The 215,743-nt window shown below is 44.4% G+C and overlaps 3 protein-coding genes and 1 long non-coding RNA gene across 11 annotated transcripts; 2 read left to right on the top strand and 2 right to left on the bottom strand.

Annotated features, from left to right (window-relative positions):
* Positions 1-12,199: 12,199 nt before the first annotated feature.
* On the top strand, positions 12,200-66,074 carry TBC1D8 (TBC1 domain family member 8). Of its 2 annotated transcripts, none has more exons than XM_064439001.1 (20): positions 12,200-12,491; positions 28,620-28,730; positions 33,065-33,183; positions 35,086-35,314; positions 39,995-40,235; positions 47,659-47,866; positions 49,093-49,287; positions 50,483-50,665; positions 51,081-51,231; positions 52,132-52,346; positions 53,160-53,277; positions 57,476-57,761; positions 58,274-58,403; positions 58,702-58,800; positions 59,354-59,422; positions 60,740-60,980; positions 62,240-62,305; positions 62,919-63,008; positions 63,144-63,244; positions 65,092-66,074. In XM_064439001.1, the coding sequence occupies exons 1-20, from the start codon at positions 12,365-12,367 to the stop codon at positions 65,551-65,553; spliced, it is 3,441 nt and encodes a 1,146-aa protein (XP_064295071.1). In that variant the 5' UTR covers positions 12,200-12,364; the 3' UTR covers positions 65,554-66,074. The 2 variants fall into 2 exon arrangements, with proteins under 2 accessions (XP_064295071.1, XP_064295063.1); XM_064438993.1 differs by having other exon boundaries at positions 28,620-28,775.
* A 571-nt stretch (positions 66,075-66,645) lies between these two features.
* On the bottom strand, positions 66,646-72,878 carry RPL31 (ribosomal protein L31). 3 transcript variants are annotated; one of them, XM_064439054.1, is made up of 5 exons: positions 72,793-72,878; positions 71,974-72,090; positions 70,249-70,374; positions 67,231-67,343; positions 66,646-66,715 (listed from the first exon to the last, which is right to left on the bottom strand). In XM_064439054.1, the coding sequence occupies exons 2-5, from the start codon at positions 72,078-72,080 to the stop codon at positions 66,684-66,686; spliced, it is 378 nt and encodes a 125-aa protein (XP_064295124.1). In that variant the 5' UTR covers positions 72,081-72,090; positions 72,793-72,878; the 3' UTR covers positions 66,646-66,683. The 3 variants fall into 3 exon arrangements, with proteins under 3 accessions (XP_064295124.1, XP_064295144.1, XP_064295134.1); XM_064439074.1 differs by having other exon boundaries at positions 71,974-72,103; positions 72,745-72,816; XM_064439064.1 differs by having other exon boundaries at positions 72,742-72,812.
* LOC135310634 (uncharacterized) lies at positions 72,812-79,214 on the top strand. Of its 2 annotated transcripts, none has more exons than XR_010370709.1 (2): positions 72,812-72,940; positions 76,897-79,214. It is a non-coding gene; the product is annotated as an uncharacterized LOC135310634 (long non-coding RNA). The 2 variants fall into 2 exon arrangements; XR_010370710.1 differs by having other exon boundaries at positions 72,860-72,943.
* Positions 76,000-185,695, bottom strand: NPAS2 (neuronal PAS domain protein 2). 4 transcript variants are annotated; one of them, XM_064439029.1, is made up of 22 exons: positions 185,084-185,695; positions 183,841-184,956; positions 131,114-131,167; positions 125,685-125,833; positions 122,456-122,547; positions 119,058-119,147; positions 113,169-113,289; positions 112,040-112,153; positions 102,841-102,959; positions 99,999-100,081; positions 98,595-98,701; positions 97,256-97,403; positions 96,616-96,697; positions 95,781-95,922; positions 94,929-95,035; positions 94,661-94,735; positions 88,680-88,826; positions 82,537-82,731; positions 81,136-81,332; positions 80,541-80,633; positions 78,698-78,884; positions 76,000-77,499 (listed from the first exon to the last, which is right to left on the bottom strand). In XM_064439029.1, the coding sequence occupies exons 2-22, from the start codon at positions 184,155-184,157 to the stop codon at positions 77,308-77,310; spliced, it is 2,811 nt and encodes a 936-aa protein (XP_064295099.1). In that variant the 5' UTR covers positions 184,158-184,956; positions 185,084-185,695; the 3' UTR covers positions 76,000-77,307. The 4 variants fall into 4 exon arrangements, with proteins under 4 accessions (XP_064295099.1, XP_064295084.1, XP_064295093.1 ...); XM_064439014.1 differs by having other exon boundaries at positions 94,661-94,753; positions 185,084-185,694; XM_064439023.1 differs by having other exon boundaries at positions 94,661-94,753; positions 183,841-185,694.
* Positions 185,696-215,743: the final 30,048 nt, after the last annotated feature.

Here is a 215,743-nt window from a genome sequence, read left to right as displayed (position 1 = left end):
AAGTACCTACAGCATGAAACTGTTCCTCTCACATACACAAACGGTGATGCACACAAGCATGCCACTTGCAGTACAGAGATAGGAGACCGTGTGGCACCCCTGATTTCTCTTGCTGTCCCTGCCTATCACAGGAGACTGGCATCCCTAACTGACACCCTCACAGAGCTGTCAAGGCACAGAGTGCTGTGTTAACACAAATGGCACGGAGCACACTGGCATCCAAACAAGTCTGAAGACTGGGCCAGTTTGCCTTCAGCAGCTGAAACCATTCTGCATGTATTTAATATATAATTAAACCTTCTTTTCCCATCAGGTGATCTGACCTCAGCATATAACTTTACTTGCAAGGCGAGAAGTTGGTGAGGTGGGACAAATAATGTAATAATGGGCAGAAACATTCTACATGTAAGTGTATTATTAGAAATAAACTGAGTCCCTTCTCCAAAGGGGAAACCCTAGCTTTCCTTAGGATCCTTGTTTCATGCACTGTGCATCCCGTGCTTGAGTCCATAAATGTTTCCCTGTGATCAGCCACCATCTGCAGATCTGTGTCCCCGACTGCCAATCATTCCTGCGTTTCTTGCAGAGATCACACCAAGGACACACGCCTGCAGTCAGTGTAGCTGGAACAGTGCTCTCTTCCTCAGCCAGCTACTATTTCATGTGTATTAAGGCACCGGAGCCTGTGGTTTGGCATCAGCAACCACAGCACAAACATTCTACTATCACAGCATTAGAAGTTGTCTAATCGACACAAAAATGGTTACCTAAGCCAGGCACAGCAATCTCCTGGTTAGTAGTGATGACCCATTCGTGCGCTGGCCCCCCTCCCTGGTTTATTATAGCACCTGTGGGTCAGAGCAAGCTCTTCACAGGGCTTTCCCTACACAATAACTCTGTAGCTGCTGCTCATCACCCCTACTCTAGATCTTGATGCAATTTCACAACTCTGTGGCACCAGAGACCTCAGCTGGGGAGGACTGAGGCAAAGAACAGCTGTCTCCCTTCTGGTACATCAGCAGCACCATTTCTTTGCCAGGAACTATCACCATCAAGTAAGGGTTAAAAAAACACTGCTGAAATGCCCTTCATGGCCAGAGCCTTCTGTGTGCATCCTTCTGAAATAACATCACAGTCCAAAACAGGAACAGCTCATTCTCTGGTGTAGCATCCATGCCTGGGCAGCAACTGGAGAGGACACAAGGGAGAAAATGCTGAATCAGAAGTATTTTATTTTTGGTAGTTTAATAATGGACTAGGAACGTCTGTGAACAGGAATTGAGGAAAGACAAACACGTCTTTCCACAGCATGTGGTGAAACAGTTCCTTAGGTAGTTCATACCGGTGATGCTTTGAAGTTCTAGCCACCCTCCCAAAACTCCTTGTGTGGACTTGCATATAGAACTGTGAAACAAATGTGTGCTTTCGGGCAAGTTTGGTTTGTCTGGGTATCCACACCCACATATATAAGCCAGAGTAAATCCTACAGTGAGAAGTGGGCAGAGGTCTGACTTGCCAGAGCTGCGAATGAGTGGCAGAACTAAAAGCGTCAGGTCCTCTGAGTCCTAAGGCTGCTTCTCAGCCAAAAAAAAGGGCAAAGCGCTAACACAACTACCTTAATTTCAGTTCCCCCGTTAGTTCACTGCTTTCTCCATGCAGGTATACAAAGTGCATCTGCGGATGTACATATTCCTGTATTTTTGCAGATACGTTCTTTGTCTTTAGAAGATGGCATGCCCCAGCAAGCTCCTTGGTTTACAACATCCTTCCTCTGGCCAGAAGGAGTTACTGCAGCTTCCACAGGCCATGCCAGGGCAGAGCAAATTTTTTGTCACATTGGCACGAGGCAGTGGGGCTGAGAGCTACTACAGGATAGTTTGATAGCATGAAAATGCTTCTGAAAATGGTTTTTTGTTGAGGTCCTGAGTCCTGTTTCTGGAGAACATAAGCCCTTCTGAGAAAAGCTACTGTGTCCTTCAGAATACTTAATCTGTATCACAAATGGATCAACTCACCTACAACACCACTGTGAGTACAACCTTGCAAAAAGCAGCAGAGAAATGTCAATACTTTACTCAGATAAATGGTTCCAACAGGAGAAAGTTAGTTTGCTCAGTGCAGTTTATTTACAATCTGAACATTCACAGCATTGCGAACGTCTACTTGATCAATGAAGGAAGAAATCAACTCTGTAATTACACAAACTTGTACCAACCTCCCTGTTCCCAGTAACTCTTAAACCTGTGGCTAATTTCAACCAAAGGAGGGAGACGGGCAGAGGCCTGGAAGAGATGCAGCTGTACGAGCTCCGTCAGCGTGAAGCTTGGCTGGGGGGAAGGGCTTTACTGTGAAGTCTGCCCTCATTTTTGCTCTTTGGTCTCTCAAATCTCAGCAATTTTCATGCTCTCACTTCTTGACCACTCTGCAGATATGTTGGACCAGCCAGCCTCAGCACGGAGGTGTTGGGAGGGAGTCCAGGACCACACTGGAAGGAGGGGAGGCAGGAGGCATTGCAGGAAGGGAAGACTGAAGATGTAAATGCTGCATGGGGATCTGGGGATGGGGGCTACAGGGAGGCTATTACAGTGAGGGGAGGCAGAGAGGGGAGCGGAGGCTATTACAGGTTTTGCTGGTTCTGCTGCCTGCAAAGTCCTCTGACATGTGAAAGGAATGTGAAGGTGCAAGACAACGGGAATTAATAAATAATCAGTAATACTCAGTGCTTTTCAGCTCCAAGTGTTTTATAAACATAAATGAACTTTCATGAGCTGTTGGAGAGGTATTTAAGCCGTATTCCATTTTCACAGATAAGGAGATGAAAGGTCTGGCTTAAGTCCAAAGTTTTCAAAAGCAGAAACTACTTTTTAAGAGCTCCCCTTGATGCTCAGCACCAGAACTCCAAAGGGATTGACTTCACAGTTGCCATCATTGTCAACTATATGCTGATTTCTTCTGCAAAGCTAGGTCTAAACCTGTGCATTCAAAAGCAGCAGTAGCTTCTGAAAATTCAGGCTCTGTTGGCTTGTTGGGTTTCCCAAAGTATTTAAGGAGAGACTGGTTCATAAGAGAAACAGATATGTAAAAACATTTTAATTTGTTACTGTTGCACCATGACAAGAATGGAAACAAAGACTTTGCGGGCTTAAGACACTTACAAAAAGGGCGAAGTAAAATAAAGATTAAAAGAAAAGACTTCCAAGTAAACCCATTCATCTGTGTAAATGGGAAGGGAAGCAGAGCATGTTTTCAAATCTTTCTACATCTCTCGTAAAGACTAGGCAGATGGTTTGGGTGCATTTCTGTAAGTGTGTGATGAATATTTTATTCTTGAAAGGAATAGAAAACATGGACGTGTATGTAGTTACCAGCTTCGCTGAAGTGAAGGAGAAACAACTCAGGGCTTCATTAGAAACCATGTGAATTATTAGTCCAGAGAAGAAGAAAAAAAATTTTGTTTATAGCAGTATAATAAAAAAAGGAAGAGAAAGTTATAGTTATTTTCTTTGGAATTATTCATTCCCAATTTTAATTGTTCTGTGGTCATGTTTGTTTCTTGTTGCCTACCTGCAAAAACATGGGTGGTGAAAAAGCCTCCAAATTCTGTAGAAATGGAGGGTGACACGTTTAAACTAGCCAGCAGCCAAAACAGGAGGGAATCACAGAGCTTTCACACAGAATATAGCAGCCAGGTAGAAGCAGAAATGCAGTACTGATCAAAGAGAGCAGGTTCAAACCCAGCATGTGCAGCACAGTTCCTACCCAGCAATATCAGCAACGTGCCGAGTACAGTCTCAGCATAACCCCAAGTGTCGGAGCAGATCAGTGGGAAGATGTAAGAATCACAACAGAGATGCTCCTTTGGGGATCCTCAGTGCATAAAATAGAATAAAAAATTGCCAGAAAACATTATCTCAAAGGGTACCTCAAAGGCACTCGCATACACATTTTAAAACTTGTCTCAAAGTGCTGACACTTCTGTGACCATCAGGTTTGTGCTGTGACACAGTTTTGCCATACTTGCAGCTGCAGCTCCCCATGGGTGGTTTCAGATCCTCAGGAGGTGAGCAGAAACGGTGGTTCCTCCCTACGCCTTCTGCCGCACTGCTGTGCTCAGCCCCGGCACCACTGGCAGCGCCGGCAGCGCTGGCAGCCCAGGTACGCTCACTCCAGGGCTGCTTGGGTGGTAATGTGGCGATGGGCTCTATGGTGGGAGATGCTGACTCCTCCACAGCTGCCAAACAAGTGGGCAGGATTTGCAGAAATGGAAAGCAGTAGAGTTTTATGCGGCTTCAAGCTGGTTGTAGGGTCCCTGTGTGCACAGGGCTATGAGAAATCCCATGGAACAGGAGTATGGCATCAGACCCTGCTGCGTATAGGCAGGACAGAGACTGTAAAAACTTTAATGAGACTATATTCTTTCATGTCTTTCTGTTCTGCAACTCTTGTGTGCTTTGAGCCATCTCTGACTGAGAAAAAAGCACGGTTATTTCATGATTTCAAAAAGGTTTTACTGTCTCCACGGATGATATTCCAGGGGATGGATGTTCAAAGGAAAAACAGGGTAAGCACCCAAAGGAAATCTTTAGAACAACAAGAACCTCTGGCTCCAAGTGCAGCAAAGTGGAAATTCTGCCAGCTTTCTAGGCCACGCTTTTAGCGAAGGCGGATGGCACCCATATCGAGCAAAAGACAGCTATGGCAGAAATACCACTGCCCGTCTTTATAAGGAAACAAGAAGGGGCACTATAAACAATGCTGGCATACTTTTGGAGGTGGTTTGGGTTCGGGTTTTTTTTTCCCCCAAATCACTTAGCTATTGCTGAACTCCTGACGACTTTTTGATCTTGGAAGATGAATTAGTATGGGGATTTTGGTTCAGGAAACAGCCCTGGAGGAAGTTGCTGCTAACAGTGGCCACTCCACTTCAGGCTTCCTTTGAGACTGCCTAGCACGAGCGAATGCCAGCAGCTAGGCTTTCAGTAGTGTCTTAGTGTAGCAATACCTTTTTTTCTATCAAGGTCATTTTGCTTTTGCTGCTGAAACACCACTGCTGTACAGAAAATTGCAATTAGAAAATGGGTAGGTCAGACCCCCTGTTTAGGAGGTTTTGTCCTTTCTGCTCTGGGCTTTTCACCTTGTAACAGGTTGCGGAGCCTTTGCACCTTTACATCTGAGTCTGCCACCTTTGTTCTTGGCACTGTTACTTTGCTCTGTCGTTCAAGATCCTGTACCACCAAGTTTAACTCACTACATTCCAAAAGGTATCAAAACCACTGGCTTCTTGCTTCATCCTCCTTAAAGAGTGACAATGCATTCTGGAAGGCCAGCTCTTCCATTCCTACTACACTATAGCGACTATATCGTGCCAAAAATAAATGGTACTCTTGGAATGCAGTTTCTTATATGGGGCTGGGCATTCCTCTCCTTTTGAACCAGAATAATTTTAGTGTCTTATTTCAATGTCAAACTGGGTAATATATAAAAGTCCTGAGAGGATGGGGTCTATCCACAGCTATGTCTTTGAGAATTGAAATGCCTGTGATACAAGGGGTCAGGCCCCTGGAGGATGGATGGGGAGGGTGTCCTCACAGTAATATGAGAAGTACCTTCTGCTTTCCATCATTCCGGTAGTCATCAACAGCGTTTCCTCTAGGCTTCCTGGGGTTGTTACCAATGGGGCTGAGCAAGCTGTGATGAAAAGAGGTCTTCTGCACCTACCAAAGGTGGAGAGGAAAGCAGGTGTGACTCAAACCTGGTAGAGCACAGGAGCGTTATTAAGCACTGGAGAGGGTCCTGTCAAGTGATTGGCAGAGGAAGCCGTGGTCACACTCCTCAGCTGTGCTTTGCAAGCAGTGACCATGAAGCCCCTGCCTCAGTTTCCCCTTTATCGCCTGCATGCTCTGCAGGGATTTGCTGTATGTTAGCGTAGGGCTAAAGGACTGTTTTTTCCTCCAGTGTTTTGGAAAACTGGAAGTTGAGGGAGACAAGAGAAAAGTTGGAGAATTACTGCCTTAAACCGCATGCATGTATTATTTTAATTACGTGCCCTGAGAGGGGCTGTATTCTTAGGAAGTGTTTGTCAAACACCTTGAAATATGATAGCCCTTCCAGTGTCACAGTAACCGTGTGGTTCCCAGAAGAGGTTTGGCAGTCCTAAATTGCAGAAGTGGGTTTTGCAACTGGAAGTCAGGGAGCAATGCTGGAAGTAAAACAAGAAGTGGAATCAGCAGCAAAAACATTTTGGATGGTTCTGACCTAAATAGTTCACCAAAAAACCTAGTACTTGAATGAATTCAGCCAGTCGAAATAAAAAATGCACATTATAATGTTGTTGACAGGAAAAAATCCATGAAATATTGCTGCATAAAATTGTGATTCAAGACCTCTACTGTGTTTTTACAGTGTTACCTATAACGTAATCACACTTGCTCCTGACAGCGTATTATATCTTCTTATATCTTCATTATTGCACAGGCATGAATTTAATCAGAGATAATAAGTGAAACCTCTGGAAGTAATTACAGGTCATAACAGTTTTGTTACTTTACTAGAGCAGGCAGAAAGACAAAAACATGTGGACCCATAAACATTAACTGGCTTTTGCAATCCAGTCATTACAGGACAAAGATGATGAAGATGAAACGACTTGGAAATGTAGCTGAGAATGCTACAGCAGTTCTTGGTGTGGAAGACCTCAACTACCTTTGCCATCTCCTGGATCCTTTCAAACCCAAATGTGTTTGAATCTATTTAAAAGATCTAAGCTTAAGAATTGCTTTTGCAGATTCCTGTGATCTGATGTGTCTGGCAGGAGGGGTCTTTGCAGCATGGCTTCAATGGAGGCACGCTGCCAGGAGCTGGGAGCTGCGTGTGAATCACCATGATTTCCCTTTGGGCCCTCTTGTTTCTGCCAAATTTGAAGTGGACTTTCTGCAAGTGAGAAGCAGACATGGCCCCTTTCCAACAGGACAGTATCTGGGAGGGTGTCTGACATGAAAAACCTTGCAGGGTCTTTCAACGCATCTTTAAAAATCCCCTGTTGTAGGGGATTCCTTGTAGTGAAGGAAGTCATTAGCTGGGCACAGGAGGCAGAGGGCATCTTACTTGGTTGCCTAATCTTTCTGATCCCAGAGTTACATTAGAAAGTAACTCCACCCTATATAAAATGATCCATCTCATACTGTTTCTAAAATGCCTCTAGTCCCTTGGTACACTATTCAGCAGAGTAAAAAACTTCCTGGTCAGCAGGATTTGCTTAGTATTTAATCTAACCTTTCCTTTTTGGGAAAAAAACCCCCCATCTCTCTAGCTGCTTTTAGTAAATTGCTTTTTTAAATGCAATAAATACATCATCTTCTTTGTGTTTAACACACCGATATTTGTAGGCAGCTATTTTGTGGTCCACTTCAGTTGCCACTTTCAGCCGAGGTACATATGTATCAGACCCATCCAATCGGAGCTCGCAAGTCAGCTTTAAACCCTTAATCATTTCTGTTGTTCTTTTCTTAAACTGTCTCCACTACATCGTTCAAGCACCAAAGTACCCTGAAATGAATATGATATATCAAGACTGGTCCCTTTGGACTTTTGTAGAGGGGTACTGTTATCTGCCTGGTCTGTGACGTGGATTTGTCTCCACAGTGCAGGAAATGCAATCCTATGTTACACAGAAAACCTGGCAGTCTTAGCAGTGGGGGATTTTGGATTTTGAGGGTCCCTTCAGGGGTGACCCTGTGCCTGGAGCAGTGTGCTGAGGGCTTAAGGCTGCTGCTGGGTGCTGACCAAGTGTGACACTGCAGCTGCTCCTTAGTTCGGTGTAGGTGAGAGAGAAGGTCTTTTCAAAATCCAGCCACGTATCAATATGGAGCATCTGAAGACTTGTGGCTTCGGTTCTTCAGAAAAATCCCTTCCCTGCTGTCAGAGTGATCCATGGTTTTCAGCCAGAGAACTGCGGACCTCCACATTGGCGGGTGGCTTCAAGGGGACATGCCACTAAGAAAAGCAAATGCATTGATGCCTCAAATGCATTGATGCCTGCTGACAACTGGCCTAAGGGAGGCTGAAGCTGTAGTGGAAAACTTTGGGGGCTGCAGAAAATAAAGGGTTGAAAACAGCAGCTGTTGATTAATCTCTGTGAGGTTTTTTTTTTTTGTCCCCTGGAATAAGTACATTTTAGTTATTTTTCCCAAGATGTGTTAGCCAGCAGTTTGAATTTCCAATGTTATATTCGTTAATGTGTATTATTTCCCTAGCACCCTACACATTATTTCTCTGCAGTCACTTCTGCCTCTAGTATGTCCAAACTGGGGATCATCTGGGAATTTCATCAACTGTGTCTTGGGAATTGAATTAGCTCACTGATTAGGGCTTTTTCAGACACTAATAAAGACACAAGATAAAGACTCAGAACTAGAAACATGGAGATGATTGGACTGTGCACCTGCAGAACGCCAGCCAAATTCCATCTAATTTCCTGTTCTAAGTATAAATAAATTAAGCTCCATCTTTAGGCTCTCATTTCATGATAAATGCAAACAATCTCCCTACAGTCTCCTGCCTGAAAGATCAGTCTGTTTTCTTCCCCCAGCCCAGCACATGCAATTTCACCTTAGTTTTCCTGCAGTCACAACATGACTAAAGAACTAACCTATCCAAAAAACTAAGTAAAAGTCAGTTTTCAACTAGTTTAGTCAATGCAATTCACTACAGGAGGTCTGGATGGGGGGGAGCACGGACAAGCTGTTCTGGTGGCAGCCCATACGTGTGTCAGCTTCAGCTATGGAAGGCTCGGAGCCTATCCCAGAGCATTGCACACCCTCCTTAGTATGTTCCAGCATTACCAGCCCCCGCTGATGTAGGCTCAGAGGGTTCGCTACCCTCCGCAGAGGGCCAGGCAGGCAGGAGGCCCAGACCACCACGACTGCCTGTCTCCTGCCCACGGAGGCATCGTATGTTTTATGTATGTGAGGAATCTGTCTTCCCCAAGCATGTCGGCGACATGCAGAATAAAAATTGCATGTCCTTGATGGGTGAAAAAGATGAAGCTGTGTGAAGTTAAAGGGCATGCCCAGGGCTGGGAGGGCAGTCAGTGACAAAAGCCTCCCCCCTGCACCCTGTGCAGCTTGTACTCCATCTCACGATGCTCAGGGTCTCTGCAGTTTATGACACTCTCCACGAAACTGCTGTTTATTCCAGGTACAATGGATGCTATGTTCTAACGTATTCTGAACAGCAGACTCCCTGCCTTGTGCTATTTGGGAATGGTACATAAATAACCCAAACAGTCATTTCAGAGCGCATGTTAAGGGTGGCATAAGGCCAGAAACCTCTTTTTCTTTCAGTTCTTTCCTTTCAAATACATCTTCATTTTTTCTAAATCTATTTTTCTCCTGCCTGCTAACCTTAAGTACCTTCAGGCAATTGAGTAAGATAGTCCTATCTTTTCTAGACTGTATCTGAGAACATATAAAAAGGTGGGTAACTTCTCACAGCGCCCTGGGTTTTTGTCTAATAATCTACTAGATTCCTGTCCTCTCTGGTTTTGTTTACCTCTCTATACACCAGTGTTACAAAACCATTGCCTCACAGGAGATTCCAGAAGATCCTCAGATCACCCAAATCCTGTTCAAACTGGCTGTGGAAATAGCCAGTACATCACTGCAGGTCTTTCTCCATGAACATAAACCTTTCATTAGCTGTTGCCAAAGACTATACGGTTAGCAGGTAGAGGCTGCGCCGTTTGGTGATGAGGCATATATGCGTGGGATCTTTTTTATTTGCTGGGTTTGGATGAAATAATACAATAAGCACATTCAACTTCTTTCTGCGAGCCTTTCTGACCTTGAGGTTATCAGCGCCTGTTTCGGTGCTGAAGCGGCTGTGTTACTGCTTCCTCGTGCTTGTGGCTGCCTGTCTGTCTGAGGCTAGGAGCCGTACAGAAAAGCCAGAGGAAGTGGGTGTGTGAAGCGTCCTCAGCCGTGCCACAGCCAAGGCCAGGGACCGTTCGAAATACTTGGCCTGGCGGCATATGGGACGTGGTGCGCACCGAATGCTTCATGCTGAAGTGGCTCCGTTGGGTTTGTGCGTCCTGCTGACTTCCACGGGGAGGGAGATGCCTGGGGGGCAGGAGTGAGGCTGGTGGTATCCTAAAGCTCACAGGCGTATTAGCAGCAAGCGCCTCTCTGCAGCCTCCTCGGGATGTCAGGGAATGGCGTGCACAACGCCACGTTGAGAAAGTACACTCCTACTTTTGGTAGATGTGAAGCGTTTATTACAATATATATTACAAAGTTCTCTGTTCTACTCTGTTGCCCTGGATCAGTTTTCCCTCTTCTCACCCACCCCCTTTTCCCCCATCTGAAGCCATTTCTCAGCGGCTCTTTGCTAATTACCTTCCACCGGTTCCATGTGTTGGAAAAGCTGCTTATTTTAAAAAGCACGAATGATACCATTTTCACTGAATGACTGTTGGGCCAGCGTGGATGTGGTTACAAAGCCCATGACTTTGAAGGAGAACTTTTGGTGGGGTTCAGCCAGAAACGTGTTTCAAGATGTAATTAACAGAGGCAGGTGTGCGTGACACCAGATCCCGAAACAAACTGCTTTACTCTTTTGTTAACTCAAAAGCACCTCAAAGGTCAGCAATCTGCTTGGTCCTCTCTGCAATTGCTTCTCAAATCAGTGTGCCTGAAAACCAAAGTTGAATATAAACAAACCACTCCAAAAACAATAACAGAAATTAATATTCAAATATCTGAAAAGGGAAGAAACGTTCACCCTCTCACTCCACCGAGCATTTGAACTTTCAAGACTTACATGTCTTCAGGATTGTTTTGGGGGCAGGGGAAACCTCTGAGCTATTCCTATCCTGAAAGAGCATTTTAAATAACTCCTTCTTACACTGCCATGAATTTTTAAATACATCGTTATGTGGTTGTCCATCATCTCCTCCCTTTAACAGCTTTTATTTTTATATCAGACAAGTAGTATGCTTGCATTCTATGTATGGAAATGAAATCATCGCTTTACACTGAAATTGTAAAGAACACGGATCGCACAGTGTTGACAAGATTGCTGCTGAGCATAGAATTTTGCCTGCTAAATGTTCCCACTGGCAGCTGAAAACCAGTCCACATGGTCACCTTCCAAATCCCAGCTAATAATTACTGCTGGCTGTGCTACGTAGCACACTGCAGCACCAGTCCCTTCCAAAGAGCTGGGAAGTTCACAACTTGCATAACAATAGTTTTGGGTAAAGCGAAGCTCAGGTCCATCTCCATCATCACAATTCTCTACTAAGAGGGATCTTTGCCCAAATTATGAGGATGTGATTTAACCCACAGCGACTGGGGTCTTTAATCCAAATGAAGAGTCTGTGAGGTTTAGCTGCCTGCTGCTGCAGTGGTTATAAAGAAATTATTTAATATTTGCTGTTAATTGGAAGCGGAACGTGACTGAAAGTACGCTGGTCATGTTTTAACGGCAATCTGAGTTACCGAAAATGTAAAATGCAGTGTCAGAGGACTGCCAACCCAAAGTGCTGCAACGGTGACCATTTGTGCAGGTTCACAAACGATCCTACCGACAGCTCAACTGCACGCACTGCCTGATTATTTCTTAAAGGAAAAAAAGGAAAAAAACCAACCCAAACCTTGTAAAATTAGGATTATGACTTTTCGGTTGAGATATGAAGTTTCAAGCACTGGCATTTAAAACATCCAAGTAAGTAGCTGTGGGCTCACGCTTTTAGCTGTGATCTAGAAGAGGGAAGCGGAGCTCCCCCCGCCGAAGTCAAGGAGCCCCTTCCCGCCACCTCCCGCTCCCCGCGGCGGGGCCGTGAGGCACAGACCCACGGGGGTGTGTGGGTGTGCACCCTTGGGGCACCCGCCGAGCGTGCCTGCACCGCCTGGGGGGATCTGGGGGTCCTGATCCGGGCGCTTCCCGCCCTAGAGGGGCACGGGGGGAGCCATGGGACCCGCCACGTGCTGCCTGCGGGGCCTGGGGAGACCCCCGGGGGGTGTGGGAGAACCTCCGAGAGGGACGGAGAACGGGCCCCCCGGCCCACTCCGGCCGGAGTGTCCTGTCGCGTCGCGTCGTCCCGTCTCGTCCCCCCGGCCAAGGCCGGCGGCGCGGCGCGGATCGCGGGGGCCGCCCCCGCCCGACGCCCCCGGCTCCGCGGAAAGGGCGGCCGCCACCGGGGCTCCGCCTCCCGCCCGCCCCTCCCCGGCGGCCGGGCCCGCACGGAGGGAGCCGGAGCCGGCGCCGCGTAGCCCGCGGGGGGCGATGTGACCCGGGCCGCCGGGGTGCGGAGCGGAGCGGAGCGGCGGCGGGAGCGGGGAACAGAGACCCTCCGAGCCGGGGAAAGATGTGGCTGAAGCCCGAGGAGGTGCTCCTGAAAAACGCTCTCAAGCTGTGGGTCACGCAGAAGAGCAGCGGCTATTTCATCCTGCAGCGGCGTCGGGGCCACGGAGACGGCGGCGGTCGCTTCACGGGTACCTGGTGGGGTGGGGGGGCTCGGCGGGGCCGGGCCGGGCGGCGGGTACCCCGTCCCCCCCCCACGCCTCCCCTCTGCCCCGCGGGGACTTGGCCGCGCCGGGGGGACGGGCAGCGGGGGGCGGGAGCGGGCTCTTTGTTCGGCCGGCGGCGGGGCCGCTGGGCTCGGCTCCGCTCGGCTCGGCTCGGCTCGGCTGGGCTCAGCTCGGGGCATAGCGCGGAGCGGAGAGGGCCGGGGCACGGGGCGGGCGGGGGGCGCCTTCGGCCCGCGGCATCGCGACTCCCCCGCCGTGGGGGCGGCCCCGGCTTCCCCCGAGTTGCCTCGGGAGCAGCTCCATGCTTCTTGTAGCCTTGAGCACCGCTAAAGCCACTTCTATTTTTATTTCTCTTCTCTCCCCTCCCGGTGGTTTAGCTTAAGCGTGACTAAGAGCAAGCCCGGAGCCCGTAAGCCGCCGTGCGGAGGAGCCGCGCCGGTGCCCGGGGTCGGTGGCGTCGGATGTGGGGAGCCGCCGGGGGGCTGGGGCCGGCCCCGCTCCGCGCAGGGAGGCGGAGGCGCCCGGGGGTGGGAGGTGAAGGGGTGCCGAGGGGCAGCCCGGCTGGCCTGTGCCCCCCCCCCCATTACCCCCGCCCCGTGTCCTCCACAGACCGGCCGCCGCCTGGGCTGGGGCTCCCCCACCCCCCCATTTGTATAATTGGAGTTACAGAAACGCGTATAGGATTCCTGACTTTTGGCTGATGTGTAGGTTATGGGGAAGGGTGTGTTACTTCAGTGTCGTGGAAAAGTGGATTCTGCCTCACTTTTGCCTTATACTGCGTCTCACGTGGCTGTAGATAAGACGCGTTGCATCCATGTGGCACTCGAGGTACGTGTAGTGAAGGATATATATGAAGAACAAGGAATCGCGCTCTGCCCTCGCAGCGGTATGGGTCTGCGAATAACTCCGGCGAGCAACGTTGCGTTATGCTGTGTTGACGTTGTGGAGTCAACCGCGTAAGGGATTTGGGCCAAACACTTGGTCCAAAGGCATCAGCAACTGGATTCAAACAAACAGTACTTTGGAGAAATGACATGGTTTATCACTGTAATTCTTACTTAAAAGCAGACGAGGCTGTTTTTTACCTTTTAAAAATCATAATTTTTAATGGTGATTTGTATATTTGAAAGAATAGTCAGGTATTTTCAAAAGCAATATCTTCTAGGCAGTTGAAGAAGCTACGTTATCAGAACGTATTACGTTATTAAAACCTTTTGCTCCTGAACCATTGACACTCGCCAGTTGATAATACTGTTTTCTGCAGTATTTATTTATTTTTTTTTAAATCAGAGCTTGTCCTGGCTGTGAAGTCATAAAGGAGCACAAAACTTGATTGTGGCTGGGTGGATCCCATGTTATCAAGGTATTACTAGCGAAATGCTAGCTGTGATAAGGGTAATGGAAGTTTTGCCATCAAGTTTAACAGCCGTCTACCTTCATATTTTCCCCTGCCCCCTATGTGGCAGTCAGAGGCCACTCTTTTGTGATTGTAAGGACTATGTGGATTAATTTTCAGAGTTAAAAATAGCCGTTTACAGCTGCTTGATTTAGATCCAGGACAACCATGAGGTCCAGGTCCACAAATGTTAACTCCTCGCGCCTGACCTTTGTGCGGCAGAAATTTGCAAGCTTGTACCAAACAGGCTGCTCTTTTCTCTGGTTAAGTTTTAGGTGAATCATTTTGCTGAATCTACGGTGCACGGGCTTGCATGAATCTCTCTTGGCTGGCAAAGGAAAGCCGCTCCTGTCTCAGACAATGTTTTCCAAGGGAACTGTAAATTCTGACAGTCTCTTAAACCATTTGGAAATGTTGGTATTTAAAAGGACTGAGAAATTAAAGTCCTATAAACAAACAGCAAGCGTGGTGGAGCATTGAGCATAGCTGGAGTTAGATGGATAGCTTAATTTTTTTTCAGTTTTCACTTGGGATGAGCAAAATGGAGACCTGTACTGAGAAACAGTTGGGCTTTGCTGCTTGCTCTGCTTTCGGTGCAAAGCTTGCCTCCTAATTCTTGCTTTACATGACTATAGAGACTCTTTATTAGTACCCACCTTTTCCAAACCGACAGATACAAAGGGCAGTTAAGCACTACCATATTTCAGAGTAAGGTGTACCAAACTGTAGAGCCATAAGTTAGAAGATTTTGTTTGTTTTACTGGGAAGCAGAGCTTAAGCAAGAACAATACCTGCATCTGTTTATTTTTCCCTTTAGTAAATTGAGCCCTGGCCAATTGTGGTTACGTTGGATGAAAAGGTAGAAGTTTCAAAGACGTGAAGATCCTGTACACGAAAACAGGTGCCGTGGTAAAAGAGAATCTCAGAGCTGCTCTAGTGAGGAGGAGGAAGAGGCTGCGTATCCTCAGGCTTAGGTCTATGTGGGATCAGCGGAACAAAACCCCCAGAAGACTAGATTTCATAAGTAAAGACAGCAGATGGGGCAGCGGACCACCCGTGACATAATTTGCTTTAAACAGGGTGGAAGGGTGCGGTGCCTGAGCTGCCCCTCTGTGTGTTACTACAACGTGGTATTTGCACTGAGCCTACGTGAAGACATCTGTTTTATGGCCCTATTCCCATATTTGTGTGGTTTTTTTTTTTTTTTTTTTTTTTTTTTTTCTTCTGGGACACTTCTCTCTCCTTACCAGGGCATTTTATCCGTTACATAAGAGTAAGTTAGCACAGCTGGAGGGTGTATTTTGTGTGGATTTAATTCTTGAAGCATGGACTAGAGAAGATCTCTCACACAAAAGTGCTTTTCTTCTCTATCTACGTTTCTTTGAGTACTGTGTTTCAGTCAGACTCTGAGCAGATGTTTGTGAGAGACTATATTTACTGCTGTTATTTAATTTGCGTCCTAGGGCAGTTACTGAAAGCACGCTGGGCTTGCAAGCAGTCGGTACAAAAAAATGATGGAGGCTGTGTTTAACTCTTCATTACCTGACCAGTGTCGTTCTGGTTTCTGTCTTCCTGAGGGCCATGCTTTTCAAGTGAATGTTTAACTGGATCTCTACTTCAGAGCTCTGTTAAATCAGAGACTTAAGAAGGAAATTGGTAATATTTTGGAAATAATTTACAGAAATGGAATTAAAATTTTTAAACTAATAACTAATTTTAAAACTAATTCTAAGTTATAGATTTAAAAAAAATTTTATTTAGCTCAGCAATTCCTGTTCTTTCGGGTTTGTTTTTCTTTTTTTTTTTTTGCCCCCTAACTGGAGACCTCTTTAGTTATCCCTACAAAAAGATTTGTAATGTAGCATGATTATAGGTCAAAGTTGGTTGGATTTGGTACTTGCCGGCATCTTTGGTTCTGAGGTTACATATTAATGATAAGCTTAAGGTGCCATCAGTAGTCAGAAATACTGCCAAATCCCTTACGGCAGAATAGTGCAAGATGGTTTAGGCTGTAAGTGAATCACTACTTTCATTTTTATTAGGGGATGTTGAAAGCTTCATTCATCTTCCTGTTTGATTAGATTAGTTCTGTGCATTTTGACAGCAAAACTGCTTGTTCTGGGAGGTGTTGGGAATGACTTCCTCATGGGCACTGGACTGAGAGTAGGTTTTTACTCTTCTCAAGCAGCTAGCTTTGCAGTTGGTGTTTACACAGTACTTCACACTGCACACTCTTAGTATATAAAAACCCACTTAGGATTCTTTTAAATACACGTGAATTTTCCATTTTCTAAATAAGGTTAAATAGAACTTTAAAACAAACTCTCTTTCAAGCAGCATTTTGTCTTTACTTTTTGAGGTACAGAGCTGCTTCCACTTCTTGCTTGAAGTAGATCAATAAAAGATTATGTTTTGTTCCTGTTTTACCTGTGTTTTTAATTTAGTTATGGTATTTCCCCTTACTATTCTTCCAGCCTCCATTTTCAGCTCAGGGCAGTTTCCAAGCTGGATGTGGTCTTATATTATTTGCAACTCGCAGAGGATGAACGTTTTGAAAAGAAATTAATTTCTCCTTCAGCTCATGTAAACCTGTATGGTTCACAGCTTTAAATATAAGGTAATACATTTGCAAAAAAGAAGCATCTTCAGTATATGAAACTGAACCATGTTATTCCTCTAATAATAAAAAAAAAATGTGGTAAGCACAGTAAATACACTTCCTTGAGCTGTATGCCTGCAATTGAGAAAACTCCTGTCATAGGATTTTATTTTTTTTCTTTAAAATAAAATTGTTGCAAGGTGATAGCTTTCAGACTAATCTATAGAGCACCTCTTGGTTGTGAATGGAGATATGACTAGTTACATGATAAGAGCTCACTGCCAGGCAAAGGGAAAATAAGGATTTTCATTTTTTGATGTGTACAGAAAAATGGCTGTTGACAAGCTCCATGCCCTTTTTATGGAAATTAAGAACATAAAAGATCTTTTGCTGTTCTTTCATACTCTCCAGTCCAAACAGTACTGTAATCATTATAAATAAATCAGCTTTCAGTAGCCCTGTGCATCTCCTAAAGTCTGGGTAAATAAGAAAGGACCACAGAGGTTGAGTGTTTCTGTGATTCGGATAGGGAGTCCATCTAGATTGCACCTGTTCATTACATTGTGGCAGGAGAAGGTCAAAAATACGGTGAAGGCTTGGAATTTTAGTAGAGAATGCCAATGGATATCCCCATAAACTTTTTCACCTTTTGGAGGGAAGAAAGGCAAAATGAGTAGCATATTAAAAGTTCTGTCCCAATAGAGTGTTTGAAAAAGCCTGCCTTTTTGTCTTAAAATATGTCCGAGATTCCAAAACGAGTTACCAATAGATAAAGGCTGAATCTGAGCCCTAATTAAAAAACACAAAACAAACAAAAAACACCCCCCCCAAAAAAAAACCCCAGCCCCCAAACCTCAAAAAAAACCCCCCAAAAGCCAGCAATGAGTACTTTCATTTTAAGTGCAGCAGATTGAAGAGAGGAAGGCGCCACAATAATTATGTTAATAAAGGATATTGGTAGTGCTCACTGTCTGTATTAATGGTTTTGTTTTTTTAAGGAAGAGCTTTCTCTCTGAAGCCTTGCACAAGGAGAGGGGGAAATCCAAATACTTTACTGAAAGCTTGGACTCTTGTCAAAATGTTGTCTAGCCTTGCCCACAGCTGGAATTCAGATCGGCAGGTTTTTTTCCCCTTCTGTTTTTTTTCCCTCTTTACTTTACTTTAACATTTTTTTTAAGGAGAAGGCATGTTTGTAAGCTCTTTTCTGAGAGAGCATCCCTTCTCTGTCAGAGCATTTGACCGGGACATATGAGCTGGAAGGAGGGATAGCAACGGGAGGGCTGGGCTCCTACCTGCAAAGCCAAGCACTGCGACTTACAGAATCATAGAATCATTTAGGTTGGAAAAGACCTTTTAAGATCATCATGTCCAACTGTTAAACTAACACTACTAAGTCCACCACTAAACTGTGTCTGTAAGCACCCCATCTACAGGTCTTTCAAATACCTCCAGGGATGGTGACTCAACCGTTTCCTTGGGCAGCCTGTTGGAATGCTTGACAACCATTTTGGTGAAGAATTCTTTTTGTAATATCCAATCTAAACCTATCCTGGCACAACTTGAGCCCATTTCCTCGTGTCGTTTTGCGTGTTACTTGGGAGGAGTAACACCCACCTCGCTACAACCTCCTTTCAGGTAGTTGTAGAGCGCAATAAGGTCTCCCCTCAGTGTCCTTTTCTCCAGACTAAACAACCCCAGTTCCCTCAGCCGCTCCTCCTAATACTTGTGCTCTAGACCCTTCACCAGCTTTGTTGCCCTTTGGATGCGCTCCAGCACCTCGATGCCTTTCTTGTAGTGAGGGGTTGGAAACTGAACACAGTACTTGAGGTGTCGCCTCACCAGTGCCAAGCAGAAGAAGAGGAGGCTGAGGGGAGACCTTATCGCTCTCTACAACTACCTGAAAGGAGGTTGTAGTGAGGTGGGTGTTGGTCACTTTTCCCAAGTTACTAGCGATAGGACGAGGGGAAATGACCTTGAGCTGCGTCAGGGTTGGATATTAGGAAAAATGTCTTTACTGAAAGAGTGGTCAGGCATTGGAACAGGCTGCCCAGAGAGGTGGTGGAGTCTCCATCCCTGGAGATATTAAAAAAAACTTGTGGATGTGGCACTTCAGGACATGGTTTAGCAGGCGTGGGGGTGTTGGGTTAATGGTTGGACTTGATGATCTTAGAGGTCTTTTCCAACCTTAATGATTCTATGAGTACAGGGGACAGTCACTTCCTTAGTCCTGCTGGCCACACTATTTCTGATACAAGCCAGGATGCTGTTGGCCTTCTTGGCCACCTGGGCACACTGCTGGCTCACGTTCAGCCGGCTGTCAACCAGCACCCTCAGGTCCTTCTCTGTCATGCAGCTTTCCAGCCACATTTCCCCAAGCCTGTAGCATGGCATGGGGTTGTTGTGACCCAAGTGCAGGACCTGGCATGTGGCCTTATTAAACCTCATACAGCTGGCCTTGGCCCATCGATCCAGCCTGTCCAGACCCCTCTGCAGTGCCTTCCTATCCTCAAGCAGATTGACTCTCCTGCCCAACTTGGTGTTATCTGCAAACTGAATGAGGATGCACTCAATCCCCTCATCCAGATCACTGATAAAGATACTAAACAAGACTAAACAAGCCTGGCCCCAATTATAAGCCCTGGGGAACACTACTTGCGACCAGCTGCCAACTGGATTGAACGCCATTCATCACAACTCTTTGGGCCTGGCTGCCCATTGAAGAGTACACCTTAAGCCATGAGCAGCCATTTTTTCCAGGAGAATGCTGCGGGAAACAGTGTCAAAGGCTTTACTAAAGCCTAGGTAGACAACATCTACAGCCTTTCCCTTGTCCACTAAGCAGGTCACCTTGTCCTAGGAGATCAGGTTAGTCAAGCAGGATCTGCCTTCATAAACCCATGGGGACTGGGCCTGATCACCTAGTTGCCCTGTACATGCCACATGATGGCACTCAAGTTGATCTGCTCCTTAACCTTGCCCAGCACCAAGGTCAGACTGACAGGCCTGTAGTTCCCCAGATCCTCTTTCCGGCCCTTCTTGTAGATGAGTGTCACATTGGCTAACTTCCAGTGAACTGGGACCTCCCTGGTTAGCCAGGGCTGCCGATAAATGATTGAAAGTGGTTTGGTGAGCACTTCTGCCAGCTCCTTCACTATGCTTGGGTGGATCTCATCCAACCCCATAGACTTATGTGTGTCCAAGTTGGATAGCAGGTTGCTAACATTTCCCTTTGGATTATGGGTCTTCATTCTGCTCCCTGTCTTCAAGTGCAGGGGGCTGGGTACCCTGAGAACAGCTGGTCTTATTCCTGACCCCCAAGCCTCCTGAACTGTGCGTGCTGCTCTGGCTCCCTCTGCTTGCCTTTCTGGGATGGGTTTCCTGCTCCTAAGGCACAGATGAGATGGGTAAGGCAAAATGCAGGTGCTGTGTTGAATTGCTAATGTTGTGTTAAATACTAATATTAAAGGTGAGGATGTACCTGTGCATGGAGATGTCAGGCTGGGTTGTGTCTCCTTAGAGAGTGACCGCCAGCTTGTGTAACACTAATCCAGTGAATAGGTATGATGGCGCTTTATTTTCCTATTGTGGAATAGAAAAAGTAGAAAAATCACAGAGTGGTTTGGGTTGGAAGGGACCTTCAAAGATCATCTAGTCCAAGCCCTCTGCCATGGGCAGGGACATCTTTCAGTAGATCAGGTTGCTCAGAGCCCCATCCAGCCTGACCTTGAACACTCCCAGGGATGGGGCATCCACATCTGAGCAACCTGCTCCAGTGTCTCACCACTGTTGTAGGAAAATACATCTTATAAAGTAGTTGAGCATGCCTGTGGTGGCATGGTTTACATGATGCTAGATCGGTCTCTTCAGCATTGTTTACAGCATCCACCGAAAATGAGGGAGACTTTTTTTATACTGCCACAAGTAGCACCACATGTCTGGGTAATTTACAGGACTGCAGCAGCAGCTTGTGTGTCCACATTCTTGTCCATTTCCAGGTGGAAAACAGTTTCACGTTATTTTCACTTGTAATGTGAGATCGAAGCATTTGGCTCTGCAACCTTTGGGGCTATAAAAATAGGCTCAGCCTGACCAGGGCTGATAGCAGAGGGCTGAGATAAACAGCTGCAAGAGCCCTGCCTGTGGGAGCATGCCTGCCTGGGGAAATAGCCTGAAGGGAAGTGCAGGTGAGGGGAAATAACCAGTGTCCCAGGGCTGCGGTGCTGTTTCTGCCATCCTGGGAGAGTGGGTGTGTGGTTCAGCTTGCTTCTCTTTCCCTGGTGTGGTCTCCTCATGCAGTGGTCTGATTCCAGAGCAAGATCTCAGCATCGCATCCAGGGATAAGGGACTCAGGGGAACCATGGGACACCAACCTTCACACTGAAATGCCCAGACTCCCTTTGTTTCTCATGTCCAGCCTCCCCAGAGCACCTGGACTAAGGAATAACGATTAAACAATTTGTTTCTACAGGCCAGATTGGAAAAAAAAAAAACAACCCAACAAAACCCAATTTACGTAGTGGCAGTGTTTGATCTGGCAAAGCCCATGTTGGAAGTAACGTAAGGGCTTGAATGTTGGTATTTCCCTGGGTGGATAAATGCTTGGAGCATTAGGTCTTTGCGCTGAAATCTAATGTTGTCTGTGTTTATCTTCAAGTGTGGTGAGCCCTTATCATTACAAAGGAAACACAGGCTTCCTACAGCCATCAGAGGAGTCCTCCTTCGTCGTTTTTCTTATGCACTTGCCCAAATAAGTTCTGCAACTTTCTTTTTTTTGTGGGGGAAGCCTAATAAGAAATACTCTCTCATGGGCACTGTATTGTATCAAAACCTATTTATATAGTTTTGCAGAATTCAGCAAAGACAGTGGCCAGTGTAAAGGCAAGGTGTTGAGCCGCTGTTGTTAGTGGCCTTGCATAACTGATGGTGCTCTTACCCAGGAAAAACGTGGATTTTAGGGAGGCCTGAGTGAAAGTAACAACCTGTTAAACATTTGAGTTGTTAACTGCTAGAGAAATCAGATAAAATCAAGCTGGTATGAAAGACCTAGAGATGCCCCTAAACATTTATGCTGGGGGCCACCACTGTCCAGCAGTAGCTTCACGATCGCTGTCCTGGGCTGTATCCTACCTTGGTGCATCTTGAAAGTCTCCACCCTAGCCTACAATTCCTGGTGCCTGTGGGATGAGCAGCAACTCTCTTGCTGGGCTGTAGGAGGTGAGGATGAAGACTGGTGGTGGTCCTCAGTATACCTCAGCTCCAGGTCTTGCCTTGGGCCAGCGCCAGGGTTGTGGTCAACAGTTAGGGCTCTTACATGGTGAGGTGGTTGAGGTCAGGTGGGAGCTAGCTTCATAACCCCCCATCCCTCTCTCAGCAAGAACATTGCTGCTAGGGGTGCTTCTGAGATGCCTCACAGAGCCCGGCAAGCAACCCCTGCTATTTGGTGCCATCCTGGGAGTGCCTTTTTGGCCGGCTGTTATCCTGGTTGATCATCTTTCTGCTGCGGCTGGGGAACGGGGACATCCATGTACCCTTCCCGTCTCTGCTGCTTGTTCAGCCGCCCCATTACTGCTTGCCATGGCTATTGTGAGACTAATTGTTTGCGAATCATTGCAAGACGGCAGAAACTATGTAAAGAAGTATAGTTAGGATTCAGGGTATGGAGTGCTTCTGTGCCTCAAGGAGCAGAGATGAATTCTGCTTTATTAAAGCTTTTTAGTTCAATTTTGCTGTCTTAAAAAAACCCCCAACTTTATTTTTATGATCAGCTGAATTGTTTGATTTGTTCTTTTCTCCCAGTTTGCATGCCTAAACAGCTTAGAGTGCCTCTTGTCGCTATTAACTCTTGCTGCGAAACTGCATCCTCTGGGAAGCAACCTGTGCTGTTAGCTCCTTCCGCTTCCCGGGAAGAGCTTTCTCCTTTCGGGTAAAGTATTCCCTTTGTCAGACTGCTGCTTTTGCTTCCTGGGCTAGTTTTCCTTTCAGCCTCCACCTTTCTGACGGAGGAGGAGAAGTAGCGAGCAGCACTGAAAAGCAGCAGTGAGCTCCTGAGGATGAATTCAGAGGCATGCTTTACGCTTCATGGCTTTGTCCTGGAGCAGGAGCCTGGCAAGATGGTGGGCTGTGGCTGTAATCATAAATCCCTCAACTTTGTTGGTTTGTCTTACAAAAATAACCTAGTCTGATCGGAAAAAAAAAGGTATGAGTATTTAAAACGGTGATTTTAGTGAGCATAGCCACCAAGTGCCCTTCAGCATGGCCCTGCAGAGCACCCACCGAGCACTCACTGCAGTCACTAGTGACCATGCGGTGCCACCACTTTTCTGACCTTCAGAAGTGCCTGCGGCTGAGACCAGCCTCAGCTTTGGAGGAGCTGAGCATCCTGGCAGATTGGTTTGGGTCCAGGTACTGTGGTGGTGGTCCTCTGCCTGTTTTCTCGGAAGGGCTTTATTTGGCAGATAACCTTAGAGGCAGGCCTTCTTGCACATCTGTCCAGCTGTGCTGGTCTCAGGTGCAATGGAAACCTCAAGTCTTTTGTTTTTTGAGTAGACCAAGGGGAAGTGGAAAGGCAGTTTTTGCTCTGCTTCAAACTTCTGCAGTAGTCAGTTTGCTTGTACAGTGGCAAAAGCTGTTCCCCAGGATGCTGGAGACACAGGCTGGACTCTCCTTCTGTGTGACCCCTTTGGTTTTGGGAGAGCAGGTGTAAGCGCTGGGTTTGGGAGGTTCAGGGCTGTGGCACATAGGTGGGAAGAGGTGCCTCCTTGTACCTCACATCTGGCCTGCTGCACCTCTGCTTTTTGAAGTGCCGTCAGAATTTCTTACCTAATTGCAGATACCACATGTTATTGTTTCTTTAAACTATATTGACCTTCAGTTCCCACTTTGTAATGAATTTATGAGTTCGCATTAAAACAAAAGATCCTGGCTGTGGAGACCAGATGTCTTATTTAAAAACAAAGTAAAACTACGAAGGGTAACGTTGCTCAGTATTGTGGTACTGCAGACTTCCTTGACACTTAGCCTCAGGTTTAACTCTGCTTTTTTTTTTTTTTGCACACCCCCCACCCCCCAAAAAAAAAAAAAGCAACAGCAGCTTTGGCCTTTTGTCATTTATTTTTTTCAGGATTTTATTAATTCATTGGTCCCAGATTCCTAAGCGATCAGTTGAAGCCCCTCTGCCTTGCAGCGTGGCTTAGCTGCTGAAGTGACCACCCCCATTAATGGGAAGGCATTTGAGTAGTTATAAAAATTTTCCCTTTAAGGCCTTTAATATATGATGGAAGTAGGCAGACATTGTCTTGCTCTAAGCAGAGGTGCCTTAATTCATGTGCTGTTGAGCCAGGCATAATTGTTAGTGCCTTGGACTCTCTCTTGAGTATTGTCCTAAAAGATGGAAATAATAAATAGTTTTCTGGTTCCAGTTTTTAGTTGAGTACAGCTTTAATCACCCTCTGCCCAGTGTCTCAGAAGTTTAAAAAGAATTCTTGAAATACCACGTGGATAATTAACACCGATCCGGGAAAGGAGCCTGCATTCTTCAGTTTGAAAGATATGGTATCTTTAGTAGAAATTGGTTTAGATTAACTTACTGTAAACATGTTCCTTTTTCTAGATTAGTTATGACACAGGGTAACTTGTAATGGGATCATTTATCTTTCCGGGGGCGTATGAGGAACCATGTGTTTGAAGATGAAGAGTGGCACGCTTGTGATAGTTCATGTGAGAACCCGATCGTTATAAAATATCCTTAGCTTTTTTTTTTCTCTGTGAAGAAATGCTCAATGAGTTCATTGTGCATGAGGTCCTGTTTGTGTCTCACTTGGTTACAGATTGACCTCTGTAAAAGGGAGACACTCCCTACCTGTTGCAGAATTTGAAATTATTCCTTGCTAATCTTTACACTTGAGTTTATTTGTGGTATTGTATCCAAAATACAATCCACAACACAATCCACAATTGTAATCCAAATTGTATAAATCTGATAAAAATAAATTTGCAATTAGAAGTACAACACTCGTGGTTTATGTTGAGATGTTCCAATTTCCAGTATTGAAGCAATAAAATATGTACAAAAGTAGATGTTTCAGTGAAATGAAAACTACTGAGTAAGGTGTGGGATTTGTAGTAAGTTTTCCAGGTTTGTTTTATAGACATAATTCTGAAAAGAATATAGATAGATGTTCCCTCTACCTGAAATCTGCCTTACAGCTAAAGGAATCAGATATATTGAGAAAAAGCATGTAATTTCAGAAGAAGTGTGTCCTTTTCCACTTCTTCTGTTCTCTGCTCCATATTTGTCAGAAGTATACATTAAACCTGAAACTTAGGTACGAATTTTAACCTGGAAATGTTCTTTCTGCATGAAGAAACTTGCACCTTTTGAGGAATCTGCAGCGTTCTGTCAGTGGTCTTTAGCAGAAGGCTTTGCAAACCTATGTCTGCAGCTTTCCTTGGTGCAGTTACTGTACAGTTAACTGCTTTCCTGAAATACTTCTGCATCTTGGGAGGTCAAAAAGCGGACAAGAAGTTGGTGGAGTGGCTTGTTAAAAGGGAAAGAGGTACTCTGGATTTTAAGGTCCTCCCAAAAATCTTGTCCCACATAGACTAAAAAAACCTGAAACACAAAGTGATGAGAATTTTGGGAAGGAAACCAGTGTGGCCGTTCTTTTTTTCCCCCTCTGTTTCTGTTTCCTTTTAATTTTTGCCTGTCATGTAGGTATATATGGTTTCACTGTTGCCTGTGATACAGAAGAGGTCTGCTGCATCGTAACTGAAGGCACGCTAATGCATCAACATGTGAGCCAGAGACCCTTTGTATAATTTATAGGTACCTGTGAGCCAGAAACCCTTTTATTTTATAAACACACCCTGTTTTATAAGAGACCCTTCCATGGAACAAGCTCTTAGGACATTTTATTAGAAAGGTTCTCGCTCACAGGCTAGGTATTTTTCAAAGCGTGTTTCAAGATCAGTGCACAGTGTAAACTTTCTTACTTGTTTGTTCAGGGATTTTTAGGTTGTTTATTTTTTGATGCTTCAGTGAGAAGCGTAACACAAGTGTTATGATTTGAAAGTTACCCCAAATGAGTACGAGGCAACCCACACTGAAAAAATTTTCCCTCTAGTTTTGGTAATTTTCCTGCTACTTCAGTTTCAAGTAAACTAACATATTAGGCCTGGGTGTATTTATTAGTTTTGAAACCTTTTTGTGCTCCTGCAAATGCACTCTTAGTAATTCCCTTTCTCCCACCTCTCTGTCAGTCTCTCCTTTATTTTTTGGCACTTAAGCATCAACTTCATGTGCAGCTGAACCACCGCTACAGTACTGTACGGGTGCTGAACCGCAGTCACAGGGCCCTGCCAGACAAGGTTGCTGCTCTGTGTTTGGCTTTACTGGTACTTGCATTTATTTCCCCCTGCTGTCCTTATGTCCCTTCTGGAGTGACCCCACCACAAGTCCCCCCTGTAGGGGACAGGATGAGACCCCCGTCGGCAGCAGCGCTGGCTCTGGGTGATCGAGGCGTGGGGTGCAGCACCCTTGTGAAGCCCTCACAGGGACTCCAGCACATGGTCGGGATGCTTGGGCTTTATTCTGGCAGGTATCCAGAATATAATCTTGTCTTTGATTCTTAGCTCTGGCTCCTCTTTGTTGTCCTTAGTTAGTATTTTAGCCATGGGTAGTTTAGACAAGGGAGGTAATTTTTTTTTCTTTGCACAGTTCAAGGAAGAAACTTTTTAATAGCTGGTGGGCCAAATGGAAATTGTAAGCAGAAGTAAACAGTGAGAAGAGGAATTGGTTTTTCTGGTCAGTTATTCAGGAACAGAAAAAGGAATTAATTTTGCACAGGCTAAGAAGTAAAAACAGAATTTTGCAGCTAATTCTGTGCTTTCATATGTTTCTTTTCATAAATTCTGAAAAAAACAAAAACGTATTTCACAAATCAGATGTTCATTAAGCATTCTCTTGGGATTTTGGTAGCACTTACTGTTAGTTGACTTTTTTCCATGACTTTGGTGAAATGAAAAAGAAATCTTTCTCCTAGATCTATCATCAGGGCAAAACATGCACAGCACTTCATATGTTTCTTCTCTATCTTCCTTGTAATGCCTCAAGTCTTTTGAAATTTGAAAGTTAAACCCTACTTTTGTTCTCTACACCATGTGATGCTATTTTACTGGCTTTAATGCAGCAGTTTTGAAGACCACACACTGAAGTGGGTGCTCTGTTTTCTGTGAGCACAGATAATTTGCTACGTTTTACACTTGGATTAATTTTTTTGTCTTATTCTTGCAGTTACAGGAAAGCATGTAGTGTTTTCTGGTACTATACGTATTATTGGTCTCCAAATTCTGGTCTCCATTTTAAATAGATGGGTGTAATATCTGGACGTGTTTAGCTGAGAAGCAAACTGGTGCTGAATAATATCTGACTGTAGAGTTTTAAAACATACCGTGTCCAACTTCTGCTTGGCTTTGAAAGCATCATCAACAGTGCATGTGAAGGCAAGGAGGAAGCCCTTGATGTAATTTTCTTCGCTCTCGGAAGGTTTTTGATGCTGTTCCAGGTGAGCTTCTTACACCTCCTAGCCCAGAAAGTGGTTACGCTGCTGCTTTGTTATGCTGTACTCAAATTAATTAGCAGTGGTTTGTTGTCCAAGTGAGAAGGCATTTCAAATAAGGACTTCGTAGGTCTCATTTTATTGTTTCCGTTAATCACTTAGGTGATGGACTGGAGAACACAATTATAAAAACTGCACATGGTGCCAAGGGCTGGCAAAACTTTTGGAGGCTGGGAATAGTTCCTTTTATGTTGGGTTAATGGTGAAGGAACAAAAACACAACAGGTTGGAAAAATTAAATGTACAAAGGGAAAATATAGTACTGGAGGAAACACTAGATATGCCAGTGGCGTAAGCAAACACGGCAGAGCAGTTCCTTGCTGTCTGCCATCCCTCTCCGTAGGAGGTCCTGTCTCTGCAGGACATAGAGTATGGGGGAATTGGATATAAAGCTACTCCTGAATTGCTATTTGTAGGTGGCATAAACCGATTCTGAGTTACCGTAATGTGCCAGCTTGCAAATCATGGCATTTGAATAACTTTTTCGTGCATAGCTTGGTTCTGCCTGGTCGGGGGAGGCAATGGGAAAAGCCAGCAGCTCCAGCTGGCCTCCAGTCTGGAAAGTCTGTTTTGGGGACAGCAATTGCTCCAGCTCTCTGAAATGAGTTTGTGTTTATGTGAAGTGCTGATTTACAGTGGGATACTTATTTGAGCTTTCTTGGGTATGGTGGTGTGTACACAAGATACAGGAGGTGATTGTCCACTCTTCTTACGTCTGAGACCTTACTGGTAGTGAGCACTGTGTCCAGTTTGGAGTGTCGCGCTTAAAGATTAGTTGGGGAGATTCCAGTTTAAGCTCAAAAACAATAAGCTGTTTGAAAAAAAAATGACCGATAAGGACAAGATGAGGCACTTGGGGTTTCTTCAGAAAAAGATAAAGGTGGGCAATTATGATGAGACTTTTTCAGTATGTCAAGCATTAACATTAAAAAATGCTTGTGGCCAATTACTCTCTGTGTTCCAGGGAGCAGGATTAATTTCCAGCAAGAAAGTTTAAGATTGTGGTGGTTGGCTTGCTTGTTTGGTTGGGTGGTTTGTGTTGGTTTTTTTTTTGTAAGAATACTTAATGAGAATAGTGGAAGAGGCTAGCCGGAGAAGTCGTTGCATCTTTGTTGTGGGAGGTTTTGAAGAACAGGTTAGACAAACACCACTTACGGCATGGGTATATTTATCCAGCTTCAGAGCAGGGCTGGAATGGTGACTTCTCAAGGTGCTCTCGGGTCTTTCCACTTCAATTCTGTGATTGTATACATATATGTAAGGCAAAACTGGAAATACAAAGAACTCTATATGCTTTTGATCTTCTAATCTGCTTTGCCTTTTGCATTTTGAGAATCTGTACATGGCAGCATAAAATAGGGGAAGGATTGTTATTGTTACATTCTGCATTTTAATTTTACAGCTTTAGATGTGAAAAGACTTGCAGGCTACAGAAGTGAAAGTTGGCGCTAATTCTATTTTCCCCCTTTTTTCCTTTGCAGGTCGCTTAGTTGGTGCCCTGGACGCCGTGTTAGACTCTAACGCACGCGTCGCTCCATTTCGAATTTTACTCCAAGTTCCAGGCTCACAGGTTTACTCTGCCATTGCATGTGGTGAGTTATTGAACGGATCAGAAGTTTACTGGGCCGTAGCTATTGGTGAGTCACAGACAAAAAACCCCAAACTGATTCTGAGCATGGTCAGTGTCTGCATGTCCAAGAAGCTCAAGGTAACCCCAGCTAGTAGTGTGTGTGTGTGTAAGGCTATTGCCTATAGCTTGTTTAACAACAAAATTAACCTCTGGTTAAAATCCCACATAGGAATTATGTAAAAGTGTTAACTAGAAACGTTAAGTTTCTGTAGAAAGCCTGTTTTGCTGCGGGTGTTCTGCATTAATTTTCTGTTTCTTGCAAAGCAGTGTGGTTCTGTTCACATGCATATCTTTTCCTACAGTAGTAATAGTTCCTTACAGCAACAAGCTACTTAGTCTAGCTTTAACCAGTCTAGTCTTCACTTGCTTACTGTGAAACGTCTTACCACACTTGGTTATAATGAAATATAACTGGAACATTTGGAAGATGCTACATGATTTAAGAGGTAAAGCTGCCGGGGGAAATGTCTAATTGCCTGGTCTGTTGTCCACTAATCCCTTTTGCAGTGTTCTGCAGCCTCTGAAGGTTGAGCTCATCTTCAGGAAAGTGATATTGATGTGAATTGCAGCAACCTGGCCATGGCATGCTAAAGGCCATCTGAATGTGCTTGATCCATTCATTCTGTTCTTGCTTGGCCAATCTGCAGGGCTTGTTCTCATCCCTTCTTCTCCAGTCTATAAAATCCTACCATTGAAATTTACAGCAGGTTTTCCTTTGGGAATGGTTCAGAACTGCGGCAGGGGAGGTTCAGACTTGATATTAGGAAATATTTTCTTACTGAGAGGGTGGTCAAACACTGGAAGAAGCCTCCTAGGGGGATGATTGATGCCCCAAGCCTGTCAGTATTTAAGAGGCATTCATACAATGCCTCTTAAATAATATGTTTGACCTTCTGGTCAGCCCTGAAGTGGTCAAGCAGTTGGACTAGATGATTGCTGTAGGTCCCTACCCGCTGTTCTGTTCTGTTTTTTCCTTTCTTATATGGATCAAGCCAAGAAATAGCTGATGTAAGTTTTGACATGTTGTTGAAGGTGTTTCACACAGTAGTCCTTTAAATGGAAGCCACAATCTGTATATTCACCCCTTCCTCTGCCCAAGCTCATTCAGCATTTCTTCCTTGGTTCAGCAGAGACCCCTTTGCATGTTCCCCATTAATATTGGGAATTTTTCCACATGCCAGACGTCTGTGAATAAGTTTGTATAAAGTCTGTTTGTGCTATTTTTGTTGTGGGTAGGTTTTCTTGGTTTTGCAATTGCTCTGTGCTTTATATCTCTACCGCCTTCCTTTTTATATTTAAATAATGCCATCTCATGGAGAAATTTAAGAGCTTCATGCTGTTATAGTCCTTTCCCGAAGCCAGGTAGCTTTTACTGGAAAAGCAAGCTCAGTTTTGCTGTCATGGGCTTCTTTGATCATTTGAATATAAGTAATATTCCTCTCTGGGGCTGATCCTTGCCCTAGCCATACTCTTATTCCCACAGTTTTTTTGTATTTTTGGTTGTTTTTTTTAAATATATTAAACTACAAATCAAAAACTTGCGTAGTTGGAGTGGTTAAAGTTTTTGCCAAGATAAACTTACTTGATTAATGTTTTCTAGAATTCTCTTTGGCTCTTCTGAATGGATGCTCAGCCCTGAGAAAATGAGATTTATAGTAGCAGAGTGGAAAGCAGAGGGCTCTGTTTTGTATGCTGCGTGGGTAGGACATACACGGTTGCCAGAGCTGCACGGAAATTAAGAACCATGGTAGCAGAAGTTGTTTCTGAATAATATCTCTGCTGTGAAACCCTGACGTGAGTGTCCAGGGGAGAGCTGGCACTGGCAATAGGAGTCAGAGGAACAGCATCACCCAACTCATTTCTTAGAAAGCTGGAGGACTTGTCCCATGTACAAGTGGCCGTTGCTGCTTGCCCAGCTCTGCCCTGTCGGAGCGAGGTGCTTCACACATACATGGCATTAAGAATATTGTTACTGGATTTGGAAGGAGCACTGAGTCAAATTAAGGTTCCTACTGTATAACAAGGGCAAGAGGCAGCTCCAGGAATTCCTTCCAGTCTCCTGGTATAACTTCATTAAGGATAGCCATCATGTCATCAGGTAGTTAATTAGGATGACATTTTTCAGTTGTATGTTGGCAGTCCTTTGTTCCAGGAGCTGTAGGCTTGAATGATAATACTTGTGTGAGGGTCTCATCAGTGTTACAGACTTTTGCAAATCTCTAGGGGCTACTAGGAAGTCTGAGCCATGCCCAGCACGGCTGTTCTGGCAGAGATGTTTTAATCCAGAAGGTTAATCTTGTTACACCAGTACAGAAAAAAAACCCCTAACCTCAGCCCTAGTGTAGAGCCGCTTAGGACTCTTCTTTCAGAAGGTTTGTGCCTTTGCTTCTGGCAAAACAGAAACCCAAGTCACAGTTAGGTGAAGGAGCTTTTGGGAGAGGGAGACCACAAGGGTTTTGTAAGAAGTGGGTTTAAAGAAGAGGTTATGATGAGTGAGGCTGTGGTTAGACTAAATATACATTTGGCACGGGCACATAAAGAGGATGGGTAAAAGGTGGAGTAGAATGCTGTGCAGAGCATCGGTGCAGGAGGAGATTGGCAATGCTTGGGTCAAATCACAGGATGACTTTAAGCCGTGAAATGGAAATTAGAAATAAAGAAGGGACATGAAAAGCTGAGGAGCTGGCCTGACCAAATGAAAGGGGCAAAGAGATCTTTCAGTATTTGAGCAGAATCCTTGGAGATACCTAAAGGCAGGCAGGAAAGATTGCAGTAGCCCCCTGAGAGAGAGCCACTGCCAGAGCTCAGGCTCAAAGCAGTCCAAGCCATGGGGATGCTGCTGTGAAAGGTGTCTTGCTCATGGCTTATTTCACAAGAGGCAGCCCACCAGCTCTCCCATGCAGTTGGTATCAGAAATAAAAATTGAACTCAGTATTTGCTTTGCACAGCCATTTCAGTGTAAAATGACTGTAATTATGGTGTTCTTAACCATTGATATAACTTGTTTTCTTTTCTAAAAAGGGCATTTAAGTGTCTTTTCTTTAGTGATTTTTTTTTTTTTAGTTTAACCTTGATTAATGATATTTATGAAGTTCCATCACAAGACCTTCCTGTCAAGGAAGTTAAAGTTTGGAAAGTTTCCCTGCCAGTTGGCATTCTACGTGGAAAACAGAGCAGAGGAAAGTGGAAAATCCTTAGCTAAATTTATCATCTTTCTGTTGTGAGGCAACATGATGCATCTCTAATGTACGCACAAATCAAATCTTGAGATAATGGGTATTCTATTTGAGATTCATTTTATTATTATATTCGTCTGTGATTTGTATGTCTCTTATATCCAACGACTTATCTCCTTTCTTCCACTAGCAAGGCATTGGGAAAAGCAACTTTGCTGCCTTTACTTTTTTTACCTATAACATTTAATCACTGACCAGTAAGAATCTGGGGGGGCCAGATCTTCCCGATTGTCCTCTATGTTGCATGTCTTGCACTGACTTTCCTGTCTTCGTGTGATGCAGCAACTGTTCAGTTTCAAGCAGAAACAGCCAATGCAAATCGGTGGTGATTGAAATATTATTTCTGGAGTCAGTGTGGACACATTACATTTGAAACAGCAACAGCAAAACCTTCAAATAAATCCTTAGAGAAGGAAGCCGTAAAGATTTGAAAATCTGTATTTATCAAAGATTTTCTGTTTACCGTATTTCTTCCCCAAATGGCAGAAATGTGCTCTTGTAGACCTTTTAGGTGTTGCTGAACCAAACTCTTTGTTTTTAGGTACTTCAATTCTGATAGAGAGCTTTTCAAAGAAGATGCAGATTATGACCATGTATATTCCTCTCAAAGGGTGTGCGTGTGTGTGTGGGATGTGCGTATGCATGTGCGTACTGAGGGAGACAGAAAGGAAGATCAGGGACTTTTGGGAAGAGGACGTAAATCAAAGGTTTCCAGTGGCTGCTTAAGGAACATCATGTCAAAATAAGCTGCAGTCCAGCAGCTCAGGATGAAGTTTTGCTGTTTTTTCTGCCTTGACTTTTAATGCAGCATTTGTTGGTGGAGAACATTTGAGGAGATAAAACTAAAAGCACTAATTCTCTAAAACAATGAGGGTTTTGTTTTTCTCTAACTATTGCTATGAATGAGACCTTTTTGACCTGTTCGCTACCAAGAATTTGGAGGTTGAAAGTTCAGTTTCTCATAAGGAATTTATGAAGTAGTGCATTTTATTGCTTTTTTTCTTCTTTTCAACTGTATTTTGTAGTTTGAGTTTCAATACACTACTTTTTGCTTTTCTAGGTGCCACTGTAGAAGAGATAAACCAGCACTGGGAATGGCTGGAACAGAACTTGCTTCATACTTTGTCTGTGTTTGACAATAAAGAAGATATTGTTAATTTTGTCAAAGGGAAAGTGAAGGTAAGGAAACCGTCTTACTTTCACCCTTCCTTGCCTGATTACATGACGGTAACAATACCATTATCATTACATAATGGCAATGGTAATAAACCATTATGTGGTTTGTTAGAAATAATGTCATGAAGTTGTTGTCGTTTGTATTTGGTTTTGTCCAACTAAACATTGTTTATTGTTTTTTTGTGTGGCACTTGTATCTGATGTGGCCAGCATCTGTGCATCTTTACTCACATTTCCTTGGAAACATCTCAAAGCTGAAATACCTAATTTAATCTTTATCCCACATGTCCCTTTCCAGCTTCACTGTTCTTCCCTTCCCTGTGATGTGCAGCTGAGCTTTCTTCAGCATCTGCTTTCAGTTCCTCCGCCTCTCCAAAACATTATGTTAAATACCTTCCCTTCTTATATCTCAGCTCTTCCTCCTTACTATGTTTCTCCCCCTATCTCCCATGTTTTTCCTAGCTTTATTCCATCAGTTTTTCTTGCCTGTTTCTGCCCATTTCCATACTCCTGTCCCTCTTGGTGAGGCTCAGATGTGTCAGCAGGTCATAGTCAGGGCCTGAATCTGCTGGCACCACACCTGTGCAGATGGTGACGCAGTCCCCACAGCACAGGGACAGGGGCCAAGGCCCTTGTGCAACATCGCCTGCATCCTAAGGGCCTGGCATGGAAACCACCAGTGGCTTCGCAGGAGTCATGGCTGGGCATTGCAGTGAAGCTGCTGGCTGGCCGCAGGGTTGCAGAAATGAGCGTCCTTTTGGAAGGCTAAAGCATTTTAAAAGTAAGGGGATTTGGTGACTGAAGACCAGATTTAAAATAATAATGGCGTGTGTGGTAAAACTTGGAACGCCTGGCACCCTGTGCTCTGCTTCCGGTAAAACACATGCTCCAAGAGGAGATTGGTGCTGGCTGGTGGGGGTGCGGGTCTGCTGGTGACTGCTGTACCTCAGGTCCTGCTGCGAGCTTTTCCTTGCTAAGAGTTTTAGTGAGATGCTGTTCCTCCCATAGCCCCTTTTTGGGTCTGGAGTATTTGTAGGAACATAATGTTTTTGGTGAATTTCAGTCATGCTGCTGTGATCTTGGCGGTCTCTGAAGTTGGGGAAGAAGGGAACTGAAAGGCAAAAGATCACCATGCAAATCTTAGTTTTTATCCTGCTTTCTCAAAAAATCAGCTTTGTCTAAGTGCACTGGAAGGCTCAAATAAACTTAATCTCTCTTGATAACACTGTGGCAGCGTGTTACCTGGCACAGTACATACTTAAAATTCTTCAGGTTTCATTAATTAATTTTAAGTCCAGGTTTTGGACCCTCGCTTCTGCTGTAGACTTTTGACATATTAGAACTGCTTAGTAATTGCAAATTATACTAGGTGCTGTAACATACAGATTATTTGCCTGAATGGTGTGATACATACTTAACTCCTTTGTTGTACCACTGCTATTAAAATTCTCAACACTTAATTATATTTATGTAGATGTTCTTGAAACCATGTTTTTAATGGTTCCAAGCATGTTACCAGTTACAGACACATTTGACTTTATTGCCTCTTAAGAGGAAAATAGCACTGGTCAGAAGGCACAATTGTTACTCTACTTTTGCTCTGTATACACCAAATAACAGCAATCATAAGCCATAGTGAAACTGTAAATAAATGGTTCTGCCAGACTCATTAAAAAAACCAACCAAACAAAAGAAACAAAAAAAGCCTGCAGAAGTCGATTTGGAAGCATTCAAAATGTATGAGAGATACAGAAATGTCTCCATTTGTGAAAATTGCAAATCAATTTGAATTTCATTGTAAGAAAGGGTTGTGCTATTAAAATTGGAATGGGTAGCTTGCAGCAACTTGCTCGAGTGTGAATGCTGTATCTTCATCCTGATACATTATCTCATTAATGGACTCAGGCACTGATTGCGGAGGAAACGAGCAGCAAGCTTGCCGAGCAGGAGGAAGACCCTGAGAAGTTCCGAGAAGCCCTGGTGAAATTTGAATCCAGGTTTAATTTTCCTGAAGCCGAGAAGTTGATCACCTATTATTCTTGTTGCTGTTGGAAAGGAAAAGTTCCTCGGCAAGGCTGGCTTTATTTGAGCATCAATCATCTCTGTTTTTATTCATTCTTCCTGGGAAAAGAATGTAAGTGTAAATGCGTAAGAAACCTAATGCTTGGGAGAGATATAAATAAAATATTTTTAAAAGCAAGAATAGCTAGAATTTTTATAAAAAGCCTAGTTTGCCTCTGAAGTTTACTTTCTGATTTTTTTTTGTTGTTCAGCTGAAAGATCCTGTTTAGTTTTCACTTCAGCCTTTATATTTACGTTTTAGTATTAATCCGGTAACAAAAATGAGACTATAAGAGTATGCAGACACAGCTGCTATCCGGTTCTTTTTCTTGCCATGGTGAAGCAGCCTTAAAATGTAACAGACCTCCTACAGATTCTGAAATAGAGACTTTCAGTGCTGAAAAGGGTGAGTAAGGACAGGTCCCTCCCACAGGCGGAGAAGCACAGTGATCGCTGCTGGGTGGTGGGGCCAGGGGTGCCGGAGTCCAGCTGCCTGCCTGAAAATAGCCCAGGAAACATAGCAGGGCTGTGCCCTGGAGAACCAGGTGAAAATTCAGAGTTTTTAAGGGAAAACAACAGCAATTTAGGGATTTCTTTGTGTTTCTGAATGGCAGTGCAGGAACGTCACGAAAAGCGTGTCCTAGGGCTTTTAGACCTTCAGATGGTGGCAAATTCGTGCATGATAATGACTGTAACAAATGTACGTTTTTAAGAAGCGAGTTGTAAGATTTTTGTCATGGTGTTTCTCTGCAGAGGAAGGGCCATGTGATTATGTCAGAATAGATATGAGAAGGTAAAAATGAATGTAACAGATATTAGGAGGTAAAAACGAATGTAGCCATTTAAACTCCATAGCATTTCTTGGTTAAGTAAGATCGTCATGAACTTCATAGCATTTTAGTTCTGTTTATCCTGCTGCAACTTCATCAAGGACGGTAATATAAACCTATACTGCTATAAATACAGCAAGAATTGTCAGTTATAACAGTTAGGAAAACTTTAGCATTTACTGTCTGGATTTAATATCAGGATCGCTAGTCAAATAAGTACACAGGTAGTGTTCCCCAGGGCTTATAATTGGGGCCAGGCTTGTTTAGTCTTGTTTAGTATCTTTATCAGTGATCTGGATGAGGGGATTGAGTGCATCCTCATTCAGTTTGCAGATAACACCAAGTTGGGCAGGAGAGTCAATCTGCTTGAGGATAGGAAGGCACTGCAGAGGGGTCTGGACAGGCTGGATCGATGGGCCAAGGCCAGCTGTGTGAGGTTTAATAAGGCCACATGCCAGGTCCTGCACTTGGGTCACAACAACCCCATGCCATGCTACAGGCTTGGGGAAATGTGGCTGGAAAGCTGCATGACAGAGAAGGACCTGAGGGTGCTGGTTGACAGCCGGCTGAACGTGAGCCAGCAGTGTGCCCAGGTGGCCAAGAAGGCCAACAGCATCCTGGCTTGTATCAGAAATAGTGTGGCCAGCAGGACTAAGGAAGTGACTGTCCCCTGTACTCAACGCTGGTGAGGCCACACCTTGAATACTGTGTTCAGTTTTGAGCCCCTCAGTACAAGAAAGACATTGAGGTGCTGGAGCGTGTCCAGAGGAGGGCAACAAAGCTGATGAAGGGTCTGGAGAGCAGGTCTTGTGAGGACCGGCTGAGGAAACTGGTGTTGTTCAGCCTGGAGAAAAGGAGGCTGAGGGGAGACCTTATCGCTCTCTACAACTACCTGAAAGGAGGTTGTAGTGAGGTGGGTGTTGGTCACTTTTCCCAAGTTACTAGCGATAGGACGAGGGGAAATGACCTTGAGTTACATCAGGGGAGGTTTAGGTTGGATATTAGGAAAAATGTCTTTACTGAAAGAGTGGTCAGGCACTGGAACAGGCTGCCCAGAGAGGTGGTGGAGTCACCATCCCTGGAGGTATTTGAAATACGTGTAGGTGTGGCACTTCAGGACATGGTTTAGGAGGCATGGGGGTGTTGGGTTAATGGTTGGACTTGATGATCTTAGAGGTCTTTTCCAACCTTAATGATTCTATGATTCTATGAACTAAAATTGTAGATACAAAAATGAAGTACAGTAGCGTAAAAATAAGATAGTAATTGATAATTTCTGAGACTTAAAACATAGAGACGTGATTAGAATTAGAGGTCCTTTTTTGCCTTGTATTATTTCAGGCCAGTTATTTTGTTGTATCTCTAAAGTTGGCAGAGTTAGATTTAAAAATGCTTGTATAAAACCAAAAGTTGAATTTTGCTGGACTGTAATGGAGTTTCTTGACACATAGGAGATACCTGAGTTCTTGTTTAATCTCCTTGTTTTCTCTTTAGTATCAAATAATATCCTTTGTGATTTATTTCTTCTTGCTATCATTGCAGGTGTTCTCTCATTAAATCTGAGATATCCTGTCTGCCAAAGCACACAGAGCTAAAATGATACTTATTAATGATAGATAATGGGGAAGGAGGAGGGAGAGAGAAAAATCTTTCATATTGTTCCAAATGTTTTGTTTATGCAATACCACAGAGCATTAAATGATACTGGAAGTACATATTCACACTACTATTTAAGAAGAAATCGCTTCTCATCTCTTTTAATAATAATTCATTATGAAAATGCAAAAAAACCCCAAAGAACTCCATGTCTGCAACTTTTCATTTTGACCATGGAAAATACACTGTTCATTCACTGTTACACTTGGTTGCATTGCCTTTGTGTTCCCATGCATTTGCATGGAAATGTGAAATACAAACCTGAATTTTCTTTCGGGTAAACAAAACTTGCCTAGCTCATTGGGAAGCATTCTATGTTGAAATGCTTCTCACCTCCCTGACTGTAATAAAATAGATTGCTTCTGTTTCAAAGCTAGTATTTTGTCACGTTTGTGAAATATCTGTATTACACTGGATAATCCAGATTAACTGTTGTTCTACTTGTTACTGTTGGAGAAGCTGATGCCGATTATATGTAAAACAAGTAATTCATTGTCTTTTTTTTCAGGTTATAATCACAAATTAAATCTGGTTAATTCTGGTCTAGAAAATACTGCTAAGAAGTCATGTTTGTTGCATTCTTTGATACAGCACAGGAAAAAAACCCAATATATGATTTGCAATAAAAGTAGTTCCTATATGTGTTTTAACTCTATAAAAATCCCCCCAAATCTTTATAGGCAAAGCATTAAGTCTTCTGCTTCTGGCAAGACTGTTCCCTTCCCCTTATTTTATTTTATGTTGAAATGATCTGGAATGCAATATTGGAACCTGTTTTCAGCTTCTCATAAAATTAACTTACGGCTTATGCGAGCATAAACTCCATGGAACATTTTTTCCAGGACAAGTCCCCTTTTATCTAAGCCTCAAAGTATTTGCAGAATTCCAGAGGCTTAGAATGCAGATTTCTTGAAAGGATGTGCTAGGGTTTCTTCACCCTTTTTAATGAAACTTGCGTTTTCCTGAAACCTTGAAGACTTCGTACTTTCATCAGAAGCTCGGGCCCCTTACAGTCTGCTGTGTTGTTTCTATAAGCAACGCTGTAGAGCCTATGCGATTCCAACCTGTGTGAACAATAGTGCTATTGCTGCGGTGCTGTTTGAACTCTATTCCCTTGGCTGTGCCCGCACAGATGATTTTATGACCATTCACAACAGTTTGTGCATGTTTACGCAGCTGTGCTTTATTTAAGTAAGAAAAAAATATAATCTGCAAAGAATCTTGACAGCTGTGGTTCATGTAGTACAGAGAACTTGCTGAGGGTAGCTCCTTAGGTAATGAATGATCATGGATAAGTGTCATATATATATGACAATGTTTGTTATTACTGCCTTTTGATTGCTTTATTGGCATCAGGAGACCAGCTAGAGGGATGTGAGGGGGTGTAGCCTGGATGTAATTGGCACAGAGAACCCTGGGAAGCTTCCAACAGTTGTTAAGTAGAAATCTAATCTATTTTAAAGTCCTTTCCAGCCTAATTTCTACTGAGAGATACATATGAGAGAGGCAAGTAACATCCTGCAGTGGTTCTATAAAATAAGCTGATTGTGTTTACCATTTGTATTTATATGATTCAGCAGAGTTTAATTATAGGGAAGAGTGTCCTATACTATCTATAAACAAGTCCAACTACAGCTACTGTTTAGGGCAAGATTTGCTGTTCACCTTTTAAGTAAAAAGTAGCCAAAATAGGAAGATCCCAATGCCTAGGCAGTTGTGGTTGTTTTTTTTTTTAATGCCCTGTTTATAGTAACACTTAATCTTTATAAAAACAACCACGTGCAAAATCTTCCTTTTGTATGGGGGTTAGCTTTATTTTAGAAGTCCAAGTACTGTGCATGTAATTGGGTTTCCTCCTGCCTACAGTTTTATTTCTGGGAGATTACAAAGTCTTTCCCTATTTTCTTCCTACTCTTGAACCGTGTCTTCTGATAGTAATGAAGCAGGCTACAAAAATGACTTTTAAAGGAGTTAGGAGCGCAGTGTATGGCAGGTTTTCTGCAAAGGCAGAACTCCCCAGTCCAGCCCTTCATATGAAAATAGGAAAATTTTGGGGGGAGGGATTCTGAAAAAGACAGTCTCTTGGAGTGAGGGAGAATGAATGTAGAGTAATAACAGGTATTTCAGCTTTTGCTTGATCTTTGTCTGTAAAATTGGGCCTCTCTGCTCTTTGTTTGTTTGTGTTTCATTCTGAATTTGCTTATTTCCCAAATCAAAAAAATGTAAGCAGAGTTTCCAACCCACTTTTGCTTTTTCGCCGATGGCAGTGAAACTTATCATTCCATGGGTTGAGGTCCAGAAGCTGGAAAGAACCTCCAATGTCTTCATGACCGACACAGTCCGTGTCACCACTCCAAATAAAGAGCGCGACTTCTCCACATTCCTCAATATCACCGAGGCTTTCAGGATCATGGAGCAACTGGCGGATGTGACGCTCCGAAGGCTACTGGATAATGAGATCTTTGAACTGGATCCAGGCCTACAGGATCCTACTCAGATTACCAAGAGGTAAAAAGCTAAATTGTTCTCCCTTGTGGTGGGTTTCATGGTCTGCTATGTTAGCTGGGTAAGATTTCAAAGGTTTACTGGATTGGGCAAAAAAGAGATTTTATGATGTGCTGTGGTATATCAAATAGGTGTATTTTAGCTTGTGTGGAAGGTACTTTTTTACATTTTATATTCTTCCCTTAAACATCAGTGTGTTTCGCTGGTTGGTTGGTTGGTTGTTTTGAAAGTACAATTCCCCATAGAAGGATAGGTTGCAGCAAGGGATATTTTCCATCTTCCTTGAAAATCAACATTATTATGTTTATAATTTTCGCAATGTGAAGGCTTTCCCAGTGCCATCAGTTCTGTAGAATTATTGTTTTCGATCATATCTAAAACATGGAATTTCCCGCTAGTGTGACGGCCATAGCAGACTTAGCAAGCAGTTACAGCATTTAAAAAACCCACGGGCCGTTGCAACAGATTAATATGCTATTGTCTGCTCTACCCCGTGCATCCCTGAGATGCATCTCTGCATTCCTCTCCCACTACAGAAATGCATTGGGTTCTCAGGGAGAAGACTGATAACTATTTCTCTGCCAGCAGCACAACAGACACCTCTGTGTTTTATTTGCTGCTGTCAGAAAGGACAAGGGAAACTGCCCAGAGGAATTTTAGGTGGGCAGGGTGGAATAGCCCAAACTGGAATTTGCCTGGGGTGTCAGGGTTAAGGTGCTGGTTTAAAATACTTCTTTTCTGAATGGGGTGTGAGTGGAGCGCGTATCCCCTCCTGAATCATACCCTCTCCTGCTTTTCCTTCCTCTCCCTCTGCCAGAGGTATGAAGGGAATGACCCAGATGTTGCTTCCTGACTAAAACATAAGGAATGCGTGGTATCCTTTCCCCAAAAATAGAGACATGTCCAGTAGCAGTTTTATTGTTTCTGAGGGACATTTTTGCAGTGGTGTTTGGTATACATCTTGAATAAACACTTCTGTGAAGTTTCATAATGGTGCTTAAAACAATAAAATGCCCTTTCTCTGCAATTTCATATGTACAGGCGATAAGGAAAGTCCCTGACACCAGGATTTTATCCATGATATCATCAAGGAATTCATTTGGGGTGATACAGTGGTGAGCAGCCACAAACATCTTTGCAGGCTTCTTTTCATAGCCAGGCTTCCTTTAAGCACAGGAGTGACTGTTGTTTTTATAACGTGTGTGTAACCTGATGTTGTTATCCTTGTAGGCTTTTGGCCCAAGAAATGTAGGATATGTACTTTGACTAATGTAGGATATGGCTTTGAGTGATAGGTTGTATCTAAGCCCTCTTCCATGCTTTACCATTCCACCCTCCTCCCGCTTTTGGACTGAAAAGTTAGGTGCAGGAAGCAAGGAGAGTAAATCCAGAGATGTAACAAAAAACTCAGGGGGGTGGGGGTGGTGTATTTTCAGCATCTACTGATCTTTAACTCATCATTGGCACTTCCCAAAAGAGTCTTTGAATCAGGGGTATTGACTGTACAAAGAAACTAAAATTACAATTGCAAAGAAAAGTATAAGCTTAGTAATAAGCTGTAATAAGGAGGTTATCAGAATATCAACCTGTAAGTACCTTGTGGCATTTTTGAAAAGTAGTATGTTTATTAGCAAACAAGCAACAGAAACCATCCCACACATTTACTCAAACAGGTTTTTTCCTCTCCTTCCCTCCAACTTAAAAAAAAAAAGGGCGGGGAGCGGAGGAGAAGGAAGGATAAAAATATATTTAGTGGAGAGTTCCTGGGCAAGTTGTTCTCTAACCTGTGCTGGTGTTGATGTGCTGAAACTTGAGATGGCAGAAAGGAAAACATGGAAACATGGAAGATGCGAAAATCCCATTTCCTCTGCGTGGATTAGGTAGTGGTTGGATAAACTGCTGTTTCTGGTGCCCTTTGTCACACTTCAGCAACTGCTTTGATGTAGCATGATTAAGCAAGACTGTGGTTTGAATAGTGGATAAACTGGTTTTTAATGCTAGGGTGTTGGGGGGTGAACTTTTTTGGTGTGTGAAGTTTTTGTTGCTGCTTTTTTTCCTGAAGCCATTGTAGTACTATAAGAACAACGCTTTTTCACTTGACCTTTTTTGCCTAATAATTGTCTTTGTTCATTCTTGTGCATGATTTGGAAGCAAATTGTAGTGTATCAAAATGAAAGCAGTAGTCCACACATCATTAAAACTGTTCCAGCTGTGTCAAATTAATGAAGTTGCTGTATATTTCTTTTGTTAGGCTTTCTTTTGCAAGAAGTTCGTCTCAATATCTTTATTTTTTTAAAAGGTATTTTTAATGTTATCATGGTCTATATATTCTACATCCTGAAAACAGAAACCTTTGCTGCTGTTCCTGAGGCTCTTGGGGTCGCCCTGCTGAGCAGTGGGGGCTCGGGCCTCAGAAAGGCTGTGGGATTATGCTTACAGTCCGTGACACAAATTATGTCATGGCCAGAGTCAAACAAGTTAATATACAAGTTTCCGTGATGCTTAATGAGAGGATAAGGCTCAGAACAATGGATTACAAAGGGATTAATGGCAATTAAGTTAATTGCCATAAAAAGCAAAGTAAAGCAGAGGTGTTTGATAACTACAAATTCTATTTCTTGCAGACAAATTTATGTGCCATACAATTTTACTGGAACATACAGTAACTATTTCTTCTTTTTTAATAGGAAGGTCGCTAAAATCTCTGGTATAGGTTTCTTGTACTACTTATTTCCATCTCTTTCAGGATGCAAGATTATTCATTGCATTCCTCAAATGTAGCGAGGACCTTGGCCAGAGAACACATGATTTAAAAGCTTTAGTGCTGGTGTCAGTAAGGTTTCAAAAGTATGATGTTTCTCCAGGCTCTAACCACCGTGGTTTCTTTTCTTCATGTCTAACTGTGAATTGCCAATGAAGACAGCTTTGCTTCTTATGAAGGCAGAGGAGGTTTTTAACACTGATCTAAGCTGAACAGAAACTGTTTGAAGTGTCTTGAATCGTAAATGTCACTTCAGTCCACATGAACTCCTTCAGAGAGGGAATCCTAGGATGCTGTAAACCTTGAGCAACAAGGAGGATGTGGCTAGAAAGAACCTCCTTTTACTGAATCTGCCCAGCAAAAGATAGGGTTTGGATTATCTCTGTGTGTCACTTGTGACAGAAGATTGCCTGATCTGTTCTTACGGATTTTCAGTAATGGAAATATCAGGATCCATACCGGCACTTTACTGTCCTATCATTGAAAAGTCTTTCTGAAGTCTAACTTGAGTCTTTCATGCTGCTTTTTGAGCCTTTTACTTCTTGTCCTACCCAGTACTATTGAAGAGATAAGATGTTCTTTCTTTAGAGCAATCATTTGTGTATTTGGAGGTTGGTATGCATCTGCTTTCTCTTTTCTTCTTTAAACTGCACTGCCCTAGTTCAGCCAGGTTTTCCTTATCAGTCCTGATTTTGGCCTTTCTAGTTGCTCTTCTCTGGACTCGTGTCGCTTATCCCACGTGGGATAGAGGATTGCCCCCACGCCTCGCTGGTGCTGACCAGGGCAGGAGCAGCACGAAGTCTGTCTGCTGCTGTACTCCTGGCTGCCGTGCTGCGTTTTGGTGGCTGCGCACTTCTGCAGCTCAGTGCGGTGCTCCCCTTCCTCCCATGAACGTGAGGCTGTTGGCTTATGTTCAGCTGGTGATCCCATGCTGAATGGCTGCCGGTGGGCTTGATCTCCATGCTGCATTTGTGCAGCTTATGTACAGCTGCAAAAACTTGTAATGCTTTTTTTTCCATAGCGCCCCTTAAGTTTATGAATATCAGTCTGAATCTGATCCTGTTCTTCTGCTTGTTAGCTTCTACCAGCCTCATGTCATGTGCTGGTTTAATAACCACAATCCCTTGATCCATCGTGCAGATGGCTGATGAAGATGTTGAACAGAAGCTAGTTCAGGACAGAGCCCAAGGTCCCCAGGAGGACCCCCCCAAGGAGGTCCTCTCGATATAACCTTCCAATTTACCAAGGAGCCTTTGAGGGCTGCTTTTCGGGGTACTCTTTTTCAATTAGCTTGGTACAACAGCTTTTCACTGTAGTCCAGTTTTATTAGTTCCCATGTGAGGAAATATCAAGATTTCATAAAGTCTGGCTACGATCGCCGTTGCGTCTCCTCCACCTACAAGTCCAGTGTTCCTGCTATGTAAGAAAATTATGTTGGGTTTACTTTTATCCTGACAAGCCCATATTGTCTCTTCTTAGATAAATTCTCCTGGCCTGGTTATGAGAAACCTTTCTTGCCACGCAAATTTAACAGTTCTTCCAATAAACGAGACATGTATCATTGGACGTGTTATTTCCAAAATCGGTAACTTTCTGGAGTCTGAATAGCAAGAAGAGTCTGGTAATCGGTCTCTAAAAGCAAGAGGTCAACCAGCCTGTTTAGATTTTAGGTAGGCAGCAAGTGACTCAGCAGAGCTAAAATCTTGCCAAGCTGACTTATGTTAGATTTAAAGCAGAGAAAAACATTCAACAGTGAGGACATAATTTTAAGTGCCCTGATACTTTTAGGCATTTTGTGTCTTGTGTGTTATTTCCTTTAATTTAAAATTCTTGGAAGGTAATGTAGGGGTCACACACAAGGAGTTATCGCAGTTCAGACTTGCTGTTCACTTTGAAGTGCTGGTGTTGGAGGCAGTCCAGGATCCTGTAACATGCAAGTTGGGAACTGCACTTGGAAAGAATTGCTGAGTTTTCTGAAAAGTAGGGAACAAGGCAATTGTGTTTTCTTGCCTTTTATTCTTCTGATGCATGTGTAAACACTCAGTAAACATTTTTACGTAACGATAGCATTCTTTCTTTTTCTTAGGTACAGCTCAGTACACTGCATTTGCTTAAAAACCAAATCACCATGGAAATTGTTAAGCTACAGAAGAAAATTTAAAACCGATTGGGCCACAGGTAGAAAGGTTGTGTTTCTGTTCAGCGTTAGAAGTATTGTGAAACTCGGAATGGAAGCGGTGGGACCTGGGCTGGTCGCTGCATCTTTAACATGTTTAAACAATTGCCTGTCTTGTTTTAGGAGCTAATTTCATTTGTGGGTTTTTTTGGAAGAGTTATAGGGTTTGGGTTTTTTAGCCAGCTCTAATTTTGTTTGGCTCTATTTATGAAGAGAAGCAATTGCTTTAAGCCCTAGAATTTGCCTGCCTAACAGGAAATATTTTCCTGGTGTGCCACTTTGTAATAAGGCCCCTTATTTGAGTCCACAGTGGTAGGTGCTGACAGCATTTCATCCCCGTGCTACCATTTTTCTTTCCAGGATCCCTCCTGACAGCAGGCTGGCCTCTGTCTCTGGGCTCTTGTCTCTGGGGCAGCTCTGGCTGCGGTGTGGTCTCTGTGGTGGCCCTGCCCAACCCTGTGTTGTGAGTCATGGGGGACAGGCGGTTCCAGGGATGTTGGGGTTGGCAGCCTTCCCCTGGTACAGGGTGAGTGGGCTGGACGCAGTGCTTGGTGAATTTACTTAGTTTCAGATAGAGGATATGTCATTCTTCAGCTTAAAAACCTGTGGCTTCTTGTCTGAAAGGCCCCACACCTGGAGCCTACAGCCCCAAGAGATGCAGCAAAATCCTGAAAACTCAGAAACTGCAGATTTTGGAGCATTAGAAACAGTCATGTCTTAAAGAACAACAATCTTTGCCTCAACAGAGGTCCCACTCTTCTGTATAATGCCTCCTTTCACATGAAGGTATAGAAATTTTCACAACCGAGTAGATCCAGGGAGGGTCTTACCTTCTCAGCACAATAGCAGGGGAGCACAGCTCTACCCGGACCTGACTGCGGATGCTATCAGCAGCATTCATCTGTGCTGTGCAGAAATGGAAAATATTTTAGTGGTGAGTTAACTAGGAGGCATATCCTGATCCAGCTTTGTCACAATAGCAGATCGCTGTGGGCACTTATCAGAGTTGCTCTCGCTGTGGAATTTTAACTCGGGAGCAAACTTTTTGTCTTCCTTCACAAAGGGGATTTCTCTTTGTTCTTTGTGAAAAAACAGGAGACGATTTGTCTGTTTTCCTTGGATAATCTTATTAAGAAAGATAAGGCTTGAGAAGGAAACAGCAGCTGAACACTGGTTGAGCGCATTCTGTCTTTTCTGTTGGTCGCAGATATAGATCCACCCTTGTCAGGTCTCGGTTTGTTCTCTAGTTGTCTTCCCTGTTTCACATGGCTTCAGTTTCCTCTACGGATTAAACCCACACAATTGATTTAATTACTGAAGCAGAGGCTTCATCTGTCTTAACTTATTTTTAAACATCAGGGCTGGGGTAGGGGGAAGATGTCTGCAGAAGAGAAGGGTGAAGGAAGGAGCGGAGAGGGGATTTACAGCACTAAGGTACCCCGCCCTGTTACGCTTCAGCCCACGCTTCAAATTCTTTCAATGGAACAAAGTCAAGCTTTTTTTTTTTTGCTTTCCCCTAAGGTGAATCATGTTTGGAAAAATTTACTTGTAGTAAAGAAAATGATAAAATTTAAGCCCTAATATTTCTGGAGCTGCTTTTGGTAAGCTAATAGCCGTGGCCTGTTTATAATGTAATTGCATAGCTCTCTAAGTTACTGCAGGCTTCTTCATTAAAAAAGGAGAAAAAAAAAAATCCCCAAAGCCAAGTCTGTATAACCGTAGCTCAGTAATGAAAGCTTAATTTATTTAAACGTTTTCTCTCCACGTAAATGTGGATGGGTAACTGGAAGGAAGCCAAGTCCAAACTGAATGTAGCTGATGCTGTTATTCCCAACCGAGTCTGTAAGTGACCTGAAACTGTTCTGCATTTTGCAGCTGTTCTGAGGGCTCTCAGAGGCTGATACCGCTGCAAGTCAAGGATGCGATGATATAAATGCCACCATCATTAATTCTTCTAATACTGACCTTTTTGAAAGTACTCATTGAGCAAATGCATTACTTTTGGGTGCAGGTGCAAATCCCTGGGGTAGTGTTGGTAATGCTACTGGGAGGGGAAACAAGGAACATAAAGGTAATCCCCGTTGCTCAACTTATGTTCATCAGATGAAAGATTTAGTTATCTCCTGGGCACTGAAACCTGTAACTCTTTGAGGCTGGAAAGTGGTACAGCAACCATAGAAAACGCATGGTTAAATAATAATTTTAAAAAAACCCAACAAACCAGCTGGTTTAAATTAGTGTCCTTTCCTCCTTGCCACAGTAGTTGCTTTCGATCTTATTGTTAAACAAGCAAGTGTTGATAATGATTCTTTTTTGTATTTCAAAGTTGGTCTTTTATCAGTCTGTTCACAAAGGCAGTGAATTTTGCTGTGCACGGTGCCTTTATTCTGTATCCCTCACTTTCAGTGAGGCTAACAAGAAAACGAACCTTGTACTGGATGTCCTGGCTTTCGGGGTCTTGTGATTCGCTCTTACTGCTTTCTCTTAAGGGATCTTGAAGCCAGAGCGCAGAATGAATTCTTTCGGGCCTTCTTCAGATTGCCCAGGAAGGAGAAGCTGCATGAAGTTGTAGACTGTTCTCTCTGGACGCCGTTTAGTCGCTGTCACACAGCGGGAAGGATGTATACTTCAGACAGTTATATCTGTTTTGCCAGCAAAGAAAATGGCTGCTGCAATGTTATCATCCCACTTAGAGAGGTAGAGTTGTTTGTTTGTTCCATTTCGGATCTCTATCTGCCTTTTTCTGCCGTAAGCATCCACCGTCACTTGACTTATCTGCAAACTATCATTTGATGAAAAAGAGTAGGATGTTCAAGTATTGTGCCTACAGGATTGTTGTAAAGCTTGTTCAGGACTCATTAGTGCATGAGTTCCTAAAAATCTGGGTGATTCAACATGATCCTCAAAGTGAAGTATGGGCAGGTAATGCAGCAGGACAGAGCACTGCAAAACCAGAGTCTGATTAGTCCAAGCCTTGGGCAGTGCTCTCCTCCCAGTCCCACAAACACATACATCCAGCTTGATGTTGATGGAGGCTTCAGCTTGGACCCATTCTAGTAATACAAAAGCATCCTTGCCTGGGATCAACACTTAAAAGTGTTGAAGTTCTCCCTCCATAAACAAACTCTAGCAAGCCTGTGGATACTTTGCAACCTCTAGGGCAGAGAACGAAAGGGGATGTTCTGGAAGCAGTGATGAGCTGCCACATTCCCATGAAATCAGAGGCTTATTTAAATGGAATGGAGGCTGCATGGGAAGGTGGTGGGAGTAGAAGAGGAGAAGGAAGCTGTCAGCAAACACCTGCCTGATCTGCTGTGGATACAGGGCTGTTACGATCTTTTAATTAAAGCTTTCCTTTCATCCTTGACTTATAACAGTAACATCAAAATGTCCTAACTGTAGCAACTTACCTTCCACTATTACAGAAATCACAGAACCCCAGGTTGGAGGAGACCTCAGGGATCATCTAGTCCAGATAGGAAATAATCAGAGAACAGTGTTATATACTTAACCAGAAACAACAAAACAGCTGTTTTCTCCTGTCGTCAGGAGTGTGAAAGTAAATTTTCTCCTCCATCCTGCAGAATTTGATCAAGGTGATCCTTTTCTAAATCTTGTTTTAATCATCACTCCCCTTTCTTTCTTCTCAGTCCATTCTCCAGAAGTGGGCCTCACAGTCATTTAAAAAAAACAGGAAAAAAAGCAGCTGGGGTACTTTTTGGTGCCTGCTGTGAGCTTCTAAGGAGACCATAAACTTCAGGTGGTAGGATGTGTCTGATCAAGGAAAGCTAGTATGAATAACCATGTTTAAAGCATGTGTTTAAATGAATGCTGTGTTTGTACATTTTGATATTTGTAGAATATTTGAAGATGTTTCTGTGGGTGTGGTGCATAATGTGTTTTCTATAATGTTTCTGGAAAAGGTAATCAGTATAGAGAAGATGGAGGACACGAGCCTTCTCCCTAATCCCATCATTATTAGCATAAGGAGCAAGATGGCCTTTCAGTTCATTGAGCTGAAGGACCGGGATACTTTGGTGGAGAACCTGCTCCAGAGGCTAAAAGAAGTGAACTCCAGCAACCCAGTGCACTGTAACAACTTGCAAAATAAGAACCAGGTACTGAACTTCTGGGCTTTTTTTTTGGATTAGGAATTCAATGGGTTTATCCATTGGTCCATTGTCCTGCCTTCTTTAGGGGGTTGATCTTGGGCCAGTGCTGTTTGATGCCTTCTTTAATGACCTACCCAATGGGATGGGGGACAGGGCTGCCGTTCACAGAGACCTCAACGATCTGGTGGAATGGGCTGATAGAGAGCTCATGAAGGTCAACAAAAGCTAATGTGAAGCCTGGCAGAGTAACCCCATGCAACAGAAAGGTCTGGGGGCTGGCTGGCTGGAGAGCAGCCATGTGGAAAAGGCAGGGGAGTCATGGTGGACAACAGGTTGAGTTTATAAGTCAGCAGCGTGCTCTTACAGTGAAGAGGCCGAACAGCGTATGGGGTTGTACTAGCAGGACTGTAACCAGCAGGTCAAGGGGTGTTACTGTTCCCTTTTATTCAGCACTTCTGAGTCTGATCAGGAGTACTGTGTCCAGTTTTGACTCTACTCCACCACACAAGAAAAGCATCGACAAATTGGAGTAAGCCTGGTGGAGGGCCACAAGATGGTCAGGGGCTGGAGCACATGCTTTATGAGGAGAGGTTGAGGGAGCAAGGCTTGTTCAGCCCGTCTTCTACTGGCTAATGGGGAGTTACAGAGGAGACAGAGCCAGACTCTTCTTGGAGGTGCCAGCTAAAAGACAAGCAGCAATAGTCACAAGTTGCAGCAGGGGAAAATCCGAATAGATAAAAAGAGAAAGATCTTCCGTCAAGGGTGGGCAGAGCTGGACCAGGGTGCCCATAGAGCCTGTGGACTCCCCTTCCCTCAAGCCACTCAACTTGACCGGACGTAGCCCCCTGCACCCTGGTCTGAGGAGCCCTGTTTTGATCAGGGGATTGAAAAAGACGGTCCCCTCCAATTTACCTTGGTGTCCGATTCTGTTTTTCAAATCCTAACCAAAATTGTTTGGTAGCTTGTGATCGAGGACACTTAGAATTTACTAACAACTTCTGTTTTAAAGTAACAACCCTTTTTCTGACATACAAATGAATGATAATTTGAATAAGGTCTTAAGTAAGGCCCTTCCCCCTGAAAGGTGTGAAACGTTTTGATGCAAGAGGCAAAGGCTAACCCAGCTCTGTGTCTTGAAGACAGTTGAGGATGTAGTTCTTAGCCTCTTCCCGGCCATTACCGCTTTGATTCTGCATTGCAGAACAGTCTTGCCTTTGGATCTGCATGCATGCTCAGGGATGGTGAACCTGCATGCCTGGGAACAGAGACTTCACAAAGCAAGGAGAGAAGCGAATGCGGAAAGGAGAGCAGCTGTTTGCTCAATGCAGAAGCACTAAGGTCAGACTTTCATCGGTCAGGAATGGCAGGCCTTGATTTTGGAAAGGTATGTAAAATTTGGGGGCAGTTGTAAGAGGGTTTTTTTTTTCTTAAAAAAAGAAGCTGGGGTGACATTCAAACAGATACTCATTTTTAGTAAAATAAACTCTGTATTGGCTGGAGAAGTTAGAAATGGGATAACAGCTTTTCTGTTTGCTTGGAGTTTTTTTCTTCTCCCCCACCCCCCCATTTCTTTCTGGTGAATACCCATAATTTTCATCCCTGTCTGATCAGTTCTGCTCTCGCCCTCTGTGGTGAATTACGTAGGCAAAATGGGGAAAGTTGTAGTCCTTAGAGCAGACTTCCCATAACCATCGGTAATGGAAATACCTTTTGGAATTGCTAATATGTAAAATGTTTCTGTTTACCAGTTCTCACATGCACAGGATTTGTTCTTTTAAAACATATCTTCTTGTTCCCAGTCTAGGGAGCAAATCAAGGAGAGTCTGTGGGATGACCATTTTGTTGAGTATGGCAGAACTGTGTGCATGTTTCGCACAGAGAAGATCAGAAAACTTGTTGCAATGGGAATCCCTGAATCCTTAAGAGGCAAACTCTGGCTGCTTTTCTCAGGTGAGCGCTCTTAGAAATGCTGGCCGTAGCATCATCTGATTCTGACCGTGGCAAAACATTTAGGCAAGAAATCTCTCAGGGGCAATTAAATGTCGTTTACGTGGAGCTTATGATAGTGCTTATACGAGAGAGATGATCAGCTACTGAACTAAGAAGTGCAAGGAAATACCTAGGTAGATCTGTAAAAATTTTATCTCTGGATAATATGACATGATGTGCAGAAGAATTTTAAAACCACCTGCTTCATCTGTATAATTTAAAATTAACGTCATGTTTTCATAAAATAAGGTTTGTCTTCAAGCAACAATTAGATTGTAGCATAAATATTGATTTAGCCCTAGACAAATCAAATTATTGCAAAATAATGACATCCTGAAGTCAGCAGTCCTACTCCTGCTTCTTGTTGAATGTTGGCAGGGGTAATAGAAACTGGAGATGGAGAAAACATCCACAGATGTTTCATGCACAGATCTGGAAGAGTCAGAATGTGCTTACAGTATGATCTCAAGTTTAGTCCTTAATCCAGCGTATGACATGTTCAAACATTTGTGAAAAGTGTTACGTCATGTGGAGTTTTTCCTCCCTGGCGGGTGCGAACAGTGCTGAGTACATTTCTCCCAGTGATATTTTCTGCTGGGACAGTTCTCTGCTTGATGTCAATATTAAGGTGTTTCGGGTGATGTTGCGTTGTATAAGCTTCGCTAATACTGATTTTGTTTTCAAGACACACATTCTGCTAGGACTTTTTTTCTTTTAGGTCTGGAGATCTCATTAAATTCACGGACTTTGGGGAAAACCGTCTTGCTTACATCCTTTCGAGCAGTAATACCCACAACGCTAGGTTTAGTGTCATGCTAATCTACTTGTGCCTTCCTCCTTCTCTCTCCCTGCTGCCTTCAGACGCTGTGACGGATCTCGCCTCGCATCCCGGTTACTATGTGCATTTGGTGGAGGCATCCATGGGCAAGTGCTGTATGGCGACGGAGGAAATCGAGCGTGACCTCCACCGCTCGCTGCCTGAGCACCCCGCCTTCCAGAGCGAGACGGGGATAGCTGCCCTGAGAAGGGTGCTCACGGCGTACGCGCACAGGAACCCCAAAATAGGATACTGCCAGGTGAAAAACCCCCAGCAGAGTAACGCTGGGTTTTTTCCTCCTCCTGCTCTCTCAGTTTTATCATTCTCTTGGGAGTATTTTTAATGGTGGTTTTGATATATAGTGTCTTTTTAGTGATGAAAAATACATAATTTTAGATGTTAAATGTCAATTGCTCTGGAAAACAAGCGTATAGGCTGGTACCGTGGCTTAACAAAAGTCTTACTCAGCATTTTGCAAGTTGTGTTTAGAGTTAAAGGAGGGAAAAAATGTATTTCTGATACTTCTGTTAGAAAGTGCATTTCTTACTCAATACTTGGGGACAGTGCGAAGTAAACAGGCCTGCACAGATGAGATTCATGTAGAGCACTGGGGCAGAGGTTTAATGAGCTAAAGTTCTTCTCCCTTCTTCCAAAATCGATGACAAATTATGAAGTACTTTACCTAGCTGGCCAGCTAAAATAATAATTTTCCGTACAGCTCCCTGAATTCTGATAATCATCACACCGGTTCCAGATCCCGTATCTTCTTTCATAATACAAATACAGGGAGGCGGGGAAAGCATCCCCAAAACATCTTGTACTATCAGCTTTGTACTTTGCATCTGGGCAAATCCAGTACTCTGCTTTTCTCCATTGTTTCCTATTGCTCTTAAGAAAAGCAGTTTGAAAAACTTGTTATGCCTTTGGGTTGCAATTATGTATTCACTATTTTTTTTTAGTTGTTTACATTATGTTAGGCTAGTTTTCTTTCTTTAAAAATACCCACAATTTAGCTTTGTCAGTAGGATTTGCTGTTACTAACAAACCCCATTTTCTTCTCTGCCCTTTTAAGTCTATGAATATTTTGACCTCTGTGTTGCTGTTGTATGCCAAAGAGGAAGAAGCCTTTTGGCTGCTGGTCGCTGTGTGTGAGCGAATGCTGCCAGATTACTTCAATCACCGAGTGATAGGTGAGCTCGTGTCTCTCTTCTGGCTAACTGGGAAGGGGCAGCTGAATGGTACTGGGGTAAGTAAAATGCTCAGGGTCTTCCAAGGTCCAGACCCCATGGGTGAGGTGGTTTGTTGAATTGCACAGTGTGCAGGGACAGCAGCGGTGGCTGCTCAGGTTCCAGCTAGGGCTGTTTTTGGTTTGAAGTGTTTGAACTGCAAGAACTATAGATATATGCTAAAATTTACAGTTTGTCTTTTTTTCTTCCTGTTGGTCGGAAGGCGGTGGCAGTTTTGCCTGTTACGTAAGAATAGAAGAGCTTGTGTGTCTTGGTTAGGAGCGTTCAGTGTTTGAGACTCAAGTAGTTTAAGATGAACCTAGGCAAGACCTGCTAGGGTAGCTGTTTCTGATCTGATGTGTCTGCATTGCCTGGCTGCTGGAGCAATACAGGCTTGCATCTAAACTGGCCCTTGGTAATGAGGGCTGATACAAAACCCGCTGAATGTGAGATGCTGCATTAAGAAATAAGCCCCGTCCCTCTGCAGTGTGTGCCTTGTACTGCATGTGCTGTGTCTCCTGTTCTTTGCAATGCAACTATTTTTAAGTCTCTTGTGCAAATATCTGCCTAACATTAACACAGTGTGGTCACTTCTTCCTCTTACAGAAATGTTTGATAGCTTTTCACTCTTTAATAGCTAACCGTACTCTTTAGTTACAGTGTCTGCTGTTACACTGTCACCATAGCAAAGGTGGGGTTCAGGGTCACTTGTGAGGAGGTGGGGATAGGAGGAAATCACTGGTAGTAGTGGTTCTGGGAGCTAGAAATGGTGCGGGCACTCGTGTACTGCCAGGGGAGCAGGAGGAGATGTCTAAGAAGATTTGTCATCTTTTGCTTGGAGGTTAGGGTTGTCATACTTTCCTCCTGAGACTGTGCTGCTGCAGTTATTGTCTTGTCACTGAACTGGCAGGTAAGGTAAGTTAAAGCAGAGTTATTCCAAAGTTAGCTGGATGCTTAGGATGTTTTGTGGTGCTTCGAATGCCTTTGGTATTTACACGTAGTGGATTGGGCACTGTAACTGTCCCACTTGTCAGAACTTTGGTTCTTGTCTCCGAACGTGGCTTTACACTGCCATCTCAATGACTTACTCCCACATTTGTCTGCCATCTTCCTTGATTAAAAAAGAAACACAGCTTTATCTGTCCTTGTGCATGTCTAGATATCTTCAGCCTAGGGCCTGTCTTGAGTTACTTTGGTGCTTGCTGGGTTACTGCCCGTAAGTAGCATTTTTCACACCCCAGTAAACTTGAATGGTCCCATATGGACAGCCATATCACTGCCCTAAGGTCTGCTTAATTTGGGGTTTCTATCTTGCCCATTACTTGCCATGGCTACAGCCTACATTGTTTGAGTGCTTATAGTCTTGGTTGTCCTGTCTCTCCATTTTCCTGTCCTCTGTACCTAAAGGAAAGGGTGAGTAGTGCGGTGACTCTAAAAGAGGTACTGCCATGGCTCACCGCATAGCAAAGAGCCAGGGGCTTCAGCTCAGAAGTTCCCCTAGTTGAACAGCAGCAGTGTAGTTTTGCAACATGGTTGCTTAACTGAGCAGTTACTTCTGCAGCTTTGATTTACCCTAGACCTTAGTGTGGCCAAATCTGTGCTACTGATCTTCTCCACCCAGCTCCTCCCCTGGTTCCTGTTGCTTGAGTTAGTGTTCTTGGCTTCACATTTCAGTTGACCTTCTTTTTTGATTTGCAACCAGCTCTTGTCTAAACTTTGTATTGTTTCTTCCTGCAACACTTCCAAGACCCAACTTTTCCCCTTTGTCCACACTGCCAACACTGTTGTCCAAATTTTGATCTGTCTATAACTTTGGTTATCTGTGACCTTGGTACCCGTCACTGTGCTTTTCCTCTTCAGTGTCAGCCAGTAATCTCTTCAGTAAAAACAGCTACTGAATTAATGACCTTGCTTATAACAGGCCTTCTTAGTTCCATCTTTATGACGTCTCTTCATGACATTCAAAATCTTTTATGCATGTATTTCTTTATAATTTTTGCTTTCAAAACTTAGGCAATTCAGCCCTAGTCAACCTTTTTATTTTTATCACATGACCATCTCCCTCCTTCAGCCTTGCCAGCTATGACCGCTCTGTCTTTTAACAAGCCTTTTCATCATTTCACTGCTTGCAAATGGTAAAAGCCTGCAGGCAGGGCTGGCACCCATTATCTGGAACTCCCTCTGTTCTTCTCCCTTCTGCAATGCATAGAGAAAATTATAAGCAGATAGCCGGAAGATAGAAGCAAGTTGTACTTGGGTCAGGAGTGGTGGCGAGGGTCATGCACATCCTATTCTCAGGTTAGTGTGACTTTTCTGTCCTCCCCATAAAACAGCAGGCTTTCTCCACCCCACTTCATCTGTTAGACTGTCATCGTCTTGCTATTACAATTCTTGAAACAGTGAAAACCTCGGATTTATTTCTCTGATTTGCTTTTTCAGTCTTGGAGATATCATTTAGTTTGCATCTTGGGTCATAATTTTTTAAATTGATACCCTGGTATTCTCCTACCTCCTCATGGTTTCATGCTGTAATAAATTAGAGATTCAGTTGCTCAGATATCATGGTTTCTGGGAGCCTAATGGAAACGTGGGCATGAAAGTAACTTTGAACACACCTGCTTGAATTTTGTCTACAGGGACAACAATTAGATTATGACCTCCTGCAAAAGATCTGGGGAGCATTGCGCGTTCTTTTTAAACCTCTGCTTTTACCAGTCTCTCCTGTGCTGCCTCTGACCCTGGAACGGTCTTTTTATATGTGTCTGCCTCTCAGTCTCTGGCTTCCTTCAAATACCCCTAAAACCAGCTCTATTTGGGTTGGGTTTTTTTTGTCAATGTTAACTATGGCTACTAAATTGTTTGTATTAAGCTTGTTTAAAAAAGCAAACAAAACCCTGCCCTCTGTCGAGTAACCCCAGTCCATTTTCTCCTCTATTTTCTTTACCCTTCTTATTCACAGTCATCTGACCTGAGAAGGCTCTCTCTTCAAAGCAAAGCACCATGCTTGATGTGTTTCTCAAAAGCTCTTTGCATGACCCTGGGCACTTGTTTTTGATCTGTGGTGTTGTATTGTTTGTTCAGCCACCAGCAGAAGCTCTTTGTGGCTTGATGTGAAAAGTTCTAAAGACAGAGAAATATCATATCTATTCTTCTATGATTTGGATGCAAAGCGAAAAGATGCTGGCTCTCTGCCACAAATTGTCCAGGCTATACTCTGCTTTTGGGCAATGGAAGTTTTGAGTGCTAAGGGTACATATGTCTAAGGGATTTCATAGCAATTAAAGTTATCTCCTAATAGTAGCAGACTATGAGAAAGAAACAACTTGAATGACAAAATAATTGACAAGCTAACTGCATTTTATATTCAGGAACATTTTTAACTTCTAGTGTCTTCAGTTAAAGCTCCTGATGTGGCAGATCTGGTGTGCAGACACAGGCCACTTCAATGACACAAAACTATATTGATTCTACAATAGCTGTGGACAAAGCAGCACTGAGCTAGTAGCTAGAACAGAAGGAACAGAGCCCAAATCTGCTTCTTTTGGAAAGACTGGCTGAGACAGTAAAGAAAGCTTACATCTGGGCATTGCAGAAATCTTGTGTTCTTAATATATACATATGTGTGCAAGTATATATATATATGCATATATTTATGTGTAAGTATTTTTTTTCCTGCTTAGTGTGTGTAGCCATACCTGGATTTCCATCTTATATTTTCTCACTTAGAAGGAAACCTCTACTGCGCGCTTGCTTGAGTACGTACGCTGGAGAGGAACGTGTACTGTCTTATTTTCATTGCACGGATCCCAAGTCAAACAGTAAAATGCTTTAAGATTGCTTTCGCTAGCACTTAATTATTATGTGCTCTTTTAGCCAAAAACAACAGCTGCTGCTATTACGATTTCATTGCACTCTAAAGGCCCTTAGCAGAATCAGCACGGTCTTTTTGCAGAAGGTTGTACAGTAAGGGTTACGGATGTGAGGGTTGGGGCTGAGATCACAGCAGGAGGATAATGGGATTTTTCATTGTAGATACATGCTTTTCTTGTCAGTTTAAATATTAAGAAAGTCTTGCAGTTCATAATTGACAGCGATCGTTAGCTTTAAAGGATACTTTTTCCCGTGTCAGTCCTGGCTAATACTGTTTCTTTATTACTTGCAGGTGCTCAGGTAGACCAGTCAGTGTTTGAAGAGCTTATAAAAGAGCAACTTCCAGAGCTGGCTGAACATATGAAGGATCTGACAACCTTAGCTTCCATCTCTCTTTCGTGGTTCCTTACCCTTTTCCTTAGCATCATGCCCCTGGAAAGTGCTGTGAATGTTGTGGACTGTTTCTTCTATGATGGGATCAAAGCCATTTTCCAGCTGGGCTTGGCCATACTGGAAGCCAACGCCGTGGATCTGTGTAACAGCAAGGATGATGGGCAGGCCCTGATGATCCTAAGCAGGTATGGCCATGCAGGAGCGCTTCTTCCATTGCAGACCGTTCTGCTGTAAATCAAAGGCATTTGGGTGCCGTTGTGATACCGACAGTGCCCTGTGGGCACCGGTGGGACCCTCTGTGTTACCTTGCTGCTGCTGCTTTCGCAGCGTCTGCCTTAAACAATGGGCTTTGTACATCGGACAAGTAGATGTCCTGTGAAATTTCCTGGCAGCGCCGAGACCTGTGTCGACTGCGTCAGTGTGCAATATTTACCGCCGCTCTTCGTGCCTTCCCTAGAGTGACGGGCTTCCTGCTCCAGACTTCAAGGAGACAGAAGTTTTCTTCCTTGAGCAGCATTTAGTCATTTGGCTGGCTTGCCGTTCCTCAGATGAGTAATCGCAAAGGCATTTTTAAAAAAGCCTAGCAGCCCAAAACCCGATTTATTTCGAAGTCTGAGCCGTAAGACTTGTTTGCTGATGTATATTGAGAAGAGCACAGTGCAGAGTAATCTGTGTTGCTTATATTTCTTCCCTTCAGGTTTTTAGAGCATGTCAAAAACGAGGAAAGCCCTCTGCCACCTATTGGTAATCACCACGCGTTCTTCAGCGACGACCAGGAAGCCTCTCCAGTGACTGAAATAGCTAACCTGATTCATGACTCCTACGAGGTAAAATACAGCTCCATGTCTACTGGTCGGTGAAGTTTACATTTTTAAAAAGAAAAAGGTTAAATACAACATGGATGTTTTGAAAGTTAATGCATATCTTTACAGACTCCTTGAATAAACGTTCAAATGCACAATGCTAGGTGGAGTATAAATACCTACACTGACAGATCAGTTAGAGCCTGGGTACGCTTTTTCTTCAAGGACTCATAATACTTCAAAAGTTGTATTTCCAAAAAATGAGAAATGCAAATATTATAAAATACTATAAAAATAATAAACTTCTGTTCCTCCCTTGTAGAAATTTGGAGACCACTCTGTGGCACAGATAGAGCACATGCGCTACAAGCACCGAATCCGTGTCCTGCAAAACCACGAAGACACAACCAAGCAAAATGTGGTGAGTAGGGTATTGTCTCGTCTGAGGTAGCTTAACATCTCCTCTCTGGAGGCAGGTGGCTTTCATTTTTTAAAAGGCACCACCAGGTCTTGAAAAAAAGGAAGAATCATTGCTGATTCTGGAAAAAGCTTTTTCCTGGGATGCTGATGAGTTTGGTTTTTCTTTTGCAGCCACGTGCATTATTTTCTAGAGTGGCTTTAACGTTAAGAACAACTGCAGGACTGTCCAGCCCAGCGCCTCGTCTCTGACCTAGGCAGATGCCTGGGGAAGAGCGTAAGAAGAGAGTGAGCGCGATGCGATGCATTCCTGGCCTCCTGTGACCTGTAGCTTAGGGACTTCCCGTCTTTGTTTCTGATAGCCCTTGAGGGATTTCTCTTTTCACGGATCTGTCCAACTGGTGAACCTAAAGAAGGGAAAAATTGCAAAGATTTTTAAATATTGCGGTTTTCAGCTGTACCACGTAAATAAAGCCCCTGTGGGGATCGTGGGCCTGCCCGTGTCAGTGATGATGGGAGAAAAGATTGTCACTCACATGATTTTCTTTCTTTTTAAGCTCCGAGTTGTCATCCCAGATGTTTCGATTCTTCCTGAAGATTTAGAGGAATTGTATGACTTGTTCAAGGTTGGTCTCGCTGAAGAGTAGGGGATGCACCTGTTGGAGGCTTCCCAGTGGAACTTCCAGCTGTTGCTTTGTAGTGCCACTGTCCTCTGCCTGGGCAGATGGGATCTTGTCATTTTGTCCTTTCTGTGGTTGCACAGTTGTTAAAGAGGAATAGCAACGTACTGATCCTTCAAAGGAGAATTGCTTCAGAGTTTCTCTTCTAACTTGTTGCTTGCAAATGGTCCATGAGAAGTTAGGTTCTGGTAACTTTCACATGCAGAATAAACTAAATAATACGTAGCTCTGCTCACTTGGAGCTCTGTAGTACTCCTGCTCTTTAAATGCTCTTTAAAGGCAGACTCTTTTCCATGGGGGGAAAATCCCTACAAACCTGTGTCCTTGCTATTTGTTCCAAATTTTCTAATAGTTATAACTTTTTTTTAGACCTAAAAGCAGTTTCTACTTCAGTCCCTTTCTGTCAAGCTGGTGCTTGAAAGAACTATTATAAAAGTTATTTGGAGACAGGGACATCTACCTTATATAATTATGCATGATTTAGAGGTCCAAGCATGTAATTATTTCCCTTAATGGACCATTTCTTTCGTGTATTGTTCATAGCCATAAATACTAGGCACTGAGAATATGACCGTGGTATGTTCTTAGTGTTACGTAGCTTTGTGGAGATAAAAGCAGCTGTATCCTCCCTCCATTAATGGTTGTAAGACGATGCTGCTGGGACTCGCTCTTCAGTGCTGCCCTCCTGCTCTGTTTTTGAGCTTTGACTGGCTCGCACTCCTCCCCTTTCCTCATTTAATGTCTTGGTGGTGGTTCCGTTTTGTTCCTTGCTCCCCTGGGACAGCTTGTTTTCTTAGGACTCTTTGTTTCACATCAGTGTATCCCTAAGGGAAGACTAATTAATAGGTACAGTATCCAGATGGAGAGGTCTGAGAGAGAATAAATGAGCAGGTCAAGCCTGTATAACGCTTAACCAGAATTTTCTCTGACCGTCTGTCCCTTTGGATAGTGAGAGACGCCCCAGGCCAGATGTGGCTAATAGTTTCAGTAGCCTTCAGTGAATTTCTTCCAAGACTGTCCAGTCCCCCTTCAAATCTGTTAATTATCCGTTGGAAGTCATGAGAGTGCTTGGCTGCTCTAATTAACGATTTGTAGTTTGCTTTTTCTCACAGGAGTGGTCTTACGTAGCGTTACAGCGCCTCACGCAAAGAGAATTTTGAGCATTTCCAGCATGCTTTGATGTGAATGTCTTTTTCTGCTGGTTGCACTCTCTCTGATACTGCATACCACAACCTCCCCTTTCCCGCCTCTGATTTCTCCTAGAGGGAACATTTAATAAGATGTTACTGGGACATGACAAGTCCGGTCATCGAGCGGCACGACCCCAGCAGACCGTACGCCGAGCAGTACCGCATCGATGCCCAGCAGTTTGCCAACCTGTACAGGCTGGTCTCGCCCTGGACCTGCGGGGAGCACACAGACGTCCTTGCCCAAAGGACCTTCCAGCTCCTGGATGAGAACATGGACCGGCTGATTGAATTCAAAGGGCTCGCCAGCTGCTTAGGTACCGGCTCCACTGAGGGGTGGAAGGTGGGCAGAGGTGGGAGGCGGCATGTGGGTGAGACACAGATGTTAAAATGCCATACAACTGGCAGGGGAGGGTGCGGGCAGATGGTTTTCTTGGGCTTGTAATTAGCCTAACCAGAGACCTTTACTAATTTTTTTGTGTTCAAATCACCTGAAGTCAATTAGACTTAAAAGACAGCCTAAGGACATGATTGACTATTGTATTAAAATAGTTGATTTCTCGGACAACAGTAGTTTTGTGGAAAAAATTTATGAATTAAAATTGTACTTGGGTCTGTGTGGAAGGCTAGGAAATCTTCTCTTCCAAATTGTTGCTCGCAGTATACCTTTGAAATCTCAGTATACCTCTTTGCAACAGCTTCTTCAGACTTAATCTTACACAGCCAGCTGCTGCATGTCTTGCGTGTTGGCAATAAGCGGAACAAAACCCGATCTGGCCAGCCGGGACTGAGAGCCGTGCTAGGGTTTGTCTTGAGGCCACCAGCTGTTTTACTGAGATGAGGCTGCCCATCCCAAAATTGGGCTGAAGAAGAGAGTGTCACATCTCAACTGTTGGCCATGTGAAACAAATGAATCAACATCCAAAGCTTCAGTAAAAATCAGTAAATCAGTAGTCTCGCCACTTAAGCTTTCCAGAATTTTTGTTATGTGAACCAAGCCAACCCTTGGCTCCACAACCATATTGCTAGACAATTTTGATTCTTAGAGGGAAGTTCTTCACAGTATTTCAGTGCATTTGGAAGTACAGAATCTCATTTCTGCTGGTCATTGAAAATATGAATTATATGTGAAGTAGTTACCTCTTTCGGGCTCATGCTACAGAACAGCAGTAAGGGCTGAAGGGGAGAAGTACTAAGAGCACGATGGCCCCAAAGGGAGTTTTCTGTCCCTCCCCTCTCACAGTCCTGTTTATCTGAGGCAGCAAACAGCCTTTGCTAGATTCCCTGCCATTCTCCTTGATATTTTTAAAACAATGCTGAAGCTCCATAGGGTTAGATAGTCCCTGTCTATTTTACAAGAACAAAGAGGAAACCAGATGACTCTCACCTGCTGTTCCTCACTGACAGGCACAGCCACCACTTAAAATATTTCAGTGTAATATACTGGCCATTGTTTTCATGTATTGTCCATGCAAACAATTATCTTTTGTGCACAGAGATGCCGGATTTGTTTTAAACTGTGGAAGTAAATACTCTGGTCCGCTTCCTTCTTGCTCTTTTTTTTTTTTCCTTGCAGATGTTATGTATAATGGAGAAATGAATGAAAAGATCAAGTTACTATATAAGCTGCATATCCCACCTGGTAAGTCATTTGAAAGGGATTCAGTACCTCAGTTTGCCTCGAAACTCTTGCTTAAAGCTTTTGGGAGAAGGCTGCTGTTTAATGAAGAATCCTGCCTTGCTTCCTTCAGCTGGGAGCATACAGGATTTGCATCTGTAGTTATGCTCACCTCATTTTAAAGTTTACTCCAGTCAAAACCTTTTTGGGTGAAATGTATAGATACAGTGTCACGGCTCACAGCTGCTGCATTCAGAGATCTTTTGCAGCCAATTATGTGGTTACTTCTAGACAAAATATTGAACTGGAATAACATTTCTGGTGCTCCGTGGAGAGTAGAATTCTCCTTATCACAGCTTGATCCAGTTCTGATTAGGTGACAAAATTCTGTGGCAGTTTCTCTGTGCAAAGTTTTTAATTAAATGTGCCATTCTTGGCAAACTTCCAACTCTCTCACTGCAGCACCAGTCTTACTTACATTAACATAATTTTACAGTATGATTTAATGAAGTACTGTTTAAAAACATCTTTGCCCAATTATTTTGCTTTCTTCAAATATGTAAATTTTAAAACCATAAATAACCATTAAGCAGCTTTGGAAAGATTGATCACTACATTTTTTACTTTTCTTGGCTAGCTCTCACAGAAAATGAACGCGACAGCCAGTCACCGTTAAAGAATCCTTTGCTGTCGACTTCAAGACCACTAGTCATTGGAAAAGCAAATGGTATGTCCAAAATGGTACTCTAATGCGTGTGCATATGAGATAACCAGCTCCATTATCTCCACTCTCTGGGTTTTACTTTGAAACATCAATTTACTCCAGCAACTGATTCTCCTTTTTGCATCTGTTCCAAAAAAGGCGATGCAGTCGATTACCAAAAGCAGTTGAAGCAGATGCTGAAGGATCTAGCCAAAGAAAAGGATACTAAAACTGAAAAAGAATTGCCAAAAATGAGCCAGGTATGTATACTAGGTGCTATAGTCTGTTTTTTAAAAAGCAGAGAGCACTCAAAAATGAAATAACTAAACACAACAATTTAGGTCTTTCTGAGAAAGCGTAACTTAAGCCTGAGCTTAGATTCAGTCCTTTAGATACCAAGGATCACAGAATGGCAGGGGTTGGAAGGGACCTCTGGAGATCATCTCATCCAACCCCCCTGCTTGAGCAGGCACACCCAGAGCAGGGGGCACAGGAACGCGTCCAGGTGGGGTTTGAATGTCTCCAGGGAAGGGACTCCACAGCCTCCCTGGGCAGCCTGTGCCACTGCGCTGGCACCCGCACAGGGAAGTTTTTCCTCATATTCAGGTGGAACTTCCTGTGTTCCAACTTGTGCCCATTGCCCCTTGGCCTGTCGTTGGGCGCTATTGAAGAGTCCAGTCCCATCATCCTGACACCCACCCTTTAGGTATTTATAGGTACTTAGGAAATCCCCCCTCAGTCTTCTCTCCTCCAGGCTGAACAAACCCAGGTCTCTCAGCCTTTCCTCATAAGGGAGATGCTCCAGCCCCCGATCATCTTGGTAGCTCTCTGCTGGACTTGCTTGAGCAGTTCCCTGTCCTTCTTAAACTGGGGGGCTCAAAACTGGACACAGTACTCCAGATGTGGTCTCAATGAAGGATTGGGCTACTCTGACCCAGGGAGCAGGCATCGTGTTTAAAAGCTCTCGGCCACGTTTCCAGCAGCTCCCTTGCCTCAGACTGCCTGACGAATAGGAAGAATTTCAGGCTTGCCCTTACCTGCAGCATAACAGGCTGGAAAACAGGCTCGTTGAGGCTGGAAAAAGCCCTCCTGCCAAGCCCAGAGAATTCCCAAGAATGCGAACTGCTGTTCTGCCTTCCCTGACCTCCCCTCCACAAAACCAGTAACTTCTTTCTTAGCCTGTCACCAACTGGGACTTGCCCCATCATAGCCAAACACTGACTAGAACTGCATTAAGACAGCTGAAGGCTCTGATCATCTTACCACGTCCTCCTTTATGCTGGTAGAACTTTGCATGTTGTTGGCATGAGGAAATCTACTGGAGGGAAAAGGGTCCTGTTATTAGTAAAACAAATGTAGGGACATGGAAAGAAAGATGGGACTACACCCAGAATCCCTTCTGTGCTGGCGTTGCTAAATGAAGTATTGAACTGTTGGCATGTACCTCGCCTTTCAGCTCAGCAGGGCCACGTAACCTCATAAAGGCATCGCTCCATGGGACTTTGGAGGTCCCTTCCAGCCTGAATTAGCCATCCTATGACTGGAGGGCTCACCGATTTCGTAACAGGATATGGAAACATCCTCTCATAGCCTGATAATCATCTGTGATGGGTGAGCCAGGGAAGGAAGGAGAGAAAGGGGTTGGGCAGGAAAGATACCTGCATTTTATTGTTAGAAGAGCTAGGGAAAGATGGAGAGAAACAGCAGAGAGGAACTGGCTTACAAGCCTGGGGCTGGCTACTTTGGTTGCAATTTGTTCTGTGTAACAGCCACCCGTTTTCCACCAAGGGATTTTTAATCCCTTGCACTGTATCTCACTTGCCCTTTGGTTGTCTGGCAGGTCCTGATCTCTGTCATCAAGGCAGCAAAATACTTTCCTGCTGCTCCCTTTTTGATTTGCAGCACCAAGGTTTCCTAGCATCAGTGGGGGCTGAAATCCCTTTGCTAACATTTTTTTTCAAAACACAGGCAGAAGTTACAAGCGATCAAGTCTGTATGCGCGGCGTTCTGCCTTCCTTGGCAGTACTGTGCCCTCGCCTGGCTCCTGCCGTTACCCGTAGCGCGGCTGTTCAGTAGGTTGATTGTAGTTTTTTTTCATCCTTTACAGAGGGAATTCATTCAGTTCTGCAAAACCTTGTACAGCATGTTTCACGAAGATCCAGAGGAGAATGATTTGTATCAAGCCATTGCCACTGTGACCACGCTGTTACTTCAGATTGGAGAAGTAGGACAGAGAGGCATCAGCCTGGGGAGTGGATCGGACGAGTTCGGCGAGGACTTGCAGCCCGAGGCCTCTGCTTCAGACCAGGATGCTGTTTTTACCGACACTGTGAAGACCCCTCATCACAAAGACTCTCAACCTTCACCTGTGACCGAAGGGGACTGGACTGTCTCTTTCGAGCATATTTTAGCATCCCTCTTGACTGAACAGTCACTAGTTAACTTCTTTGAGAAACCCTTAGAACTGAAGCCAAAACTTGAGAATGCAAAGCTAAATCAATATAGTCTCAAAACAAATGGAATGGGCTGCCAGTCACGGGGGGAGCATACGAAACTAAACACGCAGTAGTAGCGAATCTGTCAAAAACGAAATGCACTGAAATTATGCCAAAGCACATACTGTAAAAGGCTTTCAGTTAGCAGTGGACTTCTGATAAAAAATTTGTTGGCCTGTGGTTTTCAGTTGAAGAGCTTTAAAAGCTAAAGGGTGCGTAGGTTTGTTTTGTGCCATTGATCTATTAATTATGTTCTTGTTTTGAATGTAAAAGGAAACATCTGTCTACAGCGCAAAGACACTGAAGCCCTCTTCCGCACACAGAGAGCAGAGGCTGGCTCCAGGTGTCCTTTTTTTGTTTGTTTGTTTTTTAAACAGGGAAAAACACTTCTCAGCTACTGTCCATAGTTTGTTTGGGTTGCCTTTTTTGCACTAATACTGAAAACTGTTTCAATGCTGGTAATTGAAACTATTTTAATATATTTGATTGTACTCCAGTTTGTATGTCTTGCTGAAATGTCAAGTGTACATGGACTGTGCTTCTGATGTTGGTCTGTGAAAACATGCACTTTTCAATAAACCCTTTTTGTACTAGGCTTGCATTGACAGTATTTATTGATTTATGAAAGGTAAGTGCCTTTAGTCCCCAAGTCATTAAACAAATTCCCTGAGCTAGCGTGCTCACCATTAATTCACTGGTCAGAACCCCACATTTCTGTGTAGCGTGCAGACTTGTTTGGGAGAAGCCTACTGATTCTGCCTAGGAGACCCATGGGGACCACACACAGGGAGCCTACTTTATCCACAAGAAATTGCACATACGAAGTATTGATCTGACAGCTGGGGGAGGTTTGGTTGTTTTGTTTGGTTTTTTTTTTTTAAACAAACTTAGCCTTAGCTTAAAATACTTGTGAAGTGGCCCTTTATTCTCATAGGAACAAAACAAGGACACTAGGACTTTGTTCCTGTGTAGGTGGCATTCGCATCTCCTCCTTATTCCATCCACATCCAACAGAAGTCGACGGTATCTTCAATTAAGAAAATTACACCAGTTGTACAAGCCCAAGGAAAGCAAGATACTTTAAGAGTTTGTCACCTGTTCAGCTCAACACTTCACGGAGGAGAGCCTGAAGAGACTTGGACGATGAAAAAAAAACAACTTAGGAATAAACTTTTTTATCCTTTTTATTGTAATGAAAATCAGCTTAGTTTTCATCCACATTCACTGTCTGTAGACCTGCAAAACAAGAAATAGTATCACCTCGTATTACTAGGACAATTCCCTTCTTGTATACGTAATATATGTATTATTCATAAGAAAGTGCACCTGCAGTTTCAAAGCTAGTTTGCTGATCTACTCCTGGAAGAGCAAAATATACAGGCAAGTATTTCACCAAACAGTAAAACAAAAGCTTCATATTAAATTAATTCTGTAAATATGGTACTTCTCAGATAAGCAGAAAAGGCTCAACCTCACTGAGCTTTTGAAACAGAGGATGTACTTCAGGAAAACAGACCATAAGCTACTGTAACAACTATGGCCAGTATTTTTTATTCCCTCAAAATTTACAGGATTATTTCACTAAACGCCGATCAGACAAGCCAGCAGCCCTGTTCTCTACAGCAGAGGTAGTTCCAGCCAGCACTATGACACCTCCGGCATGCTTTCCATCTGAATTTTGCACTGCAGAAGCTTTGCTACTTGTTCAGAAAGACATGGCATGGAGGAAGAGAGACGGCACGCAACCTTACCTTTGAATGTTGTGACTGGCACATAGGTAACCAGCGTATATAGCTTGTTTGGTGAATCTTCGTCCTCGTTGCGCTTTCTGGACAAACGCACACGGATACGGTAAGGAACATTCCTAAAATGAAGACGACGGATTAATTTTCAACGAAATAATGGACTGAAACATGTTAATTCATAGAAAAAAAGTTCTCTGTGCCACAGTTACTAGCCCTGCCCTGAATTTTTGAGCTTTGCCTATTTGTGCGAAGATACAATGAGTCAATTGTTTCTATCTCAGCATCATAACGAGCAAAATCCTGTACCTTGGAGATTGTACTTTTTGCTTTGTTTTGTTAAAGTGAGCAGGTACGGTTTAACTGAACCTTGAATAAGATGAATCCATAATCTGGTGGGAGCATAAAGTCAGATGTGCACCATGGGTCCACTACTACTGATCCAGGAAATACACTATGAAGAGGATCACGAAGCACAGCGTGAATATGATCAGCAAGCAGCTGTTACTAACAAGCACTTCTTACTCAAATAGAAAGTGTTGAGTTTAAAAAAAACCCAACAATGAGTTCTCAAAGCCTGAGGCCCCTGTCAAGAGTCAGTGTACTGCCCGGCCTGTTTGCCAGAAGCCCTGCGGAAATCTTAGGGAGCGTCAGACCTGAGCCAAGATCTTGTTTATGGGCACAAAATCAACATTTCTTCCTCACAAAGCCCACAGAACCACAACTAAATTGCTTAGATAATTTTGTTTGTAATAGGCAAGTATCTGGGTTTCAGCTGGGAGTTATTTTTCTTTGTAGTAGCCAGTATGGGGCTACATTTTGGATCTGTGCTGGAAACAGCGTTGATAATGCAGAGATGTTTTAGTTGTTGCTAAGTGGTGCTTACACTAGTCAAGGCCTTTTTCAGCTCCCCATGCTCTGCCAGGCACACAAGAAGCTGGGAGGGGGCACAGCCGGGACAGCTGACCCCAACTGACCGAAGGGATATCCCACACCATATGACGTCATGCTCAGCATGCAAAGCTGGGGGAAGAAGGAGGGCAGGACATTCATAGAATCAGTAAGGTTGGAAAAGACCTCTAAGATCATCAAGTCCAACCGTCAACCCAACACTACCATGCCTCCTAAACCATGTCCTGAAGTGCCACACCTACACGTACTTAAAATACCTCCAGGGATGGTGACTCCACCACCTCTCTGGGCAGCCTGTTCCAGTGCCTGACCACTCTCTCAGTAAACACATTTTTCCTAATATCCAGCCTAAACCTCCCCTGATGCAGCTTCAAGCCATTTCCTCTCTTTCTATTGCTCGCGACCTGGGAGCAGAGACCAACATCCACCTCACTACAACGTCCTTTCAGGTAGCTGTAGAGAGCAATAATGTCTCCCCTCAAAGAGTGATGGCGTTTGTCTTCCCAAGTAACCATTATGCGTGATGGAGCCATGCTCTCCTGGAGGTGGCCGAGCACCTGCCTGCCAGTGGGAAGCTGTGAATTAATTCCTTATTTTGCTTTGCTTCCGTGCGCAGCTTTTGCTTTACCTATTAAACTGTCTCTATCTCAACACAGGAGTTTTCTCACTTTTACTCTTTTGATTCTCTCCCCCGTCCCACCGGGGTGGGGAAAGGGTGAGTGAGCGGCTGCGTGGTTGCTGACTGGAGCTAAACCATGACAGCATGTCACAGCTTACCATCCTCCCCTAATACTGCCTAAAATATGCTGCTGAGGGAAGGCACAAAATTATCTGTCCTCGCCATTTTTAAAGTAACCTCCCACCTCAAATGAACTCAGGATTTTGGGAAACTCCTGCTCAGAGTACTCTGCTCCACAGAATACGAGAAGAAACTTCCTCCTTGCTGTTCTCAGAGCAGAGTTACTAAATCAGATGGATGCAGTAATTAAGACACACAAACTTGCTGTGATTTCTTGAATCAAGTCAAAACAAGTCAACCTCCCTGAAGCAAGTCAAAAGCATTTTGCACTACTTTACTCAGCTCACTGACTATCGCACTAGCTGACAGGGTGATTTTAGCCTCTGCTGATCCTTCTAGAGGAAGATACTTTACTTTTGCACGTTATCTACTCTAACTAATGGACGAAAACTGCAGTTAAACTCGTGCTGGAAAGATAGATGCGATGACTCCCTGCTCCACAGAACGCACTTCTACAAGTCAGTAAGGAGGTGCTGGTCAGCAGCCTCACTACTAAGCTCTGAAGTTACGCTGTCACCTGGCTCAGTTGTTACGTCTTCATTGCATATGAACTGGAACGGCTCAACAGGAAGGTGAGAGAACCCCCGCCCCGAAGACCCCGTAACTTAGTCCCATCTTCCCAATCTGTTTTTGAAGGAAGGATTGGCCTGAACACACAACTCCAGGTAAAGAACGGCAAACATGTCACAGGCTAGACTCAGGAATCTACTTTCTCGAAGACACGGTTTAAAACAAGGCTTCATGCATATCCAGTGTATCACTCACATTATTAATCCCTACAGATTAACCTTTTATTATGGTTTAAGAGATCCCACTCCTCCCGTGCCCTTTGGACCATTTTCACACACATCAAATGCCAAATCAGCTGCCTCCGTAGCAGCAATTTCACAGAAATTTTCATTTTTTGGCCTCCAAACTACTTGTACTTTCAAGACAAGATTAATGGCCCTATTTAAAACACACCTCATTATTTCTTTGTGTAGTATTTATCAGTTCAGCAGGCTTTGAAACCTAATCTTGTTCAGACCCATTACACAGATCCCAGGTACTTAGCCTGGGACTGCAGGTAGCACTAAAAAGTTCTTTGGATTCCAGAGTTTACCAAAGCTTTGCTGCAAGTAGTGAGGGAGCTGACCAGAGCAAAGAGGTGACAGAAAGATTAGGCTGGCATGCCCGTTGTAAGAAAGGAAGCATTTGCAAAGAAAATGCAAACAGTGATAGAATAACACACATTTTTCTACCCTTCCAAGTCCTTCACCCCGACATACAGTTAAAAGGTTCTTTCTCACCCAGTAAGGAAAGTTGCAGAAACGTACCTTATTCCTTTAGCCCAGACTGCTTTGTTCAACCTGGTGTCAATGCGAACATCGGGAGTGCCCATTTCCTTCATCGCAAATTTACGGATTTCCTTGAGAGCACGTGGTGCTCGCTTCTTGAAGCCCCTAGGACAAACACAGGAGCAATTTCTTTAACTGTCAGCATTGGACGCTTATTGCAGCGCTCAACCACTGACGTTCTCTAAACATACAATCGAAAGAATTGCATTCACCAGCAGTTCAACAGCTGCATCATACTGTGACCGGACCTTTACTGACAGGTAGCTGCTAACTTTAACATCTACACCTAATAGAAACCACATGTAGATATGTCAAATAATTTCAGTAAAATTTTGCAACTGCAAGATCTCCCTGACCTTAAGTCTTATTTATAACATGTTGACACGAAAACTTCTTGCAATATTACCAAAGAGATCAGAGCTTTCACGGATACTCTAAATGAGAGGGCTGTGAAAAAAGCAGTGCAACAACGGCAATACAAACTTGATGGAACTGTTCGGTATTGAAATAAACAGCAGAAGAACAAAAATGATACCATTCTGAGTAACAGCTTCTGCTAAATGGTGTTTGATGGTTACTTTCTTCGCATCGTCATGACGGGACCACCAGCAGAACTGGTTTTTTACAGGTATAGCTTGTCTCGTGCCTATTATGGACAGATTCTGCACGACTGGGCATTTTCACTGAAATTTACAGATGCACCGTGAGTGCTCTGCTGTAGGTATTATACCCACATTGTGCCACGCGACTATAGTATCAGTAGGGTCTAAGGTCCCCCAGTGGGTTATATTTAGTATTATTTGTGCACTACTGTTGATACTTAGTGCTGGAAGTCGGGGCTGGGCGAGTGATTACAAGCAAGACAAGCGTTTAAAAAAGTATTTCCCCCCTAGTACTTCATGCCTAGAGAGAGCAAAGGATCACGCACAAAAAAAGAGGATAGTGGGATCATCATCATCAAGAATAGACTTAATTGCCATTAACAATCAGCAGGCAAGGCTAGAACATCTTACTGCCATTTAATAGTACCACTGCCTCCCATCCTCACCCAGTTCTGTGACAGTCCACCATCTCGCTTCTCTCCTATTCTACATTAACTTCAGCAATTTCACCAATTGTTTTGATGGTTTATAGTTTTCTTCCAGGTGACTGCAGTCATACTCACACAGAGAGGATCAAAGGGGGACAGTTTCTCAACAAGTCCCCTCAAGCACTTCACTACTACACAGTTCGACATTTTGTCAAGTGAAAAGTTACTCTCATCTATGTACAACTAATATTGTTTAACTCAAGTCACACCCCAATTAGCACCTCACACAATCAAGGATAAGCATGGAGTGAATCATTTGATTACAATGATATTTAATTTCTAAAACTTACTATAGCGGGCTAAATTTTAAATTTCGCTTGGCAAAGAATGACGACCTGTGCACAGAGTTAAATAGCTCTAACTTCAAGTTATGTCCTGAAACACTCACAAAAAAGACCCAAACCGAAACCAACCAAACAAGCTTGGTCCTGAAAGCCACCTGCAAGTACAGGTCTGCACGGGTACAGCGCTGCCTCTTCGGGACACAGCTTAGGACAAGGGACTAAACTATGCCACTAAGAGCCGTCGTTTCGTGCAGTTTAAAACCCACCGAACCGACTTCCAAATGCCACTTCACATAATGCCGACTTCACTGACAAAACCCAGGAACTTACACGCCATGGATCCGCTTGTGAATGTTGATGGTATATTCCCTGGTTACCACTTCATTGATGGCGGAGCGTCCCTTTTTCTTCTCGCCACCCTTCTTTGCAGGAGCCATTTGAGCAACGCTGAAAAGCACCCGTGGACCCGTCAAAGGCCGCCCCAACCTCTCTCACGCCTTTCCCGTCACCGTCCCTCCTCCCGCCGTCCCCAGCTCCGTACGAGACACGCCGCTCCCACATTCAGAAACTTAAATTTAATATTAATTCACCCCCGGGGTCGCACCAGTGCCGGATTTTAAGCAACGTTCCAGCATCGCAAACGCGTTACTCTCATCTCCCTGACAGGAGCGTAAAACGCATCTGAGCCTCTTCGGCCACCTCCCAAGGCCGCCGGGCTCCCGGCCATCCCCGAGCACCCCTAAAACCAACCCCCTTAGTCCTGCTTCCCTTTGCCCGAGCCCCGTCCCTCTTCACTGCCACCCCGGCGGGCTGCTGGGTCCGCCCCGGGAAGGAGATAGCGGTGCCGGAGCGGCTCCTTCCCAGTACCGGCGGCCGGCGGCTCCCCCACCACCTCCCTCCCCGAGGCCCAGGAGGGTCCGCAGCCCCCAACCCCCGGGAGGGCCTGGTGGGCCTTCCCGCCCCCGCCCCCGCCCGTCCCGGCGCAGGCCCGGGGGAGCGGGGCGATGGGCCCCCGCCCGGCCGAACGGAGCCGATGGGAGCCCAGCGGTACCCCCTCGCGCCGGGCCGGGCAGAGGAACCCCGCGCCGCGGTGCCCACCAGGCGGATGGAGGCGGATGGGGCAGGCCAGCCCCTGGGGCCGCCACTCACCCTGCCCGGGCACAGGCCGGAAAGGAGGGCGCAAGGGGTTGTGGGAGCCGGGAGCCCTTCCGGGACGCGGACGGCGACCGACTGCGCCGGCGCCAACCGGAGCGGATCTGTGCGGCGGGGGGAGGGAGGGAGCGAGCGCGGCTAGGAGGTGGTGCGCATGCGCGGGAGTGGCGGGGGTGGCTGGGTCTGTCTCGGTCTGTGTGTCGGTACCGGGGAGGGAACTGGCGGGGCCCCGCGGCCGCTTGTCCCGGGTGGGGTGGGGGGCGGGGACGGGACACGGACGGCCCCCGCCCGTTCCGCCTGGGCCGGCGGCGGGTCGCGGAGGTGGTTCAGCGGGGCGCCGGTGCCGGAGCCCTGAAGCAGGGAGCGGCTGATCGGCCCCTGCCGCCGGGAGCCGCCCGTCTCCGCGCCCCCGCTTAGCGAGCTGTCCCTCGGGGGGTGCCTTGAGCGGGGAGCTCGGCTTGGGGGTCGCTGCGCTCCTGGCAGGCGGCGGGGCGGCGTGCTGAGGCGTGCGGCTCCTCCGCCTGAGGCGGAAACGAGGTGTTGCGGCGTGGGGCAGCGCTCTGCGGTGCCTCCGCTCCTCCGCGCCGGTGAGACCCCACCTGCAGGGCTGCCTCCTGCTCTGGGGCCCTCAGCACAGGAAGGACGTGGAGCTGTTGGAGCGGGTCCAGAGGAGGGCAGTGAAAATAGTCAGAGGGCTGGAGCCTCTCACCTACGAGGACAGGCTGAGAGAGTTGGGGCTGTTCAGCCTGGAGAAGGCTCCAGGGAGACCTTATTGCGGCCTTCCAGTACTTAAAGGGGGACTATAGGAAGGATGGGTCCATCTCTTTAGCACGGCCTGTTGTGACAGGACAAGGGTTTTAAACTAAAGGAGGGTAGATTTAGGCTGGATATAAGGAAGAATTTTTTCACAATGAGGGTGGTGAAACACTGGCATGGGTTGCTTAGAGAATTGGTAGATGCCCCGTCCCTGGAAACTCAAGGTCAGGCTGGACGGGGCTCTGAGCAACCTGATCTAGTTGAAGATGTCCCTGCTCACTGAAGGGGGGTTGGACTGGATGGCCTCTAAGGGTCCCTTCCAACCCAATGAACTCTGGCCGCCTGCCTGGAAAAATGACTCGAGCTAAGTGATGGTGTTGGAATGAGGCATATCTTTTCAACTGTAATGAATTGGAACAACAGCCTAGCTCGATGGAGAGGGCTGGCGTTGCATTGCACGTGCAACAGGCAGCAAGTACGGCAAATGGCCTCAAGTTGTGTGATGGCGTCAGGTTGTGTCAGAGGAGGTTTAGGTTGGATATTATGAAAAATCTCTTTACTGAAGGAGTGGTGAGGCATTGGAACAGGCTGCCCAGAGAGGTGGTGGAGTGACCATCCCTGGAAGTGTTCAAAGAAAGTTGTAGATGTGGCACTTCACGACATGGTTTAGGAGGTGTGGAGGTGTTGGGTTGATGGTCTTGGAGGTCTTTTCCAACCTTTATAATTCTATGATTCTATAATCCAAAACCAGAATGAGTGTACAGGGGAGAAATTAGATGTGAAAAACTAGCTATTGACGTAGACCAGTTCTTGCAAGTGCTCTCTCTCTTCCCAAACAGTACAATAAGCCAGTTTATTGAAAGGCAACCCCACCTGATTTACAGCTTCTCACTGTTAACCACTTAAAGAGTACTGCTGGTTTTAGAAAGAGAGTGGTTTTTAGTGCAACCAGCAAGTTACTACTTTGCAGAGAGTAGCAAACAAAGAGCGTTTGCTCTGAGGCTGAGCTTGGTTTGGACATACCCACTGGCAGTCAGGGGGGATGTGGGTGTATTGAAACTATCCCCGAGAGTAAAACAAATGCTTAAAGGAATTTTCTCTTCCCATGACATCCATCAAGTGCTGCTTCCACAGGTATTTTCTCTGAGGTGCTCACATTTCTTCATTACCTCTTTCCTGCATGTTCTTGGCTTACAAACAGACAAATTTCCCCTCCCCTTTCCCAGAATAAGCTCTTACAGGAGTGGGTGGCATTTTTGAAGTTAGCCTCTAACTTAGATGCCTGGCCTTCACTAAGTTTTTCTATAGTTAATGGAAAGAGAGGTTCCTCCAGATGGCAAGTGAAAGCACCTTAGGGTTTAGCTCTCTGATCTTCATCTGATGGGGTAACTCTTTCTTTACTGAATGCCAGAGTTTAAAGAGATGAGCAGTCTAACTCAGACTGGTACCTGACGTTAGCAGTAAAAACACTTTCTTAGAGACCAGATACTTGATTCCCTCATCTTCCTCCAATGAAGTAAAACAAAGGGATCGAAAGGACTGAAACATGCATGCGCCCATCAGCCCTACCAGACAGTCTTACTGTGGAAGCAGCAGGGTCACTTTGCCAGTGGGTTTTCTCCAGGAGAATTTTAGCTTTTTTTAAAGAAGGTTTTTCAGAACTCAGGGCAAATAAACTTTTTTTTTTTTCCCCGAAAGTTTACTTTTAGCCTTTCAGCTCCTGGCCCAATTATCTTCATTGTTCCTCCATGGCATAGAAACCAGAGCTGAACACGTGGGGCCCTGACGACGTGATCCTTGGTACTGAAGTGTGGGAAGGGTGGCGGGGTCTGCGCTCTAATGCCGGCTTGGGTGGCTGCAAGCTGCCCTGAGGGCCATCCCCTTTCAGTCTTGCCGCAGTGAGTGATACCTTTGCTATGCTGAGTTACCCAGCTCGTTCTGTGTTGGAGGTTGCTGCTTCTGCAGAAGAGGGAAAGCAGACCTGTACCTTGGCTGCTCCATCCTGTAGGCAATTTGAATTTAATGTGAAAAAGAGTCTCCACAAGGATGCCAAAGTGGAAACTAGACTGTCTACAGCATGGGCATGGTAGCAATTCTGGCAGAGATGTCTTAAAACACTGAAGCTGGACCAAAGCCCAGGTATGTGCTGGGTCAAACCATTCTTTAAACCACCTGTTTTGTCCTAATCTAAAACTGATTCGTTGGAAGTACAGAGCTGCCTGAGGTATTTAAAGTTTTAAAGGAGCTTAAAACGAGCTGTCTTGGCTAGCAGCTAATGTAACTTCCTCAGCTGTCATTCTCGTCTGTGCCATGACAAAGATCCCCTAGGATAACACTTGGTTTTGCTAACCGGGTGCCAAACACCCAAACGCCTTGCCAGGCTACGGCTATTATTAACAATCTCAAGTGAAACACATAGTTGAACAGCCACAGGAAAATGTGTGCAAGTCCTGCAATAAAGCCTTCTGGCTATTTTATTTTATTCTACAAATAAAGACAACTGTCCATCATTAAATGGAAAAAAATAATAGTTTGCGTTGTATATAGCATGAAACAGTAGTTCCCTTCACAAAAACATTTCTAATTCATTAGTTTATTACAAAATATCCACTCACAAAAAAGCACAAGCACAATCTTTATACTTGTGAGATGAGTTGATATTTCATATACAAAATAATTTCCACATAATTCCATATAATTTTATTTTATATAGAAATAGGTCATTATTACAACAGCTGTACAATACACTACTTTTTATTTAATAATTACATAAAATCTTTCTTAGAAACATATCAACAGAAAACATACAAAAAAAGCGAAAAGTGCATTTCTTTCCCCCTGCAAAGGAAAATTCCATCCTAAATGTTATAATGAAAGAGATATGTAATAGTCTGCAGCATCCCGAGTCAGTGGGCCAAAACACAGTGCATATTTCTCAGACTTGCAGTGGGAGAGTTGGTTAGGTTGAAGAAGGATCCATGTTGTACTATGGCAGAGTTGTGTGATTGTGTTTACAATTTGAGTTCTCCTTTGCAATCACAATCCATATAGAAAACAGTCCAGTGTGGGTTGCGGGGGTGGGCTTTTTTGTTTGTTTTTTAGTAACGAAGAACAGTTAGGGTAAGCTGCATAATACTTTTCAGATCCTAAACCAAGGTTTATGAGCTGTAGACCATCTTCACCAATGACTGGGCTTTCTCCTCCATTGGATGTGCTAATTTGGCCACAAGAATAAGGAAATTAACTTCTCTTTACAGAAAGTGCCTAGGTTTTGTCCTCTGTGCAGTTGTGCAAAATAATAACAATAATCATAATAAAAATAATCTCTTGTTCTCTCCTCAATAGACCTTTGACGCAGTGCTTTTCATACACAAAAGAAGAACCGAAACAGTGAAGGCCAAGTACCTCATGAGTCTGTCGACAGTCTTTTGGAATCGCCAGATAGCTTTCAGAGTGACACGCCACGACTGAGCGCCTCCTCCTGCGCACCCGTCGATGACGGAGGCTGCACAGGGTAGTGTTCCTTTTTATTTTGCTCTGTCAGTACGTACTGTGCTCACGAGCCAGTGCAAACTGAATCCAGCATGCCGTAAATGCGCTGCCTGTGGCAGTCCACGCGCTGTGGCGTACTTCTGTCATACAGCTTTGAAAGAAATGCTTGTGCAAAAGCCAACACAGTAAGTACAAAGTCATTCTCTTCTGCCCCATGTGCCCATTGGTTAAAGCTAATCGTGCATTGATTGTGCTGGTGGGACTCTATCGCAGTGGCTGTGGTAAATTTGATGATTCTGATAAGCTATTGCTTCTTCTTGATGTTAGTTGTTGCTGCTGCTGCTGCTGCTGCTGCTGCGCTGTCTGATGATACCCCATGTTTCCTTGCTGTGGCGAGTAAGAGGGCAGGAGCAAAGAATCGGGTTGCTCATTGTGCAAAGAACTTGGTGTTTGCACCTACAGATAAAATAAAACTCACCGTGGTGTTCGATTCTTTCACATGTTATAGCTGTTCGTCCTCAAGGTACAGGGTGCTTAAAAATACTACTTGTTTGCTGGCTTTTATTTCTGGGGCTGTTTGGCATGGGCTTAGCTTACCTAATGCTAGAAGGAGTGGTCATAAATGGCAACGAAGAACATTACAGTTAGGCATTGTGAAAGGTTTTCTAGTAGGAATGCACTGCCTAGGGTTTGCAGGTTATCCTGAAAAGGCCGTTTATGAACAGAGTGGGAGAACGTGTCAGAAATGACACGGGTGGATGATAGAAATGAAACAAAAATTAAACAGGATCCTAGTGTACCTCATGCTGTCTCTTCTAGCCCTTCCTTTTTGTGAGTTTACAGCAGGGTGTGACCTTGCAGTGGTGAAGCCAATATGAATTTTGCAGATGGTTTTGTTGGGAACAGTATCTGCCACAGTTTTTTTTTGATTAATTCTCAGCTATGATAAGGATTTCATTTCAATAACAAGAGTTTAATCATTTGAGGTTGGTGATACTCTTTCAATGATGCCAGTGGTTATGTGATCATGTTTTACAGACTCAGTTCAGCTCCTTTTTGAGTTAATACAGAGACACCTCATTTCCCACCTTTCCCTTGACTTTACTATGTGTTGAACTAGGTAAAAAAAAAAAAAAGTATTTTTACATCTTCAAATCACCTAGTTCTTCCAGGCAATGTGCTCCAGTTTATCTTCTTTGTCTTGTGGAGTTGAGAAAATATGTTAATTTACTGAAGGGATCCAGATATCTGATCCAGATCTCATTTTATGTCAATGCTGGTAATTAAAAGTAATCTTTTGACTTGTAAACTAAGCAAATTTTATACCGAATAAAGAGTACAGAATAAATCCTAAGGCAGCAATTTTCTCTGTATAGAAATACACTTTAAATATATCCAGGATAATCTGATTACGTTTGCAGTGTACAGAACTAGCAATTTCCTTTTAAATATTCTGACTGTTCTCACTGTTCCCTTGCTATACTGGAAGGGTACACGACACTGTATCAGCATCTTGCACGTTTTACTATCTCTAAAATGGCCGTTTGTACCATGATCAGGCTCCCACTGGAAGCTGGAGGCCTGTTTTTGCAGCCCATTCGCCTTATTACTCTTCATGTACATTTTAAACATCTCCCTCTTTGTCCTGTCCTACCTGCAGGTAGCGTTGTTGCTGATGCTGTTGGTGCTGGAGTTGCATAGGTGGCAGAGAGGATGGCTGGGAAGGAGGCGTAGTGGCGAACCCTTGGTTTAACACTGCTTGTCCCATCAGTATGATTGGAGAGCTGCTGCTGGAAGTCTGCACTTCCAAACTTTGAAACATTTGTTGGGTTTGAGAATACCTGTGGAAGAAAGAGGCAGAACAATCAAGAACAAACTGTTGGAAGCAAAAGTCTTCTCCTAGGATAGGGATGGAAGCCCCTAGTCTTCCTAAATAATTCCTAATAAAGGATTCCAGGGCAGGGGACCTGCTAATATGAATGATGGCACCGTCGGCAGCACGGTACGGGAAAACATCCCTTACTCTGCATGAGCTGGACTTGGAGGGCAGAATACACTTCACCTCAAAATCTAGACCATAATTTAGGTTCATTAAAGATTCTGGTTTATGTGTGCCTTCTCTTCAGCCACAGCGTTCACGTCCCAGGCTTGTTAAACCAAACGGCCTTTGATTCTGTCTTAATATGCTGAGCTTTCAACTACAGGGCCAGAGAAGTGAATACTCCTCCCGTTCTGCTGCCTCTGCTGCCCTGCAACTGCCTGTGCGGTGGTAATCTCTTGCAGAAAGACGGCTAAGGTTGATTGCTTTTTAAGCCGCTCACATACACACTACACTGCCAAGTTTGGTCAGCAGTTCCCATTGCTGTGAGCCACGCTGTAGGAAGAGAAGCCTCTAGAAGTCCTCCGGAGTGAGGGATGGGACAGAAACAAAATACTCTGCTCTTCTTGCTAGTCTGCTTTTGCATAGCAAAACTTAAATGTGTGGTGTTTTGCAGAAGGCTGCGGGCAAAACCGCAGTGCAGCTATTGCCAGCCCAGCCGAAATCTGTTTATCCTGCAGTGGGTGATGAGATCATAGTGTGGCGTGTGTTCGCTCAACAGCTGTTCAACATCAGGGGTTAGTCAGAAATGCTACGGTTTGGGTACTTGTACTGGGATATGAGCTCCTAAAAAAGGGTGCCATGAGTCAGGAAGCCTACATGAACTGGGAGATGTGTCTTTGCAAGTCAGGCCTCTTTTATTTAGATGCTTAAAAGCAGATCTAAAATGCTGTGTATTTAAAGTTGACAAATTTAACTCAAGATAATCTTGAACAACAATAGCGATGTTTAAAAAACAGTACTGCGTACCTGCATTCCCGAGGCAACATACAGAATTACTTGTAAAGCAACAGTTTTAAAGAACAGTTGCCTGTTCTTTTCGCAGTTCACAGTTAGGTACAGTGACAGGTTAAAAAAAAAAAAAAAAAAAGAGGCCTATTCTGACCCACATTTTCTGCTTCTTTATCCAAGTTTTGAGGAGACAAATCACCGAGGTGGTTTGTTCAGCAGCTTTTCCGGGAGCACTCAGGCGCAGGGGCCTGTTGGTTCCTTCAGTTCTGCTGGTGCAGAGCAGGCGTAGCTCGACGGGCGTTACGCCAGCGCCTCGCTGCCCAGAGCGCGGGGGCTCCCCTGGCACCGGCCGTTTCAGCCGGGCCAGTGCCGGCTTTCTCTCTCGCACTCACTTCAGTGGGTCAGAAATTCCAGCGGTGAAGCAAGCAGCATGTGAGGGAGAAAAATTCCCCCGGCCTTGGCTTGTTAAAACGCCACCGGCATGCTGTGTTTCTCTCTGTCATCCTTGCTGATGTGACCAGGCTGGGTAAGGCTGACCCTGACGCTGGAAGGCAGGCTCAGCACGGTCACGCGTTCCCGATATTTATAACTGCTTCGTCATCTTACTAGGGACGGCTATTTGCCCTCAAAGGCAACTCTGATGCTTTATCTCTGACAAGTCACGTACTTAGCCTGGGATCCTGCCATGCTGAGGTCTGAAGGGTGTCTTGCGTTGCAGGACCCGGGCATCATGGGCTGAATGGGCTGGCTGAGCAACAGCCTGGCGCGTGGAAAAAAGGAAAAAAAAGTGGCATTGCTGTAACAGAAGGACCGCACAAATTTTGACAACAGAAAGAGGACGCTTCCGTAGGCGCAAGGATGAGCGTTAGGAGATCCAGCCTCGGCTCCTGCCCGCGGCAGGCGCGTCCTGGGCGCCGCCGGGTGGGGACCGGGGCAGGGCATGCCCTCCCCGGTGGGGTGGGCGCCGGGACCTCGGGAGAGCGTGATTTCTTTTGCCAAGGCCTTGGCCCTTCTCCACCGCCCGCCCAGGGGAGCCTGAGCCAGCGAAGGGGAACGGGAGACACCCCCCATCGCGGCGCTGGGAGGCGGGGGGGGGGGGGCGACAGCCGTGGCCGCGCAGGCCGAGCCCGCGCCGGGATCCCCCCGCGCAGCGGCGGGAGCCGAGGCCAGGCCGGGGAGGGCGCAGGCCTGGAGCCGCATCGCCCCCCGGGCCGGGCCGAGCCGCACCGCGCCGAGCCGGGCCGGGCCGGGCCGGGCCGTACCTGAGCTGCTGGTCGTGGCCGCAGGCGGCGGCGGCGGGCGGGCCGGGGGTGCCGCCCCGCGGGAGGCCGGCAGGGGGCGCCGCGGTGCCGCCGGCGGCGGGGGCTGCGGCGAACGGCGGGGCGGCGGCGGCGGCGCGGGGCGGGGGGGGGCGGCCACCGCCAGGCGCCGGGTCCGCGCTCCTCGCCGCCTTCGGGCCCTGGAAGAGAGGGAGCGGGGTGGGGGGAGAGAGAGAGAGAGCGAAACTCCAGCGCGGCCGCCACCGCTGCGTGGAGGAGGAGGCCTGAAGGCACGGACCGTGACGGCGCGGCGGGGGCGCGGCCGCCGTTAGCAGCGGGCGACGCGCCCGGCCGGCGGCTGTCGGGGTACAGGGAACGGCAGCCTTCCCGCAGCCACACCCGCTCCGGCCCCGCGCTTTGCCCCACCGGCCTGCAAGGCCCTTGGGGCCCGAGCAAAGCCGCCCGACGGTCGTGCCGTCGGGGAGAGCAACGAGACGCCATCGAGACACGAGCAGGGTTCGGTGCGATCAGCGCTAAATGCGTAAAAACCCAATGATGGGAGCAAACCTTACTAAAGAAAAAAAAAAAGTGTTTTTTTCCTATTGATAATACAGGCACTCTTTTTATTTTAATAGAGTCATTATAATACAGGTATGTAGGAGGTTAAAAGCCTACAGCTGAGGGGTCTGATGATACTGCTACAGCTCTGTTTGCCGCACACTCGGGTAGCAGAAACAGGAGCTGAGTTTTCTGTGAAGGGATGTACGTACAACAGGTGGGTGGAAGAGCAAAAACTGGAAATGCCGAGAAACCGGCAACAAGAAAAAAAAACATCCCGTGCCAATCATACCAGCTTTCACAGACCTCCGTTACTACTAACTCAGGCTGACCTTTATTTCCCCGTGCAGGAATCTGCTATGCTCACAACCTGGGCGTCTCACACAAATCTCAGTGTTTATTCCAGCTGTGTGCCACCACAGCAGACAGGCTTCACTGTGTTGGTGGCGTCCGGCCACATTTGGGGAGCAAGCAGGGGTAAAGCTTATTTTGAGAGGTGGCACTGCTGGCACCACTATTGCTGGGTTCCAGTGTGGTCTGGTCAGGTTTCTTTCCAGGTCAGCTGAAGAACAGTAAGTCATCCACACCTTTTACATTCCCCCCTGCTCAGTTTTCAAGCTGAAACAGCTGCTCAAGTAACCCTCCCAGCTGAGGCCTTAAAAAAGGGATTTAAGGTAAAGTAAATGCTACAGGGAGACCCTTGATATGGGCTGCCCTGTAGAGGAGGACAGGGAAGGAAAGGCAAAGGCACTGCTTACAGGACTGACATGATTTTACTTGCTCGTTAAGTAACAGCCCAGTGTCTTCTTTCCATGTAAATGCTCCTCTATTCAATGAAATGATTACCTGGCTCGATATCACGCTTGCTTCTCTCAGTGCTTGCTGGTTCGCTGTTTGCGAAGATGCAATTTGCCCTTGAAGTTGAGGACTGGGGACAAGTTGCTGCTGAGAGATGGCCCCTGACCTCTGCTGTGGCTGTTGTGGCTCCGGCTGCGGAGTATTGCTAAAGCTCAGGGACACCATCGGCTGCTGCAGGAACATCTGGAAAAGAAGGGGGAGTGTTTATTTACGTAGCCCAGCTATCTTGGATAATGAAGGCGACAGAATTATATCCAAAGATATATTCTAAAATAAAGTTATCATGTTTCTGGATTCACTATTCGTTTACTGTTAGTTGGAAATCACCTCTCTTTCCTCCATTAACAGTTCTGCTGCCTCTAGTTTCTTGGCTTCTTGTTCTGCAAGTGCACTCATTACTCGTGAAATGTTTCCTGAAGGTACAAGTCCTCCCTCCGTGGGGCAGGCACAGCCCACGTAAGAGCAGTACCCTGTATGTTCATCGTGTTCTGGGGCACCCTGACCAGAGAGAAAAGAGTAACTCCATGTCTTTTCAGTCCTTTCATTTCTCCTTTCAACAAAATCAGCCTGCCTTTCAGACAGGGCTGCTTTTGAATTTGTCTCTGGAAATTCAACACCTTACATAGAGTTGGGTTGCCGAATGTTTTTAATGAGGCCACGGTCAGGCCAGAGCTGTCCGTGTTGAATGGCCGTGTCCTTATCATTGAGAAGATGTGTAAACAGACAGTCACTGCCATTTATCTGATTTCCCATCAGGTAGCTGTCACCCCGTGTTCTTCCTAACCGTGCCATGCATTTGACTTGTGCAAAAGAGCTAGCAGCTCCTCTGTTAGTGTTTCTGTAAACGATGTACTCTCCACACCTGCATTGCAAGATGAGGCTTTCTTCTTTAAAAGTTGTAGGGCTTGGGAATTTTTGCTTTTCTAGGGGCTATTTCCTTTATTATAGCTGTACAGCGGAAAAAGGCGCCTTTTAAAACTATGAATTATTAATGCTACAAGCTATCGTCGCAGCATTTCAAAGCTAGTCTCTCGCCACCAAGGACCGTACGGAGGTACGGATCCCAGGTAGTTAAAGGCATTTTTGGATCTGATTCTGATTCTGATTCCGCACCGCTGCTACACATGTGGAACTCCATTAATTTGAGTGGAGCTACTTAGAGTTTAAATGAAATCAGAATCACAATTATTCTCTTCATTACTCATCCATCAGTCTCATGCCTAGCAATACATCTGAGGTACGCCCGGTAATTAGTACACCTTTCTGCAGCTTATTGCTATATTAACAATTCCCTAAACTATCAAGTCCTGTCTAATTTTTCTTGGAAAAAAACCATACTTTTCTCCAAAGGACTGGCACAATGCATTGCTTTTCTTTGCGTAAGTATGGGTTGATCCATCATATTTGTACTTATTTATCTAGCTTTTAAAATGTGGTTTTTATTTAAATATGCTAAATTTTTAATGAATTTCTCCGTGCCAAGATTTTACTCAGAGAAAAGGTACAGACAAAGCTTACATTAATCAGCTGAGAGAGGGGGGCAATTAATGAAAATGTTAACAGACCTAAAGCAACGGCTTGTTTCAGGTGCTGTAGGCTAACCACATCTCAAAGATGTCTGATAGAAATAAATGGGTCAAGTAACAGAGTTGGGGCCCCTCACAGCAGGTCTGAAACTAGCTCTGAGTGTTTTCTTTTAAAAACACTGCTCACCGAGTTTGGAGGCATTACATATCAGAAAGACAGATGGTCTTGCAACTACTGCCAAGTAAATAGGTCTTATTATGAATAAATCAAAGACAGAAATTATGAAAATTCATTTTCTTGTTTATTTGCTATATATAGAAGCTAAACTTTGGACATGTTTGGTAAATGAACTTGATTAGCTCTAGCAATTAAACTGGTCACCATTGATATAAAATTTTATATAAAACACTTGATACAAAATTCAAAACAGGTAAAGCAAGCAGTTGTTTCAAAAATGTGATGGGGAGTGTGAGCCCCCTGGTACTCACCAGATCGCCACAAATTAAGACCTGTAGGAGGATTATCTTAAGTGTCTTCCCTGCACATGGCACACAGTGCTGGGGAAATACTAAGTTCATCCAATGCAAAGTCAGCATCTACCGATGCGAATGTCAGGCAGGGCGTGAACTTGTGGCATATGACTTACTCTGCCTGTGTGCGTGCCTTACTTCCAGATGAAGGCTGAGGAGCTTATCCTTGAAAGAAAGCAGAGTAACCTACTTTGCAATTACCAGAGTGTGCCACTGGGTAGGAACGCGCACAGTTAATGGTTGGCAGCTAACACACTATAAATTTACAACCAGGTTTATCCTGGTAAACCAATTTTGTTCATGTACCCTGAGAGGGCTCTGAGTGTTTCATACCTAGGGACCCTCTCTTGCATTACAATGGCCAAAGCAGCCAGCATTATTACCATCTGAACATACATGTCCTGGAAAAAACAAGCTCAGGGCAGGAAGCGATGGTGCCATTTCACCCATGTCCCTGCAGAACTGGAAGACACAAGATGCCTCATCAAAACAAGAGTCAACCTGAGAGGGGATCGAAGCGTGGAATTTCTACCTGCTAGTTAAGCCTAAAAGAAAGGACATGCTTCATTTGTACAAAACTCACTGGTGTTTTTTCAAAATGTGCCTCTTTTGTGATAGTCCTGCCTGAATTCCCCTGAAACACTGAAATATGGCAGCTTTCAGTAACAACGGAAACCCCCTAATAATGAATGAAATCTTTCCCAATCTGAGCAAATCCAAGAAGATAAATTAGCAGCCCCCTAACTGCACTGCGGCTAATGACATGTTTCGTGGCTGATTTTGTGGACTGCAAGGTCAGTGAAGCATCTTACAAATATTTTTTAATTGGCCAGCTTGTTAACATACGCAGCAAAGCAGCGAGGGAGGGGAGGGACCCTGCGACACTGCTGCCCCCTCATTCCGAGACGGATGGTCCCTACAGCTAATGGATGAATCACATTGGCAAGACATCGTGAGTAAAATGGCTCTTTGACTCTACCTGTCCTTTGGATAATCAGGGGATTGTGGCCTTCGGGTTCATCATTACAGACATCAAGACTCTTTCTTTATGTGAGATACGGAAAGATGAGAAGCACCGCACTGGGAAGCTGAGATTCACTGACTTCGAAGGGAGCCTGGTTTGCAAATGATGGGTGGCTGTGGACGGTCTCATTTGTAGTTCTTGCAGGCTGCTCAAGCTCAGCACTTCTGCCTTCCTCCCCATCCGCAATTCATTAGCTAGACTGTTCAAATCTGGAGCAGGCACAGCATCCTTCAGACTTCTAAGGTTACTCTTGCTGCTCCTGTCCTTCGTACTTTTGTTTGTCAGGAAAAGCAGTAACAGGGATTTAATGGAGTTTTGAACACTTTTGTTCAGGGCCCACAACCCTCCTTCTAGTTTCATCTTTCATCACACAAGGCTCTTGGAAAGTTTCTAACACAGACTACAGTGCTCAACATCTGTTCACTTAGGAAAGTGTTTCTTGGTGGACTGCTGCACTGCAGGTTTGAAGATCTCTGAAGGAAATGGAAATGGGGCTTAATTCTCCGCAGAGCTACCTGTACGCTTCTGTGTGGAAGGGAGTGAACCAGTGGGGAAGATATGCTAATACATCAGCTAACGAGGGAAAAACGGAGAACACTTCCCCCTTTTCAGACAGCCTACGGCACTCCCCCATGCTTACAGCTCTTCTATGTAGAATATTAAAGAGACCAGAAACGTGCTTGATAGTGATGCTCGTCTGTTTGCTGCTATGCTTTGTAGCTCTGATAATAGACACAGATCAATGTCTGCAGACATCCAGCTCTCTGAATGATGAAATCTGTGCGGCAAAGCACGTGGTTGGATTTCTGATATAACAGTTTACTCCTTGCTGCTTGCGAGTCACAAAAGTGCTGCATGCAGAATGCGAGGCTTCCTTTTAAGTTGCCCCTAGCCAAATAAGCCAAAGCTAATTCCTGGCCTCACTCTATCCTATAACAGCACAGTGATTTCTTTGGTTTTCTTTAACCTCGAGAAAGTGGGAAAAGGCCATGGCCATGAGTCAGTGTGACTGCTCGTGTCTCATTGCCTTATTAGATTGCTGTGAGGAGACTGAAAGGCACTGGAACTACCGAGGACAACCCTCCCCGCCCAGCATTGTCCCTTCAGGCAGATACACGGCCTCCGCATTTCCGAGCTGCCCTCCACTCTCCCTGCCTCTCCGTTCTACATCTACAGTAAGCTGGGAAATCATCAGCACTAACATCAGAGAACTTGTACTGGTCTGAAAATATATTCCTCTTGGTCCAACCTGGTACAGTCTCTGTGGGGGAGAGGATCACCCAGATGGTATAACTTAGAGCTACAAACTGGTATGGGATGTGCAGTACAGAACTGCCCACCATTTACCTCCTCTTCTCTCTGCTTGAGCTCCCTATGAGCGTATCTGAGAATCTGTCCCACGGTCTTTGGGTTATTAAATGCGCCATAGTGCATATGGGAGACAGCTATGTAAAAATAAAATCCGTTTCCTGCAAATAAGAATGTGCTCTGATCTTCTATTTTTGCCTGAATTATGCAAAGAAAAAAAAAAAAAGATGAGTGTATGTGACTATTGAAGACTTCACCAGGAGAGAGTAATGGTTTTCACCCAATTAAAAAGAGAGGAAGTGAGAATATCAAGTCTCTTGATATTCATAATAACAATAATAGCTTTTGGAGACATGACACGATTCTGAACTGAAGGCCAGTTAATTGCAGAGAGACTTTTCCTTCCCATTAATCAAAGTCAGTGCAGAACCAATAGAAGAAACGCACTGAAGTGAAACCTGCTCTACCTATATGCTTATATGGCACCAGGAGCAGAGAGGCCTGACTTTGAGACCCACCATTGCTGTGCTGTCTTACTGCAAAGCACACGCAGCAACTTAGGTGGCGAAGTTTCTGATTTGGCTTCACTGATCCCTTAATGGCCTAAACATACAATCCCAATTTATTTTAATATGTGAAACTGCATTTCACAGGCGCTGATGATGGGTGCGAGTCTATTTCTGTGGCAGTTGGGAGCAACATTCCCGCTGGCTTCAGCAGGTCCCGGTTTTTCACCCTGTGCTTAAAATGTTCTTTAAGACATTTGTTTCTGTGACAGGGCTTGTCTTCTAAAAAAAATCTTAGTACAATACTCACAGTGGGTCCCCAGTGCAACATTTCTAGCAAGGGCCATTTAACCTGGAATTTATAGTTAAATTATGAGGAACATAGCAGTAATCACCCCGCATTCAGAAAACTTCCATAAAACTAGATGATTTGTCCATTTGCGGTTAAGTGAAACCTGCAATGTCCTGAACTGCACTTGCTATTATGTCTGAGGTTTGGTAGACATAAGGCATAGTACAAAGCAGATACTGTACTTGGTGAATTAAAAGCAGATACTGCACTTAGTGAATTCTAGCTCTGTGTAGGCGGTATCAAAGGTGGAAGAAGAGCAGGCTCAGTCAGCTTCACCCTAAAGGATGGTTCGGTGAAGAACAAATTCAGACGCCTCCCAGGTGTGGCCAAATTAATATCAGCAGAGTTTTGGGGTTTTTTAATGTGACAAGGGAATCAATCTCTTGTGATCTGTATCCGGGCTGGGTCAGTGCCAGGAAAACAGTGAGTGAATGAAAGAGATGAGCACTGTCTGAAGGAGGGCTGTTGGCTAAGGAAGAGCTGGACAGACAAGATACTGAGCGCGAGTGATGCCAACACGAAGCAAGGAGTGACTGGATGGAAGCTAATGAACTGGAGAGTCTGAACTTGAGCGCTTTTCTATTACAGCTGCACAGTCTGAAGATTCAGTAGACAAAGTATTAAAATGCTGCTGTAAATGACACAAATTCCTGCCCTCCTCCTAAGGTTGAGATATTTCTTCTTTCTCTTCTTCCAGAGAGCTCTTAAAACTTTCTTGATGTAGGTTACTCAAGAGACTTTCAGAGGGCAACAGCCTCATTTAGATGAGCTGCTTTCCACATGTCCAGATTTCCTGGACCCTGGAGCTAATTTTAAGTTGCCAACCCTATCAACGGCCATGGGAGAGAGGACGCTTCGCTCTGCCCCTCCCAGCAGTAACACACCTGTACGCTGGAGTCCTGGACCAGGCAGAGCTGCTCCTGTATCTTCTGGAGCTCCTCCTGCTGCCACCGGATGTTGGCCTGCAGGATCCGGGTGCGCTGCTCTAGCTGGTCCTTGATGGTCTGGAACATGCTGAACTGTGCTGAGAACTAAAAAAAACGGGGGGAGGAAATCAGTCATTATAATACAAACAGGCCTAAATAGACATTGTTCTGTGAGAATTATTTTCTTTTTGATTGTGAAGCACAGCCAAAGGAATAAAAGACATGTCTGTAATAGGCTAACATCTAGGCAGAGATAAATCTTGTCTGTTTTCAATTTTACGCCTGTGTATTAAATTGCCTCCGTTACAGTGATCTGCTTACAACTGACCCTGTTCTGTTAGGGAATTTGAAGGACTGTTTTTGAGAGTATGCTACTTCAAAATATCAAGAGCATCTTAACTGGATGGCAGATGAGTGCATTATTTTTATTAGCGTGTAGTTTGGAGCTCTTAGTGTGGCGTAACTCTATATCCCGGGCGTGGTTTAATAATGCCTTCCTTTTTCTGCACAGAAACTGCAGTGCTTCAATGGTTTATTCTGCTGATGACTTACTATAGTATCATGCAACAGCTGACCACAATAAACATTTTCTAGATTTCTACAGCTGCGTAGTCATCAACCTACAAGAAATATGCATTAAGTTATATTTTATACACGACATAGAATGAATAGCTCGGCTCAGTGGGAGAAAGGCTATTCTAAATAATAATATAGAATGGAGATCACTACTCAAGGGTCAAGAAGAAAGCACAACCTCCAGTAGCAGCAATACTTGGCACAAACTAGAATCATTCAATAAGCACAGAGGGGACTAACACAACAATAAATTCCTGGTTTTATCTGGTATTTTCGGGTATGATTCAAAGTCCACAAAAGTTAGTGGAATAATTGCTTTGCAGGAGTTCATGTTCCAGAAGTAAAAAAAACAGTCTTTGGGAAAAAAACCACTTCAAAAAGTCTGTAAGCTTTTCTGTAATCGAGGCATCCAAGACCTCTCTGAAAACATGTGATGCTGTGAGTGTCCAGGCAAAAGAAAAACAATTTTGCTGGGACTTGAAAACGTTGCTCTGTTCCTGTGGTTGTCCCAGTGGCTCTGTGCTAGTGGGTGAGCTGATGCATGCTGCTGGAGCCTTCCCGCTCCATGGAGGTCCACTTGCTTACACCATTTCTGGTTTTTTAATAGGAAAGCAAAAATGGTAACAAAAAGGTAATTAAGGAGAGCTCTGGTGCTAGCAACACTGTACAGTTAAATGAAATTTCTGGCTATGTAGAGAAATCTAAATGTGGCAGGTCAGATTTGTATCAGCTAACTGCTTTGCCTTAAACCAGCTAAATACGTGAAATACCTTCACATTCCCTCTAGCAAAGCTAAATCTCCAAGTAAATGGCCTTTAGGTGAGAAAGGGCTACAACTTCAGAGGGTTTGTTTCTATTTACCAGGTGGAGGGCGGCTTTCCCACACAATCTGGGAGGTCATCGCTCAAAGACTGGTGGCAAGGTGGAGAGCAGTTTCATGCCCAGCCCTGCCTGGGGGAAGGAGGACTGCTGAGGTGGCCCGTGAGATTGCTGCCGGCAGAGACCCTCAGAGCCCACGCTGGTGGCAGAGGAGGCATCCGCAACTGCTTGCGGCTTGTACCGCCTGACCAAGGAGGTAATGCGAGGGCTTGCCCTCCTGTGCCATGACCCACGGCGCTTTTGCCTTCAAACACCAGCACTGTCACCTGCGACCAGGTCCTCCCCCAGAGCGGGAAAATGGTGTCAAAGCTCCTGAAGGGAAGTTTGCGTTCCTTCTAATTGGTGCTAAAGCGGAGAAGTAAAAGCAGGGTCCTACTCCATGTATAAAGTATTAACCCAAGGAATGGATAAGTGGAAACCTCTGATGTTTGGGAACAAGGACAAGTGACTCAAAGGGGCATCTGGTGCTGCTTGTTCCAGTCTGAATGTGCACCTGAAGCATCTCAGGTACCCTGATTTTAGGAGTGGAATGACACTATGCAGCAACGGCTTGCTTAGATGAGATGCAGCTAATTCCTGCTTTAACCTAGGTCCGTACAGAAGGATTTTTTAAGAAGCCAAGTCTCGTAACCTAATTATCTCTGTATGAGCTCTGTTAGTGACAACTACTCTTGAGTCTTTAAAAGTATCCTTATCAGAAAGGAACTAAAAAATACTTTAGCCAAAAGCTTCATTTCAACTGCCTGGTTTGCTGATGGCAGGCTTTCCACTAACGTGCGAACTCCTTGAAGATGCTTTGGAAAAGGAACCTGATTTTCTTCAATTAATAAATGGAAAGAAATTTTAAAATCATTTTATACTTCAATAAGAAACAAAATCCATTTCTAGGCCTTAGGTTTGAGTTCTAATTCGCTTTGCAAAATTGCATGGAATAATATATTGCTGTTGATTTTACATTATTATTCCTTATTTTTTTCCAGCACCTTCTTATATTTAGCATATTCATCTTGTATTGTATTTTTGTTCTCTTTTTCATGTGCTTTTTGTATTAATACACTGAACAACAATGATTAGGTGGTCTACTAGAGTGAGAGTTATGGAAGAAGACAAGGAACTTTCTCATTTGCAAGAGAAAGTTACCCTTTCCCACTCTCATTACCCTTTCCCACTCTAACCCCCATATTGTCAATAACTCTAGCCATGAGCCCTGTGATTACAGGGCTTCTATTGTTTTTGTAAAATGAGACACTAACAACAATTGACCTGCACCAGAGAGTATTTATCTCAAGATCATTGACCACTCCACTAATTAGGGGAGAAATCTGTAATTGTATAATAAATTAAAAGAGCTTAACTCAAAATGTTCCACAGAAAACACTGCACAGCTTTAATGCCGCCATTGGCATCAGATGAAGTTGCTATCTGTCTCTCTCAGGTATTTACAGACTTCTGTAGGAACTTCAGAAAAGTGCATGTTACACACAGAAAAGTGCCAGCTTCCCACATACAGTCAAACATGGAAGACTAAACCTGTGAGTTATCTGCAATTGCACCAGTCTAATCAAGGTTTGTTATGCGGGCAAAAAAAACCCACACAGCAGTGATTTTAGTCTAGTTTCTAAAAGAAAAAAAAAATAAAAGTGATGCTTTTGGGATCATGTCAGCAGATGTTCTGGTAGGGACAGGCTTGATGTACCAGCACTGATGGTCCAGACGGGCTGCACATCCCAGGGAGAGGGACCAGCACTCTGGGCTGTGACCCCTCCCCACCAGCATGGACATCTGAAACAGACCAGCTGGACTGTGCCTGAAGAGAGGCGTTTGTTCCCAGCGGGTGCCACTGCAGGGTGCGAGGGTTACTCCCTCCCTCTAGGTGCTGGGGTGCTGCAGCCAGGGGACCTACAGCTGCTGCGTCTTGTCGGGATGGTCCCCCTTTTCAGATGTGGTGAACAAAAAGGTGGTTGACTCAAATACATTCTGTTCCTCAGGTTTCATTAAATTGGTAGCTGGGTAAAGAAAAAAGGCCCTATTTATTTTTTAGCTTGGTTTCCTTTGTGCCTTTCATTTCTGCCTGCCTTCCAATGTCCCATCATACTAGCTGATGCTAGAGTCATGCAACAGAGTTGTGAGAGTCTCAAAAATACCAGGTTGCTATAATTTCATGAAAGCTATAGCTGAGCAAAGGAGAGAGGGACCTGCTCATTGCCCTCCTACAGGGAAGGCTGGGTCCATGCGCCAGCCTTGCAAGGCGCAGCCCCTGGGAAACCAGGTTTCATTAGTTTTGCAGCTCACTGAACTTGTTCGTTCTTTCTGTCTTTTGAATAACACCTGCGCAATCCCAAACGGATTATTAGTTCTAATTATTATTCAGTCATCAACATCCGCTGTGTTGTAGGGGATTTTAATTTATTACAATGAGGAAGGTAAACAAACAAATATTCTAATAGGGAGCACTTGGTTTAAAGTAAACCATTTACATTCAGGCGATATCTGGTACTGTGCTGTCTGTTCATTCAGACAAGCAAGGCAGAAGCTAAAATCGCATTTTGGCGGAGACAAAACCATCTCAGCCTTTGCTCGAAATAAAACTAATCAAAGTTCAAGCAGATGGTGCCTGAGGCGGGAGCTAGCTGCTTGCTGCAGATGCGGTCGCGGCCGCTCAAAATGTCCTTCCCTGGCAGCTGCCGTCCTGTAGCCGAATGTTAGCCGCAAGGACACCCATCAGAGCACCAGGGAGCTGCATGGCCACACTCGGCGGACAGCCTTTCAGCTCCTGCCATCGGTCACCTTCAGCCGAGGAAAGGCAGCGGGGAGCAACCTGTGCAGCTCCTCCTCGTCGGCTGGCAGCAGGGTGCCTGACCATGCTATTTCTAAAAGCCATGAGCTTGTTTGTGTTCTGCTGCTAAACGTTAAACTAGGAAACTGAGGAAATGTTTGTGGTGGGAAGCATGCGTACCTGGGTTTCGTCCCTCACTCGCTTAGCGCTGCAGGCACCTTGTCTTTTAAATAATGGATTGTCTTGCTTTCGGCTGACGTGTTTATTATTTTAAGGTGGGAAGTAGAGAACAGCTTCAAAATTTTCATAATAGTTTATGAAAATCACCCATATCTCTGAAGATTTGCTACTTTTCCCAGGGGTACCTCTATGGGGTGTGAGCCTCAGCAGCCTGAGCTGCAACATCCTGGTGCTATTTCCCTGCTCCACATCAAGGGAAGCTCCATCTTGAGCTTTGCCAGGAGCATTGCTGTGACTTTGCTGCCAGTCGAGAAGAGGGCTGCCAGAGGGCTGCATGTGTAGACAGACTCGAGTCAGCCCTCTTCCTTTCACTGAGATTTAGCCAGTCCAAAGAGGCTGAACCAGTGGCCGTGCAGAGAAGAACTGGAGCTGGCATGCCAGTAAGAGTGTTTTACTGGGAAGGGCCAAGGCAGCAAGGCCCTCGGTAAATGACTGGAAAGAATCTCTGCACAAAGAGATTTAATGGAGAAGAAAGGAAGGTAGAAAAAAGTCAAACAAAACATGTGCGGGTTTATAATGAGTAAACTAATTGATGTTTGGAAATGCATTAATGAACAACGGAGAGAAATATCTGTAAAAGAAAATGAATGCTCAGAGCAGATAATTGATATGCTGTTTCTTTGCTGCGTGCTGGTGTGGAGTCGTGAAAAGAATATTAAACATAGAAGATAAATGAGAACTTGTTATTTTAAAGCAGGGTTCATCAGGGCTTTATATGTTTCACATGCTACATGAAGAAACCTTGGGATATTATGAGGGAGTACAGGGTACCAATAGCAGAGGCAGCCTAGGTCCTGTCATTTCTAAAACTGGAGGATGATGGGGTGTATCATCACAACATGACCACAGGAGAGAAACAATGTGGGAACATGGCACGCAAATTTACTCCTTCAAAATCCACTGCAGATGAAACACTGAGGTGGTTTTTTGGGCCATCACCCACTTTTGAGATATAGGTTAATAGATTTCACTGGAGGAATTTGTGTCCAGCAGCATCTTCACCTCTACAGGCACACTCACAAAATGGGTTTTGTTGAACTTGCATGTACTTTACTGCTGGTTGGTTCTACATCAGCACAGCCAAATGGATGCTTTTAGGAGGACCGGGTGTCTTTGTTATTTTTTTTTGTTTTAATTCTCATAGTGACCTCGATTTTGATGGGACCTGATTCTGTAGAAGCAAAGCTGAAAACTCTTTTCCATCTGTTTTTTGTCCTCCTGTGAAATAGGTGTGTGTGTGCACCTGAACCTACATGCACACGGGCTTCTGCTCTGAATGCCTGTATGCAGATATATGTTTAGACACACAAGTGTACAATTCAGATTACTTTCCCACAATATTTTAAGCATTTGAGAGCTGGTGGATTTGGGCATTTTAGCTACTAAAGAGGTAACCTAAAAGCCCCGAAAGAAGAAAATATCAGGAGATAGGCAAGTGACCTGTTCCACTTCCAAATTCCCAACTAACCTGTGCCAGAGGTGCAGGCTGATTTTGTAGAGTTGCTTGAGGCAGCAACTGCTGTGGGAGAAGCTCACATGAAGGCTGAGAAGGCAAAGAAACCTGGGTTAAAACAAAACAAAACAGAACAGAACTTTATTTATAAGTTTGCATCCTTTAAATTTTAGGTTTCTTCTAATGCCATGGCTTCTGTTTAAGTTGTTTTTAATTGTCAAGCTGCGTATGTGGTACATGCTTTATACCGACTGCCTGTTTTGATGACTCTTTGTGAAGTTACCTGAAGAGCAGTAGGTTGACTGAGTCTATGCATGGATAAATCCTGCTGCGCGCTCGGTGTTCTTGGCAAGGGAGTGTTAGGCTCTGCAATCAGCTTTGTTGGCGTAGCTGCAAGAAAAGCACCAGTAAGTTCTCACACACTGGAAATCATCCCCATTTGAAGGGGGAATTACAACGAGACCTGGCTAGAAATGATTACGGCCTGGCTAAATTCCAGCAGGAGTCAAGGCTGTTCTTGTTGACTTCAATGGCAGTAAAATTAAACTGATAAGGAGGGCCTGGGCAAAGATAAAAGTAAATGAGACAGATTATGATTCTGTGCTCCAGTGAACGGAGCAAAAGGACCCAAGAGCTGTTCTAAACCGGCTGGAACTCCCTTCATATGGACCAAATAACAATAAATTTAGGTTAGCTCATTGGCTTTTCTTCCAGACCAGGGAGCAGAAGGAGTCTATAAGGTGTGCCCAGGTCTTGGCTGGAACATCCTGAATCTTGTGTCCAGAAAAGGATCACCCACAGACTGTTATTACTCATGTAAGTCAAGGCGGGCCTTGTATTGCTTATACACTGATGCCTTCAAATCTGAAGAGAGAAGGCCTCATTTTCATAACAGATCAAAACAGCAGGCCTCACGGCTAGTCCCGCTACCCATTTTCCAGTGTATGGATGGCTGCAGTAGGACCTTCCCTCTTGTATGTTACCATTTCAGGTTATGCACTTCATTGTCGGTGACAAACTTGTATCATTGATACCTCATAAATAACCATTAGATATTAGTAGGCTAATATATAGGCACACATTCTGTAACTTGGCTAAATTAATAATAATGCAGTAACTCAGGAATGCCACTCACATGCTGGGTCCGACTTGGGTGTGTGGGAAGATTTTGGTGAGCTTCTGGATGATACTGAGGGTGTCCGACTAGCGCTGAGGATTGAGGCACCAATATCAAGTGCATTAAAGTGCTGTTCAGGATCCAAGCCGGTGCCACTGTCCTAAAACAAACAAACAAAAAAGGGAATAGCTATTGCATCTGTCAGGATAAAAATATTTTGAAATGCATCTAGTAATGGTTGCACACCCAGTTCTTTGGCTGGCCTAAACTGACTTGAGCAGAACTAGTCCCAGAGAGGTCAGCAGAAGACCTGGGCAGAGGCGTCAATGTCCCCTCCAAATAGCATCTAACTAATGTGTTTTACAAAGAACTGTCACTGAGCTGGAAATAAATAGCAAGCTACTGCCATAGTCATCCTGTGCCTTCAGATGTTTTTCTGAATCTTTTGCTTTCAGTTGGATGTGACAGCAACTGCAGCCTCTCTGAGATGCTCAGCCGTGTACCAAGGAAGAGCTTTTCTTTCTTCCCTCAGCAGATCACTGAGATGTAGCCAAGAAGGCTGATTGCCAGAACATGTCCAAATGAATCTTTAAACTGTAGTACCTCACCAAGGAAAAGTGGAGATATCTCACGTTGCCCCTGTCCGTGCTCCACTTAATTTGTGGCTCTTACTGATCTCCAGGTTTATCCTTTTGTGAGCTTATCCAATTTACTTTAAAATTATTCATGTGAGCAATGAATTCTGAAGTTGGGGGAATCTACCCAGAAAGAAAATGCTGGAGTCTTCACTGATGTTAACATAGAAGCACATTGTGATTACTACATATATTCATGAAAAAAGCTTTTCTTGTACCTTTAGTGCTGAGGACACAGCCTCTGAGGACACTTCTTCCAAGCCCATCTCCTGTCTCCTCTCCACACGAACATCTGCATAACTGAATGGAAAATATAATCCAATGTATCAACATAGTATTGCTGTATTTCATACTTTAAGCATGTGGATGAACAAATTATTCTAACACTTTACAGGTTAAATGAACAGCTGAAAAATTGCTTAAGTCAAATGCTACTGAATAACATTTGAGAGACCATTTTAATTTTCCGTTTTTGCTCTGTTCCCGTCATCTTGAAGTCAAAAAGTATAGTAAAGAAGTGTATGTATAAAGGTCAGGTTCACACATCTCTTTAAAAGCAACGTAAGGATTAGAGGAAGTGAAGAGTTAAGAGATCTGTCTATTGCCTATTTTTGCACAAAATGGAAAAATGCAACAGTTAATCTGCCCCTAAACTCATGACTGACAAATCAAGCTTAGCATAAAGTAAGGTTTAGTCTGATCATTTTTTTTATAATGAACTTACTTCCCTCGGAGAGCTCAGGCTCCATTTTTGTTACATAAAAGACATCATGTTTCTAAGAGAAAATATTGGCAGTCGTGAGGATGCCCTTATCTTACTGTCCTTTATGTCCCGCCAGTTGATAGGAGTTTGCATACCTTACCACCATGTGTGTGCACACAATGAACTCTGGCTTGGAGTTCCACTGGTGGTAGGTGATATAGTAATGGGTCTGGAGCCAGATCCACTGCTGTCCTTTGGTCAGAAACCGATAGCAGCACGACTTCCCCTTGCCAAACTGCATCACTGTCAGCAGAAAATACACACAGCTTGTAGCACAATTTCCGATGGGAAATGACAAGAAACGTGAAAAGAGTGACAAAAATATGCGTGGCCCCATCGATTCCCGAGAGAGACAGGAGTCTAAGCGCCTTTTGAGTGAGTGGTCCTGTCAGTTGTGTGACAGAGCAAATATCATAAACATCAGCAGGTATCTTCTTCTGTCACTTGAACTGTACATTCCTACACAGTACAATTAACCTTAACTTCGGACACTAATGCATTAATGTCTTCTACAACTTAAACATAGATCTTACCCTGGTTTCTGTGCTGATCACATACTGCTTAATTAGGCATCTGGGATTAATTTCTAAGAATGATCATCTGAAGTTCTATAGCAGAAAAGTACAGGATAAAAATGCTTGAAAAGACAAGTATTCTCTGCAGAGTGAAGCAACATTGTGCAAAGACAAAACCTATTTGAAACTGAAAGAAAATTCCCAGACTGACAAGAATTCAAAGTGCAATAAACTGGGGTGTATTAAAGGTTTTAAAGATTCACCAACAAAGTTAATGTCTGCTTTTTTCCCCCCATGATTTCAAGGGGTTCCCAAATATGCCCAAATTTAGCCTTTCTATATTTTAGTGTCAACAGACAAAAACTAATGTTGATGGCACATTTTCAGGGAACCCAGGGGTGGTAAGCTGAGGTGTTCCAGCCAGTTCTGTAAGCAAATATTTGAAAAGCATCGCCTCATTTTCTTTACTTAGTGAAAGGGTTTTTCAATTAAATCTTTATAGACTATATTTAAATAATCACAGGTAATCCCAAATACACAGTGAACAACACTAGGGTAAATAATCCACCAGAATTTTACAAAATAGGATCTCCTCTGAGATTGCTTGAACTGTTCCTGTATATTCTTTACTAGTAGAGCAGGTGTCTAATCTGGTGTATTTTATCCATTCAGTGAGTCTCGCTGACTGCTTCTGGGGATACAGAAGGTAAAATTGTATTTTTCAGAGCTTGATAAGGCTGGCCCAGACGCTGATCTGCTGCGGTGCCCCCAATCTGCCATAACTCTTCTAAGACATTCAGGTGTGAAGCAAGGGTCAAACCTCACATTCGACGTTTAAGCCAATTTTAACTGAAACTACATTTCACTGAAAAGAGATGTGCCAGTGACTCCACAGGAACCTGGGCTATGCGATACTTACAGTGTTCATGGCACCTTGCTAGCAGCTCTAGGTCATCTATATGGTAATAGTCGTAGCCAGAAGTACCCAGCACTTCAAAAGGCAAGTATCCTATAATCGGCGGTGCTCTGTGGTTAGGCACAATATGAGTGAATTGATAAACCATGAAAGAAACAGCAGTTCTGCATGTTGACATGGATACATAAAAATCCCAGATCTGCTCTCGCTCATGGGTCTCCCGTTGTCCACTCCAGGGGACCGGATCCTGACTTTCCCCCGCCTTGTTCCTGGGACAGCACCTTCCCCCCAGGACAAGGCCATGACAACCCCATCTTTCCAGGGAAAATGTGGTTGTGGAAAGCAATTCAGCTTCTCAGGGACCTTCACATGAGAACCTGCTGTGAGGGAGCCATTCCCTGGCTGTTCCTTGGTCAGGGGCTCTGCTGTGGCTCCCGCAGTCCCTGCACGGGGAAAAACACGTGGCGAAGTGATAGGAAGTGATTGTCTTCCGGGACTAAGGGGGTAGAAGGGGAGATCATCTGTGCTGCTTCCCTCTGGGTGTCTGCAGAGCTCATCTGTGGCGTGCTGAGGCAGTTGCTTTGTACCTTTGCCAGCACGGTTGCCTCAGGCCAGCGCAGACTTTCCCGCCGTAACTCAGTGGGAATTGCACACAGAATCAATGGCTGGCTTTGGAAAGAATGATTTCTGCAGCTGTATAATAACTAGATGATTTTGCGAAGTGACAGACTTTGGTCCACTGATATTTTTAAAGCAAACAAGTACAAGGTAGTCATGAATTCGGCCTGAGAAACAGAGTAGGTTTGTTTTAAAACACTGATAAATATAAATGCAGGGTAAAATAGTAAATATAATCTTTTGTAGGAATTTCAGTGCTTGCCCTCCTGTTTAGTTGTGAATTGTAATGCTATTGTTGAAATGTTACAATTTTTAAAAACGCTATGTTTGGCGAAGAGGAGGCTGAGGGGAGACCTTATCGCTCTCTACAACTACCCGAAAGGAGGTTGTAGTGAGGTGGGTGTTGGTCTCTTCTCCCAGGTTACTAGTGATAGGATGAGGGGAAATGACCTTTAGTTACGTCAGGGGAGGTTTAGGTTGGATATTAGGAAAAATGTCTTTACTGAAAGAGTGGTCAGGCATTGGAACAGGCTGCCCAGAGAGGTGGTGGAGTCACCGTCCCTGGAGGTATTCAAAAAAACATGTAGACATGGCACTTTAGGACATGGTTTAGGAGGTGTGGGGGTGTTGGGTTGATGGTTGGACTTGATGATCTTAGAGGTCTTTTCCAGCCTTACTGATTCTATGATTCTTTGATTCTATGATTCTATGATTTGAGAGAATTGCACTTACGAAAATAGCAATAGACAAGCACCAAACACAACCAGGAGTGCTTTTCTTGACACCAACCTGTGATCCAGGAATAAAAATTTCCACTCCAGACTGTGTCTTGATGTGAATTCCTCTAGAGGTTCTTCCACGATGCACATCTCCTGTATGGTGAAGAAAACCAACTTAGTAACAGATGCAGCTTCACCCCTCTGCTTCATCTAGCTTTTGTTAGCTATACATACACGGTGCATAGGAGGAGAAAAGAGAGACCTGGGTTTGTTCAGCCTGGACAAGAGAAGACTGAGGGGGGATCTTATCAATACTTATAAATATCTGAAGGGCGGGTGTCAAGACGATGGGACTGGACTCTTTTCAGTGGTGCCCAGCGACAGGCCAAGGGGCAATGGGCACAAGTTGGAACACAGGAAGTTCCACCTCAATATGGGACAAAACTTCTTCCCTGTGAGGGTGCCAGTGCAGTGGCACAGGCTGCCCAGGGAGGTTGTGGAGTCTCCTTCCCTGGAGACATCCAAACCCTGACTGGACGCGTTCCTGTGGCCCCTGCTCTGGGTGTGCCTGCTCAAGCAGGGGGGTTGGACAAGATGGTCTCCAGAGGTCCCTTCCAACCCCTGCCGTTCTGTGGTTCTGTGGTTCTGTGATACATGCTCTGGCAATTCCAGAGAACAATCTATTGTATTTATCAATGCCAACATTTTTGCAGAAGGTGGGGAGGAGAACTTGTGATGTGCACGGACTTGAGCCATGACTGTTCCTCAGGGTGCCAAAGTTTTTATGGCTTTGAAGCAGTGCCCAGCATGTGAGAGCTGTGTTCCCCATGGCCCTGAGGAACAATGCCCTCTCCCAACATCCAGCCCGTGCTTGGTCTCACCTGGGTTTGCCACGTCCTTCCCTGCTCTCTTTGTGTTACTTAAGATACCCACTGCCCTTGCCTGGCCCTTTTGGACATCTGGCCTCTGAGCCCACTTTGATAAAGAGGGACACTCTCCCTCCCACGTAATAGCTCAGGGCACTGTGCGCTGTGGAGGGGGAAATGCCTTCTCAGGCAGGCAGCCTGCATGGGGCCCATCAGGCAGGTGAAAGGTGGAAGTTTTGCCTTGTGCTTCACTCTCACAGGGGTACCCTTGGCACCCCAGGGCCAGGTGGGAAGAAGCTGACCCTTAAGACTCACAGCAGCCCTTGGCGCTCATGAGAATGATGATTAATAAGTGACTTACAAGAGTCAGGGTACAGGGATGTCTGTGAGGCAGGACATCCTTGGCCCAGAGGGATGGGGATCAGGATGTAGTTGGTGGTGATTAGTTGTTGGGTGGAGGTGGGAAGGGGAGGAAGGATGGCACCATGGTGCACAGCTCCCAGCCCGCTCGCAGCTCCCCTCTGCCAACCTCTCTGACCCAATGGTGGCTTGCGGCGGCAACTCCAGCTCCACGAGCTGTCAGATTGGAGACCCCTGGATGGGACATGCCAGCAGCAGCACTCAGGATTTGGTGGCATCCAGGGTTACCATGTCTCCCATGTGTCTCCTGCAGGAGGGTCTCCATTGTCACTGGTACGGACAGCCTGACTGTTGGCCCCCAATGCTGCTGTCCCCCTGCTCCCTGGTACCACGTCCCCCTGGGCAAGCAATGCCCTCTCATTGTCTCCTCTGCCACTTCTCCCTCTGCTGTCACTTCTCAGGGAGAGAAGTCTTTCAGGCCACCGATGTTTTAAATCCTCTTGGGACCAAAGGAAAACCTGGGGTGCACTACCTTCAAGCATTTCTTTGATACAGATCAATACTCACAAAGTTGATTAAAGTTGCTGACTGTACAGTAGCAAAAGGCTTCACACATACCTTAAATCTCTCTCCCCTCCTCCAGTTTACACCAAGATCCATGCTGATGCCAAGAACATACCCCTAAATTCGAGGTTCAACATGCAAACATTGCTGTGTGCAACAAAAATGCTGATTCTGCCTTGTTTAACCAGTCAGATAAATATTTTTGCCTACATTTTAGAGGCGGAAGTCGAGACTGGGGGTTAAATGAGTCACCCAGGTGAACTAAAGAGATGGGTGCTCAGGGTTTCCTGGCAGCTAACACCTTCTCCCTGCTCGCACTAGGCAGCTCATTGCCATGTGCAACCAATATAATTTCCCTGTTTATTTTGAGATGTTAGCTACCCAAAGACAAGGGAATTTGCTTTCAGGGCTCCCAGAAAACCTTAACTCCAGCCTCCGCTGCTAATATGATTACTGTGGTTAAGATTTATGGTAAGCATCCTCATTTACTTACCCAGAAGGGACTCCACTTGCCTGCTGGGGCTGTGAATCAGTCAAGAGTGCCCTGCAGGTCCCTGAGCAGTGATGGATCCAGGCCAAGGGAGCAATGGTTTCATACCGGCTAGGTCTCAATTAGATTTTTTTATCTCTTAACCTCTGAGGACAAGACACTTGATGCAGCAGCTCACATTTGTTAATTAGGAAACCACTGTGCCAGGCACAAGGTTGGGTGGTCTATCCTTATTTCCAGAAGCAACTATCTTACTACCAGAATTTGGGAGGAGGAAAACTAGCAGCAGTCACCAAAAGGCACCAAGGGCCACAAATGAAAGCATTGGTGGCCATCTGTACACTGTCCCATCACAGGAACAGAAAGCAGCAATGAAGAACCCAATTTCAAAGTGACTTTGTAATTCCTAATGGAATGAGTGTTTCCACTTCCCATGCATGGGGGCAGAAGTGACACCACTTCTGCAGATCCTGGCTCGCACTAATAATCCTCTTCACAGGATTCTTATGCATGAAATGCGATATCTGTAATCCGTTCAATTAGCAAAATTAAGGACTTTGCATGTCACCTCACCCCATCTGAAAGAGTTTTGAGAATTTCTGAAATGAATGGGATCCAGGGTATGCACTTACCTTTAAAAACTGAGGCGTTGCCAAACGAACAGTTGCAACAAAGCAGACCTGCTTTCCCGAGGATGTTCTGTAAGCCCTTGGGACAGCCTCATCAAAACCATTGCAAGTGGAGTTAGGCACTAGGTAGGGAAAAAGCCAGGAGACACAGTCATGCCTCACACGAGATTTGCTCTCCCTGAATATTTTGCACACTTGAAGCGTACTCATACTAATTTTACTCAGAGAAGTGCTCTAAAAGCTTTTAAAGCTGATATGCATATATTTAAATCCAAGTCAGTCATATTAGGCAGAAAGGCATCAGAGTTTAACTTCAAGTATGAATCTTAAAGGTTAATCCTGATAAAAATAAGGCCAAACCTTATTAACAGAGCATAAGCCATAAAACCCTGCGCATCCAATTGCTCTTTTTCACCACTCACAAGAAAAATATACATGCTGCAGTGTGCCTAGCGCACTAACTTCCATGAGGCAGTGTAAAAAAGCATTGGCAAGGGAAGTAGCTGAAGAGAGTTTGTCAAGCCATCAGTGGCAAAACACTGGGGCCCACAGCCAGCGAGACTTCATCAAGCTAGCAAGAGGCTGCTTGTGATTCGGGGCTGCTGAAATGTGCCTTCCCCTTCTGCTTTTAAGGAGAACCGACCCCAGCATGCTTAAGTTCTCCTTTTTTTAAAGAAGAGTAAAGAGGACCCCATGGTCAGCACTGGCTTCCAGAGCTGGGCATTTCTGGTAAGTCTGCAGATGGCCTGCTGACTCCTGGAGCACTGGGCAGAAGGAAAAACTGGATGTGATGTGGCTGCAGATTTTGTATATGTTTTTTTATCTGTGTCTGTCATGATTGCATGGCTCTTGTGTTGCTTTGAGGGCTTACTAGCACCTCCTGCCACAGAGAATGTGTTGCCTTAAGCTAGGCCATGGTCCTATGTTAGAACGACATAACACAAATTCTTGATGCAAATTCAGGGTGTTTAGAGATGGTAATCCCACTCCCACAGCAGCGAAAGAAAAGTGTGTGCTAAGATGCAGTGGCAACCAGGATGGCCCCATGGGCTTTCGCCCTGCCCAGCGGACTGTCTCCCATGGGGGCAGAGAAGGTTCCATCTAGCAGCCAGACTTCCCCAATATGAGTTAATCTACCGCTAATAGGGATTAATACTAATATGAAACTATCTTTCCTTACAATTAGGCCCCTATATCCACCTTTATGAAGTTTCCTACAGTTTGTCTATTCTGCACAGGACAAAGCAAGGATAGCCATGTCCATTCCTGTGAAAATGAGGAGTTTTATATCTATCTGGGGAGGACATAAGTAGCAATTTTTATTTTGGGGTGCTTCTGCACTGGGCTTTAGATAACTAATATAAATTGTAGAGATGGAAGAAGTGTCAATTTATCACATGTGCTTTTGGAACACCATTCAACCTATTAAAAGCCTTAGAATAATGATGCATAGCTGATAACAAGGATAACAGGATATGAGACGGAAAAGTAAGTACGCTGAGGAGAATTCACACCTGTGGTTAACTGGTTTAGGCTACTGTGTGCACAATATGTATTACGCCAAAAAGGGGAAGAAAGATTCCTCATCTGAGAAGGCAATGCAGATGTGAACATCCACAGAGATTACAGCCCTCTCTTGCAGTTGAGTCTGGAGGGCATGGCTGGCTGGATATTAAGATAAAAAATATGGGCAAAATTCTCCTCCTTTCACCAGCAAAGCACACTGGCTCTGGGGACTTATGTATTCCCATTCTGCTCCTGGGGTTATGTGCATATACGAGGGCTTCTATGGGATTATTAATACAAGAGGTGGAAAAAAAGAAGAAAGAGTTAGGAGCTACTGGAAACAGGAGAAGCCTGAGTAAAGAGTTATGGATTCTTCTCTAATACAATTATTTTGTGCAAGTCTGTCGATTTCTGTAGTCAGTCCTGTTTAAAAATTAATGATATTGATGTAAACCCACATTAAGGGCATTGTAAAAAGTTACTTCCGAGATTATTATGTAATATGTTGTCACATTTGAAGTCAATGGGCCCGTTTCTCCCTGTAATAGCCAAGTTTAGTAGCAAATGTTTGCAGGCTGGGCTCTAAGGTATGAAAATAAGATAAGCACATTCAGCCTCCAAAGTACAGGTATGATAAGTTAACCTGGTTAGTGAACCCACAGGCTTGCAAATGACACCAGTTGCAGAAGAAAGTGGAGAGCGAGTGGAGACCGAGTTGCACCAAAGGGAGCGGATGGCTTTTTTACATCAGCTGTTTGATGTAAATAGCAATAAGCCTGAGGCGCATTCCCAGAAGAGAGCAGAATGCATCCCTGAATGTGGCATTTACAAAATAGGATTGTATTTCCAAGAGCAATACTAAAAGGGTAAAAACTATCATATAGGACAGCTCTGTAGTAAATTTGGGATTTCATCACAACATTTGGGAATGTTGAACTCAGTGGTAGTGAATGAATTAGTCCAAGGAGATGAGATAGAGTTGGCCTGGCTGAAAGTCATGCAGCTGTCAAACAGCTACTTGCCATATCCATAGTCAGCTGCCCTTCACAAAGCCCAAAGCACTAAAAGCCTCGATGGTGCAGGCAGGTAGCCACCACCTCAAAATGTACATCTTGATCTGAAAATAACAACTACAACAACTGAAAGAAAAAAAATCCCATGTTTGTTTCTGAATTACTTTGCTGCCTGACCTATTTTGTTGGCATTTGTTCTTTCCACAGCTCTCTATGCACGGCCTGTTTTGCTCTGCTTTTACAGCTGGTCAGCAAATATAAACTCTTTTTTGTGGATAAATTTTAAAGGGTAGTTAAAAAAAGAGATCATTACATGAATTAAAAAAAAATTAAATCCTGGAATAATCTTTTAAACATGCCTTTTGAAAAACCATACTTTATTATTCTCCAAGTCTCTTTAAAAGAAACACAGAATGTCTTGAAGCAGCGAAGTTCAGTAGCGAGCTTTCTGAGACCACCACAGAAAAAGAGTGGAATGGAAAAATAGCATGTCTGATGCTATGATGATATTAACATTTGTAAGTCAAGTACAGGTCTTGGAGTGCTTTTGTCAGAAGGCGCCCGATGAAAATGTTAGGCTGGCTATTAACAGGTGGGCTTGGGCAAGTGGCAGGTTAGCGGTTGGACTTGATGATCTTAAGGGTCTTTTCCAACCTTAACGATTCTATGATTCTATGATTCTATGTTTCACAGTTAAATGATCTAGATAAAATATCCTGAGTAGGGAATTAGCAGGTCGTGTGACAAAGCTAAATACATAATCAGAAAGGTGAAACAGTTGTCTTATACCTATTAGTTAGCTGATGCATGAATTTTAATAGTTTTAGTGGTTAACTATCAGACCTGCTGCTCCTAAAGCTACCACAAAATTCTTTTGTAGAAGTATTAAATTACCTGCAAATATCATATAAGAAGATAGAAAGGAACTGATTTGCCTATATACAGGAGGTTTTTTTGTTGTTTGGTTTTGTTCGATTTGTTTTGATTTGTTTTTAAAAAAGACCAGGACACTAAGGACAAGATGTTAAAAATAAGTAATACATATAAGGAATGAAGCCCTTACCTACCACAGATAAAAAGATTTTTATCCTTAGGGATACAAATCATGCCTCATGAAATGAATGAAAACGTGTTTAAAAAACCCCCGATGCCACATTATTCAGTTAATAACAGTACAGCAGTCAGTTGCTTGGTCTTCTTATTTTAACTTAGGATGCCTAAAACATATTCTTCCTATAACAGCAAACCTCTCATTTATGCCATTTGAAAGAAGAAATCCCTCCTTCCTATTTTGTCAGTAGATGTTAATGACTTAACAGTCTTAGTGACTGTCAAACAAACTGAACAGTGATTTCAAAAAATACAAGCCGAACAGACCAGAATAAAATCAAGATTGTTTCATATAAATAAATTCAGACCGCAGATAAGCAGAATATTCAGCAATTAACATATATAATGAAGAAATCTACTGTGCTAGTGGCAAGCTGGACTGCACGTAGTAGCTTTGGATGAATAACAGTGATGGTGCCCATACATCACTTGTCTACTCTGATCTCCTCTCTCCTCTTTCCTCTTCCTGTTTCTCCCCTCGCCATCCTCTGTTGATATGGATCCCAAGTGAATTCTTTAGGACTGGAATGGTGCCTTTTTTCTTAAGTGCCTATAGAGAGCCCTGCATAGGCACTGCAGATTGCTAGCTGTAGCTTCTACACTATTGTGAACAGTAAATACTAATAAGTGGCTGTCGGTTCTGATCAAAATATTCATTTCAGTTTGAGTTATTCTTGTTATCACATGTTTCTGCCTATGCTTATGGAGGCTCAAGATCAGTGTATCTTCTGGATAGTTCTGTTTATTTCTTTTAAAAAGGAATTCAGATTGAATTAATTGTTCCGGGAGTGAAAAGATTTTTTTTTTCTCCCCAGTTGTACCCAGTTATACCAGTTGATGGTATATCTAAGAGATATATCAGCTAACAGTAGAGTATCTGCTATTATTAGCATCCAGTAACCAGATACTTCCTGAGTTGCCATGTAATTGGGAGCAAAAAGTAGAATTTTAAATTCCACTATAATATTTAGTTATATTACTTCATCAGGAACTCTTTTCACGTAACGGTGATCTCCTCCTTTAAGATGAAAACTTCAGGCATTTTAGATGAAAGGACGGATCTGCCGCTTTAAAGATGCCGGTGGTTCTTTTTTATATCGGTGAACACTTTGAAAGGCAGGACCGTGGCTTTGTCCCTTTCAGGAGTTTTTAAGCAAGTACATCACCTCAGAAACAGGATAGCAAAGCCAATATTTGGTTATGTAATTATGAGAGATGTTCTTCTGTTTACAAACGTACAAACAATTTTCACAGGAGGGATAAATCCAGCCCACCTTATCTTTTCTTATCAGAGTGAGCTATTAAGCGGCTTTGTAAAAGAATTTATTCTCACTTAGTTTGAAATTTTATACTGGGAGTTACGCATTTCCTTGGATTTTTTGGAGGGTTACCTTTAGGTTATCTTTATTATTTGCCTCCCCCCTCAGCCCTCTGGCAAAACTGGATGGGAACAACTGCATTATTCATTGGTGGTGCTGACATGACTCTGCCCCTTGTCAGGTACTATGGGTCAACAGGTGCAGTGATGGCGCTCGGCTCCCTCAGATGTTTGCATATATTTGTCTCTCTTGTTAAAATCTGGACTACAGGACCAGAACCTAGAATATATAAGATATTGGAAATAGTTCCTATCTGCAAATTTTTAAAAAAACAGTTTAGCTCTGAGAGCAAGTAGGCATTTCTCATAGAAGCAAAGAGGGAATTCCACCTTCCTCTTCTGAGTGGCCCACGGGCCACCTCCCCGCCTCTCAAGGGACTACTGAGTCTTTACGTCAGGTTACAGTCCTGCTTTTCTCATTGAAGCTTAATTAATGATGATTATATAATCCTCCCAAATGGAAAATCAAATCTCTTGTATTTGATTTAGCACAGCCACTGACTCATGCAGTCACTCCGCAGAGCTCACATTGCTGTTTTGCTGGACGGCTGCTCTTGCTTGGGCACAGCTAATTCGAGGGCAGTTCGCTCATGTACAGGCAGCTCGTGTCACATCCCTGGTGTAGATACAGCTGCAGATATGTCCTTGCAGCAGGGGTTACAGAGTATGGCCTCTTGCACAGCATCCCCGGGATCAGCCCAAGCGTGGACCATCATGCTAGCCCTGGCACTGGGCTGTGCAGCTCCTCTAGCCTCCAGCTATAGCTGAGCCCAGGAGCTCTAGGGACGGTGATCTTCTGAAAGACTGAACACATGCCGTGAGCTATGTGAACTTTCCCGGGCAATATCTGGGGCTTGCACATGCATCTCTCTGCCCCTTCTTGGATGGGGCAAAGGTGCCAGTGACTGCTTCTCTGGGGCAGTAGCATGGTTTGATTCAGGCTGTGCATGATCTGGCTGCCTGAGGGCAATCTGGTGACAAGTCACCTTGGCAGGTATCAGGTATTTGTTCTGCTTTAGCAGAAAAAGAATTTCTCTTTGGCATCTCAGTACAATGGCCTTTAAAGCCCCAGAGGTCCCACTAAAGTTAGGGAGAGCAGCTAAGCCCCTAACTGGCTTTCTAAGCCTCAGGCCTTCAAACTAATCCATTCAAACCCATCCCTACATCATGTTCTCAGCCATAAGTCACAATGCAATTAACGGAGAAGGTATGACGGAGAAGGGAGGGGGGCAAGGTCACTGGGACCCCAGCACACATGGCCCCCTTCCCCAAGCACCACCATTATATGAGCAATGAGCAAGGTTAAGTAGGAAGGAAGGGTAAAAGATTTGTCAGGACTGTGACTGCCACTACTCTACATTAATGAGAATGGAATAGTTAAGTATCCTGATGGGATCCTGATGGGATACAGCCTGCCCAGGGATAAAAGGTCCTCCCCAGCCACAGGGACTCTGGCATCCCTGCAGCAGGAATGAGCAGGCAGGGTGGACTCAGAGTACGCTCAGCAAACCATTGGAAACAAAGGTAGGATTTGGTGCTAGGTGGCTAAAAAGGAACGGCAGAGATTTGTATTTAGAGAAGAACATCCTGTATCGGTCTCCCATGTGTAAAAACATGCTCACACTTCTACTGCTGTGAAACGCTACAGGGAAAAGCATTCCTGAATACATTCATAAGGAACGTCTCCTGCTAATTAAGCTTAATTTGCAATTTCTGTCTTTCTCCCCCCACAGTATGCTCAGCTAACTCTTTTCTTATCTTCAGCTTAGCCTCCTTCCTCCACAAACACCTCTGAAAAGCAGGATTTAGGGCCAGCTGATCCTACACATGTAGGACGAGCGCTTCCCTGTGATATGCCCCACCACCCTTCCCGCTGCTGTCTTTCTTGCCTGCTTGGCCTCATACCTGGAGGCTGGAGAACCAGTACTTATTTAATAGGAGGAAGAAGAGGGCAATTACTGGCAGGGCCAGCAGGTGACAGCCTGCCTGGGGTGCATGGGCTGCAGGGACGGTGCCCGACAGCAGGGCACCCTGGGGTGTGCGGAGCCGAACAGGGGTGGGAATCCAGCTTAAAGTTGTCCATGCTGCAAATCCCTGTGCCAAAGCACAGCTGCTTGCCCCCAGCCCCGGGGCTGGAAAGCTGCGTTCATACCGTGCTTGCCTGAGCTGATGTCCCCCATGCCTTGCTCAGGGTGAAGTCGGCTGACGCAAGAAGCCTGGTTGGAGCTAACGACAGCCGCTTCAGATGTTTGCACCCTCCTCCAGCTGCTCGGTCTGTCCTTGGCCCAAGGTTATCAGCTCCCAAGCAAACAGTTTGCTGCTGCTACATCACGAGTTGAGTGCACTTGCTTCCACCTTTGCTGGCAGGTGGTTTTTTGGCCGAATTAGGAGCCAGGCTGGTGGGGGAAGGGGGAAGGCGGGCAGAGGGGGCCATGGGGATGAACCCCGGCCAAGGGAGAGCAATGCTGGGGATGCTTGTCTTGCACTGGTGAAGCAAGTGTTTCCACCAGGCTCTGCATTGAACTGGGGAAACTAGTCAAGATGGGCAAGCTGCCATCCTGCGATGGGGAGAGGGCACGAGGGGGCCAGGAGGCACCTTCTCACAGAGTGGGGGCAAGGGCCATCCCCTCCCTACCCACCGGAGGGTCAGACCGAGGCAGAGATGGGAAGAGACAAAATAAAGTGGATGATTTAGAAGAAGGTGGCACAAAGCAAAAAAAAAAAAAAAAATACTGAAGGAGAAAACACGTGTCCTGTTTGAAAGCTATAAGCTGGGGTCTTTGGAAAATGATTTGGTGTCTTCTGAAATCAATATGTTCCCATTTACTTTATATGCATTAAGCTAGGGAAGATATCTGTAATGCAAGTTTTATCTTTCTTCTGAGAAATAGCCACTGATAAAAATGCTGGGATATGAAATCCTAACGGGTAAGAGGGCAATATTAAGGTCATGACAAAATAAAAGGCTGAAAATCCTTGAAGAAAATGGATCAGAAATTCCCCTGGTAGAAATGTATCCTTATGAGTCAGCACCTGAAATCCGGTTTCTGCTCTAGAAAACAGAACAGCTTGGTGCGTGCGTCTGTCAGGCAGCCGCATTTCACTTCATTCAAACTAGAAAGCATACAGGCAGTTACATTTTTTTATACAAATAAAGCCTCAAATCAGATGGCACCAAACAAGAAATACATATCTCCATCCTGCATGTAGGTTTCTATTCTAGTCATGTGGAGCAAGAGCAGAAAGTTAAACGGGGACAGGGACATTTTTTTTCGCAGTGTGGTGTGCGGTTTTTGGAAAGCACGGTGGGGAATTTTTTTGCTGAGGATGACCTATTTGGAACAATACCAGCGACTTTGGAAATGCCACTCTGGAGTTCAATCAGGCAAGTAACTAAAGCAAACTTGGGCAGGCAGAAGAAGGGAAAGTAATAAAAGAGTATTTAATTTCTGACACTAATGGCCGTGCAAGCAATCTGTTTGTCAGGGACCGGGCGAGGTGGAAATCTGCTCTTCCTCCCTGAAAGATGGTTTCCCTAGACTGACTGTGGTGCATTTAGCGACTATGCTGATGGTATTTCTTTCCTTTTTTTTTTGGAAAGTATTGGGTTCTGCAGTGCTGGAGGGGAATGTAAAATGGCAGCTGGAGAGGGAGGCGGGTGGAAGTGTCCTCAGCCACTCTGACGCCAGCAGCAGGGGACCCCTCACCGCAGCGTGGGGCGGTGGGTGCAGGCACTCAAGTACGTGGTGCTGCCACCTTTCCCCAAAATTTTCTGGAGAATGGCAAGAGGGCAGAATTGACAGATTGTCAGTTCTGGCACAGAATCTGTGTTTGATGTAAGGCAGCAGATAAGGTAGCAAGCTTATTATTCAGCTAAAAGGTACAGTCTTAGCACGCAGTATTAATGAGCCCAAACAAGCCCTCCTCTGAACCTGTATTATTTGCAGACTTACCCAGAGTCCAGCATCACTGCTAACAAGTGAAGGGCAGTAACAAAAGCAACTAACACAATTTCACTCTTCATAGGTATTTGTCCAGCTTTTGCAAATCAGCTGCAAGATCCATGTGAAGCCAAATTTACCCCATAATGATAAAAATAGACTTTTCAGTTAAGAGCCTGTCTTTTTCAATGGAGCAATACTTATATTTTATTTTACACAGCTAAAGTAACATTTATACAACAATTAAAGCTTACCATTGCTGTAAGACCGAAAATTTCCTACAAATTTTATGTATTCATATGTTGGAAATTCCTTTGGGTTCAAACTTCCTCTCAGAAGATGACAATAAAACTCTAGTTCATTGTCAGCTGGATTGTTAAAAGAAGAAGAAGAAGAAATAAATATACTATTTAAGCTAAACCCAACCAACGGTCTCTTCCAACCCCAAGCTTGCAACTGGCAGCACAACCGCAGCTTGTTACCGCTCAAGAGTCCTATACACCGATGCGCTATACCTTGCAGGATGAGAGCCTCTGCAAGGAAGCGCCTTGCAGGGATGCAGGTTGCGCAGCGCTGTGCACAGGTCTGCCTGCAGCTCGGGGACAGCTTTTGAGACTAACTCACCCTTCTCTTACTCTGCCTTCGTCACAGGAGTTACGCTGCCATAACACTGGTGTAGCAAAGGACAGAAATGCATCCTTCGTTTATCGCATTTTTTTTTTTCTATTTAGGCTTTTCATGACTCACAGCTGTTCTACATCTTGTGTTGGAAAACTATGCCTAATTACCTCAAAATATCTATTAAATTAACTTCGGCGTATCAGCTATCAGCTGCAGGTTTTGTATATACAGTAGATTAAGCAGCTGTATGTCTTGTATTATCCTGTGTTTTTCTGGTTTCCTACGCCTTACCTCCTAGAGTGAATAAGGGTGAGGCACGTAAAAGGGTTTTTACAAAACCAAAATTCAATTGAAAAAGAAATAAAATGATTTTACAGATAATTTTCAATGATAATGCAAACCAAAGGTGTGTGACGTTAACATATCTCTGAACAGCATCTTACTCAAACGGGCTGAAATATCAATTAAGATGTGATTTGTCTCAGGTGAACTCTCAGTTTCCATCAGCTAACCTATTTTCCTTAGCTGTCTCAAAAGATACAATATTTAATAATTAACTCAAGTAGTCTTAGCCTAGTAAAACAAAGACAATGAGTTTCATTTAAAAATAGTACCAAAGGGCCATTCCAGGTGGCAAGATCTTTTTAAAAGACTACGAGCCTAAGTTTTATATTGCACATCACATAAAAAACTCATTATGAGAGACAATTTTTAACCTGCCTGTGCTTTTTCATTTACGGGGAAAGACAAAATAAAACTTACTTTTTAGGTAATCCGATGAGGCAGAATCTGTCATAAGCATACAAGAAGATAACATCTTATAAATTTCTGAATGTTCTTGTTCTGGGAGGAAATTTAACAAATTCTGATCCAAGACATCACACTGCAAAGAAAAAGAACCTTTGAGAAAAACAGAAATGTCACGGTGAGCAACACTCACAGACATGCGCAGCAATGTAGATATGAGGCCTGTGGCAGTGGACCGGAGTTTCCCCACTGATTTCCAGAGACTCCTGACAAAGCCTAAACTAAGGGGGAACTGCTGAGCAGACTGAGTGGCCACTTCTCCATGGGCCCGTTCTCAGCTTAATTCTCAGCACTCAGGGATGCTCATCTAACGTTTCTCAGGGACAGTCAGATGCATCGGGTATGTCCACACAGTTAAGTGACAGGACCTGGGAGTGAGCTGGAAAATGGGCACCTGGCTCCCCATACTGCTCGCCAGCTCCACGCACGGGGCTGTTGTGGGTCCTTGCAGCTTGCTGTCTCCTTGGCAAACTCCGACTAGCAGGAGCAGTGGGGCTGGGAGCCACCCTGAGCCAGCGGACCCAAGAGCCAGGTCAGTCCTGGATCCAGCCCCTCCCTGGAGGGAACCCCTCAGCTCCTGGCACGTGCCCTCGGGGTGGCAGCCGTTGCTCCTGGCTTCCTGCATGTTGGCAGGTGGGAGCAGGAAGAAGGGGACTCCCCAGCCTGGACATCGCTTTGCAGCAGCAGTAGTTAATCCCCAGGGAGGGCGACTTCACGGTGCCACTGGCACAAACCCTCTGGCCAGATATGGGCTGAATGCTTGGGTGTCTCCAGCCCCATGGTCAGCTGGCACGAACCTGAAATCCATCTGAAATCTAGGTACTGAGATCTGGGAATGGAAGGAGGAGATGGATTTGTGCAAAAGGCCATGACTAGGCCAGGGTGGAGATGACAGGAGTCTGTCACAGGGTTGCCAAGAGTGAGGTCTCGCTGCGTTCAGTGCGGTGCCTGACTAATGCTAGAAAAGCATATCTGAGGGGAAGTCGTGAGATAAAGTGACCCTCTAATGGCATTGACTTACATCCATTCCACTTGAGACTACCTCGGGCTGAGCTGGCACACTGACACTGCTTCGCGTGTCATCAGAGCAGCTGCTACCAGACTGTATAGTCATGTTGAAAATGTGTTAGCCCTGTATGAGACTGGCAAGTTATTAATCATCATTATTTATTTATGTAGTTACTTAAGATTATGCTTGGTTTCCCTCTGCTTTCCACCCATGCCTGCTGTTCTGTGTGGAATTCCTGTTTAGAGTAGTGAAATGCATCGAGTATACTTTGAAAATCAGAGTGCTATGCTTTATACACTTCTCTTGATGCAAAAATATACTACTTAGATTACCCAGTTATGAGTATTATATTCAGTTTTAAGTATTATATGTGCTCATTACTTGAATATCCATTTGTGATGAATACTTGAAAATTATTTCTGTGACTTTAGTATACACCTTATTAATATGCATCCCACTGATACTGCGTGTAATTCAGTTTTTTATGTATGTATATAAACATATTTATATTTACACAAAATATAGTATGTCGTTCATGTAATTTTGGGCATACGAAGAAAGATCACGTGATGGGAAATGGCAGTGGTGCAGTTTCTGTTCAAGGATTTTGGTACAATCTCAGAAGAGTAATTTTTCTGTCTCATTCCTTTTCTACCTGTAAATGTTAGATAATGATACTTATCCACCAGTTTCACGTAAGTCTCCTAGGGGATTAATTAACCTCCCATGTGCCCAGCAGTAGCTGCAGGAGGACTAGGTGTGAGCTGTCACCGCTCCTCAAACACATTATTGCTTCTTCAGTGACCTGAGGATGTACTACCTTTTGTCTCCATATTGTGACCAAGCTCTGATTCAAAACCTATTATCAGTTTTGCAGTGTCATTTCTACATAAGGGGATAGCTGCAGAGGCCTGTGACTATGTGTATGATAGGAGTTACAAGACTTCTGTCCCACATACCCTTCAGAGCAACCTCCTGCCCTATTCATTGATTTGCAACTCCTGGCATTTATATTTTTTTTGCCTCCATCATATACCATATCCAGAATTTAATGTTTGGTTTGCATCTTTTCTGTTAGGGAATGTCCATTTTTTTAAAATATTAAAAAAATTATAAGGTGTCTACTTCTTACTGTGTTTCACAATTCTTGCCTCTTGCAGAGGTTAGGCACACCTGTAAAGGAGCGCACAAAACAGAATTTCTGGATCTTGTACAAATCAAGACTCCAACAGTGTTCTTGAATCAATATGTCAATCAAGAATATATCGACAGGCCAAATAGAAAGAAGCAAATATTTCACAGTCTTGCTGGAGCTGTAGGAAATGCCAGGTAAGCTATTCAGAGCTAATTCTGTGCCAAAGAGCAGACATCTGGTGCCATGGGAAAAAAGTGACCAGAGAGATGGACAAAATTTGATCACCACAGACAAAAACGTGTCAGCTGGAGGGGAATGGTTTGCAGCTTTTTCTAATTGTTCTAATTATTCCACAGCAGGCAGTTCTGTCCCACTGGCAGACACAGCCACAAAGCATTGCTGAATGAAACAGGCAAAGTGGATAAAAGATAAATTACAGTGACTGTGGGTAGAATGGTTAGATTTACTATGTTAATGCATATTTCTGCTGCTGAGCTTGGAATCTACTCTGCACCTTGGAATCTGTGGATCCTGCTAACACAAACTTCTGAGTGTTCACCCCTGACAGCTATGGCAAGCAAAGAAAGAACAGCTTTGCATCATGGATGCTGGTCTGTTCTGAAAACAATTCAGAGTAAATTAGCCCAAAGTTCCACAGTCATTTGAGGTATAGCTTAAATATCTGTGCAGTTTCAACAAAACAGCTCTACTCCAAAATGGAGATCCTTCCTCACCTTTCCATCGCTTTTCAGGGGGGCGAGGAGGAAATATGCTGAGTTATTACTGCCACTGGGAAAAAAAGCAGGGGAACTGAGGAACATGGACACTACAGGAATGGGAAGGTGGAGGGCTGCGAGACAGGCTTCTTTCCCTGTAACCAAAAAAAAAATATCAAGGTAGCCCTGTTCTTGTGTGCTGGGCTTTGGCCCCTATATCCTGCCTGTGTATCCTGCAGCGATGTCCATTGCTACCCTGGAACGGCAACACAGCATTCAAAACTTCTGTACACTATAAGATGCAACGTGCTGAATTTTTCCACCCTGACATTTAACTAAAGCACACAGTAGAGCAGCTGCCTGAGCTTCACCTGGGAGCCCCTGGGGAGAAAGAGCCCCCCTGGAGAAGCTCAGCCCTGCCAGGGACCTCCTGCCTTTGCACAGCCGCCTCTCCGCTGACCCTCAAGGAGCCTTGCATGGGGAGGCTCCGAGCACAGACCTCTCAGCTATGGGACTAAAGTGGGTGAGATGGACACAACTATCCCAGTTGGTGAGCAGGTGCTGCACCCTCTGCCTGTGTCCGTGGACAGGCAACATCCATGAGAAAGCTGCATCTCCTCCTGTAGGCTGGAAATAGTTGCTTTGCCACCCATGTTTAACTGTTTCACTCAGCAAAGAAAGCAAGAAGGGACAGAGAGGACCCTCCAGAGACTGCACAGTCTTGGGGTCATAGCACACCATCTGACTGGCAAATGCTATGAGTTGTGACTGGATTTCCAGGAGTTCACTTCACTTCAGCTATAGTCAATCTTACCATGTGAGCTAAACTTCCCTTTACGTTAACCAACCCTAGGAGTAGCCCCCAGATCTTGTAATAACAGATTACTTAGAATTACAACAGAGGAAGTTTGTGTTTGAAAATGCTCCGTGGAACTTAGGGAATCTATATTAAAGAGAATTGGATATATTTGTTCTCAGCACCGGAGTCTTTCATGATTTTAATGAAAGAAAATGCATCAGATTTCTTGATGGGGCCCTCAGAGAGCCCTGCTCTGCGTTCTGCCCAGTTTTGCTTCTCCTTAAGAGCTCAAAGCAGAAGATTTGCAGAGTACTTTTTTTCCCTGCAGTCATAGAGGAGAAAGAATTGGCGTTTTGTCCCTCAAACAGTGACTGAATTTCGCTTACAAATAGATCCTAGAGGTAAACAAAATAAGCCACATAGATTTTCCAGACAGCACTCTGATCAGTTTTAAAACATAAAAAGATATATGGAAGGGGCAGCGTGGGACCAAAATTCCCACTGTGCACCTCGCTGCACATCCAGCTGGGCCCCTGCCCATGGCCGTAGCGATATGCCCACTTTCCGGCAGGCAGAAGCCTTTATTGCTTTCTCAGCTGGAGTCTGTGGGATGCGCCCAGTCACTCCACAAGCCTGGGCTGGTGGGGCAGTTGTTAACTATTATTACTCCATCTGCTCTGAAAAGGTCTGTGGGAATTCCTGCTCCACCTCCAGCCCCGGCATATTGGTCCCTTGCTTGGGCTGGTATGGGCTGCTTCAGTGCATATGAAAAGTAATGGAAATCCTAGTCCTTGCTTTGGGCAAAATTATGACACAAGCATGACTTTGGGAGGGAAAACCAATTTAGTCTCTGATGGTCCAACTCAGGAATTATGAACCTGAATCTGTCCATGTTCAGCCAGGGCTTAAGGTTCTAGGCACAGGGTCTGAAATGTGTCTTTCTGAAGAGCAGTACTTTCCCACAGCAGATCTACTGCCTCCACTAAGAATCAGTATTTGAAAGGGACAGCAATAAAACAAAGACAAAGAAACTCCATGGAAATCAGTAAGTGTGTGAAGACCCACCAGCCTACATGCAGGACAGGGCTCTCTCTGCCTTTGAAGTAAAGGCAAATGTCAGAAAACAGTCAACTACTGGTTTTGTCAACTGTTGAGGATTAAAGAAAACTGAAATAGATAGATTCAGTTCAATCTGTTGTTGCATAGCAATATTCTTGCATTTACCAGGGGCTGCTGCCTTTCATCAAGTTCCTTTTGTCTCAGAAGAAAATAATTTTTGTTCATATTACAGCAAGGTAGAGTGTGTGAAATACATTTGTCTGGGTGGAAAATGTAACACATATTTGGTGAAAAAGTAAATGAGAGAAAAAGGATTGTCATTTTCCTAAGAAGACAGGCGGGGGTGTGGTACAATAATGATTTGGCAGCTATTTTTTTTCTCCTGGGCATGTATTTATTTGAGACCAAGCTACTAAAAATGAGTGCAAGGATTAATCCTTAATCGTTGTGCCATTTGTCCTAGAGCAGCCTTAGCAACAGGAGCAGGCTTTGGGCAGTCCCTCTCCCCTGCTCCTCCAGCCCAAGGCAGCACACGCAGGAGTGTCTCCCATAGCAAGACCCAGCAGCCCGCAGATAAAACAAGCTCTGTGTGCCGGACCCGAGCGCTGACCATCGGCTCCTCCAGCACCTCCGGGGAGCGGGCTGCGCTCCCCTTGGGAAAGCACAGCTCTGCTGCGGGGACAGCTCGGCAGCAGCCACCTGCTAACTCTGAATTCAATGGGGTTTTTGTCCTTTACCTCCCTGGGAGCAGAATAAGGCCCTTAACAAGCTCCTCGTCAGGCTGCCAGTGGCAATGGTGCTATTCTCTGCTAGCCTAGAAATCAGAGATGGAAAAGATCAGGCAGGTCACCCTGTCCCTCCCTTGGCCAGAGTATTCCTGCAGAGATTTTTCCATTCAAGCCAAAGTGCCTCATAGCAACAAAAACCTGAAGGGGATGAATCAGATGGAGAGAGAGCAGAGCTGATCAACAGCAGCGGCCAGCATAACGTAGGGACAAAACCCCTCACCACATTTTCAGGAACACACCCACACACACACACCCACACCCCTTTTATGTCTGTTTCTTACAAAGCAGGGCCCAATCCTACTATGTGTAGTAGAAAAGCCAGCGCCAGAATTACTCACCGGTAAATGCCCTAGAAGAGGTGTAATGCTGTCAGACACGTAGATGATGCTTCCACCTGTGGTTACTGCTATAATGAAGCCATCTAATGCCTAAGGAAAACAGACAAGTGGAGAGTGCTTTAAAAGGAGCAAGGGGTGTAAACAGGGTGTCTTGTCGCACATTGATCAAAACAGTCTGACTTCAGCACCGTATTGTTATCAAATTGTAGGAACGTTATCCCAAGTTGCAGAACAGTAATTCTCTGATTTTACAGTCTGATTTAACTTTTACAACATTCTTTGTAGTCTAGTAAAACCTACTATTGAAGCAACAAAGGGCTCACAGGAATATTTCATGTCTCAGTTTTTAAATTAATCACACATTTTAATAATGCAAAATGACTAAGACTAGATCCCTTGGAAGTTATTAAAATGAACATTTGAGCTCTGTGTAAATATCAAAGGACGATGAAAGGATGCGGTCCTATCTCAAAATGGTACTTCTCTGCAAACCCCATAAATCTCAGTTTGTATTAATGTAACGTTGTATATTACTGGGCTTTCATGTAAGTAAAAGCAATGCAAATGATCAAATAATCCTTAGCCTGAGTTTTAATTGAGTGATTTATTTTAAAGGTCATGGTATTAGATTACTCATTCCAAGAGAAATTCACCATTCTGCGGAGTTTTTCCTCACTTCAGTCCCACCTTGCGGTAAGCCCCTTCACTCCTAGGACTGAAAGGCAATGTCAGCCTTATCCCCCGTCCTCTGCACAGGAGCAATTTCACCTTCAAACTTAGTTTCTTCCTTAGTCTGAGCTGCAAAGTTTTGAGCTAAATCTTGTTCAAAGTTAAATCGATGTAGATTTCCAGATCTAAAGCAACATTTCACCTACTCTGAGCAGAACCCCTCCAAAAATTAGGACTCAACAATAGGTGCTCAGAGACTACATGAAAACCTTCCCATTTTAATAGAGGAGTCACTGGTGAAGCTCCCAATGCCTTCAAGTGGAGCAGGTCTGGGTCCTTCCTGTCAGTTCACAGGTGATCCGGTGCCGGTGTTGCCTGCAGTGTTGGAGCAGTACAGGCACTACAAGCATGACTGAATCAGAGCTGAGTTTGACTATACTCCAGAGGCAATACCTGGTCAGGAGACAGGTGTACTGCAAACCGCCCGATTATGGTGACACGGCATTACAAAACCTTACTGAAAACCCAGGCATGCCTCCAAGCCAGACTAGCGGTTGATCCCGTAAGCTGCAACACATCCATCCTGCTTCTGCCCCCCGCCCCCCCGCTGAGTTCAATAAGGGAAAGAATTCTGAGAACACTGGAAAATGCTAATTGTTTTTCAAAAAAAAAAAAAAAAAAAGGAAAGCACAAAGCCTTGAATAAAGACACAAACATGTTCCTTTTTCCAGAGAATGCTGAGCACCCACAACTATTTAAGTCAATGGGAATCTGCTGGTGATACAATCCTTCGGAAAGCAGGTCAATAACTTATACCCCAGTAGAAAAGCGTGTGTCTTAGCATCTTTGAAAACCCTCCAGCTGCTATAGTTAGTTTAATTTTGTTAATCTAAGTGCAGAGAATATGTTTTTCTTTAGTGTAGTACATTCAAGCTGTTTTCTAAAAAGCGTGATAGCTGTTAACCCGTAAAAGAGAGCAGTGGTTTTGCAAGGCAGCTGGATTGTGCATGTTACTATGGTGAAGGTTGTTGGTTTTTTTAAAACTCAAGTCTTTTCTTCATAACCAATGCAAATTATACGAAGTGAGTCACATCAGAATTTTGTGTAAAATCAAGTTAATGTATACATACATAATTCTATTTTTATTTACTTGCAACTGGTCCTTCCATCATTAAGAGGGCGTACCCTTCTTCAAAGATTTCACTATTGCAACAGTCTTAGATGGACAAACAGAACCTAATACCCACTCCTACATAATTTGATGACAGCCTTTTCAATGGGGTAAGAAAAGGCCATTTTCAGGAAAGCTGATGTATTACTGCAGTCAATTATGCTCTGATTCTTTTGAATCAGTGCTTGAAAAAAACCTTCCCAACTTTTAATAACAGGATGGGAAAAACTTCAAGCAGTCTTGTCCAAATGTTAATAAAATAAGATTAGTAGAAAGGCAAAAAAAAGAAGAGAATGATGAACAGCTGGCTCAACAGGACATCCGAATACCCAATGTTATCTTGAAGGGCATGGAAATTCACAGTGGCAAGAAGGTGATTTATAAGCTGGGAAACTAAAAGCAGTTGTTTTAATCTAAAAATGTGTGGCATACAAGTAGAAGCAACAAAGGCCCAGCCAGTCAAGACAACTGCCAATTTATTGCTATCCAAGGGAAATATTTCAGTGCAGACTGAAGGAGTTATGTATGTTAAGTTCCCGCACACTGAGGTGGGAATTGGGGGTTGCCGGTGCAACGTGAGCAAAGTGTCTCTTCACACTGAACCAGGGGAGTCTCATCACAATGAACTGCAATGGCCAAGGGACTGTCAGCTCCTGGGGGCCAGCAATGTGCTGCAGCTTCGTGCCACCCCTTGGTGGGTCAGGCTGCTCCCCAGCATCCCTTCCTGCCTGTGGCCAGTGCTTGGATCACACCCCATGTTCATGTCATTTGTGGGAGGAGGTAAAGCTTGTTCTCAAAGCACACTGCGGGGCCATGCAACCTCCACGTGTCTAGTACGGGAGAAGATCCTTGCTAAAGAAGGTTCTAGCTGTTGCTGAGAGAGAAAAAAGCATTTTAGCAGCTCATTTGCATTTCATCTCGAACCTACATAAATGCCATTAAGTCACCTCCCTTCAAATCCCAGCTAGCATTAAAAGCACCTATGGTATAATTTAAATGCAATTTAAAAACTATTATTGCAAAATAACCCTACTCCTATTAGAATGAAAAGTGTTTGATAAGGGCCTTGAAAATCATTAGAGTGGAAGTATTAACTATATCAAACCAAGAGGAGCTGTCAGGTTTTATCTGCTTGTACAGCACCTCGCACTAGAGGGACACGACACTGTTGCTTTTTAGGTGCTAGTCTTGCATAAATATTAAGTAATAATAATGCCTTCCAAGAAGAGGGGAAAAACTGCTGCATGCCCTTTTCCTCACTTCTGTTTGTAAAATAAAATGTAACCTGTCATCTGAATCTCTCCCCTGGACTGCATTTCTTGGGAGTCCCTGCACAGTCTTGCAGGCTGCGGCAGCACGGTGCAATGGCACCGCTGAGCGTGAAAAGCAACACGTGGGGACTCTAATCCCTTTTCCCAGTGACAGCTTTGCTTGATGGTCAAATACAGCAGTACCTGAAACCTCCTCTTTTGGAACTGCGGATGACATTTTATTCTAGACACATGGGCACTTCCACGACTGCTAGACAAATTTAGGAAAGGTATATATGCATGTTCACCTCCAACATCAGCTGAGTGAATTCTTCGTTGCTGAGAAATGAAGGCTTCCAGTCCTGCTGAATTTCAGAAATCTCCGTCTGTGCCGAGACTTCTAGACAAATAAAACATTTCATTTTTTTAAATTCAGAAAAACTTGTATCTTGCAAGCCTATATATGAGTCGCTATGAAAAGATAGAAAACACCTTTGTATTCAAAAATTGCAGCTTTCAGGCATGGGTTTTGTATACAGAGACAATAATGACTATCTAAACTGGGCCCAATCCTGAAATATTTTCCTCATTTTCACTCAGCTCAGCTTGAACTGACTTTAATGGGAGCCTGTATTCAAACAGCCATTGGCCTCAACCAGCCTTACCTAGGTATTAATCAAAAGATAAAACCACTTTGCCTGAAATTAAAATCAAGGCAAGGATTAGCATGTGTCAAATTGATATTTACCATTTACAGCTTCAAACTGAGGATGGCAGAGTGCTAGGGTTCAGCCTACATTTTCTGTGCTGAATAGGGAGCAGCATGAAAACTCCTTCAGAGGAGCCCCAAAGGGCCATGACCCCAAACAGCAAAGGTATTGTTCTGTTCTCCAAAATGCAAGTGAAACATGAGTGTTTGCACCAGCCTTGCACTAGAGCAACGGCATCTCATCCCAAATCCTGTCTGGAGGAGAGGGTCTCCTGTGATGTCAGCCCAGAAGACACCGGAGGGTTTTGCCCCATTGTTGGCCAGTCCCAGCCCAGCAGCAGCCTGAGGATGCTTGCTCCCCAACAGCTTTCCATGGATGGGTGCAGGTACACCAGGGTAAAAAGTCACAGCTTTGAACTGAAACCGGGTACCATAACAGGGGTAGCTGGATGCAGCACGGTGAGCTGTTCCTTAAAAAAACAGCCACCCGTGTTAGCTCTACCCTAGTAATACAGTAATAAACTTGTCAGACAGCATTATAGGGGCTGGATCTCATAATTTAGACAGACTTGTGCTGGTTTTGTTCGCTGCTCACTCTGCTTGTCAGCACTAGTAGTGAGGGGATGCTGAGCACAGCCCGTCTTCTCCTTTCGGTGCCACCTGCTAATTAATCCTATTGATTAACACGTAATACCCAGCACTCCCAATTCAGAGCACACAGGCAAACTGGCCAGAGAAATGCAAATGGCTAAATGGTCTTAAAGACAGTAAATTTATACCAGTGCCTGTGCATATTGTTACCTAGAAAGAAGTCGAAGCCTCCGTTCAGGCTTTATTAGTGGAGATGCAGCCATCTGCTTCTACCAGCCCATTCAACTTGCTTGCTGCACTGTTGGGGGCTGTCACTGATAGCACAGCGGCTCTCCACAGCCCCCATGGTCTTATACAAATATTTCAAAAACAGAGTAAGGAAAAAAGATAGATCAGCCCCAATCAGATTTTTATTATATAGCCTTAGAATATAGCATACTTTCAACAGATCTATAGCTTGGAAAAGCTGATACACACAAAACTGTGACTGTTCAAAGAATTACTTGAGATTTGGGAGATTCTCTGGATTATAAAGAAGGAGGGTGTTTATGAAGCAAAAAATATCTGAAAATTGACATCCTCCTCTGTTATAACTAAAATCTTGGTTTAGCCTACTAAATGAAAGGGAAATACCACTGAATAAACCAGATCCAAAGTACACTGAAGATAATCATCATTTTTTAAAATGCTGATGCTTTATGTGACTACTAATCTATTTTAAAAATAGATAACATTTGGTTTTTTTAGCAAGTGCACAAAAAACAGTCACAGTTTGACCTCACTGCTGTGGAAAGATTTGTGACTGTTAGCTTTCTTTTACCTAGGTCTTCTTCCAGAAATGAAGTATTTTCTGGAGTAAATTATTTGGGCTATCAGCTACACTTGTCTACACTTACTCAAATCTCGTGTGACTGTTCTTTGCTTGGCTTTATAATTGAGCATATTCACATCCTCCTTTACTCTGCCTTGGGCAGCTAAAAAACCCCAGATATGTTATTACTGTCATTTTTTAATAGGTATATACAATTATTAAACTTTGAGTTGTCCTAGTCGTGCCCTCCTGTATGAAATCATCTTGTCTGTGGCAAAAATTCATTTAAGGAGAAACTGCTCTAACAACAGAACCACTATAATTATTTCCTCAATAAGTTTGATATTTGTGATTCCATTATGTTGGCAGTGATGATATAAGAGTTTTTATGGTCTTCTGTTTCATCCAGAGCTCTCCAGGGAGCGAGGACAGGAGGTGCTAGATGAGCAAAGGCAAGCCTGGTGATACAGTGCATCAGCTCATGACAGCCCTTGCTGCTTTGTGGGTCCAGGGATGTTCCCCATGGTCACCAGCTGAAGTCTCTTCCTCACAGAGGCAGAGCAAGAGAGCCCCATTTTAAACCAGTGCCCTGATTTATAAGGGAGAAGTGTTTCAACGGTCCGCTGCTGGCAGATGTCCATGCGTCTGGGAGCCTGCAGTGCGCCTTCCTCTCACCAGCTGGAAACTAGACCGACCAGACTAGATCAGGAGGGTCAGAAGTGTCCTCTGCCCTCTCCGAGGAGGCACATGTCTAAGGGACTTAACTGTCACTGCTGTGTGCATTTTAAAAAATAAACTCCTGGCTTTCCAAGGCCAAACTTTACTATTGCAGCTGCATGCTGTGGAAATGTGACGTAGCTTCTGCTTGTGCCAACTGGGTGAAGCACGTCAGTTCTCTGTGGATGCAATTTGCTGAAACCGACTTCAAAAACTGGGTCCTTTTCTGGTCTGAGTTTTCTGCTCCCTGTGGAAAACTGAGTCCTACACAATCCACTGAGGAGCAGGGGGGCTGAACAGATTGCTTCCCTGCATTTTTCTGCAGAGAAGCTGGGAGGAATGCTTTGTTCTTCTGCTCAGAACACTGCAAATTTCAAGGAAGGGAATCTTCCCTCTGGCCCCAAATCAGTCTTGGTCAAAGCACCCCTCTTCTTCACATGTGCTGCAGGGCACTGCTGCCCACCTTCCCTCGGTTCCTGACATTCACCCCCTTCTCTAGCAGGCTGAGAGTCATCCTCAACTAAAGAGCAGCCAAGGAGACAGATTTGGGCAGCACAGTGCCTGCAAATGTTCTTTTTTGATGAGATAGAAAAAAAATACCTTATGTTGGCACTTTTAGGCCCCTTGAGCCATTCTGATAATCACTGAAGGAAACAGGATATTGTAGTAACCGTCTGGCAAGTGCATGAAGAGCTGCAGTAAATCTTACCATTGTGTTTCTGCAGAAAGCCGATGACTTTTTCCAGCACAGTAGTTTTGTCCATTTTGCGAGTGTTGCCTGGAAGCATGGAGCTGAGCTCTTTGATGAGAACATTGAACTGATCGCGCCTCTTCTTCTCAGACTTGTTACGTGAAGCCCTGTAGCCAGGGAAGAAAAAAAAGGATGAGCAGGCCAAGAGGAAAAATCATCATGAACTTCCTCTTTGGAGTGTATACACATGGAAATTAGCTTGCCGTGCACCTCAGTATGTGAAGATCGACACTGGCCTCTGACAAAGCTGCAGAGACAAGTAGGAAGCAACTGTTCCTACCTCCTGCTCTTGCCTTTGGGCTCCCTTTAGAGGGAGATGGAGGCTTTACTTGCCCTTCTGTGCTGCCTCTGGACACTCTGGTTGAGCCTATCAGGTCGGCATTAAGCCTGTAGGTGAAGGAGCTCTGTCCATCTCTTACATATGCGCAGGATCTTGAAAGTTCACACAGCCTCTGGGGAGGCACTCAGAGCAAGAAGAAATAGAAACTCTGGGACAACAGTAAAACTGTCCATAAAGGAGAAGAGTGGGGTCTGGTAAAACCCCTGGTCATACCCATCTGTGCAGTCTTAACAGGAGAGAGGGACACCAGTCCTGCAGCTCAGCCATTGCACTGGAGCTGGGTTGACCTAGAGGGACCTGCCCACTTTGGTCACAGGTTCTCTGGCTACATCCAAGCTGGCTTACGAAGAGGAGTCAGGCTGTTGTCTTCCAGTGATTAAGATCAGGGACCTGATCAGAGGTTGCTGCAGCTCCCGTCTAGTTCACATGCCATTTAGTTCAGCCCCCCTTCCAAGCTGACAAGGCACACAAGGGCAAGCAGGAGGGAGGGCATCAGCACGTCTCATCCCAGCATGGAGCGGGTCTGATGTTGGGATGTGTTCCCAGGCCTGGGGGTTCAGAAGTGCTGGCAGGGGTCCCCTGCTTGTCCCTACTCTCTGTGTGCCACTGGGCAAATCGCTTAAGGTCACAATTCCCTGACTCTTTAGGTGTAAAATGGGAACTCTGCAGCTTTCTTCACCAGTCCTGTCTGTTTAGCTTGCAGACTCATCAGAGGGAGCTGCTTCTGCTGTTGTGTTTGAAGAGCTCATAGGAAGAAAGGACCTGATTTCATCTGGGGTGTTTTGGCACCATCATAATACTGTCATTAAGGCTGTTGATAATCTTTTCAGCATGTGCACTTTATTTTTTTTAAATTACATATTAACCTATACATGAGCAAGCATTTTCTGAATTGTTCCCATAAATACGACAATCATTCTACTCAGAGGGTATCACCCAGACTTCTGCAGCCATGTGAAAATAGAAATAAATATAACCCAGAAGGTTTGTCTGTTCTTCTGAATGGTCCTCAAGCAGACAAGGTTTGCCTTGTTAATTACGTAAAGATCTCAAAATCTGGCTGTATGTAGACACGAGAGAAAAGCCAAGCGGCCGGTTCTCACTCTGGTGAGAACTGGTGAGCTGGTTTTCAGAGTCCCAGCTAACTCTGCTGTACCTCATAAGCATCTCTGGATGCACACTGCTGAAAATCAGAGCAAAATTTAGCCCAGCATCTACATCCCCCCAAGGACCAGGATGGCAATAAACATTTTCAGCAGAGAAATCACTGCAGAGGCTTCTGGATGTTACTACTGACAGAGGGGTAATTTTTGTTTGTCTTGCTCTCAACCCTGAACACACTTGGAGATACGCTGGATAGAAGCCAGCACTTGATTATTTTACAGCTTTGAACACAAGAGATTGGGTGGATACTGCCTGACTGATTTCAGCCTGTTCTTATTACAGTGCAAAAGGCTGTCAGAACAAGATGTGAAAAGCTCCAGCCTTATCCTATTTCTGTAAAGTTCAAGGGGGCATTAAGAACATCAACATTTTACTTCCTCATAATTCAATCCTCAGTACATTTTAAGCTTAAAAGGTCTTGATCTCCCTGAAAATAAAATAAAACACCAACCGTCTATAGGGAAAGTGTTGCTTTTTCCAAAAAAATAAAGATGCCTTGACAGAAATATAAAGTATCTATTTTTAACACTTGACATTTTATTCACAAAGGAAACATAAAAACTCCTCTAGTGGAAATAATTCTACCAAGATCTGAATCGATGATCACAGTAAAATCTTAAAAAGGAAAAAAATGAGAACAACCCACCACAATTAGGTAATCTAAACTATCCCTGCACAGTTGTAAATGCTTTGTTCAGTCTGGTTGTAAATGTCTTAAATAATGCAGTTTTCATCACTTCCCTTGGAAGATTATTCCCTAGCCTTGCTTACTTCACTGCTAGGGCATATCATTTACAGTAAGCCAAAACAGTCTCTGTCTTAATTCCATACTATTCATCCCAGTTCTCCTCCCTCCTCGCTACTCAAAAAAAACCCCAAAAAACAGCATATCCAAGGGGAAGAAGCACACAGCATATGAATAAAATCTGGATTTTTAGAGAATACAGCTAAAGGCAATACAGGACAGCTTGATTTCAGAATGATCAAAATCACCCATTTAAAATGTGTTCTAAATAGCAATTTTTATTCTTTTACATATTTGCTGCTTGTTGTCTTAAACATAGACTGATACTTGCTGATTAGTAACCATTATGCCATGCTGACTGACAATGAAATGTGGCTTTACCCTAAGTTTCATATTTATTTTTGCTGTCGAGGTGGGATATATTATATATGCATCAAGTAATCATACTACATACCTTCATTCAGATTCTTAAATTTTTATTGGAGTGGAAAACGGCAAGTGATAGTCCTTATTTATTAAGCATTTACTTATGGTTCACTTCAATCTGGTTTTGGCTGGTATTTGGGATTTAGCTGAATTGCAAAAAAAATATTTTAAAATAATTTCCTATTAAAGCAAACTAAAAGAAAAGCAAGTAGAGAAAAAAGTGCACAAAGCATGCTTTTTATTTAACATTGATGTCTGTAAAACAAAGTAAGCCTCATCTAGCATCAAAGAATTGAAAATGAAATTACGTTTTCTGATCTCCAGAAGATCAGCAAACCTCAAAGTGGTCTTCAGTGCTCCCAAGGGTGGTGCCATGATATCCACATTTTAGGCCGCAGGGCTTTGGAGTGAAGTAATGCCTTAGGGAATCAGGATGCAGAGTGGGGCTCAAAATAACCAGTGTCATGAAGGAAGAGCTATGCATCTTGGCCACATACTAAACACTTGGCCCAGGGGTGGGAGTGCGGGTGTCTCTCCTTGGGAGAGGATAGACCCTCTTCTCAGCATGGGTGGGATGCCTGTGTAATACAGCCTGTATGTCCCTAATAAATTGCAGCAGACAGTAAATGGTGTGTGCATTAGTCACACTTCCAACTTGAGAAACGCAGCTCCTGACTTGGGTCCATCCCCAAAGAGTTAGATCCAGAAAGTTCCAGTCTCACCTACTTTTTACTTAGAAAATGAAAGAAGAGGACAATTTTCTTGGCTTTTTCACCACCTCCTGTGTTCCTGGGCACTGAGGGACCCAGTCCTTATACCAAATAGAAGAAAACAAAGAGTTTTCCCTGCGGCACAGGACAGATGACAGTCCACAGTTTTCAACACACAACAGCAAAATGTTCAGCCAATGGCTTGTCCCAAGTTTGACTCTCTCTAAAGCTTTGGAAGAAAGTCTGTAGCTTTTAAATGAATCGGAATGGTTTTAGTGTACTGTAGTAGCTTTAGACCTTCATGAAGTCTCTCATGATTTCAAGCTTAATTTCAAATTTAGATAATTTAGATTTGTTTCTAAAATGTACATTTATAAATGTACTTAAATTACAAATTAAAGAAGCAATTTTCTTTTTTAGTTTTCAAAGTTATAAATTTTTTTATCCACCTTGACAGAGGCCTGCCCCAGAGTATGACAAAATTTCCCTCCAGGAACAAATGGCATGAAAACCATACCAGATGGTGATGACAATTGCTGATAGTGAGGATACGTGTTACCCTATTTTTGTCTTATAAGGATTCATTTAATGCATTTTTCTAAAAACAATTAGCACACAAATATCTTGAAGATAATCAGGCTATAAGCCTGTGAAGTGGCTATGCAAGGTGGGCTCCCTTCCCCTGCTCTCCCTTTCCCTGATCCTGGGGCTCTGGGGAACCGTGATACCTCCCACTGTGCTACACCCTCTCTGAAGAGGCATCTCTTTGTGAGGCAGCCTGGTGGCGGGAGGCATCCCTTCCCCAAATCTACCTGCTCCCCTGGCCCCGGGTGCCTGCCTGATTGGCAGATGGTTGGGCAGAGCCGCACAGAGAGCTGTACCCCATGTTGGACCTCTCCTGGGCACGAAGCCTGCCGTGAAGAGCGGCACCAGCGTGGCTCTGGGGGCTGGTGGGCCCCCGGCCTCAGCGGATCACCCCTCGCAGGCCTAAGGGGAGGCAGTTAGGTCAGCACTTTGCTCCCAGTATCAAAGGCAGGCCTTCCGCAGCCTGAGCATGCACACGTTAGGAGGGAGCAAAGGGGAACGGTTGAGCTCAGTTGCAGCCTGTGCTGACCTATATTGGTGAGAAAAAGCTGCGGGGAGAAAAGAAGTGGAGAAGGAATCAAAAGAGATGAAACTGGATCAACTAGTTCTGCCTGGACTGGAAATACTCTCATTAGAGGGAACCAAGGGGAAAAATGCAGGCAACCCATGGCGCGCTCTAAAGCAATTAAACCGTGATCTGCAGTATAGATAACATGTCCAGGAAAAAAAAAACTCAGATGCTTCCAAAGATCTTTTCTGCAGATGCCAGTTAGATCTGACAGTTTTTAAGAGTTTTACTGCCGTGGGTCTTCTGCCTTGAAACACACCCTTCCCTTCCCCACAAAGTGTTCACAACAATTTTCGGCCAATGGGGACTTGATGATGGAGTGCAGAATGTATGTGAATAAAGGTTTGTGCCAGGTTAGGGCTGACACAGCACTTTTTGTGGTCTTTCTCTGCTCTGAAGGTGTGTTTTCATTACTGTGAGATACGCATTGCTGAATAAATGACCATTATAATAGGGAAAAAAAACCACCCACTTTTTTAGTTCTTTTACTGTTGCAAAATGTTTTTTTGTAAAAACCACACGTTTTTATATACTCAGGAAGCTTGGATGATGTATTATAGCAGCAGGAGTACATTGTTGGTTCTTCAGTTCTTGTGTTCTGCAGTAATGTGAAGAAAACAATCAATGCCTTTGCTTTTTTGACATTTTCCACAGGAAACATTGCTAGGTTATTTTCTTCTTACAGGGTAGCCAAGAATAGGAATCTGTGAGGTGGCAGGTCTTCAAGTTGTGTTTGTCTGTATTTTACTCACTCTCTCTTTGATTAATTGATTATGGATAAACCAGCTTCTGCAGCAACAAACAGTATCAAGTTCATCACAGGTTAAACATAATAGAAAAAGTGCTCACCTCTTTGCCCTGTCTTTCTCATCTTCATCCATTAGATTGTCTAAGCAGTTTTTTCTGTTGAAGGAATGCAAGAATCATTATGAAATGCCATTTTGTTAGCTCTACTTGCAGGTTAATCTCAGAGTCGCTCTATTTCATTTTAATAAGAGAGTGATGATATCCAGGTCAGATAAAAGTGTCAGCAGTGCTTTATGCCACAGCCCTTGATTTTACGAAACATCCATTGTAGATGTTATTCCTGAGCACCATGCTAGCCTTAGGGGCTCCAGTCAGGGATCAAGGCTCCCAGGCACAACATGGTGCGCCAGCACAGTACAAAACCAGCCACTTCTTGGGGGATTCTTTGGTGTGGAGGTTACTCTCTGCAGACTTGCAGGCCGGATGAACCCTGGGGTATGCCCAAGTTGAAAAGGTGTTTTCAGCGCCCCCACATTCCCCCCAGAATCATCCTCAGTGCATCACTGATGCCTCTGACTCCTCAGGTGGAGCTTCCTACTGGAAGGCTGTCCTCTGTGGGCCCTGACCCAAAGCCCAAAGAGGCAGTCGTAACTACACTGTATTACACCCCAAGTTCAAAGTGTCCTCATAAATCCCGCTGCCTAAGCTGCACTGCAAAAAAACCCTCACTTGGCCAGCAGTAGCTGACAGACCGCCTGCCTGGTGGTGCCAGCACCAAGCATGGGGACCGTGCCATCCCTGTCACTCTTTTTGCTAATCTTCACCAAAACATTGTGGCCTGCTGTCACATTTATATTCCAATTGCTCCAGCAGTTTGAGCTGTAAGGAGAAAGCACTCTGGGCACAAAATGTGTTCATAAAGCCACAGAGTAAAAGGGGATAAATTGGGTAAATTAAGTAAATTTGTATAGGCAAGGTGGAGGGAAAAATACAAGAGCAGCCCAGCTGAAGGCTGAGATCCTCAGAAACACTTGTCACCAGCTCGCTGACCACCCTCCTTTGATCTGTTGCCTTATGAGAAAGCGATGCTTGAGCGTAACCGCTTCAGCCTGAGGAGGAAGCCCTGTGCTGCTGCATCCTCTCACGGCACCTCTCGCCCATGTCAGGCACGAAAGCTGCGTGCTGCTGCATCCCACACAAATATTTTCCGAACCGGCAGCGCAATGCTGCTACAAATCCTGCATATTGTCAAAGCGTCATTTTCAAAGTGGTGGTGTAATGACAGGCAATGATAACACTAATTTTCAAAAATCAATGTTTCTCATTTAATGAGTCCTCAACATGTAAAACGTGAATAAAATTGGAGGGGGGAGGAGGGAAGTTAATTGCTATGCATTATTTAAGCCCATGGTATTTTCCACATATGAGTCATACAGGAATTTGCCTGTTTAAAGAACATTTTATGAAAAAACAGGAGTGAAAACTTACTGATAGTAAGAACAGTGGATAAACCCCCTCCTTCTGCTACTAGTTCTCTTACAGCATTATTCCACCTGCTCATTACTCAATAGATAGCTAAGAACATGAAACTACCCTGTAATTTTTTATCAAATATAAGAGTAATGAGTAATTAAAGCCACTGGTCACTGATTGGAGGGTAAAGCTTCTACTTCATGGCATTCAGCTTGTTGATGGAGGACCATAAATAGGAAATATGAAGGCTGAGGGACTGGTTTTTTTGCTTGCAAAACAGCCAAGTCAGCCACATAACAATCCATATTTTAGACTAGGAAAATTTATAGAGCCATTTAAATTTTATTTACCAGTATTTTACAAATACCTTAGATGGTTATTCACCCAATCCCAGAATCAGGCTGCTAGCCTAACAAGTATGTTTTCAAACAGTTCAGGCTAAAATCTAGTGAGAAAATTCGGTGGGTTTTATAGTTATTTTCTCACATTGCAACCAAAATGTTCAACTATGTTATCTGAGAATAAAGAAGGCATCATTCATATGGCAAAGGTTAGCATTTAGGATTTTCCTGTCTTTCTTTGCTAGACCTTTGCTCAAAATGCTCTGTTGCATGCACTCTTGTTGAATCTAGGATAGGACAAGTGAAATGGGGCAGTGTCAGCAGAAGAAATTACTTTCTCTGAATCCCTGAAGATCTTCCTCTGCTGCACCAAGGCCTCTTCTGTCTGTAACAGATTCCCAGCAGAAGGCAGAAATATGGGGACAAGAACTCCAGGTAGCTCTGAGGGTGGATTGGGTGGATGGGGCAGTCAGCAGTGCTGCTCAGCCCCAGCTCTTTTTGAGAGGCAGAACATACCTCAGAAAGGGGCTTCCTACAGCTGTGCCTTATAAACCATCAAGGAATTACACTGCTGGGAAGCCTCTACCCTTATGAGAGAGCAACAGGTCTAACTGGTCTGTTCTGCCAAGGATTTGGCTAGATCTGTAAAGCAATTCATGGCCAGCTTCCAGTAAACAAGGTTTCTCACTGACTGACATGAAATTCTGGACCTGCTGTGCTGTTGCTAATGTTAGTCAATATCTAATTGTCATTTTGCTGTTTGCTCACACAGCAAAATCTCCAGAACATCGTAAGCATTGCTAACAGTGTTTGCCAGTACATATGTACCATATGAAATTAAAACTGTTCTCAATAAAATAGATATGGCAGAGTATATAATTGCTGTGAACCGGTACTGCCATCCCTCTCCTGAGCCACACCAGATGCTGGCTTACACCAGGAAGAGAAACCCATGGTATGGAGCTTAGGTGTGTGTTTGGTGTAACCTGTATCCTCCCAGTCCTTCAGCTGTGAGGGTCCCAAATAGCAAACTGGAAATCTGCTCTTTCATCCCCATCAGTGCCTGGTTTAGGAGGCAATTCTGGCTCATTGCAGTGACAGAGGCAGGCAGTAATAGCCATGGCTCTGTGCCATGGTCCCCCTGCAAGGACATGACATAAAAAACAGGTAGTACAAGGATTTGTCAAAATTTGAACAACCCTTTCATGCTAACAAAGAGAATTTGGAAACCTATGGGTAATAACAACATGACAAAACTCCTGCCAATGGAGTATTTAACACTGACAGTTACGTTTGGAGCTTCATTAATACCATCATTACCAACAAGAGTGAAGAAGCTACCACTCAAACAGATGGGAACCACCTGGAATAAGGAAGAGAAAGCTCACGTACTCCCATCACGATGGTACTCATACAGACACACAGAAAGACGCATACCCACAAGCAGGGAAGAGTGGCATTTTGGAAACAAAAGACTGGCTAAAACTGTTAACCATGTAGCCCTGGCTTAGTTATCAGATGGCGAATTATAGCACAAACATTCCCCCCCCCCATTCATTCATACAGTGAAGAGTTGCTTGGGAAAGAAGTAATTCAGGCAGAATGCCAGCTCGCTTCAGGGACTCTCCAGAAGAAAGGTTGCACATGTTTATTTTGATACACTCTATTCCCAGTGGACACAGAGCTTGCACTATAAAATTCAGCTGGCACTAATCACCTTATCCTGCACTGGAAACATGTTTTTTTAAGTGAGTTAAACTACTGCTATTCTGTGTGGGTGAGGTTGGTTTTTCTCCTTCCTGACCTACTGCTTATAAGGATACACTATAAAATGACTGACACTCACATGTAAGTACTCAGCTGTTGATTTCCCACTAAGTTGCCACGTGGCCAGCTAATCTCAGTTCCTACAAATCAGCCTGACATTTAACAAGAATTTTTAATCATATTTGTTTAACTCAACTGAATTAAATCAGAGACATAAATCTCCACTAGAAGTCCTGGGACGTGCCTGGGGAAGCCTAGTGAGAAATCACAGTCCTTGTGCTCCTCTGGCTCTATGTTGGGCAGCTGGCAGGAAAGACTGGGCTTTTCCTCCCTTTCCCTCTCCGGCATGGTGGGGGTCTGCCTCCATTGCCTCACATGCCTGCTTGGGGTGTTCAGCCACATGTCCTGTATAGGGCATGCTCGGCCCTGGGGAGAGAGGTGCTGCCCGCCATACCCTGGTGTTGCTTCCCACCCACTACAGATATTCCTGAGCCCTCCCTCAGACCTTACCCTCAGACTACTTAGGATGCTGATACAATACCACCATCCTAAGTAAAGATTATGATATTGCACTTGGAGAACAATCCTTTCACAGATAGCGGATGGGCAAGGGTTGTATGGAAAATTGGGACACTGGGCAGAAACAGCTTGAACTACCCTCTGTCCTCTGGGTAGACCCTCCCCAACAACTGCTAACTTTTTGAGGAGGGAAGAAAAAGAGCAGTAGGGTGGACAGTAGACATGCCCCCCATTCCAGAGACATCGCTCAGCCTCCAGTGCCTGTCTCTGCTGGGCATTACTTCCGCAAGATACTGAGCACTGCCTCAACAGGGAGTTACTCTCTGGTTCCCTCTTTGAAGGGGCGGAAAGAGGCTGTTAGCGAAGAGCTTGGCGGTATAAAGGAGCCATGCAGGTATGTTTGGTGGTTCAGGATTTAAAGGCCAGATCCACCTATGCACGGCATCCCATGCAAAGTGAGTAGGATCCAAGACATCAGAAGAAGGCACTGAAGGGGAGTACAGGCTCTGGGCACGAGCCAGTGGGGACAGCTTCTGGCCAGCCACTAGCATAGGCGACGGTGCGGCTGGGTCGCTGCACTGGCACCGCTGCCAGGTCCCCTGCCCGGGGATGACAGACAAGGTCTGATGGGCGCTGTGGTCGGGCAATGGCATTGTCCCATGGGTGCTCCACGGTGAGGGTTAGATGGGCACTTGCCCACACTGGGGAGCACCACTGTGGCTTGGTGCTAGCAGCTGTACCCCTTCTTCTCAGCTAAGGCAGAGCTCTAAAATGAGTAAACCACACTATTTCCCTTCCAAGCCTTGCTGGGGGGCAAAGAGAAAGATTAGCAAATGGGAAACGGCAGGAAAGGTCACAGGGTGACAGGCAAGAAGTGACCATCTGACCATGTTAAATGCCTTGTTCCATGTTCCTCTGACATGGATGAAGCACTCAGATATCCCACCATGAGGGCTATAGCGTGAACACACAGAGGAAGGATTTGTATAAACACAAATCAGAATAAATCAACATATTCAAACATCAAACTGAACTGCGTCCCTCCATCCTTATTTTTCAGCTGTAAACCCATGAACTGTTACAAGAACATGCTGGAGTCCATAACTAAATACAGCACAATCCCACCCGCAGCAATCAAAATTGATTTATCAAACTATAAACAAAGTAGCCTCAAGAAAACTTAAGAAAAGATAGTAAAAAAATCACTTTCCCGATTATATACATTGTTATTTGAGAGGGGACTCTGACATTTCAGTGGGAGAATGGCAGTCTGCAGTTACCATGGGTCATGTAATGCTGTGATTGTTATGGGAATTACTGTTTTTACGAGTAAAAGTGAAATGCAGTAGCATGGTAAGTGTCCAGCTTTAGCATTATGACTATTTTTGCCTGACGGTGTACAGCTTGGACTTCCTGCATTCAGTAGGTTACTACATTTTGTTAACACTAGAGAAGAGGTTGTTTAGAGGTTTCCGAAAAAGAAGAAAACATTTTGAGAAAACAGTGGGCTTCATGAACCTCATGCGCTTCTCCATGTTTCATTCATATGTGTACAACGAATCTTCAGATGGTAACGGGCTTAAAGCAAAACAGACATTAAAAATAATCCAAATGCAGTCAATGAAAATGATGGAATTTGACACAAATTAATGCTCTACTCTTCCGAATTGGGGATGGCACGGGGACACTCACAGGTAATTCAGCTGAGTATTATGAGATTATGATGAAGAGAAGTAAAGGCTCAAAGCATATTCTGGTTTTATTCTTTGCAGTATTCCCAATTAGTGGGAAGAGGTATTCTTTTCCTAATGTCAGAAACCTTACACCTATTTCTGGGTGCTATTAGACAGCTTCCCACCTCTACCCTGGTGCTGGTTGAATTTTAGGGTGTGCAGCCTGCGAACCCTCTGTAGATCTGGTATAATTCTCATCAGTTTAAGTCAGAGTGAGACAGCTGACGTCAGCAGTGCTGTGCTGGAGCGGGGCCAGGGTAAGTGAGAGGCGTTGTTTATCTCTAGCTTGTGAGCAAACTGTAAAGTTTGTGTGGCACGTGGGATTTCTGATGAAGATCAACACATACATGCTAGTTATCTTCCTTATTATTATTATTATTATTATTATTATTATTATTATTACTGAATGACTAAAACCATTCAGACTTCAGTGAACAGGCTAAGTGAATCCCCGGGTTCAACTGCTGCTCTGCTCTCCCCTCGCACGGCTGGAAACAGAAAGGCAAACAAATTAAACTAACATTAATCAGCAAAGACTGCCATCTGTATAACTCGGAGCACTTCTCCGTGTGCTCGTCCCCTTCCAGCAATGCTAAACAGGATTAGCCTTCCGTGGGTGGATGGGAAAAGTAGGTCAGTTCGGTAACATTGCTGCGTGCGATGAACGGAGGAGGATGTGACTGCAATGGTCTTCTGGCAGGCCTTTTGCCTTCTGAATGAGCCATGGAGACGAAGCACCTGGGCTTGCCATGGGGCACATGAGGCAGCTCAGAACTCTGTGTCCCTGCAGAACGATACCTGCCATTGGTAGAAGCAGGGGTTTTGCAAACCACGGCCAGTGCATTGGAGTTAACGGGTGCATTTCAACAAGGAAACTGAGGCACAGGGCAGCTAAAGGCTTAGTTACTACGAGTTTGTGCACAGTCAAACATTTGTCAAAGCCTATGCATGAGCAAAGTAGTAAGGGATGGTGAGCCATCCAGTGGAGGTATTGTCTTTCTCTGTTGACTGTACTGGGTGTGTAGGGATGGTGACAGGAAAACCAAAGCTCACCTAGAGTTGACACTTGCATGGCATGTCAAGGGCAGCAAGAAGAGTTTCTGCTGCTACTTCAGTAGTAGAAGTCTGAACAATGGAAGCATGAGACTGCTGCAGTATTGGGGGTGGGTGGGGAGGTGAGTTAGTGACAGCAAACACAGGTAAGGCTGAGGTACTGATGCCTTCTTTGCTACAGTCTTCACCAGCAAGGTCTCCCAGGCCTCTGTGTTGGAGGCAGGGTCAGGGAGGAGCAGAAAGAGCACCAGCAGGTGAGGGTCAACTCAGGGAACTTGAGGGAGCTTGAAGGAAGTCGACCCATACAAGTCAATGGGGCCCAACCACCTGCCTCCATGGGTGCTGGGAGAGTTAGTGGTGTCCTTGCTAGGCTGATCTCTCTCATCTTTGAGAGGCTGTGGAGATGGGAGAGGTACCTGATGGCTGGAGAAAGGCAAATGTTGACTTCATAAAAGGCCAAGAGGGTGATCCAGGGAGCAACAGGCTGGTCAGCCTTACTTCAGTCCCTGGGGAATCATGGAGTGAGTCCTACTGGAGCGTATCTCTGGACATATGAAGGAAAAGGTGATCAGAAACAGTCAACATGCATTTACCAAGAGTAACCTGACTGCCTGCTCTGATGAAATGACAGGATCTGTGGATGGGGAGAGAGCAGTGGATCTTATTTATGTATGCTTCATGCTCAAAGGCAGGGCTGTCATCATGGTGGGGACCCAGAGAGGCTGGAGGAAAGGGCTGACAGGAGCCTCATTAAATCCAGTGGCGACAGCTGCCAAGACCTGCACCTGGGAATGAAGAGCCTTGGGCTCTGATACAGGCTGGGGATGGACTGACCAGGGAGCAGCTCTGCATGAAAGGTCCTGGCAGTCCTGGCAGGCAGCAGGCAGCGTGCTCTGCATGAGCCGGTGGTATGCCTTGGTGATGAAGATGACCAACAGTACCCTGGGCTGCATGGCCTGCACAGCCTGATCAAGGGAGGGCATTATTCCACTTGAATTGGTACTTGTTAGACCACATCTAGGGTAGTGTGTCTGGTTTTGGGCCCCCCAGCAAAGAAAAAATATACATTAACTGGAGGGAGCTCAGCAGAGACTCCTCCAAGGCAGTGGAAGCTGGAGCACTTGCCCCATGAGGAGGCACTGGAGCAGCTGGGCTGGTTTGGTCTGGACAAGAGATGGCTTTGGGTCACCTTACAGCCCCTCAGTACCTACAAGGAATCAATGAGGAGCCAGAGCTGGGCTCCTTGTGGTGGTGCAGGATGAGAGAATGAGAAATAATGGGCATAAGTAGAAAGAAGAGAACCTTTTCTCCATAAGAACAGCCAGGCAGTGGAGCAGGCTGCCCAGAGAGGCTGTGCCACCCCGTTCTTGGAGGTTTTCAAGACCTGAGTGGAAAAAGTCCAGAGCAGCCTGGTCTGACCTCAAAGCCAGCCCTGCTTTGAGCAGGAGGTTGGACCAGAAACCTCCTGAGGTCCCTTCCAACCTGAATTGTCCTGTGATTCTGGATCTACTGAGCTGTCTACCACAGGGAACATCCTAAGTGTATCAGTCCCCCAAATTAGTTCATCTAATATATTTGTTCCTGAAATCTACTTTATTATGCTTTTGCTCTTCTGTGCTACAAATAGCTTGTGCACTGTCTCCCCTACACCGACATCCCTCCTGCTTTATAAACCTGCCATCTGGGAGAGAAGAATGCAAGGTACACATCTTAACATTGTATGTCTGTATGTCGTGTGTCTGTCATGTCACTTTGAGATGATGATTTAAAAAAATATTCACTTTATGATGGAATTAGAAAAAAAAAGAAGAAAAATGCCTCTCATGAGAATGGCCCTTGACTGTTATTCTTCTCTCTCTACTTCTCATGTTCTTAATCTGTTTTAGGTATTTATAAAACTTTAATCCTCATAACATCAGAATATACAAAGACTTTAACATATGCTTAACTCTATACTTCTATAAGAAGTCCCTCGTGTGTGTGTATATTTGCAAAATCTAGGCCTAAATGTGAAAGTAGAGCTGGACAGATTATTTTGTGATTTTTAGCTCTAAAATCTTCCCTTGCAAATGGTCTCGGTTATAAAGTATTCTCAGTTGTAAAAATCTGTTAAAGTTTATTTGCTTCTGCAAATATTTAAATAAGTAGAACAATATAACATCTGGCCTATGATCTTCTGATGGTCAAATGCTCAGCCAGTACAGGCAAACTGGCAGAGTATAACACTATAAAGATTTATTTGTCAAAAACTCAAGGATTGTTGCTTTGTTTGGCACAAACTACCTGGGAAACACCAACACAAGAAGAAAATCAGTCTTTTTTGATGAGACTGTTGTCAAAGTTGCTCTCTCTTTTTTTTTTTTTTTCTGGCAGCAATAGCCTTGACGAGATCCTTTTAATCCTTTCCATCCAATTAAACAGGCTGCACCGGCACTAGAGTATAAAGCAAGATGCCCAGGAGCTGACATAAGTTGGTCTCATTCCCTCCCAACTCTCTGTTTGTTTGTTTGTTAACCACTTATGGATAGCTCTCAAAGTACCTAATTACTCTTATTTTAAAAGCTCTTGGCTTGGGAGTAATTTCACTAACAGCAAAGAAATTTACTCCAGAAGGGTATTCTGAATTTTTGACAGTGCCATCAAATTAATTTTCATGATTTACACCAGCTGTGATGGTGTCCCCTCCATACATAAGATGCTGAAGAAAGAGGCCACGCACTTCTGTGGAGATTTCAGCAGGAAAGCAGAAAGTAAACATGAAGCTCAATTTCCTTCTTGTTTGAGGCACCTAACTTGATGTGGCAGCTCCCTCTCCACTGAGCAGGACCTGGGCTGAAGGATTGTCCTCTCTCAGTGTCCTTGCCTTTGTGCTGCCCCAGTGAGACCTCATTTGCTTTTCCAACCAACAAGAGCCGGTGAGCTCAGCTCCAAGGAGTGGACCAGGACTTGAGCCAGGCTCTCCTTGGCCTTCCTCATCCTCATGGGCGTCCCAGCATGGTGACACCCAGAGGGCTCAGCTGCTCTGCCACTGATGGGGGCCAGAGGCAGGAGGTGTGGGGGAAATGTGACCGCTCCTACACAGAGCCTGCAAGAAGGAACAACTTCCCTGCTTTGTGCAAGAGGCAAAGCTGTGGCCTAAATCTGCTGCTGTACAGGGAGAAAAAATCCCTATACAATATAAAGAAATAAATACAGATATCAACACCAATAATCCCATCACTTCTGTGTTAACAGCTTGATAACTTATCTGCTTATAACTCACACACTGCACTAAATTTTCTACTCTATAGTAACTACCATATCCCTGTCAGCAGAACTAAATATTTAATCATCTGGGGAGATGAATCATGAAAAGCTGTTTTGGGGAGATACTTTTAAATGGCCAATTTGTTGTCATTTAATTTTGAGAACTTGCTGTCTCTCTCATCTCAGGAGGGACCCTGCAAGCCTGTGACCACAAAGACTATTGCCCTATATGTCTTGCTGTCTCCCTTGCAGGTGAACCATGTAACCTATTGGGTTTTAAGGTCATTTCTGACAAGACCAAGGCAGAAAGGTGCAGTCAGCTCAGGGTTTGGCTGGGCACCACGAAGCCTAAAGACATAAGGAGGTCAGAGACACACAACCTGCCTGGTTGCATGGCACTTTGTGGATGAATGCTCTCTGATTGCGGCCCCCAGTTTTGTCTCTGAGTCCACATACCTGCTGAGAGTTCAGACACAGCGTCAGACCAAGGCTGCACCTGTATTTTGCACCATCTCAAACGTTTATGCCCTTGAGTCCCTCCTATCTCAGGCTGAGCCACACTCCAGCTGTGGTGCCAGCACGTGCCCACTGATGCACAAAGTGCCACTGTTCTCAGCCTGTTCATGCTACCAGTGGTTCCCATTTTTAAAATGATAAAATTTCTCCAGCGTGATGTAAAATTCAAATCAGGTTTTATGAAATGAATCTCTAAGGAAAAAGGATAATTATTAAAGAGCTTCATTAGTGCTTTGCAATCTTAATTATGATAATTATATTTTTGTAGCTAATAAAACTGAACTCCTGCTTTTAAATCCCATTAATGAGCATTTTTAATCCTTCTTCTACTGGGACAACAAAGCCATAATGTTGAACTTTATATTTACAGAGGGCACTATTTTTAATAACAATGATGCACTGTTTACTTAGGATTTCCATTCCCTTTTATCTGCACTTTGAAGGTGCGCCTTCTCCCAAGATGCAAGAAACGAAGAAAAGCAAAGATGAATTCAGCAGCTTGGGCTTGATTTCCCTTCCTGGCAACAAGAGGGCACAGTTCCTGCACGGGGATGGCAGCTGCCTCTGGATATTGGCTGCCATCAGGGAAGCCTGTGACACCACTGCTCCCTTGGAAGCGCAGATTTAAAGCCTTTTTCCTGAACAGCCCAAGGGCTGAGCTTCACCCGCTCTGTGTCCCCATGTGGACTTCAACAGGACCGTGTGCACCATGCCAATAAGCAGAGGATGTGACCCACGGCATGAAAGAGAGACTTGCCAGGGGGAGGAGAGCAGGGAGCTGCTACGGGACTGCACTGCCGCACCGCTGTCCCACGGGCAACTGGAAGACCGAGGGTTCGCAGGAGCCATACTGGGGTGGCCAACAGTAATCAATGGTGAGGGCCAGGGGAAAAGTTGGCAGCTGGGGGCAAAGGCCAAAAGAAGTCTCAATAAAAAGGAAATGCCTTAGTTCACAGACTATTCCTCCGGTGAGTGAGCAGGAAAAGGCATCTCCCCAACCAGCTACTGGAAATCTTGAAAAGTTCCAGCAAGTGAGACCAGTAAAAACAGTCTTTTCTGAGTATAGTTTATAATCCCTGATAGAGCAGAATTTGCTGCTGTGTCCTACATTATAAACCACCCACCACCACCGAGATGCAATGGACCAGTGGAATTTTTTAATGAGTCTGCAGCCAAATATTTTACAGTTACTAACACAGAGAGAACGTAAAAGATCAAAGAGGGAAGAGCATACAAATTCAGATATCTCAATAAAGAAATGAAAACAATAAAGCATATATTGAATATTATCTGCCCATTAATCTCTGGAGTAAATTCAGAAAACTAATTAAAAGCTTCTACACAGATAAATGATAAGCTGCTTTATTCAATGAGCTCAACATACGAACAAACAGAGGTTTGTGTTGATATCATTATTAGCAATTGCATTAAAGCAAATGATTTTTGCTGTGCTACTGGGAATTCAGTGATTTGAAAAACAAAATGTTAAGAGATGAAAAATTCAAACCTTTACTGTACTGAGCATATTGCATTTCCTGGTTTTTTAATTTATTTCGGGTAATGATAACTCTTATGGGTCAGCATGACAAAAAAAAAAAAAAAAAGACATAACGAAGAGAAAACCAACCCAAAGCTTGTACAGAAGCAGGGAAAATCTCTGCATAATTATTCTCCAGTAGAAGTCCAGCCTTAAAAGGCAATATTGCCTTCCTGTGTGGGAATTTCTCTAATTCATCAGTGCTTACTGCACCTTGTGTCCATTTTTCTTCTATTGGCTTCAACAGTCGCAGGAGATTTTGGCTGAATTTTATAGGGAGCTTTTGTCTCTTCAACCGTAATTGATAGATGTTCTATTTTTGTGGTGCAACACCACTGTCTTGTGTGACGTGGCGTGGCGGTGCTGCATGGGGAGCTTGCAAGGCAGCCAGCCTTGTTCTCCCTTGCTGCTCCCCTGTCCCAGACATCCCCTTAGACGGGTATGACTTGAAAAGAGGCATCCTGAAGAGCACTTAAGACAACAAATTTTACAGCTTAAGCTGTGCGTTCAATTTAAATGCAGAGCCTGAAATTATTAATTTCAATACATAGCCGGTCCTGAATCTGATTATTTAGGATCAATTAAAACTGGTCTGGTTCCAGAATTCAGATATCCTCCTAGGGATCCTACACAAGGAAATAGCTTGCAAAACTCGATTTTTTTATCCATAGTGCACTCCAGTGACCTGGGGCTGATTAGCATAAAACCAGCTTTAAACTGATGAAATGGGGGAATGAGAGAGAATGATAACTGCTTTTGTTTATATTTTTTATTCATACACCAACTTCTTCCTACTTCATATTGTACATTAAATTCTCCCTATTGACCAAAATGAAACAGAGATTTCAAAAAGTCTCAGGCTAATGTCCTCTTGAACACAGGCTAAATGCAGGGTATAGTCCACAGAGTGTAAAGAGAACTTAAATTTTAGCATATTCACTCAACTGCAGCGTTTCAGAAACAGAGGAGCCATTAAAAGCCCATAGCGAAATATCAAATTATGCCTCTGGCAGATATTAACTTCGAAAAGAAAGAATAGAGACACTCTGAAAACCACAGTGAAATACTGATGTGCTGATTCACCTCGCGCTTATGTACTGTGTGAGTTAGAACTGCAAAATAATATCTCTCTTCTGTGCCAAATGATATCGGTAGGAAAGCATCTTGTAGCTCTGATGGGTGCTGCTTTCCATTCTGAATGCGCATTTTCCCTTTCCACTTGCAAGAAAATTTGCTGTCAGAATGTCAAGCTGACTTGCTATTTTATTTGCCATCTGTGTCAAATATTCATACAGACACACTAAGCATGTGCCTATGTCCCAAAAGGCTTGAGCTGTTGCACACTGTTACCTATCTTTCATAATTACCAGGGTAAAAACTAGGAAGGGGAAAAAAATTACATAATTTTAGATCTCTACTCATGCTGAATCACATTTTATTTCAGAGTGCTGTGACCATTACTGGAGTGCCACATGTGGAAAAATAGGACTTGAACCCTCAATGAACCATGAATTTTGCAGGTAATGTAAAAAAAAAAATCAGGATTAACTATCCTGCAGAAAGTAAGGTACTTTACATCTCATCTATTCTGTAGCCAGTACTGTGACTGCAGCCCTTGCAGGCATATCTGATCTGGCTTTAAACAAGTAGCGAAGCATCAATGCAGCTCACTGTAGGTCTGCTAGTTTACATATTTACCCAGCGTCACCAAAAAAACGGTTGTTTGGGCCAGCTCGATTTAGGGGTGGGGAAAAGGAAAAAGAGAAAGAGGAGGAAAGAACGAGAAGCAGTTGGCAGGGAGCTGAGGCTGGGGTTGGGTCAGGTCCTCTGGCTCATAGCCTCATGTGAAGCAGCTGGGAGAGGTAAATCGCAGGGCTATGGGCTGAGATGGGGAGAAAAGGGTAAGTCCTGTGTCCTGTTTCTAAAATCTACACAACAAGAGGGATCCTGAAGGCAGTTTTGGGGACCCCAGGAGAAAAGCTGTTGTCACAGGATGGATTGGGATGTTTGGTCACAGAGATACTATTGCTGCTCCTTGTCTGGTGGGTTTAAAGCAGTCTCAAGGGTGGCTATAGAAACTGTAGCAACTTTAGTGTCTGCAGAAAAGACATTAATTTATAGAAACTGTGCCAGAAGTAGTACTAAATTTGATATCGCAGCACTTCACTTATACTTCATCCTACTGCCACACTATTTTGGGGGTATTTGGGTCTGGGGATTTTTGCTTTTAAACAGAAAAATATTTGGCTCCCTGTGGGTGGTTTTTTTCCCCTCATGCTCTTTCCTTTAGATACTTCAAAAAGCAAGCTCCTGAGAAAACTTTTCTGGTGGTTCCTATTGTTTCCTACTTCAAGTGAAAAAAGTACACGATGTTAAATCTGAACACCAAGACTTTGTGAATGTGTAAACTTCAGAACTCTAAACCTTTCAGCCTGTGCCAATGTAAACCACCTAAAGTGCAGGGAATTAAGTCCACTTTATCCTCTCTGACCATGACTGAACATGTTCCAGTCCTCCTAAAATCTGTGGCAGGGAGTCTCTCAAATCCCCCAAAGCAGAGGGGGGCTTTTTCAAATAGGCATGAGAAAAAGAGGGAGATCCTCATCTAAATCTCAGTCCCAGCCCTTTAGCTCCCTTCTTTGAAAATTCTCACCTTGCTGTTTCTAACCACCTCACTCTCAAGGACACGGGGCATTAAAACCTAAAACCTACGTTTGCCAAGCAAAATGCTCCATATTCCCTAAATTCCTGAGAAAAATTGCACAGAAATTTTAATAAGCAGTTCTGCAGCGCACGCTGGGGTCTGTCTATATCTCCCATCCTTTTTGACGTTGCTCCATTAATGTCTAACTGACCTGTTTTCTCGAAAAACAGGTACTTGGGTCCAACCCCTGGAAGCTGAAAGGACTAAGATGTGCATTTTGGGAACGCAGTTATGGGCTTTCTGTCCCTCAGGCAGCAACAGCGCCTCCCTGCCCTGCTTCCCCCACTGCCCGTGGCACCCTGGGCCAGCACCGTCTCCCCTCGAAAGAAACCACCCCTGGGGGCCATGGCACCCTGCTGCCTTCCTTCCGCACAAGCACACCTCATCCCCACTCCCCTTCATTGTACTGGGTCCAGCGCCGGGGTCAGAGGCTCTGCACTGCATTAAGTAACATCTCTGCCCTGGAGCTGGATATCTGGGAGCACGTGAGCGCTGCTACACCAGCCAAAGCCTCATGTACCCGTCGGCCACAAGGAACTGGCATTTGGCTACCAGTGCTTGGGTAGTCAAAAGAGTTTAAGCGGATGTTGGACAAGGGAAGCGGGAACAGAAAGCCATTAAAAGGCCGGCATTCCTTAGATTTGCTCTTATCTCTTTATCAGTCGGAAATATTTTACTTGAACGAACCGCAACGCAGTTGCAGCTGTGCTTCAGTTGGTCCACTCTAGTTCTGGGCTATTTTAAAACTGACATTATCCTGAGAAATAATGAGGAGTCTTAAACTATACTGTGAAGCAGGCAGTAAATTGTTAGTCAGCTAAAGAGCGAATAGTGAAATGCAAGGGAATATTTTTCCTGATATATTTCTCTCTCTCTCTCTTTTCATGGAAATATTGCTGTGAAGGATAGTAATACCGCTACTGAATTCTGACCTGCGTGGCTATAAAGATACATTACTTGCATCAGTCCAGGAGACAGTTCTCTCAATCTTGCTTCCTCTGCAAATGCAGTTATCTTGCTCTGGCACTTTGCAAAATCCTCTAAATTACTATTAAATTAAATACTTTTAATTTATGGGGGATTTCAGCTGAACTCATATTTCTGTGCCATTAATTATCGAGTATTTTACTGACTCTGGGAAAAACATTAATAAATCAATCTAAATGAACTCCCACCTTCCCCCCTGAACTGGGGATGGCTGTCATCAGTCACATTCTAACCTGAGAAGGTTATATTTCCCTTGGATTCATCATTAATCTCATTTCAGGTTGTGTATTTCTGAGTGGGCTTAGGGCAACATTTTCAAACATGGGGTTTTTAAGCTAGTGATGGCAGTATATTTAGCCACCTGAGTACGTGGATAGATTTTCAGGAGTCTTCTGTGATTTGAAACAATTACCCTTTTGCAATGTTAAAGTTGGGTTCTTTCTTTGGTTGTGTTTTGGTTATTTTTTTTTCAGAAACAGTAATTACATTGGTTATCTTTTAGATAAAATATGATTTCCAGTGTATCCTTAGACACAGTGGAGCTCTGGGGAAGTATTCGTGAAAACACAGGCAGTGATAAATCACTGGGATTGAAGGATGTGTGGATGCTTGGAAGGGTAGTTAGTCAGATGGGTAAATATGGATTTAATTGCTGACCTCTTGACATCCAAAATTGAAAATATTGACCTTGATATGCAGTGCTGGTCTTTAGTGAGCCTTCACATGGCAAAAAGATCTGCAGGGGTCCAATATGGGTAAGTCACGTCCCAAAACACAGTCTGAGGAGGACTGTAATAGTAGATCAGGCAGATGAGATATTTTGGATGCTGACAATGCTACCAGGGGCATTCTTATTACCACCTCAAAACAGTGTTACCCCAGAGTGAAAAAAACAAGTGTGTTATTTCACAGACCACTCAACAAAAGTAGGTGTTCCCATTTCATCAGTGTTTCAGCCTCTGTTTGCCAAACCCAACACAAATCTCAGCAAAGGAAGGTATTCCATTAAGTTTTGTGGGCTGACTTAATATATTAATCTTCACAGAGACACAGATTATTAGAAACTCAATGATATGTGGAATGTTTTATGATGTGTTTTCATGCTGATAAATAGCTAATCACCATATATTTGTGACAACAGAGCATTACAGGGAGTAGTGATATGTGTTCTGAAAAACACCATCGGTCCTTTTACGCCCTCTGCATAATGCCCTATCATCTGCAGTGCTTAACTTTGCAGTCTTGCTTTCAACAACACAAAAAAAAAAGTCATTATGAGAATCCTAACATTTGTCAAAGCCTCCTTTCTGGTCTTTTGTGCTATTCCTTTTTTTTTTCAGTAAAAGTGCATTACATGCCATTTGACAGCTGGTAATTGTATGTGTATTGAATTAAATCATTGATTTTAATTTTCAAAGTCAACCCCACTCTCTTTTAGCTGAATGAATTACTTTTTTCATGAGAAAAAACATTGGTACTGGACTTCAGATAAAGGATCAGAGCTTAGGCAGCCCGTCCTCAGGGGTATTTTCTGCTGCTCTCTTTTTGAAATATTGAAAGGTTCTAACTTGCCCCTTACCCAGAAACAAAAACATAATAAATCTCTGAATGGCTAGCACAGCTCCTAAACTCATAGCTAGCTTTCAGCTATTTTGTGTTGCATTCCAATTCCCTGGCTGCTAGGATGATTTTCAGTCATACAGATAAGCAATAACAGACTGGGCAAAGCCTGGTTTCAGGAAACCTTGACGGAAAATCCAGGTGCTGCTAGGACTTACACTGATTATGCCATGGATTGCAATCTATCTTTGAGTCAGGTGAGGTCAGGCTCCCCGGGAAACAGAGACTCTCTGTCCCTTTCACCTATGTTATCCTTTTCACAGATGCAGGAACTTTTCCTTCTCTAGTCTACTCCTGAGGAACTAAACTGCAGACTGAAGCAGTCAGTCACTCTCATGTGGAAACCATAGGAAGGAAACTCCACATCCCGCCCCCCAAAAAAAAAAAAAAAAAAAGGATCATAGGTTGTCATCCCAAAGAGATGTTCAAAAAAAGACTGAAGCTTTGTGCCAAGTTTCAGAAGACAGGCTGCTTCTCCTTCTCTCTCAAAACCCAGTCACCACAAGCCAAGTCTCTGACCTGTTGCTCTTACCATGCATTCAAAGACATCTGCTGTTTCCTTGTTCTTAAACTATCAAACCAATAATCTTGGGCTCGGTCTGGATTTTGTCCCTCTCTGCAGTGCATGAAGCTATGCAACCTGCCCTCCCGACTGCTCACAGCCCTAGTGAGAACTGCCTCCTCCCGCAGCACCGCCCCATCCAGGTGTGGTACTGGGGAAATACCGTTCGCCTACCAGCATCCTCCAGCACTTCAGCTGTGATGGAGAAATGAGGCCAGTGTCTGTTCTCACTCACATCAGTGAGGAACAACAGTAAGTCCTTTGAAATGAGTGGAGCTAAAGCTCTGTAAAACTCACCTGGAATTGCAACCTAACACTATACACTGAGCTGCTAAAGTAGAGCCAGAACGAGCGAGTGCAGCAGCTGCTCCCCTTTCATAAAAAAAGTTTTACTGCTAATGTAGAGCTGTGGTTTGGACGAGGAGTCTGCCCATTCCACACAGCTCCAGCCACGCTGCATGCTGTAGGTATGACAGAGTCAGAATTTGGCTGAAGACTCCTTTTTTGTCGTACAACTCTCTGCAGAGTTTAAGAATTTCTTTTAATATTATGTTTTGATTCCTCCATGCCCCAAGAGTCTGTAGACATGCCATAGATTTTCCTTGTTTCTTTATCAATTTGGTCCTTCCAAACAGGCATCATTACAAAACCCAGCATTAGGACTTAATTAAATTCAAATTTACCACTTCAAAAAAAGAACCACGCTCAGAAAGATGTGGCTGATGTCCCATCTCATGCGTTTTTGCAGTTCTGCCAGTTTACATGGCAAAAAATGCTAGTCCCTATCAGATACTGCATGTCTTTTTTTGCTCTAAGGCCTGTGGTTCTTTTTGCAGCTTGCATTAAAATGGGTTTCTCTGAGGCATAATAAAAATATCACAGTAGAGACATACATCATCTTTTGGACGCCATGTTATGTGATGAAATTTTTCATGGTACACTTAGTTTGCATTTGTCCCAAATAACTGAAAGTGAGAATGTGCGCTGACCTGCTCCAAAGCAATCGTATTAGCCACCAAAAATTCAGATGATCACATGCGTCAATTTGACTTGGTGCAGCGCAGTGTAATAAACTGCAATAAGCTGTAGAAGAAAATAAAGTGTGAGAGCATTTCATTCATGTCGGGCCACCCTATTGCCGTGGTATTACTTAACAGGAGAAGTAAATATAAGGATATATGCACAGGGCTTTTCTCTGTCTGGCCATGATGTCTATATTACCAACCACTTTCTGGTCTTGATTCTTATTTTAGTCAAACTCTCTACAACCTTTACAAGTGCAGTATGTTGATTTCTTGCTGGAAGAACAGGCTTAGACTAGCTACTGTTACACTGCTTCCATTTCAATGGGGTAAAGCGAGATACTGGTTCAGGAGCTTGATGCATATTTGAGGGGTATCTGCTTTTCTACAAAGGAAGGGAGCAATTGATGGAACATCTTCACGGTATAGCTTTTGTTCATTAATAAATTTATTCTTGCAAAAACTGAGCGTGAATGGAGGAAAGGGGATCATGCATGCATTTATAAATTTCTTGATACCAGAATTTGGTAACCTGATACTGATTAGAGCCATGGCTGTAATCAGGATTTTCTGAGAAGCGGGCGCTCCTTGTAATGCAAAGGTGAACCTTACAGCAAAGTTTAGGATTGTTATTATACTAGAAATAATAGGGTGATGGCAGATCTTCATGTGGGGTTGAAAGAATCATGGTAATTACTGGCCTCAATCCAAGGACAGTCATGAAGAATTTGGGGAATTAGCACCCTCTTCAAGGAAAAAGTCGTTGGCTGCCCTGGGATGATGTGGATTGTATATATGGTTCTTTTGTTACTAAGACTATACTAGCTTTCCAGCCTTGTCTTTGCAAAAATATTAAAAGATTTAAAATGGGTTTTACCCTAGAGAGACAGAATCCAAAATGCTGTTACACAAATAAAGTGGTGAATGGGATGCCTATATATCATTTATTTCCTCTTGGAATTGGTGACCTTCCATCAGTCAGTAGTTTCCTTCACACTCCCTCGCTTGTGAATTATAAGTTAATCAAGAGCACAATGGAAACAATGCATCCATAGCCTGCTCGCTGCATTCATCTCTCTCCTCAGGGTGGATTACGGATGTTAAAGTTGTAATGAGCTTTCTTTTAGTCCAGTTTTGACCTCAATTCTGACTTTACCAGCAAAAATTTCTCACGTGAGTTTTCACAAGACATATTTGGAAAATAGACTGGGATCTGGAAAAGGGGGTGGTGAAATAGTCTAAAAAAGTAAGAGTATCTACTTGCTTTAAAATGCTCTATTTTAGGGGAGTGTTGTACATGGAAAATAATTTAGAGAATTTTTAAACTTATTTGTTTTACTTGGCCTCAAAGGGATCAATGTCTAACTATTTCTGAAAGGTTAGTTATTTCTCGAGATCCTCAATCCCAGAATTTAAAAACATGATATGATGGCCACATGTGACTGATGTGACAAGAGGAGCAGTTATGGAAAAGAGAGATCTTCTGCACTGTGCTGACATGACACCTCCTAAAGTCCGGTCCTTATTTTGCCACACTGATTGACTTTGATGCTATTTCACACTTATCCGTGCAGAGAAATGAGTATTTTAGCATATTGCTCTGTTTTCCAGAGCTGGAACCTAGTCTGTGGGACTTCCCCTCGAAGGGGATGCAACGCATCCGTTCGAAGTATTTATTTTCAAAACATACAGATGCACAATAGCAGTAAATGGAATACCAGGAAAAATTATTCTCTTACAGCTGATAATACTAGTGGTAACAAGGAAGGAATTATTCCCATTATAAAGAAGAGTTGATCTGAAAGGTAAAGAGAGGTGGTAATTAATTTCCTTTAATAGTCACACTGGGATCTCCTGTAGTGTGCAGTCTGATGTTAATAATATATTTTCCCCCCTATAATTAATGTTCATGTTCTGTTCCTGGGGGACTCTTCTCCACTATCCTCAGCATTTCCATTACTTAAGCATGCACAAGCAACTTGAGCACCTTGGTTGCTGCAATAACTAATCTGAGCACTGCTTCCCTTGCCCATATCTTCTCTCCTGCCAGGTGGGTGGCAAATGCCATCACTAGAACATGCAACCTCAGGAGAGCTGGGAAATAATAAGGTATTTTGTCCCATTTTGGACGAATGCAAAGTTTTAAATAAAACAATAAGATAGCACAGGGGGTGAGGGAACCCGCTCCGCCTGGCCTGCTTTCTGAGGCTTGTGATTCAGGGATGGGGAGCTGGAGACTGACTCTTTGGGGACTTTATGAAGGTGTTGGACCTACTTGCCAGCACAAGGCTGTGTGCCACAGCAGAGTGAGCAGGGGAGCCCCTGGATTTCAGAGCAGCCCACAGCTCTTGTGCCAGCCATGGAGGGCATGAGCAGACAATGAAGGCAGGGCAGAAGCAGCGTAGCCTGGCCTCCTCCTGGCTGGCAGCCTCTGGTGTTAGTCAAAGCCTGTTTGAAATAGCTGACTTATGCACCAGAGACCAATCAACATCTGAATTACTTTAAGATCCTCTGACTACGCCAAGCTGGATGCTCCTTAGCTACAAACACAGACGTGACTCTTCTCGGAAAGAAGCAAATCTGAGAGATTACTTGTTCCTTAACAGAAAAAGCAGAAGAGCAAAAAGCTCAAGAAGGACTAGGAAAATCAGTGCTCTGATGTTGTACCAGTTGCCCCCAGAGTTTTATACTTTTTTTTTTTTTTTAAATTTAGGACAAAGATGTTGCAGAAGCAATTCTTTTCCCTTTACCCCTAAATTTCCTTCAGCCTGCAATGCAATGCTGACATGCATTCATCATGCTTTAGAAGGTTAGAGGGAATGACTCTCAACAGACAAGTCAGAAAAGAGGGAACATGACAAAGAGCTCAAATACATATAATCTGTTTCTGTAGGACAGCACAGATACATGCTTAGGAGTACACAGTATTGCATTAAGACCTAACTCAAGTCACACAAATGCAAATCTTTTTTTTTTTTGAGGTATATTATCTTGAACAGTTGGGCAAAAAGTTCCCAAACTGAAACGTTTACAGAAGTGCTTTATTTCCCTCTGCTCAACCCCCCATGGCTGTTGCTGCTGCCCAGTTCAAATGAGCACTCCCACCCCAGCACGCCCAGCCTTCCAGCCCTGCACATGCACATGAGCAGATTGGTCTTTGCTCTTGTCATGGTTTTAGCTGGGATAGAGTTAATTTTCTTCCCTGCAGCTGGCACAGTGCTGTGCTTTGGACTTAGTATGAAAACAATGTTGATAACACACCGATGTTTTGGTTGTTGCTGGGCAGTGCTTGTATTAGTCAAGGACTTTTCCAGCTTCCCACGCTCTGCCAGGTGCACAAGAAGCCGGGAGGGGAGGGGGCACAGCTAAGAGAGCGGATTCAAACTGGCCAAAGGGATATTCCATATCATGTAATGTCATGCCCAGTGTGCTAACTGGGAGGGGCTGGCCGGTGGAGGGAGGCAGCAATCGCGGCTCGGGGACGGGCATCGTCAGTCGGCGGGTGGTGACCGGTTGTACTGTTTGTGTTTCTGTTTTTTTTCCCCTTTTCCTTTTCATTATATTATCATAATTGTTATTATAATAATAATTATTAATTTTTAATAGTAATTATTAAACTGTTCTTATCTCAACCCACAAGCTGGGGTTTTTTTGTGCTTTCGCTCTTCCTATTCTCTCCCCCATCCCACAGGGGTGGGGGGAGTGAGCGAGCAGCTGCCTGGTGTTTAGTTGCTGACTGGGGCTGAACCATGACACTCTGATTTGGAAACTTTCACTTTGGCATTACTACAAAGAGACAGTTACATCATGGCAGAGACAGCATGCACCTATGACAGCACCTTTCAGGGCTGAGAAATGAGCTTGGGTGAGTGGTAGTCTAGCTCTTTGCTTTAGTATGTGATCTTTGTATTGCAAAGGCTTTTTCTGGAGCAGCACAGACAACTAAAGAAACCCTGAGACTCACTTTCTCTATCTTCTCCCTCTGACCTTTCCTACCCTCATTTTTTGTGGTTCTTGGCATAAGGAAGAGTGAACAAGTGAAAGACAGAAGAAACACTACGTTCACAAACCTTCCTCCCTAATTCCGTACTTAATTTACACCTGCACTCCTGAGTCCAGGATATTTCACTATCTGACTTTTGTTAAAAAAGGGTAGCCTAATCAGAGGTTTAAATTGTAACAGATTTTTCTGGGCTTTTCTCCCCTTTAAGAGAAAACTGAAATATCTGCAGATTTCACTTTAGAACAATTTTTTATTTACTTCTTCATGAAAAAGAGCTCTATTATGCCTAATTTTGTTAGCATATATAGACTTCTGCCAGGTATATCTCTGAGAAAAAGGGAAAAAATTCCTGGCTTTTGAACACCATCAAAAATGCCCAATATTAAAGACAGAGCTGTAATGCGCACTAAGTACTTCTTGTCTTTTTTTTTGCTAGTTGACATGTCTTAAGCATTAAAATGACTAAGTAAATAACCAGAAAGATGGAAATAAAGAGTATCACCATTACTGACCCATTAACAAGAGGTTTCCGTAAGATCCAGATAAGATACGATGCAAGTAGACTTAAGGCCATAATGCACAAAACCATACAGCACAAACTCATATTCCTAGAAGAAACATTTGGAAAATAAACATCCATATGCATCATACGGCTAACAGCAGAGTGACTTCATAGTAACCTAACTGGAAATACTTTATTGTATAGGAAATATTTCAAAGGGTAAAATTTCAGCATTTATTTTAAATATTGCACATTTTTTTCTCATTCTGAAAAAAGCTATTTCTCAAATGCATTCAAATCAAGCTTTTCCCAAGTTTTCCAATCTTGTTTTTTCTATTTTGCATTGGGGAAAAAAAAAAGAAGAGGAGGAGGAGGAGGAGGGAATGGAGAGTAAAGATGAATTAAAGGGAGGACTGCCAAACAGGTGATAGCATTTTCTACCTGAAAATGGTATATTTTGATTAAAAAAAAAAACAACACCAGAAACACTTTGTGTATCTTTCAAAGAAATCTTTGGAACCCTGGTTTTATGGAAAACTGGAATACATCTCTTCACTGGAATAATTCAGATTTTCTGACTTTTTCAGTAAAAAGTAACGACCAGGAAGATGCATAAATGCTCCAGAATTTCATAAGCTACTTGCAGGCAGTGTCCACTGCTATAGGTGTTTCCCAGAACAAGAACTCCTAAACAACCTGTTGCTTCTTCCCCCACATTGGGTAATCATCACTGTGAGGCTTTGCTCCAGGAGGTGATGTGGGCACAACATGAACTGCCTGCACAGGTTTCCGGTCTGGGAGACCAGCAAGGGATGGTGGTCCTCTAAGAGGTGGTTCACGCCTTTCAATCAGAAAGCTTGTGTGGGCCTTCTCCCCCAAAAGTGGTAGGCGATGGTGAGCAGCCAACCAGACCCATAATTTCCAGTAAGAGAGCATGGTAAAGCTAAATAGTGGTGCTGCTTCACACCTGACCTCCCTTGCATGACTGGAGACTTGCTAGTACCATGTCTGTCGGTGCCCAATCCCAGGTATCAAGCAGGGAAATGGTCCTGCTGAGTGAGAGCTACAAGGCAGCTCTGAATTCTGCTCTTAAACAAGCTGAGGAAAATAATACCTTTACATTTCCACTTACATTGAGAATGCATAGTGGCAGCATGGCATGCAGCCGCATAGCGATGTTCTAGGGGAGCACGTGTCTTGAGATACACACACCCTGCTCTTATCAAAGGTTTGCTTCTAATTCGTGAGTAACTGAAACCCTTGTTAACACCTGTATTGTATGGATTTAATATGCTAATGTGTTAACCTCTCTAAAATATTTAATCCTAAAACTGTTTTACTTTCTTTTTTGGTACTCTTAAGTAGTTAGTCCTGCTAATTTAACCCCATCAGACTGAAAGGCATTAAATGAAATGTCTGGAAGGAATTAATTTAAGTGCTTATCAAAGACTGGTAATATCAGTTTCCACTGGTAAGTCAAATGAATGTATGTGAACTGGAGTCAGATACATTGATTCAGCTCTATTGTGAAAACGTAGCTTGGAGATAAATAGTACTACAGTTATTTGCCCAGGAAAATGTGCATCATCCTAATGGAAATGCTTTAATGACCTGGACTAAACTATCCGCACTCCCACTTTTTCAAAAGCAGTGCCAAAATACCGACAACAGCACGACATAGATGTCTGTTTTCTTCAGGTGTCCATTCTTCAATAAGGCATTGAGAAAAACAGTCTTTTCCCGCAAACATTTCTTGAGTCATATGTGTAGTAACTGCTGTACTTCTGCATAAAAAAACAACTTAGTAACACGGGACAATGTTCAGGGCCTGTTCTTGGGCTATAGTTAAAAGGCAAACTCAAATGCACCTTGCTGTGCTCTACTGGCATTTCAAAGGACAAGCTTGATACCCTAAACAAAGCTCATGTCTGCTGCTGAGCTGATCCCCAGAGCATCATTCTGTGTAAGGGGTTCATGGCTCAAAGACAGCACAGGCTGTCCAGCGTGGCCACTAATACAAATTTAGGAATGGCATCAGCTGGTGCCTGGCTTCTGAAAAACTGGAACTGAAGTGTTCTGGTTGGTTCCTCCAGACTGCAAGGCTGTGATTCAATCTAGGTTGATATTTATTAACTCTGGAGACTTCAGTTGCTCAAGTCTGTTAATGGTATGGCTGGAGCTGAGGCTGGGGCTAAGGACTGATGGGGATGAAAAGCAAGTGTTATTGCTGGGAAGAACAAAGCTTATAAAGCTCAGAAGAACGTATGTACAGTAAAGCACGACCATCTGTAGGGCTGGATGGGAATAGAGTGCTTTAGATTATGTTAGTCTGGGGTTTAATGGCATGGGTAGAACTAGAGATTGAACCCAAAGAGCTGAGTTAATTACTAGAACTCACAGGTCTTAAATGACACCCCAGTTACAGGCAGGGGCAAAATCCTGCCACAGGCCTCCCTATGCAAATGCAAAACTATGCCTTAGACTGGGCCAACATGTAGGCTTCCTCATCACTCATCCTTGTGCAGCATAATCTCTTAAATTTAATTTTCAGCCTTTTTGCTGATACATAGGATTTTTCAAGGGCTATTATTAGCTTACTGAAATGGAACTGCTGTTGATATTAAAAGCTTCAATACAAAATCAGAACAAAGTGACCTGAAAACAAGCACAGCTTCACTGTCTTGCCAAATATACACATTCTGGGAAGGCCTATCATGCACTGGCTGTGTGTGTTTAGAAGCTAACAAGGATTCGCATGCAGGTAGTTTAGGAATAATACTATTAAAGGCAGTAGGCCCATATTAAGAAAGGAGAAAGATAAACCATTTCTTCAGGCCATATCTCTGCTGCTGAGGAGAACAGTGTCTGGTGAGTGAATTTTTCCCTCTGAGTGAATGAGCAAGCGGGAGCATCAATCACTGATGTGAGGAGTCAAGCAGTTTACAGCTTTCTATGTTTTGTTATATTTGTATGTGACACAGGCTCATTAGCAAAGATTTTTAGGGTCCTTGCCTCTATCTTCTGCCATTGTCTCAGTGCCACAAAACAACAGCTCTGGCTGGAACACCACAGATGCTGGGACAAACCCTTTCTTGACTTGGGACCTGCACAAGTGTCCATGTTGTGGGAAGAATGACTATGAGCAATGTTAGAAAGCCTTGTAGGCTCACTAAACTGGATTGAGCACAGATGCCACCAGAGCAAATGGCTTGTGAGTAACAAGGCTGCTGGCGTATAGCAAGGATGAGGGTTAGCATTAGAGGTAGGGTTAAAGAATGGAGCAGTGGGCAGCAGTGGCTGTAGGAGTGTTAAATGGTAGACTCTGCAAGTTCAGCAGGGCTGCATGATGGCAGATGGTGTCAGGGCTGAAGAGCAGATAGTTGTTTGTACTGTGAGGAAGGGCATGTGAACTTCTTTTGATGTGCAAGTTAGGTTTAGAGATATGACAGAGATAGGAGTCTCACATCTGAATGGATCTCTGGGGTTGGGACCAGGCCTGGGGAAGAATGAGCCAATGACTGAAGACTATTTGTGGCTGTAAATCTGGGGTGCTGTTCCCTCTAAACCTCAAATGAAATCTTATCTTCTCTAAGTGCCTTAGGGGAACCTGCTACCATCCTACCATCCTGCCACCCTGGACCTTACACAATCCAAAAATTAATTAAATTCTTCAGATCCTCTTTCCCCTAATCCCAACTAAAAGCCAGTAAAACTTAGTGAAAAAGCCACCTCAGAAGAGGTCACTGGCCCTCACTGTAGCCGCAACAGGCCACACTGGCTGTACCAACAGACTGCACACCTCAGGCCTGCCTGTTTTTAACCCCAGCCCCCATCCTAAACCTAATCCTATCTTTAATAATCACCTGAAGACTCCTACCAGTTAAAAAAGCAAGTGTTAACTGTTTGAATCTTGCCTTGTCTGCCTCTCCCCGTAAAGATGTTGTAAGATCCAGCAGCAAACTGAACACCCATCCCTGTAATTCTGGCCACTCAGCTCTGCTCAATGTGTACCTCCAGCGTTCCTTACCTGTCCTGCAGCAACCCTCATGGGGCCAAAATACTGCTTAGAGTATTTGGTCCTGTCTATCTCCCTTCATATAAGCCTTCTGGCCTTGTGCAATCCAGGAATATTTCTCCTCCTTCAGTATTTCCACATCTAAAATTTAACCTTTTATGTTATCACAAACACTGTGTAGAAGTTGCCCAACATCTCCACCTTTCCCCCACAGCTGGCCATCAGCCTCTGCACCTACAGTTCCAAGAGCTGGGCTTCAGTCAGCAATAAACCTAGGTTTTCCTCTCATCATCTAGTATTAAAGTATATCCCAGTAGCAATCTCTTGTAGCAATAAACTGAATTCTCCTGCCCCTGTGATCGCTAGCAATAACCTGAATGTTAACCCCAGTTTTAATTTTCCTTACCCCAAGGCCAAGCAGAAGAACTTGGTCTATGTGGAATAAAGGGCTGAGAGTAGCTTCAAGCATGGTATGCCTTATTGACTTGGGCCCATCTTACCATTAGCATTTGGATCCAGAGGATTATGTTCACTGATGTGTGCTATAAGATGTGCATGGTGAGGGTGTTACAGTATCATATGAGTGAGGCCCATATAGCTATGTGTAGGCCTGTAGTCAGCATTAGGAAAAGCAGAGACTGAAGAGCTACATTTACTACTATGTCCTGCAAGTTCTTCTGATCCGGGAAGATATTGTGTTGCCTGGTTATGCCTATGCTTAGTAAAAGATATTTCAACTTTTTTCATACAGACCCTTTCTCTTCCTTCTCTACAAAAATATCAAACAAATGTCACTCAGTTTTTGACTCGTCGGAGAATTCCTTTGAAAAAGGAATGTCCTTCATGGTGAGGTGGCTGCCTTGGGCTGTCTGACTGCACTGCTATAAAGCAGTACTGCTCTGCTTCAGGAGGCTCCTATGGAGGTTCACTGTCAGTCCTACAGTGCCATTCCCCCACTCCCCACCTCAGCCTCACTAAAGATAAAGTAGGTATTACAGCCAAAGTCTGAGGGCCTGAAAAGCCACCTTTCTACCTTGCTTGAGCCCTGTCTGCCACGTTAACTAGCTTCCTGGCAGTGGGCTGCGTACTTTTAGAAATGTAGAGATGGGAAAATGCAAAGGCAAACTTTCTGCTTCAGGTCTGTGCAGGAATTCCCCATCTGGGATGTCCCACGCGAATAGCAGCCTGCCCATGGGTCAGTGAAGCATTCGCTGTTTTAACTGCTGTATTGCACATTTGACTGAAATTTTTCGTCCTGAAGAAGCTGGTTTTTTCTGGCACGTTTCTAGGAAAGTAGATTCTCAGTTTGCTGCCAGGTAGGAATGAAGAGTTGAGTTTTTAAGAGCACTGAGTGGCATATTAGCAAGTGTAAACGCTTCCAAAAAATGAAAGAGGACTATATTTCTGCTTCTGATGCACTGTTCTGTGCCAACTAACACTTTCTCAGTCACCTTTTCTTCCTCAAAGAGAACAGGTTGCAACAGATTGAAGTCTTCTCCCCTGCTATGTCAGGAGCCTTTATGTGACAATTACAACATCATTTTTGTTTTACGATCAGCTGAAGTCAGTTCAAAACAGCATGTCACCTCACACATGAAATAGCATGGCTTTATGTGACAGGGACTGGAATTTGGCAGGAGCGCTTCCTCATTTGCAGTCTGCTTTTTTCTGTCTCAATGTTTGACACTCAATGCAGAGTAACTTGAGTTTTGAAGTCAGTCAGGCTTATCTGGAGGAGTGACTCATCTAGGGCAAGCAGAGTAGCCAGCTCCTGCTTGCTCTGAGGGGAACTGAAATGTTAAGCAGTGGAGGAAGAGAAAAATTACAAATCCGTGACAGGGAAGACCTCAGACCTTCCAGATAAAACCCGTGATATTTATCAGCGGCTCTGTAAACAGCAAGCTTGGCACTCAGCGGGCAGTTTCTTTGTCTCCACACTGTCCATGGCGATTGCCTTTCTCTCCTGTTGCGCCCAGCTCATGTGCCACTGACAAGGCTGTCCTCAGAAAGTTCAAAGAGGAGCCAGATGGCTGTGCGTGAGTCCCCGGATCAGTGGATGTGGATCCTACTGATGTAATCAACAGCACCACATTTCTAGCTTTTTTTTGGTACATCTCTAGAATAGCAATTAGCCAAGAGCAGGTCTAAATGCTGTAGTGTTCAGAGCGATTTTGGCTTTCCCTGACAATTCACTTTTTCACATCATCTATTAGACCTATGAAAATAGTACAGCATTTCCCATTAGTAATCCCTTCCACTTGCCATTTCTTTTTTTTGTGGCCAGAGGAGACTAAGTGTGCAGTCACCTCACAAAAACCTTTCCAGAGCAACCACTACTATAATACTTCATCTGCCAAAACTGCTACCAGAATGAATTCAAGAAACCTCATCCTAAGCCCATCCACCATTCCCAATTTCTGTATGGCTCCTACTTCTTCCCTTTCCTGGTTGCTGACTTTTTCTTTTTAAATTGTTTATCTTTTAAAACCAAATGCACAAATAGACGGTGTCCATGTCACCCTACTCCTAAATCCTAGGCTAGGAGCAATGTTACAGGTGTGGAACAACTCATTGCATATGTGAGCCACTTAATCCTCCACCAAATCCAGATCCAAAAGGAAGCATTTGCAGATAATAAGTTTTGTGAGCAGCAAAACCAACACCAGTCGATATCCTACTGGTTTCTGTCAGAAAGCTCTCATGTAGGTGCTCAGGTGTCTGCAAGGACAGGTAGCTATTGCCACAAAACTTGAAGAAACTCAGTAGTTTTGAGATTTTTACCTTTCTCTCAAATGTAACAGATTGGCCAGCAGGTTCAGAAGACAGACAGGCACACACAGAACCACACAGACACAGTCCTTATTTCCCCCCATAAATCACTGTTATTATCTCTATACCTAAAGCAGGCAGGTTGCAAAGATTGGATCCTGTAAGGATTAACACACAGATAAATTAGAGGTTACATTACCTAACTTTTAGTAATCTGGGTTGTGGCTCATCTCACCTAACTTCAGGTCTTTATAGTACGGATGCTGACAGCAGCGGTAACTGTCAAAACTGCTTTTGTAGTCAATGGAGAGGAACAGGAACTCTTAGGGTATGAGTAATCCAGTTTTAAGAGAGTTATGAAAACTGATCAAATACTTCATGCTTGAGAAGTACCAGTTAATAGTAAAGGACCAGGCTCAGGCTAACCCCCTTCTCCTCTCTAGTTCTCCAGTTTCTCAGCAAACCCCATTACTGCCTTTCCACGTGTGTGCTTCCTCGCCTTCCTAAACAAATCAAATTCCTCTTCCTTCCTCTTCCAGGCCTCAGCCTCTTCACCTAGGCTAGCAAGTCTTCTCTTCCCCTCCAAAAGTGTACAAGGACAATAATCTGAAGGAAAAGAAATAAATCTTTTTCTTCAGAAAATAAACCATCAACTTTGTTTATATGATGACCCTTTATTTTATTATTCCTTCATACATGTGGCCTGGCATTTAGGTGCCCTCTCCTTGGATGGGCCTATCAGAAGCAGAGAGAAATCTACTGTATTAAATGCTCAGAAGCAGAATTCCAAAAGCACAAGATGGGGATTCAGGTCTAAGGGGAGTCTCTGAAATCACTTCGAGTTCATTCTTAAAAAGATATCAGGCTGTCAGACTGAGCATGTCCCTTTGACTTCAGTATTCCTTGACCTTTAAAAACCTAACCAAAGAGCATTAATACTCCACTGTTGTATTTTTGCAGGATAAATTACAAATGAGACCAGTGAGCGCATCTCAGATATGGTGGTCTTTCCTTTGGATGCTTGATATTCTATACAGCTAAGTGCCGCCTTAAGGCTGAGGAAAACTTTTGTATGCTTGATTTACAGTTTATTTGGAGGTTAAAAAGTGCATTTAATACTTTCATTTCCTTGTTCCCCTTTAAGTATTTTTTTTGCATATCCAGGCTGCAGTCCAGGAAAAATGCATGTTTTGCAGATATGTTTATCGACCTTTGCATTGTGATTTAGTAATATATATCATCTGGTACTTGTACATCCTAAAAAGCCAGTAAGGAAAGATGTTGAGCACATGTTCTAAAATAAGTATATGCTTTAAACATGCTATTAAATTGTAGTACTTGTTTTTCTTCATTTTCTAGATTTTTCCATTTCCTTTCCTGGAGTTTTAAGTCCTCTGGGGCATATCATAACATCCTTACTCAGACAAAACTACTTTTCTATTTACTTTGTTTAGGTTGAAAACTGCATGAGGCAGTAATATCCTCAAGACAAGTACTTTCCTATCGTTTGGGTCTGCAAAGTTGAGTTGTTTTTTGACCTAGTAACTACTGAACAAAATAATATTAAGGTCACCAGCCCTTTTCTGGCAGGGATTTTCTTAAAAATCCAGGGAGGGCTCCAGATTAGTAGTCATGGTGTTTATACAGGTCTTATGCATGATGGCTCACATGCGCTCAATTTTTTATACTGCTTATGTTTAAAAAATACAATGAAAGCAGTCTTAATCCTGCACGGAGACCACCTTTGTGGTTTCCACACTTCATCAATTCTGTTCAGACAATCAAGCACTTTGGAAGTTAAATTCTCCTTTATTACTTTCCATTTTGGTTTTGCACTTCTTCCTTTGAATTTTCTCTTGTGTTTGCCCTGCCCTCCATATTTATGTCTTTGTCTCAGGCTGTTGGGCAATGGGCTGTGGGGCTACTCCAGTGTCCAGGAAATAAGTTAGGAGAGAGCTCATCATTTTATCATCACCATGTTGTGTGACTTTTCACATCTTTTTTGTAATTGTAATTTCAATGGTCCCTTCAATACTGATGAAATTTATAACACGCGAGGAGGGCTCTCTCAGATTAAGCTGTTTTCGTGTGTATTAAAGGGCTTTCATGGAACATTAACCATGAGACATCAACTAAATGGAATGAGACTTTAACACAAGGTTGATGACCTATAGCTGGAAGTCAGTACCTTCCTCCCAGGAGAGCTACTTTGTAGTAGTTTCAGTTCATTCATTGGGACTACCTGTAAGATGCAGTCACTGTGATTAAGGAGGCCAGAATCTGTCCCTGTTGACAAAAGATTACTTTAACGCTTAAGATTTCCTTTGTGCAGCTTTTGCTTTGACTAGTGAGCACTTCATCAGGTGAGTCATCACCTTTCATTGGGACTAAAGCTTGCACAGCTTGATCCATCAAGATTTATGGGCATGCATGCGTATACCCCATTAAACTACATCACTGAAGTGAAGGACACAGCTTTGGAATAATGAGGTATTCACTGTGAGCAAGTAATATTAGACTGGGGCTAGAAACACATTGTGAGTATGTCGTCAAAGGAGGTGATTCCTCTGAAAAGGAATCTGAGCCAGGTAATATTTTGTGCAGCCAGGCCTAACGTTCAAGCAGCTTTTTCTGGAGTAGAAATCAGAAGCCTGAACCAGGTGTCCCATGTAATATAACAGGGAAAGAAGGACACCTTGAGGTATGATTCACAACCCAGAGGGAAAGATTTGTTGCCTAAAAATGGCCCTAACCACAGTCCTTAGGAAGGCACTGAAGTAGCAGAGTAAGGTAAGGTTTCAAGCCACACGCTTCTACTCTGCACTACCTCAGGAACATGCATTTCACTGGCTTGGTGAGCAAGCAGTTCAGGTTCTGCATCCTGAATGCTCAAGACCACAAACAGTGGGCCAGCCAAATGGCTCATGGCCACCAAATCAAGGATGCCTTTCTCCCCTCCTGCTCCTCTTGCTTTGCACATCCTTACTGCTGTTCCCTGCTGCTTCTGTGAGCTTATTCAATTCTGTAACTTGGCAAAAAAAAAAAAAAAAAGCACCATATTTTCCTTTTTTCCTTTTACTTTCTAATGTAGAGAGCTGAAGGAACTTCTGCAGAAGCCTCAGTAGGTTGGATGGCAGAAGACAACTGGCAGAAGCGCACAGCTAGGAGCGGGGGAGAAGGGCTGGCAAGCTGATGTTTGCCAGACTAGGGGTGCAAACAGGACTGGCCCTGCACCACTCAAGTGCACTCGGTGGTAGAGTGGACTTAAATAAGATGTAGTTTGTTGTGAAACCTCACCTTTCATCCCTCGATAGATCTGCCTGTGAATCCTCCCAGTTGCTCACAATGACTTCCCTGCATAGCCTCGCAAGGGACCCAGTTTGGGTCAATTTTGTCCCCAAAAATTAGAAATTGATTTGGGTAAGAAAACCACCATCTTTCCCAGGCAACAATGAGAGCATTATTCTGAGTATGAGCAATATCAGAATAACTACACAAAATCACATAATTGAATTGAAATTGTTTCATTTTAAATTAAAATTCATAACATCTTTCTGGAAGGTTGCAAAATCAACTTAAACTAAATGCTTATCAATTCTATTTTATTCCTTGTGAAGCCTTCCTTTCATCTCACACTATGAACCATAGAAATGCTGGAGTTTTTCCCTCAGACTTTGATCATTGTATTACCATGACAACAATGTATTTACTGTTGCTATAATAGATGGACTTCAGATGTTAACTGGATCCCTCGAATGTCCATGGGGGAGCTTTTGGTCTCCATATACCAGGATAAATGAAAGAATGACTCTCTCTCCTGAAGAGCTATCTAACAGGTGACTTATATTTGCTTTCAATTTCTGCCTGCTCTTTTAGCAGAGTCCACTGCCTTCCATCAGTTTTAAATCTACTGACTATTTTAATTATATAGAAAACCAGGTCAAACTTTCATTTACCAGCTTGCTTTGCTTTTTGCTGACGCACATAATCCAGCAAGTTAATGCATCAATCTGACAGGTTGTGACGTATGGACACCGCAAAAGTTTTTTTTCTTACTGTTTAGATTATTCCATTTTTCAGAGCTTTCCAGCCTTGCTCAGCAGAAGAGAAATATGTAAAGCTTTGTTCTTAAACAGCTCACAACTAAAGGATGATATTTTGCATACATATAGGCTTGGAGCGTAAAAATATGTGATAGAAACAAGACCTATTACTCTCCTGAAGACAAAGATGCATGAGAGTAATCAAGTCACTTCAACAATAAAAATAACTTCAAACTTAAGCACTAGTTTTAATACCTTGTTGAATTACAGATATAATACAAAACAGCACATGCAACTCCAGCTCAGCAAGCAATAAGCAATGTTGTTACAGCAAGATTCTTAAAGTTTGTATTTCCTTAGCTTAAAGAGTATATGAATACACAATAAAATTCCTTCTGCACAAGGTTTTGTAGAGAGTAAATTATAAATATACATAAAAAATTTCATTAATGCCTATCAATCTGCTTCTAAAAGATGTAATTAGAAGATCAGAAAACTAATTAGGAAGCCTGTTTGATCTCAAGAGTTTGGTTACATACTGACAATCTTGAAATAATTCATATCAGAAAGAACTGTTGAAGGTTTATATGGTTCTGAACATGAACAACTGATATCACAGAACCACAGAACGGCAGGGACACCTGGAGATCATCTTGTCCAACCCCCCTGCTTGAGCAGGGACACCCAGAGCAGGGGGCACATGACTGTGTCCAGGCAGAGTTTGAATGTCTCCAGGGAAGGAGACTCCACAGCCTCCCTGGGCAGCCTGTGCCACTGCGCTGGCACCCTCAAATATATTCTAAGATATAAAAATAGTGCATAATTCTTTAAAATGAAAATTATATCACTAAGTAATAAAAATTACTTTAGCTATTAGTAAGAAAAATTCTTTATTAGTCAATTTAAACCAGTTAGAATTTTTAATTTAAAATCCCAAAAGGCATACCAAAATATACCAAAACAGATATCAAGCAGCAGAAACACCTGAAAACAAACAAGAAAGCAGCATTGTGGACTCAATATTTATTATTTCTCAATTATGTACATTTCAAAATACAAATTACAAATTCTATGTCAAATTTAATCTTTTAAACTAGATTTTTAGCTGTCTAACTTACTAGAAACAAAGTTTCCAGGGAAATACTTTGCAATTAAACAAAATGCATATTTTTCCCCTTTGACCTGCCTCAAGCTTGCTGAACCACAAAGCCTGCCTTTCTAAAACAGATAAAGAGGCCAAAAAATTATGTGTGTTGAGTCAAAGTAGCAGAAAGTGGTGAACAGAACAGGGCGCATCAGGAAATGGCATCTAATGGCCTCAGCGCAGCCCCAAACTTCTGGGTCAAGAAGGCAAAATTTTGGTCACACTGAAGTTCAAAGGAGTCAGAATCTCATCCTAAATGTGTCTGTCACTGCTTTCCTGGTTCAAAGTAGATCTGAACCCTGTAGCTAGTCATTGGAAGTGCCCCGGCTTGGAAAGCTCAGCCAGCCACCACGTGCCATCTCCCCTGCCTGCTGTGGCACAGGGGATGTAAGGGAACTGGCCATTACCCAGAAATATCTTTGTATTGTGCCCATCCTGTTCTTCCAAATTATGTTTCGGGCCTGTTAGCAGCTAAAATAATTGAATTAGGCAGTGCTATTAATGGTGGCAGACATTGATTGTGTCCACTGCGGTAGGTACTCTGGCACTGCCTTCATGATTCAGCTGTGCTGTGCATAAAATAACACTTCTCAGCCCTGTTTTCATACATGACCACTTGTAGCCAGCAGAGCTACAAATGAGCTCCATTTTTCCAGTTTTCCTCTGACCCAAAGTTAAAGAAACAATAATTTTAAGAGAAAATGGAGGAGCTCCTCTAAGAAAAGCTTTGCTCAGTAAACGCATCTACAGCTTCACAGAATGATCAAGGAGAAAGTCTGAGGTCTTCAAGGTTTTATTAAGACTCGTGCATTTGGCTGCAGAAAATACGAATTTTATTCAGGGCTAGCCTCATTGGACCTCCCTCAGCTTTTGCCTTTTCTAGGGAGCGGTGTGGGGACAGTGCCTGCCAGGAAGCCTCGCCTGGTTCTTCCAGTTACAAGAACCTTTCTTGGTTACACACTTCCATCATCAAAACACTTAGGTTGAAAGTTTGCAGTCTGCACAGAGACCATCTTTGTGGTTTCAACACTCTCATCAATTGCCAAAGTTTAATAAAACTGAAGCCATTACCCTACTACATGGAGATTAATGTTGTCATTTCAGAAATGGCTTGGGCCAGGTTAAGCTAGCGTCACTGGCACAAAAGCAGTCACATCCTTCCCCTGTCCCCTCAGCTTACGCCAGTAGTTGTGAACTGATTGGGAACTGCCAGTGAATTAACCTGACTTAAATTGACTGGCAACAACCAAACAAAAAAATTATTTGATCATAGTGTGATCATTAAATCATTAAGTACTGACTCATAATGAATATGCAGGAAGTGAATAAATTACAATTACACAGGCAGACTTAATTATACTATTTCCTAATTTTTGAGTGCTCAACTTTGCGTCCATAGCAGTTAGCATTTAATGCAGTCTCTGTGAGTGTGTGACTTTGCTAAGTCTTTCAAAACATGGAAAACCTCATTAGTTGGAATTGTGACATTTCCAAAGTATCAGCAGCCTTCCAGTCACTTCAGCTAACAAGCTGTGGCAGCTGGAGTGCTCATAGGGTCCTGCTGTAGGTAGGGACAAGGGAGAGCAGTGAGAGGCAGGGATGAGATGCTCTCCCCCTGGGCTTTGAGGTAGCACAGGAGCACTGAGTTTGCCAGCACTGGGCTTCCCTCCCAGGTGCCCGTGTGAGTGAGCAGCCCCTGCCTGTTCCCCTGACCTCCAGCCTGACGCCTCCTTCTGTACCTCAGACTTCTCACTTCAGCCCCACACTTTAGGATGAGCATGTGATCATCTTTATTTCTGGCTTTCCAAGTCCCAGGTACTTCTCAAGCACCTCTGAGTGTCACCCTCTGCTTTCCAAGCCCACGTTCACACTTTGCTCAGCCCAAAGACTTCCTTGGCTTCTCCTCTAACCTCTTTCTTCCTACTGCACTGCACCCATGTTGCTACCCCTGATCTCCCTCTCCTAGGCTCAGCTCCATGCTCACTCCCTTCCTGGCACTCTCTTCCAGTTGTCCACAGCACTCTCTCCTTACCCAAGATTGTACTAGGGACTTTTTCTTCATCCCTCCTCTCTCCTCTCTCCCCACTGCCATGGACTGCAGCTCAAAGTTCCTTATCTCTCTTGCTCCTCATCCACTGTCCATGTTCCTTCTCCTGCTGGTCTTCATTTTCTACTCCATCCACTCTCTGTGTTCCCTCTTCTGCTGGTCCATTTTTCTCCCAGGCTCACTATCTCCTTGCCTGACCTGTACAACTTCCCTCAGTCAGTCTCAGCCTTACCTCCATTTCCTCACTCACAAGCTCCCCTCAGGACAAACCCCAGACCCACTTCTTTTCTCCTCCAGGACACTTGCATGTCCTGGAAAATATTAGCGGACACTGTAAAGTGGCTTAAACCCACACCAGCTCCAAAGGAAACTCCGCTTTCCTCCTTTGACACACCCCCACCCTGTTTGTGTGGCGGCACAATGAACCAGCTTAGGAAAACACAACAGCTGAAAATCCACATCCACACATAGAAGAGGTTACATTTCAGCAAGATCAGCTTCCTGCTCTGGTCCACTGGTCCAGGACAAGGGAAATAACGGAAATGAGTGTCCAGAAGTGGGAGCAGGGCAGGATCATTCTTTGCAGTAGCAGCAGAGACTTAAATGGATTAAAGCAGTCTTGCAACTATGGCTTTAACAAAAATGGGTAAGATTTGATAAAGCAATGGAAAATCAGTCTTAAATGGAAGAATACACTATGGGGGCAGTGCTGCCTGAGTTCACGCCAGAAATGTCTCACGACTCCCCAGTTACTGCTTTGTTCTTCAAGACAATTGTCTTGCAAAAGAGGTGTCGAACTCTGGCAGAGTGAGAGAGGATTCACATCAAAAAAACTTCTCCAAGAAACCCCTGTAGACTCACTGGGAAACAAGACTAGGGAGAAACATCCAAAAAGTTATTAACTCCAGATTAAAATGCAGAAAAAAAAGGTTGGCCTGAAGTGAGCCACTTCCTACCTTACAATCCCTGAAAAAATGTGATCTCCTCTATAGCCACGGTCCTGGTTAAAGTGCAAGAAGACATGCAAGAGTGAAGGCTATTCATCAGATGAGGTTCTGGAACTTATTATCCATATTCTATTTAGGTGTAGTCTGTATTTCAATTTTGGGTGGCATTGTCAGTGAGGAATGTGGAAAAACCTTCAATGAACCCTACGCTGGAAACATCTTTATGCCAACTCTACTACCCTCCCCCCAAACATCTTTTTGCTGGGATAGCTCATTCTTGTTCAGGGAAACAGTTTAGTTTTGCCAGTAAAGTAACTGCATACGATACGTATCTGCTAGAGAAAATCACCACTGTGCCCTCACATGTATTATTGTCAGCAAAGACCTTTAACAGCAGACAAGACCTGGCTTGCCAAAATGGCCTTCCTGCAGAAGCATTTCTACGCTCGGTCTGCAGTGCCTTTCTCTTTCTTTCTCTGTCTTGCAAAACATTAATCTAGATTCATAATTTAGATCCTCAAACGAAACAAAAAAGGTTACATCAGTGCCTGAATCAATTTAGGTTTTGCAGGCAAAACTGTGAACCAACATTTTTCATGAATAAAGTAGCTAGAAAGAGCCAAAAGGTTTGGGTATGTATTCACTGCTGACAAATACTTAATAATTCTCAGAAACCTTCCATGGCTGATGCAGTCTGAGTAATCCTCAGAGCTCTTAACATACAGCACCGCCTTTGCATACAGATCACCCAAAGTATTCTGCAAGAGAATGACGTCCTCTTTTTTGGATGATGGCTGGGTAAATCTTAAAACTGCCTAACATGAGGTTGCAGAACAACCAAACTAATTTTAATTATAAACCTACTTCACATCATCCAAGCCCTACGCAGAGAAATTCAAAATTAAGAGAAATGGGAGAATGAATGGGCAGATGAAAGTAAAAAGTGCAGGCCAGCTCCTCTTCTTGGGGCCATATCCAGATAAAAAATTGCCTCCCAGAAGAACAAGGCCCCTTTGTAGCACACTGATGTTCAGACAGTACGTCCCACTTCTCAGCTGCCACGCTACCACGATGACTGCTCCCTTTCCATCCAACCCGTCCTCGCTGTGCATACGTGAGTCAGACTGGGGACCTACTCAGCCCTTAAATATGTGCTTAAGTCTTTCCATATTCAGGAGAGAAACTCAGACGAAATTCTGAACAAATGTGTAATGAAAAGCATGTGCCTAAGTGTTTACCTGAATAAAGCTGCTTTGCTGAATCTGTGCTAAAATGTCAAGCGCACGTCAGGCGAGCTCAGGATCTTCCACAGTGCTTTCGCTCGCAGAGCCTCTGCCATGAAAAATGTTGCATCCCCAAGGGGGAAAAGTTTTTCCTGGAGAGCAGCCCAGAACGAAAGGAGCCATCAGATCAAAGATAAGTCTTACCTCCCCCACTACACCCCTCACTTCCCCAAACACCAGATCAAGGCAGAGGAGGTCTAGAAAAAAGGAGGGGAAAAAGATTTTTTTCTAACAGAGAAATAAGAGGTTTCCCGATCTCCCACTTGGTTTCTCCAAGCGATGCAGCTAGGAGCAGTCTGTTGCTTGCTTGGAAGCTCCTAGGCTGTGAGATGGGAAGTCATGGAGTGCAGGACTCAGGTTATTTATTGACATCTCCTGACTCCAAGCTGCTTCACAGCTTGGCGGTGTGCGGGAGGGTTTTCAGACTGACCACAGCAGGCTGACCTTTCCTCCTCCACAGACAGAATGGTCTCCAGCCTCCATGATTCAAGAAGCCATGGATACTTTTGTTTGTTGGCCATTATTCATTAGATTTGGGAGACTGAGCTGTTTAAGCTGAAACTTCTCAGGGTGAAGAAAAAAATGTTGCACATTTTACATTATCTCTTGCAAATATGAAAGCTTGCTGCGATCTTCAGATACAATATTTATGAATTGGTCTTTCAGCCAAATCCACTTTTGCATAAGGATACACAGCTGCCGGTACCCAAAAGTATGATACTTCCCAAATATATCTTTGCCATTTTTGAAATCATTCTAGAGGCTTGAAAATAATATTTCTTTCACTGTAAGTGAAATCTCTAGTTCTGATGTTTCAAACACGGTCTGAAATTAGCCGGGTTTTGTTTGTGTTTGTTTGTTTGTGCACAAGAATAATTGATTAAATCAGCACAAGCGTAACTGATTATACACTCTGAGAAAAGTACTGAGGAATTCAGCTGCGAAACTAGCAGCATTGTGAAGAGACTTACCCAATTTTTATGCTTACATCTCCTACATGGAATCCCCTCTTAATTATAAAGTAGCAAATTTGAAATCTGTCATCACCTCCCACCACTGGATATCTAGATTTTGAATGAATGTAACCTACATTTTTCGACACTTGAAGGAAATTTTTTTTAAGATGTCTCTTTAAACTTCTTTTTCACGAAAAGGCAAGATTTGCATAGAAGAATATTTAAATACTCACGACTTACAAAGAATGTCAGCCCTCTTTCATTAACCAGCATAATGACCCTCTAGTAGTTTCACACTGAGAAAAAAATCTGCAGAGAAATATGCCAAGCCTAATGCCAATTAGGACTTTGAAAATATATATATTATAGACCAGTCAAAAGAAATGTGAAATTCAAAGTTAAACATTGAACTTGTATCCTTCATTCCTCTGAAAAATAATCTATTTTTAATGGAAATAGAAAAGCTATCTTTATCAAATTTCTCACTCTGTTGACAACAATAAATCTATTGTTCAGATGTGGTTTAAATTGTTCTTTGGAAAAAGAGGGGTTTGAGAAAATCAAATAGAAATAGCATTAAAGAAGAATAAATTCCTTTTTAACTGGAATTACTTTATATATATGGCCTGTAGTTTTTGATACATTTTAGGTTTGACAGGGTAACAGGCGATTGGACACCATGAAAAATTATTTGTAACCATTACAATAATAGAAAATGTGTTTTCTTATTTAAGGGAGAATAAGAAAGTTTAGTGTTATGCCTTTTACTTTAAGAAGTATGTCTGCGGGGATCCAGATGCTAAGAAAGAGCAAGCTGATGACATTAGTTTGAAATGCTACACTATACATTAAGAAGGCATACACCTACTATTTATTTCACAAGCACAAATTAGGTCTTCTGGAAAAGAACTTGAATTTCAGTCAAACTTGCAAGAAAATAACAATACTTGGCACTTTCAAAATACTTTCCACCTGAAAAATGCAAATAATTAAGAGGTATCGGGGGGAACCAAGACATTGTGAAGGTAATCAATGGAGCCGGGACATCCAGGGAAAGCCCCAACTCCGTCAGGTGTTGCAGAGCTGGTAGCAACAATGCCTGGGGTGCACAGGGTACTGCCTAATGTATCCTAACCACTGAGATGGATCAATGCTCCAGAAAGCCTTCGCTGTGGCTCCTCTTCCTGCCAAAGATGTACTTGGTGCCCCAGAGCCCCCAGCTTAGTGCCCCACTCAAATACCTGGCTATGAATGGCACCCAGAATTGATCATAGCCTGCAATACTCTGTAAAGCTGCCCTAGTTTATGGATCAGAGAAGTGATGCAGAAAAGCATTATACATGTGGTCTAAGCTCGTAACAAAAGAATTATGAATAAAACCCATTTCTCTGGAGATTTTCAGTTTTGTCGCCTTCCACAAAACCCCTTTTACACAGACTTCAATATCCTTAAGTATTTTTTTCTGACTGCGATACTATGCCAAATATTTTTTTTATCAGTCTGAAACTCAATTTACTGCTGAAACCCTGCATGAATACTTCAGAGGAACTTCTGAGATCCTAACCAGAAGAGGACGAAAGATTACAGAGATGAATACTGTGCAAATAAATCTCTGCCTAAATCACCTGTCTTACAAACTGCTGCTTTGCCCTCAGGCAAGTACCTGAATAGAAGCACCTGTACTTAGAAGGGGTCTAAACACACTAAATTAAATTCCTGTGTACCTGCATGATGTATATCAACTTTCTACAGTGCTGTAGTCAGTGAAGGTGAAGATAACAGATAACTGAAAGAGAGCAAGACAGTAAGAGGAGGGAAGAAAGGAGGAGAGGGCAAGGTAGAGAGTGGAAGGTCCTAAGGCCTGACTGAATTAAAAATAGAAAAGATGCTAGTGAAGGAAGCTAAAGATTCAAAAATATGAATATAAAAGGAGAAGGAACAGTTAAAATACAAGGTCAGATAAAAAATAAAATTAAAAAATTAAAATAAAATATTATAATAATAATAATTTTAAAAACCACACACAAAAAAATCCAAGAAACCCTCAAAACCAAAAGCGACAGAGGAAGTTTAGACCTTTCAGAAGCTCAAGTCAGTAATTCTTTGTTAGCCAAACTCTCCTTGATATCAGTGGGAGTTTCGCCTTAATGAGGACAGCAGGATAGGCACCAAATGCAGCTTCATTTCTTATACCTAAATAACAGCAAGATGTAGCACGATATTCTGTTGCTGGAAAAGACAAAGGCCTGATAGCCTTCTCTGGTGGCGTGGCTGACTGGGTTGACGAAGGGAGAGCAGTGGATGTTGTTTACCTCGACTTCAGTAAGGTGTTTGACACTGTCTCCCATAACACCCTCATAGACAAGCTTAGGAAGTGTGAGTTGGATGAGTGGTCAGTGAGGTGGATTGAGAACTGGCTCAGCAACAGAGCTCAGAAACTCGTGATCAACAGGGCAGAGTCTGGATGGAGGCCTGTCACTAGCGGTGTTCCCCAGGGGTCTGTGTTGGATCCAGTCCTGTTCAATATATTCATCAATGACCTGGATGAAGGGACAGAGTGTAACCTCAGCAAGTTTGCTGATGATACCAAACCAGGAGGAGTGGCTGACACGCCAGAAGGCTGTGCTGCCATCCAATGAGACCTGGACAGGCTGGAGAGCTGGGCCAAGGGGAACCTCATGAAATTCAACAGGAGCAAGTGCAAGGTCCTGCACCTGGGGGGGAACAACCCCACGCACCAGGACAGGCTGGGGGCTGAACTACTGGAAAGAGGCTCCGCTGAGAAGGACCTGGGAGTGCTGGTGCACAGCAGGCTGACCCTGAGCCAGCACTGTGCCCTTGGGGCCAAGAAGGCCAATGGTATCCTGGGGTGCACTAAAAGCAGGTCAAGGGAGGTTATCCTCCCCCTCTACTCTGCCCCAGTGAGACCACATCTGAAGTACTGTGTCCAGTTCTGGGCCCCCCAGTTTAAGAAGGACAGGGAACTGCTCAAGCAAGTCCAGCAGAGAGCTACCAAGATGATCAGGGGGCTGGAGCATCTCCCTTTTGACAAAAGGCTGAGAGACCTGGGTTTGTTCAGCCTGGACAAGAGAAGACTGAGGGGGGAATCTTATCAATACTTATAAATATCTGAAGGGCGGGTGTCAAGAGGATGGGGTCGGGCTTTTTTCAGTGGTGCCCAACGACAGGCCAAGGGGCGATGGGCGCAAGTTGGAACACAGGAAGTTCCACCTCAATATGGGACAAAACTCCTTCCCTGTGAGGGTGCCAGCGCAGTGGCACAGGCTGCCCAGGGAGGGTGTGGAGTCTCCTTCCCTGGAGACATTCAAACCCCGCCTGGACGCGTTCCTGTGCCCCCTGCTCTGGGTGTCCCTGCTCAAGCAGGGGGGTTGGACGAGATGAACTCCAGGTGTCCCTTCCAACCTCTGCCATTCTGTGGTTCTGTGATTTCTGAATAAATATGGATATTAGGGGCCAAGCAGTATAAATGTAATTGCTATGACTAGCTGAGTTACATCAGTGTGCATCAGTTGACAATAAGGTCCTTTGTGCTGGAAAGAAATAAAAAAGATGAAAAAACTGACTTGTGCCACCCTGCAAACAATCAAATTAAAGGTCCAGAATTATTCCAGCAAAGTTTCCATTGTCTTCAGTGACAGCCCAGAAAACAAACAAGATTCTTCAGTCCTTCTAATTAAAAAAATATAGATACAAGAGTGAATATGAGTGACCTATTTATTTTTTATCAGTATTGCTCTTGCTGAAATTGTTGGAAATGCACCCATCTGGTTCACGAAACTATTTTTTGGTTAGGCTGTTTGTGTGAAAGTATCTTTCCCAACTATTGTATTAATATACTGAAAACAAGGCATAAGATAAGTAGACTGGAGAATAAAATATTCTTCTCCGTTTGGTAACCAAAGATAAAGCAAATTAAAAAACTCAGTGCTCATCTGATGAACAGGATGAAGATTCTGCCTAAGTAGTGGCCTTAATGGTCTGTGTAGAAATCATATAGCTGTTTTCCCCTTTATAAACCATAAATTAAAGGAACTCTCACTGGAATTGTAACTGGAATGTGGGTACGTCTAATGCAAAGCCTCCAATTTAAAACCTTTTACTGTTTTAGATGTCAAAACCAGGAACAGGCAAAATACCGCAAGTAAAATCTGTAGAATTACCAATAAAAACACCAAGGCAGATATTTTGTATGAGAACTAGGAATAGCAGAAAAATATCCCGCCTCGAGCCGATCACGTTGCACACAGTAATAATATTTATTATTGACAAGAGTTTGCACGCATACCATTCTTACCCATCATATGGGAAATATCATGTCAATTCTCCATGCTGCATTAATGAGAAGAGTCCCACCCAAACCAATAAGCCTAGGACTTGCTCAAAGTTGGATCCATTCAGCTGCTGACTCAGTCAGATAACCAGTCATTCCCAGGATCTGCACAGTTACATCCACCTGTTGATTTAGAGACTGCAGATGGGAGCTGCCTTATTAAAATTGCTCTCCAGCTTAAAAAATTGACACACCTAACAGAAGGAATTGAGAGAAAAACAGTCTGGTCTGCTCATCAATGACAAAATGATAATAAATAATCAAACTCAATTATAATTGTTTGCAGCGCTAAAATTATGCTTCAAGAAATTCATTGTCATCTGTAAACTTGTTAAAGTTGATTACGATTTTCTCATGCTGGTTTTCTTCCTGATGATTGAACAGTATTGTCTATTTTAAAAGGAAAAAAAAAAATAAAGCTGCTTGAATAATAAATTGTTTATCCCAAGATAGAACAAACAGTAGTGATGAACTTTAAGAATGGTTACTAAATAAGAACTGAGAATTAAAAACAAGTATTTTCCTGTGCAAGGTTTTGTTTTTAATGTGTTTTTATTTTTAACTGGATTGAGTGCTGATTACAGAAAATTCAAGGCTACCCGGACATCAGACTGCTCAATTGACTGAAAAGTTTGATGACTTCTCTAAAAAGCAAGGTCTGTGCGTGAAATTAAATCAGTATCATTGCTCCGAGATAACGTGAGGGGCGTGGGGCGGGGGGGCAGAGGTTAATATCCGTTATTAAATAAAGTTAAATGAGATCAAACAAGACGTGCAGGATTCAGGAGGGCTCTTGGAGCTCGGGTTGTTTCCCTGGGCTGCTTATGCAACCTCGCTTGTGCAGGCAGTGTAAGGGCCTGCCATTTTATTACATAAGGTAGCCCAAAAATACAGCTAGGCAGTTGTGAGCTCCATTAAGTGCTGTAGTGGAGTTTCTCTACCAGTTAGCATCTAGAAATTTTAAGAAACGAGCAGAAGGACTTACACATTACTGAGTTTGGGACTGTTGCTATTCTTTTAATAGCAACAGATCTCATCTAAAACCTAGCAAATATCATCAGTATGAGCTACCTTTGAACACATTGTGCTTTCACCATTCCTTAAGTGAGCAGCAATACACAGTCTGGTTTCACACGGCCGAGGTAAGCACGATCTAGGGCTTTAAAATCTGCCTTTCAGACCATTAAGCAAATTGTCTGGTTTAGTAAACAGCAGTCAGTGCAACGTTATTGTTTTAACCAGCGCTTAACTGCAGTGGACAGATGAAGAAAATTAATTTCCAATGCATCCTCACATTCTCAGTTCAGAATTTCAAAGCCTGGCCTTGTACAGACAGATAAAACTGTAACTACAGCAACACCACATCAGGGAAGATGACCACCTTACCCTGAATACTCTCCCTGACACCAGGCAGCAGCAAAGGCTCGGGAAGCCTGCACGAGCAGGGCGGGCATGTAGCAATATTACAGTCTCCCAGCGGACACTTCTTCAGCCAGGCATTGTATCTCGGTATTCAATGCCTCTTGGTAGGATTGCTTCCGTGAATGTAATTGCTTTCTGAACCTACTTGAACCCAAGGAGATAAGGCTGTCTATCCTCACCATGCCTGCACAGCTCAATAATAGGACACCAGGGAGCGAGCTTGAGCACCGTACCCTCCTTTCTGCAGCACTGCTAAGTTTTAGCTCATGCCCTGGCTCTGCTTTGGAGCACTTCAGCTAGTTTCTTCCAACTAGCTCCTTCCACAACAGTTGTGCTATAACGGGGCCAGCCCTGAGCAGTGAAAGTGCAAGCCACCAGGACCCCCTTGGCCTTGGGAGCCTAGGGGGGCCAGACACTGACCCACTTCATTTTGCTGAGCAGACATAGCCAGGGGGACCACCTGGCTCCGCACCACCTCTCAGCTGTGGCCAGACACGGGTGCCAAGGGGCGGGTAAAAGAACAAAGCAAACCAACAGTGATATTTCCTCAGGATACTCATCAAGCTTCCAAGAATTTGCAGTGGTTTTGCATTTAATAGCCCTTGATGGATTTCTCTTCCATGAACTCATCCAGTCACCTCATTAGCTGATGTAACCTCTCAGCATCCACATCCTGTGGTGAGGAGCTCAGCAGCTTGACCACGCCACGTGAAGAGCCACCTCCTTTTGTTTTCATGCCCACAACTGCCTGCTTCGCCCGATGCCCTCCACTGCAGTCACTGTGAACAGTCATTCCCAGTTTGCCTTCTCCATGCTTTGCATAATTTTAGAGATTTCTGTTGCCATCGCTTTATCAGCATTGTCACTCCTCAGGCAGGAGCCGCTCTGTTCCTCTGATCCCCTTCGCTGCCCCTCTCTGAATTTTCTCCCTCACCATTATAGACCTTTGATGCGGGGGGATCAACAATACACAATACTGAAGATGTGGGCATACCAGAGCTTACACAGTGAAATTATGGGATCCTTTTTTATTATTTTCCATCCTTTTTTTAATAGTCCCTACAGTTCTACTTGCCTTTTAAAACAAAAAAACCCCACAAACAACTCACATCTGAGCATTGCATTGATTTTTTTCTGAGTTGTCCATGAAAGACTGTCTAAGCTTTTGCATCTTCAGTGACCTGTAGCAGCAAGTTCCTATGATTTTGTTTCAGCTAACATATTCTTTCTTCTACAAACTTTCAACCTGACATGCATATTACATTCATCTGACATGAAGATACTTAAAGAGAAAGGGTGGTTGAAACGTCCCAGTAGATGATGCTCTGTCGTGCTGGCACTTCTTGCGTGTTTTGAAATGACAAAGAGGTTTCACACCTGAACTTCCAAATTTCCATTCTGATCTCAAATGCACCTACACATCCTTTAGATTTTTTTCCCCATATCATCATTTCACTTGGCTAGAAATTTTCTATTTTATGCACAGATCCCTAAGGACAGTGGTAAAACAGCTGAAAAGCACCTTCTGCCATAATCAGGCCAGCAAAAGACCAGCTGTTTTACACAGACTTGTGCCTCACCAAGAGAAGGTGAGATAACCTCCTTGTTCTCATTATTTACGTGGTCATTTTTGGAGTACCTTGGAGTTCTGGGCACACTACCTCCTGCACAGGCACAGAAGAAAGAGATAGCATTGCCTCAAAGAGCTTGCAGGCAAAGGAGAGGACAAGGAACAGGAGGCAGGTACTGACAGAGTACGGGGCAAAGCAATATTATTTCCTAGTGACAAAAGTCCAAGCTCACCAGTGACCTCACTTTTGTGAGCGTTCTATTTTTCTGAAGCCACAGGTGAATTTTCAGGCTGAAGCAGGACTAAAACAAGTGTAGGGTGTGCATAAGGCTATTCCTCCCAAATGTGGCAGGCAGTATGCAAGAAACACTGATCTCTGCCATGGTCCTTGGATAAAGGACCAGAAATGCCTTTGCCAAAGTGTAATTAAACACAACTTTTTGATTGGACTGAGTCGTGCTTCGTGGTTTGCGTTCAGGGAGAAGAGACATAGGAAGAGAAGCACAAAAAACAGTACTTACCCGTCTGCCCCCAAAATGTGCATCGAATTTATGTGTACAAGTCCAAGAAAGCCGTGCCCCAAAATCCCTCAGCCTAATCTCTGACATCCCTGAGCCACTGCAAGATAAATGCAAGGAGCGGAGAACGAACCATGTCTGCATTTGCTCAGGTGCTCACTCAGAGCACGAGCCTACAGGAACACATCCCTTCTCACCCTCTTGCCTTTCCTGCCCTACAACTCCTGTATTTCCGAATTCAGCTGGTGATATACTGGTGTGTATAAATATATGTATATATATAAAACATATATTTTTATATGTGTGTATATATATGTATCTCCTGTGTGGCCCATAGCTGGTCACAACAAAGAGTAATGGCGTAATGGCTTCAGTCCCCCCGCAAAAAAACTGAAATACCAAAAGCACCACTACAGAAACAAATCCACCACCATCTCTGCATTCTGCTTAAATGCAATTACATGGTGTTGCCCTTTCAAACTTCAGTAATCAGCCTCATAAGGAAAAAGACCGTCTATTAGCTGATGCTGATTTCTGACCAAATTAAATTAGCTAAAATACAAATATTTGCAAGGCCTCAGCCTAGTTTTTCGAAAAACAGGTTTTAATAAGATCAAGGATCAACAGAAAGCTATGCCAAATCTAAGAAAATTACTCGTTTTAATACAGAACCCCCCACAAAATCTGCAACTCAAGTGCATCTGCCCTAAGAGACTGAAAGCAAAACTATTAAACACAAATTAAAGTTACTTAAACTCTATGCTGTCCGGCTTAGAAAGAAAAGCAACAAAGTGCACATAAAGCACACATTTGACATTCATTTTCAGCTGTTGTGTTATTTAAAATCATCAATTGTATAGCGATGTAAGTAATTTGATTGCTCAAAACTTACGGTTGAACAGAGGCAATGATTATTTAAATCATTTGCTCTGCAAAGCATCCTATCCTTACAGAATGCTAGAGCTACAAATCAAAACCATCAGCTGTTGATCTTAATTTTCCTACCTTATATGAACATATTACAATGCAACATCAGTTACATGATTACATACTATTTTTCCCATGGGGTTTCACTACTTTGATGTTAATATATTAAGCTATAAATTCCTCCTCCAGTTTAAAAAGTGGAAAACCCACCCTAGCCTACCTCAGCAGTCACTTACCGGGGTGAGTCCTTTAGGTCTGCAGCATAAACAAACTAGTGTGAGACTTAACCGGGGCATACAAAGTTACTATCCTGTCCATGGCAAACCTAGAGCTAGAAGAAGGAGGGCAGACATCGCGGTGGAGGCCTGAGGCTGGGCCTGGTGCCAGATCTTGCTCCTCGGGGTGCTGCCTGATGGTGGGGTACGGGATAAGGAGGAGAACAAACACATGGGCTCAGCGTAACTCCAGAGCCCGGGCTCCACAGTGGAGATAGCTCCTCTCCAGGCCCAAGGTTCACGACTGCAGCAACAACAGTTGCTCCTCATGGCAAGGAGACAGCAACAATTTCTGTGAGGGGACCAGGGGAGGGGCCAAAGAAGCAGAGACAGGGGCTGAAGAACACAGGAGGCAGTGTGAGGAGGAAGATGAGAGGGAAGAAAAAGCAGTAGTACCATGACCTGAGCATTCAAAGGCTGGAAACGACTGCTTTTGCAGGCTCAGATCTCCTGTTCCTGTCCCCTACAAGTCCCTCACCACCTTTTTCTGCCCGCAGTCTCTCACCCACCTTTTTAGTTCTCTTTTCCTTTCCTTCTCCTTTCCTTATCTGGTCTGGGTTTTCCACCTCTACCTACAGTTCCAGCCCTTTCTCTAAACCTTGTTCCCAAGCTTTGCCATCTATGACACCGTCAAGTCCTCTGACTTAACTCAAAGTCCCTGCTCTTCTCTTTCCCCATGCCTCCATCATGCTGCTGCTTCTCCGTTTTGGTCCCACCTCTTCTTTGTCACCATGCACATGAATTAAGCAGTTTCCTCCTCCTTCTCTGCCCTGCCTCAGCATCAGCTGGCACACCCTGCCACCGAAGACACAGCTGAGAGTCTTCATGCCCCCTCCTTAGGGTGCTCGCCATAGCAATAGCATCTGGGAAGAATAGCTGCAGGGGAAAGTCCACTCAGACCTTGAGCCAGCAACTGGAGCGCTCTCATTCTTCCCAGGAAGATGAGCAGTTGCATGTCACAAGGCAGGGGGGTTCAGCATGCTCCGTGCTGAGAGTGAGCGAGTGCAATGGTCGAGCCCTCAACATCCCTCCACCGAGAGCGCGCAACTTGTGCTCTGTGACAAGATGAAAACTGAGACAAATTCTGGAAGATTTTCGTAAGGTCAACATAAGGCACAGCCCCATCACAAGCCTGATGCCAACCAAGTATCTTTCTCCTGCTCCAAAACACGAAGCCACAAGAATTCAACAGTCTCAATGGAAGCGTTTCTCAACATAGCCAAAAATAATGTGGATTCATAGAAAAAGAAAGATCAAGGTCTCCTAGTACAGGATGATGTATACCTAAACCATCTTTGTCAGATACGGGGCCAAAGAATACATTTCCCTCTAACCGCGTTCTCAGAAACAGCTGAACCATTTCATCTGAAACTTCCCAAAGAGAGTCTGTCTTCAGCAAACACTCAACCTGGAAAATGTCAGCCTCGTTTTAAGCTTAGCAAATGCATAAGCACCTGAAAGGCATGAAAGGTACTGTACTGGAAAGCACGAGATAATTTTAACTGCGGACAACATTACTGCCGATGATGACATAACAAGTCCTTCGCATGCTCTCGCATGCTCTAGGCTAGAAAATGGGGCAATAGCCATAATTCTGCAAAGTCTAGTCTGTGGGTTCAATCCTGCGTGCATGCAGGGTGGCACCTTTATTTGGGAGGGAAAGCAATTTTAGGCAAGCCGACTGTCTCCAGGCTTTGGAGCAGGGCATAGAAGTGCTGCCAACTTGGGGAATCACCCCGGCGTCGGATACCCGGCTCTGGAAAAGCTTCGTTTTCACATGTTCAGAGGAGGCTGTCCGCAGCTTGGCAGTTACGTTCTCTTGACTACTCCTGTTGCAGAGCAACTCGGTCAATAGTCACCTACAGAAATGTATGCAGGATTGGGCCCTCCGCCAGCCAGCATCTATTGGAATCGGACACGGATCAGCGGATGACCTGGCTGCCTTTGGAAACCGTGAACGCTGATTATTTAGTATCACCAAACGAACTAGACCCACAGTAGGATACCAATTAACATTTCACACCGAGGGGTGGGAGAGAGAGAGAATTTTCCACTCGAAGAGGCGGCCACTTGTTGAGCTGAATGCTCAGGTTAGCCGTCCCTGTCCAGGGGGAACCCTACAGCCCTTCTGGAGATTTAGCACCGTGAAAAGATTAAAGTTCCTCTGCTGGCTGTAATGCTTATAACCGCTAATTATTTCTGAGTCACTTGAGTGAAAGTAAACTGCCATCCTGTAGGCAGTTAAGGAGTACGGAGGAAAGTTTCTGGACGAGCGTGCTTGTTAATTGACAAATCGGGCTAGTGACCATGGAGGAAAACACCACCGCAAACCCCTCCGTGAAAGAAGTCCCGCGTTGCCGCTTAGCCCTCGATTTAACGTTTCCCCCCCCCCCCCGGCCTTCACACCGACGGGGAACAGGCGGGAGCTCGGCTCAGGGCTGCAGCGGCGGCAGCAGCGAGGCTCTCCCGGCACACGACACCACCTCTGCTCCCACAGGGACCCTTCGCCCATTCAAAAATCCCACTGGTCTTACTGGAAGTTTGCCTTGACCGAACGTTGCCCGGTCGCGTCGCGGACCCTGTTCGCAACGTCAGGAAACGCACCAAAACGAGATCGGGGGGGGGGGGGGAAGGGGACGACGGGGACGACAGGGTGGGGGGCATTTAATTTTTCCAGAGGGAGGGGCCAGGCCGGCCGGACCCGGGACAGCCACGCCACGCACAGCGCGCTCCCCGAGGGAAACTTTCCCGCGGCCGCGGCGATGCCACCCGCGCCGTGCGTGGGAGCAGCGGGGCCGGAGAGGAGCTGACCCCGAACGCCGCCGCGGGGCGAGGGGGGGGGTGGGGTGTCACGCGTGGGCGGGCGTCCCTCCTGGGTGCCGCGGGGTGCCGCGGGCGGGCGCCCCCTCGCGCGGGTGTCGCGGGTGGGCGCCCCGCGGGGCGGAGGGAGGGCCGGGGCCGCAGGGCCGCGCGTTACCTGGGGTGCCGGTGCTGCGGGAGCGCGGCGGGGAAGCCCCAGCCGCCGCCGCCGCCGCCGCTGCTGCTGTCCGCGGTGGCCACCTGGGCGCGGGAGCCGCCGCCGGTGCCGGTGCCGGCGGTGCCGGTGCCTGTGCCGCCGGGCTGGATGCCGCCGCTTTTCCGGTGCCTGCCGGTGCCGCTGCGGCAGCGGCCGCCGCTGCTCCAGCCGCGCAGGAGGCCGGCCTCGGGAGCCGGCAAACTCTTCCTCGCCGACGAGGAGCCGGGGACGCTGCCCGCCTGCTGCTGCCTGCCGCCGGTGCCGGTGCCGTGTCTCATGGTGCGCGGGGCCGCCGCATGCCGCGCTGCCGCCGCCCCGGGCGCCGCGGGACCCACGCGCGCCGGGGCCAGGGGCTCCGCCGGCAGCGGGAGGCCGCGGGGAGCCGGGGCTGCTGCGGGGCGGGGGAGAGGCCGGGGGCCGGGGGGGCTGCTGGCTGGGGCTCCCGCTGGGGCATTAAGTTGGACGCGCGGCCGGGAGACGCAGGGCGGGCGCGGGGGCTGCGGGGCCGATAGTTCTCCGCGAAGTTGGAGCCCGGCGGGCGAGGCGGGGGCATCCTCTCCGCCGGCCCTTCATCGCCGCCGCCCGCCGCCGCCGCCCCTGGCCTGTCCCCGCCGCCGCCCCGCGCCCTCAGCCGGCGGCGCTCGGGGGGCGCGCCCCGCGCCCCGCGCCCATGGGCGGCCGCGGCACCGGCGGCTGGCGGCGCCTCGCCGCCCCCCCCCTCCCGCGGCGCCCTCCGCCGCTCGCTCGCTCGCCTTCCTCGGCAGGGAGAGGGGAGCGGGGAGGGGGGCGGGGGGGGGAGCCCCAAACCCGAGGGGGGCGCGCAAAATGGGTCAGGGAGGGGGAAAGGGAAGCCGGCGGTCGCCTCCCCCCTCCCCGCGGCGGGCTCCGGGAGGGCCGGGCTGGGGCGGTGGGTAGCGAGAGGGCTGCGGAGGAGCTCTCCCGCCCCGGCTCCCTGTGCACAAGTGCAGGGAATGTTCCACTGACCTACATATTTTTCCAAACATACGTGACCTTTTTTTTTTTCTCTCTCTCTCGTTCTGTGGGAGGAGACAGGCGAGGATCCAAGAAAAGGAGAAGCTGGAAAGAGAACGAAAGGGGAAGCAGGGGAAAAAAAATAAAAATAAAAACCTCAACCAAAAAGCCAGCCCCGCATCAAGGATGGTTTCACAACGCCTCGAGCAAACCCAAGCGTGCCCGCCTTTACCTATGACTATAGCGACATCCCCGCGCTGCACCGGCGGCCGCCCCTATAGCCTGACCCCGGGAGCCCACGCCACGCCACGCCACGCCACGCCACGCCACGCCAGCCGGCCGCGGTGCCGCCGTCCCCGCCGGGCAGGGCTGCGCCCAGCTGCCCGGCCGCCGGCTCCCGGCGGGACCCCGGCCCGGTTCGGCTTCGCTCGGCGGGCTGGGGACGCCCTCCCCGCTCGGCCCCGGCCCGGGGGGTGGCCCCGCGCCCGGCCCGTGCCCGCTCCCCCGGCGGCGGCGGCGGAGGCGAGCCGGAGCGGGGCACGGCACCGCGCTGACCCGGGGCAGGTTCCCGGCCTCCCCCCGGGCACAGGCAGGAGCTCCCGATTTGGTTATGCAACGCCGCGCCGGCAATTAGAGCAAAACCTTGACAGAGAGCTCTTTTTTTTTTTTTTTTTTTTTCTTGTTGTAAAGTAGGTCATTCTTTTTATTCCCCACTTTGCATTTTTTTTTTCCTAATACTCCTCCTGCAAAGTGGCCGGTGAGAGATAAGGAAGTGTGCCGGAGCAGGGGAGGAGCTCTCGATTCGGAGGCTTGCTTTTTCGTCTCGCCGGCCGCTCCTGCCGACTTCTGACGGCGGCGGCAGCAAGGGAGGCCTGGGGTTGCCCCCCGAGAGGGCAGACCTGGCCGGGGAGCGGGGGCAGGGCTGGGGGGGCAGCCCGCTGCTCTCCCCCCTAAGCCCCGCTGCCCCCGCGCCTCCCGCCCGCCTCTCCCGGCCCCCGCCGGCGTTGCCCCCTGCCCGCTCTCGCCTCTGCCCCGGGGGCTTTGCTGGCACTGCTGGGTCCACCCGGCCACCTCAAAACCCCACCCACCCCGCCTTTGCTATCCTAAAGAAACACGAGAAGGAGGCACGTCTTCCACCCGCAAAAGGGGTCTCCCCCCAGGATACGGTACTTGCTTTTTAGGTACTTGCATTTTCCGTTCAGGGAAGGGATTTCCTGGAGAGGGAAAAGCCCCTTTAGCTGGTACAAGCTCCAGAAGGGCCTTGCTGCGCTGCCATACCTCTGCCAGCAGAGTCTGTGTGGTGGGCTGAGTGCCCACCATCTCCCCCGGGTTCCCCATCTGCCCCGGCCTATTCTACCTCCCTTTTAATAACACGTTAATCCTTGCAAAATACCAGCCAGCAGAGACCTCTCTGCCCACACAGGGTGTGTGTGTGTGTGTGGGCGCAGCGTGGGGGCTGAAGGTTGCTGCAGCTATCTGGCTCCAGCGAGGTCACCCAGTCACCCCGCCACGACACCCCGCTCCCCCCCGTACGCCGCGTCCAGCCTGTTATTCAATCCGATTCAGTCCTGAATGCAAATGTTAATAATTACAAAGTACGGAAAAACACCGCGCTCTCTCGCCGAGCACTTTTACACCGTACTTTATACAACAGGCATGACTAATGTTGAAAGGGTAAAGTTGTTTACTTTTAACCAAGATTAAATACAAAACTTTGAAAAGCTCCTCCCTTCCTTTGGATGAAACCCAACGTTTCTTCCCATTTGGAAATTGTCAAACAGTGGTTAAACAATCCTTTGGCAAACAAGTAGCGCCTGAGGGAATAAAGCATCAGATACATGGGGAGTGGAATAAAAGGCATTTCTGTTCCTGAGGTATTTTTCTTGTGTTGCACAACGAAGTATAACATAAAATCCTCAAGCCTTGTAAGGTTAGAGAAAAGGAACTTCCCATGCTTATATACACCACATGATTTGATATCCCAGTCTTTTTGAAAACCTACCAAATCCCTGCCCCAAAAACAACCCTGCGCTTTCAAAAGCTGGGAAACCGAGTACCTTGAGGAAAACACCACGTCGAGAAAGGCAATCGGCGAGAGACGGGCGTATGTACAAAATTACATCTTTACCGTGTTTTAACAATTTCTCTGTGAATTTCTAAGGACTCTATTGCACAAATGAAGATGGGAGACTGCTTCAGGTTTGTTTTTTAATTCATACCCTAGGTTACCAGTCTAATTAGGGCAACAAACAGCAGAGTGGCTGAGGGTGAGGCAGGGTTTTCCCAGCGCATACCTGAGTCCCGTTGTGAAATACCAGCCATTCAAAGCGCACATCCTTTCTCTTGGTCCAAATGGAAAATAACCCAATAAAGTCAATGCTGCATTTGCTTTGGAAATCAGCCAAAGGGTTACGCTGGGTGCCACATGTAAGAGCTTTAAGGCAGGAGCCCAGCGTTCAATTTTTTAAAAAAATTAGATCGTTCTATGATCATGAAATATCAATAAGTAACTTTTCAGACACCAGGAGCCTGTGATCCAAAGCTGCAATCCCTTTTGTTTTGACTAGAATAGGCTGGCCAACCTTCGCGGCCCAGAAATGACGCGGCAGGGTTTTCAATGAGCCGAGAACCACAAGCTAGGTGCCTCCCAGGGTGGAGGGCCAAAGGGAAGAGCGGCAGAGGACAGCCGCTCCCCCAGGACCCCACTGCTCCACTGTGGCAAGCCCATGGGAGGGATGTAGGGTTGGGTGTGAGTTCAGCCCGGACATACCGGGTTTAACTCTGCTGGCTTGCTTTCTCTCACTGCCAGGAATTCGGATAACACGGTGCCACCACTGCCTGCGTGATGTACCCTCAGGGAAGGAGCTACCTGGGATATCACTTTGCTATAGAGCTGGATGGCCTGGCCAGCAGGACCTCGAAGCACAGGCGTTACCTGTGCAATATCAACGCTTTTAGCCTTTAACGGACAAAAGTAGATGTTGCGGGGAAATAAGGCTCAATTTGCAGCTTTTAATTGAAATGTGAAGCCTACATTTGGATTAATGTTTGTGTAGAAGTAAAAAAGGGTCCCCCAGATGATGATCCTTTAATCGACATAAACAGCAACAACGGTGCAAAAGTCAGGGACGGCACTGTGGGGGAGAGGGGTGCGATGGAAAAAAATAAAGGACCTTCAAAGAGCCAACCAAATGGCACTGAATGTGAAATCATCCCCCTAAGTTTTCTAGTAAGTAAGAAAGAGACAGACAAGGATTAATTTGGTTAATATTAATTAAGGGACAGGACAGACCTTGGGCCACTTGTCTCCCTACCTTCCACGATGAAAGAGAGAGCAACAGGGACAAATACATGGCAAATAAATCTAGTGGCTCCTGTTAGTCAAAGGAGTCACACCAGCCGTGGCTGCTGGGAGCTCTGTGCTCCTTTCCAGCTGGGCTGGCTCCGGGAGGTGAGGATGGGAGCGCAGGGACAGACACGGAGAGCTCCTTCTTTGGGGAACACACTTCTGTAACCAATTTTGGCAGAAGTTTCTGCAGGGTCTTCAGAGGATCAGCCTTATTTTTCATTCTGCAGTTTACAGCTTCCTGAGGGAGGGAGAGGGAGTGCATATTTATCAACCAGCAGCACAGCCTCCATATCAGGGAAAAGCAGAGGGATGCCAGAGAGAAATGGGCTTCAGATGCATCCTACTGCTGCTGCCCCAAGCACTGGAGTAGGCTGCCTGATGGGTCTTCAGAGCGTCTTCAGCTAGAAAACCGAGCTCCCTGTCTTTCTGCATGGTTATGACAAGACAAGAGCCAATTTGCTGATTTGAACTTACCTTAGTCTGATCCATTTTGAAGCAAAAATTTATCCATTGCCAGGATTTTCATGGAAGAACTTAGTCATGTATATAACCTACCTGAGGGTTTGACTTTCCCAGATTATTCAAAAAAAGGGTTTGCAGATTTTCTTAAAGTAGTTAATGCAAGGAGTGGGGAGGAAGAAGGCATAGGTTGAAAAATTAGTGACTCATGGTTAAATAGACTTAACGTCTGGAAGGGCTGAAACTGCTGCTGAGTGTACAGAAAGCCCTAAAGCCTACCACTGCCTGTCAACCTTGTGGCTGAGCATTTACAGTCTTCCCGTGAAGCAAAACTGTCCTGCAGCATGAGCTGTACATATCACAGAATCACAGAATCACAGGTTGGAAGGGACCTCAGGGATCATCTAGTCCAACCTTTCTAGGAAGAGCACAGTCTAGACAAGATGGCCCAGCACCCTGTCCAGCTGAATCTTGAGAGTGTCCAACATGGCCAAGTCAACCACTTCCCTGGGGAGATTATTCCAATGGTGACTGTCCTCAGTGTGAAAAATTTTCCTCTAGTGTCCAATGGGAATCTTCCCAAATTGCCATGGAGCTCATTCTATGTATGTGTGTGTGCGTGTGTCAGCCTGACGAGCCAAAGCTCAAGGCTGTGGAAATAATCCTTTCTCATGTGGAAAAGAGAAGATGATCCATCTGTTTTCTGGTTGACAGTGGCCTTTGTGCCAGTGCACCTCTTGGCCCACAAAAGACCATTTGTTCACTCACAGAAGGACTGGAGTATATTTTGTAGCAAAGTCCGGTTTCAGTGGGACTGTGCTGGTTAACAGAAATAAGGAATTAATGGCGTGGCTGAACCTGGGAGAAAGGCTCTGGTCTGAAGTCAGGCTGATGGAGCTTTTTCAGCCCTGAGAGCTGTTCAAGAAAATGAAATTCAAACTTAAATCTGGAAGTAAAGGATCTGCTATTTTTCTCTGGAAGTCCTGGTGAAACAGAAGATAATAAAGGGTCATGGTGCCATAACTGAGTTAAGAACAGCTGGGAGAAGTCTGAACACAAAAGCAGCATCTTTGGCTTTACCTTGACTAAGAAAAACAACTGCATTAATGCTGGACTGCAGTAGTATTTTTTTGGCAAGACACAGTCCCTATGGATCTGTACAAATATTTTAATTCCTGTCAGGTTTCATGAGACCTTCTACCTCTTCTAGAAGCTCTTGATGAGCAGGAAGGTGTGGTAAACTATTGCCTCTCTCCTTAGCCTTACTTCCCTCTCCACTGACTTCAGCAGATGATGGGTTAGGCCTGGAGTTCATCCTCACTTTCAGGACTGTGCCCAGTTTTACAGATCCTTTGCTAATTGCTCCCTTCTCATTTTTTCCTGAGTACTGTTCTTACTCACAACCTTGGAGTTACACTACTTACTAGCACACACTTGCTCTTTCAAATTCTTCTCAGCTTGCTTTGATTCTGTGCAGCACTCTACTTTTGCACCTACCTTAAGCTCATTATGTTATTTTTCTGATGCACATTAGTAGAAAATATGGAAATTTTAAATGTGAAGGTCAAGTAAATAACAGAGGAAATAAAAAAATCTTCAATCTTGGGGGTATGTGGATCTGCCCTCACATATACAGCTCTGCCATCTATGATTTTCAAAGCAGTAAGCAACTATCAATATCAAGACAACGTGTAAGCCTGAATTTAGCTGCTTCACTTCAAAAAATCAGCTCAGAAGATTTTGTTCCAGGATGTTTTTAGCATACGTGCTCAGATCTTTCTCATTTTCTTCTCTTATACCACCCCTACGTATGAGAAGGGTCTATGAGGACCATTGATTCTGACCTCCTGAACAAATCCAGGACACAGCATTTCCTCTTAGCATGTCTGGCCAGCTACCTGATTATCATGTTTTAAAAATATATTAGTCTTGACTTAAAACAAATCAGATTCATTTCTGCATTGTCTCTTTCAGTGTTTTGACTGGTGTTGCTTAACCTGCAGCAGTCAGTAGGCACTAGATGTCAAGGAGGCACTAGGAGTTTTCTGCAATGTGCTCACCCCTGTCCGAACAGATGCTAAATTCCTGGTAACAATAAAACCCCCCTACTGAGCTAAATCATGCATTTAAAAACAATTTACTTCGCTGTTTTAAACTCTTAGTGTGAGCATAGTCATACAGTTTTAAAAAGTAATTCCAGAAAACCTTTTTCCTTTGAGCCAGATTATTTCCTTTCTGTGTCGTCAGTGAAAATGGGCTGCTTCATGGACTGGTCTTCCTTTTTTTATGGCAGTGAGCTCCTCTCCCTGATATTCATGCAAACACAGTTCTCATTTCATTGCAAGCACCCCGGGTGAGCGTCGAAATACAAACGATACCTTGAAAACAATTTTGCTGATGCAAATTCAGGTAAGATGTTCTGTTGCTTTTCAAAGTCAGAGTTTTGACTATAAAAACTTGGAGGGTGTATTTGGCCTCCGTCATTAGCGCAAGCTGCATGCAGACACGGCTGCTAGCAGAGGCTGTGCTATTTCACTTGCACAGAGCATTGCAGGAGGGAAGGAAGCAGAGGAAGAGAAAGTGTTAAAAAGGTAAATATTGACTCAAAGAAAGGAGACATAAAGGAGAATGTGGGAGAACTGTAAATGAGCCAGAGAGGATGGAGAAAAATTCTTCAGCAACTGTAATTAGGTTAGATTTCAGAAGTAATTGCAGTGTTCCAGCATCAGCAGATACTGTAGGCAATATTTGCCCTCAGCTGCTTTTGCAGAGAAGGCGGCGAGTTGTTTCAGCATGCAGGGCCTGATCCTGACGTGGTTGCACTGATTGCGCACAGACGTGAGCCCAGTGCGGCAGCTGATGTCCTCCCTCTCCCTGCCACTGGAAGCAGGAGGAGCATCCGGCGGGGCAGTTTGCAGGGAGTGGAAGCGGTGGGTGCAGAGACACGGACACAGCGGCGTGTGAGGATGCAAACACACAGCCTAAATGGAAGAATATGTATTTAATGAAACTGCTCGTGCAAAATTGTGTTAGCAATTTAATACTGAATAAAAGGTGTTTAAACTGTCACCGGTGCCTGGCTGATGCTGCCACCTTTGCAGAGGGCATGGGGAGGCTGTGCGGGTACCTACCTCCCTGCCACGGGCTGGAGCAGTAACTGGGGTGTGGGAACTGCAGTCCCCTCTGCTTCCTTTAAGATATACTTCTCCTGTAAAAAACCAGATTATATAGGCTTTCTGCAGGGAAAATAGATTTCACCTTTAAGTCTTCTGCAGAGGTTTTACATTAGCCGTTCATGCACCATCAGAAAATCAATTACCATTGGTATTACATGCAGATGAACAGCGCAGAGTAATGGAGAATTCATTTTACACAATGCTTTTAATAAAATGCCAAATACAGCAAAATATTTTGCCAAAGGGCTATTTATAGGCTCTGTGTGGGAAGTGTGTCTGAGAGGGGAAGTCTGCACCTTTGTGATTTGGACAAGGAGTGAGTCTCAGCCTTCTTAATGCAGATATTGGTCAAGCACATATTTCTGCCAGGATGGATTGAAGATGACAGCAGTCCATCGTCTGTATTGTGATGGCTCTAACTTCACATAGAAAAAGACTTCTTTTAAAAACAAGAGTTTCGCAGGCTGCGTTGTTGCCGTGCCAGTTGTTGCAAGACCCTAAAATAACTGAATTACTCCCTCGTTCTTGACACTCTTATCATCTTTTCCTGTTCTTAATGCCAAAGCAGTTTGCTGATTAGATTTGCTGTGTGTATTTCAGTAAATCATTGACATCAGCACCTCTTTACAAACAGACATATCTGCAATAACAGCCTTACTCCTACCTGAGTTTGGGGATGTAGCTGGGGCAAAGAAAGGGACTCAGGAAGCAATTATGAAAATAAGAACAGCAATGCAAGGCCAGACCAAAGTATGCTGCCTCTAACTGTGGCCAGAAAGAGAAGTGAATAAGAATAGCACAGTCATACACTTCCCTGGAGCGCTCTCTCAGCTGTCAGTAGTTTATGCTCAGGAACTCCCCGTAGGCCAATGTAGCTACCATGGGCAACATCCTCCTGCAGAGAACCCCACAGCTTAACTATACACCTTATGAAGAGCCATCTGGTTTTGCTCATTTTGAACCTGCTAGCTTTATTTGGCACCCCTTCGTTCTTGTGTTGGAAAAGAAGGGGAACAATCAATCCCTCTCCACCCTCTTTATGCTACTCATGGTTTCATAGAAACGTGCCATATCCCCTCTCAGTCATCACTTTTCCAAGCTGAAGAGCTGAAGCATGGAAACTGCTCCGTGGTTTTGATCATCCCCTGTGGCTCTTCTCTGAATGTTTTCCAGTATATTTCCTTTAAGTTGAGGACCAGGACTGCACGTAGTAGTCAATAAGCAATCCAAGTGGGCACACACTAGATCTGTATAGGTGCATGATGGTGTTCCTGCTTTTCCTTCCCTAATGACTGCTAACACAGTGCAATGGCTCTTGTGTCTTTAAGGTCTGCTCGGATGCATAGTATATTTCAGTTACATGAGCTCAAGAACAGTTTTTTTCCATTTACCTTTTTTTTAATAGCCCTGCTGAATCCAGCCCAAAATAATAGAAATTTGTCTTAACTTATCTACAGGTTTAGCTCTATTGAAAGAAAAGAATGGCTAGAATATTGCTAAGGAGAAAATGTATTATTATTCACTGTAACTCCCAAGATTTCTGGAGGGGCTATATTTAAGTTATGTACACAAAAAATAGCCATGCTGAAGGGGGAAGAGGGATCAATCACAGAAAACATGAACAGTGAAAAGAAGTGTTTCAAAATGTTCTAAACTTGTGAAAATAAATGTATGATAGGGTAGAATAGATAATGTAAAAAAAAAAACCTTTAACAATTTCCTTGCAATACAATGTACTCCCTTCTTTTAAATATTTTTGTCAGACCTAAAACTCAAGATACCATGAAAACAAGTAAAATAACAGATGAATCCTTCAGCCAGTTGCTATTGCAATCTATTACTTGCAGGAAGGAAGCATGTTTATTTTAAAATATCCTCCTTGCCCTTAAAGATATAGTCAGATGTTTGTATTACTTGAAGACTGTTGTAAATATAATTACCCAGTTCTTTTTTAATTTTGAAATCCTGGCTGGGTATATTGTTTTATGTCTTACAAATTTAATCTAATCTGGGCTGGTGCTGTTGAGGAAGACTGATACGGCACTATAGAAAACCAGTAGCGATGACCTACGCTTCAGTCTGAGGTTCCCTCTTTGCAGAGTAAGTGGTACCGATTTCCCACTTGTCTCCACCAAGCAAACCACTGATGCCCCCAGCTAACGTCTGCCCTCAGGTTTTCCACCAGTTCCTCCTGCAGCGGTGGCCCGTACCCCCTGTTGCCACCTGGGGCATTAGTCTGACAACCTCATGCCGAGTGCCATAGGGTGCAAATATTGAACCTGTGCCTTAAAACATCTCTCCAAAGTTGTGCCTAAGTATCTCCAGCTGCTTTATGAGAGTGAGTGAAACGGTCTGAAAGCTTCATTTCAATTAAAATAATCTCTGCTTTAGCTTTACTTGCCACAATCAGCAGTGGCATTCAGCTTTCAAAAGCTGATGGCAGCGCTGTACTGGCAGGAGTGCGCTGGCCCGTTCACTACTTCTGAAAGAGCAAGCAGCTCTGACCTGCATCACACAAACAGAACTTCATATTTTCGAAACCTTTGATCTAGAAATTTCTTACCCCTATCACTCTGTCTTGGGTTAGATATTTGGAAGTCTTCCATGGAGATGCAGATGTTTCTTTGGGGCACGATGAGCTTTTGACTTTTCCCTTTCTTTGATTATTTATTTTTAGAAAGATAGAAAGCAAAGATCTTTTCTGTGAGCATGCCTGCCCCAGGCAGCCACTATTCACAGTGGAAGCTGAGTAACAGTTTGCTATTCAAACAGAAATCTAAGTGTGTTGTACAATTGCAACAATACGAGACAGGCATGGAAAGATGGCATGGAGCCATTCCTTCCTGCCAGTAGAGAAGAAAGCTTTTGGAAAAGCAGGTAGAGAGAAGGGTATTGACAATATATTGGCAAGGCATGAAGCAAGGGTGAAGAGGCCATCAGCAGAGGTGCAGGGCATTAAAAGGAGAGGACAAGAAGCTGGGATGAGATGCAGAGAGGCCTGGTAGGAGGTACGGACTAAGACTTGCAGGGATTTAGTGTGACTTAGCGATGTGACCGCTTTGCTGAGACCCTGGAGACTTGAGAGTAAGTCTGAAGTTCGGTGAGCTGCCTTACTGCCTCTGGCAAGTCACTTCACCTCCCCATGTCTCAGATTTTCCCCCCATCTCTTCCTGCTTGTCAAATCAGCATCAACAACAAACTGTCAAGAGATGGGAAAAGAAAGATAAATTGTGCTGGGACTTAAAGATGAGGACACGGAGCCTGAGACAAAAAGTGAGATGATTCTGTGTGTATTAGGGGAAAGGTATGAGACAACATTAGCTCCCTTCAGCTAGATCCTGAGCAGAAGTTCTGACACCGTTATGTTCTCAGCTCTAAATGTGGAGAGAGTGATGCTGGGGATGAGATACAGAACGTGCAGCACGCAGCCAGCATGACAAAGTCGTTGCCAGGTAGAGATAAATGTAGGACAGCCAAATTACATAAAGCCCATCTTTCTCTGGCTGCTAAAGAAGGACGGGGCATTCAGAAAAACCCCACTGTGTGACAGGGCAGAGCACAATGATCTAAACTGCTCCTTTAATAGTACTCAGGGAGCAACACATGCCGGTACTGCTTTGTGTGTAATTTTTGTTTTAATCATCAAAATCAGCTAGGCTATGTCCTCGTGGATGTACTCACATTTGTTTTCATTTCTGATGTAAGTGATGATGCACCTTATCAACCGCTGGTGGATCAGTTTGTTTACACAAGCTTGGCTTCAACGGCTGAGCGTGGTATGAACACAGCACAGTGAGGAAGCGCTGCAGTCCAAGCCTTGGGTCCTGACCACATTCTCCATTCAAATGGTTCCACAGACTAGCATTCCAGTCCTGCCTGCTGCACCCATCTCCCCTCAGATGCCAATAGGAGAACTCAAGTTTTAAGCAGTGTTAGAGACTTTCAGGCAATTACTCCAATCCTTTTGGAAATAGCAAGCTATCTATGTAGACATAGCCACAACACATCTCATTTCAGAAAGGCAGTATCCACTATTTTTAAAAAATCTTACAAAGAGTCAGAAAAAAAGGCTTACATGCAACCTCAGCAACTCACTTCATTGTTAACTACTAGTCAGGCTTCCCAATGCCAAAGTAGAGTCCCTCTCTCTATGAAGCAGGGCTAGTTTAACCTAAGTTCCTAGCTGACGTTATGAAGGAAATCCAATGAACTGTATACACCTTAAAGCACCGAGCTCTCCCAAAACAGTTGTTTCTTTCTCAAAAGGAACAGCCATGGACTGGTGTGGGGCAGATATGAGACTCCTGAACATACCAAATCCATCCAGCATAGACTAATTATTTATAGCTCTATAAGGTTTAACTGAAATTATAAACGCGCCCAGCTCCCCATTCAACTCATCCAAATTTAGGTGTGTACATGTCAACTGGATGTCTAGGTTTCTGCAGTAGTCACCTGGAGATCTAAAGACTACAGTCCGTGGAGCCAGGGGCAGCTCAGCTAAGCAGATGTTGGAGTTTACCTTATAAAGCTCTGAATCATCTCTTAACTTCATTCCCTATTGACTACATTTCCATTGGCTCTAATGGAAGCTTAGACACCTAGCTCACATACAGATTTCTATATTGCATTCACCTAAATTTAGGCAGCTAAATACCCCTCTATGAGGCTTATTAAGTCAGACTCATCTGGGCAGGTGTGTGGCCTTCTGTTGTGTGTGCATTACTTCAGTGCAGAATATCTCATATTGTCAAGACTGAATATTGAAGTGACACATCTCAAAACAGAATAAATTGCTTCAGAATATGCTTTATATAGATTACATGTATTTGAACTTTCAAATTCCTGAGAGCTAAAATTAAATGTCTGAAAGAATACCTGAATGCACCATCCAAAGAATATGACCCCGAAATAGTCTTTAAATATCAGGACTCATTGCCACCAACACTTAACACTAGAGGCTGAATTAGACCAGAGTCAAGGTCCACCCAACCTCACACCTGGTTTTCAATGCAGACAGTCAGGAGGCAGTCCAAAAAAGAGTGATTCTTCCCGTTCTGTGCCATCACAACTTCAGCAATCAGCAACTATTTGGGCACTTTGTACACTGGAGAATGCGGTCAGGCAACTTTGTGTGGTCCCATTATGGGCTTTCTCCTCCACAAAGTCATTCAAACCCTTTTGGAATCTGTTCATGGTCCGGGCTCCCTCGACATGCATTACTTCAGGATGAGAAATTCAGGACCTACTGCTGTGGCAGTAAGCTCCACAATTTAAATACGCTCTGTGTGAAATTGGCATTCCCTTGGTTTTGTTCAGATGGGTTGCTCAGAGGTGCCCCCTCGTTCTAGCATCCAGAGCAAGAGTGAACTGTCATCCCCCAATCATCTTCTCCATCACTTTTCAGATTTTATAGATGTCTATCGTAGTCTGTCTCTGCCAGAACAAATGTTGTTTATAATAGTTGCAAATGTTTGAAGAGATGTTAGTTTGTATGAGAATCAGCTCCAGGAACCTGAGCAAGAGCTCATTGTAGGAAGAGATTCCTAATGAATATAAAGTATCTAAGGGGAAAAAAAATTACCTTCAGGGATTTAACACTGGCTTTTCTCCCAACAAAGTCCTTTGATTTGGTCAGACATTTTTAGTGCATGTGTTGTTGGTTCCTGTGAAACAGCAAGACAGAGGATGACTAGTGTCTCTTTCTCTATTTGTTTTCTCCATTTGTTTTAGTTCTCACATGAGATCCAAGGTATGAAATCCTTACTCATTCACCAAATCCCCTCAAGCTGGATACATTGCTAGTGGTGTCCTCAGTTTTCATTTCTAGGGAATGAGGAAATGAGAAATATTTGTAAATGGGTATAGCAAACCACTAGCTTAGATAAAGCTTGTATATAGTTCACATTGACTTAAAGCCTTAACAAGTTTCAGCCATCACAGGATATCATGCTTAACAGCAAGTTTTAGTGCAGCCATAATAAAATGCACAACCCTAATCGTCATTAATTCACAATTCTAGATAAAGGGTGTACATGTCTTGGTTCGTATGCTGAAGAAGGTCTACTTATTTTAGGTAATTTTGGTAGGTAAATGTGCTAGTCAGTGATAAAATAAGAAAATACACTATTTCTGTGATTTTATTATTCGCACATTACTTAACGAAACATAGGGAAACTCACTAGAAGAAATTTCAGATGAATTTTACAGTAAATACTTCTCACGTATTCAATAGATCTACTGAGCAGTACTTACAAGAGGTAATTTCAATGGTCAACAGGAATATGGACTGAAAAATTGAATTCAGATTACTGAGAGGAAGATTGGAAACTGATAGATGAGCATGAGAAATTAGTACCAATAAACACAGCATAAATTTCAGATGACTGGATTTCCTGTAGAACACAGATTCTTCATCATCTCCGAAGAAAAACTCGTGATCTCAAATTCTGGGTGCTGGTGTAGAAGCCCTGTTTTTCCCACATGACTTCTGGCTCTTTGCATAGGTTCAGTCTCTCACTGAATCACAGCTTTTCATTGAACCCTTTCCTTGGAGACATGCTATATTATATGATAAGTTTTAGGTGGGATGGGGAAATGAAACATTTTAAAGAAATTAGCTTACTGAAGCACCTGTCTTTCTTACAGTTTTTCGAAGCATGACCCGGTCTGAAAAAAGCTCCTGGTTCAACATCTCATATACACAATTAAAATGCTTAATTGTAGAGAGCATTAGTCAATGCTGATCTCCTGAGGAAATAGGAACTTTATGAATGATGCCTGCTTCCCACTGTGAGAAGTAAAACTACACTATTTAAAGAATATATGTGTTAAGCAGCTGAGGCTGTTTAGAGAAATCTGAGATCCCATAATACACAATTACAGTATTGTGAAAAAAGAGTTTTGTGAAGCAAGGTATTTGGTTTGGAAACCAAGAAGAAGAAATTGTGAAATAAATTGGGTAATATAGGTTTTACTTTGCTGATAAGCAATTTACTAATTAAGAAGAGGAAAGTGATTGTCTTGAGCTATGCTGATTAAAAAAAACCTGGGAATAAGAGCCTAGCTGTCTTCTGGAGGGAAAAATTGAAACCACATTTGCAGGAGTACCATGTGCATCTCAAAAGCACGTTGATGAATGTCAGCCCATGAACAACTCTCATATAGAATTAGGCTACCAAGTAAAATACTGGTAATAAACCCACTGTTTGCAAGGCATAGAAGTATGGGCTCTGTTAGGATGCACACACTTTGGGCTTGGGCAGGTGATCTAAACGTGCACCTGTACACCACATTATGGGCAAAGGAACTCTGCCTGCTCTCTGGACTGCAGCCAAGAGGCAGCTCCAGACAGAAAGCCAGGAGGCCACTCTTGTACAGCCCTGAGCTGAGGCGTGTGTCCCTCCCTCCTATCCCCAGGGTTGGGGGCTGTGGTGTGTCTGGTGACAGAGGGACAGAGGAGCCCAAGTACTTTACCCCAGCCTGGCTTGTCATGGCTCTGGCTGCTCCTAGGAGACCGCCTAGGACCCAGGTACCTGCCCATGAAATACCCTGCTTTTTAGACACACCAGGACAAAGACAGAAAACAGTACATGCAAGGGAGGTTTAGGAATCAGGCTAGTCTTTGGTTTTCCTCTAGCTTTAATCCATAGACCTGCCAGCCTGCAGTCTCGACAACACCTATTGAATGCTGCAGGTCTGATTTGCTTCCTGGATCAGTCCTTGAGCGGCACACTGCTGATGGCAGCGCCGCTGGCATTTCCAGTGACAGCGATGCATGTGCCTGTCACAAAATCTTGGGACAACCCAAGCTTGGATGTTTGGAAATTTTGGGGTTTTTTCCTTGGGAGAAAGAGAGGAAGGGGTTTTCGTTGGTTTGTTTTGACTGTGCAAGTGACACTACTGGGAACAAGGTGGTGTCTCAAGAGAAAAGAATTTGCAAAAGCCACATTTATCATCCCACTTCAAGCCTATTCTAAATATTGTCCAGGTAATGTCTGTATTGATAGGGATCAAGCAAGACAACTGTGCAAACATGCTTCTGCCCTCTAATAATTTCCACTTTCACCTGCAAGTCAGGAAAAGCAAAAAAAAAACAATTAAAAACCCCTGCTAATGTAAATATTGTCTATAAATATTTTATCAGTTTATTTTGTTTTTCTTGTGGAAGATGATTAGAAGGAGCAAGGGCAGTAGAAGAAGTGGGGGACGGAGGGAAAGTACCTGCCGTTTTCAAAAGAAATATCAAGAACTTTTCCATAAGGCAGTTTAAGCTGAAAGTGTCTTGGCAAATCTGTAACGTGATTTTCCAAATGGTGTGCAAAATGTCATCCAATTTTAAATCTGTAATATTGCTTTAATCTCCAAAAAGGAAATAATAACGTTTGTCTTTACTATGGTTGATCCAATCTTGCACTCCTTTCCAGAATAAGCTCCTTCTGATTGTAGTGATCTGGGCCCAGTAATACACATTTGACTTATCAGTTTATTTACAGCTTGGATCTGCCATTCCCGTTAGGTAACTAGGATACACATTTTGCACACGTACAGCACATACAGAACACGTACTTGTAGACATACTTTCATTGAATATGATAATATAAGGATCGTTATCCTACCTGAAGAAATGCGTTTGAATTGCATATGTCTAAAGCTACCCTCCAAACACCAGATAAATACCTTCCAAAAATAGCATCACTCATTTTTCACAGCAGGTGTCATTCATCAGGTATGAGGCTGCATCTAAACGTGTTAGTAATAATAATTCCATTTGGTATGTGACTCCAGCTCATTACCAGCAGCCCCAGGCACTGGAGGCTGGTGAAGTCACTAGAGCAGCGCAGAAATATTTAATCCTATAGCAAATATTTGGTCCTATGACACGAATATTACACAAATATTGATCCTATAAGGTAAAAAGACTCTGAAGAACCTGGATTTTCTCCTTCATCTATCTGACCTGTCTCACTGTTTGCTTTTCTCTGTGGTACTGTGTGATGAGTTAGACTGGCTCCTGGCTGCCCACCATACCTGGTCTGGAAGGGTGCGGGAAAGGGGGAGCTGAGGGGGTGGATCCTGCCCCTCCATGGGCAGCACCGATGGCTCAGGGAGCAGTGACTGCAGCTCTCCCTGTGAAGAAAAGGTGTTGCAGGTGCAGGGCAGCCTGGTCCTCCATGCTGCTCCTGCTCCCACCGAGCCTGCCGGGGGATCTGCTCTCAGGTGGCAATGCCAGAGTTATTTTGGAGGTGGAGATGATGCCCTGCGGCTGCCTGTTATGCTTTTGGCACCTTGCTGTATTGCCGTAAGACATGCAGTGGTGTCATGGTTGCAGGCACACAGAGAGCATGGCTCTCAGGGCCTCCGGCCCACCGCAAGCTGTGCCGCCATGCCAGCCCCGCAAAAGGCTGTTTTTGGCATCCCCCTCACGGCACTCCTGCCACAACTAGCAGATCTGCAGATGAGAAATGCCACCACGTGAAGGCTAATTAAGAGTCCCCGGGGAATCTTGTTGCATGTTTCTGCTTAATTTGTAATATTCACACCAGGCCTGACAGAAAGCCACTGAGGGGACAGGAGCATTTCCAGCGACTTTTAATGGGCTGTTTGAGCCAGGACACCTTTAATGACAGGCTGGTTTGCATAGGCAGTGAAAGGGCTCTCTTCAGGCCCCACCAGACACTAGAGCCTGTTGACCTTAATTAAATTTCATGGCACACTTGGCTCTGTCCTGCGGTAATTGCTCAGCCTTTACTTATATGCTTTGGCTAATGGGTGTGCTCTCCCAGGCAGCAGTTTGCAGGGAGCGTGGGGTATGATGAGACCCTTCTGCCAGTGCCCTGTACCTCTGACCTACTTTGCTGTTTCCCTTCTCCACAGCCTCATTTCATCTTCTACCCTTCCTGCTCTTCAATCCCTTCTGGCACTTTCAGCGTGATAGGTTAAAGATTAATTTCTTTAGCAGCATGGCAGTGATAAATAATTATTTTTCTCTTTATTGCTGCTTACTATTGTTACAGAAACATTTCCAGAACTTGTTTATGTCCCGTGTGTTTGTGGTGCTGCACAACATGAACCTGCATCTGCTCCCCAGGACCTTGCCATCCAGACACCTCCCAGTTTTATTTTGAAATCTCGGTTACAGAAACACAAGGCAATCTGAGGTCTCCTCCTCCATATCTCTGGCCCTAAAGACAGGATCTAGGCTTGCTGGGCTGGAAGTTCATCTGTTCTTGGAAGAGGCCTTCTGGAGACAGCCTCTCCGAGAGGATGGTGAGTGTGTGGGCTGAGAGGAAGGGAGGGCATCCCTTGTTCCGAGAGCCACAGAGCAAGTGGTGGACATTCTGCCCCTGCCATGTCTCACTGCCTGGCCCATCCAGCTGGGAGTCATGGAGGAGAAGGCCAGGGTAAGATTCCCATGTGGCTGGTGAAGAGGGACAGTTGCTGAGGCTATGGGGTGATCCCAAAGAAGCCTTTGCCCTTGCTCACACTTACAGACCACAGACCTAGAGAAGACACTTTCTCAGCAAGTCACAATGTTTTATCCTCCCCCAGGGTCCTGGGCAATACAAAGAAGATCCCACCAGCTCTCCTGATATTCCTTTTTTTTGGGTCTTCTGGAAACAGAGATAAATTTCTCAGCAAACCCCAGGGAGTCAGAGAATGAGCGCTCATGCTTTGATCATCAACTTGAGGGGGAAAAACAGTAGAGAAATGGGCAGAAAAGTGCTGTGTGCAACACTGAAGAGACAAGAGGAGGGTAAGAAGAGGGAAAGGAGAGACTGTGGTGAGGAGAGAACAAGGAGAGGTGAAGAGTGGAAGGGATGGAAAGCAGAGAACAAAGGGGAGAAGCCCCAAGCATTTGAAAGAGCAGGTAAATGAGGGAGCGAGTGTAGACAGGAAAGGGAAGAGGAGCAGTGCCTTAAGGGAGGCATATAACAAAGGGAAGAAAAAGGAAGTTTTAAGCAATGTATTAAATAGGAAAGAAATGGGGAATGAGGAGCTAAAGAAAGCCACAGTCAGAAAGAGGAGACTTCCTTGCAGAGAAGGAGAGATGAGAGCAAGCTGCTTCTGAAGCGGGGAAAGTACTGGAATCTGAAGAAAAAGGTTAAAGAAATACATTACAAGCTTGACACACAAAAGCAGAGGCATAAACTATAATGGAGAGCAAAAGAAAATGAAGTGGAAAAGGAAGCAGGTGGAACAAAAGGGAACAGGGTATGTAACACAGTTTTAAAGTATTATTAAATGTAGAAGCTGGATTAAAAAACTTATTACTGAGCTCATTTCTTTCTTTAGAATTGTACAGTATGAAACGAAACATATGTACAGTCTGGCATTGCTGTTAATATCTCTTCCTTCAAATCTGCTTTTAATGGGTACAGATAATAAAGCTGGTAACCATTTAAGAGAAAATGCCATTATGAATGATGACCTGTAATCCACTGTAAACTCTTACCCTCTGCTTACACTAACAGACCTAGGTGCTTGAAATAAGAAAAGAGTTTTATTTTCTTTCTTTTCATGTGGAGATCCTCACTCTTCTGGCCAAATTTCACTTCCCAAAAGATGAGTGGTTAAAACACTGGGCTGCAGGGTCTGCCTAAAAAGGAAATAGTTTTATTCAAGATCTCCAGTATTAGGACACGTGGTAGTCTATTCTGTTTACTACTGCTGAATGGCATGTGGAGGATTACCGAACAATTTGGCAGAAGGTAGGTTTTTTTTTCAAGTGATAAGGTGGCCTGGAAGAGCTGTTTGTTCCCAGCACAGCCTCTAGCCAGTTTCCTGGAAGGCTCCTTGCTCCTCACTTGCACGCACAACACAGGAGGCTATACACCATGCTGTACAGGGGGAGGAATAAGCCAGGCACTTCAACCTACCTGATGCTGTCTTATCTGGCATGCATCTGGGCACCATGTGTGCAGAAGGTATGCCTTCCACACATAAACACAGGTTTACAAGAGATGGGCAATGACATGTGATAATGATGGTCCTGTGGGCAGAGACCGCAGAGTGTTTGCTCCTGTGGGGGAGGGAGTTGACAACCCCAAAAGGAGAAGACAAGGTGGTGGTCGGGGCAGCATCCTGCCCTGGCCCACATAAAACATCCTGGGAAAACAGCCTGGGTCATCCCTGCTGAGCACTCTGCTGGGCCATGGGGCTGGAGGTCAGCTCCACAACTCAGCTTTTCAAACTCATGTTAATGCAAAGAAAATACAGTGCAAAACGTAGAATGCCTTCATGCAGGCTGTGTGGTTTTTAATCACTCCTCTCAAGCTCTCCAAAGTGCTGCGGCTCCTTATACAGTAACCAAATGTATGATTGCATTGCTTGGCAACATTGTCCTTCCAGAATCAACACTTTTGCAGTCACCTTAGCCTCTTTCCCTCCCTCCTTCCCCCTTTCAAAATCGTCACCTACAGCCTGCTTCCCCATTTCTCACAGGAACAAAAGGCATGCGACCTCTCTGCCCTTCACCACCCGTGCCACAGAGCAGGCCCCAATTATAAGTCTAATTTTAACACTGTTTTAATCATCACTGCACTTGTGAGATGATGGCAGGAGACTGTAACAAGGATGGACAAAAGACGTACAAACCCACAAGAAAAACTAATGATGAATCATTGTTTGAAGGGTGAGTCATGCCTGAGTGCATGCATATGTCAAGCATGAGACTGGCATAGCTTCACTTGATTAACCCAAATCTGCTTTGTTTAAGTCTTCTCTTACAGCTCTGCTTTTAAGGGAGCAGTAACACACCAAAGTTATTTGTACAGTGATTTTATTGCCTGTCTATATGGACATTTTTGTAGACCCCAGCACAGAAGGCATGGCTGGGAGAGACATCCAGGCTCACTTCTAGTCCTGAGGCAGGGTCAGCTCTACTGTAATTCTTCTTAATAGAGGTTTGTATGGTCTGGTCTTCAAATACGCTAAAGGTGGGGATTCACACCATCCCCAGGCAGGCCATCCCCATCTACCATTGTAGACCCAGGCCTCTCACAGCAATCATTGGATTTACAATGAGAGCTGCCACTCCCATCTAGCAATGGCAATTTCATGACCACAAAAATATATGCTGCAACCGTCCTGCTTTCACTGGCCACGTGTTCTCCCTGGGTCCCCCCCCAGTGACAGGGGCTGCACAGTGAGTGAGGCATGCTTCTGCGTGGCAGTCCCAACCGGCTGCCTGAATGCCACTGCTGACGCAAGGGATAGGGCAGGGATGCATGGCTCCACTGGCAGTGGCACAGGCTTGGGTCAGCGTGGAGTGATGGAGAAGCTGAGCCCCAAGCCATCATCCGTCATGTAGTATCTCCAGCTGGAGTTTGACTAACATATCCAGTTCACGTGAGCCGGCAGTGTTGCTGAGCAAGGTGAAGGTGGGACTGCAGCTGCAGCCAGTGAGGCTGCCCAGCGTACCCAAAGATTAGCCGCCATCCCCTTCAGGCATGGTTCTTCTCCATGTCGCACAGTGAGGCTCATCTGCTGTTAGCATCCCTGGTGACAGCAGGGCTACCTTGGCTGGTGGATGTCGGAGGTGGGCTGAGCACCCTGCTGGGTCCCTGCATTTGTGTGACACCGGGGTTAGGCAGCAGAGGGGCATTTACGCCTGCACTGCTGTCCAGTTCAGCTGGCTGCTGGACCATGGGTATCACCAAAGCTCTGCCAGCATTTTTCTTGGGTGCTACCAAAATCCCCAGATGCCCTATTATTCTTGTTTCCATGTATTTGCTGGATAGTAGGAGAAAAGATCAGCTTCACGACAGCAGAAACTGTGCAGCAGCTTTCCACGACAGGCATACAGAGTTTTCTACCAAATAAAGTTTATTCACCTATGATATAGAAAAGCACTTGTATATTAACAGTTAAGGGTCCTGGGTCTTTTTGTGCACTGGTGCAGAAGGATTTGAGTTTTCTAACTCATTTAGAAAAGGGATCCAATGCTGGTAGATGCATCAAAACTTGCTAGGCAGCCAGGTGGTCTGGAGAAGCTAAGCTCAGATCCCCTCATTCCTAGTCAAGTCCTGAGCTGCACGAACACAGGGATAATACTGTGTAACTCCTGCAAGCATTTAGCCATTGGCAAACAGCTGCCTAGCAATCTCTTTATGAGATTTATTTCTCTCTTATTGTTTTGTCAAGGAAACAGTAGTTGTTGATAACATTCAGAAACACAGAGTTGCTATTTAATAGTCGGGACAGGGAGCAAGCCAAAAATCCGCTGTAAAAAATAAGCTTTTGTGATCATTTGACATTTTTGTCATTTTACAAATTATATGTGCCCAGGGTTTAGCATTCAAGGAATATTTATTTGTAAATAACATCAGGCTTTAGGAAAACTTTGTGCTTTATTTTATGCAAACAATTCTATTTTAACTGGCATTTCTCATAGCATTCAGACTGTGGGTTGCAGCAATATCACTCATCTTCCTGCAGGCAAAACTCTGCCTTGTTTTGACAGTCATTCCTGATGCTTTTTCCTTTTGCAAAGACCTACCCAAGATGAGGCTTGGGACAGCTGCAGGGGGGACACAGCAAAATTGGAATGCACGTAGCAGGCCCAGAATCGATGAAGCATTTGTGATTTTCCTCTTTCCAAGTAGAGCAGGATCATCTCTCTGCAAAGGGTCGAGCTGGGCAGCCAGTGCCAAGGTCTTTCTAAAATCAAAGCACCTCTGTTTTTCTCAAAACGAAAGTGCTGCCTGCAATCGAGTCTGTAGGAAAACAGATCCTGACAGCCGAGCACAGTTGCAGTAAGCTGCAACCCTGGTGCTTGCTGATTCCTTTTGGAAGGGAGAAAGGGCAGACTGGGAATGTAACACTCGAAAATTTATTCCAGCACATCGGAGAAAGCTCCATCCCCCTCACCTGCACAATTCCAGCAGATTCACCCTGCGAGAGGCAGCTGGAGGCAGGGTACCAGGCAGGATCTGTGCTGCAGCATACCATTTTGCCTTAATTTTGGCTCACCGCCACAGAAGCAGCCCTACAGAACCATCCCTACAGGCTCCGCAGGCAGCGCACAGCTTAACGCCATATTAAATTACCTCTTTCGTTCTGCACAGCGCAGCACAGCGGTATTGGCAGAAAGAAGAAAACGTAAAAGCATATCACATGAGTCAAGGCAGATTTTGAACTGCAAACTTGCCCTCTCCATTAGGGTAGCCCTATAAGGGCTGCTTGGGTCCTCTAGGGGGAAAGATGGGATTTGGCATTACAGTGCTCTGGTTATTCTCAAGAAGAAAAAAAACCCAAACCTGCGATGGCCAGCTCTTATATTAGGGCTAGCACGGAGCTTACCTTAAAATTAGGAAGCTGCTTTTTGTTTTTTTCCATCCACTGTGAATGCTTCTTTGCTGCATATATTTCCCTCTGTAGGGATGCTGTTGCATTTGGGAACCTCCGTGTGTGTGTTTGTGGTGTGGACCAACTGGTCAAATCCAGTTTCTGGTCAAGTTTATAGCAAGCTTTTCACTCCATCATAAATAACTCAGGTTTAATACTAAGAACATTATAGTCCCTCAGATGCACACTTTTTCCTCTGAGCCACAAGTAAAGAACAGTCTTTAGGCACATCCTAAGGACACTAGTGTACATGATCAAACAGCCCCAAATCTGACAGAACGGTGTCAGTTCATCTGAGGGGACAGTCTGTTCTTGCTAAGCTCACAGCAGGAGAAGGAAGGGATTCTGGCAGGTCACTGTTTTCACACTAGGCAAGGACTTCTGGAGCAGTTCAGATCTTAGTTGCATTCCCTCCATGCTTCTGATTCCTGGGTTAATTTCCCCAAACACACACCACTGAGCAGAGTTGGAAGCATGCAGGAATGCAGGCCTGCCCCTGCTCAGTGCACCGCCAGCCAGAGCAAACAAGGAAAAGAGGAAGGAGGAATTACCCTGGTGATCCCTCCTGTGACTCCCCAGCAGCTGCAGTCCTCAGCTGACCCTGGCAGGGAGAGACTGTGAGAGTTACACTGGATTACAGATCCCAGCTACTCTTAATCTGGGGGCAACTGTGAGTGACTTGGCCAATGGTGCAGCAGGAACCGCCTGCATTCGTGAGTTCATTGCACCCGGGCGGTTATTTGTGCAGCCTTCCTGAGTCCCCTTTGCCTTTCTTTTATCTCTGCAAATCCTCACTATATAGGTGTGTGGCAATAATGTTATTGCCATTAAACTTGAGACAGTTCAATTCTTATGTGTTTAAATTCAAGTGGGTGGCTAGGATTGTCCCGGGAAGCCCTACAGCTCATCAGGGCAAGGAATTGGTGGATGGGCCAGATGCTGTTGTGTTTGGATCCTAATGGAAATTGGTGGTTCTTTCCTCTTCTCTTTCCTTAGAAGGTCCTTCCTACATCTTTTGGTACAAACTGGTACAAAATGAAAGGTGGGGAGCCCTTACAGCAATCAGCATGTCTGGTCACCAGGGTAGTTCCCAGTCGGGAGAAACCGTCTCAAACAGCAGCACAACTGCACAGAAGTGAATTACCTGGTGGTAGCTGGGACCTCATACTTCTTTCTTTTTGGATCTGCCTGGGAATTCACACTGCTTGTGCACAATGTATCCTCACTTCATTTGGGAGAAAGTGGATGCATTTCTCCTTGCCAGCTTTGGAATCTTTATCTTTTATATTTGGTCTTCAAGGAAAAAATAGTTATAAAACCTACATCACTTCTGTCCCAAGAGCTTGTTTTTCTGTATATAGTTTTATTGTATAGGGACACTGGATCATCTACATCTGTAATTTTCACCCCTCACAGCCCCCCAGCATTGCTGCTAGGCATGCCCAGAGCTGCCCTGTGAGAGAGCCAGGTGGCACTGGGAGGACATAGAGACAAGAGATTCCCTCTGACCCCTCCCCTGTGCCTGACCTAAAGTAGCCCCGATGGTGCCTTCCATGCACTGGGAACAGTTCAGGGACTGGATCCGACACTCACGCGTGTTTTCTTTGCAGCATAAGGGTGTTCTGTGCTCAGGGTAGCAGAAGTCATAACCTATGTGGGTTTTCCTGCCTCAACAGAAAGTTGTGGGCACTTTTGGGCACTTCTGGTGGGACACTCATGCTCAAACTCCTCAGGCTGGGGGAGCTGGGAAAAGGAGCAGAGCCCTTTCAACCGCCAGGATTTGGTAGAAAATCTAGGCCTGGCCTTTTCCTCCAGCAGAAGTTCTTTGAGGGGGCACTATTTTGGGTATTTTTATGGCAGTCCTAAAAAAACAAGGTTTGGTTTGGTTTGGGGTTTTTTGCTGTTAGAGCATCAAAGTACATTTTACTCTGCCCATGTAGAGTCCTTCTAAAAATCTAAGATTTATATACTATATAGTTGTACTTAGTCCTGTTATTATCCCATAAGTCTTTTTAGAGATCTCTATTGCCGGTTTCATTACCGTAGAGCTGAATCTGCTCCATACAAAATGAGCGGAAAATATCCATTAAACCAATTCTGAATTAAATTATTTTCTGAAGTTATTGATCATATTCTTTTAAAAAATTTCTCTGAATTCTATGAGAAATGATCAGTTCTAAGAATTAACATTGTTGTTTAACACCATTGCTTTACTCTAGTGACTGTAAAAAATTAACAAGTGAAATGTGCCGGATTTCTTCAAGGGCCACTGTTACTGTCCCACCTGTCTTCTGCAGGTGCTACTGACTCTCTCTCTTACTCATCACCACACAAGTTTGCTGGAAAGAACAGGAGAGGCCAAGTTTTCAATGATGAGTTTTGCTTTCCTTTTCTTAAGAAAGTCCTGATCCATACAATGTGCGTAACTAAGAATGCAGCTTTTTAGTGCAGCATTTAAGCACCTGCTTAACTGTGAACGAGGTGAGCAAAGTTACACTTTTTTTTCTGAGTCAGAGCCGAAGTTATCCAGCTCTTTTGCAGCACTTTGCTCCTTTGCTTATCAAAGTCATTCTAACCCGTAATGACTGATCAAAATCTGTGTGTAATGCATTTACGTTGCTAAAAATGTAATGTTAGAAGTCACTCAGAATGACAGTCAACACGGTCTTTAATGCACCAGAATATGGGCCAGGTCCATGCTCCAGCTGCGTGAAGCAAGAAGCGCTGAGGTAGGACCTGTGCAGACCTGGAATGCCCTGCCGGCAAGCAAAGGACTGGCTGCCTCTTTGCAAAGCACACTTTCCAAGTGCCATAAATTCACAGTGCTTATTGGGTCGGAAACCTTGAGCTGGTGAAAACAATTTCTGTCCATGTACGCTAGAGCAGTGTTACATGATAACACCCTTTCATTATCAGTAGCAGATAGGAAAAAACAAGCCATTTACTCTCCAAAGGTAGTAAAAAGTCCTGTGGACCTAGCTCATTATGCAAACCATAAGAACGGGCCACAGTTTCACAAGCCTGGGGATTAGGTTACCTGATGTCAGGAACAGAAACTCCTATGTAATACTCTCATTAATACCCACAGCACAGCAATGACTCTGCTATTCCAATAGATTCTGTTAAATAAAATCAGTCCCCACTTTAGTTAATACACTGGATATTTAAAAGTTATTATTCTTGATCCGCGTTTGTGTGTTAGAGGAGTAGTAGCCAACTCCAGATGACGGGACAGATGGAGTTTTACAGTGCATAAAAAATTGGGTTCTTGATAATAAGTCATATGTTACACTTGCACATTCTTCTACACAATCAAGATATTTCCTTTAACAATTAGCAAAAATGGAAGAGAATTGGCACCATAGCATTTTGACTTAGCTGTTATAAAACTGCAGAGCTGAGGCTGTGGAACTTGCATATTCTTCCCACAGGACTCTACCCAGAAAAACAGATTTAAGGAAGCACGGTGAGCTCATCGGGATATGCTGCAGCAGAAATTGCTCCTCTTTCTGTGTCAGAAGAACTCATTCGATAAAGAAGGCCACTCTAGCTCTCTGGTGCTCATGACTGCTCTCACTCTGCACAACGGGCAGCTCTAAGTCAACTGAGTTGACTCAACTTCCAAATGCAAGCCTCTCCAAAGATATGCCATGGGAAAAGGAGAGCAAAAGTTTTTGATGACATGAATTCCCTCCCTCTCCACCACATTACAGCAACCAGCATTAGATGCCAGCTTCACCTCATAGCCTTCTAGTCGCTCCCTTCCTCAAATAGGTACGTAGTGCTGGGTAAGAGAGGAGGTAACTGGTCCTTAGAGAGTAGGACTCACCCTGTCCAGCACCTGCGGCTGCAATGCATGACTTTGTTCAGCCTCAAATCTAGATAACAACCAAAACCACATACAAAGATTGCCTAAAAGACTCTGGAAAGGGCATTTTAGGAGGGGTTTCAACCTCACCCAATGTAGGTCTGGCAGGCAGCACGCTAGCCCACAAGCCAAACCACACTCATTCTGTAAATCTGCACCTTTTCTTGTCAAGGAAGTTTGTTTCCTCAGTGATCACTATGTCCTGAAGATTCCACTTGTGCTTCCAAAAGAAAAGAAAAAGAAAAAAAAAAAATAAAAAATACATAAAGTTTACTAAAATGGTTTCCATCTCCTTATTAACTGCTGTGATTATCCAGAAAGGAAAGTTGTTACCTTCCTACTTTCTGGTCACAGATTTTTTATGTAATACCTATATCATTGGGAGTGTGATACTGCAGCCACTGAAGCCAATGGATATTGCATTACCCATTGGATATCCTCCTCCATCCAGAAGGAGGAGGCAGGTTAGATCCCGAAACTGAAATCATGTCACTAGAATCCTAATTGCAAACTCTCTCATTGCCAATATGGGAGTGCAGTGGCCATCAAGTACTTCAGTGAAGTGCTGCACTATACATGTTCTGCTCCAGCCAGATGTTGCAGGATGAGCAGGAATGTTATCTGCTGTCAGCTCATGTGAATATGCAGCACGGCAAGCAAAATGCACCTTTTCTCCTCCTGTCCTCACCAAGTCTTTGCTGAGACTGTCCTTTGTTCTGTGCCAGCCTCTTCCTCAGGAGCATTTGCAAAAGCAGATGTGGCAGTCCCAGGCCAGCCCTGGGCAGCCTTACTCTGCCTATTGGCACAACCTCTGGTCCCTGAGCAGCACTCACTGCATGTATAAATCCCAGTGGGTGAAGTCTATATTCCAACATGATCGCCCGGAGATAAATCCTCTCCGTCCCTTAGCAAAATACACTCAGCCTTATGATAGCCACAGGAGCAGAAAACTTTTCCTGGCAACTGTTCCCATAATATGGCTCAGAGCTCAGCCAAGTGTTACGCTGATCACTCTGCTGATGAGCTGGGAGCAGTCAAGCAGGGGAAGTCAAGGTCTCTCAGCTTCTGAGAGCAGACCTTCAGCGTCATAAAGGTCAGAGCCCCCTGCTCTTTCCAATAAGTCCATAACTAAGCAACACTGGAGCATATGATTTTCTTACTGTTTCCACTGATATTTAAGGCTTAATTGTTCCCTGTGATGGCACTAGGTTCGGTCATTTCCTCCCTGTTATATTTGCATAAACTAACAGATATCAAGTGTCATTAGGCACATCCCAGTATCAGTGGGTGGGAAATGATCCCCACAAATACATCCACTGGCCTGAGCTGTAAAGGGGACAGTTTACTGTGAAGTAGACAGCTGGGGAGGAAAGCCAGGGAGCCATGGAGAGAAAACAGGTCCTGGAGCACCCACAGTTCCTTTCCTGAGACACCCCATGCAATGGCTCCGTCCTGTGCCAGCCTTTTATTTGTTTTTTTTCCCCCAAGAACCCTGTAGCACAACTCAGCCCTAAGGGCAATGCTCATACCTGTGTTTGAAAATAGCCTTAGCTAATAAATTGCGCTCAGGCAAGGAATGAGGTGGCTCTTACAATGTACCCTTCCGTAGGGCTGAATATTGAGTTTGAGATAAACAGCTGCTTGGTCTCACACAATCTCAACAGACTGCAGCAGGAAAGCATGAAAGCTTTTGAAAAAAAGGATCGGTAATTTTTCTTCCATCTTTTCCCTTCAGAATTTGCTGAAAGAATCATCTCTCTGGAGTCTCTGCATTTTAAAAACACGTTTTTTTCTTACAAACAAGTATTTTAATTGTGATAATTTTGAGCTGAGGGCGGAGATCCTGTTAAGCTGCTATGGGTTACCAGGGGTAGGTTAATTGTTCTTCTCACCTTATCAAGCAGTTTTATGAGTAATACTAGTGAATATCTGGTTTCCTATGGCTTTGACTGACTGCCTTATCTAACTGAATCATACTCAGACTTCCTGTCATCTCTGAATATGTCTATTTAGGTGATAAAATGCAAGTGACTATATTTACTTGTGGAAAATGTAGGTCAGGGTAAAAATTGTTAGGTGGACATTAGAAGCTGAGATGTGGGGAAGACCTGTTGGTTTCTTTTCTTACCATTACCCAGCTTTATTAACACTTCCAAATATCCCATCTGGCTGTAAGAAATTTTAATTTAAATTTGCAATATCATTATGAGTTTGTTATTTATTTTAATCAATTTCTTGCAGAACCCTGAACACCTGAGGAAGAATGAGTACTAAAGATGGATCCTGAGCTTAACGACTACTCCTGTTGGGAGTGTATGAAATCTGTACATTATTGCTTGTTCATATGTAAAAATGGTGGAGGATCGTGATAATGGTAAACTGAACCTCAGAAGTACAAGAAGCCACATAATAGACCACTATGGAAAGACCTACCGTAGGGAAACTCTAACACCAGGGCATGGGTGTTTATCTTATATGCTAAACTTTGAGGGGTTTTGTTCCTTGTACAGGAACACTTCTCATTTCACTGCAGACATTTGTATTGCCTGTGTGTGCTTTAAATCCCTTTTGATAGATGCATGTTTATACTTGCTACTCTTTTTGCATCATGCTAGGCTCCCAGTGCCTGCAGCAGTCTGTGATACTGGGCTCCTCAGGTTAGTGGTAAATTAACCAGGGCATCTCCTCTTTTACAGGTGGCATCTACCCAAATTCTTCTGCCCCAACAGCCCCATTTCCCTGGCAGCACCTCTGTAAGTTTATGACAAAGTCACGGGTTGGCTGAACTTTAATAGCATCCTGTGCCTTGCAAACAAGCTGTTAAGAAGTCATAAACCAGCAGGTAGATAACCCTTCTGGGGAGAGCAAATGAAACCTGAATTATGGTTTGGTCCCAAGTCCTTTAGTCCAAAATGGACCAAAGGGTTTGAAACAAGAAAAAACCAACTCCTGAAACCATTTATCTCAAAGGTCTTTCCAGCTTTCAGCAAGCTCTGAGAGGAAATGGCATGCCCTTATGCCAGAACCGTCCCTCCCAGAGAGCTGCCAGGGATGCCTCCCCCACCATATCTGACCTCAGTTGTCCTTTGACCACGCTCCAAAGGCAAACCTACTCTGGCAGACTTCAGAGAGCAGATTGTCTGGCCTTGTGATCTAATTTCCTCCTGAGGAATAATTTTTCCCAGAAAGTGTGACTTTAAAGAAGCCCAGCGATGTGTGAGTGGCTGATTTCCTCCACTTTTGCTGCTGCTGCTACAGATGTCCTCCTGGAAATTTTAAGAAGTTTCTGGACAGTTTTCCTAGCTTCTGTTGGCTAATTGCTGAAGGAGTGAGATTTGGTTGTCTTGGCATTTGGAGCCCAAAAGGACAGTGACTTAATGAGAACAACTGGCACCAGTTGTTATGTTTCTCTGTATTAGTTGTTATGATTCTGTTCTCCCCACTTAGTGGGCAGAATGGTGAGAAATGTGTCACTTGCATCCAGTGGATCCTTTTGGCTAAATCATGTTGAATGATGGGGTCCTTCAGCTAGCCAAACGCTAGTTTGGAAATTGGTTGTTTGGAAAGGGGCATATAACATCTTGTCTAATGTACCACACCTCTTGATTTGTAGCATCTGCCTACAGCTGGCCTTGAGCATTTTGCGCTGTAGTAAATGTGCCACCCCGTAAATAAAGTTGTAGTGGATGAAAAAGGAATAAAGATGCGTGAGCTTTGCTGTAGTACTGAGGGGAATATCAACATGGCAGTAAAGAGTCAAGGTATTAATTTAACTTGTACTTCCCTGACACTGATTTGCACACACATATGCACACAGGAAAATAATCTCTGTGACCTCTGCTTGACAATGATAATATGGTAGTAATTGACTTCTCACTATTCTGTAGTTATGAGAACGAAAATGGACATACTTCAAGAAGGATGGTTATCATCAGTTATAGCTCCAACAGAAATTCTTTCAGGTATTTTCTACCTTAATTCAGCTCTAGAGCCTAATTCTCTTTGTAATTAGCAATTACAGTGCATATTGAAAAAAGCACATAGAGGAGGCAAATTGATGCAAAATGAATGTGTATCATTCACATCAAGTTCCTTGAAACCTACTATTTCTGTTTTCCTTTTTCATAAAATGGACAAGCAAGTCTACTTTAAAGAAAATTACTCCTTGGCATCAGTTTCCCAAGAGGTCTGCAAGTCTACATAGCGAGCAATCTCGACGGCTTGATTATTTGTTATAAGAACAGGCCTGAAACATTTAATCCATAGAGCGTGTTGTGATTTCAGCTGAGAAATTTCATCTTCAATATTCCTGAAGACTGAACTAAAGTGAGAGGTGGGCAACTGCAAGTCACTCATTAGTATCCAGGCCATGGTTTAATCCTTGTTAGAGGAGAATAACAAATGTAGAAGGGTTCATTTTTCCCCTCACATGGGAAATGTGATTCAAGAGTGTACTTTTTAGTCTGCTCAGAAGCATGCAAAAATAATGTTCATTAACGTTAAGGAAGATACAGATGCTGCGTGAGAAAAGGATATAGCGATGATCATTGATTCTGGCAGAAGACTTCAGGAGCTCTCTTTGAAGTCTGACAACAGGAATCTGTGCCCAGATTTGCCAGGCTTTAATCTGTGACAATTAAATTAGGGGATAATGAAGGAAGATGGTGCTATCTTTACTCTTGGTTGAATTAA

This window comes from Phalacrocorax carbo, chromosome 1 (genome assembly GCF_963921805.1).
Source record: "Phalacrocorax carbo chromosome 1, bPhaCar2.1, whole genome shotgun sequence".
In the NCBI taxonomy this organism is placed as follows: Eukaryota; Metazoa; Chordata; class Aves; order Suliformes; family Phalacrocoracidae; genus Phalacrocorax; species Phalacrocorax carbo.
Note: the sequence above shows the minus strand (reverse complement) of the source record. Positions and strands in the feature narration are given on the sequence as shown.

What these genes read in the sequence shown, in the direction of transcription:
- NPAS2 (XM_064439023.1), bottom strand. Translation starts at nt 184,157, where the DNA reads ATGAGACACGGCACCGGCACCGGCGGCAGGCAGCAGCAGGCGGGCAGC. An exon ending in TTTTCGGTCTTACAGCAATG is followed by an intron (nt 102,960 to 112,039) that starts GTAAGCTTTAAT and finishes TTCCCTACCTAG; the next exon opens with TGCCTAACTCCACTTGCAAT. An exon ending in TGCACACACATGGTGGTAAG is followed by an intron (nt 96,698 to 97,255) that starts GTATGCAAACTC and finishes TTTTCCATTCAG; the next exon opens with TTATGCAGATGTTCGTGTGG.
- RPL31 (XM_064439054.1), bottom strand. Translation starts at nt 72,080, where the DNA reads ATGGCTCCTGCAAAGAAGGGTGGCGAGAAGAAAAAGGGACGCTCCGCC. An exon ending in GTCTGGGCTAAAGGAATAAG is followed by an intron (nt 67,344 to 70,248) that starts GTACGTTTCTGC and finishes TCTTCATTTTAG; the next exon opens with GAATGTTCCTTACCGTATCC. An exon ending in GCCAGTCACAACATTCAAAG is followed by an intron (nt 66,716 to 67,230) that starts GTAAGGTTGCGT and finishes CTTGTTTTGCAG; the next exon opens with GTCTACAGACAGTGAATGTG.
- TBC1D8 (XM_064438993.1), top strand. Translation starts at nt 12,365, where the DNA reads ATGTGGCTGAAGCCCGAGGAGGTGCTCCTGAAAAACGCTCTCAAGCTG. An exon ending in CCAAAATAGGATACTGCCAG is followed by an intron (nt 52,347 to 53,159) that starts GTGAAAAACCCC and finishes TGCCCTTTTAAG; the next exon opens with TCTATGAATATTTTGACCTC. An exon ending in ACACAACCAAGCAAAATGTG is followed by an intron (nt 58,801 to 59,353) that starts GTGAGTAGGGTA and finishes TTTCTTTTTAAG; the next exon opens with CTCCGAGTTGTCATCCCAGA.